General features: G+C 39.7%; 1 protein-coding gene and 1 non-coding gene across 2 annotated transcripts; one reads left to right on the top strand and one right to left on the bottom strand.

The window, feature by feature from the left end:
• Nucleotides 1-94,472: 94,472 nt before the first annotated feature.
• Nucleotides 94,473-263,830, bottom strand: CDK19 (cyclin dependent kinase 19). Its single transcript, XM_052645844.1, has 13 exons — nucleotides 263,703-263,830; nucleotides 202,170-202,245; nucleotides 144,889-144,999; nucleotides 143,321-143,461; nucleotides 118,142-118,199; nucleotides 113,397-113,528; nucleotides 107,669-107,812; nucleotides 107,430-107,499; nucleotides 100,825-100,897; nucleotides 100,351-100,448; nucleotides 99,522-99,600; nucleotides 98,649-98,909; nucleotides 94,473-94,977 (listed from the first exon to the last, which is right to left on the bottom strand). Exons 1-13 carry the CDS (start codon nucleotides 263,828-263,830, stop codon nucleotides 94,846-94,848), a joined length of 1,503 nt encoding a protein of 500 aa, XP_052501804.1. The 3' UTR covers nucleotides 94,473-94,845.
• Nucleotides 263,831-277,268: 13,438 nt separating this feature from the next.
• On the top strand, nucleotides 277,269-277,375 carry LOC128053610 (U6 spliceosomal RNA). The gene has a single exon (XR_008199932.1). It is a non-coding gene; the product is annotated as a U6 spliceosomal RNA (small nuclear RNA).
• Nucleotides 277,376-288,358: the final 10,983 nt, after the last annotated feature.

Here is a 288,358-nt window from a genome sequence, read left to right as displayed (position 1 = left end):
AACTCCGGAGTTCACTCAGACTCACGTCCATCGAGTCAGAGATGAAATCCAGCCATCTCATCCTCTGTTGTCCCCTTCTCCTCCTGACCTCAATCCCTCCCAGCATCAGAGTCTTTTCCAATGAGTCAACTCTTAGCATCAGGTGGCCAAAGTATTGGAGTTTCAGCTTCAACATCAGTCCTTCCAATGAACACCCAGGACTGATCTTTAGGATGGAGTTGTTGGATCTCTTTGCAGTCCAAGAGACTCTCTAGAGTCTTCTCCAACACCACAGTTCAAAAGCATCAATTCTTCGGCGCTCAGATTTCTTCACAGTCCTACTCTCACATCCATACATGACTACTGGAAAAACCATAGCCTTGACTAGATGGACCTTTGTTGGCAAAATAATGTCTCTGCTCTTGAATATGCTATTTAGGTTGGTCATAACTTTCCTTCCAAGGAGTAAGCATATTTTAATTTCATGACTGCAATCACCATATGCAGTGATTTTGGAGCCCCAAAAATAAAGCCTGACACTGTTTCCACTGTTTCCCCATCTATTTCCCATGAAGTGATGGGACCGGATGCCATGATCTTCGTTTTCTGAATGTTGAGCTTTAAGCCAACTTTTTCACTCTCCTCTTTCACTTTCATCAAGAGGCTTTTTAGTTCCTCTTCACTTTCTGCCATAAGGGTGGTGTCATCTGCATATCTGAGGTTATTGGTATTTCTCCCAGCAGTCTTGATTCCAGCTTGTGCTTCTTCCAGCCCAGCGTTTCTCATGATGTACTCTGCATATAAGTTAAATAACAGGGTGACAATATACAGCCTTGATGTATTCCTTTTCCTATTTGGAACCAGTCTGTTGTTCCATGTCCAATTCTAACTGTTGCTTCCTGACCTGCATACAGGTTTCTCAGGAGGCAAGTCAGGGGGTCTGGTATTCTCATCTCTTTCAGAATTTTCCACAGTTTATTGTGATCCATACAGTCAAAGGCTTTGGTATAGTCAATAAAGCAGAAATAGACGTTTTTCTGGAACTCTCTTGCTTTTTTGATGATTCAGTGGGTGTTGTCAATTTGATCTCTTGTTCCTCTGCCTTTTCTAAAACCAGCTTGAACATCTGGAAGTTCATGTTTCATGTATTGCTGAAGCCTGGCTTGCAGTATTTTGAGCATTTCTTTACCAGCATGTGAGATGAGTGCAATTCTGTGGTAGTTTGAGCATTATTTGGCATTGCCTTTCTTTGGGATTGGAATGAAAACTGACCTTTTCCAGTGCTTTGGCCACTGCTGAGTTTTCCAAATTTGCTGGCATATTGAGTGCAGCACTTTCACAGAATCATCTTTTAGGATTTGAAATAGCTCAACTGGAATTCCATCACTTCCACTAGCTTTGTTCATAGTGATGCTTCCTAAGGCCTGCTTGACTTCACATTCCAGGATGTCTGGCTCTAGGTGAGTGATCACACCATCATGATTATCTGGGTCATGAAGATCTTTTTTGTACAGTTCTTTCGTGTATTCTTGCCACCTCTTCTTAATATCTTCTGCTTCTGTTAGGTCCATACCATTTCTGCCCTTTATTGAGCCCATCTTTGCATGAAATGTTCCCTTGGTATCTCTAATTTTCTTGAAGAGATCTCTAGTCTTTCCCATTCTGTTGTTTTCCTCTATTTCTTTGCATTGATCGCTAAAGAAGGCTTTCTTATCTCTTCTTGCTATTCTTTGGAACTCTGCATTCAGATGCTTGTATCTTTCGTTTTCTCCTTTGCTTTTTGCTTCTCTTCTTTTCACAGCTATTTGTAAGGCCTCTCCAGACAGCCATTTTGCTTTTTTGCATTTCTTTTCCATGGGGATGGTCTATTCCATGGGGATGGTCATTCTGGATCATATGGTTGTTCTATTTCCAGTTTTTTAAGGAATCTCCACACTGTTCTCCATAGTGGCTGTACTAGTTTGCATTCCCACCAACAGTGTAAGAGTGTTCCCTTTTCTCCACATCCTCTCCAGCATTTATTGTTTGTAGACTTTTTGATGGCAGACATTCTGACCGGCTTGAGATGATACCTTATTGTGGTTTTGATTTGCATTTCTCTGGTAATGGGTGATGTTGAGCATCTTTTCATGTGTTTGTTAGCCATCTGTATGTCTTCTTTGGAGAAATGTCTGTTTAGTTCTTTGGCACATTTTTTGATTGGGTCATTTATTTTTCTGGTATTGAGCTTCATGAGCTGCTTGTATATTTTTGAGATTAATTCTTTGTCAGTTGTTTCATTTCCTATTATTTTCTCCCATTCTGAAGGCTGTCTTTTAACCTTCCTTATAGTTTCCTTCATTGTGTAAAAGCTTTAAGCTTAATTAGGTCTCATTTGTTTATTTTTGCTTTTATTTCCATTACTCTGGGAGGTGGGTCATAGATGATCTTGCTGTGATTTATGTCAGAGAGTGTTCTGCCTGTTTTCCTCTAGAAGTTTTATAGTTTCTGGTCTTACATTTAGATCTATAATCCATTTTTAGTTTATTTTTGTGCATGGTGTTAGAAAGTGTTCTGTTAGAAAGTTACAGGTAGTTGACCACTTTTCCCAGCACCACTTGCTAAAGAGATTGTCTATTCTCCATTGTATATCTTTGCCTTCTTTGTCAAAGATAAGGTGTCCACAAGTACTTGGATTCATCTCTGGGCTATCTATTTTGCTTCATTGATCTATATTTCTATCTTTGTGCCACTACCATACTGTCTTGATGACTGTAGCTTTGTAGTACTGTCTGAAATCAGGCAGGTTGATTCCTCCCGTTCCATTCTTCTTTCTCAAGATTGCTTTGGCTATTCAAGTTTTTTTTGTGTGTTTCCACACAAATTATGGAAATTATTTGCTCTAGTTTGTGAAAAATGCCATTGGTAGCTTGATAGGGATTGCATTGAATCTATAGATTGCTTTGGGTAGTATACTCATTTTCACTATATTGATTCTTCCAATCCATGAACATGGTATTTTCTCCATCTATTTGTGTCATCTTTGATTTCTTTCATCAGTGTTGTATAGTTTTCTATATATCATAGGACACTTCTGACATGAAATGTGTGGGTGTTTTCCTCATACCAGCATCTAATTCTCCAACTCTGCAAATACCAACTCGGTTACCTAAATATGAGCTTCTCTGGTGGCTCAGTGATAAAGAATCCACCTGCCAATGCAGAAAACTCAGGTTAGATCCCTGGGTCAGGAAGATCCCCTGAAAAAGGAAATGGCAACCCACTCCAGTATTCTTGCCTGGAAAATCCTATGGAAAGAGAAGCCTGGTGAGCTACAGTCCATGGGGTTGCAAAAGAGTCAAACACAACTTAATGACTAAACAACAACTAGTTCATTTCTTTTTCATTGCTATTTACTACTCCATTGTTTCAACAGATCACAATTTACTTGACAGTTTTCTAATTGATGGACTTGAAGATTGCATTCTGATTTTTACTACAGCAATGCTGCTGTACAGAGTCCCTATGTGCATATACTGGAGTTTTTCCAAAGTATATTCTTAGGAATGGAGTTGTGTAGTGAAGCACATGCATCAACTAGCAACTATCGCCAAATTGCTCTCTAAAGTGGTTTCACCAACTTCACTTCCAAACAGAAGGGTATAAAAATTCTAATTTCCCTGTACCTTTACCTTACTTGGCTCATCAGACTCAAATATTAGTCAGTTTCAGAGATGTGAAATGGTATTGCACTGCAGTTTTTTTTTAATGGACAACATATTTTAATATACATATTAATTTGTTTCTCATATAAAATTATTATAAAATTATTAATACAAAAGTGTGTACACTGTGCTTAGATGCATTATGGTAATTTTGTTAGTTTTTGTTTTTTTCATTGTTTATTTCTTTTTTATTTTTTTAATATAAATTTATTTTAATTGGAGGTTAATTACTTTACAATATTGTATTGGTTTTGCCATACATCAACATGAATCTGCCACAGGTATACACATGTTCCCCATCCTGAACCCCCCTCCCTCCTCCCTCCCTGTACCATCCCTCTGGGTCATCCCAGTAACCAGCCCCAAGCATCCAGTATGCAGTTTTAATCTGCACTTCCTCTATTAGTACTGAGGTTGTACATCTTTTCATATGTTCATTGATCATTTGGATTTTTTTTCCTGAGAATTGCCTATTCATATTTTTGCACATTTTTCTACCAGATTCATTTTATTTATTTTGATTTGTAAGAGTTCTTTGCATAGTCCAGATACCCTTGTCAGTTAAGCACTGGAAATAATTGTATTTTCGATCTCTTTATGGTTTTTTGGTGATCAGAAGTGGTATTTTTTATTTTAATGAAGTCAAATTCATAAATATTTTCCTTTATACTTTGTGATTTTGCACCTTGTTTTAAATTTTTGGATTTACCATGAAATCAAAAAATATTCTGTTATATTTTCTTCTGAAAGTTTCAGCCTTTGGCTTTTCTTAGGTAAGTCTTAAAGCCACTAGAACAGATTATTTGATTTGAGGTAAAGATTCAGTTTTCCCATGTAAAGAGGAGTCTGGTGGGCTATGGTCTATAGGGTTGCAAAGAGTCAGACACAACTAGAGCCACTTAGCACACACACACACAGTTTCAATTTTGGCTTCTCCATACTGGTAAAATATTGTCCCAGCACCATTTATTGAATATAGTCCATCCTTTTTGCTACATTTCCACCTCTGTCACCTATAAAGTTTCTATTCACCTGTGGGTTTATTCTGTAATCTCTAAGTCTGTTCCATTGGTCTATTTGTTTTTCCTGTGCCTGTGTCTTTATTTTTACAGTTTTATGCAATCTACTCCAATCTTTTACTACTCCTTCCTCCAAAGTAACTTATTAAAGTCACCATGACCTGTGTTGCCAAATTCAATGGTCAATTTTCAATCCTTATTTTACCCAATCTCCACTGCTAAAAAAATAATTATTAAAACCATGGCTCACATACAAATATACAATGAATACTTATCGATGATTTTATTTTACTCATTATTTAATAAGGAAATTAATAAGATATTACAATCAGTTCAAAGAAGAATTCAATAAAGTCCATGTTTTAAAGCAATAAGGAATGCTCTAACAAGTTTACAAATAGATGCAGAAATGGTCTTTCCAAAGAGTAACTGCATTTCACCATTACCACCAACACGATCAATGCATTCCACAGGAAACAATTCATTTCAATGGACAAGAATTATTGCATTATTAAGTTTTTGTAAGTTATTGACAACTTACAAAGTTATAAAAAGCTCAAAGACTATGAAATATGAAGATAACCCTAAGAAAGGGTATTAAATAGATATCCTTCTTCTTCTTCTTTTTTTTTGAGAGGACATTTCAAAATCTTTCAGAATGTTTACTAGCACCACAGTATCATACTGTCCTTCTTGAAACATCTTCCTTTGCTTCTATGCCATCCTAACCTCTTGATTTTCCTCTTCCAATTTTCTCTAAGTGTTGGAGAACCCCAGGACTCTGAGCTCTCTTGTCTCTATTTACAGTTTCCTTAGTAGCATCGTGTTGTCCAAGAGCTGGTAAGCTACAGTCCGCAGGCCAAATCTGGCCTGCCACCTGCTTCTACAAATGAAGTTTTATTGGAACATAGTCACGTTCATTCATTCAGATTGCCCATAACTGCTTTCAAACAACAATGGCCGACCTAAGTAGTTGTGACAGACTGGCCCACAAGGCCTAAAATATTTACTATCTGGCCCTTTACAGAAAAAAGTTTGCATGGGTTTGCAAACCCATGATCTAGTCTTCTGGCTTTCAAAACTTAATACTAATGACTCCCAAATGTATATGTCCAAGCTGACCTCACCCCAGTACCCCACTTCCTGGCCAAATCAATGAATTCTCCAGGACACAGCTCAGCTGCTGCTCGATGTCAGATTCTTGATGACAATAAAATGAAGCTCCAAGTCCTTTCTTTAGTATCCAGCCATTGGTGACCATTTACCTATATATCATAATTTTATAAACATTTTAAAATAAACTTTAAATTGACTAACATTTAAAACTAATTTTAATATGCTTGTTTTAAATATATTACATGTATTGAGCAGAAGTTAGTGCTGGAAACAGAAACCTCTCTAGGTATTTCAAGAAGAGAGGGATACAATAAAAGAGACTGTATACTTTCAATATTGTTGGAAGGGCTGGAGGAGAAGCCAGGGACCACAACCTGAATATTTGTTTCAAGGTCACACCAAGCTGCAAGCACTGTAAGCTGTAACCACTGCAGCACAGCTGCCTTGTGCCCACTTACAAGAGGAGGACTGAAGGGGGAATGCTGCACAATTTCAAAAGATACTAGAGCCTATGTCACTGGCTATCTCACCTGATAGCCACTGAGAGAAGACAAGTAAGAGATGGAGGGGGTAGTCTAAGGAACAAAAATAATTCTGGTTTTTGCTCACCCTGATTACCTTCACAGCTCTTAGGATACTCTTTCTTAGAAGGGGCTTTTATCTCCTGACCACCATTTCCCTCTTCCTTCCCCCCACTTCTATCCCAGCTTGCTTCTTCCAATTCTCTTTCATTTCCTCAGGCACCTGCTATTGGTCATTTTCCGTAGAAGCCTGGAAGAAGTTTTAAGGGAGCAGCTATTTGTAAGACTGGTCCTTCATTTAGTAAATATGTGTTTTATTTGTCTCTGCTCTGTGTGTGGAGGCAACATGAGTACAAGGTATGATCCCTTACATAAAAATTTGATAGATATAGAAATAGATATATATGCTATATGCCAGACACTATGCTAAGAACTTAATGTTGGTTATCTCATTTACTTCTCATATCTTTCAAAGATCAAAGTTGTTCTCATCCTCATACTCAGGTAAGAAAAATGTGACTCCCAGAGAATAAGCAATCTGTTTAAGGTTGCCCAAGCTTGAGAGTTGCAGAGCCAGGTTCCAATGTAGCCCGGTCTTACTCTAAAGCTACTGCTCATGACCACAACACTGGCGCTACTTGTTTTTAAAGAAGTGTGGTTTTTGCAGAGTTACCATTGAAATGACTGGAGTGGAAATCTGGTGACTTCAAACCACCAGTCCTTGAACCTGCATAAGAAATGCCCACAAGTTACTAGGCAGTAAGCTCCAGAAAACACCCATTTGCCCCCTGTTCAAGTCAAAGTCTTTAAAACTCAAAGGAGGAAGTAATTTCTTCCAGGTGGGGTAACCTCAAAGACTTCTAGAAGGATCTGACATCTGATTTCAAATTTGAAGGATAAGTAAATATAGCGAGGCAGAGCTGGACCAGGCTCAGTTCAGTTCAGTCACTCAGTTGTGTCTGACTCTTTGCAACCCCACGAACCACAGTACACCCGACCTCCCTGTCCATCACCAATGCCTGGAGTTTACCCAAACTCATGTCCATTGAGTCGGTGATGCCATCCAACCATCTCATCCTCTGTCGTCCCCTTCTCCTCCTGCCTTCGATCTTTCCCAGCATCAGGGTCTTTTCAAATGAGTCAGCTCTTTGCATCAGGTGGCCAAAGTATTGGAGTTACAGCTTCAACATCAGTCCTTCCAATGAACACCCAGGACTGATCTCCTTGCAGTCCAAGGGACTCTCAAGAGTCTTCTCCACCACCAAAGTTCAAAAGCATCACTTCTTTGGCACTCAGCTTTCTTTATAGTCCAACTCTCACATCCCTACATGACCACTGGAAAAACCATAGCCTTGACTAGACGGACCTTTGTTGGCAAAGTAATGTCTTTGCTTTTTAATATGCTATCTAGGTTGGTCATAACTTTCCTTCCAAGGAGTAAGCATCTTTTAATTTCATGGCTGCAATCACCATCTGCTGTGTCTTTGGAGGCCCCCAAAATGAAGTCAGCCACTGTTTCCACTGTTTCTCCATCTATTTGCCATGAAGTGATGGGACAGGATGCCATGATCTTCGTTTTCTGAATGTTGAGCTTTAAGCCAACTTTTTCACTCTCCTCTTTCACTTTCATCAAGAGGCTCTTTAGTTCTTCTTCACTTTCTGCCATAAGGGTGGTGTCATCTGCATATCTGAAGTGGAGAAAATAGCCTGAGTAAACACCCGGGTGTAAAAAGTCAGGACATGTGTTAGGTCCTAGTGTGCAGCACAGCAGCAGATTGGATGGCAGAAGTGTGTGGTGCTCAGCCTGGTTCCTGGCACACAGAAGCACTGGGCATGTCTTCCTGAAGGGTCTTAGAAGACACCATTAAAGGCCTGGTTGAAAATATCTCCACATTAAAAACTGTGAGACCTCCAGCAAGTCACATCTCTCTGGTGTCACTGCCCCCATCAAATTGGTTGAAAGTGACAGTCCTAATTCACAGGGCTGTGATGAGGGTTAAATGAGTTAAGAGTTAAATCAGAGCCCTGTAAAGGGCTCTAATCAACATTTCAGTGGCAAATAACAGCAAACCTAACTCAAACAAGCTTAAGTAAGGAAGGGACTTTTTGACTCCTTATGGGAAAAGTCCGGATATAGAACTAGCTGCCAGTGTGGTGGGATCCAGAGGGACAAACAATATCATCAGGCTTCCCTCCTTCTCTCATTCTTTATCTCTTCTCTTTTCTGCTTTTCTGTGTAGATGTAACCCCAGAAGAAAGAAAGCCACTCTCTCCCACACCTAAAAGTCAAATTTCCTACAGCTGGGCTTGGAGATGGGGGGGGGGGGGAAACGGCGAGTAGAATGTTCTGATTGGTTGGCCTTTTAGGGGCAGGGAATGCTCTGATTGGCTGGCCTATGGGGGAAGAATGCTCTGATTGGCTGGGCTGCATCACATGTTCAGCCCCCCCACAATGGCCACCCGACAGGATCTCACAAATATGGGGGTCGTAACACCTTGCCTGGAAAGGGATTCCAACAGGACAAATAACATTTAGAAGCTTTTAACAGAGTGCCTGACCCTTGGTAAGTGTTTACTAAAAGTTAATGCTATGAAATAGGCCCAAAAGGACAGGTTAGGGCCACACGCATGAGGCCTTGAATTCTAGGCTAAAATGATTGAGCTTTAGTTAAAGGGCAGTGGTGAGCCACTGAAGGCTTTGTCCAATGTGGTAAACAAAATGTTTTGGGAAGATTGGTCTGATAGTGGGAGTGTGACAGAGGATAGAGAATTTGGTGGTAGGAAGGTCAGCCGGGAAGCTGATATATTCTGAGTTCAGTGTTGAGGATCCAGGTTACAGATGTGATAGTAGGAACAGAATGAAGGGAATTCCCATTTAAATGGCAGAGAAGGAAGAATGGCAGGTTTGACTGCCTGCGGAGGGCACATCAATGTCAGGAGGTGAGCAGTCCCTGAGGTTATAAACCTGCGTGACAGGGAAGATGGTGGCCTGGCCACTCAGATTCCTCTCTTTTCTCCCTTCCTCTTTTTTGCCTTAACCCTCCCTCCCCGCTCTCTTTCGGGAGCTATGTAATTTTCTCTTAACCTAGACAGCACAGTCTTTCTTGGGTATATGTCACTCGCACACCCACCAAGGACTGTTTCTGGAGTAGCATAAAAGTACTGATTTATAAACAATCGAAATGTGTTAAAGATTCTAGTGAATGCAATGTTCCCCTCTTACCATAAAAGCAAGCAAGCAAACAGACGGCATTTGTAGAGCCTGCAGAAGATTTGGAATAACCTTTGTCTCTTTTAAGAGCATGAAATGAATTGGAGTTGTGACCAGGAACCCTGAGTATTTTATCTGTGTTCGAAATGTAAAGAGTGTAGCAGAAGATGGATTTCATTCAAGGAGGTGCAAGAGGTCTTTCTGTGTGTGTTTGTGTTTTCAGGTCTGTAAGTGAGCTAGAGAACCACTGACACCTTGGAGGCAGTTGTATGTCAGCATGATACTAACCAAAGTGGTCAAAACTTGTTTTTTGAAGCAAGTCTGAGGAAGGGAAGAAAGATACTTCTTAGTTATGCTTCTGAAGCATGTTTCTTATGAGAATGGGATGTTAAGGGGAGAGTTGCACAATGAGATGTCTCAAAACCATCAGGTAGCAACCTGTTCCAGAAGCTCTCACCCAAAGCTCCAGCTGGTCCAGGCAGTAGCCATGATGGATTTCTTTTTTTGATCAATGATGAAAACTTGTTCTTGTCTTGCACTTGTTATCTGGGTGTGTTACTGCATCTTGTGACGACTTCAAGAGGGCTTCCAATCCCCTACCCCATAATCTGGGAAGTAAAACTAAGTGTAAAGCAACTGAAAAAGTTATGGCATGGTCTGTTAGTTGTCTGTCACTTTACATCTTCTTTCATAATATAGCCCTTTAAATCAAGGACCACATAGGTATGGAAGAGGATGCTTCCCTGGTGGCTCAGATGGTAAAGAATCTGCCTGCAATGTGGGAGACCTGGGTTTGATCCCTGTGTTCGGAAGATCACCTGGAGAAGGGTATGGCACCCCACTCCAGTATTCTTGCCTGGAGAATCCCCGAGGACAGAGGAGCCTGGAGGGCTACAGTCCATGGGGTCGCAAAGAGTCAGACAGGACTGAGCAACTAAGCACAGTGGTGGCAGAGGAGCCAGTTAGAAGGAGCCTGTGACCCTCAACAATCTGGCACAGAGCTGAACAAGGGGATGACAGATGATGTTATCCAAAAGGGGTTGAAAGGCCCCTCTGCCCCACAGTTTCTCTCTGCCTATCCGCGGCAGACAACTGGTGGAGCACCTTGTGTTCCATTTTAAGTTGAGAGCACCTGAGAGCACTGGGGCAACCTTTCTTTATACCAAACACCTGCTCATCCTTCCTAATTCAGCTGCAGTGATATACCTCTTCTGTGACGCTTTTGCTGATCCCCGCTCCCAACTCTCCATCCTCCTCTCCCTCTCCTTTTCTCTCTCTCTCCCCCTTTTCTCTCTCTCCCTCTCTCTCTAGCAGGGAGCTGACGATGTGGCTAAGTATTTGTCTTCTCTAATGGCTGCAGACCCCAACAGGGCAGGAGCCTCATCTTTCAGTTTTGAATCCCAGCACCATACCGTGTAATATGGCTCAAAAGGTGGAGGAATAAGTATGATACAGTGGAAAGGTCACTGAACCTTGAGTTAAATGATCATGCGAAACAGAATCCTTGGCTGGTGATCTTGGACAAGAGATTCACCTCTTTCGAGCCTCAGTTTCATTATCTGATGAGTGAGAAAAGCAACCCTCCCTTTCCCACATATCCCAGTTTTTCCATGGAATAGATGAAATAAGGTATTTAGCAGAGCCCTGTATGAAGAAAGTCTGAGGACACACCGGTCCAGCTCACTCATTTTACAGATGATTAAACTGATTCTTAGAAGTTTCTTTTTTACCAAAATTTATTATCCTTAGTCCTATTCCTGTAGGAACTTGCTCTTAAAAATCTGACCTGGAGGTAGGAACCTAATAAATTCATTTTTTCAAGAGTTAGTAATGATTATTCAGAGTGTGCACGTACCTCCCTTAGAAATATCTGCATTGCTTTTAAGAGGTTTACGGTAATAGGATTTATTTCAGTTCTTTGAACAGAGTAGTAAAGAGGTATTTTGGATGGGACAGTTTCCAAGTCTTTTCCAATCTGCATAATATAAATAGCTGTCTCTGTATACTATGTCTTGCACTGATCATTAGAGAAAAACTGCATGAATGTTGATCTCCCTCAAGTGTCCCATTTCTCTAAAGTCTGGAGGACTCATCTTTTTAAAACATGAAAACTAGAAATGTCAGATCCTTGAAGTCACAAAAGCAGTAAACATCTCCAAAGAAATTAAAAATAATCATGACATATTGTAAAGAATCTTTAAATAGAAGTAAGGAAATCTGAGGCCCAGGTCTAACCCTCACAAGTTATGTGAACTTGGTTAACTCGGGCTTCTTGAGCGTTCCCCCCTCTCCAATATTTTAAGACTATTTAGTGTGTATGTGCCTGGGTATACGTAGATCAAAACTCAAAAGGTATTATGATACTATAGGAAGTATATGTTTGGTCTTTGTGTCCTTATCCACACGCTCTTGGCACAGAGCTCCTAAAACCCTTGGAATTTTCTGAGTGACAGAGAGTGTCTTTTGTTATTCATTACAAGCCCCTTTCAACCGTAACCGAGTTTGTGCTCATTAGGTGACTCTTCATGAACCTCTGGATGGCTTCAGGATCAGGAGTGGCCTCCAGAAAGACCGAGCCTTGATTAGAGGGTTGGAACTTCACTCCCACACCACCCGCCTCAGCCTCTGCAGAGGGTTGAGGAGACAGAGTTCAATCACCAATGGCCAGTGATTTGATCAATTATACACTTGCAATGAAATCACCATAAAAATCCCTAAACAGGGCTTGGAGAGCTTCCAGGTTGGTGAACACGTCCACATGCTGGGAGGATGCACTGTGTGCTCAGCTGTGTCTGACTCTTTGGGACCCCATGGACTGTAGCCCACCAGGCTCCCTGTCTGCAGAATTTTTCAGGCAAGAATACTGGAGTGAGTTGCCATTTCCTCCTCCAGAGGATCTTCCCACATTCAGGGACTGAAACCATGTCTCCTGCATTGCAGGAGGGTTCTTTACCATTGAGCCACCTAGCACCCAGAGCTTCCCAGGTGGCACTAGTGGTAAAGAACCTGCCTGCCACTGCAGGAGATGTAAGAACTGTGAGTTCAATCCCTAGGTCAGGAAGATCTCCTGGAGGAGACCGTGGCAACCACCTCCAGTACCCTTGCCTGGAGAATCCCATGGATAGGAGCCTGGCAGGCTACAGTCCATAGAGTCACAAAGAGTTGGATATGACTGAAGTGACTAAGCATGCACATAAGCACCTAGCACCCCAACTCCATGAGGACAGATGCTTTTGCACTCAGGACCTTTCTGGACCTCGCCTGTGTGCCTCTTCATTTGGCTGTTCATTTGCATCTTTTACACTAAGCTAGTAAATGTTTTCCTGAGTTCTGTGAGCCATTTTGGCAAATTATTGTACCCAAGGAGGGGGTCATGGGAACCTCCAATTTATAGCTGGTTGGCCAGAAGTTCTAGTGGCCTGGGACTTGTGATTGGCATCCGAAGTCAGGGCAGCTTTGTGGAACTGAGCCCTTGAACTTGTGGGATCTGATGCTAACTCTAGGTAAATATTAATAGTATCAGAATTGAATGGAATTGGTGGACACCCAGTTGGTGTTGGAGAATTACAGAGGTATAAAAAACAGTGAAAAATCACCTTTATAGTCCTATTCCTTAGCTCTTGTTTCCCTCCTTGGGCCCAGAGACAACTATTATCAATTACTTAGTTGTAATTATTATCAAATACTGAATTGTATCTCCCCAAATTCATATGTTGAAACCTTAATTACCTCCATCTCAATGTAACAGTATTTACAGATAGAGCCCTTGGGAGATAATTAGGTTTTGATGAGATCAGGAAAATAGAGCCCCCCATATTGGGATTAGTGCCCTTATAAGAAGACACACCAGAGAGCTTACCCTCTCTCAGCCTTGTGAGCCTGCAGGGAGAAGAGAGCCATCTATAGCCAAAAAGAGAGTCCCACCAGAACCTGACTACCAGCACCCTGATCCCCATACTTTCAGCCTCCAGAACAGTGAGAAAATTCATTTCTCTTATTTAAACCATGTAGGCTATGGCATCTAGTCTAGTCATAAGATACCGAGAATCCACTCAGAAATATCTTATGCGTAAACAACAATAAATACATTTCTATTAGTTTATTTACTTTTTTCACACAAATGGTTCTGTACCTTGCCATACTTTATCTTGAAGAATAATCCAAGTCACTGTATCTCTTCTTTTCAATAGTTGCTTGACATTTTTTCCCGTTATATGACTTTATCATAGTTCATTTAACCAAACTTCTGTTGCTGAACACTAGATTGTTTCCTGTTTTTAATAATTACAGATTATGCTGCAGTGAATCATTTGCACGTATGAGATCTATTTGTTGGCTAAATTCCTAGAAGTGATTACTAGCTGAAAGTATATTCATATCTATAATCTTAATAGACATTGCCAAATTGTCCTTCATAGTCATTGTGCCAATTTACACTCCATTCAGTATGTGTAATAATGTTTATTTTCCCTCACTTTCAGTTACACAGTATGTTAGCAAATTTATGAGACTGGCCAAACTGACCTATAAAATTTTAGTTATTTAAGGTTCTCTTCTTTTTTTGAATTTTCTTATGTGTGAAATTGAGTATCTTTTCATATACTTAAGAATCTTCGATGTTTTCCTTCAACAATTCACATTCTTTTTTAGGTATTTAGGTAGGTAGCTTTCTTATTGTTTTGTTCAGTTCAGTCGTTCAGTCGTGTCCGACTCTTTGCGACCCCATGAATCGCAGCACGCCAGGCCTCCCTGTCCATCACCAACTCCCAGAGATCACTCAGACTCACGTCCATCGAGTCAGTGATGCCATCCAGCCATCTCATCCTGAGTCATCCCCTTCTCCTCCTGCCCCCAATCTCTCCCAGCATCAGAGTCTTTTCCAATGAGTCAACTCTTCGCATGAGGTGGCCAAAGTACTGGAGTTTCAGCTTTAGCATCATTCCTTCCAAAGAAATCCCAGGGTTGATCTCCTTCAAAATGGACTGGTTGGATCTCCTTGCAGTCGAAGGGACTCTCAAGAGTCTTCTCCAACACCACAGTTCAAAAGCATCAATTCTTCAGCGCTCAGATTTCTTCACAGTCCAACTCTCACATCCATACATGACCACTGGAAAAACCATAGCCTTGACTAGGCAGACCTTAGTCGGCAAAGTAATGTCTCTGCTTAGGAATATACTTTCTAGGTTGGTCATAACTTTTCTTCCAAGGAGTAAGCGTCTTTTAATTTCATGGCTGCAGTCACCATCTACAGTGATTTTGGAGCCCAAAAAAATAAAGTCTGACACTGTTTCCACTGTTTCCCCATCTATTTCCCATGAAGTGATGGGACCGGATGCCATGATCTTCATTTTCTGAATGTTGAGCTTGAAGCCAACTTTTTCACTCTCCTCTTTCACTTTCATCAAGAGGCTTTTTAGTTCCTCTTCACTTTCTGCCATAAGGGTGGTGTCATCTGCATATCTGAGGTTATTGATATTTCTCCTGGCAATCTTGATTCCAGCTTGTGCTTCTTCCAGTCCAGCGTTTCTCATGATGTACGCTGCATATAAGTTAAATAAGCAGGGTGACAATATACAGCCTTGACGTACTCCTTTTCCTATTTGGAACCAGTCTGTTGTTCCATGTCCAGTTCTAACTGTTGCTTCCTGACCTGCATATAGGTTTCTCAAGAGGCAGGTCAGGTAGTCTGGTATTCCCATCTCTTTCCATATTAGGGGATTAAAAAAGAATCTTTATGATTAACTGGATGGAAGGTCAGGAATGCTACCTGACTTCAGTCCACTAAAATTAGAAATTTCCCAGTATAAACCACTGGTGAAAACAAAGTATTGTCTAGTCCCCACCCATACTTCAGGCAAGTGAGTGGAAACTGCATCTGCCATCTGACTCGGCTGCCTAATACTACAGCTCTCCCTCTGGCCTGGGTCGGTGGGAGGCACAGTGCAGGGAGAGAGGAGGTGTTCTTATAGAGTCAAGAATATGTAGACCTCGTTCAACTTAATGGCCAGAGACCTTAAATTTGAATGCTGTGAACCATTGGTTCTCTAAGTTTGGCCCCAGACCAGCAGCATCAGCATTACCTAGAAACCTGTGGGATAGTCACATTCTTAGGCCCTAAACTAGCTGAACAACAGCATGCGAGTGGGAACCAGCAGTCTGTGTTTAGTAAACCCCCAAGTTCTGAAAGAGATGGGAATACCAGACCACCTGACCTGCCTCTTGAGAAACCTGTATGCAGGTCAGGAAGCAACAGTTAAAACTGGACATGGGACAACAGACTGGTTCCAAATAGGAAAAGGAGTACATCGAGGCTGTATATTGTCATCTTGCTTATTTAACTTCTATGCAGAGTACATCATGAGAAACGCTGGGCTGAAAGAAGCACAAGCTGGAATCAAGATTGCCAGGAGAAATGTCAATAACTCCAGATATGCAGATGACACCACCCTTATGGCAGAAAGTGAAGAGGAACTAAAAAGCCTCTTGATGAAAGTGAAAGAGGAGAGTGAAAAAGTTGGCTTCAAGCTCAACATTCAGAAAATGAAAATCATGGCATCTGGTCCCATCACTTCATGGGAAATAGATGGGGAAACCGTAGAAACAGTGTCAGGCTTTATTTTTGGGGGCTCCAAAATCACTGTAGATGGTGATTGCAGCCATGAAATTAAAAGACACTTACTCCTTGGAAGGAAAGTTATGACCAACCTAGAGAGCATATTCAAAAGCAGAGACATTACTTTGCCAACAAAGGTCCGTCTAGTCAAGGCTATGGTTTTTCCAGTAGTCATGTATGGATGTGAGAGTTGGACTGTGAAGAAAGCTGAGCACCGAAGAATTGATGCTTTTGGACTGTGGTGTTGGAGAAGACTCTTGAGAGTCCCTTCGACTGCAAGGAGATCAACCAGTCCATTCTAAAGGAGATCAGTCATGGGTGTTCATTGGAAGGACTGATGCTAAAGCTGAAACTCCAGTACTTTGGCCACCTCATGGCAATAGCTGACTCATTGGAAAAGACTCTGATGCTGGGAGGGATTGGGAGCAGGAGAAGGGGATGACTCAGGATGAGATGGCTGGATGGCATCACTGACTCGATGGATGTGAGTTTGAGTGAACTCCGGGAGTTGGTGATGGACAGGGAGGCCTGGCGTGCTGCGGTTCATGGGGTTGCAAAGAGTCGGACACGACTGAGCAACTGAACTGAACTGAAGTGGTTCTGAGGCCTTTCAACCACTTCTAGAAATATTCCCAATCCAAGATGACTTCTGAGGCAAGGTGTAACTGCTGGGAGGAAAGAAAAGTCTCCTCCTTTCTAAGAAATCTTGGAAAACATTACTTCTTCCCAGAAAATTCCCAGAAATGTTTAAAGTCAGAACCTTCACAATAAGTTTAAGAAGATCCCTCAGTTTCAGGAAACTATTTCCCATTTAGTCAAGACTTTAACATTTGTCTGAAAATATAGAGAGTTGGATCCTAGAATAACAGAATGTCACAACTGCTTAGACCTCCAAGATCATTCTGGAACAATACTCTTGTTTTCACCAGTGAAGATGCTGTGCTGAGAGAGGTGACTTGGCAAATAGGAAAAGTACAAAAGATAAAGGCAGGTTTATTTGCGTTTGTCCCCATAGACCCCAAGAAGCCTAAAACTGTGTTATTTAATAATGTAACAAAACGTCACTTTTGAGCTCTAGTGTTGGAGAAGATTCTTGAGAGTCCCTTGGACAGCAAAGAGATACAACCAGTCCATCCTAAAGGAAAGCAGTCCTGAATATTCATTGGAAGGACCGATGCTGAAGCTGAAACTCCAATACTTTGGCCACCTGATGCGAAGAACTGACTCATTCGAAAAGACCCTGGCACTAGGAAAGATTGCAGGCAGGAGGAGAAAGGGACGACAGAGGATGAGATGGTTGGATGGCATCATTGACTCAGTGGACATGAGTTTGAGTGAACTGTGGGAGCTGGTGATGGACAAGGAGGCCTGGTGTGCTGCAGTCCCTGGGGCTGCAAAGAGTCGGACATGACTGAGTGACTGAACTGAACTAAAAGTGTCACACATAAGTGGAAAATGAAGTTCTAGAAGAAGCCATAGAGGCCACAGGATCTTCTTTCCTCAGAGCAATAACAGTGATCTCTAGACAAAGCTGGCCAAATTCATTTTCACAGACTTTCTCACTGAGGATGAATTTCAGTTAGTGACGAAACAACATGAATTCCAAATCTCTCCTGGAAAGGCCAGCATGAACAGTATAATTCAAGTACTTCCTTCCTGAGTAATTTCACATGAACTCTTTCCTAGAATGCATTTTTTCCTAGAGCAACCTCTAAAATAAACATATACTCTTAAGGATGTAGAAAACATGGTTACATTTAACACTTCTTACGTTACTAAGAGTCTTACCTCAGGCAAGGTTTCTTACTTTATTTAAAGCTCTGTTTCAACAAATAGATAATAATTATTCAAAATAAGTAAGTCCATGGACAAGGCTTAGGTCATTGTATTATGCTATAAACATACTGTATATCTATATAGTTTTACTATAAACATAGATGTACTATAAACACAGTATGTCTACATAGTTTAACTCCTCCAGCCTGGACTTTTGTGTTTGTTCAAATAAAAAGAAAGTATAATTATTTTGGAATCAGAGTAGTGGAAAGAAACATTAGCAAGTCAATGTTTTGTTGTTGTTCAGTCACTCGGTCATGTCCAACTCTTTGCAACCCCATGGACTGCAGCATGCCAGGCTTCCCTGTCCATCACCATCTCCCAGAGCCTGCTCAAACTCATGGCCATTGAGTCAGTGATGCCATCCAACCATCTCAAACACTGTCATCCTCTTCTCCTGCCTTCAACCTTTCCCAGCATCAGGGTCTTTTCCAATGAGTCAGCTCTTTGCCTCAGGTGACCAAAGTATTGGAGTTTCAGCTTCAACACCAGTCCTTCCAAAGAACACCCAGGACTGATTTCCTTTAGGATGGACTGGTTGGATCTCCTTGCAGTCCAAGGGACCCTCAAGAGTCTTTCCCAACACCACAGTTCAAAAGCATCAGTTCTTTGGCACTCAGATGACAGGATGAAAACCACAATCACAGAAAACTAACCAAACTAATCACATGGATCACGGCCTTGTCTAACTCAATAAAACTATGAGCCATGCCTTGTAGGGCCACCCAAGACAGACGGTTCATGGTGGAGAGTTCTGAGAAAGCGTGGTCCACTGGAGAAGGAAATGGCAAGCCAATGTGTTTTTACATACAGATTAGTTCACTGATCACTGGAGGCACAGCCAGACAAGGTCTTAAAACATAGTCCCTGCTTTTAAATAGCTTCATTACCAGTAAAAACATCTATCAGACTCACACAGGCAGAACTGAAAGCTAAGTAAGTTGAAAACAAGGACTTCCCTGGCGACCCAGTGGTTAAGACTCCACCTTCCACTTCAGGGTGTGCGGTTCCATCCCTGGTCAGGGAACTAAGATCCCACACGCTGCTCAGTGCAGCCAAAAACTTTTTTAAAGAAGAAAAAAAGAAAATTGAAAACGGATTTAAAACTTCAATGATCATGTTTTTGTCATTAAATGTCCTTTCACCTTCATTTTAATAAAATTTTTTCTTCTGAAAGCCATCTTCTGCCCTCTCTTCAAGAAGGCCAGATTCATGTTTTGTGAAGCTTGAAGTTTATACAGTTTGCAGAAACCACTTTAGAGGACAAAGGTTACAAATACAAAATTCTAATATTTAGAGTAAGAAAAGAAGTCACAATACCTTATAATTTTCAAAAAGCAGACTAATTAAAAAAAACTCATGAAATCTGCAAACTAAACTTTTTTTTTCCCCTGAATGTTCTGACACTCTCTAAAATCCTTTTCTCCTCATGACATTGATTGTGGGACCAAACCTTATCTGAAGCCAACTATCTCTGGACTCTTCTGTTATATAACCTGATATTTCTCTTTATTATTTAAGCTACTTTGAATTACTGGGGGCATAGAATCCTAATTTATACAGAGATATAAGAAAAGCTCATAATAAGCTTTAAGGATAGGTGGACCTCAGCTGAGGAAGAAAATCGCTCAAGGGTTTATCCCAGCTTGCAAAATATAGAGTGGTTTGTGTGGTCACACAGACATTCCCTCTGTCGACTGAAAAAAAAAAAAATTGCACAGCCTAAAATTTAGAATTGTATTTTATGAGACAGACTTTCTGAGGACTTCAAGCCCAGGAGGTAACCTCTGAAGATAGCTCTGAGGGACTGCACCAAAGAGGTAAGGGAGAAGCCAGGGTGTATAGGAGTTTTTGCAACAAAGACCAAGTAGTCAGTACATCAAAATATTACTGTTAATTAAAGAAAACCAAGATAGCTCAAGTTAATGAATTTGGTATTTTTATATGTATGAAAAGATGCAAGAGTCTGGGTTCACTGAAATCATTGCTTTGATTGACACTTTAGCTTTCCAGGCCAGTATCCTGTTCTTTCCCATCCTGAGTGCCTGCAGGGTACACCGCTGGGGGTGGCTTCAGTGGCTGAGGGCTTGGCAATAGACAGCCCGTTTGTCTCCATGGTCAGTTCCCTCATGGCTCACTGTCAGAGCTGCAGGAGCTGCCTGAGGGCTGCAACACCCCTTGTACCGATATGGCTGGTAACATTTTTACACCTCCATTAGCAGAAGGAACTTAGAGTCACTTCTTAACTTCTAGCACTGTGTGATAAATATAATTGAGCCATAGAAGGATATGGGAAAATAAAAACATTTGTTATGTCGGAATACAACAAAAAGATTGTTACTGCTTTTAACAAGTGTTTAATAATTAGCCCTTAGTGGGAAAAGGTTACATGGCTCCTTTGATGTGGTTGCCTAAAATTAATCATTACCTAGTACTGCTTTGTTTACAGTGGAATCAGGAAATAATCTGTGTAAAGATGAAAAAATGGTAGGGAAAAGCTTAATTAACTAAAAGCTGTGTTTACTTAAAATCCATTAAGAAAGGGCATTTCAAAGAAGTAAGCAGAAACCGTAGCTTGCGATAAGCATTCGGTAATGTAGCTTTGAGGCATAAATGTGCCATGGGAAAGCAATAATAGATCTGAGATAGAAAATTCTGTCTGTAGCGTAGAGAAACAAACGGTCATTTTCAAAGTGTGTGAGGTCAGTGTGGTTCTGGTGGGAACGATGACAGAAAGAAGCCCCCAGAATAGCTGCGTTTGGAATGAAATTGCTTTAGAGCAGAATCCAATGCACTCTTTTGTTTTTGCCACCTAAAAAGCCGAAAAGACCAAGCCCACTAAGCTTTAGCATATCTTTTACAGTTGTGGTTCATTCAGTGATGACCTTCCAGGATTTACCTGGAACCATAAAGGAGGAAGAAGGCAGGATGACTTTGATCTTGGGGGTGGGCATTGTGTGTAACAGTTTGAAACAGGATCTCAGCTCCCTGAGTGGGAAGCAGAGCCAGACTTGTGATGGGGAGAATGCCGAATTCTAGCTGCTGGTGGCTAGAAGCAGAGCCCTGGCTCTTGTCTTCTCTTAAAAAAAAATTTTTTTTAGCAAAGAGATGGAACATAGAAACAGATAAAGTGTTTATTAAGAGAAAGATACATGCGGATAGGCACCTGGGCGGTCTCAGAGAGTCGCACCTTTGGGGTGACTTAAATCACTTAAATGGAGACAGTTTTCTGGGGATCCTCCAGCCAGTCATCTTGCTCTGTCTGGCTCCGGGTCCGTATTTGTTCTGACTAAGGGCCCTCCCCTGTGTGCATGTTCATCTTTTAGCCAAGATGGGTTCCAGTGTGAGGGTGTCTGGGAGGTTAACAAAACATCTGATGGCCTAATGTTCCCTCCCCTGAGGAACCCCCCCTGTGCCTATATAGTCTGGGAGGTCTCCTTGACCCTGAGGATGAGAAATAGGTGGCCTCTTTATCTTTTCCCTATACTGGGCTTACCCCTCTCTGTTCCTGCTAGTTTTGTTATCTTGAAGCGTCTACAGGTGACAGACTCAAGCTGCTTGTCATATTCCTGTTGTAATCTTTGTCTCAAAACATAAACAGGAGGCAAATTGTCTAACTGGAGCTCATTTGTCTCCTTCCTCAAATTGAGAAGCGTACAAAAACAGTTACTATTTGGGATGGGTTTTCATTTCAGCAGTTTCTCAAAACACTTTCCCTAGTTGTTGCTCATAATGGAAAAATAGGTTCCATGGCAGAATCATGGCACTGTTGTCGGGGCCTCAAAGAGCACCTCATCCAGGATGCACTTTGCCCATAAATTAAGACACCTGTTGAAGACCGCACCAGCAAGTTGATGACTGCATAACTTCGATAAAAAAGATAGTGGAGCCTAAGGAGGAAGTCTGTTCCAGGTTGTAAAATGCATGCTGCCTCCCATCCCCCTGCACATGAACTCATCAGTTCTCACAGCCTCGCTTCCCTCCACCTACCCCCACCAGGTACCTGAGACTATCGCATTATCTCCCTTTTAGAGCAAGGGTAAAACTGAGACCTATTCTTACAGAAAAGTATACCTCATAGGCTGTATGATCCATAAGGGGTCTATCTTGACCTCCTGGTCTGATGTGGGCTCTCCGTCAGTGTTTGTTGAGGAAATGCGTACCACAGAAGGTAACTGAGTTGCTCAGTAAAGCCACCCCAACCCCTTCCCATTCAGCTGGCCTTAAACTTCTTTCATTTTCTAAGACGCTATACCAGCCTACCTGGCCTGGCTGGTAGGCATGATGGTCCTGACTTGCAGATTCCCTTATCTTTAATGGCACAGTTTGACCAGCTGCCCTCTGTTGCAGGCAACACTTCTCACTCTCCTCTTGGGTGACTGTCTTCAAGCAACCAGCCTCAGTCTCAGCTGACTCGATATTCTTATTGCACTGAGAACATAGCAGAGAAAAATTAATAGAGAATGTTCACTCCCTGCACCACATATAATCTCTCTCCTTTTATTCATTTATCCCACATACTCTGCTTTTCCACCGCGTGAAGGACAAACTTTTCTAACTTGGGCAGCCTGGCAGTGTGTGTGGGAGGTACCCATCTCCTCTCACCTGCTTGGGAACATCCCTCACACTGTTACCTTTTCTCTCTTCTGTGTTTCCTTCTCTACTTGGGATCTCCTGTCTGCTTTTTATAAGAAGTTGTGATATCTTGATTTTAGCATCCTCACTTGGTCTCACATCCCTTCAGGCTAATGTCCCTTTTTTCCCCTGCTCCCTTTTAAGGAAAAATTCCTCCAGGAGTCTTCAGTTCTCCCTTTCTCTCTTGATATCAATCCTGTCAAGCTTTTGCCCACTTCAGTGAGCTCCTCTTTGTCAATCCTATAGGCAATTGTTAAGTCTTGATATTACTGGATCATTACTAGCAGCATTTATCGAACTGGAAACCAGGTCGCCTCCCGTCTTGATGACTGTTCCTTCATGATATCCTTCTCTAGGTCTTGTTCCTCTTTCCAGTTTCTAATACTGGAATGCTCTAAGAAGAGCCACAAACCTCCTCTCTGTCTGCACTCCCTCTGTCTTGCTATCTTGGTTTTAGATATCATCCTTATGAATCGCATCCACACACTGACGACTCACGAGTCAGTATCTCTGGTGCCGAGCTTTTACCTGAACTCCAACTTCTTGACATCTCCACTGGGAAGTCTGATAGACCGCCTTAATATTTTCAAAACAGATTTTGTAATACTGATCTTCTCCCTAAAGCTGCTCATCCCCCAATGATCAGTACCTTAGTGAATGATACCTTTAATCTCTTAGTTGTTTAGTTGACTTTTCTTTTCCTCCCATATTCTATGTCTAAACATCAGCAGGTCATGTTACCTTTATCTCCAAAGTGTACCTCATTCCAAACACTTGTCACCACCATTCACCATTCTTGGTGCCACTAAGCCACTTAACCACTCATCTGGACTATCACAGTGGCCTCCCAACCAGTCTCCCTGCTTTTAGACCCAAGTCTGTTCTCAGCACAACAGCCAGTGTGATCTTTTGAAAATATGAGAACTGTTGCCCTCGAGAAACTCTCACATGAGGACATGGACTAGAAATTCTATTGTTTGTTACAGAGAAAAATTGGAAGCAACCTGTCAGTGGGTAAATTGTGTCATATTCCTACTGTGGAAAACTATGCAACAGGAGGGAAGTGAGTTAGATTAATGTAGGAGATATGGAGAGACCTTGAAAACATTTTGCTATGAGAAAAAAGCAATTTAGGAAAGGACTTAAACAAGTTATGGTGCATCTAGTCAAGGGAATATTAGGTAGTCATTAATAATGAGTAAGTAGAACAATGTGGAGAAGGAAATGGCAACCCACTCCAGTGTTCTTGCTTGGAGAATCCCAGGGACAGGGGAGCCTGGTGGGCTGCCGTCTATGGGGTCGCACAGAGTCGGACACGACTGAAGCGACTTAGCAGCAGCAGCAGTAGCAGAACAATATGTACTAAATAGAAAGAAGTTCAAGATATAATGTGAAAAAATGAACAGGATTCTTTTTGTCTAATATGAAGGACTTTTAATAAAAGTTATACATGTATGCGCTCAGTCGTGTCTGACTCTTTGAGATCCTTTTAGACTGCAGTCCGCTAGGCTCCTCTGTCCATGGGATATTTCAGGCAAGAATGCAGGAGTGGGTTGCCATTTCCTCCTCTAGGGGATCTTCCTGACCCAGAGATGAAACCTGCATCTCCTATGTCTCCTGCATTGCAGGCAGAGTCTTAACCGCTGAGCCCTCAGGGAAGCTCGAATACGTATGCCTAAACATATACAGAATATTTACACAAGAAACTGACAGATTGGTTTCTCCTGAGAAATAGAACATGGGGTTTAGGTCAGAAAGGAGACGTTTATTTTCCACCTAACATTCTTAGGTGCTGCAAAATTTTGATCATAATTATATGTATGTGTGCATGCAAAAAGACACACACATACTTACATACATATGTTTCCTTCTGACATTTTAAGCTTTGCTGGTTGGTTTATGTTTTTACTCATATATAAAACTTTACTGGAAATTTTTATTGGTATAAAGAGTGAAGTTAGGGATACTACATTCTTCCAAATGATTGCCAATTGTCTCAAGCCCATCTACTGACTAATCCATTTTTTTCTCCACTGACCAAATGCTACCTTTACTATCTACATTTCTATTGCTACTATTTTCATTATTTCCCCCATCAGCAAGTTTTAAAAACTCAAATAAATTACTAGTTCAGAATTTTTTCCTTGGATCTGTGCTACATGCTTATAAAACAATACTGGCCCAAATCAGGGTACATATGTATATGTACTACATCTGTGGTGTATTAATTTGTTTTAATAAAAATGTGCCCCAATCTGTGAAGACGTTTCAGCATAAATATTGGTCTTTTAAGAAAAGACCAAATGGTTTTTTAAGAAAACTTAAAAAAGACAAGAGGGGAGATCCTCTGTTTCTTTGATAGTCGTGTTATTAATCCTAAGAAACCATGCCTGTTGTGCTTCCTCCTGCCTACGTGTGTTCTGCCCAGCTCCGTGGGTGTGTAACTGTGTGTTTAACAAGCACTCACCTGGATTTATGTAGTCATTTTGTATGAAACTGCCTCAGAACCAGCATGTGGTTAGGATTGCTCATCTCTCATTTAAATACTGCTGCATAACACTGCCCAGCTGGGAGCTGGGGCTTAGCGCTAAGAGCTACCTTTAAGGGTTGAAAAGAACTTGGAAAAATTCAGGTTTATTGGGTTCTGAGCACTTATTTCTCTTCCTTCCAATATATTCAGAAGGCAAAGTCCTCCTCTATTTCTCCTACCTCTCCAAGTAAGAATTCCACGGACAGTGGAGCCTGGCAGGCTGCAGTCCCTGGGGTCACAAAGAGTCGGACATGACTGAGCAACTAACGCTTTCACTTTCCTGTCTCTGGCAGTATTGCGCACTTGATTCCCTGGACGACTCTCTGCCTATAAAACAAAAAATGCCAGATGAAATTATTTAAATGTTTTATAATTTATCTAAAATGTATAACAAAATGTTAAATCGGGGGTTTGAGTAAGATGCAAAGATATGATAACTGTCTGGCACACCAAACAAGTTTTGGGACAGAGCAGGATGAAGATGTTCAACACAGCAGGGCAGGAATACAACCCACACTGGCGACATAAAGCAGTCCGGTGACTCTCCACCTGGAGCTCCACTGAGTGGGCTGGTGGAAAGGGTTTCTTGGCAAGAATGGCTACTATCTTCCGAAGGTAATGGCGCCTTCTCACGACCCTAATAAGAGGAACGTCCAGGAAACCTCTCAAAGAGCTTGATAACTGTCCCCTGAAATCGTGGGACATAGGTAAGTAATTTAGGGCTGAGGAAGCTCAAGGCAGAGGCTGTGGTACTTGTTGTGGGGCAACAGGGCAAGAAAAGGAGGTGCTCTTGTATCGTGATGAACCTGCTTTCTAAAGCTTACATGGAAACGCAAAGCACTTAGAATAGCCAAAAGTCTTTGAAAGACAGAGTTGAAGGAGTTTAAGAATTATTTATACAAATACTGGAATTTAAAAAATATATAGCTACAGGAATTAAGACAGTGTACATTGGTGTAAAGGTAACTAGAACAACTGAACAGGAAGTTCAGAAATAGATTCTCATATGTACAGTCAGGTGTCCTTTGACAGAGATCCCAGGGCAATTCAGTGGGCAGAGGATAGTATTTTTAACAACTGATGATAGAATAGTTGGGTTAGCCATATGAAAAAAAGAAATTGAAAGAAAAAAAGAGAAAGATCCTTACCTCGCACCATCTATAAAAATTAACTGCAAATAGATTGAAGACCTAAACCTAAGAGTTAAAATTATAAAACTTCTAAAAGATAATTGTACTAGTTATCAATTGCAGAGCAACAACATTAACACCAACTTGCTACTGCTGCTTCTAAGTCGCCTCAGTTGTGTCCGACTCTGTGCGACCCCAGAGACGGCAGCCCACCAGGCTCCCCCGTCCCTGGGATTCTCCAGAGGCAAGAACACTGGAGTGGGTTGCCATTTCCTTCTCCAAAGCATGAAAGTGAAAAGCGAAAGTGAAGTCGCTCAGTCGTGTCCGACTCCTAGCGACCTCTTGGCCTGCAGCCTACCAGGCTCCTCTGTCCGTGGGTTTTTCCAGGGAAGAGTGCTGGAGTGGGCTGCCAGTGCCTTCTCCAAACACCAGCTTACTGGCTTAACATACATTTTGTTACCTCACTACTTCTGTGGGTCAGGAGTCCTGGTGGCTCAGACAGTAAAGAATCCATTTGCAATGCAGGAAACCTGGGTTCTATTCCTGGGTTGGGAAGATCCCCTGGAGAAGAGAGTGGTTACTCACTCCAATATTCTTGCCTGGAGAATTCCATGGGCAGAGGAATCTAGGGGTCTACAGCCCATGAAGGCACACAGAGTTGGCCATGACTGAATGACTAACACAGGAGTCCAGGAATGGGTAGGTGACACCTCAGCTTAGAGGCTCACAAGGCTGCAGTCAAGGTGTCCTCCAGGCTGTGACCTCATTCATGGCTCTGCTTGGGACAGTTATTGACAGAATTCATTTTCTGGTAGGACAGAGGATTTCATATCTTGCTAGCTATTGGCCAGAGGCCACCCTCTGCTGCTAAATGATGCCCATAGTTCATTACTCACCACATAGGGTTTCACAGCATGATCACTTGCTTCCTCAAAGCCAGAAAGAGACTGTAGCAAAGTGGTTGCTGAAATCTGAAGTAACATAGACATATGATCACACTACTCATGTGTGTCCCATCAACTTTGCCATATTCTATTGGTTAGAAGTGAGCCACAGGTCCTGCTCACACTCAAGGCCAAAAGCAAAATCTGTTGAAGTTGATGGGGAAAACGTACATGACCATACCGATCCTTTGTTTAAAAAATAGTTCTACATAGATGGTCCTTGTACACTGCATTGTATGGTGGCTTCTTTTCCATGTATGTTTTTAATCCCCTATTTAGGCCATAAATTCCTGAAGAATGGGGAGTATCTTACACTCTATAAGTCCCAGAGCACCCAGCAGCAGTGTCTCACATGTATTAAGTACTCAAGAAATATTTGGTTAGAGTCAAGTCAGCACAGTGGAAAATGTGCAGGCTTATGGAATCAAGGGAAGATTCATTCAAATCCCAGCTCTGCCATTTAATAACTGGGTAAACACACAACAATTACTTCCTGTCTCCAAGCTTCAGTTTCCCTATATAACCTCATAGTTTTGAGACGAAATGAGGTAATGTGTACAAACTGCCTGTCACGTTTGCTACATGGTAGCAATTATTGTTATTTATAGATGGGGCTAGCTGTAAAATGTTAAGATGGTTAAGCTTTAATATCAAACAGAAAATTAAAACTCAGTTTTCTGTGATGAGTTTTTCTTTGCATCTGTGAAAACGTTAGGATTCCTTTCAACTGCAGCTCCCCTTGTGTAAGAACAGTCCCACTCAGATGTCCATGCTCACAGGTGCCCCAGCAGTGACCCTGTTGTCAACCACCTTCTGCAAACTGTCTTTTCCCTTGAACAGTTTCCCAGATAAATCTGGTCATTAACAGTTAAAATACAGCAGGGTGTGTCTTCTGTATTCTGGTTGTAATCATTTTTCTGCCACAAGAGGGCGCAGCGTGACTGTGTATATTGCAGGGAAAAAACTTGCAGTCCTAAGTTAATATTTACAAGGCAGGATAAGCTGCGCTCCATTGTTTTCATTTGAAGATAGTTTTTTGTATATTTGAATTAATTTTGTTCTTTAAAGCAAGAATAATTGAAAGCAGGAAGCTTCCACTATTTGTTTCTGGAAGGTCTTTTCCCATGCTGTAACTGGTTAAGCACCAACTTAGCGTCATTCTTCTCTGTTTAAAATACTGTGATTCATCTCCTTTCTGGGAGTCATTTCCTTTAGGACCTTAAGAGGCCTTCTAGCTCCAAATTACTGTACATTCCCAGTTCTTGTTATGTTTCCTGCAGGCCATCAAGTTCATGGGTTTTATTATCACCTTGCAAATTAGTAGAAAAAAATTTACTAGCCCATAAACATTTTATCAGTCTTACTTGCTCCCGGGGGCAGATTGGTAACAAAATAGCTGAAAGCACTATTGTGTATAACTTAGCTATGAAACTAATTATTGTTATGCAAACAGTTTCTAGCTTTTCATTTTCTCCTGGCATGCACAGTGGATGTGGGCATGAGTGTAACTAAATAAACCTGTTGCCCAACACTGCATGCTGCCTGTGGCATGCGTGCATGGCAAGCATGATACAGGCAGATTTCACTGACAGATGAAAGTCTCTCTCCTATGAGAAGTCACAGTGGCATGTGAGAATGTGCTCATTCCCTCCTCTTCCATCTTGCCCCTCCACTCCCCCTAAGCTGCCCCTGGATGTTCAGTGGGAGAGTGGGCAGAACCTTGGCACATGATTTTACAAAGGTTTCTGGTGTCTGGACTGAAATGGGTGCCTCCGCACTCAGGAAGTTGGCACCTGTGGGGGTGTAATGCAGTGTCCAAGTCACTGTCTGCTTTTCCCCCTCTGCAAAGTCACGTGTGTTTCTTTGTGGTGGCCAGGCCCTTTTCAATCTAGAATTCATGTTCCATGCCAGCCTTAATGTGGTTCCAGGTAAATGCCCATACTCCTGTATTTCAGGAATACCTGTCCCTAAGGTGCTGTGGTCCATCCTTCTCTTTCACACCAGTTATGGCTCTGTCAAGGCGGCAGGTAAACCACACAGTGGTTAATAATGGGAGCAGATGTACTGCATGAGAGAGACACCCCCAGTAAGGAAGAGGGCAGGTGAAGACAGCAGCGGAAAAGGGGCCGATTCTTTGTCAACCGTGGGTACTTCTCTCCTCTTAGGTCAAGTCAGTGGCAGTCTGACTGATATTATTGGGCGTTGGCTCCTGACCTGAACCTGCCCCACAAGCAAAGGGCGTTGATGAGGTTTGTGGAGAGCTGGCAGCAGTAGAATAGGGTGGCTGAGATCAGGGCTCCCAGGGGCTCCGAGGCCTGAGCTGCCAAGCAGAATGTGAGGATGCCGACATGAACTTCAAGACAGACTTCACAACCCATTCTTCCCAGTGGATGTCCTAAGAGAGGTTAAGAGTTGTCCCATGAAAACAGTTTCATAAAGTTTCTTTGCTACAGGACTTCTCAGAGTCTTTAATATATCAAAAACTTACATCTCCCAAAGGGGGATATTATTTATCACAAATCCTGTGTTTGAAATAATGACTTAACAAGCCTAGTATTTGGTGTTGTATACATGGGGACTGTTTTTTCTAATATCTAATTTTGGACTACTTATTTTAAGAGAAAAAGATCATAATGTGTTATTCCTTATTAAACAAGAGTAAATATTGTTTAATTACATGTGACAGAAAGTAAGATTAAGGAGTAACTTTAGGGGATTTTTAAGGGATTGGAGGTGGCAGTATCATTACAGATTTGCAAATACCTAGTGTCCTAGTGAAGAGTACGAAGATTGTCTTTCATCCATGGTCATCTTTATTTCAACAAGCTTGCAGTGCTTCTTGGATGACACCTTGTAAGAATTTCCCAGTTCTGGAAACTGGGTTAGATGTAGCCTCGCCTATGGTGTGATGCTTAGCTCTGGATGGTGGGGGTGATGATGAAGGATGGTATCCCTAGAAAATGCCCAAGAAAGTGGAATATGGCAGGAATCATCTTCTGAATTACTAACAGAGGAAACCATCCAGCAATATTTAGGGCTCAAGAAGAGATGATCATCACTAAGTCCATATCTAATTCTGCTCGTGTGATCTAGCCACAAACACTCTGAAACTAAAGAAATTTTCTCTAGAGTGTCTGCTGTGAGTACCTATGTCATGTTGACCCCAAAAGTGACCTGCAACATTCTGACCTGATAACCAAACTCAGCCATCTATCCTGAGAAACCCAAGTCAGGCTTCAAAAAAAAAAAAAAAAAACCCAGAAACTGAAGGAAAAAAAAAAAAACGTAAAAGCTTAATCTCCTCCAGAAACCTAGGGAGAGGGTGGAGGTGCATACCAATACTTGTGACCACAGGGAGAGAAGACTTAAATGGCCTGAGAAAAAATGTGCCATTTTAGAGGAGAAGAAAACAGCTATTGTCTAACACTTCAATAAAAAATACTGTGTAAACAGCTAACAGCTGTTTTTCAGCCTTTGCTTTTTAGAACAAAAGCCAATAAAAGAAAAGACACACTCTTTTAAATGTGGATTTTGTTCGGAGCCCAGATTTTCTTCAACTAATTCCCAACCCAGAAGCAAGCCTTGTTTCAGATCGTTCTGCTTGGAAGACTAGCTGCTGCTGCTGCTGCTAAGTCGCTTCAGTCGTATCCGACTCTGTGCGACCCTATGGTCGGCAGCCCACCAGGCTCCCCGGTCCCTGGGATTCTCCAGGCCAGAACACTGGAGTGGGTTGCCATTTCCTTCTCCAGTGGAAGACTAGAGAAGACTACAAAGTTCAGTAGACAGCTGCAGAGCTGGGCAGAGCTAGAGCCAGGCAGACTTTGCGGTATCAGGGGAAAGGAGGATACACATCAGAGGGATATTAATTAATTTATTTTGTCCTGGAGTACGGCTGATGAACAGTGTTGTGATAGTCTCCGGTGGACAGCAAAGGAATTCAGCCGTACATACACAAGTATCCATTTGCCCCCAGAGGAGACTTTAGTGATGAAAGCAAACACCAGTCCTCTCAAAACCTTCTGAGAAAGTGCCTATTGAAAGGGAAAAACATTAATTTTGCATGCAGAAGTAGGAAGCAAGGTGCATCTCTTTAAGCTGCTGTTTGAGTTCAGCATCCTTCACTACAAGATCATCGAGCAGAGAAAATGACATGGTCCATCCATCTGTTGTCTGTGGATAAAAGTCACCCAATAGAGCCAGGAGGACTCTAATGAGCACCCATCTTGTAAATAAGGAAATTATAGGGAACTTTCAAAAGGGATATTCATATGAAAATTACTAGCTAAGTCTTATAATTATGAAGCCAAAGGGATAAAATACCAGTAGGGCAAGATCTGGTTTATAAATAGAGACTCAAAGATAAGGTCTTACTGATTCCCTCTTGGAGCCTCTATTTACCCGACTCTGAATACCAATTTCAGCTCCGTAAAGGAAGTCAAATACCTCAGGTATCAACTCTTCACCAGTCTCTTTTTTATTATATATACAAAAGTGTATGTGTGTGTTATATGCATGCATACACATACGTACATATATATACGAAGAGGCACAGAGAGCTTTGAGATTTTCTTTTATATCTTTTGTAGTATCTTAAAATTCTGAAGTGCAGACCAGATCTCCTTCAGCCTGTGCATGTTGGCTGCTGTGTCTGAATGCCCTGAATATCATGGATACACGCCACCCATTCCCAACATTACAGCAGAGCCAGTCCTCTGAAGACCCTCCTGCCACAATACAGTTAGATCCTGAATACAGTGTGGTTTTCATGTGTGCTGCTGAGCTTGCAGAGAGCAAAGAAACCCTTTAGAGTCCAGAGCAGTGAGCCATGAGCTGCAGTCATGCTTAAGCAGGGGGTGGGAAGCACAGGACAAAGTAGAACATTAAGCTTTACACCCATCGCAAGGGTCAAAGGCCAAACTAAGTCTCCTGCTTTAAGCCCTGACCCTTGAAGGGGGCTGCTTGGCCTTCTAGGTCTTGGAGGAAGCAAAGGGAGGCCTCTGCTGAAGTCAGCTCCTCCAAGGGAGGCTCTTAGGAGGCCCACAGGTGGAGCAAAGTGTATTTCAAATCAAAGATGGCCAAACAGCAAGGAAAAAAGCCACCACAGGAAAAACAAAGCAGAAGCAACAAGCAATGCATTTGCACTCCTAGGATTTGGATATTGGAATTACTAAATGCAAAGTTTAAAATACTGCATATGACTTAAAGAAAACCAGGATGGGATCACTAAGTGTGTGCAAGTACGGAGAGACTGTGGAACATGTCTTTCCCAAGCAGATTTGAAAAAGAGCCAAGTAAAACATTTATAAATGAAAAATATAATTGTAGAAATTAGGAACTCAACAGCTAGATTAAACAGTAGGCAACCCACTCCAGTATTCTTGCCTGGGAAATCCCTTGGACAAAGGAGCCTGGCAAGCTACAGTCCATGGGGCTGCAAAAGAATCTAACTAAATAGCAACAAAGACACAGTTGAAAAAAGAATCAATTAACTAGAGTGTCTGAAGAAATTGCTCAGAATATAGTACAGAGAGAGAGGACGATAGAAGATATGAAAGAGGGGTTAAGACTTAGAAGAGAGACTTGAGACTTAACATATTGATCATGAGAGTCCTGGAAAAGACGAGAGAGAATAGGTGGCAAGGCAATATCCAAAGGGATAAAGGACCAGAAGCTCCACTGTTGAGCAATGTCGATCCACAGAAAGTATCATGTATACCTTGCAGGATCAGTTTTTAAAATCTGTACCCAGGCACGTTGCCGTAAAATTGCAGCATGCTAAGCTCAGAACGGAAGAGCTTAAAGGCAAGAAACAGAAAAAAAGAGGCAAGTCATCTACAAAGAAATAATTCAGTTGTCAGCCAACACCTTTTTGTTGTACAGCAACAAAACCCAGAAAACTAGAACAGTTATCTTCAAAGTGACGAGAGAATTTAACTGAGAAATGCATGTACAGCAAAGGTATTTTTTAAGAATGGATATGAAATAATCTTCAGATAAGCATTATATATGAACCTCATATGGTGAACACTTATGCCTAAGCTCCTTTTGGGGCACCCTTCCAGGAATGCTTTTTTGTGAGGAAAAAAAAGATTTAAGTATGAGGTTAACATTTACGTAGCTGTATGACAAAGAGGGTTTTTCGTGTTCCTTGACTCTCTGGGAATTCAGGAGACAATTGAGTTATTGGTGGTTTAAAATGTCAGAGAGCAATAATCGCAATGTGCTTCCCACTCTCAATTACTTCAAGTATTGTCTGGTCTTGAGGCTATTCTTGAGAACTAAAATGTTTTTCTAGTATATATTGTGTAGTTTCCACGTGTTCAGTACGACTAATGCATTAGTCACAAGTTACAATATGAGAGACCCAAGAAAAAGGCAGTCCTGGTCTCTGGAAGGACTTTCTTCTCAGTGTTTCCCACTCCAACCAGCTATTGCCCCTTGTCCCTGAGACCCAGGTCTCTTGCTGGCAAGAGCTGCGCCCTGAGTAAGTCAAGCATCTGTTGCTTCCTGAAGCCTTTACTTCAGTAAAAGCTCCATCCTCCTTCACGAGCAGATATTCCCCCGTGTATCTCTCCTCTGTTCCTGTAACCTGTTGTCTACCAGTGGGAAAATATGTGAGCCCTGCTGTTAGAGAAAGGAGAAAGGGAGAGACAGCAGGAAAAATTACGTAACATTGATGCAACCTGCACAAAGATATTTCTGTGCTTTTTGTAACATGGAAAAGCAGGAACCAACCCAAGTGTCCAACGATCGGGAACTAGCTGAACAAATTGTAGCGTATAAAAAGATGGAATATTATGGTGCCATGACTGATGATAAACACAAGAGTATGTGGACAGTGGCTACGTAGGACTAGACAAAACTGTTTAATGTCAGACTGGTAAACATAGAACACAGACTCGGTTGTGTTCAAGGATTACAACTATGTAAGAATCGTGCAGAGAGAGAACTAAGGGTTGAAAGAGGATACAGAGCTTTGTAACTTGGTAGTAAACATCTTACTTAAGCGTTAGTATTTACTGTGCAAGGTTTTATATGTTTTTGTTTCTTCCATGCTTCCTAAAGGAGGCTACATTTTTATTTTCAAGGGTGGACTAAAAAAGACAGTAACTGTATTAATATTAGAGTCCAAACAGGAGACAGAAATCACACAGTAACTTCGACAAAGCAAGTTAACCATCAAGAATTATTGAAAGGGAACTGGAGTCACCATGTGTTTGGCTCAGCGTTGAAAGAGGTAAAGCTAACACTAAAGGGAAACAGGAATAGAAACACAGGGAGCAGCTGTCATCCCTAGGGCTGAGATTCAGGAAGAGGTCGCCTCCTCTCAGGGTCGAGATCTACACCTCCTCGTTGGAGAGGGTATGCCCGTCCAGGTATGTTCCCTGGCTGGTAGAAAAGTTCACCGGGGGCCATATTGGTGAAGCATTGCAGAACCTGTTCTCTGGAGTGCTGAGGAAGCCATCCGTAGAATGGGGTACCGGGCCCCAGACTCACTGCAAAGCTACCCAATGGGTGCCCATTTGGGCCTTCTATTATGAAGCTTCCTGTGGAGGTTCCAACAGAAGTCGTTCACAGGGAGGTGCCCAGGGAAGCTGCCCACAGGAAGACACTACTGCTGTGGCTACCTGGCATTGCAGGCAAAGCCATGCCCGCTGCATGGTCCTAATGACCCAGTGTACTAGAACCTGGAGGAAGAGCCACTTCTCAGTGTCCCTGCAAGACCCTTTGCCAACAAAACACCACATTAGCTGTCAAAGAGAACTGCTTTTCCATTATTGTCAAGCGAGTAATGAAGAGTAAATTTGGAACCAAGAGGCAACAAAATGATACCAGTCAAAATGAACTAAGCTGATGGGGGGGAACTTGGACTGTACCCGTGTTCACGCCCAGTCAGAAGCCCCAGAGTTCCCTATCAGAGAGCCACGTTCGTGCAAGAAGCTTGAGCTGCTGATCAGACAGCTGGGTGCTTGCTCTTCAACTCCTGCGGGTGCAGTTATCTCTTACGAAAGCCCACTGGCTTTCCATAAGATTCGTTTCTTCTCTGCCCCAAGGCAGGCTGGGCCACATGGGTCTCCTGGGCCTTACGATTTAAAACGTGCATATAGCAGTACAAAATACCTTTGAGTGTATTGAAGTAAAGAATGAATTAAGAATGCTGCATATGTGCTTAGTAGATAGATAAATACCAATGATGGTTTTTAAATTTCTGCAACTTCCTCTTTGACAATGTAGTGATCGAGAGTCTGGACTCTGAGCAATTTACTGTGTAACCTTGGGAAAATCATGTCACTTCTCTGTGACTTGATTTCCCCATCTGTAAAGTACACATAATGATAGTACTTCAGAGGTTTATTGGGAGGACTGAGTGAGTTACTATACGCAAAGCTCTTAGGAGGGAGTGGCACATAGCAAGCACTCTCTATATATTAATATTTGAGAACAGTAGCATTCAGACTCCTTTATGCTAGACCCCTCTAGGTCCCCTACAGTCTCCCCCACACTCCTTCCTTAGAATTTTTACCTTACTCACAAGTGCTGCACCTGAGGGGCACGGGGGCATGGTATAACCACTGGGTCCGGCTGGGTAGCCCATCAGTTCTACTGATCAATAGGTCACAAGCTTGTTCTTCTATCTTCAACACTGGACAGAAAGGCTGAAAGCCAAAACAAGTAAACTTGCCCCCACATAACTGATCCAAACAGCTTGGGGCCTGGCAGTACCAGCAAAAGAGCTTGAAAAGAAAAACAACCAAAAACAACGCACAGGCTTGTCTTTGTCATGGCTGACCCTGCTCGCAGCCAGGCACGGAAACAGAGCGGCTTTATGAGAAAATGCCTCTCTTTCTACGCGGTAATTGAATCCAGTTGTGGATTGAGGTTGTACATTAGTGGGGTTTAAGAAAGGTTTGCCTCTTAGATACATCTACTTCAGCTGAACGAACGTTTATTTCTGTTAAATTCTTGTTAAGCAGGGTAGCACCCACGGACAATATAACCTTCTGGAATCTGGCTCTCATACTCATCCTACAGATGTGCTGGGAATCTTTTAGGCGCTTCAAAAACTAAATCTCTTGGGTGGAATCCAAGACACCCCTCTGGATACTGCACTCTGCTTTTAGAAAACAGTGCTAGGGGCAGTTTTAGGGCGACAGAATGTCCGGATCATGTTAGACTGACTTCAACGTAATTCCTCTTCGAGGGGGCTCTCCTGGTCTGATTCTCATCTTTCTCCTGGAGAACCCATAAAGGGGAAAAGTTTGCCTGTGGCTAGAGCAGGATGGATCAGAGTCAGAATTGGTTGCATCTTTTACTGTGGCTGTTGCTGCCTGCTGACAGCATGCTTCACTGTTAATGAGACGAAACAGTCCCTATTCTAACTGCCACCCACGTCAGGACAGTAAGTCTTACACCACCCTGCTGGAGTCCTGCCCTGGAGCCCCTCAAGGGCACAGATTCAAAGGTCTTAGCCAGAAGCTTTTCAGTAAAGCCTGCTTTAAAAAAAAAAAAAATTGTTAAATTACTTTGGTAGTTTTGTAATGATGAAATATTCCACGTGGGAAGTAGAGTGGAATATGGGTTAAGTTTAAAAGAGTGAAGTTCCTTGTATAGATGTGAAAACAAAAGACATTGCTGGGCATCTGTTGTGTGCCTGGGACTCCAGCGTGCAAGGCTCACGTGTGTGGCAGTGTCTCCTGTCCTCAGGCAACTTAGAAGCTTCTGTCTTCTAGTTTCTCCCTGGGAAAGGCTTTTCCACCATATCCATCAGCTTTTGCTGGGCTAGGAATAAGCAGCTCATTCAAACACCAAAGAGAGTTGACTAAAGGGACAGTCAGCTCTCTCTGGTTGTTAAGTGCCTCAATGAGGCCCTCTCTGTTACTGGAATTTGGAAGGATTGGGATGATCTAAGTCAGCAGCTAATATACACAGCAGTTATGAGGGGAAGGCTTGTCTCCAGGCCTCCCTAGAGCTCTCCTCTTCACCACCTGCTGCCCAGCTCGATCACAAGCCCCCATGTCACTTGGTTTGTGCGAAGGAGCGTGAGGTGTAAGCTCCCAGGAAAGTTTTCCCCTAGAAACCCACGGGGCCACGCTGGCTCCACTGTCAGCAGCTGAAGATGGAAGGTGCAAGAGAAAGACTAGTACTGTGAAATCTTCGTTGATTTTCCCTAAGATTGAATGGGAAAGGGAGGAGAAAATGTGAAGACAAAGGAAAATTATTTCTGCAAATGAAATCCTGTGCTGTTCATATGAGCCCAAAGGTTCTTTACTAATCACCAAGCACCTAGCTGCCCTGCCCCCAGGCTGGGCACGGAACACTGTAATGCCTGAGACCCAGCCCCAGGTCTGCTTCAGGACCAGGCTGTGGCCAAAGGCCCTCCCCACCCCTATATTACTGTTCTAAGCTGTGTAACAAATAATCACAAACATGATGGCTGAACACAATAGATATGTATTCTCTCATAGTTCCAGAGGGCAGAAGTCTGATACCAAGCTGTGGGCAGGGCCATGCTGCCTCCAGGAGTTTTAGGGGAGACTCCTTCCCTGCCTCACTAGCTTCTGGTGACACCAGGCACTGCTTGGCAGATGCTGCATCACCGCCATCTCTGCCTTTGTCTTCACGTGGCCTTCTCCTATACTCTCTGTGTCTTGTCTTCTGTCTCTTGGACTAGGATGCACTGGGATAATCCAGATTAAATTTAAGATCCTCTAATTACATCTGCAAAGACCCTCTTTCCAAATAAGGTCACATTCATAGTTCCAAGAGTTGGGACGTAGACATACCTTTTGGAGTTTCACCACTCAACCCACTCCATGCTCACCCCCACCTTCATTCTCTCCCTGCCTCTGGATCCCCGTACTAAATCAGGAAACATGTCCAAGTTGCCTCATCAAAAGAAAAATAAATTCTTTCTATCCTGTTACCTTTGTCAAGCTCTGTCATGCATCCTTTTTCCCTTCACTCAGCTCTCAAACTCCTCTAGAGAGTACTCTGTATTTGCTACATCTGTTTCTGACTTACCACTTAATTTTTTCTCCACTTACTTTTTAAAGCAATTTATTATGATATATTTCAAGCATAGGAAAAGTGTAGAGGATAATACGACTTTTGAAATGTTAAAATTTTTCTCCTACTTTTTTTGTGGTAAAATATAACATAAAATTTGCCATGTAAACCATATTTAAATGTACTGTTGCATTTAAATTTTTAATTTCTGAGTGGTGTAGGAAACACTTGGGCTTCTCAGATGGCCCAGTGGTGAAGAATCTGCCTGCCAATGCAGGAGACACAGGAGACGCAGGTTCAATCCCTGGGTTGGGAAGATCCCCTGGAGGAGGAGCTGGCAATCCACTCCAGTGTCCTTGCCTGGAAAATTCCATGGACAGAAGAGCCTGGTGGGCTACAGTTCACAGGGTCACAAAGAGTCAAGCACAACCTAGTGACTCTGCGTGCACACACGCATAGTACACACTTAGAAATTATTTATGTTATCAATTTAGCTAAATGTTACATTTCAATTCCATTATACTACTACAGCGACCTTAATTACACCCAGTGCCATTTCCAGTGTGTTTTCTTGTGCTTTGACCCACACTGCTGTTCTTTATTGTCCTCTCAAAGATCACCAGCTTCCATCCGCCACCTTCTCAGCCCCTTCGCCAAAGTGGATAGTACTGACCCCTTCCTTCCTAAATCTCTTTCCTCAGCTTTCCAGACCCCTGCTCTCTTCTGTTCAACAATTTTTCTAAGCCCTTCTCCAACTGCTCCCTAAGGCAGGATCTTCAAGGACCTGGTACCCCTTAGTTCTGGCTGCTCGCTTGGGTGCTTCCGTGTTCTCATCCAGTATTACTGCTTCAACCAACTCCTTAATTCAGATTAGCTCATTTAAGCTGAAGCTTGGACCAAAAGCTTAGCTAATTAGCTTAAGCCTCCAAGGCCTTGGCGTCTTCTGATCTCCACCTGCATGTCCCATTAACACCTCGAACTCAGTGTGTCCCAAAGGGGTCTCATGATCTTTTCTTTCAAACCTGTGCTCTCCCTGCCGTATCTTCTCTCCACATCTCTCCATGTCACCACCATCTTCCCACTCACCCAGTGCAGAATTATTGGCACCACCTTTGCCCTCCATATACATTCTGACTCTGTAATTTTTATCTCTGCTGTAGCTCTGCCAGCTCACCCTACCCCCATGACATCTTTTTCATTCCCTGCTTCCCTTCTTTAGCCTGGGAGACGATAGTGGACCTCTCTCGGGTTTCCCTGTGTCTACTATCTTCCACTCCATTTCACGCATGGTTAATACACCAGTCTCCCTAAAATGCAGTTCTCATCAGAAATCCTCAGTAGCTCCCACTGTTTTGAGAAGAAAGCCTAACCTCCTCAGCTGAACCTTGAAGGTCCTCCCTGAACTGGTGCTGACTTTCCTGACCACCACATACCCTTTGCTCCAGCCAAAGACATGAACTGTCTGACCTCTGGACACATCCCACGCTTCCTTCCTTACCTATCTCCATTCAAAATATGGGTTTCATAGTCTTTTAAAAGACCTCTTTTCTTTTCGTTAAAATATGAGTAACAAAATAAGAGATACTGACCAAAGAGAAGATTGCCAAATTCCACAAAGTGGAATCACCCACCTCCTATTTCCTGTACCAAACAGAAAACACACTGCAGGTTATTCTTATCTGATAGGGTTACAAACAGAGCTTTGTTTGTTCATGAAATTCACCAGCTTGGAGGAGAATCATCACCTTTTGAGAACTCAAACATTTTCTTAGTGACTCACCTGTTGGGGAAAGCATCAACTTTCCTGCTCTGAATTTCTGTAACAGAAAAGGGACTCTGGTAGCAGATAAGATAGTAACAAAAGCTATCACTTCAAACCTGAAATCTTGTGACCGAGAGTTCCAAGAAGTCAAACTGTGCTAAAGATGTGATGCAGAAATTAAAAAGAAACTTCAGCCGGTAGAAATCACTGCAGGAACAGAGGGGAGAGAGACTGTAAGGTGCTTCAATCGGTGCTAATTTCTCCTGTATTTCAGTACCCAAGCCCGTGACTGTACCAGGAGATGGCATCAGAAAGTTTCTAAGAATCCCACACATACACCTCATCAGTCCAGGCACACCAAAAGAAAATAGCCCTGTTGGAAAACGTAGGTGTGGCATCCTTTAATCCATTTGAAAAGACCCAAGTGGTGTATCTTTCGGCTTTCTTGCTGGCTGAGACGGTAAAGAATCTGCCAGCAATGCAGGAGACCTGGGTTCAATCCCTGGGTTGGGAAGATCCCCTGGAGGAGGGCGTGGCAACCCACTCCGGTACTCTCGCCTGGAGAATCCCCACGGACAGAGGAGCCTGGCGGGCTACAGTCCATGGGGTCACAGTCGGACATGACTGAGCGACTAATCACAGCATCAGTTCAGTTCAGTCACTCAGTCGTGTCTGTATATACAGTACCTGAAGTTTTAGACTCTTCTCTTGGATTACTTCTTCGCTATTTCTGCCCCTGTGGCCTTTGGGATGTTCAAAAGCAAACTGAGGCTGCAGCTTCCGAGACTCAAAAGCCCTTTGAGCACTAAACGCCCTCAAAAATTCAACTAAACACAAGTTTAGGAAACTTTCACGTTTTCTTGTCTGAGAAAGATATTCTGGTATATACAACCTAGGCTTGAATCCCTTGGTGGAAGCTGACAGTTGTGTCACCTGGGAGAGAGATTTTACCGCCTTCAGCCTCAGCATATTCATCTATAAAATGGGATTATTAAGATTACTTTGCAGAATTGTTAGAAGGATTAAAAATAATAATAATATTATAAAAATAAAAGCTCAAGACCTGGCATTGAAAAAGTTCTCCTTACAGTAAAATTATTTTTAACACTGTAAATTTGGGTGAAGAGGAAGACTAGCTGGTTCAAGTAAAATCCTTTTTGTGTTTACAAGACACATGAGAGATTTTTTCTTTAAAGACAAAAAAAAAAAACCCTGTAGTATTAGATAGGCTACTGTGTGCCCTTCAGATCTGTTCCATTTAATATTCTTATTTATTTAGTATTATTTTGATCACTCCTTTTTAAAAGCAAAATAAAATGCAAGGAGCATTTCACTATTCCCATCATGGACCTTGATTCCCAGAACAGAGCTTGATTTTCATCTAAGGGTCCCCCTCCCCCACTTTTAGCTCCTGTGAACTGGCTGAGGCTTCACCCCCAACTCCAGGACTGGAACAAGTGGCCCAGAGATAGCCAATCAAAATATCGTATTCTCTCACCACAGTCATTGATTCAGAGCTTGTGACCTATGTCAATCCAATGAAAGGGTCACAAAAGAACTTGAGGAGCCCTTGGGAAGACACTCTCTCTCTCCTGCAGCAGACAGATGGAAGAGGGTGTGAAGCTGAGGCTGCTGCAGCCCTTTTGTCACCACATGGCAGTTGGTCAGGAAGCCAGTGCAAAGGAAGGCAGGCTGAGTAATGGAGAGCGCTCAAAGCCCAAAACAGTATGTAATTTGAGCACAGGAGAGGGGAAAGTCCAGACTGAAATGGCAGAAGGGGCAAAGCATGAAGGAATTAAAGGGTGAAAGAGGAGAGAGAGAGGAGGGGAACCTGGAGAGGGAAAGGGTGAGTAAGATAAGTTAACAGGGGGAAAGGACAGGAGCAGCTTCTCCAATTGATGAGGTCCCTCTCTTCCTGTCCTCCACCTCTTCTCAAGGTCCTCCTCCATCACAGAAGTTCAGTTGCTTGTGTAGGGAAGGAAAAATACTTTTCCCCCACCCGTCTAGTTTCTTGGTTAAGAACCCCTGTAATAAGAGAGAGATTAATAAGAGGAAAACAAATTTAATTGCATACATATATATTAACAGTAGCCCCACAAAGATATGAGACTCAAAGACCTGACCAAAAACTTTGATAACGTTTGGACAAAGAAACAGTAAGGTCCGTCTAGTCAAGGCTATGGTTTTTCCAGTGGTCATGTATGGATGTGAGAGTTGGACTGTGAAGGAAGCTGAGCGCCGAAGAATTGATGCTTTTGAACTGTGGTGTTGGAGAAAACTCTTGAGTCCCTTGGACTGCAAGGAGATCCAACCAGTCCATTCTAAAGGAGATCAGCCCTGGGATTTCTTTGGAAGGAATGATGCTAAAGCTGAGAAACTCCAGTACTTTGGCCACCTCATGTGAAGAGTTGACTCATTGGAAAAGACTCTGATGCTGGGAGGGATTGGGGGCAGGAGGAGAAGGGGACGACCGAGGATGAGATGGCTGGATGGCATCAGTGACTCGATGGACGTGAGTTTGGGTGAACTCTGGGAGTTGGTGATGGACAGGAAGGCCTGGTGTGCTGCAATTCATGGGGTCGCAAAGAGCTGGACATGACTAAGTGACTCAACTAAACTGAACTGAACAAAGGAATTTGAGTTTGGGATAGTAAATTGGTGCTGATGTAACAAGGTTTATTTATATAGCCTCTGCAGCCCTAAATTCCCAATCTCAGATGATAAGGATGTTTTCTGGATTCCTGGTCAGGGAAGGGTACCTTTCACATGGAAGACTTGTCTCCTGCCTTTAGGAGGGCACAAGAGGGTCAGAGTGTCCTTCTGTGTCCTGCTGTTTCTAAAATTCCTTTAACTCAAAATAGTCAATTCCAAAGTGGTATATTTTGGGGTGACATATTCTGAATTGCTATACTGACTATTAAAAATATACAACCTCCTTGGTACAGCTTTCTTCTTGGAATTTATTCAAAGGATATTTTAAAGAGCATGCACAAAGATTTGTGTGCAAGGGCATTCACTGGATGTTATTTGAGGGAACAGAAAGTTGTGAATATAAATGTCCCATAATATATGTGCATAATATATGTCCATTTTGTGTAATATATATGTATTATATATATTACACATATGTAATATATACATATGTACTATATATAATATATATTTTATACACTCACCCAGTCTGAGAGGAGATACACAGAAATGTTATCAACAGTAATTGTCTGGTGGTGATTATGGGAGGTATTTATTTAAATTTTCCATTAGCTTACCTCTGTGTTTTAATTGATTCTACTAAAAACATGTATTATTTGTGGCATGAAAAAGTGTCAAGGTTTCAACCGGGGTAGAGCCAGCTACTGCTGATTTGTTACCAGGAGCTGTTCCTGAGAGCCAAGTAGGGGGCCTCCAGCCCATCCCCAGGCAGAGGCACCACCTGTGGCCCTCCTCTGGGACTGCCTGGGACTGCAGCTGCAAAGCTGAGCTTGGCCCCAGAAGCCTCCCCTCTGCTGAAAAGGGGCACATAGCACATGCAGACTACTCACTGGGCCCACGTCATCACTCTCTCCTGTTTTCCTTCCAGGCAAACAGACTGCAGCCCAAGCACCAGGTGTGCTGGGAGTGAGCTCACCAGGAGCAGGGTGGTGACAGTGGAAGGCTCTCCTGAGTGCCTCCCTGGCCTCATTAGCACTTCACTCACTGCTGGGGCCCAGAGTACTAAGATGGAAAAGCACCTCACAGAGGTACTTATACCTGTGGGGGAAAGACAGTTTTCTTTTTTTTTTTTTTAATTGAAATATAATTGATTTACAAAATTGTGCTAGTTTCAGGTACTCCACATAGTGATCTAATATTTTTGCAGATTATACTCCATTATAGGTTATTACAAGGTAATGGGTATAATTCCTTGTTGCTTATCTATTTGATATATGGTACTTTGAATCTGTTAATCCTATATCCCTAATTTGTCCCTCCCCACCTCCTTCTCCCCTTTGGTAACCATTGGTTTTCTGTATCTGAGAGTCTGTTTTACATATGTGTTTGTTTGTATTATTTTGTTTAGATTCCACATGTAGTGATATCATCCAGCATTTGTCTTTCTCTGTCTGACATTTCTCTAAGCACAGTATTCTCTAGGTCCATCCACGTTGCTGCAGATGGCAGCATTTCATTCTTTTTTTATGGCTGAGTGAGTGACATTCCACACATACACATATACCACATCTTAATCTGGTAGTCTGTTGACTGGGCACTTGGGTTGCTTGTGGGTCCTGGCTGTTGCAGATAGTGCTTCTATAAAACCTGGGGGCATGTATCTTTTCAAATTAGTGTTTTTGTTTTTTCTGGCTATATACTCAAGAGTAGAATTGCTCTTGGTCATATGGTAGTTGTATTTTTAGTTTTTTTAAGGAACTTCCATACTTAGTTTCCATAGTGACTATAACTCCCTTTTGTCTACATTCTCTCCAGCATTTGTTACCTGCAGATTTTTTGATGATAGCCATTCTGATGGGTGTGAATTGATACCTCATTGTGGTTTTGATTTACACTTCTCTATATACAGTGATATTGAACATTTTTTCACGTGCCTGTTAGCCATCTGTTTGTCTTTGGGAAAATGTCTATTTAGGTTTTCTGCTCATTTTTAGACTGGGTTGTTTTGCCTTTTTTATATATATATATTGAGTTGTATGGGCTGTTTGCATATTTTTGATATGAACCCATTGTCAGTCACATCATTTGCAAATATTTCCTTCCATTCTGTAGGTTGTCATTTTGTTTTGTTGATGGTTTCCTTTGCTATGCAAAAAAAAGCTTTTAAGTTTGATTAGGTCTCTCTCTCTCTCTCTCTTTTTTTTTTTTTTTTTTTTTTTTTTTTTTGCTTTTACCTCTTTGCCTTAGGAGACTGATCCAAGAAAATATTGCTATGATTTACGTCAAACTGAAGGACTTTCTCTAACATTTCTTATAGTACAGGTCTACTGGGGATCTATTATTTCAGTTTTTGTATGTCTTAAAAAGTCTTTCTTATGCATTCATTTTTTTTGAAAGATACTTCTGCTGGGTATAGAATTATAGGTTGACAATATTTTTCTTTCTGTACTTCAAGATTATTGTTCTTCCTGTCTTGTTACTTGCTTTGTTTCTGACAAGAATTCTCATATCATCCTTATCTTTGTTCTTCTTTTTATGTCATAAAATTTTCCTCCATTTTTAGATTCTCTTTTTATCACTGGTTTTGAGAGATTTGATTATGATGTGCCTTGGTTTAATTTTTTCCAAATTTCTGTTATTTGAATTTTACCTTGTTCAATATTTTTTAAACATTCTTTTTATTTTATTTTTGGCTATGCTGGGTTTCTGTTGCTTTGTGTGGGCTTTTCTCTAGTTACAGCAAGCAGGGGCTACTCTCCAGTTGCAATGCAGGGGCTTATTGTAATGGCTTTTCTTGTGGTGGAGCATAGGTTCTAGGCACACACGCTTCAATAGTTTCAGCACACAGGCTCAGTAGTTGTGGCACATGGGCAAGTGGAATCTTCCCAGACCAAATATTGAACCCATGTTTCCTGCATTGACAGGTGGATTCTTATCCACTGTGCCACCTGGGAAATCCAATATTTTAAAATATTCTTGAGTGTTGTTCTGGCACATCATAAGTTACTTGGAAATAGTTTGATCCTTTCAAGTCTTTCTTTTAAGCTTAAAAGGACCAGAACAGGTTTTAGTCTAAGGCCCCACAACTGAGACAATACCCTTCTGAGTACTTTACTCAGTGCCCCACTAATTATAAGATGTTCAACTCTGGTTGGTGGGAAAGGGCTCCATTCCCTATCCTTTGTGATCTCTAGGGATTGTTCCCTCTAATCTTTTTGGATAATTCTTTCCCTGGCCTCATGTAGTTCCCTTATATGCATCCACTGATCAGTATACATCTGAAGACTCAACGGAGTTCTGTAGAACTCCAGCATTCTCTATGTAGCTCTCTTCTCCAATATTCCACTCTGTGAATTCTAACTTCACTAGTCTCCTTGGGATCCCAACACCATCTTCTCTATTAAGGAATACTGCTGGGTTCCACCAATATTCCCTTTCTCAATGCTATGGCCTGAAATTCTCTCCAGGTGGTAAGCTAGGGGCAATCCTCATTGCCCCCCGCCTCCCTCACAAATCATTGTCATGCGCTGCCTGCCGTCCAATGTCTGAAAATCATTTGGTTCAAACAGTTGGTCAGGTTTTTCACTTGATTCCAAACTCAGATTTTAGTGTGCATTTTCTGGAATTCCTGGAATCATGCATGTTAGCTCTTAGGTGGGCTTTTTAGAAATCATCTAAGTCCATACCTCCCGTTTACCAGGGAAGAAACTGAGAGAGGAGAAGGGAGCCACCCAAGTTTGTGGCAGACTCTGAACTGGGCCAGGTCTCCTGACTTCTGATGGAAGTTGTTTTCAAAGAAGTAAGCTCGTGGGAGAAAAGGAAAAAAACTAACTTCAAGTAAAGCCTCCTTTGTGTCAAAGAGAAAGTCGAGTCAAGTTGCTCTCAGCATCTCACTATCTTCCTCATTTCAACATTTGCTGTTTTTTGTGCCTTCAGTATTGGCCCCTCACCTCAGTTTCTACGTTGATAATGTAGAGGCTTCAGTTCCCTCTAGATGTTCTCTATCGAGTCAGTCTCCTAGAATAATTGAAGGATATTATCATGGAATCTCAGAACCAGGAAGAGGAAGAGGCAGAGAGCAGAGAGCTCATACCCCAAAGACTTCCTAAGGGAGCCTGAAGATCATCTGAGCCAAAATACCATCTTATAAACAAGGAAACGGGAACAGACAGGTTCACTGGTTCACCCAGATGGGGCTAAGGTCTTGATTTTGCACTCAAGATGCCCACCTCTGAAAAATGATGTTCTTAAGTGTAAAATAGTCAGCTCTTAATGATGTTGAATTTTAATATGCATTCAGCTCACTACATCATTTACCCACAAGAACTACTCCAAACCCTGCTGGAATTTTATATCATAAACTTTTCCAAGTCTTTTTGTCCGTGTTTTCAGAGTACTTACAGTAATCTGTTTTACTTGTTCATCCAAGCAGTAGAGTAAAATTCCCAACAGGGACCTGAGTCCACTATGAGAGGAAGTTTTTGGAAAGGCAGACAAGTGTCAGAGAGAAAGAGGAGGAAGAAGGAAGGAAACAATGAAAGCAATAGCCCATTTTTCAGGTCACTTAAAAAGGCTCCGTTTGGACACTGAGCAGATTAGTAGCTGTTTTTCTTTGCTTTTAGTACTTTTAAAGGAAATGCCCCCTCCCCATTTACTTGAACACAATACTAAGCACACACTTCTCCGCACGTAAATAGTCAGGCCGTTCCAGGTTTTGATACACGAGGCAACCTTGGCTTTGCCTTGTTGATTAGTCATCACAATGGGACCTTTCACTGCAGGACCACATGGTTCCGGGCAACGTGACCTAAGATCTGGCAAAGGCTCCAGGCAGCACAAAGGAACGGAACTTGTCTTTGTACTGTGAGTGCAGCATCGGTGTTTGGAGTTACTTACAATTGCTCCTTGGTTCAAAGCTCGAGCAACGATCTGAGCCACTCAGCTGTACTTTTTCACCTCTCTCCTAGCAGTTTCTCAGTGGCCAGAGCTAAGCCAGGCTCTTGGGCAAAGGAGGAGATGGGGCCAGAGCAAAGTCCTGGGGAAACATACAATATGTGCATATAAAGATATGTTACAGTGGTCAATAAACCATCCCTCTGTACCATACCTTGGTAATTATTTTAACTTCTTTTGTAAATTCGTAAATTTTCAGAAATTGTTGAATTAAGCAGAGTCTGAAAGTGGAACATTTTCCACATAAATAAAACCGTGGGAAAATGAAACTGTTTCCTCCAAAAGAACCTCATGGCAAAGTATACCTTGTATCCAACTAAAGGAAAAACTATTTTAACTACTGTCTTTAAGGCAGATTCACTGGATGTTATTTAATACTCCCCACTGCCTGTACAGCCTGAGGTGGTGCCTCTCAAGACTTTTTATTCAGCCCATAGGAAAAGGCTTCAGTTTTGGCAGGAAGGAGGGAACAGGGTACAGCGGGGCTGGGGTGCTTTCTCCGTTGATTGGTCTTTGCCTCTTCATGAGGAGAGTAGAATGCTCCCCAGACCTTTTAAGGCAGCAACCCCAGAATATGGGAAGGTCCTGATGTGCTTTCCAAACCATAAACAATTCCTTACTTTCAGCACAGTTTGGGGGGGTGGGGTGGCTAATTAAAAATGGTACTCATCATATGGAGTCTAATGAACTATGTGTACTCTGGACACACTGTTATTTTCCACTATCAGTTTTGCTGAGGACTGGCTTCCAAGACAATCTAGAAGGCTATGAGAATATAAATGATAAGATAAACAATATTTATCAAATCCTTTATTCTCAGCTCTTTACATGTGCAATAGCTCATTTAATGCTGAAAACGATGCCATGAGGAGGGGACCAGCATATCCCCTATCTTACAGAGGAGGAAACGGGCTCAGAGAGGTTAAGGAAGTGGCCCAAAATCACAGGACCAAGAGCCAAGATTCAAACCCAGGCAACGCAGACCCACAGACCATGCACTTAATGCAGCAGCTATTTCAGGTGTAGTCAGGGAACAGGAGCAGGAGACAGAAAAATAGGAGGCATGGGGGATGGGGGTGTACTGAAGGTGAGGCTTGGGTGACATTCCCCGTGAATCTCCCAAAGCCAGAAGGGAGAATTCCACTCCACTTCTACAGACTGAAAAAATGCAGAGAAAGTTAAAAGACAAAAACCCGCTCAGGAGGAGGGGAGAGAAGAGTGTTGATGGCAACGTATCAGTGAGATAGATGCTGTGGTTTATGCTCATTGTCTTTTCTCTCCGGCTCCCCTAGCAACAGCGAAGTAATATCAGAGTTAACGCAAGTAACGTGCTGACTTAACTGTTCCTCCAGGCAGCATCACTGCTAAACAGAAACGCATGCTGATTTCTGCTCTGTTAAGCAAGGGAAACATCATCAGAGTCTGCCCAGTGGAAAAAAGACAAAAAGCAGACAGAAAGATGTTTAAATTTCAAGGTTATGTAAGAAAAGAGAAGAAAGAACAGGTTGTAAAAAAAAATTTTTTTTTAATACTAAGCTACTGACAAATCCTAACACTCACCAACACGGAGAGCAAAGGAAGTAAAGGTGGTTCACTGAGCCTGTCTTGCCACAGCATGTTGCTGCTGCCACATTTTTCTAGAGTGTCTGAAGATATCAGGCTTTAACATACATATGCATTATTTTTTGAGACGTGTGTGTCTATAGCCTCAGGGTTAAGAAACAACTCTGTTGCCATGAGATCATACTATAGTCAGTATAAATTGTTTCCCCTCCTTATGTATAATGTTTCTAATTAGGACTATTAGGGAGGATGAGCTTTGTGGGCTGTTGAATTGGCTCTTTGTGCTAATTGCAAACAGAGGGCTCTGTACCGGCCTGTGCTCGCTGACCTGCTTCTTAGAGGCCTCACTAGATGGGAAGGGTGACCCCCAACCCCGCTCCGGATGTCCCATATTGAGAAACACCCGAGGGGGTGCGCTTTCACCCCCTCACCACACCTGTCATTAAAAACAGGACGTTTTCCAAGGTACGTGAATAGACAATGACGGGTTCCTAGTCTGCTGTTTTACTCCAGTAAGACCTATATGTTGTGATGTGATTTCTTTTGTGTTATGACTCCTACTCATTTTGTGCAAAACATAGGATTTAAGCTATGTTAAGCAGTTCAAAATGAAGTCACAGTGGCCAACGTGAGCTTGAATGTTAGCTGTTTTGAAATGTCTGCTGTAGGACTGCGAGCATCTTAGAGTAATAAACCAAGAGCATTGCTTTGGTAGCATTTGCAGAAAGAATTCACTGGACAGAAGGATAGTGTCAAAACTCTAGGGTGTAACTTTTACACCGCTGGCAGACTCCTTAAAAAGAGACCCCTGAGCCTGTAGATTTAAAGCCTCTTCACTGGAGGACCCGATTCCACAATGCTGAGAGCCTTGTGGGGCAAGCTTCCCGAGGCTCTGTCAGAGCCGAGGGTGACTTCTTCCTGCTCCCGCTTAGCATGGACCTGCTCCTGGGCAGGGGACCACTGCTCCTGCTGAGATGCCTCCTTCCAGGACTTCTCCTTGGAATGACTGTTACCCCCTTTTCTGTTTTCCTTCCTTTGACAAACCTGTGTTATTGGCTAATTGTGTACAAGAAACTGAGTGACTTGTGAATTGAATGTTGGCTGTGTTTCTTATATCTCCAGTCCTGGGATTCTCAGCTGGCCTCACTGCTGAGCACTTCAACAAACACTTTAATTATAGGAGTCCAACCTGAGTTCTAAAGGAGATCAGTCTTGGGTGTTCATTGGAAGGACTGATGCTAAAGCTGAAACTCCAATACTTTGGCCACCTCATGCGAAGAGTTGACTCATTGGAAAAGACTCTGATGCTGGGAGGGATTGGGGGCAGGAGGAGAAGGGGATGACAGAGGATGAGATGGCTGGATGGCATCACCGACTCGATGGACATGAGTTTGAGTGAACTCTGGGAGTTGGTGATGGACAGGGAGGCCTGGCGTGCTGCAATTCATGGGGTCACAAAGAGTCGGGCACGACTGAGCGATTGAACTAAACTGAACTGATCTGAGTTCACTTCTCTAAGAGGGAACTATACGCCTAAAAGGAGTAAGGCGAACAGTAAACACTGGCCTCTCACTCTGCATTGAGAACTATGGGAATGTCCTACTTTGCTGTCTGTGGAGTGAGTGAGCCAGGCTTCTACTCCCTGCGATGCTGAGGCCTTGAGAGAGGCTCTGACACAGAGGGTATGGCTATCCCTGCCCCCTGTGTCTCTGTGCAGGTCAGAGACACTGGAGAAATCAGTCCTCAGCCACCTGAGGAGCAGGCTGTGAACAAGTGATTTCCTTCCATAGGTCAACCTCTCTCATCCTTTTAAGAACGCCAGTGACGCCAGGCCCTGTGGCCTTCCTGGGTCTGGCTATGGTGGGAGAGGCAGAAACACAGTGTTAACTTGGCTCAGAGATCTCCACAACCTTGCTCTCTGAAGACCAAGTAAAGATCCGTTGTTGATCTAAAAAATTTTTCATTGTAAAGCAAAATAAAGTAAAAATAAAAATTTTTTAATAAATAAAAAATATTTCAAAATTTTCCATTGTGAAACCTGGAGACACCACGGTACCCAGGAGGTGTCAGGGTTTCACAGAGGGCAGAGGCTGGTCCTGAAAATCTTCCCCCAGGGGATTCTGATCAACCCAGATGGGGTAAAGGTAGCGGTCTTAGGCCGGCTTCCCATGTCCCAGGCCACTGTATCACTGCCTTGTCCAGGCTGCAGAGTCAGAAGAGCCCAGCCCACAGAGCAAAAGCCACACTGGAAGGAGCCCAAGATGGGGCCTGTGAGCCTGCCACTGCCAGAAAGAAAAAGCCCTGTTATGGAGGCCCCAAGGCAAACCTCAGACAGCGGGCAGATCCCTCTGCCCACTTGTGCACTGGCAGCTCCCTGGGGACTGCAAATGGAACAGGGCAGGAGGGCCCCGGAGCCAGCAGGACGTGGGGTTGTGGATAGTCTGGCTGCAAACCAGGCCGAGGAGGCGGTAGTGGATTGCTGCTCTGCACCACAGAGGCCCTCATGCCTTATGCCTCGTGGTTTCCCAAGGCCCATCTGGATGCCCTACCCATGACCTAGTTTTCTACCTAGGCTGAAATGTGAAAAACAAGTATAGCATAAAGATTTCCACTAAGCAAACTTGCTCAGTTTTAAAGAACTGCCATTTTTCTGGAACCATGTCCTTTCTATATTTTTGGTAGAAGAAAAATACTTTCTTTTAAGAAACAGATTGGGGGCTTCCCTGGTGGTCCAGTGGTTATGAATCTGCCTTGCGATGCAAGGGACACAGGTTCGATCCCTGGTCCAAGAAGATCCCACATGCCACGGAGCAGTTAAGCCTGTGTGCCATAACTACTGAAGCCTGAGCGTGCTAGAGGCTGTGCTCTGCAGCAAGAGAAGCCACTTCTGTGAGAAGCCTGTGCGCCACCACCGGAGAGCAGCTCCCACTCTGCAACCAGAGGAAGCCTGTTCGCAGCATCAAAGACCCAGGGTAGCCAGTCAATACATTCTATTTTTAAAAAGACGGATTGGATAATACACTAGAGGATAACGTTCTTGGTTTTGCTTTTTCATATTCCTATCGATCAAAATAAAATATAACAATACTATGTTTTTGCCTCCACTTTGTGCATGTGTGTGTGTGTGTATGTAGTAGATTAAAGATGGTCACAAATTCTTTGGCGCTTCTCCCACTAAGAGGTGTATCTAATTTGCTTCCCTTGGGATGTGGGAAGGCCTTAGTGACTTGCTCGGCTAAAAATGTATATAAAGTAATAAACTTACTTTATTAAAAATGCAGTCAGTGTGACATTCAAGAACTTCTGAAGCAAAGTCATTGGAAGCCTTGTAGCTTCTTCCTGAGCTTCTTGGTACCCAACTGCCATGCTGTTAGGAACCCCAAGCAGCCATAAGAAAAGGCCCAGGGAGAGAGGAATCAACGCCTCAGCCAATAACACTGGTGAACTCATAGCTGATAGCCAGCACCAACTTGCCCGGAATTGAGTGAACCCTTTTGGAAGTGGACCCCACGGCTCCAGTGGAACTGCTACAGCTGATACCACATGGAGCGAAGATGAGTCCCCACCAAGCCCTGCCCAAATTACAGGTTGGTGAAGGAAATAAATGATTTTTGTTGTTTTAAGCCATTGAGTTTGAGAATGAGTTCATTACACAGAAACAGATGACCAGAACAGCTTGCTTGTTTAAATGGTTTGTGAAATTCAGCAGTCAGAGACTCACATTGTTTACCAACATCTGTTTTAGGCAAAATAATACCTGCCCCCAAAGGTATCCACGTCAGACTTTTTGCAACCCCATGGACTATAGCTCATCAGGCTCCTCTGTCCATGAGATTCTCTAGGCAAGAATACTGAAGTGGGTTTCCATTTCCTTCTTTAGGGCATCTTTCCAATCTGGGGATCGAACCCAAGTTTCCTGTGTCTTCCACATTGACAGGTGAATTCTTTACTCCTGGGCCACCTGGGAAGCCCTCAGGTAACTAGGCCTGGCGCCTTTGCTTTTTTGATTAGGGATGTACTATGTCTGGTGCTTCTGGTACTTTATGTGCCCCGAATGAGAGCTGCAATTTGGTAATTATTTGTATGAAGTCAGCCATGTTGCATCATAGAATTCTTGGGTATTTGTTATTTAGCTCAGAACCCCCAAGGACCCAAAGCTGTTCTTTGACAAGAATATAGAAGCAGTTTCTAGATCTGGTAGAGAGCTGGCTTCCAAGTGTGGGCAGAAATCCTGTAGGAAACCTCCCTTCCTCCTCCGTGGGACCCAGAACTCTCAGTAGTTGGCTGTTTGAAACACCTCTGTATCAGTCGCTTGCATTCTAGTTTGACTACCAGCCCAACTTGTCCTTTCCTACAGTTATTAGCATTTTGGACCTTCTGTCTCTAGTGTAAGTGGTTGCTTTTTGTTAAGAGAATTTGGGACGCAGGTAGAGAGGGATCCCACACATCACAGGCCCAGGCGTGGAATCCTGCTGCTCACCAGCACCAGCTCAGTGGGTGTGCTTCAACTGTTTCAAGATTTATTCTCCAAACAAGTCCACTCTGGTCCAGACTCAGGGAGAAGACATGGTGTCATAGAGCTGTGAGCCAGAGCTTTGCGGGGGGAAAAGGAGATCAGTAAGGAGAGAAATTGCTCTGTTTATCAGCTGCCATTTCCTTCTGCAAACTGCAGAACAAGATATAAGTGACGTAAAATTACTTTTTAAATCTCTAGCAGCGCTTTCAGAGGTAGGCCAGTTCCGGTCTCTCATCAGCAGAGACTACCCCTCTCAAATGCACAATAACCTTATTCAGTATTTGGTACTGGAGCAACTTTTTACTTATAAAAATGTTCAAGGTCTCTGCTAAGAACAGGGAATGCATTAGTACTCAGGAATTTCTCTTCTCTGCACATGCCAGGCCATTTAAAAAATTGCCACTTTGATGACTTCATCGTCACATTTCCTTCAAAGAGGAGCTAAGTACCATGCAAATTACAGAACTTGATTCTTGTTTACATGCAAAAGCATTTCCATGCAGGGAACGGCTGGGGGTGTTGAGAGGCCCCTGGTTTCCACTGAGAACTCTCCTTAACTCCTTCTTGGTTGTTGGGGGAAGAAGGAGGGGCGTCATACAGTAAACTTCTATCTACTATTTTTTTGTTGTTTCATACTTTTATTTCATCTTTTACGTCGTAGAAAGTGAGAAACGTTTTTATTTTATGACTCTTTCACCCAAATCAGTGTTTCTTCCCCTCCCTATCTACATAGGAAATACTGGAGGAAAATTCTTTGGATTTTCTTTAAAATAAGAATATCTTAATTCTTGTTGAAGAATTAAGCTATGTTCATTATTGAAATTTAAGAGGAAAATAAACTACCCATCATTCCAGGATCCAGACACAATTATTCACGATGTAGATTACTTAGATAAAATCCACTAGGTTGTGATGTATTATCCTTTTGTTTATACTGTTGGATTTGATTTGCTAATATTTTGTTAAGGATTGTTGCATGTATGTTCATGTGGAATTTGGGGCTATAGTTTGATTTTTTGAAATATCTTTTTCTAGCTTTTTTACCAGCCCTCTCAGGTCAGTCTCCAACAAAGATCCTTCTGCCCTATGTCCTTCATGCCAGTAGAACAAAACTGAATTTGGTTCAGAAGCAAAGGAAAGTTTTACTTTAATCAAAGAAGTTGTTATTGTTCAGTTGCTGTGTTGTGTTCAACTGTTTGTGACCCCATGGACTGCAATATGACAGGCTTCCCTGCCCTTGACTATCCCCCAGAGTTTGCTCAGATTCATGTCCATTGAGTCAGCGATGCTATCTAACCATCTCATCCTCTGCCCCCTTCTTCTCTTTTTGCCTTAAATCTTTCCCAGCTTCAGGGTCTTTTCCAGTAAGTCAGCTCTTTCCATCAGGTGGCCAAAATATTGGAGCTTTAGCTTCAGCATCAGTCCTTCCAATGAATATTCAGGGTTGATTTTTGTTAGGATTGACTAGTTTGATCTCCTTGTAGTCCAAGGGACTCTCAAGAATCTTCTCCCACACCACAAATTCAAAAGCATCAATTCTTAGGTGCCCAATCTTCTTTTTGGACCAATTCTCACACCTTTTTGGTCCAGCATCTCACTACCGGCAAAACCATAGCTTTGACTCTACAGACATTTGTCGGCAAAGTGATGTCATTGCTTTTTAATATGCTGTCTAAATTTATCATAGCTTTCCTTCCAAGGAACAAGTGTATTTTGATTTCATGGCTGCAGTCACCATCCCCAGTGATTTTAGAGCCCAAGAAAATAAAATCTGTCACTGCTTCCACTTTTTCCCCTTCTGTTTGCCATGAAGTGATGGGACCGTATGCCATGATCTTAGTTTTATGAATGTTTAGTTTTAAACCAGCTTTTTCACTCTCCTCTTTCACCTTCATCAAGAGGCTCTTTAGTTCCTTTTTGCTTTCTGCCATAAGGGTGGTGTCATCTGCATATCTGAGGTTATTGATATGTCTCCTAGCAATCTTGATTCCAGTTTGTGCTTCATGCAGCCCAGCAATTCTCATAATGTACTCTGCATAGAAGTTAAAGAAGCAGGAAGACAATATACAGCCTTGGTGTACTCCTTCCCCAATTTTGAACCAGTCTGTGTTCCATGTCTGGTTCTAACTGTTGCTTCTTGAACTACAGACAGGTTTCTTAGGAGACAGGTAAGGTGGTCTGGTATTCCCACCTCTTTAAGAATTTTCCACACACACAAAGAATTTTCCACAGTTTGTTGTGATCCATACAGTCAAAGGCTTTAGCGTAGATAATGAAGCAGAAGTAGATGTTTTTCTGGAATTCCTCTGCTTTCTCTATGTTCCAATGAATGTTGGCAATTTGATCTCTGCTTCAGTGCAAGCTTGCACTCAGAAGAGCACAGGCTGTCTCTCATAGACTGTGGGCCAGTCTGCTCAATAGCCTTCTCCTTAACTGGGGAGGGGGCAGGGTTCTCTTGGAGCCTTTGCAGCTTGCACTCTAGATTGCAGTGCACAGATGAAGTCTCTTTGCACACAGCCTGCGGAGCTAAGCTGTCTGCTGCAGGTGTTGCACCCTAGGAACCCTGGTCTGAAGTTCTCGGTGGAAGGCCTCTCTGCATGGTGCACCCTGTGAGCAAGTGAAACCAGAAGAAATAAAAAGGAAAAGAAAAAAAAAGTTAGACTTTATTACCCAGATTCTATTTTTATTTCCTGGTAATTGTTAATTGGCTTTGCTGGTTAGAATTTTGGTATCAGGGTTTGTTGTTGTTCAGTGCCTAGGTCATCTCCAGTTCTTTGTGACCCCATGGACTGCAGCATGCCAGACTGCCCTGTCCTTCACTGTCTCTGGGAGTGTGCTCAAATTCATGTCCATTGAGTTGGTGATGCTATCCAACCATCTCATCATCAGGGTAATGCTGCCCTAATTGAGTTTGGGATGTGTTTCCTCCTCTATTCTGGAAAAGATTGTGTAGAACTGGTATTATTTCTTCCTTAACTGTGATTAGAATTTACCAGTGAAATTGTTTGTTTATTCAACTTAAAACTCCTTTATTAATGCCCAGTTCTGTTTGAGAAACATCTGGACTGGGTTTTGTGCCCTGGTTCTTATGAGGCCAAAAACTATTGGGTGTCCTCCTCGGATCCTGAGGTTCTCTTCTAGGCTGAATTGATGAGTCAGAACTCAGTTCCTTGCAGCTGTAGGACTGAGAACCCTGTGTCCTTGATGGCTATCAGCTGGAGGCCGCGTTCCATGCTCCTGGTCACACGACCCTCTCGGTCTTTGAAACATGCAGCGGAGAATCTTTCTGTAGTAGTCTGCTAGGGCTGCCACAACAAAACACCACAGAACGGGTTGCTTAAAACAAGGAAATTTTTATTTTCTTGCAGTTCTGAAGTCTACACGTCCAAAATCAAGGTGCTTTCTGAGTTGGTTTCTGGTGAGAACCTTTCTCCCTGCTTTCTTGCTGTGGCCTAACATGGCCTTTTTTCTGTGAACGTGCAGAGAGGGGCATTGTCTGGTGTTTCTTCCTCTTATAAGGACACTAACTATGTTACATTAAGGCCCCACACTTGTGATCTCATTTAACCTTTATTACCTTATTGTAAGCCCTGTCTCCAAATGCAGTCGTATTGGGGTTAGGGTTTCAGCATAGAAAATTTGGGACAGACACAGTTCAGTCTGTACTGTTCCCTCATGTGAAATTCCTCTCATGCTTCAAAACTTGCTCACCAGAGAAAGGCTACCATCTTTTAAGGGCCCATATGATTCTATCAGACCCACTGAGAATATCTCCCTGTCTTAGAGTTAATTGATTTGGGGTCTTAATTATATCTGGAAAGCCTCCTCAGAGCAGTACCTAGATGAGGTTGATTTGTTCTTGTTTTTTAGTTGAAGTATAGTTGATTTAAAATATTATTGTGTAAGTTATAGGTATACAATATGGTGATTCACAATTTTTAAAGGTTATACTCCATTTATAGTTATACTAGTGAAATAATTTAGACCTAGAGTTTACTGAAAGTTTTGAACTACAAATTCAGTTACTTATTGTAGCTTTATACAGAATTTCTATTTCTGCCTGAGTCAGTTTTGGTACTTTGTGTCTTTTATGATATTCCCTTCAGGAGCAGGAAATGGCAACCCACTCTAGTGTTCTTGCCTAGAGAATCCCAGGGACGGTGGAGCCTGGGGGGCTGCCATCTGTGGGGTCGCACAGAGTCGGACACAACTGAAGTGACTTAGCAGCAGCAGCAGCATGATATTCCCTTAAAATTCTTTCCATTTTTATTAGATTGGGAGTGATGTCCTCTTCATTGTTGATTTTGGTAATTTCTGTCTTCTCACCTTCTTTTTCTTAATCACTCTAGCTAAAGATTTATCTTTTTTTTTTTAGTCTTCAAATTACATACTTTTGGTTTAATTGAACTGATTTTCTGTGTTGGGTTTTTTGCTTGTTTGTTTTACTGATTTCTACACTAATCTTTGTTATTTCCTTTATTCTGCTTAAAGTTTAATTTGTTCTTTTCTAATTTTGTAATGTGAATATTGATGTAGTTGACTTGTAATATTTCTTCTTTTTTAATATAGCTTCAGTGTTATGAGTTCTGCCAACCACTGATCTAGCTGTGCTTTGTTTATTTTAAATTCATGTTTTAAAATTTTCTTTATGATTTCTTTTTTTGTCCATGGGTTATTTAGATGTGCATTGTTTAAACTTCCAAATATTTGGAGATTTTCCAAGTTTCTTCCTGTTGTGATCTCTAACACCATTTCAGTCATTTAAAATTTATTTAGATTTATTTTTTGGTCTAGCATATGACCTATCCTGGAGAATGTTTCATATGCATTTTAAAAGAATGTGTATTCTGCTCAGTTTACGTCTTCCCTACTGTTATTCATTTTCTATCCAGTTATTCTGTCAATTATCAAAAGTTGGATATTGGAATCTCTATAGAATTGTCTAGTTTTTCTTTCAGTTCTGTCAATTTTTCCTTCATATATTTGGGGACTCTGTTGTTAGGTATATATACACACTTATTGTCTCTTCTGGATGTATTGATACTTTTATCATTATGAAATACCTCTTTGTCGCCAGTATATTTCTTGTTTTAAAGTCCATATGTCTGACATTAATATAGATGTTTCAGCTCTCCTATGGTTACTGCTTACATGGTAAATATTTTTCTCTTTTTTTTACTGTCCTTCCATTTTTTATCTTTGAATTGTGTTTTATAACCCATGTGAGAATTTCTGCCTTTTCATTGAATGATTAATAATATAATCATTGATAGGATTGGATTATGTCTTTCATTTTGCTATTTAATTCCTATATATTGCAGTTTTTCTTGTTCTGTTTTCCTTTTACTGTCTTGTGTGTTACACACATATTTTAAGTGTAACGTCTTTATTTCTGATTTTTTAACTATTTTAAAAATATATATTTTAAATAATTACTCTAGGGATTAAAATATACCTCTTACATGTCACAATCTAGTTCATGTTAATACTGACAATTTCAGTAAAATATAGCAACCTTGCTCTAACATAACTCCATTTCAACCCTTCCTTTATGCTACTGTTATATATATAGTATACATATATGTATAATAAGCTTAAAACTTGTGTTATAATTATAGCTTTACAAAATGTTACATGACTTTTATAGAAATTAAGATAAGAAATATATTTATAAATACTTTACATTTACTGATATATTTTCCATTTCCTGTAAAGTTGTTGTTTTTTGGATTCAAGTTGCCGTCTGGTGCCACTTCCTCTCAGCCTGAGGAACTTCCTTTAGTATTTCTTGTAAAGCTGGTCAGCTAGCAACAAATCCTCTCAGCCTTCACCTGGAAATGTCTTTACTTCATTTTAATTATGGAAGAATAGTTTTATTAGATATAAAACTCTTGGTTGACAAGCTTGTTTGCTTCAGCAGTTTGAATATATGATTCTACCCTCTTTTGGTCTTTGTGGTTTCGGACAGGAAATCGATCATTAATCATATTGTTCTGTTGCACATAGTGAGTCATCTTCTCTAACTGGTTTCAGTGTTTTCTCTTGTCTTTGGCTTCCAGTAACTTGACTGTGTTGTGTCTAGGTGTGGGCCTCTTATTTATTCTCTTTGGGGTGTGTTGAATTTCTGTGGTCTGTAATTACTATTTTCATCAAACTGAGAACTTCTCAGCCATATGTCATTGAATATTTTTCTGTCATTTTCTCTCTTAGCCTTCAGGGACTCCAATGACATGTATGTTGATGTGCTCATTGTTGTCCCACCAGTCTCTGAGGCTCTATTTATTTTTCCTTAATCTTTTTCCTCTCTGTTCTTAAGACTGAGTAATTTCTAATGATCTATGTTCATGCTCACTGACTTTTCTTCTATGACCTTGTCTCATATATTATTAAATTTTGGCTGTAAATATTTCAACTCAATTTCCATTAGATTCTTTTTTTATGTCTGTTTCTTGGTTGAGATTCCCTATTTGTTGACTCTTTGCTGTTACACTATCCTTTAATTCTTAAGCAAGGTTTCCTTTAGTTCTTTGAACATATTTATAATATCTACTTTAAAGTCTTCACTTGTTAAATCTAATTTCTGGGCCCACTCAGAGTTAGCTTCTTTTTTTCCCTAATTTGTATTGGGGTATAGTTAATTTACCATGTTGTGCTAGTTTCTACTGTACAGCAAACTGAATCAGCTATATGTACACATATATCCCCTCTTTTTTGGATTTCCTTCCCATTTAGGTCACTATAGAGCACTGAGTAGAGTTCTCTGTGCTATACAGTAGATTCTCATTAGTAATCTATTTTATGCATAGTACCACCAGTGTGTATATGTCAATCCCAACTCCCAGTTCATCTCACCACCCCTTTGTCCCTGTTGGTATGTATATGTTTGTTCTCTATGTCTGTGTGTCAATTTCTCCTTTGCAAATAAGATCGTCAATACCATTTCTCTAGATTCCACGTATCTGTGTGGAATACGACATTTGTTTTTCTCCTTCTTACTTCACTCTATATGACAGTCTCTGGGTCCATCCATGTCTATACAAATGACCCAATTCATTCCTTTTTATGGCTGAATAATATTCCATTTTATATATATGTACCATGTCTTCTTTATCCATTCTTTGTTTGATGGACATTAGGTTGTTTCCATGACCTGGCTATTGTAAATAGTGCTCAATGAACGTTGAGGAGCATGTGTCTTTTTGAATTATGGTTTTTTCTGGATATATGCCCAGTAGTGGAATTGCTGGGTCACATGATAGTTCTATTTTTAGTTTTTTAAAGAACTTCCATTATGGCTGTATAAATTTACATTCCCACCAACAGTGCAAGGGAGTTCTCTTTTCTCCATACCCTCTCCAGCATTTGTTGTTTATAGATTTTGTGATGATGACCATTCTAACTGGTATGACATGATACCTCATGGTAGTTTTGATTTGCATTTCTCTAGTAATTAGTGGTGCTGGGCATCTTTTCATGTGTTTGTCGGCCATCTGTGCGTCTTCTTTGGAGAAATGTCCATTTAGGTCTTGCACTCATTTTTTGATTGGGTTGTGTTTTTTTTTTTTATATTAAGCTGAATGAGCTGTTTTTATATTTTAGAAATTACTACTTTGTCAGTTGCTTTGTTTGCAAATATTTTCAATCATTCTGAGGGTTGTCTTTTTGTCTTATTTTTGGTTCCCTTTGCTGTGAAAAACCTTTTAAGTTTAATTAGGTTCCATTTTTTTTGTTTGTTTGTTTATTCTCACAACTCCAGGTTGGTCAAAAACTATTTTGCTGTGATTTATGTTAAAGGATGTTTCTTCTGCCTATGTTTTCCTCTAAGAGTTTTATAGTGGCTGGCCTTACATTTAGGTCTTTAATCCATTTTAAATTTATTTTTGTGTATGGTGTTAGTATTCTAATTCCATTCTTTTACATGTAGCTGTCCAGTTTTCCCAGCACCACTTTTTGAAGAGGGTCTTTGCTCCATTGTATATGCTAGCCTCCTTTGTCATAGAGTAAGTGACCGTAGGTGCATGGGTTTATCTCTGGGCTGTCTGTCCTGTTACACTGATCTATATTTCTGTTTTTGCGTCAGTACCATACTGACTCGATTACTGTAACCTTGTAGTATAGTATGAAGTCAGGGAGCCTGATTCCTCCAGCTGTTTTGTTTTGTTTTTTCCTTTTTCTCAAGATTTCTTTTGCTCTTCAAGGTCTTTTGTGGTTTCAAGCAAATTGTAAACTTTTTGTTCTAGTTCTGTGGAAAATGCCATTGGTGATTTGATAGGGATTGCTTTGAATCGTAGATTGCTTTGGGTAGTATAATCATGTTCACAATGTTGATTCTTCCAGTGCAAGGACATGGTATACATTTCCATCTGTTTGTATTGTCTTTGATTTCTTTCATCAGTATCTTACAGTTTCTTGTGTACAGGTCTTTTGCCGCCTTAGGTAGTTTTATTCCTAAGTATTTTATTCTTTTTGTTGCAATGGTACATGGGATTGTTTCTTTAATTTCTCTTTCTGACCTTTTGTTTTTAGTGTATAGGAATGCAAGAGACTTCTGTGTATTAATTTTGTGTCCTGTGACTTTACTAAATTCGTTGATTAGCTCTAGTAGTTTGCTGGTGATATCTTTAGGATTTTCTGTGTATGTATTGTGTCATCTGAAAACAGTGACAGTTTAACTTCTTTTCCAATTTATATTCCTTTTATTTCTTTTTCTTCCCTGATCACTGTGTCCAGGACTTTCAAAACCATTTTGGGTAATAGTGGGGAGAGTGGGTAACCTTGTCTTGTTCCTGATTTTAGAGGAAGTTCTTTTTTCTCATGATTGAGAATAATGTTTGCTGTGGGTTTATTATATATGCCTTTATTATATTCTGGTAGATTCCCTCTATGTCCACTTTATGTAGAGGTTTTTTCATCATAAATGGGTATTGAATTTTGTCAATAGCTTTTTCTGCATCTGTTGAGATGATAATATGGTTTTTATTTTTCAATTTATTAATATGGTGTATCACATTGATTGATTTGCATATATTGAAGAATCCCTGCATCCCTGGGATAAATCCCACTTGATCATGATGTATGGTCCTTTTAACGTGTTGTTGGATTTGGATTGCTTGTATTTTGTTGAGGATTTTTGTGTCTGTGTTCATTAGTGGTGAAAGTGAAGTTGCTCAGTTGTGTCCTACTCTTTCGACCCCGTGGACTGTAGCCCACCATGCTCCTCCACCCATGGGATTCTCCAGGCAAGAATACTGGAGTGGGTTGCCATATAGACCTGTAATTTTCTTTTTGTGTGATATCTTAGTTTTTGGTATCAAGGTGATGGTGTCCTCATAGAATGAGTTTGGGAGTGTTCCTCCTCCTGCAGTTTTTTGGAAGAGTTTAAGAAGTTTAGCCCTTCTCTAAATGTTTGATAGGATTTTCTGGTGAAGCCATTGGGTCTGGACTTTTGTTTGTTGGAAGATTTTTAATCACTGTTTCAATTTTATTACTTGTAATTGTTCTGTTCATATTTTCTGTTCTTTCTAGTTCAGTCTTGGAAGGTTGTACCTTTCTAAGAATTTGTCCATTTCTTCCAGGTTGTTCGTTTTATTGGCATATAGTTGCTTGTAGTAGTCTCTTGTGATCCTTTGTGTTTCTGCAGTGTCAGCTGTAACTTCTCCTTTTACATTTCTAATTTTATTGATTTGAGTCCTCTCCCTTTTCTTCTTAATAAGTTTGGCTAAAGGTTTCTTAATTTTGTTTATCTTCTCTAAGAACCAGCTTTTAGTTTTGTTGATCTTTGCTATTTTTTTTTTTTTTCATTTCTATCTCATTTATTTCTTCTCTGATATTTCCTTATACTAACTTTGGGTTTTGTTTGTTCTCTTATCTCTAATTGCTTTAGGTGTAAGTTTAGGTTGTTTATTTGAGATTTTTCTTAATTCTCAAGGTAAGATTGTATTGCTATAAACTTCCCTCTTAGAACTGCTTTGGTTGCGTTTCACAGGTTTGGGGTCATTGTGTTTTCATTGTCATTTTTCCAGGTATTTTTTAATTTCCTCTGATTTCTTCAGCGATCTCTTGGTTATTTAGTAGCACAGAGTTAGTTTCTATTTGCTTTGTTTCCCTGAATATGGATCATTCATTTTGGAGTATGAATCAGATTTTCTGTTTCTTCACATGTCTTATAATTTTTGTTGAAATCTTGACTTTATAGATAATATATTGGTACAACTCTGGACTCTAGACCTAATGAAGCTCAGGTTTTTGATGATTCATCACAGAAAGAATTTAGTGAGAGACAGAATTCAGTGAGAGACAGAGTGATAGGTAAAAAGTGATTTATTCAGAACTAGACTAAGGTCTGTCTAGTCAAGGCTATGGTTTTTCCACTGGTCATGTATGGATGTGAGAGTTGGACTGTGAAGAAGGCTGAGCGCCAAACAATTGATGCTTTTGAACTGTGGTGTTGGAGAAGACTCTTGAGAGTCCCTTGGACTGCAAGGACATCCAACCAGTCCATTCTAAAGGAGATCAGCCCTGGGATTTCTTTGGAAGGAATGATGCTAAAGCTGAAACTCCAGTACTTTGGCCACCTCATGCAAAGAGGTGACTCACTGGGAAAGACTCTGATGCTGGGAGGGATTGGGGGCAGGAGGAAAAGGGGATGACAGAGGATGGGATGGCTGGATGGCATCACTGACTCGATGGACGTGAGTCTGAGTGAACTCCGGGAGTTGGTGATAGACAGGGAGGCCTGGCGTGCTGCGATTCATGGGGTCACAAAGAGTCGGACACGACTGAGCGACTGAACTGAACTGAAAGAGCCTCTTGATGAAAGTGAAAGAGGAGAGTGAAAAAGCTAGTTTAAAAATTAACGTTCAAAAAACCAAGATCATGGCATCTGGTCCCATCACTTCATGGCAAATAGAGGGGAAACAATGGAAACAGTGAGAGCCTTTATTTTCTTGGGCTCCAAAGTCACTGCAGATGGTAACTGCAGCCATGAAATTAAAAGACACTTGCTCCTTGGAAGAAAAGCTATGACCAACCTAGATAGCATATTAAAAAGCAGAGACATTACTTTGCCAACAAAGGTCCATCTAGTCAAAGCTGTGGTTTTTCCAGTAGTCATGTATGGATGTGAGAGTTGGACCATAAAGAAACCTGACACTGAAGAATTGATGCTTTTGAACTGTGGTATTGGAGAGGACTCTTGAGAGTCCCTTGGACTGCAAGGTGATCAAACCAGTCAGTCCTGAATATTCATTGGAAGGACTGATGCTGAAGATGAAGCTCCAATACTTTAGCCACTTGATGAGAAGAACTGACTCATTGGAAAAGACCCTGATGCTGGGGAAAATTGAAGGCAGGAGGAGAAAGGGATGACAGAGGATGAGATGGTTGGATGGCATCACTAACTCGATGGACTTGAGTTTGAACAAGCTCCGGGAGTTGATAATGGACAAGGAATCCTGGTGTGCTGCAGTCCTTGCTATGGCAAATAATTGGACACAACTGAGCAACTGAACTGAACTGGAACTGTCATGGCACCTGTGGGTATGTCATTTAGCTTGCTGATTGAGGATCAAGGTCTAATAGAAGTCCACTTTCTGTCATCTTGGACCCATTTGATTCCAATAGGTTTGTGTTGTGTCCTTGGTCTGTCATTCTTTCGAAAGTTGTGCCTGCCCCCTTTCCCTTCTGTTACAGTTGGGCAGAGATGGTGCTCAAACACCTTAAGTTTATAAAATCCATTTTCTGCTGATGGATCTGTGTGTGGGCTGAGGAATTCACTGAAAGCTCAGTCAGGCTGCCAACTTATACTTACTTCCAGGCTCTCTTGACCTGTACATATGCAGTTTCCTGGACAATCAGGGATGCATGGAAGATGATATAGTTTTTCTATGGCTCTCTCATTTCCAGGATTTCCACTTTTCATTTCTGGCTGGTCAGCTGCTCACCGCAGCCACAACTGCAATTTCAGGCTAGCAGAGCTATGACTTTTACTTTTCTATTCCTACTGAATCAGTTGGCTGCCTTTATTGACAACACTGCTGGCTGTGGGTTTTCAGCTTCCATCCGAGTCAAATTCACCCCACCCCTGACAGTGAGGCTGCTGGTTTTCACAACCAGTATTGCGCTGATAAAATTACCAGGCTATTTGTGCTGGGGAACACGGGAAAACACAGCTCCAGCCATGAAGGTCACAGACTCTCAACATTCTTTCATAAAACTTTAGCAGCTTTTCATGACAAAATGTATTTTGACTTATTTCCCTTTGGTTGATTTCCAAAGCCTTGAAATTGTTTCTTTGGGCGTGAGAATTTGCCATCCTACAGCCAGAAGTCTTGCCCAATATATATTTTTAAAATGTAATCACACTGTACATCTTGTTCCCTACACCGAGAAGGCCAACTATTCTAGGTTTTTAGTTTGATACGTGCATTTGATAATTTGGCTTCTTTTTATTGATTTTCTAAATTCCCAAATTGAACTTTTGGGGTAATTCCCTCCTTTGACCCAGAAGCTCTTTGAAAATTTAAAGAAATATTAAGTGATCATGTAGTCAGAAGATTCCTAACTTAAACACCTTAAAGCCCTAAGAGTGGGAAAAGGTAGTAACAGAAACAGGACTGTGCTGAGTCGCTCTGTCATGTCCGACCTTCTGCAACCCCACGGACTGTAGCCCGCCAGGCTCCCCTGTCCGTGGGGATTCTCCAGGCAAGAATACTGGAGTGGCTTGCCATGCCCTCCTCCAGGGGATCTTCCCAACACAGGTCTGCTGCATTGCAGGTAGGTCTTTTACTGTCTGGCCACCAGGGAAGCCCAGTAGAAACAGGGAGGAGCATCATACATTATTTTCAAAGTTTAAAAAACTGCTCAGTGAAGTTGTCCAGTGATCAGAGATAAGGCTAATCTAACCACCACCTCCCATTATCTAACTTTTGGACTGGAATTACTTCAACTCAGAATAAGAATTCTGGTAATCTTATGCTGATCAGAGGTTTTTGTTGGTAGTTATAAATAGCACAGGTTAACAAAAGTGGGAGGGTAAGCCGATTATTATCTAACAGAGTTTATTTTAAACCTGGGTGTGGGTCCAAGGAAACAAAGTAACAATCAAAGGAGATAAAATGGGTGGAAATCTCTGATGTGGCCCTATCTCCCTGGTACAGATGAGGGAACCTGAAACCAGTCTAGTTGGCAAGTTAATAGCAGGACCCAAACCTACATCTATGGACAGCTCAGCTTACCCTTTAAGCCTACAAACATATTGTGGCATACAGTGCACGGCCACTGTCAATAATATAAACCACAGACCAGCGCTAATAGATGGAGAAGGCAATGGCACCCCACTCCAGGACTCCTGCCTGGAAAATCCCATGGGTGGAGGAGCCTGGTAGGCTGCAGTCCATGGGGTCGCTAAAAGTCTGAGACGACTGAGCGACTTCACTTTCACTTTTCACTTTCATGCATTGGAGGAGGAAATGGCAACCCACTCCAGTGTTCTTGCCTGGAGAATCCCAGGGACGGGGGAGCTTGGTGGGCTGCCGTCTATGGGGTTGAACAAAGTCAGACACGACTGAAGTGACTTAGCAGCAGTAGCAGCAGCGCTAATAGAACTTTCTGTGATGATGGAAATGTTCATATTGTACTGCCCAAAACAGTAGCCACTAGTCACATATAGCTATTAAGTACTTGAAATGTGGCTAGAAAACTGAGGAACTAAACTGAATTTTTTAATTTAATTTCATTATAGTGACTAATGTTTTAGAGAATAAAGATACAGATATTTGTGTCATTTGTAAAACTAAGTTCCTCCTCTAAGTTATTCAAAGTATAAGGCAATTATGTTCAAGCTTTAAACCACAAAATCCTTTCTTTAAAAAAAAAAGTGTGTGTGTGCCAAGGGTTAGACACAACTGAACACCACACATGTGTATACACACACACACACACACACACACACACACACACACACACACACACACACACACACACACACACACACACAGTTTCCAAATCAACTTAAAGTGTAAACTGGAAGAGCTAACATGGCAGTGGTCCTGGAACCCAACACTCCCTCCTTACTTTTTACCCTTATCAGTTCTCACATGTCCTGACCCACTTGGGTTCTTGGGCACCTCTTCAGAACCACCAAGACTGCACTGAGCACAGTGTGAAAATCGCCAAGCAAAAAATGCAAGAAAACAGAGGAGCAGCAGGTAATTTCCCTAACAAATCTTTACTGGGCAGCAGCTGGCATCAGCAACTGGCAGCACGGGTCTAGAGGTTGTAGGAGTTACACAGAAAATATGCCCCCCGCCGTGAAGAGAGCAAAGAGGCAACAGTGTTTATCCATAACATCTCAGCCAGATGCTGACAATACCTTAACTCATTTGGTCATTGCATTAGCCCTATGAAGTAAGTACTATGATCCTCATTTCACAGTTTAGTCTGTGAGACTCTGAGAGAGAAACTGGTCACCTCAGGGCACACACACAACCGGTCAGGAGGAGCTGGAACCCATGTCTGCCTGACCCAAATCTGTGTTGTGCCCCCTCCGAGGCTCATCATACAGATGGGGAGGTTGTCTGCACCTAGAGGCTCAAGTGAGCTTCCTTGGGAACTAGAAATGTGAGAAATAATATTTTTCTATGAGGTTAAGTTGTCAGTGGATCAAGAAGGAGATATTTACAAATAGCTCCCAGGCTGAGAAGTTTCTATGGAATATATTCAATGTCTAAATAAATTTTAAATGCTAGCTGGAACATATTCAGTATCCAATACATAGTTGTCAGATGGGGCTTGGGGTGGGTCAGCCATGAAAGAACAGAAAAGGAAAGGCTAATAAGACAGATTAAAAACAAGACAGACCCAGGCACAGTCAGGAACCAGAATTCAGCCAAGGAGTTGAGTATTTCTAACCCAGACACAGGTTCCCTGGGCATCCATGAGGTGAATACATCAGTGTGATCGTGTGATATATCTATTACATTGGTCTTTATTCCCAGTCCCTGGCAGAGAGCTCCTAATCCCTTGTGTTGGTAATTTTCTGAGTGATAGGGGTGGTTGCAGCATCTTTTGTTCTCATGCTAGGTCTTAGTGCCTGGTTCCTGACACCAGAGATTCTAAGATTCTTGGAATCTTGAGAGTGATGAGTGTCTTTTTGTATACTATGAGGTGACATAGCTGAGGATGCCAAGATAGTTTCAGGATAAGGGCTCGTCACCAGAACAACCAAGGCATGATTTCAGCCCTACTTTCCAACCTCTGGGAAAGGGAGAGAGCCTGGAAAGTGAGTTAATCACCAATTGCCAATGGTTTAAACAATTGTGTCTCTATAACAGAACCTTTGTAAAACTTCTGAACAGAGTTTGGAGAATCTCTGGCTTGGGGAATGCATCAAGGTGCTGGGAGGGCGAGGTGCCCAGAGAGGGCGCAGAAGCGTCACAGCCACCACCCTTCCTCCCCTCCAGCATACTTTGCTCAGGGCATCTTTTCTGTTTGGCTGTTCCTGCATTGCATCCTTTATAATAAACTAGTAATCGTAAATAACAGTTCTGTGCGCTGTTATCAAACCTGATTTCAGACACAAAACTGACTCTGAAGTGGGGACAGTCTTGTGGGAATGAGCTCTCAAACTGGGGATTTCACCAACTCTAGGTGGTTACTGTCAGAATTGAATTGTAGAACACCCAGTTTATGTCTGCAGAAAACTGAAGAATTGCTTGGTCTCAAAAACCTAGTGTCAGAAGTATTGGGTGTCAGAAGTATTTTGAATAGAAATGGATCATAATTTGCAGCCTGTTGAGCTTGAAATCAGGGAACCTTTGTGTCCAGGCTCACTGTGGCCTCCTCATGGGCCGCCTGCAGGAGGAAGCTGTGCCAACTAGGGAGCACTTTTTCCTCCTTAGGGATGGATGTCTGTCATTGCAGTTCTTCTGAAAGACCCTGACCACTGACCCAGGCCACTCAGCCATGGTTCATATGTCTTCCTCCCTCTAGAGAAAGCCATTCCAACCCCAGAGGAAAATAGGAATTGATATGTAAATCCTTAACCTTAGAGGTTTTTGTCCTTTGACAGGGATTTCTCATGGTGAATTATGACATAGCTTCCCATGAAGTTTGCTTTTTGTGGGTTTTTTAAAATATTTATTTATTTGGCTGTGCTGAGTCTTAGTTGCAGCATGTGGAATCTAGTTCCCTGACCAGGATCCAACCTGGGTCCCTGTATTGGGAGCACAGAGTCAGCCCCTGGACCACCAGGGAAGTCCCTCCCATGAAGTTTTGGGAGCAGATGTGCTGATCAAACATTGAGGGGTGAGATTCAGATTTGAGTAACTGGCAGAACTCATTGACTCTGAGTGGGCTCCGAAGTTAGCAAAGACTTCAAAGCAGCTATTATGAATAAGTTCAAAGAATTAAAGGAAACTCTGATGGCAGTGACTGAATATATAGTGAGTCTCAATAAGGAAGTAGAAATTGTAAAAAAAAAAAAAAAACGAAAACAAATGGGACATTCACTTACAGCATGGAGTGAGGAGGTCAACACATCTTCTCTCAGAAATTATAAATCTGGAGAAAACTGTCAAAACATATAGAACATTTACCTCCTAAAACTGAGGACTGCTTTGTTCAAACAGAATGCCTGGAACTCACCAGGTAAATGGAAAAATAGAAAGCACCTGAGAAAGAAGCAGGCCGCCCACCTCCTGCTGCCCTTCTCCCTGCCTGGCTTGCTGCCTCCTTTGGTGGGTCTGTAACACCCACTTGAGAACCACAGCAGTGAACCAACCAACTGGCAGTGTAGGGTAAACTCAGGCTCCCAAGGCTTTTAAAGCCCAGGGTAAAATTCTGGATTATCTAATGATAATCCCATCTTTAGCTGGCCTTGGTTTAGCTCAGCAGATCTCACTAGAACCAATACCTCCCAGAGGGCTTTTTAGAAATCTGTAGGGATTTTGTGGTTGTTGTTCAGTCGCTCATTTGTGTCCAACTCTTCACGACCTTATGGACTGCAGCACTCCAGGCTTCCCTGTCCTTCATCTCCCGGAGTTCACGCAAACTCATATCCATTGAGTCGGTGATGCGATCCAACCATCTCATCCTCTCTCATCCCCTTCTCCTCCTGCCCTCAATCTTTCCCAGCATCAGGGACTTTTCCAGTGAGTCACCTCTTCAGGTGGCCAAAGTATTAGAACTTCAGCATCAATCCTTCCAATGAATATTCAAGGTTGATTTCCTTTAGGACTGACTGGTTTGATCTGCTTGCTGTCCAAACAAAGAAAAGGAAGGATTTATCCGTCTGAATGCAGAGTTCCAGAAAAGAGCAAAGAGAGATAAGAGAGCCTTCTTAAGTGAACAAAGCAAAGAAATGGAGGAAAACAATAGAATGGGAAAGACTAGAGATTTCTTCAAGAAAATTAGAGATAGCATGGGAACATTTCATGCAATGATGGGCATAATAAAGGACAGAAATGGTATGGACCTAACAGAAGCAGAAGATACTAGGAAGACGTGGCAAGACTACACAGAGTAAGTAAGTAAGTAAAAGTAAGTGTTAGTCGCTCAGTCGTACCTGACTCTTTGTGACCCCATGGATTGCAGCCCACTAGGCTCCTCTGTCCATGAGATTTTCCAGGCAAGGATACTGGAGTGGGTTGCTATTTCCTTCTCCAGGGGATCTTCCCAACTAGGGATTGAACCCGGGTCTCCTGCACTGCAGATTCTTTACCAACTGAGCTACAAGGGAAGCCCAGAATACACAGAAGAACAGTACAAAATAGGTCTTAATGACGCAGATAACCAGGATCATGTGATCACTCACCTACAGTCAGATATCCTGAAGTGTGAAGTCAAGTGGGCCTTAGAAAGCATCACTATGAACAAAGCTAGTGGAAGTGATGAAATTCCAAATGAGCTATTTCAAATCATAAAAGGTGATGCTGTGAAAGTGCTGCACTCAACAGCCCAACAAATTTGGAAAACTCAGCAGTGGCCACAGGACTGGAAAAGGTCAGTTTTCATTCCAACCCCAAAAGAAGGGTAATGTCAAAGAATGTTCAAACTACTGCACAGTTGCGATCATTTCTCATGCTAGCAAAGTAATGCTCATAATTCTGCAAGCTAAGCTTCAATAGTATGTCAACTGAGAATTTCCAGATGTTCAAGCTGAATTTAGAAAAGGCAGAGGAATCAGAGATCAAATTGCCAACAGCTATTGGATCACAGAAAAAGCATGGGAATTCCAGAAAAACATCTACTTCTGCTTCATTGACTACACTAAAGCTTTTGACTATGTGAATCATAACAAATAATGGAAAATTCTTAAAGAGATGGGAATACCAGACCACCTTACCTGCCTCCCACAAAACCTGTATGCAGATCAAGAAGCAATAATTAGAATTGGACATGGAACAATGGACTGGTTCAAAATTGGTAAAGGAGTACACCAAGGCTGTATATTGTCTTATTTAACTTCTATGCAGAGTACATCATGAGAAATGCCGGGCTGAATGAAGCTTAATCTGGTATCAAGAGTGCTGGGAGAAATACCAATAACCAATATTCAGATGACACCACCCTAACGACAGAAAGTGAAGAGGAACTAAAGAGCCTCTTGATGAATGTGAAAGAGGAGAGTGAAAAGGCTGGCTTATAAATCAATATTCAAAAAGCTAAGATCATGGCATCTAGTCCCATCACTTCATGGCAAATAGGGAAAAAATGGAAACAGTGACAGACTTTATTTTCTTGGGCTCCAAATTCACAGCAGATGGTAACTACAGCCATGAAATTAAAATACATTTGTTCCTTGAAAGAAAAGCTATGAAAACCTAGGCAGTGTATTAAAAAGCAGAGGTATCACTTTGCTGAGAAAGGTCCATATAGTCAAAGCTATGGTTTTTCCAGTAGCAATATATGGATGTGAGAGTTGGACCATAAAGAAGGCTGAGCACTGAAGAACTGATGCTTTCAAATTGTGCTGGAGAAGACTCTTGACTCACTTTACGTATTAAACAATATGTACTTTACATATAAACAGAAAGTATTTTTTCCATAGTTTTAATATATGCTAAATTGCTGCACTCAATATGCCAGCAAATTTGGAAAACTCAGCAGTGGCCACAGGACTACAAAAGGTCAGTTTTCATTCCAATCCCAAAGAAAGGCAATGCCAAAGAATGCTCAATCTACTGCACAATTGCACTCATCTCACACGCTAGTAAAGTAATGCTCTAAATTCTCCAAGCCAGGCTTCAGCAATACATGAACCATGAACTTCTAGAGGTTCAAGCTGGTTTTAGAAAAAGCAGAGGAACCAGAGATCAAATTGCCAACATCCACTGGATCATCGAAAAAGCAAGAGAGTTCCAGAAAAACATTGTCTTCTGCTTTATTGACTATGCCAAAGACTTTGACTGTGTGGATCACAATAAACTGTGGAAAATTCTGAAAGAGATGGGAATACCAGACCACCTGACCTGCCTCTCGAGAAATCTGTATGCAGGTCAAGAAGCAACAGTTAGAACTGGACATGGAACAACAGACTGGTTCCAAATAGGAAGAGGAGTATGTCAAGGCTGTATATTGTCACTCTGCTTATTTAACTTCTATGCAGGGTACAGCACAAGAAACACTGGGCTGGAAGAAACACAAGCTGGAATCAAGTTTGCCGGGAGAAATATCAATAACCTCAGATATGCAGATGACACCATCCTTATGGCAGAGAGTGAAGAAGAACTAAAGAGCCTCTTGATGAAAGTGAAAGAGGAGAGTGAAAAAGTTGGCTTAAAGCTCAATATTCAGAAAACTAAGGTCATGGCATCCAGTCCCATCACTTCATGGGAAATAGATGGGGAAACAGTGTCAGACTTTATTTTTGGGGGCTCCAAAATCACTGCAGATTGTGACTGCAGCCATGAAATTAAAAGGCGCTTACTCCTTAGAAGAAAAGTTATGACCAACCTAGACAGCATATTAAAAAGCAGAGACATTACTTTGCCAGCAAAGGTCCGTCTAGTCAAAGCTATGGTTTTTCCAATAGTCATGTATGGATTTGAGAGTTGGACTATAAAGAAAGCTAAGCACTGAAGAATTGATGCTTTTGAACTGTGGTGTTGGAGAAGACTCTTGAGAGTCCTTTGGACTGTGAGGAGATCCAACCAGTCCATCCTGAAGGAGATTAGTCCTGACCATTCATTGGAAGGACTGATGTTGAAGCTGAAACTCCAATACTTTTGCCACCTGATGCGAAGAACTGACTCATTTGAAAAGACCCTGATGCTGGGAAAGACTGAGGGCAGGAGGAGAAGGTGACATCAGAGGATGAGATGATTGGATGGCATCACTGACTCAATGGACATGAGTTTGAGCAAGCTCTGGGAATTGGTGATGGACAGGGAGGCCTGGCGTGCTGCAGTCCATGGGATCTCACAAGAGTCAGACACAACTGAACAACTGAACTGAATAAAATTCTAGAAATGAGCCTACCACATAAATCAAAATAAGTTGTTTTTTGGCTTTTCTTTTTTAACTTCAGCAAATATTGTTCATCCTTTCATAAAGTCACATCACTAATACCATGGTGTGTGGTATTTGAGTTGTAAAACATCTTCTGTCAGTCTGCGTTTTCTCCGTGATTCACTGTGGCTTCTAATGCAGTATAATCATGTCAGTCATTTACATATTGAGACAGAGATTACTTTATCATAAGTTACTGTACTATTCTCTTTTAAACTATGTCTAGTCATGGGGTCGCAAAGAATCGGACATGACTGAGCAACTGAACTGAGAGCATTGTATTGATATATTTTGAAATTATATGTGTAGGTCAGTTACCTTATCTATGAATTTCATAATAGGTAAATGGCATTACAAAAATATTTCATATAAAAGAGGGTTTTGGGTCTGACAGAATTGAGAACCATCAACTTAGTATTCTTATCACTTCCACCTTCTCTCTACTACTTTCATTCCACGGGGGTCGGGAGGGGGGGCAGATAGAACACTGATTTGAGAAAATACAAGGTAAGTACAATTAAATGCCAAAGGAAGTGGTTCAGACTAGGTATCTGGGAAGAATTCTTTTGAAAGGTTGCTTCGTGGAAGCTGCAGGAATTAGGGAGGCCAGGGATGGTGGAGCCTGGTGGGCTGCTGTCTATGGGGTCGCACAGAGTCGGACACGACAGAAGCGACTTAGCAGCAACAGCAGCATGGAAATGAGATGCAAATAGGACTTTCAGAGGGGAGTAGGGCTTGGAGGACAGGGAAAGGGAATCTTACCCAGAGTTTTGCACACAGGGAGGACGCTACACAAATGTGTTGAATGCAAAGGGGAGAACAGTGTTAGCCCACGCGTGGTGCAGCCCCCGCCAGGCAACCACAGCGAGACACGGGCTGCTGTGCACATTCTGCTTCCTGAGAGGCTCAGAGGGGTTTCATCGGTTAGTTACGGATTTTATTGTTCCACTGCTCTGATGATAGTTTATCATCATAGCCTGTCACCGCTGCTAAGGAATAAATGTTTAATTTTCTAATTTAGTGACACTAAAAATGCTGATAGTAGAGTCATTAATTTAAATATAAAGATTGAAAATCCCAGTAATCATGGTAGGAGATACTTAATTTGAGGTAAGCTACTGCTTTTTAACAATTAACATTGCCTAACACGTATTTTGGAGAAGGCAATGGCAACCCGCTCCAGTACTCTTGCCTAGAGATTCCCATGGATGGAGGAGCCTGGTAGGTTACAATCCATGGGGTCACACAGAGTCGGACATGACTGACGCGACTTAGCAGCAACACATATTTTAAATGTTCCGTACTTGTACCGGTGGCATTAACGCTCTGACTAGTTAGACCCCCATATCTGGATGCTTTTGACTGCAAATACTTTTTAAGAAAACAGAACAGTTATAGCTGACTTTTAAAATAAGGACTTCTGTAATGTCCCAGAAGAGAATTCCAAAGACAGGACAGTTCCTGGGCTGGTAAAGTCAGTGATTCAATGCCCTCAAGGATCCTGGCTGTCTCCCTCTTTCTTCTGAGTGATCCTGGGCACTTCAGCATAGCCTCTGAAGTTGGTTCCTTCCGTGATCCTGAGATGGGGGGTCACAGTTGCCAGCTCATACCAAGAAGCCCAGACACAGAAAAAGGAATGTGAATGTGACTGTCTTGGTTTTCTTTTTTTTTTTTTTTTTTAAGTTTGAGAGAGATCCTTGGAAAAAACTCCTCTAAAGATTTTCCCTCAGATTTTATCAGCCAGATTTGCATGATAAGCTCATGCCTGAACCAAGGGGTTGAGATCAAATGTGCTGGGTTTGGTCTAATCACTGTCCATCCTCCGGAGCTGAGGGGAGGGCCTCAGTCACCATGGAAGGAATGGTTGGAATGAACCAGTCAGGCTGCTGACAGCAAGGAGAAGCAGAGCAGAGTTGTGGAGGAGGCAACTATAGAGTCTATCCCTAGGGATTTCCAAATTGTTTTCTGTTGAGCATTCTTTGGAGGTGCAGGGAAAAAAGGAGTTCTTTGATCAATAAACATGGAAAAGGTGCATTATATCACTTCCTAGAAATTCACAATGTCATCAGCATATTAAAGGCTCTGAGAAAGCCTGTACTTTGAGTTTATCCCAGAATTTTTCAGACATGTTTCACCATGTAAACTTCTGTTTTTTTAAATCTTTGAAGTCGTGTTCCATGAAACATCTGTTTGTGAGACACTGGGTTGAATACTGGATATTCATTTGGTTTTTGTAACAATATTTTAAGTTAGGTGTCGATAAGTTTTTGTGCAGGTACATGGGAAGAATTTTAGACAGCTTTAATTTGGAGTATTTTCCCACTTTTTAAAAAGAGCATTAAAACGTTGCAGAATTCATTTGTTCGCTTCTCTGAATTAGAGAGGGTGCGGTGGCTGGGCTGGGCTTGAGACTGACTTGTTTGCTGAAACTAGATCTGTGAGAAGATCTAGATTTGAGATCCATTGTTTTCATTCTGTAGTCTTTGGAGCAAACAAAAGTTAATTCTGTTGGCTAGGGTGAGTTCCAGATAAGATGTCCAGCCTTTTTATTATTTTGTGTTCCTGCAGAACACAGGGAAAAGAACAATGCAAAGAGACTACACAAGTTACATGGATTAGGCCACCCAATTCAGTTCAGTTCAGCTCAGTCGCTCAGTCATGTCCGACTCTTTGTGACCCCATGAATCGCAGCACGCCAGGCCTCCCTGTCCATCACTATCTCCCAGAGTTCACCCAGACTCACGTCCATCGAGTCCGTGATGCCATCCAGCCATCTCATCCTCTGTCATCCCCTTCTCCTCCTGCCCCCAATCCCTCCCAGCATCAGAGTCTTTTCCAAGGAGTCAACTCTTCGCATGAGGTATCCAAAGTACTGGAGTTTCAGCTTTAGCATCATTCCCTCGAAAGAAATCCCAGGGTTGATCTCCTTCAGAAAGGACTGGTTGGATCTCCTTACAGTCCAAGGGACTCTCAAGAGTCTTCTCCAACACCACAGTTCAAAGGCATCAATTCTTCAGCACTCAGCCTTCTTCACAGTCCAACTCTCACATCCATACATGACCACAGGAAAAACCATAGCCTTGACTAGACAGACCTTAGTCGGCAAAGTAATGTCTCTGCTTTTGAATATGCTATCTAGGTTGATCATAACTTTTCTTCCAAGGAGTAAGCGTCTTTTAATTTCATGGCTGCAGTCACCATCTGCAGTGATTCTGGAGCCCCCAAAAATAAAGTCTGACACTGTTTCCACTGTTTCCCCATCTATTTCCCATGAAGTGATGGGACCGGATGCCATGATCTTCGTTTTCTGAATGTTGAGCTTTAGCCCAACTCTTTCGCTCACGGCCAACATAATTAACCAATGTATGTGTGTGAAGTCGCTCAGTCGTGTCCGACTCTGCGACCCCATGGACTGTAGCCCACCAGGATCCTCTGTCCATGGGATTCTCCAAGCAAACATACTGGAGTAGGGTTGCCATTTCCTTCCCCAGGGGATCTTCCCAACCCAGGGATTGAACCCGAGTCTCCCGCACTGTAGGCAGACGCTTTACCATTGGAGCCACCAGGGTTAATAGTGTCCAAGAATAGGAATAGGTGGCCTCACTTAGGCCACTAACCTGTTTTAGAACTTTCAACTTAGAAAGTTGTCCCATGTGCCCAACCTGCTCACTTAACAATATACTTGGACATTCTTTATATGTACAAGGCCCTGGGAGATTCACAGGTGAACAAAATCAGAAGCCTGGTCATTGCTTTAACAAGTGCACTACCTAATTGGTGTCAAGATACAAGACCAAACGTTAAAAATAATAGGATAGCTAAATGATATAGGGAAATTTCAGAAGAAAGTCACCAGATATTATTAAGGCTACATGAGACCCACCTTGAATTTCTGCTTAAAAGGTTATTTTCCTATGTCTAGTCCTCACGAGAAACAAAGAAAATGTTACAAACCATCATATAAGAACTGTTAACATAATTTAGTTGGCAGGGACCACTGCTTAACCTGTGGTTCTCTTTTGGACTGTCTTCTTGCTATGAAAGTTCCTATGAATTACAAAGTAATTATACACACATATATACTACAGTCGATGCTAAGCTCCTTGTTCATACCAAAAGAGCTTTTATATACATAGTGTGAGTAGAGAAACAAATACAAATGTTTCTTATTTATACAGAAATATATGTGAAACTTTTTAAACCATTGGTACATCAAGAAAGTGGGTTTTTTAAAAAAGACTTTTAGATATTGTTAGTTTCTATGAATAGATTAGGGGGAAAAATTACTTTGGATTTTCTGGACCCACCTCTTCTGCACCCTCCCCTGTTTCCATTTGGACCTCTTCTTCCCTTTGGCTTCACTGCTCATGCCTTGCTCAATTTGGATGGTGCTTCCAGCAGTTTCTCCTAAGTGCAGGACCTTTTGGAAGGGAACTTTGTTTTGTTAGATTGGAGTTTGGGCTCAAACCACTTCAACTCCATCAGGCCTTTCTGCCAAAACACTGACCAGCAGGCTGGGGTGCTGGAACAGCCAGGCTCACCCACTACAGGCTGCTCTTCTCAGAACGACTCCTTGTACTATCTATCACAGAGAGAGCATCTCTTCCTCTTCATCTCTTTCCTCCTCGCCCCTTAGTGGGCCAGACCTTCCAAACCTAGCATACAGGGATTAAAGGCAAAACTCAGGAGCTCTTTTTGTTCCCGGCAGTCTTTCACATGTGAATGGTACAAGAGTATTGATAGTTGAGGAGTTTTACATATCTCTGGACCATGTCTTTTTGAGATCTGATCACTCAGGAGCTGGAAGTACACAGGAGCTGGATCACTCAGGAGCTGAAAGTAATTCACAAGAACTGCATTGGAGAAGTGGAGGAATGATGTACTTTTTGGATCCAAACTGGGTGGATGGCTTCGACTTCATATTGCAATTGCTTGTCCAGAAATGACAGTGGCTCTCATTGGTATAGCTATAGGTATAAGTGGTATGAAACACAATCTAAGGAACTTCTTGTTGAGGTAGATAAAAGGAGATGATGGGTGAAGCTACCAAAACGTAGTGAAGTAGTGCCTCATTTTTCGGTAGAGTTTCATTAAAGAAGCTGAACCTGGATGCCTGTTACATAACCTTCTGCTTGTAAGAGTGCTCCCTGGCATGAAGGGTGGTGTCCTTCTTGGCCTGCAAGCGACTATCCTAGCAGTCTGTGTAGATGAAGATGTCATCATTGTTGTAGTGGTTGTTCAGTTGCTCAGTCATGTCCAACTCTTTGCGACCCCATGGACTGCAGCATGCCAGGCTTGCTGTCCCTCACCATCTCCTGGAGTTTGCCCAAGTTCATGTCCATTGAATTGGTGATGCCATCCAACCATCTCATCCTCTGTCACCTTCTTCTCTTTCTACCTTCAGCCTTTCCCTGCATCACGGCCTTTTCCAAAGAGTCAGCTGTTCACATCCGGTAGCCGAAGTATTGGAGATTCGGCTTCAGCATCAGTCCTTCTAAAGAGTAGTCAGGGTTGATTTCTTTTAAGATTGACTAGTTTGAACTCCTTGCTTTCCAAGGGACTCTCGAGAGTCTTCTCCAGCACTACAGTTCAAAAGCATAAATTCTTCGGCGCTCTGCCTTATTGCCTGGCTCTCACAACTGTACCCGACTCCTGGAAAGACCAGGCTGTTGTTCATTCACTCAGTCGTGTCCAACTCTTTGCGACCCGTGGACTGCAGCATGCCAGGCTTCTCTGTCCTCCATCTCCCGGAGTTTGCTCAAATTCACGTCCATAGAGTCAGTGACCATCTCATCCTCTGTCATCCACTTCTCCTCCTGCCTTCAGTCTTTCTCAGCATCAGTGTCTTTTCCAGTGAGTCAGCTCTTCGCATCAGGTAGCCAAAGATTTGGAGCTTCAGCTTCAGCATTAGTCCTTCTAATGAATATTCAGGATTGATTTCCTTTAGGATTGACCGGTTTGACCTCCTTGCTTTCCAAAGGGCTCTCAAGAGTCTTCTCCAGCACCACAGTTCAAAGCATCAATTCTTTGGCGCTCAGCCTTCTTTATGGTCCAACTCTCACATCCATACATGACTACTGGAAAAACCACAGCTTTGCATTAGGCAGACCTTTGTTGGCAAAGTAATGCCTCTGCTTTTTAATATACTGTCTAGGTTGGTCATAGCCATTCTTCCAAGGAGCAAGCATCTTTTAATTTCGTGGCTGTAGTCACCATCTGCTGATTTTGAAGCCCCCTAAAATAAAGTCTGTCACTGTTTCCATTGTTTCCCCATCTATTTGCCATGAAGTGATGAAACCAGATGCCATGATCTTAGTTTTCTGAATGTTGAGTTTTAAGCCAGCTTTTTCACTCTCCTCTTTCACTTTCATCAAGAAGCTCTTTAGTTCCCCTTCACTTTCTGCCATAAAAGTGGTGTCATCTGCATATCTGACATTGATGTTTCTCCCTGAAATCTTGATTCTAGCTTGTGCTTCCTCCAGCCCAGCATTTCACATGAGGTACTCTGAATATAAGTTAAATAAACAGGGTGACAGTATACAGCCTTGACGTATTCCTTTCCCAATTTGGAACCAGTCTGTTGTTCCACGTCCGGTTCTAACTGTTGCTTCTTGACCTGCATACAGGTTTTGCAGGAGGCAGGTAAGGTGGTCTGGTATTCCCATCTCTCTAAGACTTTTCCACAGTTTGTTGTGATCCATACAGTCAAAGGCTTTAGTGTAGTCACTGAAACAGAAGTAGATGTTTTTCTGGAATTCTCTTGCTTTTTCTTTGATCCAATGGATGTTGGAAATTTGATCTCTGGTTCCTCTGCCTTTTCTAAATCCAGCGTGAACATCTGGAAATTCTCAGTTCACATACTGTTCAAGCCTGACTTGGAGAGTTTTGAGCACTACTTTGCTAACATGTGAAATGAGTACAATTGTGCAGTAGCTTGAACATTCTTTGGTGTTGTGTTTCTTTGGGATTGGAATGAAAACTGACCTTTTCCAGTCCTGTGCCCACTGCTGAGTTTTCCAAATTTGCTGGCATATTGAGTGCAGCACTTTCACAGCATCACCTTTTATGATTTGAAATAGCTCAGCTGGAATTCCATCACCTCCACTAGCTTTGTTTGTAGTGATGCTTCTTAAGGCCCACTTGACTTCACACTCCAAGGTGTATGGCTCTAGGTGAGTCATCACACCATGGTGATTATATGGGTTATTAAGATCTTTTTTGTATAGTTCTTCTGTATATTCTTGCCACCTCTTCTTAATATCTTCGGCTTCTGTTAGGTCCATACCATTTCTGTCCTTTATTGTGTGCACACCATCTTTGCATAAAATGTTCCCATGGAATCTCTAATTTTCTTGAAGAGATCTCTAGTTTTTCCCATTCTTTGTTTTCCTCTATTTCTTTGCATTTTTTACTTAGGAAGACTTTGTCATCTCTCTTTGATATTCTATGGAACTCTGCATTTAGATGGGTATATCTTTCCTTTCCTCCTTTGTGTTTTGCTTCTCTTCTCAGCAGTCTGTAAAGCCTCTTCAGACAGCCATTTTGCCTTTTTTAATTCCTTTTTCTTGGGGATGCTTTTGATCACCGCCTCCCATACAGTGTCATGAACTTCCATCCATAGTTCTTCAGGCAGTCTATCGGGTTTAATCCCTTGAATCTATTTGTAAGTTCAACTATATAATCATAAGGGATTTGATTTAGGTCTTAGCTTAATGGCCTAATGGTTTTCCCTACTTTCTTCAATTAAGTCTGAATATTGAAAGACCATAGCCTTGACTATACAGACCTTTGTCAGCAAAGTGATGCCTTTGCCTTTTAACACAGTCTGGGTTTGTCACAGCTTTCCTGCCAAGAAGCAATCATCTTCTAATTTCATGGCTGCAGTCACCATCCGCAGTGATTTTAGAGCCCAAGAAGAGGAAATCTGTAGATGTCATCTTCTATCTTAAGACAGACCATTAAATGAATGAAATAAAGGGTATTAAACATATTATTTACACTAGAAACACACATTCAAGCACATAGAAATTGCAGAGGAAAGAGAAAAACAGTAGAATGCACATTTATTGAGCGTCTACTATGGGCCAGGCACTCTGCTGGGCACAACACATATTTCTTATATAATCCTTAACGTCTGAGATAAATGGCTATTTTTGGCAGTTTATAGATAATAAAACAAGATAAGATAATAAAACAAGTTTCAGTAACTTATCCAAGGCTGCACAGTTCAAAGGCAGTTGCTGTTGCTGTCCAGTCACTAGGTCATGCCCAACTCTTTGTGACCCCATGAACTGCAGCAAAGGCAGAAGGGCCAGATTTCAAGCCTGTCTCTAAAATTCGTGTTCCTTCTGTTGCACCTTGTTGATATGGCTGATGTGGAGGTGAAGGTTAGAACTCACTTATTAGGGATCACAAGTGGCATTCGCCTTGTGAAATTTAACCAGCTCAATGTCTGTGTTCTTTTCTGCAATGTGATGAGAATATAATGGGAAACATCATGGAATCAACTCATGGGGCCCCTCGTTTTGTTTTTAGAATATCAGTTGTCTTTTTATTTACTTATTTGGCTGCACTGGTCTTAGTTGCAGTACGCATGATCTTCGATCTTTAGTTGCAGCATGTAAGGTCTTTAGTTGCAACATGTGGGATCTGGTTCCCTGACCTGGGATCAAACCTCGGCCCCCTGCATTGGGAGGCCCCCTGCATGGAGTCTTAGCCACTGGACCGCCAAAGAAGTCCCATGGGAACCCTTATTAATCGAGCTTTTTCTTGTGACCCCGTGGACTGTAGCCCAACAGGCTCCCCTGCCCATAGCATTTCCCAGGCAAGAATACAGGAGTGGGTTGCCATTTCCTCTTCCAGGAGATCTTCCCGACCTAGAGACGGGACCTGCCTCTCCTGAGCCTCCTGCATTGGCAGGTGGATTCTTTACCACTGGACTACTTGGGAAGCCCTTTTCTGCTCTTGGACAATAGAAAGGTATTCTCTCTTAAACAATGTTGAGGCTGGGAATTAGGTTCCCCCAAACACTTTTTCTTTTCTTTTTTTAAGATTGATTTGTTTATGGCCGTGGTGAGTCCGTTGCTGCACGCAGGCTTTTCTTTAGCTGCGGCGAGCGGGGGCCACTCCCCAGTTGCAGTGTGCGGGCTTCTCCCTGCAGTGGCCTCTCTCATTGGGAGCATGGACTCTAGGCACATAGGCTGTAGCAGCTGCGGCACCTGGGCTCAGCAGCTGCTCTTCAAGGGCTCTAGAGTGCTGGCTCAGTAGCTGTGGTCCATGAGCTCAGTTGCCCTGAGGCATGTGGAATCTTCCTGGACCAGGGATCAAACCAGTGTCCCCTGCATTGCAAGGTGGATTCTTAAACATTAGGCCCCCAGGGGGCCTAGCCCACTTTTGAAGCTACCCCTTGGGGTGACTACAAATCTCCACTGCTGTGTCTATCATCCTCACTGATGGTCAGCACACTGGTACCATGATGTAATGTATTAATTTACTTCCTATTGCTTCTCCCTACTCCTAGATATTTGTAGAAGAAAAAAAGATCCTTGACCTCACATCTTACACAAAAATTATTTCAAGGTGGATCATAGAAAAAAGCTAAAACTAAAATCTATTAGAAGAAAATAAAGGTGACTATCTTCACACTTCGGGGTAGTCAAGTGTTTCTTAGGGTATATATATATATATATATATATATACACATATACTAAACATGGCAAAATTGGACCTCATCAAAATTAAAAAATATTCGTGATGCATGTATATGACAAAGGACTTATATTCAGAACATGTAAAGAATGCATAAAACACCTTAAAAGTAGAAAGAAGCCTTAGACACTACACAGAAGGATGATGATACTAATGATCTTTCATGTACTAATAAGCACCTGAAAAAATGTTCAACATCATTTGGTCAGCTTGGAAATGCAAATTAAAGCCATATTGAGATATCAGTACATATGTATTAGAATTGCTAAAAATTTTTTAAAAGATTGATGATATTTTTAATATATTTTGATTGAAGTATAGTTTGTTTACAATGTTGTGTTAATTACTGCTGTACAGGAAAGTGATACAGTTACACATATAATGATACATTCATTTTTATGTATTCTTTTCCACTTTGGTTTCTGTCATATTTTAGATTCCAAATATAAGTGATATCATATGGTATTTGTCTTTCTGACTTAACTTCATTTGACATGAATCTCTAGTTGCATATCATCTCTAGTTGTATCCATGTCGTTGCAAATGGCATTTCTTTTTTATGGTTGAGTAATGTTCCCTTGTAAATTTGTACCACATTTTCATCTATTCACCTGTCAAATGACGTTTAGGTTGTTTCCATACCTTAGCTATTGTGAATAGTGCTGTTATGAACGTAGTGGGTGGAGGGTGCATGTATCTTTTTGAATTATGGTTTTGTCTGTATACATTCCCAAGAATGGGATTGCTGGATCATACGGGAATTCTATTTTTAGTTTTCTGAGGAACTGCCATACTGTTAGTGGCTGCACCAACTAACATTCCTACCAACAGTGTAACAAGAGTTTCCTTTTTTCCACATCCTCTCCAGCGTTTGTTATTTGTCAACGTTTTAGTGATGGCCATTCTGTCTGGCATGTGGTAGCACTTACTTGCATTTCTCTAATAATTAGTGATGTTGGGCATCTTTTCATATGCCTGTGGGCCATCTGTATATCTTCTTTGGAGAAATGTCTACTTAGGCATTCAGCCCAGTTTTTTAAACTAGTTAAGATTCATGTAAGCATATCATGAGTAAAACAAATCAGATTAATCATACCTTGAGAAGAGAGCATGGTTTTTGCTTTTTGAATTTTCATTAGGATATAGCTGACTCACAATGTTGTATGAGTGTCAGGTGTCCAGCAAAGTGAATCAGTCATACATACATCCACTCTTTTCCAGATCCTTTTCCCGTATAGGTCATTGCAGAGTAGAGTTCCCAGTGCTATAGATTCTGTCCTTGTTACTTATCTATTTTATATATACATATAGTACTGTGTATATGTCAGTCCCAACCTCCCAATTTATTCCTCCCCTCCTTACCCCTTAGAAACATAAGGTTGCTTTTGTTTTCGGAAACTCTTTCTGTTTTGTAGATAAGTTCATTTGTACCCTTTTCTTAGATTTCCATGTGTAAGCAATATGATATCTGTCTTTCTGACTTCATTCATTGTGACAGTCTCTAGGTCCATCTGTGTTGCTGCAAATGGCACTATTTTGTTATTTTTATGGCGTAATAATATTTCATTGCATATATATACGCACACACTGCATCTTCTGTATCCATCTCTCTGTTGATGGGCATTTAAGTTGCCTTCATGTCTTGGCTATTGTAAATCATACTAAAGTGAACACTGGGGTGCATGTATCTTTCTGAGGTATGGTTTTCTCCAGATATATGCCCAAGAGAGGGATTGCCAGGTCATATGGTAGCTCTATTTTTAGTTTTTTAAGGAACCTCCATACTTTTCTCTGTATTGGCTGTACCAGCTCACGTTCCTCGCAATAGTGTCAAAGGGTTCCCTTTCCTCCATGTCCACTCTAGCATTTATTATTTGCAGACTTTTTGATGATGGCCATTCTCACTGCTGTGAGGTGACACCTCGTTGTAGTTTTGCGTTGCATTTCTCTAATAATTAGTGATGTTGAGCATCTTGTCATGCACCTATTGACAATCTGTATGCCTTCTTTGGAGAAATGTCTATTTAGGTCTCCTATCCATTTTTTATTTTTGAGTTGTGAGCTGTTTGTATATTTTGGAAGTTAATCCCTTGTTGGTCTCATCATTTGCAAATATTTTCTCCATTCTGTAGGTTGTGTTTTCATTTTGTTTATGGTTTGCCTTGCTCTGTAAAAGCTTGTAGGTTTGATTAGGTCCCAGTTGTTAATGTTCTTATTTCTATTAATTTGGGAGACTGACATAAGAAAGCATTGGTACAACTTACAAGAAGATTGACAATATTAAATGTTACTGAATTTCAAAGCAACTAGATTCTCATGAACTACTCAGAGTAGAAAATTATATAAAATTAGAAAACTCTTAGGCAATTTATTTTATTTATTTTTTATTTTTGGCAATTTATTTTAAAGAGAAAATATATCATGTGATGTACCAGTTCCATTTCTAACTATTCTTTCTACAAAAGAAATGAAAATATATGTTCTCAACAAAACTTATACAAAAATGTTTATAATAGCATGATTCATAGTAGCCCCAAACAGAAAGAACCCCAAATGTCCATCAGTAGACAAATGACTAAATAGTGGTATAGTTATACAATGGAATATTATCAGAAATAAAAAGAAACAAGCTGATATATCCAATATGGGTAACTCTTAAAACATGATGTTGTGCCAAAGAATCCAGACACAAAAGAGTGCAAACTGCATGATTCTATTTAGATGGAATTCTGAAAAGACAAAACTAATATTTGGTGATAGAAAACAGAACAGCAGTTGCCTTTGTGAGTGTGGGGGTATTAACTAGAAAGGAGAAGGAGGGAATTTTCTGGAGTGATTAATTTGTCCTGTTTCTTGATTTGGGCTTTGTTATAGGGATATATGGGCTTCCCAGGTGGCTCAGTGCTAAGAATCTGCCTGCCAAAGCAGGAGACACAGGTTTGATCCTTGGGTTGGGAAGATCCCCTGGAGTAGGAAATGGCAACCCACCCGATATTCTTCCTGGGAAAATTCCATGGACAGAGGAGCCTGGCAGGCTGCAGTCCATGGGGTTGCAAAGAGTTGGACACTGAGCACACACACGTGCGCACCTAGAAAGTTCTCAGAGTCCTTTGAATTGTATAGTTGTCTTCATATTGCTGCTTGTGAGTTATGCCAGTAGATATTTAATCATACATTTACAACTAAAATATGGCACCTGCAGCTGAATTCAGTCAAATCTTGAACATCTTGTTTATAATTTAAGGTCTGCAGGTTTCCATTAATTTAGGTTAATCTTACAACCAAAAGAAAAGCTTGTTACATGTTAGCATTTTCTTGAAGCACCAGATCTTTCAAAGAGGGACTCCCAGGACCAACCAATGCATACAAGAGAATAAATGCAGAAGACAGGACCCGAGGAAGGCCAAAGTCTGCAGTGTTTAAAGTGTGTCTTCTTCCTCCTCAGTATTCCTTCTACCGTACTCTCTGTGTCTATTTTCCCCACCACAAGGGAGATCTTTTAAGAGCAATTTCATAGCTCAAAAATTCTACTTTTCATAAAACACTGGAGCACAGTTCAACCGAGTTCTTTGCCACTCTGTAACGAGGATTGCTGCGTCTTCAGTTTCCAATTTCCTTTCTCCTGTTTCTCATTTCCATCTGAGAACTCACCAGAATGGTCTTTAATGTTCATATTCCTACCAGAATTCTGTTCATGATTACTTACACTCTTTATTCTAAGAAGATGGAAGCTTTCCCTCAGTTCTCTTTTCCTTCTGAGCCCTCACTAGAATTGCCCTTAATATTTTGTTTCTAGCACACACGTCTTCCAGCCTCTACCTACTCCCCAGTTCTGAAGCCCCTTCTATATTTTTAGGTGTTTGTTACTGCCACAGCCCACTTCTTGGTCTAAAGTATGTATTAGTTTGCTCAGGTTTCTGTAACAAAATACCATAAACTGGGTGGCTTAAATCACAGAAATTTATTTTCTCAGAGTTCTGGAGGCCGGGAAGTCCAAGATCAGTCTGGCAGAGTCAATCTGTAAACACTGCCCTCCTGGCTTGCAGATGATCGCCTACTGGCTGTGTCCTCACATGGTGGGAAGAGGGGTTGTGGGGGAGAGAGAGAAAGGCGAGAAGAGAAAGGAGGAGAAAGAGGAGGGAGAAGGGAACAGGGCGACAGAAGGGGGAGCCCGGGCATGTGCACTCTAGCACCTCTTCTTACTGGGACACCGATGCTATTGGATCAGGGCCCACCCATATGGCCTCATTTAACCTTGGTTACGTCCACAAACACACCATCTCCAATACTGCCACACTGGAGATAAGGTCTTCAACATAACAATCAGGGGAGGACACAAACATCCAGTCCTTAATAGCATGTGTGAAAAAATTTCTGTAAGTCTGAAGAGCAGAAAGTGAAAAGTCACAAGGAATATGCTAAATATATATTAATGTTTTAGGCCAGTATTTTCATTTCTTTCCCGTATGTTCTGTTCTCTCATTTAGATCAAATGAACGAATGTTCCTATTTTGTTTGTGTGTTGCTTGTCCAAGCTGTCTTTCTATTACCTGCTAGATAAATGCTATGTGAGGTTTTAATATAGATGCCCTCCTCTTCAAGAACCAAAGGAAAAGTGGCTTCTAAAGAAGACGGCTAACTTGGCTTAATCTTTTACTCAAATACTGTTTGAACTATTTGTTCCTCTAGAGTGATATTATGACTTTGGAACCAAAAATATAAGATATGAACCTATTTTAAGAAAATAATGCCCCAAGGGAACCCTGTACACTGTTGGTGGGAATGGAAATTGGTGCAGCCATTGTGAAAAAAGTATGGCATTTCCTCAAAAAACTAACAAACAGAAATACCATATGATCCAGCAGTCCTACTCCTGTCTATCCAGATAAAATGAAAATGCTAATTCAAAAAGATACACGCACCCCAGTGTTCAGAGCAGCATTACTTAAAATTGCTGAGATAGGGAAGCAACGTGTCCTTCAACAGAGGAATAGATAAAGATGGTGATATATATATGTATAATATATATCCCATTATGTATTATATATATAATGGGATAGTACTCAACCATAAAAAAGAATGAGATTTTGCCATTTGCAACATGGATAGACTTGGAGGACATTATCCTTAATGACTGAAGGCAAAAGGAGAAGGCGACAACAGAGGATGAGACGGTTGGATGGCATCACCAATTCAATGGACGTGATTTTGAGCAAACTCTGGGAGATAGTGAAGAAGAGGGAAGTCTGTCATGCTGCAGTCCATGGGGTGGCAAACAGTAGGACACCATTTAGCAACTGAACAACAATGCTTAATGAGATAGGTCAAAGACAGAAACTGTATGATATCACTTATATGTGGACTCTAAAAAATACAACACACTAGTGAAATGTTTAAAAAAAAAGAAACTGACTCACAGATACAGAGAACTAGTGGTTAACAGTGAGGAAAGGAGAGGGATGGGGGAAGGGCATGATAGGAGTAGAGGATTAAGAGGTACAAACTACTCTATAAAATAAACAAGCTACAAGGATATACTGTATAACACAGGAAATAAGTCACTAGAACTATAAATGGAGTATAACCTTTAAAAATTATGATTCACTGTGTGTGGTACACCTGAAACTTACATAATATTGTACTTCAACTATACCTCAACAACAAATAAATAAAAAAGAAATGCCTTTTCCTTATTCACAGAACAAAAATATATAGGTTCATCTCCCTGTCCATACACAATTATGGCGTATCAAGGAATCACGTCAATGTAGAAAACTGATGCTAATGACTCACCATATTATCTGCTGTGTTGGGCATCATGCCAGGTGCTGGAAGTGAAAGAATAAAACCCAGACCTTGTCCACAAAGAGCTTACAGATGGCTAGGGAGGTAGCCCGATACCTTCAAGCTATTTTCCCAGGAGTGATAAGGGGTTTGCGCAGTCATCCACTTTCTCTTACCCAGGTGGCTGGTTAGAAAGGCAGCTGTGGTCAAACTGTTCTGCAAGAGCAGCTCTATCCTGTGTGTGTCACAGTGTTAAATATACAGTCTGTGTCAAGTGGTGAAGCAATATCTATTTTAAATAGAGTTGAAGTTTTTTTAAAAAAATTTATTATGTTGACTGCACTGGATCTTTGTTGTGGTTCACAGGCTTAGTTGTGGCATGTGGGATCTTTGTTCTTCAAGTAGGGGTCAAACCCAGGCCCCCTCCATTGGGAGCATGGAATCTTATACATTGGACCACCAAGGAAGTCCCAGAGTTCAAGCTTTATGCTGAATGCTTATGTCACTTAAACGTTCTTCAGTTCACTCCATGATGACTTTACCCATTGGAATAACCATAGACGATTCATCAAGTAAATTGTAGGAGGGGGCAGCCAGGCACAACATAACGTCCTCATGAAAGAAACTTCCAGGGCCACTCTTCCCACAAAACGCTGCCTATTTGCTTTCTCTCAAACATCTTTCTAAATTTTTTTTTTTTTTTTTTAAAAAAGGGTATCTCCCCTAGAGACGTTTAAAAAACTGTAATTTTGCTTCTGAGGTATTTGCAAGCCTTGCCTCTTTGGTTTTGTGACATCATAAGCATCCTAAATAAGATAACATACTGCAGCTCACAAGGAGACTCTGCATCTCTGCAGGACAAGTGCAATCTGAAAAGCTTCGAGGCACACACATCAGATTTTAACACTAAAACTTGTTGTAACAAGAGTTTTTCCTACACTTAAAAAATCCACAGTGACACAAAGTCAATTAAATTTTATTACAACCAAGAATATAAAATAAATGCAATGTAATTCATTTCTAACAGTCATTTCAAGAGGGATGTCAGGAAAACTCAAAAGCGAGAAACACTTGGCTCCAAAGCTGCAAGCTTGTCCTGCACCCCGGGGAGCAGGCCCCGCTGGGGGGCAGCCGGCTTTCAGTGCACACCTCACAGTGTGTGTGCAAAGCATACACAGTCATGTCTAAGGTCATACAAACAGGGATGCGTGCAGAAAAATGGCTGAAAAGAGAGACAAGAACAGGTACACTTCACACAGAGGAATTATGGGAAATACAAACTAGGCAGTTTAGAAAGGATATACCACATAACATATATAAAAAGTACTTTAAATTGTTGTTAAAAAGGACACCTTCAGTCCAGATTTTGCGTAATACTTTTAGTGTCTACACAGACAAATTTTTAAAAAAATTAAATAGTATTAATTTACTAAATATTTAGGCGATAACAGTGCATTAAGGATTTTTTTTCATATAATACATACATATCACTCCTTCGCAGTGATAGCATAGAAGAGTAAGTATGGCCTTAGGTACAACACATTTTTAAAAAACCCTAAAACAATGAACTTTGCCTTATGATATTTGTGACTATTTTTGAAGATTAAGTAAACCTAAACAGCTATGTTTTATATAAAATATTATTTATACTTGAATCCTTCAAGCTTCCTTTAGTCTGCCATTTCACTGCCTTTCTCCATTCCCCAGAAAGATAACATTACAGAGGTTAGGATTTGTAGTTTTCATGGACTATTCCTTCATTGTACAGTTTGTCACATACAAGCATTCCAAGCAGATTAAGCCACAAGTCTTATTGTTCAACTATTTTTTCTCTTCTCTTCAGCAGAGAAAACAGCATCATTATAGAGGCATACAACTAGCAGTTGCTTCTCCAGGAATGAGGCAGTGAACACATAAGTAAATGTCATCCCTTTCCATTCTTAAGTGTAAATTGTGTTTACAAGAGCAAAAGAGTAGTGCAGAAGGCCAAAATTCTAAGTACTAAAGTTTTAAAACCACACAGATATAAAAATATACATGTCCTTGGTTTCTGTATGTTCCTGCATGATCTACTTCAGCATAAGGATTGTTTCAGCCTCATAGTGTCAGTACTGCCGCCAGGCTGCCTTACCTGTGAGCTCAGCTGTCCTGAAACTTGAGAATATTTTTTCCTAAATACACACCTTACCAAAAAAGCTAACTCAAAAACTGATTTGCAATATGAAATGCAGAAAACCTTTGCTTTGATTCCTCCCTTCCTTTCAGTAACTTCCTCTGGTTTGGATGTCCACCATGCATTCTCAGGGGACACCGATCGTAATAAATTTTTGAAGAGGAATGTGGTTATTTGGGGAACACAAAAGTAAATTTTAACCTCAAAGATCTTCACAGGTTTCCTTCAAGGGCCCACAGTTTTAGGGCCCATGACTATGTTAAAGGCTTTGTTCTCCTTATACAAGGAAAAGGAAATTGTGAACCAAAATTATTTCAAAGGGTAATGGGCACCAGTGGGCATCACCAACTCTGAGGCAAGACCACAGGAGGAAAGGGCCAGTACCAGTGCAGTGACCAGAAAGAGTCACGTGTGTAATGGGCATATCTGGCTAGACCCTGTGTGAAGAACAATGGGAACAACTGATAAAATCCCCTACCAGTTTCTGTATCAGTTCTGCCACTAAAATTCACTACACGCAAAGAAAGCAAGGTAGTCCTGTGATCATATAAGCACATATCACAAGGATTTATATCAAAGTGTATTAAAGGGCATGATATTTTGATTCATACACATATTTGGGTCTGTCTCTTACTAAATGTATGCCCCTCTCAAGGGCAGGGACAGAGCTTCTCTTTTCACTGTAATTTCCTACAAACTCAACTTAGTTGAGTATATTCTGCCTACAAGGGCCACCCAATTGTTGAAAGGCTGATGTTAACATTTCAAATATATATTAATGACTGTGGTGATACTTAATTGTTGCTTTTCTTGAAGGTAGATAAACAAAGAAACCTCTCTATGATGCTTGTTTATTATAGGGCAAAACTTGGGATAATAACTCTCTTTAAGAGGGTTTAGAAGTAAACGAACAGACCTCATGTTCTAAGATGGTTTCATTTATAAGCCTGTCATCCCAGGAAGGCTTCCTGTCATGGACTCAGTCATGAGCTCTTCAAGGACAGGAAATATGTCTTGCCCTTCCCATCTCCCCCAGCATGACCTGGACACAGGGGGAGGGTACCGTGAAGATCTGATGACACGGAGGCTTCAGGGCCCAGGACAGAACTTCACACAGGTGGCTACATTATACAGAGGGCTACTAGTTTCTCATTTTTAACAGCGGAAGCAGTAAATCACCATGGAGACAATCAATTCCTTCCAGTGGAGCACGTCAACTGTTTCATCGTCCGTGTTCATCAGCGTCCCTACACAGTCTTCGTTATTAATAAGCATTATTATGCTGAGATCAGGAAGGTCCTTGCTGGCTACAGTATCACATCAATAGTGCAAAATGTATACTGGCTTCTGTCTAAAATCTTATTTTACTTGTGTATGGACCCAGAGTAGATAACCAGGTAGATAAGTTCACAAGGAAGAGTAAAAAAAATGCATATAACTTGCATATAACAACGATCAGCTATTTCTTCTAGCTCAAGAAAACATTAAAACAAGGCTGGTGCTGCTAGTAGCATTTAGAAGAACACAAATTTCTTGCCCCTTTCATTACAATGGAAGCTCTTAAGTCTTTTCATTTCTGTGGGACTCTGGGGAGCTTCCTTATGCTGGCTAAGAAAGAACTCACTGGCTAAGAGCAAACTCAGCCTCTAATTCATAGATCATAGAAATGTAAATATGTACTTAGATAATATAGTCATATACTATCTGCCCATAGTTTAGGCACAAAATTATTACGTTTTCTCCTAGGGGCAAAAGAAAGCATTCAGTGCAATGAAAAGATTCTTGATAGAATTAAGTTTCAGTAATAACAGCAAAATTATGCATACATCATACATACTTGAAACATGAACAAAACCTAAACTTGTAACATGCTTTAAAAATAGTCACTCTATGTCTAACACAAATACGAATGGAGAACACTGCTTTTTGTTTTAAAAGCAGATTAATCTGCAGGCTTCTATTTGAGTACCCTTGATTATGTAAGAAAGTTACTCAAGCTGACCCAGATGTGAAGAAACCAACAGTTCTTTAGAGAAGCCAGCTGTATGTACAATACACAAGAAAAGCTTTTCCTTCAAAGGGAAGCAATACATCCTGTGATCAGCATTACTCTTACAGAAACCCAAGTGCAGTTAATCCTCTCTCCAGTTTTCTGGCGTGGGTCACCAGAGGACTGTATTTCATCAAAGCTCTTAAAACCCTTTTTAAAGTAGACTTAAGCTACATGAAGTTTAAAATTATCATTCTTAATTACTGAATACTATTCAGAATAAGATGATTCTGGGAACTAAGTTCCATATGAAGGATTATATAAAAATTACCACATGTTTTAGTTCTTCATAGCATAAAGCATAGTAACTGCAAAGATCTAGGCTGTTTTTGGTTGCAGGTTCCCACTGTCCCACCATTTGTCTTTTTATTAGACCTTCCCTGAAACTAGATAAATAAAAATGCAATAGTAAGGTACTTTGAGACAGTAACAGTTCCGGTTTAAGACTTCCATGAACAAAAGAGTTGTATTCTGCGAAAACCACGCAGTGCTGTGAGAGGGGCATATCTACCTGTGTTGCTAGCTCAGTTCATGAAGTATAAAACTATATACCACTGGAGTCTTGTTTCTAAAACATTAAAATCCTAATAAAAGAGCTCTGGAAAGAGAAATCATAGCGATTGCTACAGCATGAGAAAGGTGCACCAGGAAATCCTTCCCCAAGATGCTGAAGGTTACAGAAGTTAAGTGCTGGGATTAGATCAGACGCTTTATCAGAGAAGTCTCAATGGGACACATGCAGGGAAAGGCTGTTGGGGAAACTTCACAAACATCTTCTTTAAGTCACTAAAGAAGAGACGTCAGTCAGTCTTGCAAAATGCTCCGTAAATAGTTTTCCTCCTAAGTGGCTGGCAGCATCAGAGCTTGCATTTTTGGTTCTCTTCAATGCAGACATCATATTGCTGGAGTCTGTGCTCTGGGCTGTGGCCGGTCAGTAGCGGTGGGCCTGGTGAGATGGGTGGTACTGTGCGCTCTGCTGAGACGAGGAGGAATAGCCTAGTGTGCTCTGGGACTGAGAGGATCCCTGGACGCTGCTTTGGTAATTCAGGCGCGAGCTGGAGTGCTAGGAGAGGAAACAGGAAAAGGGGATGACCTATGGGGTACGAGAGCAGCTCAAGATGTTCACCACAATAGGACACAGAAGCTGTAGGTTCTGACCCATGGTAGCTGACAGCTAATTTCATGTGTCAGTATGTTTTGCTGATTTCACATCATCGCCTGCTACCACTGTGCTAGCATGCACGAAAGCTGGCTGGATGTCTTTGGAAGATAAGCCACACGGGCAATGAGAAGTAGAGGGGAAATTGATGCTGACTAATTCTGGTTAGAGATTCTTTGCATAACTGAGATTTGCAAACAGGAAGAATCAATTTGGCATTTTGATCCAGTGGTGTTCATAATGTATACTGATGTGCTGTTAATTTTCTCATTATAAATAACAAAGCTGTGACTAAGAAATCGTTTTTAGGAAAGAGTTTCCTCAGGTAGAGGCTAGAGTAGCCTCAGCAGCACCACCTACTTGACAAAGCAAGACAAGGTAGCAGCAAATAGGTGCTTTTTTTTTTTAAATCAGCTTCAGATAACATTTAGAATTTTAAAAAAAAAACTGTATGTGAAAATTCCCTCGAGAAGGCTGAGACAAATGTATTTCAATTCAGTGTATTTTTATTACCTTAAATGAAACATTCATCTTCATGGTATCAAGAACAAATATGAAAAAAAACGTAAAAGAAAAATTCATCTATAGAAATAGAATATAGTGCTTGGTTAACTATAAGCGTTAACTGCAGCTGTGTCTTTGGCTCTGCCCAGAAGACTGGTTCTTCCTGTGAGCAAAGCATGACAAGATCCTATGTAATAAAGTTATTGTGAAAGTGTTAGTCGCTCAGTCGTATCTGACTCTTTGTGACCCCACGGACTGTAGCCCGCCAGGCTCCTCTGCCCATAGGATTTCCCAAGCAAGAGTACTGGAGTGGGTTGCCATGCCCTCTTCTAGGAGATCTTCCCAACCAAGGGATCAAACCCAGGTCTCCTGCATTGCAGGCAGATTCTTTACTGTCTGAGCCACCAGGGAAGCCCAATAAAGCTATTACTTGAAGTTTAAAATGTAAATGACCTTGAGGTGGCATTGGTGGGTTTAATGAATTACAAATCAGCAAGGCTGCCCCACTCAGTGCACGAGAGGCAGCCAAACTGGATTTGCAACATCTGGTCCAAGAAAACAGGGCAATAAGATAGTCTTGGTTAAAAATAATGCCGCTTAATTCCTTCCTTTGTTACACAACTCTTGGTCATATTGTTCTAAGAAGCCTTGACAAATCCTAACAACATTTATTGTAAGTTATGGGAAAAAAAAAGTTCTTTCCGTTCACAAGGCCTACAGTTGTTAGGCTGCCTATGACTGCTTTTACTTTAGCAGATTAGACTGCACAATAGCTCCTCCATACTGGATAAAAAACAAATCTGGGAGAAGGAAATGGCAACCCACTCCAGTATTCTTGCCTAGAGAATCCCGTGGACAGAGGAGCCTGGTGGGTTGTTGTCCATAGCTTCACAAAGAGTCGGACACGACTGAAATGACTTAGCATGCATGCATGCATTGGAGAAGGAAATGGCAACCCGCTCCAGTATTCTTGCCTGGAGAATCGCAGGAACAGAGGAGCCTGGTGGGCTGCCATCTATGGGGTCACACACAGTCGGACATGACTGAAGCGACTTAGCAGCAGCAGCAGCAGTGCTGATACTATGAGAGCTGCAAAGAGGTCTCTCATCCTCACCCTTCATGCTAATCTTTCCAACTAATTAGCTGAGAAAGCTATCCATGTCACAGCGATGCTAGTTTATTTTTAAGTAGACAGCTCAGTGTAGACAAAGAGAAACATCTGAAGAACTCCTAGATTTGAAAGGAGTAAATACACTTAGTTAAGTAATCTGTCCATGATTGACTATAATCAGTCTAATATAACATAATCAGAGACACCAAGATGCGCTAGTATATGATAAAGGTTTGTTGCTCATATAATACAATAGGAATAAACTAACGTTAGGGGGAAAACTGACTTTATAGTAAAATTCAAATATGTTCGTGACTGCTACCCAAATAGCAAGCTGCTTTGCAGACCAAACTGATGTCTTGATTAGTTTAATTGGAACCAGTAGAAGTGCTATTATATGGCTGCTTACAGGGAATCTCCCAAGAGAAGTTTTCAAAGTATTTGTGTTGAGATATTCAAAATGTAAAGCCAGTTTAAACAGCTATTTATTATGTCTTTCTTGTTAACGTTTCTCTGGTTTCCAGTTCCTAATCAGTGAGTTTATGTCTTCGTTGCCTGTGGTTTTGTTTTCTATTATCTCTCTCCTACGTGCTCCTTCTCCACCAGTTCCCTGAAGGACTGTGGTTCTAAACCTTTTTTTAAAGTCTTTTGTTTCCCTTCTTAGATCTTAAGTTTGTTACTACCTTGAAAACATCCCCCCCCCTCCCCCGCCCCAAGATTCCCTACAGTTTTCACCCGTATTTTTACCTGTCTCTCCAAACATCAATCCTTAGGGTTTCTTCCTTTAATTTCTTAAATGGTAATACAGTTGTAGTTTGTAGTTTGTTTGAATCTCAACAAATGTATTTTCTTGTCTCGGAATTATTTCTTGTGAGATTTAACAGTTATTCCCGACAACTCTTTGTCCCTGTCTCTTCTGCCATGTGGCTATGTACTGATTATCTCCTCCCAGTAATGGCAAATCCTTCTGAAGTATGCTGCTTCCTTTGTTCACAGTGAGGCACCATTCCTCTCCCTTTCAACTGCTTATCTAGGGGTCTTTTTCAGACCCAAACCTGACAGACAGCTGGAAGGGTAAAATGAGGAATGTTGAGGAGGGGCTGCCTGCCTCACCTTCCTTCCTCAGGGTTATAAGATAAACAAGAAACAAAATATCTTGCAATTACATGAAATGACAAAAATCTTCATTTTCATATAATGCCCTAGAAAGACTAGGACTGTAAAATCAAACTTTAGAGTTAAGCACTGCTTATTTCTAAAAGGATCTATTTTAAGTATTGTTGTCTAGCCACTCAGTTGTCTGACTCTTTGTGACCCCCATGGACTGCAGCCCACCAGCTCCTCTGTTCATGGGATTTTCCCGGCAAGAATACTGGAGTAGGCTGTCATTTCCTTCTTCAGGAGAATCTTCACGACCCAAGGATGGAACCTGCATCTCTTGCTTGGCAAGCAGATTCTTTACCACTGAGCTACCTGGAAAGTCCGTATGTATACTTACCGTTTCATAAAATGTATTGCTAGAAAAAGAGACAACAGGCTCAAAATGGAGTCATTTGTGTTAAGCCCATGTAACCAAACTGAAACTTAATACCTAACCTAAGTGCAGTTTCAGCCCCTCCCAGGAATGTACTCTTCCCCAGTCAGTCTGCAATCTCCACTCAGCACTTGAGAAGTAATCTACCTGGTAGACTCCTGCAGTCCCCAGAGGAAGGTGCCCTGGCCTGCCATGATCAGCTCTCTGCTAAAGCAACATCCTGTCCCACCTCCTCCTACCTACAGAAGTCCGGAAGCCTTTCATTTCGCACAGCTCCTCAGAGCCTTCTTCTATATGCTAAATGAGCTGCTACCTGATACATGAATCACTGAATACAGCCAATGAGACCTTTTAAAATTTGCTCAGTTGAGTTTTGTTTTCTAACAGTATGTCGACATGAAAAAGTACAACATTGAGGGGGAGTACCTGATAATCTGAGGGCATAACAGGCCCGCCCGAGTTTGTGCCTGAAGGCCCCAGCCGCGGTTTCTTGTTGGGAGGCACCTGGTTAAGGCCGGAGTCCTGGCTATGCTGCAGCCCTGCTCCGGCCGGCCCGGCCCCTGCACCTCCTGCAGTCCCGTTGGTCTGGGTGCTGTTCTGCTGCTGTGGGGGTGCCTGCGGGGGGGCAGCCGCCTGCTGTGGAGGGGCTGTGGGCTGCTGATGTTGGTTCTGCTGCTGTTGCTGGTTCTTATGAAAAGAGAAAAACAAAGGCAAGCTTGGTATGGAACGAAATCACGCCTGTCATTGTAGGATATGCACGTGAGACTGTCAGCCAACCTGGGGAGAGACCTATGTGGGGCACCAAAGTGACTGGCATGCCTGGAGAAGGGAGCAGCCAGGGAATACAGCACCCCCGAAGGTGAGTACAGAGCCCCAAAGAGGACTCGCTCTCTGAAGTTCATTAGATTGCAGAGTAATCCTCCCTGTCAGGGACAGACATTCCACTGAAGACACAGGCCCAGAGGAAAGAGCAACTCCTTGAAATAGCTCTAACAGTCTTTTCAGTCAATTTGGAGAAAGAACGGCTGTGTGGGGAGGAGTCAGTACAATCAAAGCATGGAGTGATGCTTGAAAAGGAGCCTGCATAAAATGATGGCAGTGGCACTGAACCAACCAAGGCAAGCATCAAGAATCGGGGAATAAAGTAGACTGTAAAACAAATCAGGAAGTTCATTTATCTGTGAATGCATATTTCAAACTGCAGAGTACATCTACAATAAAGTAAATACACAATTAAATAAAATGCAGTTAAACATATAGGAATTACTACATTTATCCTTCCCTAAGTGCAATTTATACCTTGTCACCTTTTTCTTCAGGTTCATCTTCATTAAGGAATTCTCGTTTGGGGTATGGAATCTGGCAGCCAGCAAACACACTACAAATCATTGAAGGAAAAAAAAAATACATGTCATGACCTAAAATCTATAATATGATTGACCTTGTGCATTTAAAATTCCACTTTTTTTTTAAAATTTCCTACTCTTCATCTGTGGCTGGTATGCCTCTCAACACAATTTCAGCAATAAGAAAAGAACAATTCGTCATCTAAGTTTTACACTAGTATAACTGCCACTTTCAATAACATCTTAAAACTGCGTTTAGCTAGTTGACATGTAACACAGAAATTTCTCCCCACAAACTTCATCAGCACTAAAAAGAGCTGACTGTGTATTTGCTTCAACAATGAAAGTAATTTTTTTCTCAAGAAAAGCTGTACCTCTAATATCAGTAAGTCCAAGCACAATTTATATCTGTGGGTATAATAAGGATGGGGAAATGGAGAAGTATAATAACGCAGCAGAGACACAGAATTTTAAAAGCTCAGTTCCCTACTGGTTTGGTGTAAACTGTGCTGGCTGACCGATCTATAATAAAAGTCCCATCTGTTCTCAGCTTCAGTTTTTGTCTGTAAAACTGACTAATGATCATTCCGTAAACTTGTTTTCATTCACACCTCTTTACAGCTTTGCCTGTTTCAAAGTACAGGACCTCTCGACTAGTTTTTCCCGAGGTGGTATTAACCAAGGAAATAAAAGACTCGAGTAACAAGTGCTTCCCTTGCCTTTAGCCACCACCGCACACCTTCAACCTGGAGCAAAGTGCACAGAAAAGGAAGGATACATACTCTAATGTCGGCAAGGGGTCCTCCTGAAAATAGGGATCCTGCAGAGCCTGCTCGGAGGTAATTCTCTTGGTTGGATCCATCGTAAGGAGTTTCTGAAGCTAGAATCACACACAAGAAATTGACAGCACGGGAAAGTCTGCTTCCAGGTGAATGTTTGGACTGTGTTAATGTCTAACAGAATTAACATCAAGTGCCCGTTTATTAATACACTGCACACATTTATGTGAAACTGACAGAAATGATTAGCAGTAAAGCCGTTTTAGAATTTTTTTTTTTCCTACTGGTAAACCACTGGAAACAAGGCTAAAAGTCAAGGGTGATATCTCAAAGGAAAAAGATTTAATTTTGCCCCAGCATCCACCAGTTTCCTTTTTTTCCTGAAGAGGAGGAAGAGCTGGGACAATTTCACAGTAAGTGGGGTGGGGTGAGAGCTGTGCTAAGGATCACCTTCCCACTCTGGAGAGATGCACCTACCAAAAGGAATACTTTGCTGTCAGGCTTGACCTTGTGTTTCTCCATGTACTTTATGAGGCTACTGTTGGCGTACCTGCAAAGACATGACATCCACACACTATTGAGGACATTCACACAATTGACATCTTTTAATGGAAGGTTCCAAGGTTGGTTTTCCTATGAGGTATGTATTCATTTAAGCCATTGTTTTGTTTTGTTTTCTGATTAAAAAGGAACACAAAACCAAATGTTGGTAAATGTGTAAAAAATAAATAAGAATTGTCACACACTGCATGTAAGAGTTTATACTGTTAGAATTACTTTGGAAAATAATAATGCATTAACCATTAGAGCTGAAAATGTGACTATCCTGTGATCCAGCAATTCCTTCCTATGTACATATTCTATATCAGGATATCAACTGCTCAGGCTGAGGGGTGAGTAAATGGGTATTCACTTTATTATTCTAAATAGACTACATATTTTCATTATGTATATTCTTTCCTACATATGAAATATTTCAAATTTAAAAGGTCAAGAAACAGGTAATATATGTTTATGGTAAAAAATTTAGAGAATATAAGAAAAATTTGAAAACACTCATAAGCTAGGGAGCAATTTTAAAAACTCTTATCAAGATTTGATAATTTTCCTTTGGCATTTCTTCTGTGCATACATATATATACACACAAAAAAGTATTTGTTTTAATAAAATTGGAATCATAGTATATATAAGGTGTCCTTAATGTTGTTTTATAAGCGTTTTCTCTTGCCAAACGCTCTTTAAGCTTTTTATTTGTACTGGTTGAACATTTTCTACTGTTACTAATGACACTTGTTTCACAACACTTAGAAAGTACAGATCCTAAATCTGGTACACATTCAGGGGGACAGGACTGCATGGCAGGTGAGAATCAGAGGCCCCTCCCAGACCCTGACTCAGTCATTTACCAGTTGTGCGATTTTGGGCAGTTAGTTAACCTCTAACTAGGTGCCTCATCTTAGCTATGTGTGGCTGCTTTGATGCTTTTTCAGGATAAAGTCTTAGATTTATTAAGTCAAAGGGTAAGTACATGCCAAAGCCTTTTGTGTGTGCTCTAGAACTTGCTACATGAACCTGGCCCTCAGACCAGTAGCATGGGCACCGGAAAGCCTGCACTAGGCATGCAGGTTCAGTTCAGTTCAGTTCAGTTCAGTCGCTCAGTTGTGTCCGACTCTTTGCGACCCCATGAATCGCAGCACGCCAGGCCTCCCTGTTCATCATCAACTCCCGGAGTTTACTCAGACTCACGTCCATTGAGTCAGTGATGCCATCCAGCCATCTCATCCTCTGTCGTCCCCTTCTCTTCCTGCCCCCAATCCTTCCCAGCATCAGAGTCTTTTCCAATGAGTCAACTCTTCTCATGAGGTGGCCAAAGTACTGGAGTTTCAGCTTTAGCATCATTCCTTCCAAAGAAATCCAAGGGCTGATCTCCTTCAGAAAGGACTGGTTGGATCTCCTTGCAGTCCAAGGGACTCTCAAGAGTCTTCTCCAACACCACAGTTCAAACGCATCGATTCTTTGGCGCTCAGCCGTCTTCACAGTCCTACTCTCATATCCATACATGACCACTGGAAAAACCATAGCCTTGACTAGATGGACCTTTGTTGGCAAAGTAATGTCTCTGCTTTTCAATATGCTGTCTAGGTTGGTCATAACTTTTCTTCCAAGGAGTAAGCGTCTTTTAATTTCATGGCTGCAGTCACAATCTGCAGTGATTTTGGAGCCCAAAAAAGATAAAGTCTGACACTGTTTCCACTGTTTCCCCATCTATTTCCCATGAAGTGATGGGACCGGATGCCATGATCTTCGTTTTCTGAATGTTGAGCTTGAAGCCAACTTTTTCACTCTCCTCTTTCACTTTCATCAAGAGGCTTTTTAGTTCCTCTTCACTTTCTGTCATAAAGGTGGTATCATCTGCGTATCTGAGGTTATTGACATTTCTTCTGGCAATCTTGATTCCAGCTTGTGTTTCTTCCAGTCCAGCGTTTCTCATGATGTACTCTGCAAAGAAGTTAAATAAGCAGGGTGACAATATACAACCTTGACATACTCCTTTTCCTATTTGGAACCAGTCTGTTGTTCCATGTCCAGTTCTAACTGTTGCTTCCAGACCTTCATATAGGTTTCTCAAGAGGCAGGGCAGGTGGTCTGGTATTCCCATCTCTTTCAGAATTTTCCACAGTTTCTTGTGATCCACATGGTCAAAGGCTTTGGCATAGTCAATGAAGCAGAAATAAATGTTTTTCTGGAACTCTCTTGCTTTTTCCATGATCCAGTGGATGTTGGCAATTTGATCTCTAGTTCCTCTGCCTTTTCTAAAACGAGCTTGAACATCTGGAAGCTCACGGTTCACGTATTGCTGAAGCCTGGCTTGGAGAATTTTGAGCATTACTTTACTAGCATGTGAGATGAGTGCAACTGTGTGGTAGTTTGAGCATTCTTTGGCATTGCCTTTCTTTGGGATTGGAATGAAAACTGACCTTTTCCAGTCCTGTGGCCACTGCTGAGTCTTCCAAATTTGCTGGCATATTGAGTGCAGCACTTTCACAGCATCGTCTTTCAGGATTTGAAATAGCTCAACTGGAATTCCATCACCTCCACTAGTTTTGTTCGTAGTGATGCTTTCTAAGGCCCACTTGACTTCACATTCCAGGATGTCTGGCTCTAGGTGAGTGATCACACCATCGTGATTATCTTGGTCTTGAAGATCTTTTTTTGTACCGTTCGTCTGTGTATTCTTGCCACCTCTTCTTAATATCTTCTGCTTCTGTTAGGTCCAGACCATTTCTGTCCTTTATCAAGCCCATCTTTGCATGAAATGTTCCCTTGGTATCTAATTTTCTTGAAGAGATCTCTAGTCTTTCTCATTCTGTTCTTTTCCTCTATTTCTTTGCACTGATCACTGAGGAAGGCTTGCTTATCTCTCCTTGGTGTTCTTTGGAACTCTGCATTCAGATGCTTATATCTTTCCTTTTCTCCTTTGCTTTTTGCTTCTCTTCTTTTCACAGCTATTTGTAAGGCCTCCCCAGACAGCCATTTTGCTTTTTTGCATTTCTTTTCCATGGGGATGGTCTTGATCCCTGTCTCCTGTACATTGTCAGGAACCTCCGTCCATAGTTCATCAGGCACTCTATCTATCAGATCTAGGCCCTAAAATCTATTTCTCACTTCCACTGTATAATCGTAAGGGATTTGATTTAGGTCATACCTGAATGGTCTAGTGGTCTTCCCTACTTTCTTCAATTTGAGTCTGAATTTGGCAATAAGGAGTTCATGATCTGAGCCACAGTCAGCTCCTGATCTTGTTTCTGCTGACTGTATAGAGCTTCTCCATCTTTGGCTGCAAAGAATATAATCAGTCTGATTTTGGTGTTGACCATCTGGTGATGTCCATGTGTAGAGTCTTCTCTTGTGTTGTTGGAAGAGGGTGTTTGCTATGACCAGTGTGTTCTCTTGGCAAAACGCTATTAGCCTTTGCCCTGCTTCATTTCATATTCCAAGGCCAAATCTGCCTGTTACTCCAGGTATTTGTTGACTTCCTGTTTTTGCATTCCAGTCCCCTATAATGAAAAGGACATCTTTTTTGGGTATGAGTTCTAAAAGGTCTTGTAGGTCTTCATGGAACCGTTCAACTTCAGCTTCTTCAGTGTTACTGGTTGGGGCATAGACTTGGATTACTGTGATATTGAATAGTTTGCCTTGGAAACAAACAGAGACCATTCTGTGCAGGTACTCAGGCCCTATTCCAGATTCTGAATCAGAATCTGCATCTTTAACAAGGTCTCCAGGTGGTCTGTGGAATGTCTGAGATTCCACAGACATAATGTCTGAGAAGCATTCATTCTCCCCAGTAGGTATAAGTAAGAATGCCCATTTTATTATACACTTACCAACACCAGGTATTTTTAACAAAATCTTTGCCATGTATATTAACTTAAAAATTATTTACCTCCAATACCAGGAATACTTTTTGGGCAAGGTAACCATTAAGTTTAGTGATGGTTAAATGAAACTTTAAGGTTTATGTAGAAATGGAGTCTGTCAACATAGTTTTGGTTTTTATGTTGAATCAACTGATTTCTTGAGTTAACTCTAGATTCTAAGGTTGTGTCTATCATAATGTAAAAGGTCTTGAAGTTGAAAAATCCTATTGCTAGATTCCCATTGTGGTTTCTTATTTTTTGTAGTGTTACAAATAGGGTAAATTGTCATTTTCTGTATTATCCTCTTCTAGATTTACTACAATTTAGGAGCTGAACAATTTTAAAACTCTCTATATACATTATAAAGCATTTTGTCAGCATGTTTATTCAAACATTGAATTTTTTAAAGTCAACTTATTTATTTCCTTTTAATTCTCTCTCACCTTGCCTTCTAATGAGCTAACAAGAGCTGACACTTTGGAAAGATTACAGAAAAAATTCTATTGTTACCCTTCACAGTTCACATCAAGAGTAATTTTTTTGGTTCTTTTTATCTGATATAATGAAAACAAGTTATTTGTTTACTTTTTAATGTCATTTGTAATAATATTATCTGGAATTTTTTATTATACTTTAGTGACTTGTATGTAAACTGGATTATATTTAGCTAATTTTTAATAAATTCCTTTTTGTGTTATGTATTAGCAGGCAGCTTTTATGTGGATAAAATTGTTTGCTTAGAAAGTATGGGCTCTTATCTCTGAACTTTTTCTGTTACTTTTTTACTAAATTTCATTTATCTTTCTAAATTTCTCTCCTATTATTTCTGGTTATTGTAAATACTATCATTTTATGTAAAACTCTTCCTTTAAATACTAAGATAAAATGTTGTGTCTTAATTAATTTTCTCTGTTATATTACCAGCTTATCTTCAATTACTTGAACCACTTTCATTTAATACCCATTTGACAAGTAACTAATGAACACACACTATATAGTAGGCCCTGGAGATGCCTATAATGGTGTATAAAATAGGCACGATCCATATTCTAGAGGGAAAGGCAGATAAGTGTTCAAAAGCCAACTGTCGAGCAAAGTGATGTGTGCTGAGAGAAGCAGCTCAGGATATGCCACCGGACTGCAGAGGGGAAGCATCTGACTAGAAGGACAAGGGGAGACCTCCTCAGGATAGAAAGGATAAGCAGGAGTTATCTGATGAAATGGGTGGGAGGATGGTATCAATACGTCCCAGACTGAGGGAACAGCATGTGTAAAAATCCAGGGGTCCAGGAACGCTCAGGGGTTTTGAGGATCTTAAAGAAATTAATGAGGTGCAGCCCACAGAGTACAAAGTGGACAGAGGTTTAGGAGATAAATTTGGTGATGTAGATGCCCAGGCTTTTGTAAGCCATATTTAAAAACTGAGAGCAGCGTGAAGACTGACATGTTCAGATGTGCCTTTAGCGATGACTGCAGAACAGGCAGTGAGTCAGAATGAAAACTGAGGGTAGAAATACCACTTATGAGGCCAATGCAGGATCCCAGGAGAGAGAGAGGGTAGAGGCCTGGCCTATAATAGTGGCAGGGCAGATGGAGAGAAATACAGAGATCTGAAGGGTATTGAAACAAAGAATTTACTAGATTTGCTAATCGTTTGGACACTAGGGGATAAAATGGAAGACAGTGAGAGAGAAGAAGGATTAGGGACATCTTTAAGGTCTTTAGCCTGAACAATTAGGTAAATCATGGAGCCATTTCCTAAGATAAGAAATACAGTGGGAGGAAAAGTTTAGGAGGACAGATGATGAGCTCAGTTTGGGACACCTATTTTGAAGTATTTATGGGACACTCAATTTGGGATTCCAAAAAGCAGTTAGATACAAGGGTCTGAAACTTGGAAAGGAAATCGGAGTAGAATGTATAAATTGGGAACCATCAGCATAACTGATGGTGCGCTGTAGCCATCAAAATCACAGAGACTGTCTAGGGAAATGTCTAGGGTGAGAAGAGAGCCCAATTCAGACACCTGAGCAATGTCAGCGCTCTGTTTAGGAGCTGCAAGGAGGCAAGGACCCCTACCTAGGACTGTGTGAAAGAGAGGCCCAAAATGATCAGTGCCATTTGCTGCTGCTTTATGAGGTCTGCTTTTGTTCCTACAAGCCATTCCTGTCCTGAAATTTCTCTGTTACATTTCCCAAAAGAGACTCTCTTCCACCTTCTCCTCTAGATGCACGTATTTATAACAAACTCCTCTCATTCCCACTCAGCATCCACATCCCCACCAGTTAGTTTTCCTCAGATCTTAGCCATGTGTTCTTCCTCCTGCCGCCCTTACTGGCTGCTTAGCCCAGCATTTCAGACACAACTCACGACACAGATAGAGACGGAACTGCCATTGAACTGAGCCCCTTTCCAAGCTGACCAGAAGAGACTTTTAAACTATCTATTGACCCCTAAATTCTTAAAAGTTTTTAAATAAATATTTGCCTAAGCCTGGCATATACATTAACAACATTTGAAATATCTTCTTTAAATCATAAACATAATTAATATACTAACATCTAAGTTTCTGGTTTAAACAATAATCTATCTGGTTTTTAAAAGGATTCACTTAAATATTCCCACTGGATGTTACTTGTATGTAATATGGTATTACTTACGTTGTTCTTCTAAAGTCTTTCTGAAGTGTTGGGTATTCTGGCATCTTTCTAATATCTTCCCAGTCTTTATCTTAGGCAAAAAAAAAAATACTGAATGTTGTTACAGGAAATAATGTTACTTATCAGAAATCTAGTTATTTTAGCTTAAAAATATACATAGAAATACTTAAAATATCCTTTTCAAAAAGAATGTTTTTGAAATATGACTCAAGTATTATTTTGAAAAAAAAATAAATTACCTGCAGGAAATCCCATGACACTAAATATTCGGTCTAGTTGATCATGATGAAAAGGATTGCTTGTTTTTATATCTTCCTGACGACAGTGAAAAATAGGTTCTGAAGTCAACAGTTCAGCAAATATGCAACCTATTGCCCATATATCTATGAAGGAAGAAAAACATATTTATTATATTTCTTTGGTTATAATTTCTTGGTATAATCACAACCTACATATAAAAAAATTTTTCAAGGTAGGCAGATGGATGAAATAGGTAAAAGAGCTTAAGAGGTACAAACTTCCAAGGATGTTACAGGGATGAAACATACACAAAGGGAATAAAGTCAATGGTATTGTAATAACTTTACAATGGTGACAGATGGTAACTAGACTTACTGTGATGATTATTTTGTAATGTATAAAAATTATATATGTCATATACCTTAACATAATACTGCATATTAAGTATAACTTTAAAAAGAAAAGAATTGCCCAAATAAATTTTAAAAACCTTTTTAGTGAATACAGTAAGTATATTAAGAAAACATATATATATATGATATGAAATAGCTATATCATTGGGCTTCTCTGGTGGCTCAGACAGTAAAGAATCTGCCTGCAATGTGGGAGACCTGGGTTTGATCCCTGGGTTGGAAAGATCTCCTGGAGGAGGGCATGGCAACACATTCCAGTATTCTTGCCTGCAGAATCCCCATGGGCAGAGGAGCCTGGAGGGCTACAGTCTATGGGGTCGCAGAGTTAGACACGACTGAGCACTGAACACGGCACAGCTATACCATCACATAACAGACTGAAAGTCAAATAAAAAACATTTACTTGTAAATTTCCTGATCAAGATAAACTTGGGGAACTCAACTTAGCAAACAATGAATTTTCTTTACATTCAGGCAAAAGCCTTTCTAACCACTATTAGTAATTTAATTGCTGAAGCATTCAATTGATAATCTAAAACAAGGTGTAACACTCAAGATGTGATAGAATAAAATAATATCATGATCAGGTACAGTGATATGTTTCTTTAAAGCAATCAAATACATAATGACTAGAATTTTTGAGTTGTCAGTCTAAACAGTACAGATTACACAAAATAATTTGGAAAAACTCAACTTTTGTCTGAAAGATACCAGCTTCAGTGTTTTCAAGAAGTGGTAAGGTCTGCTGTTGCTAAGTCGCTTCAGTCATGTCCGACTCTGTGCAACCCCACAGACGGCCGCCCACCAGGCTCCTCCATCCCTGAGATTCTTCCAGGCAAGAATACAGGAGTGGGTTGCCATTTCCTTCTCCAACGCATGCATGCATGCTAAGTCGCTTCAGTCGTGTCCGACTCTGTGTGACCCTATGGACAACAGCCCACCAGGCTCCTCTGTCCACAGGATTCTCGAGGCAAGAATACTGAAGTGGGTTGCCATTTCTAGAAGCTGATAAATACAAGTATATACAAGCATTGCGTGACACCAGTAAAGAGAAGTGATCTGAACATACTCACTTAGATGCTGCCCCAGCTCCACCATGCCAAGATAAACTGAGGCATCTTTCAGAGTTTTATTAACTACTTCAAATAACCAGTTAAAGATGATTCTACTTGGATTTTACAGATCGAAAAACTATAATACAGTTTTAATCTAGATTCTAAGACTGTAATATTTATAATGCTTTGCCATATGTACATGCAAATTAATTTTTGTGAGATGTATATTCATACTTGCCCACTTAATGCCACTTAGTATTTTTAAAGTTAATAACACACAGACTATGGGACAGCATAGAAAAGTACAGTGTTTACAAGTCTTCTAAACATAGGAATCACATTCTGTAGACAAGCTATCAGGTAAAATTACTCTTGGGACGCCATTTCATAAATTACTAAATGAAAAAAATATATAGTAATGTCTCCTGTATCTGACTCCATTCAGGGATGGTTTCCTTCCACACAAGTTAGCCTTCTGGATAATGGGAACATATCCTTTCAGTAGCCATTTTTATTACGTTATTACCTGCCATCTAAGAGGCTATAAAATACAACTTCATCATCCTCATCATGAAGATCCATCACTAAAGAGCTGACTAATAATACTGTTCAGTGTCTACTTTGCCATTTCTTCTCTGCCATGTCACGCTGGCTGTCCCCTTGGCCCTGATACGGCAGCCTCTGACTGTCCCAAGTCTTCCTGCAGCTGCCTCTACTATGCAGTCAATGGAGACAACTACTGTATGTTGCTGGCCACACAGTTCCTGGTTTGTCCTCTAATCAAGGACAGGGGCCTGTATCTAGATTTCCTGAAGAACTGCTAAGAGAAGGAACCTCAATGTAGCGGGCAGTATTAAATTCTAGGGTGTCTGGCCTCATATTAGCATCTAATTTTAAATGATCATCTGGCTCCAGCACCATCTATAGCCATTTCTCAGCTCTTTCCTTTATCAATGACTTGCCCTTTTCTCCCTCTTCCTCTCCCCTCTCCTCCCTGCCTCCCCCTGCCCCACTCCCCGTGTGTGTGTGTGTATGTGTGTGTGTGTCTCTCTCTCTCACACATACCACAACCACCACCACTCACCTCCTGGGCTAAATCTCATTTCATAAATTTTCACTGATGCCAAATCAAACTCTCTTTTACATGCTCTGAATAGAAATAATACTCATTTCTGATATGAACCAGGTACACGGAATTCTAAGAATGAGTAACTGTGTATTTATGTCTGCTATGAATCTATAAGCTAACCAATGTGGGGGTATTACTTTTCTTTTTTCCTCACTTCTATCCAGAATAAATAATTGAGATGACTAAAATTAGAAATCACTGATTAGGTTTTTATCTTTAATTGCTAAGTCTCATTTTTACTGAGCTGGTTAAAATTCAATTTCAGTTGTCCTTACCCTGAGGAAATAAGAAATATATATAGTTGGTTTCCAGTTCATACCCAATCACCCTGATTTCCAAAACACACATCTATTTTTTATTACGACAGTAGAGCAGTTAATCAGAAAATATTCATAAAACTATGCTTCTCAAAGCGTGGGGACCACACACAACAGAATCACCCGAGGTACATGTTAAACACAGGCCGTGGGTCTGCTAAGAATCTCTGAGAGTGAGACAGTCTTTGGTGGGGCGTCATTTTGTTTAACAAGGTTTCTGGCTGAGTCTTCCTTTTCCTCCTGGAATCTCCCTTCTGACATAGACTGCACAGTGCTAGGTAAGAGCCCAGCGTCCAGGAGGTTCTGCTGTTAGCACATCCTGTACTTCCACCCTGTGCCCGGGGTTACCTCACCACCAGTCCTGTTCTAAAGCACCAACTGTTGCTCCCAGCTAGCACTCCCCTTTTCTCTGTCTTAACTTTTGGCCCCTTCCTAGCCTCTGGTACCTTCTGAGATTGTCTAGATTTTATTGTTCTCAAGAGAGAGAGAACTAATACCAGAAGAAGCAACCATAATGCTAAACGTCTCAAAAATAAAGCCCCTCAGTGCACCCACTGGAATGGAAACAGAGTCAGGCTTATTCTAAGAACCGCTCTCTCCCAGCGGTCCCCAACCTTTTTGGCACCAGGGACCAGTTTTGTGGAAGATGATTTTTCCATGGACTGGAGGTTGGGCAGGGGCAGGGGGTGGGCTAATCCAAGCGCATTACATTTATTATGCACTTTCTTTTTTTAAAATATAAATTTATTTATTTTAATTGGAGGCTAATTACTTTACAATATTGTATTGATTTTGTCATACACTGACATGAATCCGCCAAGGGTGTACATGTGTTCCCCATCCTGAGCCCCCCTCCCACCTCCCTCCCCATCCCATCCCTCTGGGTCATCCCAGTGCACAGCCCCGAGCATCCTGTCTCATGCCATCAAACCTGGACTGGCGATTCGTTTCACATATGATAATATACATGTTTCAATGCCATTCTCCCAAATCATCCCACTCTCGCCCTCTCCCACAGAGTCCAAAAGACCGTTCTATACATCTGTGTCTCTTTTGCTGTCTCACATACAGGGTTATCGTTACCATCTTTCTAAATTCCATATATATGCATTATTATACTGTATTGGTGTTTTTCTTTCTGGCTTGCTTTATTTCTAATCTAATGCCACCACTGATCTGACAGGAGGTACCAGTCCACAGCCCAGAGGTTGGGGACCCCTGCTCTATCCCTTCCATTTACTTTTCATATCAAAAAAAGTTCTCCCACCTTCACAGACAGCTGCCACTGCCCTTGGCTGCTAACGGTGACAGCCTCTGGTCAGGGGTCTTATTACTACAGGCTCAGCTGCCAGGGGATGGGTCTGAGGTCAGTTCACATGCCTCTACTATCAAACACATATGGTTTTCCTTATGGTGCTGTAGCCATTCATAGCCTTTTTCACTAATTTAACAAAATCCTTCAGCAGTACTTACGAAGAATTACAATATTCCACACTGTGCTAGTGTCTCAATCCCTAGACAAAGGAAGTATAAATGTGTTCTGGGTATCTAAGTTTTGCAGAAGTCACACCTCCTGACGAATGAGGACATTACTATATTTTAATTTTTGTTTCCACTTCTACCCATGAAGAGGTTAATTATGAGTCTGATCTCTTCAAATGTGAGAACTTCCTTGATAACTCTGATAGTTCTTTTCAGATTTTTCATAAGCTTAACAGAGAAAGGATTTTTAATAATTTTATAATTTAAATGTCTTTATCAAATAGAACTTGACCAAAGCAGCTAAATGCAGTCAAAATTAGTCTAATACAAGTAAACAGAATTCAAGAAAAGGAAACTTTAAAGAAACACAGTGAGCAAAATGTAGGTACTTTACAGAACTAGGCCTTCACATTAATGGCCCCACTTCCTCCCTCCCTGTCTTCTCCTTTCACCTCCTTTAAAGCAGTACCTAGGTTTGAGGGCAGCTTTCTCTTCCCAACTCCCTCAGTTGGCAGCTGGGCCCTCTGAGGACACTACAGGGCCAGGCAGCGAAATCTCTGATGCCTCTGTTCTGAAGCAGACTTTAAATCCCACAGATTGTGTTTTTAACAGGTTTTCTTGTTCAGCATTTACGCTTGGTGAGATGGCAAGATGCTGAGCACAGCTAGTCTACCCAGGTTCTATTTCCTATAATGGAGAAACTGCCATTCTGATAACTATAATGGCAAGAGAGAAGGATTAGTCATATTGTTTCTTGCTTAGGAAAGGACTGACTGATTAACTTCTTCCCAAATAGCAGGGGCTCCCTCCAATAACTACATCAGTTTTTCTGTTTTTGTGATGAAAATTCTAAACCTCTCTCCAGTTCTTCTGATCAGTAGTAGGTAGGTGCAAAACAAAATCTGCATTTTATCATTTCTATGCAACTCAACAAGATCAGACACTTCTATTCTCTGAAAGCAAATGCTTCCTTGCAGGCCCAAGAGAGAGGAGATACATGTATACTGATGGCTGATTCACACTGTTGCACAGAACAAACCAACACAACGTTGTAAAGCAATTATCCTCCAATTAAAAATAAATAATTCAAAAAAGAAAATGCTTTCTTTTTTTAAAAAAGAATCATATTCTCCTAAATAGCTGAAAATCCAGAGCTACTAGAGTATAAAATCTGGGCATATAGATGACAACAGGAACTTTTACAAAGCTATATAAAGTGACTTTTACAAAGCAGCTTTATTATACCATTTAGCATTTATCATAAATGCAGTATCATACAATAATGATATAATACTTACCAATTATAAGTAAATCATTTCACCCTAACTTACCAATGGCCTTTGTGTAATGCCTTGCACCAAGCAAAAGTTCTGGAGCCCGATACCAGAAAGTCACAACTACAGGATCCAAATCTGCTAGTGGCTTTAGAGGAGAATTGAATAATCTGGCAAAACCCATGTCAGCTAAAAAATAAAATCAATTAATAAGAACTCAGTGTGGCATGACATTATAACCATGATGACAACAGCCACTAACCTTACAAAGCAATGCTTTTCAACCAGTGGTCTGTGCCAGCACCAGATCTCCCCTTCTGAGGGAGATACAGTGATTGTGCTATTTTACTAATGAAGAGACTGAGGTTTAGAGATATTCTGACTTGTCCAAAGTCATAGAACTAGTAGGTATAGAATCAGAATAAAAATCCAGGTCTGATTCCAGATTCCTGGCTTTCAGAGACAGAATAATATTTGTATATGTTTTTAAAATAAAGTCTAAAAGTTTTCATGATTATGACTTCTGTATGCCTATATATCTACAATCTTGAGTCTATCTTAGTTCAACCTGTGCCAGAGTTGGCTTTTATGGACTCAGGAGAGCTGATCTAAGTATCTTCCCACCACGGTGTTCAGTAATGTCATGTTTGTGGCTTGAAATTGGCTATGGTGGGAGTATTTACACCACAAAGAACAGTGCATGCTATAAACTGGGGTGACTTTTTTCTGGTAAGCTGTTGTTACCAGAACATCACATACATGTTTTCAAGAACATATGTAGAATACGTAAGAGAATTTGTTACAACTCAGCATTTAACAAAGCTCTATACCAAAGCTAACTAATTTAAATATTAGAAGTATACAAAAGTAGTAAAAAGATTATTACTATTGATATAATAATGTACTGGCCACTATCTAATTTTCTTAAGATTTCCCAAAGAACATATACCTTATATCTATAAAGCATTTCAGAGCTTACAAATGATTTTCATACACATCATCTATCGCTTCATCTAATCCTTATAAGAATGCTGGTTTAATAAGTATTCTCCCCCTACCCACACTTCTGTGATGAAGAATCTAAGGCCCAAAGTAGTTCAATGACTTGCCCTAAGTCACAGGGATAGGAAGTAAAAATGCCAGTACCCAAGCAAAAACCATGTTATAATTTAGCAGCTATGTTCTTAACCATGGATCCGATATACAATAGACTATACATCTGAAAATTGCATGTCACAAAGGTAAAAAAAAAATCACAAAGATAAGCCTCTATAATCTGAAATAGGTAAAACATACAATATATTTTGATTATATAATGGTCCCTAGTATACTACACAATGCACAAGTAGTACATTAAAGTTGCAACTATAGAGTATCATTTAATCTAAAACCAATAGGCTATGATATGCATTAAACTTTTAATTTACAGTGATTTTATTTCTTTAGAGTTTGAATAATTTACAAGACTTTCTGAGAACGCTTTGGGGAACATAGGCCTTAAAAAATAAAGCTATCCAAGGATGCCTGTGCTGATGCCTACACTTTTTAAACCAAATTTCCCTACAGCAAACAAAAATAGTCAAAACCAGTCTTACCAATATTACACCTACCTCAAAGCACTGCTTTATATATTGAACAGATGCTGATTGTTGTTGATGGCAAAGTAATATGATGGAATACTCTTCCCTCCATTGAAAAGCATTCTATTTTTAAGTAAAGGCTAAAGCCAATATTTCTCCCCTTATTCTCTACCTTCTTAGCTTTATGTAAGCCACATCAATTCACTGGAAAATGAAATCAAGCCCAGAGAAACAATACTCTTAAAAATAATTCCCATCTATTGTATGAACTTCAAAGGAATTTCAAACCAGTTTTCAAATGATTACTAATTTAGACAAAATGTAACTAGCCTAAATGTTACTAACACCTATTTTCCTAAAGTTGGATATGAGTTAAATTATTCAGTTCAACAGAGGTAGTAAAATTGTGGTGTGGGTGCTGATTAGTATCAAATGACAGAAAAGCAGCAGCAGGCGATGTCTACATTCAAGGAGCTTACATAAGGGTGAGATGACAAAATATATGGAGCAGATGAAAAGGGTAAGCACTGCAAGACTAAAAGGCAAGTTGCTACTGGTCTCTATTAGACTCAAAGTCCCTTGCAGGAAGAGGTTATGTCTCCATGGTTTTATCTGGAACAATGTTTGATAAACATTTGCAGAAGTGGACTAAGTGGAAAGTGGAACTTGAGCTGGATTCTGAAGGAGGAACCACTGTGGACAGTAAAGAAGGCAACAAGCATTTTAGGAAAGGCCCGCAAGTCTCAGATGCTGGGAGCGGAAGCCTCTGATACAGGGAAGGGCACCATGTGTTTTTCAGTCAACTATGCTTTTTCTTTCAATCCAAAAAGAACTATATTTAAGTGTTAAGCATAGATATCAAAGCATTACTGGTTTTTTTAAAAAAATAATGTGCTATTAAAATATAAAAACAATTTAATCAACTAGGTTAACTGTAACTGTTCACTAGATCTGTAATACTAACTGCTGTTTACTTTTAACCCTGACTTTCTCTCTAATCTTGGATAGAATTATAATCCTAAATTCTTAACAATAAGGCAACTAACTGGCCTGGCTAGAATACAGAATTCATGTTGAGTAGCAGAGCTACTTGGGAGACTAAGGAGAAGATAAATTTACTGGGATAAATGTGATGACAGCATTGGAGAGCCTAAGATGAGGATGATGAATTTGGTTTGGAATTAATGGAATATAGGTTGCCAGCAAGGCATCCAAATAGAGAGTCAGAGTGAGAGAACAGAATTTGAGATCCAGAGCATCGCGTCATTTTCATAAAACCCAAGATCTTAAGGCCACAACTTATCAATTCCCTAAAGAAGTAACTGTGCAGGAAGGCCATGTCTCGAGCCAGTGCCTAGGATGTCTTGAAACAAGATTAGTAGGAATAAGAGACAAGAATGAATAAAATTCAGAAGTCACAGCAAAAGTAATAGAAAAATAGAACTATATGATGTCACAGAGACCACAGTAAAGACACTCACACCACCCGACTAGCTGGAAGAACAAATGACAAGGCAGAAAAGGAAAATGGAGACTAAACACCGGCTACTAGACGTAGGAAGATAGACAGCAGTTTCAACAGAGGCACAGAATTGATGTCAGAAAACAAATAATAACATAATAACAGATTAGGGTACGTGAAACCAATGTGTAAATGATTTTAGAAGTAGAGGAACAAGGGGAAAAAGTTGAACAAATGGTAAAGAAAACAAAATGGATATGAGAAAATTTTATGTTAAAATTGGATTATGAGTGTTTAAAGGTGAAGAGGAGAAACTTGAGAAGGAAAGAACGGAAAAACTGTAATTAGAAGGACTAAAGTACAGCAGGAAGGTACTTAGAAGCTAGAAGGGCACGGGATAGGACTGAGGAGACACACCTTCTCTGAGGCTGTTTCAAAGGCAGAGCTGTGCTGACAAAACGTGGCCAGTCAGGTCATACCAGATAGCTTTGCTATCACTAGGCAGCAACGTTTGGAGTGAAAGAGACCCCAGACTTGGAGTTCAAGTCCTTCCTTTGAAAGGCCGAGTAAGCTGCCCCCTCTGTAAATCCAGCTTTACTTATCTGCAGTACCTACCAGAGGGTGGCTGTGCAAAACAAATGAGATGACATACCAAAGTGTCGATTTCAGCGTCCCCCCCACAGAAGGACCATCCTTCACTTCCCTTTCACGAGTGACTAGCAAAAACTTGGTACTCAATAAAAGTGTGAGGGTGAGAGAGAAACAAGTGAGGAAGGGTAGAAAGGGGATGAGAGGGAAAGAAAGCAGCCGCCCGGTTCTTAATTAACATCAACAGAATTTTTTTATGACTCAATCTCAAACTCAGAGTAGAGGTTAAAGAAAGAAAAGCTGGTTTAGAACAGCTTCTTCAGGAACTGGGCTAGTGAATTAACGGAAGCAGCAGAAGCCCAGGCAGCAGGGTGCACTTGCTTGGGGCAGGTCAGAATGAATTTGTAGCAGGCAAAGCTGGCACAATTCTGGATCATTTCTAGCACGATAAATTCGAAGAGCAAAGAAAGCAGCTTGATAAAAATGTACTCTAAAATCTTTCTTAAAAGCACTGAACATTGAATAAATTTAAGTTCTATTATAAAAAAAATTTAGAATAAAGCATTGCTCAGCTTCTTTTCTCCCCAGATATGTCACAGGTATACATGATACCAGTTTGTTTTAGAACGTCCAAGGTTGCAGAGAAATTTTTAGTACAGAAACAAGACTTCTGCCAGTGCCTTAATCTAAGACTGGCAAGTAAGAGTCTACACACATATATATTCATTTGGAGAAGATACACTGGTACCTGGCACAAGACATGCAGCAGGGAGAGGGGAGGGCAGGGGAGGTGTCTGGGAGGATCTGTGTGTATAAGTCAGGGTCAGGGTGGGAAGGACGGATGCAGGGAAACATTTGGTAAAGCTGAGACAAAAGTAAGATTCACGGGATTATGTTTAGGGTGACTATAACAGTAGCCTACAGCAGCAGCATAAACACATGCTTGGAGTCTTGGACAGGAATGAATTGTTGCTTGCCTCAGCTTAGAATTATAGAACCTTATTTTGGGAATGAATCTGAGGGATTTTATAAACTATCTCCATTTCCCAACATTTTGTCTATGAATGAGGAATTAATTTTAAAATTCCTTAAAATAAAGAGTATTAAAAAGGGAAACCATCTTTGCAGTCACTTTAGTTTCTTAATAAGGTATTTTAGAAATAATTACCTACCTATTTTGACTCTCCCCCTCTCAGGACCTTCTCCCATTACTAGGATATTTGCTGGTTTCTAGAAACAAAAATAGAGCATTCAAATTACTATATTCTTTTGACATGCTCTAAAATGGAAAAAAGTTCTTATAATATGAAAATGTCACTTTTGGATTTTCATCAAAACTATAATTGAATAGCAAGTACCCTCTACATTAAGCATTTGACATACTTGAAGTTAGCACTAACTTTCCAAAAACATCCCTGCTATAGAAACATCTTATTTTCAAAATTATATCATACAAATAATCACAAAGGAATTAAAGCTATCATTTCTATTTACCCCTCAGAAGTAATGACTAGTAATAATTTTTAAACCTTTACAAATTATAGGCTGTTCTATTACTGCCCACAACAAAGGCCTTTTGTGGTTGAAAATTTTTATATAAAGTCCCAGCCACAAGATAATTACCTTCATTTAACTGAGTCAAGTGGAATATTTCTTGCTAAATAGTTCTAAACTACTGTAGGAAAACATGGTCAACATTCAACAGACTCCATTAAAATTCATACACCTTATAGTTCATGCAAAAGTGAAATTCCAAGTATAATCTCAAGAAGGAGGAAAATAAAAGTCAAGTCTAATACAGAGCCATATAAAGAAAAGGGTAGGCTGAAAATGTATCCACCATCTTTTAAGACTTTTTAAAAAGTCATTCTTATTTGTAGACATTTGAGTAACATTTTAAAGGAGAAATTAACAGGATTTTGTGACTAGTTGAAGGCAGAGAGGCTTTGGGGCAAGTAAGCTTCCTCTGTAAATTCTCTGAAGAGAAAATTTATGATTCATTTATTCAATCAATGAATATATTTTTAGTGTCTTCCAGGACAGTGAACCATACTAAGAATTAAAAGGAAAAATAAAAGCACATGAAACCAAACTCCTAACTTCCAGATGTTCACTATATAAATAGAAAGAAATATCAGAAGCTTTGTGTAATACTAGAAGCTAATGCTAATTATGAATTATAAAGACTGAGGTCTTGGGTTAGAGGTTAAACTAGATTACTTTTAAGATCTCTTCCAATTTGCTGGCTCTTTTTAAAGTCTCAATGAAAACAATAAGCAGTAAAAATAAAAATGAACAGGGAGGAAATGATTCGAGTTTCCATTGTTAAGGGAAATGTTCACTGAAGGTGGGGGTAGGGGTGATGTCCATTATCCAGATCCTGAAAAATGAACAGGAGCTAGCATGGTACAGCACATGAAAGGTAATGACATAAGCTTAGGAGAAAAGAAGTCTAACTTGACAGAAAGCAGAAGACGAACATGGTAGGCAGCAGAATGAACCTAGACCCTGCATTGTCTTAAACGCCAGGTGAAGTAATCTGATCTTTATATGACAGGCAGCGAGATTACAGGAAGTGTGAGTGAAAGTCGCTTAGTCATGTCCGACTCTTTGTGACCCCATGGACTATACAGTCCATGGGATTCTCCAGGCCAGAGTCCTGGAGTGGATAGCCTTTTCCTTCTCCAGGGGATCTTCCCAACCCAGGGGTCGAACTGGGGTCTCCTGCATTGCAGATGGATTCTTAACCAGCTGAGCCACCAGGGAAGCCCAGGAAAGGGGGAGGCACCAGAACTGGGTATGGGTCATAAGGGCTCCACCCAAGGACTGCTCAGCAGAAGTGAAGACAGAGTTACGGAGCTGAGGAACATTTTAAAGGAGAAATTAACAGGACTTACTGACTAGTTGAAGGCAGAAGATTAAGACAAAGGGTGATAAAGATTTCAGCAAGGTTTTGAGTTAATGTGACTGGAAGAATGGTGTCTTTGTGATAGAAAATTTATGAAAGGTGCTGATTTGGGAGGGGGAACAAGAAAGAGATGACGACACATGGAGTTGTGTGAGAGGCCTGGTCGCACTAGTCAGGACAGTGGACATAGGAAGATTCAAATTTGAAGTTTATTGTCACTGGAGTGTGATAATTGAAGACATGAGGCATGATTGGTTAACTATAGCAGAAAGAGAAAAACAGCATCAGACAAAAACCAAACCTTGAAAATAAGTCTGACAACTATTTATCAAAGCTCCATTAGGTATAAAACACTATATTGCAGACTTTAGGGAAATAAAGAAAAATAAAACATGAAGCCTTATCTTCAATGAACTTAATAGCTAGTAGGGAAAGAGAGAGAACTTTTTAGAGTACAAGGCAGATTACAGAAAGTACCAAAATAGCAAAAGAAATTGCTGGGATTAGATGATTCTTCTCAGTGAATATCCGGGTAGTCTTTAGGAAGGAAATGACTTTAGATGAATTTAAGAATGACTTAAGATTTTGATAAGCATAAACAAAAGAATGACTTTTCAGGCTCAGAGAACCCCAAAGTTAGGAGCACAGTCACAAAGAAAACCCACAGACATAAGCATGCTGAAGAGCCTAGAAGAGGTATGATATGGCTAGAGTATAGAAAGCTCAGGGAAGAAATAAGGCTAGGAGCTATGTTGGGAATTAAACGTCACATTAGAGAAACTACAACTTATTCTATAGGCTGAGCCGAGACAAGACACTGAGATAATCAGATCAATATTTAGGGAAAAAAAACTCTGGTAGTATTATGAAGGATGAACTGGTAAAGACAGATGGACCACAAAGTAAAGACAGAAGCCAGTTGGAAGTGGACTACAACTGGGGAAAAGTTCACTTGTGACAACAGTCATGGGGGACATATGGGAGCATTTCAAGGTAAAAGCGCAAGGTTTGGCATTGCTGTTTTTGCACCACTTTCTCTACCCTCCATAGTCATTCGTTTAACAAATACTGACTGAGCATCTAGCAGTAACTTAGATCCTAGAGATATCATACTAAACAAAACCAGTTAAAATCCTTAACCTCATGAGCTTATATTCCAGTGGGGGAAAGAGGATAATAACAAATATACATCAGTATTGATTAGTACTGTGGCAAAATAATAAGGAGAATACAAGAGATTTCTGCATCTAGTTTTATGGCTGACTTCTGTCCATGGAATTCTCCAGCAAGAATACTGGAGTGGGTTGCCATTCCCTTCTCCAGAGGATCTTCCCAACCCAGGGATTGAACCTGGGTCTCCCACATTGCAGGCGGATTCTTTACCAGCTGAGCCGCCAGGGAAGCCCACTGTTAATAATGCTCTTGTCTTGAAAGCTATTTTGTATAACACTACTGTAGTTGATTCTTTTAGCAGTTTGCATGCTATATCTTTTAATAGCCTTTTACTTTCAGCTTTTTTTTGAAATCAGCATAAGTCCAGTACTATAAGACAATAATTAAAGACATATGCATTAGAAAGGCAGAAACAAGACTACTGTTATTTTCAGGTGATATAATTATCTACACAGAAAGCCCAAAGTATTTACAGACAAATTATTAGCAATAGTAAAAAAGTTTAACAGGAGGTATGGCTACTTGAACAGTATGAACAAGTCAACTGTACTTGTATATGTCACGAAAAAAAAGCTAGGAGATATAGTTTTTCAAAAGCAGCATTTCTATAGCAAAACCAAAACAAAAACCTGTAAGATGCCAAGGAATAAACATATCAAATGATTTATAAGATTTTCATATAGAACACCTTGAAACCTTCTTAAATGACATTAAGAAGTTCTAAATAAAGTAAGAGCTCATGTTTATACATAAGAAGATTCAATATAGTAAAGACATCAATTCTCCCCATAGTAATCTATATATTCAATGCAATTTCCATCAAAATTCCATCAGAGTTTCCTTGCGGAACTTGAAAGCCTGATTTTAAAATGTATGTGGAAGAGCAAACAGCTAAGAATAGCCAAGAGATTCACAAGGTATTAGGAGGAGGGGATGAAGAGAAGAATCTGGCTCATGATTTATTTTAAAGCTATCGTAATTAAAACAGTATGAGACTGGTACAGAGATAGATAAAACTGATCAATGGGAGAGAACAGAGAACTGAGGGAATAAGAACCTCAGATCAGTGGAGAATGGAAGAATTAATCAATAAACAGTGCTGGCATAACAAGTTATCCAAATGGGGGAAAAATAAGTAAAATGAATCCTCACCTCATACCATATATACAGTAATTTCAGGAGGATTAAGGAATTAAATGTGAAAAACAAAACTTTAAAACTGAAGGAAATAAAAAACTGGAGTATATCTTTCTGACCCTAAAGTAGGGAAGAATTTCTTAAACAAGATACAAAGAATAACCATAAAAGGAAGGACTGTTAACTTGGCAATTAAAGCAATTTCCAATCATCAAAGATCAGGAAAATAAAAAGAACTATTTGCAACATGGATCAGCCACAGAGGTTTAGTATCCAGAATAAAGAACTTCTACAAATCAAGATGAAAAACAACATAACAGAAAAATGGACAAAATGTCTGCACAGGAATTTTAAAAAAGAAGAAAAACAGTTTAACCAGTAAGCATATGAAAAGATGCCACATCATATCAACAACGGGGGAAATGCAAATGAAAATCCCACTGAGATACCATTTTATTATACCTAGCAGACTGGTTAACAATTAAGAACAGTTGAGTAGGAGATAGGTCAGGGGAGATTCCAGTGCACTGCTGGCAGGAGAATAAACTGGTACAACTTCTTTGGAAAACAATTTGGCAACATCTTGCAAAACTGAACAATTGCATACCCTTCAACTGAGTAATTCCCTTTTTAGATACACTAAAGAATATCCATAGCGCATTTCGTAATCCCCATAAAAAAAATCTGGACACAACCCAAATTTCTAGCTAATAGGAAAATGGAGAAATTAAATGTGATAGAGTCACACAATGAATTTTAAAAATAGCAGTGAATATCACTGAATTACAAATAAAGGTAAAAAATGTTCAGATCTTGGAAGCACTATGTTGAGGGGGAAAAAGCACATTTCAGAAGACTATATATAGCAGGATGCCATTTTCATAAAACTTAAAACCAAGCAAAGCTAAAAAATAGCTTAAAAATGTACTGTCTAGGCATATATACAAATGTGATAAACCTATTACTTTTGAAGGGGTGAATAATAGGTTCAAAATTCAGGATGTTTGTTACTTCTTGGGAGGAAGCAGGAGGACAGGATAAGGGGGAAAAGATAAAACAGAAACAAGCTATTGGTAATGTTCCAGTTACTGGGTTAAGTGATAGGCTCTCGACTGTTATATGGTGTACGGTACATACAAATTTATCAAATATTATTTTTGTATTTATCGTACACTAAGATAATATGGACAAAAAGTAAAGGAATAGGGATAAGGTACTGATGACAATGGGTTAGAAGGGTGTTATTTTTAACATTACTTAAGCATTCTTTCGGAGAAGGCACTAGCACCCCACTCCAGTACTGTTGCCTGGAAAATCCCATGGATGGAGAAGCCTGGTAGGCTGCAGTCCATGGGGTCGCTAGGAATCGGACACGAATGAGCGACTTCACTTTCACTTTTCATTTTCATGCATTGGAGAAGGAAATGCCAACCCACTCCAGTGTTCTTGCGTGGAGAATCCCAGGGACGGGGGAGCCTGGTGGGCTGCCGTCTACGGGGTCACGCAGAGTTGGACAAGACTGAAGTGACTTAGCAAGCATTCTTTTAAATTACTTAGACAATACTTCCATGAGAAGGTCATATTTGGGATAAGACCTGACAGAAGTGCAGTAATAAGGGAAGAGCAGTTCAATGCCTGAAGACGGGTGAACTGGAGACATACCAGGGAGGACAGTGGGTACTAGGCAGAATAGAGTGATAAGGCATTGATGATTCTAAAGAGAAGGTAACCCAAAGGAGGGCTAGCCTGCTCTTTCCAATGGTTCTGCTTTTGGCACAAGTCATTTGGGTACCAAAACTGGATAGGTTCTTGAGCACGTCTGGCCTGTGCTCTGAAAGTTATGAGGGCTGCCGTAAGATTAGCAGTAGGCCAAGGTCATGGTGGTTTGGAGCAGTTAGGAAAAACACTGGTGAGCTGGCAGGCTGGCTAACTGGAGAAAAAGTAAAAGGGTCAATGTGGTTGGAGTCAATGTGAGAAGAGAAGCAGAGGAGGGGTAAGGCAAAGGTTAAAGAGGGGGCTGCCCATCACAGTGTGGGGACTTGGAAAGACTAGGTTTTACATAACTAGAATAAGCATCATTTTGTTATCTTTCTGTCTTATCCATAATTTTTACAAATTGCATGATTTATTATGTGTGTGTGTGTGTGTGTGTGTGTGTAAAGAGCAATACTGCATAGGAACCTGGAATGTTAGGTCCATGAATCAAGGCAAATTGGAAGTGGTCAAACAGGAGATGGCAAGAGTGAACATCAACATTTTAGGAATCAGCAAACTAAAAACTGCAATGGGTGAATTTAACTCAGATAACCATTATATCTACTACTGTGGGCAAGAATCCCTTAGAAGAAATGAAGTAGCTATCATAGTCAACAAAAGAGTCCAAAACAAAGTTCTTGGATGCAATCTCAAAAATGACAGAATGATCTCTGTTTGTTTCCAAGGCAAACCATTCAATATCACAGTAATCCAAGTCTATGCCCCAACCAGTAATGCTGAAGAAGCTGAACAGTTCTATGAAGACCTACAAGACCTTCTAGAACACCCAAAAAAGATGTCCTAGGGGAGTGAAATGCAAAAGTAGGAAGTCAAGAAAACACCTGGAGTAACAGGCAAATTTGGCCTCGGAATACAGAATGAAGTAGGGCAAAGGCTAATAGAGTTTTGCCAAGAGAATGCACGGGTCATAGCAAACACTCTCTTCCAACAACACAGGAGAAGACTCCTCACATGGACATCAACAGATGGTCAATACTGAAATCAGACTGATTATATTCTTTGCAGCCAAAGATGGAGAAGCTCTATAGTCAGCAAAAACAAGATTTGGAGCTGACTGTGGCTCAGATCATGAACTCCTTATTGCCAAATTCAGACTAAAATAGTCAAAGCTGTGGTTTTTCCAGTAGTCAAGTATGGATGTGAGAGTCAGACTATAAAGAAAGCTGAGTGCCTAAGAATTGATGCTTTTGAACTGTGGTGTTATAGGACTCTTGAAGAGTCATTTGGACTGCAAGGAGATACAACCAGTCCATCCTAAAGGAAATCAGTCCTGAATATTCATTTGAAGGACTGATGCTGAAACTAACTCCAATACTTTGGCCACCTGATGGGAAGAGCTGACTCATTTGAAAAGACCCTGATGCTAAGAAGGATTGAAGGTGGGAGGAGAGGGGACAACAGAGGATGAGATGGTTGGATGGCATCACCGACTCAATGGACATGAGTTTGAGTAAACTCCAGGAGTTGGCGATGGACAGGGAGGCCTGGCATGCTGCAGTCCAAGGGGTTGCAAAGAGTCGGACACGACTGAGCGACTGAACTGAACTGAACTGATGTATGTGTGTCCTGTTCAATCTCTGATGGCAAGGTTTGGAGAGATTATCATCTCTGCTACATTATATATTTCCATAATGTTTTGACTTTGTATGTTTTTGTATTGTTTGTAATTAGAGAAGTAGTATTTTTAATAATATAAGAAAAAAAATAACGCTGAGAGGAATAAAGGGTAGAAGAACAAGAGCCAATGAAAGAACTAATGAAGGCACATCCGAGGTAAGAAAACATAGGAACCACAGGCTTCCAGAAGCTAAGAGTTTAAAACGGAAAAGGCAGTCTTCACGAACAGCAGGATGCAAGCTGAGAAGAGGCAACTTTGAGACAATCACAAGGTCACTGGTGACTTAGACAAAATAATTTCTGTGGATTTAAAGACGCTAGCTGCAGTAAATGAGACCCAAATAAGTGGGAAACAGGCAAAGGCAAATTTAGTGGTTTTTTTTTTTTTTTTCTTGCCATGCTCTGTGGCGTGCAGGACCTTAGTTCCCTAACCAGGCGTTGAATCTGGGTGGCCCTCAGCAGTCAAAGTGTGGAATGCCCAGTAAAGGGAGATTTAGAGTACATTTTTCAAGGCCTTAGTGAGAATGGCAATCTCTGGGATACAGCAGTTTTTAAAATTGTAAAAGTATCAAGTAAACCATCTTATGTACCATTTGTTACATTGTTTGCATTTCCTAAAATTTGAGCTTAAATCCTTTAAAAAAAATAAAGACGTAAGATAAAAATACAAAGTATGTGACAAAGGAACAAAACTCATTTCAGGTAAGAAATGAAAATGGGGACTTCCCTGGCGATCCAGTGGTTAAGACTACGCACTGCAGGGGACATGGGTTCAATTCCTCATGAGAGAACTAAGACCCCACATGCCCTGCGGTGCAGTAAAAAAAGAAAAAGACGAAAGTAGATTGTGAGCTGCCGAATGGGAGAAAACCAGGAAGCCAGTCTTGCTCACTGTTAGCTGACTCTGGTCAGACGTTCCTAGAGTTGTGCTAAACGGAAACAGAGAATATGAACAGGAGCAGCACAGGGGAATGAGGATAAGGAGAGAGCCAAGGGTCTAGCGAGTTCTGCAGTCAGTAGAGAATGATCTTGACATGTCTATTGAAAGCCCAGGGAAGCTGTGAGTGTGGGATCTCCATGCAGATAGAGCCTGAGGTGAGGGCAGAAGTGGTGATAGGGTTTAGGAGAGCAGTGACTGTCAGCTCTTTTGTACAGGCTGAGAAAGAAACCCAGAGTTTGGGCAGTATCCACAGAGAAGGGTTCCTGTAGTCAAGTTAAAATCTGGAATCACAGAGGGAATCATTTTGAAATGCACACCTCTTAACTGGGATTAACTATCCTCTTCAGAATACGTAAATAATTGTTAAGGTCATAAGATATTTGATATTTGAAAATAACAACAAAATAATGTGATCACCCATGAAAATGCATCTAACTTAGGGAACTATCTTCAATATCCTGTCATAAATCATAATGGAAAAGAAAATAAATAAAAATAAGATGCTTTTAACTTTTCAAAGCATTTTCGCATCAATTTCCCTGTTTTTTTTTTTTTTTTTAAGGAGAATTACTCAAGAAATACAGGGCTGGGGGCAAGTCTCAGAACAACTCCATCTAACCCTCAAGATTCCACACTCAAGTGTGTTTACAGATATTATGCTGAATTTTCAAAAGACTAACTTTGACAGTGATTAATTAACTGAAGGTATATGCTATTAAAAAAAAAACAAAGGAAACTGTAGCTCATGCACACACCCCCACACATAAACCTGAAAGAATGGAAAGAGGATACCAAAACGGTTCTGACCTAGTTACATTCCAATTAACACAGACGATGCTGTACTAAAACCCTTCTTCTTACTGTGAACACAAAATGCCAGCTGTGAAAGAAAGTGATACTGCTGGGTTTGCACACTTTAGTTACCATAGAAACAGCAGAAATGGCAGGAGTTGGAACCCTCGTATTTAACTTATCAGCAATAAAATTGGATAGACAAACCAAGGCTGCAGGGTTCATTTTAGTTAAATTGTATTTAAAAGGCAAAAGTCAGGAAAATAATGAGATAAACCATATGATTACTCAGAAGTTTTTCTTGAAATATCTGCATTTTACAAGAATTTAGTTAATTGCTGAATGTATTCATGATGTTTTACGTGTATCTTAGATAGGTTTTTTCCTTTTATAGAATCAAATTTTTTTCCACAGGGTTAAATTTATTTCAGTTAATTGGCACATCATAAATAGAACAGCCTAACAATGTACAATTTATCCTATTAATTTGCTTTACACTCCCTGCCCCAGGACATTTGGAACAAAAATAAGAAACCCACAAGATGACTCTCATCAGTACCAATAAAGAAGACAGAAAAACACAAACACAATTGTCTACAATCCTGAATGACAGGAAAAAACCAATCAGATATCAATCAGACTAGTTCCTGAACAATGAACAGTGCTGGCCTAATATTAGTGGCTACAACTATTCTTTTCTTTAAATACAGAAGTGGCCCGACTCTCGTCACATCTGACACAGAAGTACATTCCCAGGAGAAAATCCTCAGTTTATGTTCCTTTGTTTACACTGTTCTCCATTGTTCACCTTGAACAAACAAGATTCTGTGTTGCAACAAACAGGACAAATAACTAAGAAACATGCTTTTTTTCTGAAATACAACACTCAAGTATCAGTCTTATCATACATTTACCCTTTAAAATAACTGGATAGTAATTGTTTTAAAAATATAGAGTATCTGATTATTGTGACTGCAACCTCCTAAAAAAGCAGGGAAGATATTTCTGTCACCACTTTACGTATCTGTTGATTTGCTGGATGAATGAAAAAAGAAATGAATGAGCGAAAATCATGGTCCTTTGATAGGCAAGTTCTACATTTTAAAAGAAACTGTAAGAAACTAGAATAAACACTTACCCTGAAATATGCCAAGCTCACTTCTGAACAAACTTTTAAGTCCTAATTTTAATTTATTTAGGGTTTTAATAACCACTCATGGCCAATGATTCCAAAATCTATTCCTCTAAGTCCCTCTATATCTAGAGATATGTCACCTGTATGCTGGTCATCTCCACAATCATCTCAAATTTAACATGTTCAAACTGGATTTTCCCTACCTCTCTGATGGTATCCCCTTCTCAGTCACTCAGTCATCAAAAACAGAAGTCTGAGCACCTGTCCTTTATTCCTCAAATCTAATCAGTCCTCAGGTTTGATTATCTTACCTCCTACAGATTAATCTACTATCTCTCCTCCTCTCTGGGCTTCCCTGGTGGCTCAGGGGTAAAGAATCCACCTGCAACGCAGGAGATGTAGGTTAGATTCCTGGGTCGGGAAGATCCCCTTGGGAAGCAAATGACAACCTGCTCCAGTATTCCTGTCTGGAAAATCCCGTGGACAGAGGAACCTGGTGGGCTACAGTCCATGGGGTCGCAAAGAGTTGGACAGGACTGAGCACACACATGATCTATTATTAGCATTCCCAATCTGCCTGCAATACAGGAGACCCAGATTTGATCCCTGGGTTGGGAAGATCCCCTGAAGAAGGAAATGACAACCCACTCCAGTATTCTTGCCTAGGAAATCCCATGGTCAGAGTGGCCTTCAGTTCATGGGGTAGCAAAGAGTCAGACACGAGTTAATTACTAAACCGCCACATCTGTCCTTCATGCACTTCTCTATCGGTGGTAAAGAACCTGCCTGCTAAAACAGGAGACACAGGTTCAATCCCTGATCTGGGAAGACGCCACATGGCCCACAGCAACTACGCCTGTGCACCATAACCACTGGGGCTGTGCTCGAGAGCCCAGGAACCACAACTACTGAAGCCCCAACATCTAGAACCCATGTGTGCATGCGTGCGTGCTAAGTTGCTTCAGTTGTGTCTGACTCTTTGTGACTCCATGAACTGTAGCCCACCACGTTCCTCTGCCCATGCGATTCTCCAGGCAAGAATACTGGAGTGGGTTGCCATGCCCTCCCTCCAGGGGATCTTCCTGACCCCTTCCTGGCAGGTGGGCTCTTGACCACTAGCACTACCTATGTAGCCCCTTGGGGCCCATGCTCCTCAACAAAAGACGCCACTGTGATGAGAAGCCTGCATAAGGCAGCTAGAAAGTAGTTTCTCTCCCCCAAGCTAGAGAAAAGCCTGTGCAGCAACGAAAGCCCAGCACAGCCTAAAAAAAATTTTTAAGTCTACCTGTAATCTGGTGCCCACTTCTCTCTCCTTCCTCCTCTTTCACTACTTCTTGTTTTGCACCAGTAATATTGAAGTGCTCCCAGTTTCTTACCCCTGGAAAAGGAAATGGCAACCCACTCCAGTCTTCTTATCTGGAAAATCCCATGGATGGAGAAGCCTGGCGGGCCCCAGTCCATGGGGTCACCAAGAGTCAGACACAACTGAGTGACTAACAGTTTCTTATCCCATGCCCTTATTCATGCTGTCCCCTCTGCATGGAATGCTCTCCCAACCCACGCCCCCCCACCCCAGTTCATTCTTATAAATTTCTCCTCATTGTTTCAGATTCAGCTCAGTGCGAGTCCTCCAGGAGAGCCCCATCCCAACTGGGTATGAATTCTTCTGTGCTCTCAGCACCTTGTACATAGCTGATCCCTGAATATACCTTATAATTTCTTTTTTAAGAGAAAGTTCCTTTATGATTATCCATTTATGTGTAGCTCCCCTGCCGCCATGCATTCATTAGGACAGGGACTGTATTTCATCTGTGCCTAAATTCCCAGTGCCCCGCCTACTGTCTGGAACACCCTAGAAGGATGAAATGTGTTTATAAAGCAAATATTCTAAGTCTAAAAACTGGTACTTCTCCCACAGAAATCCATGGAAATGGCATAAGGTTCCATAATTCTGTGTCATACTTTAGGTGTATTGTGGGTTAAATAGGCCTTTGTATTCAAGAGAACCTAACCACAATTTAAAGTGCCACTCCTAAGCAAAAATTCCTTCCCAGTTAGAAATTATTTATAACAAGATGCAGGCTGTCTTAAAATGGGAGCAGTCTATAATATTAAATGCTATGATTAATTTCATTTTACTTTAAAAGGGTCTAGAGGTAATGGGCATCCTTGTTAATTAAACCTTGGTATTCATGGTAAACAGCTGCCAACCCAGCACTGCAAGACAGTGAACAATGCACTTCTTTGTCTTTGCCTTTTAGGAGTGGTCACAGGCCTGAACAGCAGAGATAAGGTTTTCTTTTCTCTAACAAGAACCAATAAAAAGCAGCCTTTATAAAAAGCTTAATGCAAGACAAACACATGTATCCAGAAGGCTATTTACTTAAGTAACTTCAAGGTCACCAACAGTGTATAAACAAGATATATTCCACATTGACAGCAAGGCCAGGAAATAAAGCCACCAAGACACTCAGGTGCTATACTATTTATTAACCAGTACAATCCATCCGCAGAGACAACACTGGTAGAAAGTAGTTTTCTTTTTACGTTTGTAACATTCATATTCAAATCAAAGAATTCAGTCTTATTACCTTGAGAAATTAAGAATGTCCAAGATAGAAATTAAGAAGCTGAGCCCTCTCAGTTTACTCATGAAGAAATGCAAAACAAACAAACAAACAAAAAACCTACAACCTCAACTAAGTTCACTGTCCACACACAGTGGCAGGCCCAGGGTTAGAACCCAAGTCTCTCAGTGGTGCGCTCTAGGCCAAGCTTATGCCAACAAAAGCACACTTGGCAAATGGACAATACTTGATTGGCTTACAGCGCTCAGCAGGGAAAGACTTCTACTCTGATGGCGTGCGCACGCGCGTGTGTGTGTATGTGTGTGTGTTAGTCGCTCAGTTGTGTCTGACTCTTTCGAAACCCATGGACTGTAGCCCGCCAGGCTCCTCAGACCATGGAGTTCTCCAGCTAAGAATACTAGAGTGGGTTCCCATTCCCTTCTCCAGGGGATATTCCCAACTCAGGGATCAAAGCCAGGTCTTCTGCACTGCAGGTGGATTCTTTACCATCTGAGCCACCAGGGAAGCCCTGAATCATCCTATGCTGCTGCTGCTGCTGCTGCTGCCAAGTGGCTTCAGTCGTGTCCAACTCTGTGTGACCCCATAGACGGCAGCCCACCAGGCTCTGCCGTCCCTGGGACTCTCCAGGCAAGAACACTGGAGTGGGGTGCCACTGCCTTCTCCAATGCATGAAAGTGAAGAGTGAAAAGTGAAGTCGCTCAGTCGTGTCCAACTCTTAGCGACCCCATGGACTGCAGCCTACCAGGCTCCTCCGTCCTTGGGATTTTCCAGGCAAGAATACTGGAGTGGGGTGCCATTGCCTTCTCCAGAATCATCCTATGGTGCTGCTCAAACAGAATGTCAGTGGTGGTCAGGGGCTTTTGCACATGCCATACAACCACTCAGCTCCTACCCTATCCTTTCCAGCTCAGCTCAAACACCAGTGTCAGAGAAGACTTTCTGAACTCCTGGATTAGGTCAGTTCACACCTTAAATCCTCTCAAAGCACCTTGCACTTTTCCTTTACTGAACTTACCACAGGTTTCTTTTTCAAATTATCATATATTTAGTCATGTGACTGTTTAATGTCTATTTCCTCCTAGTCTAAAATCAAGTTTAGCAACCTTTCTTGTCCATTCTGCACACCACTGTATTCCCCACATCTACAACACAGGGACCAAAACAAATACTTGTGAGAGTTGCATGGTATGTAGCAAGAATGAATAAATTAATGATCCTTGTTCTTGGCTCATCCTCACAAATCAGAAGGTGAAGAGGCCCTTTGCATGGGGCAGTTCTGACAGCAGCTGTTGAACCCTTGCTCTAGATGAAACACCCCAAATGAGCTGTGATATTGCCTGTGGTGGGCAGAATGGTGGCCTGCCCTCACCCCCAAAGATGTCCACGTCTTAATTCCAGAAGCCTGTAACTATGTTATATCACATGGCAAAAGGGAATTAAGGTAGCAAATAGAATAAGGTTGCTCAGGTGAGCCCAGTGGGATCACAATAATCCTTAAATGTGGAAAGCAGGGAAGAATCAGCATCAGAGTGAAGCAATGAAAAGGACTCGACCAGCCATTGCTGTTTCAAAGCTAAAAGGAAGGAAACCAAGATCAAAGAATGCAGGTGATCTCAAGAAGACAGGAAAGGCAAGAAAGCAGATTCTTCCCTAGGGTCTCCACAAAGAAACAAAGCCTTGCCAACACCTTGATTATTAGTTCAGTGAGACCCATTTTGTGTTTACTTTGTGTGTCTTAAGCCACTAAATTTGTGGCAATTTGTTACAGCAGTAATAGGAAACTAATGCACTGAGTATAATTTTATTTGGAAGCATAGTCTCAGTTGCCTCTCAAGAGTCTAGTCTCGACCAAAGTCAAGATCTGAAGGCTTGGAAGTGACCTACCTAATGAGAGCATCTGTGTCTGTTCAATGCATAATATCAGGTGCAAATAGTCTTAATAATGTTAATTGTGCTATATTAAACTAAAACCCTTAGTTTATTTTGGTCTTTGAGAGCTACCCTGAATTTGCCAGTGACTTAAGAGGTAAATGTCATTTGCTAACCCCTGTTGTTCCCACCTACTCTTGGGTCTTTAAATCTTTCACAGCTAAATGATCAAGCCCTTCCTTGGTATCTCCATGCATGTGTGCTAAGTCACTTCAGCTGTGTCCGACTCCTTGCAACTCTATGGATTGCAGCCTGTCAGGTTCCTCTGTCCAGGGGATTCTCCAAGCAAGAATACCGGAGTGGGTTGCCATGCACTCCTCCAGGGGATCTTCTGGACCCAGGGAGTGAACCTATGTCTCTTAGGTCTCCTGCATTGGGAGGCAGGTTCTTTACCACTAGCGCCATGTGGGAAGCCCTCCTTGGTATATAACAGTTTTCTAATGGAAAAGGTTTGTGAATAGCCATGCAACTTGGAATTAGTTTGGGTCCTTAACAAATTTGGTAAGAAATTATTATAAAAATTTGTGGGAGCTTTTCCACTGACAGTCCAGTGGTTGAGACTCTGCTCTTCTAATGCAGGGGATGCAGGTTCAATCCCTGGTAGGGGAAACTAAGATTCCATATACCTCTTGGTGTGGGCCGCCCCCCCAAATTTTTTTTTAAATAGTATACATATTTTCTTAAAAATAGAACCACCATACAATCCAGCAGTTCCATTCCTGGGTATTGTTCAGAAAAAAACAAAAACAGTAATTCAGAAAGATATCTGCACCCCTATGTTCAGTGCAGCATTATTTATAATAGCCAAGATATAGAAGCAACCTAAGTGTCCACTGATACACAGATAAAGAAGATGTGGTGTACACACGCACACACCATGGAATACTACTCAAGTCACAAAAAAGAATAAAATCTTCCATTTCCAACAATATCAATGAACCTGGAAGGTATTATGCTAAGTGAAGTAAAGTCAAAGACAAGTACAAAATGATTGCATTTATACATGGAGTATGAAAAGCAAAACAAATGGACAAACATAACGAAACAAACTCAGAGACACAGAGAACAGACAGGTGGTTTCCAGAGGGGAGGGGTCGGGGGTGGGGGGGGATGAGTGAAATAGGTGAGGGAGATAAAGAAGTACAAACTTCCAGTTACAAAATAAATAAGTTATGGGAATGAAAGGTACAGCACGGGAAATACACTCAACAATTTTATAACAACTTTGTATGGTGACTTTGGTCTTTGAAAACTGCCCTAAATTTGCTATTGACTTACTGTGATCATTTTGTGACGTATAGAAATATCAAATCATTATGTTGTGTACCTAGAACCAATGGAGTGTTGCAAGTCAATTATACTTCGATAAAAAAATAATAAAGAATGCCCGTGGCAGTATATATATTTGTCCTAACTCATCAGTTTGTAATTAAAATGGGTGCATTTTATTGTATACAAGTTCTACTTCAATAAAGTTACTGAAACAGTATGCCTGAATTAATTCTTCAGTCTTAAACCTAGGACTCAAAGTACTGGGGCTCCTTCTGTATGCCCCGGTTCCTCACCGGTTTCTGCCATTGCTGTCACTGTGGAAGATACCTTGACTATATACCCTTTTAGGGACTATGAAGTTAACTTGCAAATAACCTTCTATATCATGTGTTTCTGAGTGCAGGCAAAAAACTATACTGAACTCAGCGATCATCAAAAGAATCTTGACCCTGAGCTGAAGCTCAAGAGGCCTTACAGGCCACTGTGAGTGAAACCATGTCCCCCTTGAAGCTGACCCTCTAAGAAGTGTGATTCTTACTATGTATCACCTGCCTATGCAACAGACGGTAGAGCATTACGCGCTCACTCAAACCGACAGATGTACGGGACTCTGCTGGAAACTCCAGTGACTGGGCTGTGGGTAGGGAGGATGGAAAAACTGACATGCCAAAATGAACTGCAGCCCCACCTCTAGAAAACACTTCAACCGTCCCTTCTTGCATTTGTAAAGTATGTGTGGCAGGGTCCAGAGCATCGTGAGCAGCACTCCCTTACCTATCTTCACGAAGGCTGTTCCGAGGGAGCAGGACAAGAGTCCCTGCACACAGGTGACGTCGCCACAGTCAAGGCCTCCAGCCTGCCGCCAGGAGCAGCTGAGCCACTGACCGTGCAGGACTGGCTCTAAGGAGCTAGTCAGGAACCAAGCCCTAGTGCGAATCTTCAATGTGGCAAGATCTGTGACTATCCAAAATCGCCTAAAATTACAGGTTAGAATGAACAGACCACAGTTAACTTTTCTCATTGTTAGCTCTGCATTCCGAAAGAAATTAGGGTGATTAAATCATATTAAAATAAATACTACTTTCTGTCACAATTCTTAATAAATCAAATGAAAAATAATAGTCATTTGATTAACATGGAATTGTTTGAATGAAAAGTTATGTGAAACACTAACTTTGATCTCATTTAAGCAAGTTTCCTGTATTCTTAAATACAAGACTTGGCAAAAAATATTAGCAATATTTAAATATAAACCAGATGAAACATGGCCTACCTTTTTTTTAAATACCAAGAACCATGTTTCACATATTTATAGTAGGGCTCTACTCTGTAAACTAGAAGGGGCTAGGAAGAGCATCTGGCTAAAGGAATTCCAGAGAAGAAAGCAGTTAAAAGCAAGGGCAATACTGGATTGCTGATGATATTCAGAAGAATGTACAGAAGAAGCTTCTTCAGAAAATCAGGAACTCTAGAGCTAACACTGGAGAAGGCAATGGCACCCCACTCCAGTGTTCTTGCCTGGAAAATCCCATGGACGGAGGAGCCTGGTGGGCTGCAGTCCATGGGGTCGCTAAGAGTCGGACACGACTGAGCGACTTCACTTTCACTTTTCACTTTCATGCATTGGGGAAGGAAATGGCAACCCACTCCAGTACTCTTGCCTGGAGAATCCCAGGGACGGGGGAGCCTGGTGGGCTGCCGTCTATGGGGTCGCACAGAGTCGGACACGACTGAAGCGACTTAGCAGCAGCAGCAGCAGAGCTAACACTACAAAGTCAACACCATGTAAAGCACCTATCACTGCCATTTCACAAAGGAATAAACTAAGGCTTGAGTAGCAAGATTAACCATCTCAGAAATAATTTTTTTTTAAATCTAGGGTCTCAAAGCTCCCATACCATAAGAACAAAGCTAAAATTCTGAAATATTATCAAAATGCCTGCAAAATGCTGAAATGATGGCTACAGTAAGATTTTAAGGGTTTCTTTGAAGTATCAACATTTGCCTTATCGGGCCCTGTTTAGCATAGGCAAAATTAAAGACTTTGATGCATCTCCTTGTCACACAAGATACAAAGAGAAGCTGTGAGGCACAGAGAGATTTTCTAGACACTTCTCCAACAACCAAGCATTTAATATTTTAATCAAACTTTCACAAAGAACAGCACAGCACTTTTTTTTCCAGTTGAGTAGAAAACAAAGAGCCATCTTTGATTTCATATATAGCACTTTCCTATAATGATGTTCCTAGAGAGTCTTCAAATGCTCTTTTTGGCTAAAGGACTATATTTCATGCTGTCCTTTTACTGCTTGTCAGCTAGCTGGTAGAACTCAACAGCATGAGCAACCTTGGGAAACAATGTTTTTGTCATCACTTAAATTTTTCCTTGCATTTTTGCTATTACATACATGAGTGAAAAATAATAATAAGTACTAATATTAGTGATAAGAATATGCCTCAGACTGCCCAACAAAGAAAGAACCTCTCAGTATGTTCGAAGTGAAAAATCCTGGATCTCAGTTGCACACACCCTCTAGGTTTACGTGGATTAAACTTGTGATCTAATAGCAGGGTGGGGAAAGAGTGAGGGGAGAGGTGAGGAGGGGAAGAGTAAGGAACATATACCAAATTTTGGGAGTAAATCACTGAAGAATGGAAAAGAGAAGGAATAATTGGTACTTTATAACGTTTCATTACTCTTTAGAACTAGAACTATCCTGAAATTCTTACTACACAAGCAGCTTTTATACATGGAAGAGGCTGTATATGAAAGGAGGGGACTTCTTGCATTTTCTTTACTGTATTTTAACTAAATAAAAAGGACAATAACAGGATCCAAACATCATTTAAAAAGCCTCTCAGACCTATGGTAGGCAGCTTCAGACATAGTTTCCAATCATCCCCACCCCCAGTACACACACTCTTATGTAGCTGTTCCTGTTGAATATGGCTATGCCTGTGTCCTCAGCTGCCAAGTCATGTCCAACTCTTTTGCAACCCCACAGAGGAGCGGGCTCCTCTGTCCATGGGATTTCCCAGGTAAGAATACCGGAGTAGGTAGTCATTTCCTCCTCCAGGGAATCTTCCCGACCTAGGGACTGAACCCATGTCTCCTGCATTGGCAGGTGGGTTCTTTACTACCAAGCCACCAGGGAAGACAAACATGGGCTATGCCTAGTGACTTGTAATGAACAGAATACAGCAAAAGGAATGAGTTGTCACTTTCATGATTAACTTACAGAAAACTGTGACTCTAATAGAATAAATAAGTCTTCAGGGCTATAACCAAGCCTACTGGTAGTTCAGATGATAAAGAAGCTGCCTACAAACCAGGAGACCCAGGTTTGATCCCTGGGTCAGGAAGATCCCCTGGAGAAGGGAATGGCAACCCACTCCAGTATTCTTCTCTGGAGAATTTAGCTGACAGAGGAGCCTGGTGGGCTTCAGTCCACGGGGTCACAAAGAGTTGGACATGACTGAGCAAGTAATACTTTCACTTTCTAGGTCTGAAACAGAAGTAACTTTATACCAATCCAAAACTGTTCCGTAGATGTTAATTAATAATAAAACTCAAAAGATTACAAGATGTAAAATTATTTTCTCCAACTGGATCTCACAAAAATTTGCACGTACCATGTTTGCAGACCATATACTAGCTATTTGTGCCTATGAACTTCAAATGACCCACTACTAGCCCACTATTGTGAAGAATACCATATAAAATTCAAGTTAGAATTTTGCAATGGAACTGCCATATTTTTTAAAAGACAGAGCTAGGGTTAGAACCCTAGAGCATTCATTCAAATGCTTCATTTAATAAAGACCTAGCATTTATCATCTGCTAAACATAGAGATATGAAGGGGAAAAAGAAGAGTTTAACTTATAGTTCAGTTTATGCCGCTGATCCAGTAGCAAGATTCTGTAACAAAGGAGCCGTGAATCCACCTAACAATACTACCATTTAGCCCACATTTCTCTACCTTTGCTAAAGAATCATGTGCAACTGCCAGATGCTTGGCTAAAATTCAATTCAAGTAACTTATGAGTACAACCATTATGCCAACACTAGGAATACAAAAATTAGTGAGATCTGATTCTTGCTCTCAAGAAGTTCAAAATTTTGATAAAGAGATAAACTATATCCTGGCATTCTTCCAGCCTACCAGAATAATAATGTCATAAAAGTGAGTCATCTCATTTCATGTAGTTCATCTTCTTACTCTTGGCTATATCCTGCTGTAAAATTAAAATACATCTTTCCTCCCTTGGTGTTTACAAGTTCCAAATATTTATAGACTTATGTCTCTATTTACTGTTTCTTTTCTAAGTTGAATACATTTAGCTCCTTTTCTCCTTTCCTTTTAAAACAATTTCTCAATGTAAGTAACATTTTTGATGACTTTATTGAAATTCTCTATCTCTGTATTACATTCTAGGATCCAAATGGTGTAATTATTTTTCCAGATATGCACTTAATCACAATGAAAAACATCAACCTCATTGATGATGTGCTTCAAAGCACTGGTTTTTATTTACTTTTTAAATTTGTTGAGATATACTATTACACTGCAATTTTATATTTACTCTAACACTTTTAATTGTATGAATTTCCTACGTTTCTCACACAGAATTAAAATTTAGAGATGGTACGCACTCTGAAACAGTTGTGACTAACAGTGTAAACCCAAATTTCCTACAGTAGTAGGAAATGAAGCATTTGAAAAACCTACTCATTGACTAAAACTGCAACTCTACCCTTAAGCTCACACAAAAAAGTTTTTCAAAAGTCTCCATCATACCCCTTTTAACCATATTCATATTTCTATATTTCTATATCTACTGCAGAATGTATCTATAAAGTAAACATATGGTTTTAAATCTATTCCAGAAAATCTTTTGGCGAAACCATGACAGTATGGCAATATGGTCCAGATAGTAGGCCTCAAGATCAGCGAAGAGCTAAGGAGGCTATCAAAGACTATATTCTTACTGGTTTCAAGCTTCAGATCTTGTTAGAGTTACTTGTTTAAGGAGTAGAGGCACTAAGGGACTGTACAGGTAAAATATAAACAAATGCTATACTAGGTCAGAACCACATTCAGAACATGTCTTCAATACTATGTCCATGCTAATACAGACGGCCAATAATGGCACAATGGCCCATGAAGAGAGGCTTCACATCACTAATTTTTAGAGAAATGCAAATCAAAACTACAGTGAGGTACCATCTCATACCAGTCAGAATGGCCATCATTAAAAAGTCTACAAATAACGAATGCTGAAGAGGATGCAGAGAAAAGGGAATCCTCCTACACTGCTGGTGGGAATGTGCATTGGTGTAGTTACTATGGAAAACAGTATGGAGATTCCTTAAACTCTGAAAATAGTGTTACCATGTGACCCAGCAATCCAACTCCTGGAAATTATAGTTTTGTCTGGATATATATTCCTGAATATGTATCCAGACAAAACTGTAATTCAAAAAGATATAAGCACACCTATGTTCACAGCAGCAATATTCACAACAGCCGAGACACAGAAACAACCTAAAAGCCCACTGACAAGATGAACAGATAAATAAGATGTGGTACACAGATACAATGGAGTATCACTCGGCCACGAAAAAGCAAACACCAACGCCATCTGCAGCAACAAGGATGCGACTAGAGGCTATCACACTAAGCGGAATTAAGTCAGAAAGAGAAAGACAAATACGGCATTATATCCTTTGTATGGAGAATCTAAAATATGAAACAAATGAACCTAACTATGAAACAGAAACCGTTTCACAGACATACAGCACAGACTTGTGGTTGCCAAGGGGAAGAGGGTTGGGGGAAGGATGGAATGGGAGGCTGGGGTTAGCAGATGAAACCTAGTCTATGTACAATGGATAAACAATAAGGTCCTACAGCACAGGGAACATATTCAATGTCCTATGATAAACCGAAAAGGAAAAGAATATTTTTAAAAAGTGTACATGTAGCTGCATCACTTTGTTGTACAGCAGAAATTAACACTGTAAATCAACTATAATTCAATAATATATCTATAATATATATTGCGTGTGTGTGTGTGTGTGTGTGTGTGGAGTCCATGCTATGTAAGAGGTAATAAGAATCAGTGGTGGGTTCTTTAATAGGGAAAAATAATTTAATCAGGAAAAAAACCCTTAATTCTGTTGCTTACAAACTTTCAGTACTTAAAAACAAACAAACTCCCTAGCCTGATATTTAGGGCCTTCCTCAATCAGGCTCCAACTCATATCTTCCTAGTCTGACTTCATACTACCCTAATTCAGCTTATCCATTTTTGAACCTGACAGAAATACATATTCTCTCTGAGATAATTCAAGTGCTTTCTCCCCGCAGAAATGTCACATCCAACACTCCACTAGGTTACCCTCATCTCTCAAATCTCTCTTTAAATTATAAACGGCACCTCTCTGAAGCTTTCGCTTCTGCCTCCATTCAGAACCTCTTCTCACCTTGAGTAGCATTCAGTCTGTGCTTCTCACATGGCCATGATCACAACCTCTCTCATCTGTCTTGTAGCATAATTATCTGTGTACATGTTCTAGTTCTTCTCTCAACCTAAATTCCTAGGAAAGTCTTGATATAGTCACGTTTGTACTGTCCTCCCCAGTCCATGCTTTGCACGTATTAATACAAGGAAATAAAAAAACATGCTGTAATAATCAATATATTTACTCAGTATCTATTGTATACAGAGCAGTAGTATACCAAAATGAACCACTGACCCTACTCTGTCAATGACTTTATGGCCTAGAACATCTTCTAGACATCTATATAAATTACTATAGTGCTAACAGACAAATGCCAGAAGAGGAGCAAAGATGAAGTACAACAGTAACCAACAAGGAGGACAGATTATTTCCAAGTAGGGATGGATATGAGTATAAGTTTACCATTTGTGCAAGTTCTGAAAAACAGGTAATATCTGAATACGTGGAGACAGGAGACAAGAGAAATAAATGCCACTGAGGCAGGAAATCTCAGGAGGATCTAAGGAATAATCAGTAGTTCAATAGTATACTGTATGTGAGAGATTATAGGGATATAGGAAAAAAATTTTAAAGGCAGCTAGAGGTATACCTGACAAGACCTCAGAAGCCAAAAAAGGAATGAGAGCTTTAATCTCTTAGCAGTGAGGAACTATTTCAAAGTTCCTGAGCAGGGATTGAGTAATTATTCTGAAGGTCTACAGTGGACTGGAAGGGAAAAGGATGGCTGACAAGGAGACAAGAGGCTAGCACCATCCTACAAGAAAAAGAAAGGAAAGGCCTGAACTAGGAATGAGGCACTAGGAATAGCAGCAGATGAATGCAAGAGAGACTTCAGCGGGGAAACTGACCGGACTAGACAGGCTCCAGATGTGGAGTACAAGGGTCTGCAAGTGGTAAAAGAAGTGTCTCGGCTAGAAGGAGGGTTGTGCCATCACCAGGATGTCTATGAGTGTTAGTCGCTCAGCGTGTCTGACTCTGCAACCCCATGGACTGTAGCCCACTAGGCTCCTCTGTCAATGAAATTCTCCAGGCAAGAAGACTGGAGTGCGTAGCCTTTCCTTCTCCAGGGGCTCTTCCCAATCCAGGGATCCAACCCGGATCTCCTCCATTGCGGGCAGATTCTTTACCATCTGAGGCACCAGGGAAGTCCCCATCACCAGGATAGAGGACTTAAAGCAGTAGCGAGTTTGGGTGGGAGAAAACGGAGTCCTGGCTATGCCAGGTTTTAGTACTACTGGACATGCAGGCAGTGCCATCACAAGTAAAATGTGTCAAACTATCTTACTTAGAAAAAATATAAAATTTTACGAAAAAAGAGTTGAGATTAATCTTCATGAAAGCTACAGTTCATGGGGTTGCAAAGAGCGGGACATGACTGAGCAACTAACACACTAACGACACATCCTACTTAGAAGAAATATACAATTTTATGAAAAGAAGAGCTGAGATTAATGTTCAGTAAAGGATTCTGATAAATGATTCAAACATGAATATGACCTCAAGAATATAACTCACAAGGCTATATTAAGTAGCAAATTAAAATCTAAAACCATTTATGAAGGAGGGTTTGACCTAGAACTTCATGTACCCAAGAATTATTTTCATACATGCTGATTCACAGGTAATAGTAAAGCAGATACGTGGAATGCAATGAGAACCTCAGTTTAAAATTATGAGGTGAAATGCTTCTGTTGAAATGGTAAATGCAGCTCTGTGCTGTCCTTTGGCCCCCAATTTAACTTAAATGCCATATCACGAGACGCTCAAGTCGGAAGACTAGGCCTAACTGACAAGGTAGCATTCCTTTCTATAATAAATACTTCCCCTCAGTTAAAAGAACTGAGTCGACCTAGATTTATCCCTACTATATCCCTAGAATCTCCAAAAGCCTAAGCAAAATAAAAGTTCCAATTATAAACTCATGGGTATTACAGCTATTCAGCACCCATATTTCTTAAGAACAAACAAAAGAATTTCATCAACATAAACTAAAATAATAACAATGAAAAGATGTATAACGTATAATTTGATATTAAATTTTTGTTATGTGTGTGCTGAGTAAAAAAGTAAAATCAAATATTTGAATTGTGGTTAATATGCCTAATAAGTATATTTCCCCTGTTAGATTTATTCATTTACTTAATTCTACTTACTGAATGCAATGTCATTATTTCAGTTCAGCTTTGAAAACAATAAGAACTCAGTCTTTAATTATTAACATTTTTACGAACAGTAAGCAAAATTATGAAAAACAAAATGGATTAAAAGGTATTTGTTTTACGTACAGCCATCTCATTAAGATTATGCAGGTCATTTGTTAAAAACCACATTGACACTTAACAGTTGTGTGTAAATGCAAGGAAAGAACATACGCTAAAAGTTAATAATGGTACTCTTTTGATCATAGCCTTATGGGTGATTTTTATTTCCTTCTTTTTGCCTACATGCATTTTCAAATTTTTCTATAATTAATGTTCATCATAACTGTACCAAGAAGAAAAGTTATTTTTACAAGGAGAGAACAAAACACTGATCAATTTAAAAGAAACATACTTACCAGATCTCTGTGAAGCACCCAATTTGCATGGAGGTAATGGATCCCATCAAGAATCTGGTAAAGTAATGATTTAACCATAGATCTTGGCAACTGCATGGGCTTTTTATTTGCTTTTGATGCACGGTGAAACTTAATAATATGCTAAAAATTAGAAAATATATATTAGAATAACATAGTCTTTGCCTATGTCAAAAAAACACAATAAAGGCTGCAATAAGTACGTTTTAAGATTACTTATTAAAGGCCAATAATGACACAAAGAAAAATAAATACTAAGCTCCAACCAAAACAGAATCTATATTGAAGGTGAATGTGACATTATTAATGTGGTTGTTATGATGACTTACTGAAACCACTAAGATCTGCATTAAGTAAAACCAAGAAGTAAAAAGGGTTTATAATTTAAACCCTGCCTTAAAATAGCATTAATTATATTCTCTACTGACAGAAGGAAAAGAGGAAAAAAACTCTGTAAATCTTTACTGTTCTATAAAATAAAGTTAGTACTTAGTGCATTTGGGTAACATTACTGACTGCATATATATCAGAATTATTGGAAAGTTCCACCTTCTTTTGTCACATAATGAAATTAGGATATAGTCTGAGTAGTCAATAGTAAATAGCAGTCACTAGACACAAGCAGGAAGAGAAAAATGGGGAATCCAATTGCATTGAAATAAATATAAACCGGATCATCATATCCAAATTTTTATGTACACATGTTATACTGTGGGAGGGGAAGAAATTCCACCTGCCCCCTGCACTCCCACATCCACCTCCATCTCCATCCAACATTTGCCCAAAACATGCCAACATGGGTACTAGATATCCGTGACAGAAGAGGTTCTTGTCAATATCTGCTATAAGGAAATTTCTTTCAAGGCCTATTAGTCTGTTAAAGTTATTCTTGAAAAGAGTTATAATTTATATAAATGACAAACCACATTCTATTGAATCAAAATTTAATTATCTGAAGTTTGAACTTACTGCCAAGTTTGAATTTGTTTTGTACTTTTGGGAGCTCCTGGGATAAAATGTTTAAATGACTTGATTCCTAACTTTAAACATGTGAAATTAGAATTTTTGGCTTCTTTTATTTATTGTTTTTAAAAAATCCCTAATATTTGCAGACCTGTACATATTTGTTTGGTGGAGTAAATTTTAAATGGCAAAATGCTGCAAGAGAGGACCTTCACTTAGAGAGGAAAACTATTCACAAGCACATAACTGTTAAATATGAACAGTTAAATATGTGTGCAGTGCAAAAGAAAGTAATTTCCCTAGAACATATTAGGAAACTGCCATTAATTACCTAAAACTACAATCTCCCACTCAGGAACATTTTTTGAAGTGAAATTTCTGAATGTGACAAATACTATAAAACAGGATGTTCATGTTTATTACTCTAATTCTTTTAAATCAAAATTTACCTTTAGTATATTCATTTTGAAACTATGGTCAACAGAGCAAGTTTTCCTTTCTGTACATTAGCAGTATGGAGCACATACATTTATTCTTCATACCTATATAAAATTATTATCCTAAAAATAAAGTGAGTTTAGACTTACCCATAAATCGTGTTCTGCATAATCAAACAGCAGCCACACCTTCCTGTCACTGTGAGAAAGGAACACCTTCTGCAGGGCGATCACATTAGGGTGCTTCAATTCTCGCAAAAGCTGAAGGCAAGAGGAAGAGAAGGGTCACTATTCTGTTAGCAGAGAATAATGCACTCCCCATAACTTCAAAATGAAATTTTTGAAAATTTAGACCATCCAGATAACTAGTGTTTAAAAAAAAACCACACCACCCAAATACCATAACTTAGAGATAAACTCTGTCCACATCTTGGTACATCTCTTTCCAATCCTTTCTCTGTAATATGTATGTTTGGAAAACGGGACCCTTTTACATGGTAAGATGTAAAATAGTAAACAAAAATAATACCATATTGCTAAATAATGAAGTGTATTTTGGAATGTGTGTAATTTTTTTTTTTTTAACTAGAGGAAAGGCTTCTAGGGAAGCAGGAATACTGCTTATATCCACTCCAACATAGTATGTGCTCAATTTGACAAAAGGAGGAAAGATGTTTATCAATCCCTAGCTAACTAACCCATGCCAAGAGCCTGAGACAGGTTTTTCAGAAGAGTAGAGAGCATAACAGAATGAGTCTCACACCCATTGATAAAACTGGTATAGAAAAGAGGCCCTATAAACAGAGAAAAGACTAGACCTTTCACAAAGCAGAAGCTTCAAGCTGGACTCTGATAATAAGAAGGAAAGATAGACCATATCAGCAAGTGAAAACTTAGTTCTTGGCCCATAACAGGCAGTTGCTTGATGAAATATTTAGCAACAATAACATTAGCTGCTCAAGGTGGAAGTCTTCTAAATATGCCTGCCTCATACCGTCCTTAACCAGGGTTCAGACTTAATAGGTATAAACACAGTCAATTTGTTAAATACTTCAAATGCCTTTTAAATGTAAAGTTCCGTGGAAAATACACAAAGGAAGAGGGGACAAAGCTCGCACTGAATAATTTCTATGTGCAAGGTGATTGTATGTACCTGTTTTCTCTCTCACTTAATCCTTCCAACAACCCTACGATGCACACAGAAGCTCGGGTTCAGTGTTAAAAAGTAACTTGACCAAAGTCAAACATTAGAAAGAGAAGAGGTTTGGATTTAAATAGTTCTGCCTGATTCCAAAGTCCATGCTTTTTCCAGTTCAGATAAAGTCCTTGTCATCTGTTCCCACAATGCAGAAGGAAAGACAGACATACAAACAGATCAACGAGGCAGAGAAAAATATTAGATTAGAGGGTTTGACTTTATTAAATGTCTATCCAGAATATGTCCTCTTTCCTGCCTGCAGGGGAAGGAAAGGTAAAACTCACTTCTACACCTAAACCAAGCTCCCAAAACACCAAACACTGGCACAGACCCCTGAACCCTGGACTCCACCTGTCTGGGAGAGGGCATGTCACATGTAGCAGTATTTAATCAACACCTCTAAAAAATTAGGCTTTTTTGTGACTACAAATTACTGATCTCTCTACAGTGACTCCACCTTAAGTTCCATGTTTAAACATTATTTGGAATAGGTAATACATCTAATACATCTACACAGTTCAAAACTCAAATGTACGTTAAAGGAAACACATTGAAATGCCTCATCACCACTCCGTCCCCCAGGGACCACAGGCTGGCCTCCCTCCTAGAAGGAACTTTTTTTAGTTGCTTGGTGAGTCTTCCAACCATTTATGCAAATCAAAGCAAGTATGAATATTTACACAAAAGATCGCAGTTATGTTTTACTTTCTTGTAAATCTTTCATTATCCAGCACAGTATTAGCTTATAGGAACCTTTCTGGTTCTTTCTTACAACTCCAAGGTATTTCCAGGTCACTTTTTTGTGGTAAAATAGACATAAAAGTTACCATTCTAACTATTTTTAAGTGTGTAGCTCAGGGGCATTAAGTACACTGCGTTCCAGAACCACCCCTCGATCCCTCCTCTAGAGCCTTTCATCATCACAGACTGGCGCTCTGTCCATGACACAGTATCTCCCATTCCCATCTCCTCCCGTTCTGCTTTCTGTCTCTAGAAATCTGATGATGCCAAGTACTTCATATAAATGCAGTCGTTCAATATTTGTTCTTTTGTGTCTGGCTTCCTTCACTTCACGTGTCTTCAAGATTCATCCGTGTTGTGTGGATGTATCTATGTAGGAAAGAATTCCCTTTCTTTTTAAGGGTATGTATTAATAATATTTCATTGTATGCATATACCACATTTGCTTATTCATTCATCCCTCCCATCATCCTATGGACATTTGGGTTGATTTCACCCTTGGTTATTATGAATAACACTGCCTTGAAGACTGATGTACAAACATCTATTGACTTCTTGCTTTCAATTTTTAAAATATACTCAAAAAGTAGAATTGCTGGATCCTATAGTAATTTTATATTTGATTTTTTTTTTAGCAACTGCCATTCAGGTTACCTTTTCTATGAAATACAGGAGGGAAGAGTGTAAAGTTTGCAACACCATGCATTTACTAGAAAATTTCCCCTAATCCCCAAAATTGCACTGTATAGCAATATACACTTGCAATTTCTGCATACCTATTATACTTTTTCTACCCTTCCAGTCTTTTTTTTTTTTTTTTTGGCAGGGGGAATGTGACATGGTATTTGGGATCTTAGTTCCCTGACTGGAGATTGAACCCAAAACCACTGCAATGAAACTGTGTAGTCCTAAACACTGTACCACCAGAGAATTCCAACCCTACAGGTCTTTATAAATCACTAAATATCAGTGTGAAGGCAAGCAGAGAGTAAGAAATAGCAAACTATGTTTGTTTTGTTCCCTCTCCTAATTCATTTTTCACTCAACAATCAGAATGGTGTTTCAAAATACAGACTACAAGCATAAAAAAAGAAGGAAATTTTGCCATTTGCAGCAACCTGGATGGACTTGCAGGGCATTATGCGAAGTGAAATAAGTCAGAGAAAGACAAATACTGTATGCATCACTTACATGTGGAATCTAAAAAATACAACAAACTAGTGAACATAACAAAAAGAAGCAGACTCACAGGTAAAGAGAACAAACCAGTGGTAGCCAATGGAGGGGGGCGGTCAATATAGGGATACGGGATTAAGAGGCACAAATTACTAGGTGCAAAATAAGCTACAAGGAGGTACTGTACAACACGGAGGATGCAGCCAAAATTTTATAATGACTATAAATGGAGTATAACCTTTTAAAATTGTGAATTACTATACTGTACACTGGTAACCTATATAATATTGTATGTCAGCTATACAGTAATAAAAAAAAATACAAAACTGATCATCTCTGTCACTAGGGACAGAACTGAGGAATTAAAGCAAGCAGTAAGGCAAAGGCCACATAATGAGGAGGCTTGCAGGCCATGCAGAAGTGTCCCCAGTGAGGTTCTCCAGGATCACTAGAAACATGCTGGGTGCAGTAGGTTAGGGGAGAAGCCAGCTGATATAAAAGGTACCACGCTGTGACCTTCTTCTGTGCGTGTCTGATGGCTGGGCCACTGAACAAGCGACTGTGAGGGTGATGGAGTTTAGGATAACTCAGATATGACTTAACCGAATCCTGTGTACTTGATGTACAGTTGTACTGATATACTTTTATACTGTTTTCACTTCACATCTGCCTCCCCTGGTAGACCATAAGCTCCTTGAGGGCAAAGACAATTTTAAATTTATCTCTCCAGGAACTAGCACAAGGTATGGCATGTAGAAGGAGCTTTTCTAAGTGATCTCATCCAGTTTGGGGATTTTAAATGTCACCTATACACATTAACTCCCAAACGTTTATTTCTAGTCAACGCCTACTCCCTGAAGTCCAGCTATGTATATGTACCAAAAATGCCTCAACATCTCTCCTTGAACGTCTGAAAGTCACACTGAGGTTGTCATCTCCACCTCCGCTGCCCTCCACCCCAACTGCTCTTCCCCAGCCTCAGTTAATAGCAACTCCATCACTCCAGTTACTCAGGCAAAAGTTCTCAATCCTCAGTATTCTCCTCAGATCTTTTCTGGTCCTTCTATTTAAAATTATAACCATCCCGCTGCTTCTTTATTTTTCTGCAAAGTATTATCACTACTGAACATAGTATATAGGTCTATATCCCTTAGGTATAATTCTAGAGAGCTTAGAAAACCAGAAGTTTTCTAGTAACTCGGGTAGGAAAACAAATTTTTACACTTCAATGGAAAAAACGCATTGTCAGAGGCACATTCTTTCAGGTTATCTGATTCTGATGCTATGGAAGCTATTGTACAACTCTGCACATTATAGATAACCGATGATAATGCAGAATAATTCTTGCTTATCTACATTCACTCTCCCATTGTGGAAGATGCTAAAGCTACCTTAAATTGGACATCACTTTAATATTCCTGACCTACAAGTGTGTCTGTCCTATAGACTCTCCTTTGCGTGCTCAGTCACTTCAGTTATGGCCAAGGCTTTGTGCCCCTATGGACTATAACTTGCCAGGCTCCTTGTCCATGGGATTCTCCAGGCAAGAATACTGGAGTGGATTGCCATTTCCTCCTCCAGGGGATCTTCCCCACCCAGGGATTGAACCCACATCTCTTATGTCTCCTGCGTTGGCAGGCAGGTTCTTTACCACCAGCACTACCTGGGAAGCCCATAGATTCTTCTTTGAACGGGTTATACTATCTACTAGGTTCCTTTATTTAATAAGTTAAATAAAATCTTTAAAATGTGCTCATTTTATATCTGGATCACAGTCATAATTTTATCTGTTTTGAAAATTATCCTTTAATATTCATTTTATAGAAGTATCTCATTAGCAATAACATGAAGCTGCTATAGTCTTTATTAATCCAACTGAGTGTGAATGCTCATACTTTTAATATGATAGAGAAACTACTAGATTTGATTGGTGCATCAGAATTCCCCCTGGGTATTAGGTAATATATTATATATATATATATATACATATATATATATATATACACACACACACACACACACACACACACACACACACACAATCTTTCTAAAATTAAAAAAAAAAACTATTGAAAATAAATCTGTTCCCAAGGCTTCATTTAAGGAGTAGAGGACCTAGGTATTGTTTATTTATTTTATATTATTTATCGTGTATCTCTCTCCATTAACATACAAGCTCCAAGCAGGCAAAGTTTCTGCTGGTTTTATATTCCTAGGGCTTAATATGGTCATGAGCACATAGTAAGTACTCAATAAATATTTGTCAAAAGAATTAAATCTACTGAATTTACCTGATTCTTACAAAAATCAACCAGTAAGTAGCTTGGAATATTACAAAACGTTGCTATCTTTTCAAAAGGCATTTTGAATGATTTTGTCTTTTTAATAAGTTGACTAGACTATGTCTGAGAGAAAGCAACAGCACCTCACTCCAGTACTCTTGCCCGGAAAATCCCATGGACGGAGAAGCCTGGTAGGCTGCAGTCCATGGGGTCGCTAGGAGTGGGACACGACTGAGCGACTTCACTTTCACTTTTCACTTTCATGCACTAGAGAAGGAAATGGCAACCCACTCCAGTGTTCTTGCCTGGAGTATCCCAGGGACGGGGGAGCCTGATGGGCTGCCGTCTCTGGGGTCGCACAGAGTCGGACACGACTGAAGCGACTTAGCAGCAGCAGCAGACTATGTCTAACATAGTTCTTTTAGGGACTCAGACTTGCCACAAGCTACATTTATTTTAGGCTTAAAAAGGAATTGTTCTCTCAACTAGCACCACTCTTAGCAAAAGCATAAGGGTGCTGGCTTGATGTAAAGAACAGAAACATAGCTCTTAATGGCTCAGGGTGAAATATTTAACCTGGTATAGAACTGAAAAAGCAAAAGGGTACTATGAGGGTATTCCTTAAAAGGGCTGTGAATGCAATAAATGCTACAAAATCCTGAAGAAAATGATACAAAGGAACAGGGAACAAAGGGAGACACTTGAGGAACTGAAACAGGTTGATCAAAGCAGTGATTACTTCCAAGGCCAGCAAAAAATAAATATGCTACAAATGCCACACAAGTGCATTCTCTATCTACTGAAGGAACAAATAAACAAAGACAGCAAACAACACAAATGGCCAACACTGAAAAAACTGGTAAGTAAATTATGGTATATCCATATATCACAGTCTCAGATATATATGTCAAGAGTCTTAAAATACATGAAAAAGGACTTATGCTATAATACTGTGATGTGATATAGAAAGGCTATGTGGTGATCATTTTGCAACGTACAGAAGTATCAAATTACCACAGTGTGCACCTGGAACAATACTTCCATTTAAAAAAAAAAAAATTAAAGAAAGGGAAACAGTATGTTCCCCCCACCCCCAACCACGAAAGTTGGAACAAAATTTCCCATTTCTTTGCCTTCATCAGATCTAAATTTCATCTTTTATTCGGGGGGAAGGTGAAGAGGATTAGAACATACCAGCCCAAAATGTGACACTCTGGTGTAAGAATGAGTCTGCAGTGAAGGGATCTGTGGTTCAACAGATGGAGAAAGAAGCCTTCCTAGAGTTTCCCTTACCTGACTAAAAGTAGACACTGAGAACTGAGGACTGCCATAAATCCCCTCTCCCAGGGAAGTTTTATGACCATGAAAAAGACAGAAAGTCGGCACTGCTTTGGACCAGCACAGACAAACCATGCTAAGACAGCCCTTATCTTCCACTGGTTTCCCCTATATATTTACCTTCCCACACTGCAGCCCCTCAAAGTCTTAAACCCTTTCCTTTGTCTTGTCACGTCCCTACAATTAATTGCTCTTTGTTAAAAATGGCATATCAGGTCTCAGGCCTACCCATTTCTTGGCATTTTCACTTCTAGAAAGGCCCCTGTGTCACACAAAGCTTAACATCAAATAAAATTTGTATGCTTTTCTATTAAAAAAATAAAATATGCAAAATATAAAATACATTTATAAAAGAGGAAATAAACCACAACATTAATTATCTCTGGACAGTGAATAATGTGTGATTTTTTTCTTTCTTATTTTTCTACAAGTTTCCTATAATGAGCATTACCTTTATATTTTACACACATGCATACACACACACACACAGACACACACACACAGACACACAGCTCTTTCCCTCCAGAATTCTACCTGCTAAGATAAGATACTATCATGCAAGCTAAGCTTCTTATACAGTTGATCTGAGAAGGGATAAAAGAAAGGAGATGCTTGAACTTGTACTTCCCCAAATTCTTGGCAATATCAGATTTTACCAATGAACTTTTAATCTCTTGTCACACAGATATTTGTTCAACATGACATTATACAACTATAAACATGCTTTAATCACATAAAGAACAGTTTAGCATAGCACGATTTTCCTGTGAAAGCCCCACACTAAGTGATAACATCTCCTGTGCCAGACACTTACAAGAGCACTAACATGATCCCAAAGGAGCCTTAATGAAGAATGTGCAGTGGGCATGCCAAGACTTTATCTGATCCCCCTTCCATGCGGGCATCTAAGTAAGTGACGATATATACACTGTCCTAAACAATCTAAAGCTATAACCCTAAACTTTTTTCTCTAAAGCACTACTTAGAATTCTGACTCCATTTGGGGAGCCTTGTGCTAGACTAACAATTACAGAATCCATTTGTATTTTTATCCACACATCTTTCTTCCTCTTTCATCTTCACCTTCTTTTCTCGAAGTCTCTGATGCCCCCAGGGCTTCCAGATTCCTTTTTCAGGGTATCTAAATGGAAAGGGTCCTCTTATACTTCAATAACTCACTTATCTCAAAGTGACTCCAATTTTTTATTCTTCTTTGATCTGTTATAAGTAACAGTATGATTCATTTGACCATTGATCTTTATTTTTAGAAAACTTTATTTTAGAAAGCATTCATTCATTGTATCTTTTTTTAAAGTGTGTAACTCTTCCCTCTCTGCAAAAAAAAAGAAGAAGAAGATAAAAGAGGAAACAAAGTTTATGGCAAATAGGAGATTTACCTAACTTCAAAATGCCCTAGCATTCCTAAAATGAAATTTAAGAATTAGCGTTTTGAAACCTGACTCTTTCACACCTGTGGCAACCTCAGAAGGACTCCACAAGCACACAGAAACATTACAACCTTCCAGCAGGTGGCACTCACACTCTGAAGAGGGCTCTACAAAACAGCACCCCAGCCCTGGCTCAAGGCGGCCCTACGCTGTTTGCTCTCTTTTATTCTACTGACACTGCTTAGGTACTTGTCATAAGCTTCTAGGAGGTCAATGTTCCCCATCACCACCCACGAAAGTTAATAGTGAGACAGCAGGTATAATGCAGAGTACAGACTTTAGAATTCAGAGACCTGAGTTTGAGCCCTGACCATAGCTGTATGACATAAAGCAAGTTGCTCAACCCCTCTGAGCCTCATGGAGGAATAAAAATATCTACTGACAAACATATAGCGTCTGTAAGGAGTAAATGAATGTACATTAACCATATAGCACAATGCTTGGAAAATATTAAATACTTGGCAAACTACAGTTGTTACCCTTACAGCAACCACTCCTGGCAAGGATGTTGTGAGGACTGAATGAGATGATACATGTACCATGCATAGCATGCAACAAGTTCATGATAAGCAATAGTTGTTATTATTGTACGTAAGCGAGAAAGGCTAAGCACTCAGGCAGTCAGAGATAGTTGTTTGCAAGAGAGATGCTGCGACGGGGAATGCCATCACACCACCTCCTGCCATCGTATCTTCTTCCCAAAGTGCCTAAGACTCCAGTAGATTCTATAACAACAGTATAGTTATAAGGTCATTTCACTTTACACTTTGCAACAATCTAGTTTCCTTTTCTCTGACTTTAACTACTTGGTCTGAGAAACAGACTTGAAACCAAGTGAGAGCTGTAGTAAATAAGAAGTTTACATTCTGTGACTGTGATCACATATATGTTCTTTTAAAAGTGTGTTTAACCTTTTATGCAATGTATTCCATGAGAAAATGGAATACACTTCTTATAAATCAACAGCATTCTGAATATATGAACTTAAAATATTTTTAAAAAACAGATGTAATTCAAAATAAAGAGTTTGTAAAGTAAAATCTCAATTATCTGGAATTCTCAGGAGCATTCTGTTTCACTGAGGGATTATCTGAAAATCTTTTCTTGCTTCAATGATCCTTGCCGAAAACGTTCCCTATCTTCACAATTATCAAAACTAAATTTATCTTTGACTTTAGGCATATTTTTAATGTCTTAGGGTTTCAATAAATGTGAACAAATGTGTATTTCCTCATTTATCCTTTTTTTTCTCCTTGAAATATAATGAGGAGAAAAAATAAACTAACTTAAAACTCCTTATTTAGCTCCTGCCTTGAAAAGGAAAAAGAATTTTCTTATTCCCCTCTGTCTCTAGTCCTCTTCTTTTTCTTCTCTTCTCTTCTGCAGCCTCTTTTGGTATCTTACCCACATGTCTGAGGTTTAGCCACGACTCCTATGGAGAATCCCAAATGTCAATCTTTACCCTTCATCTCACCCTTAAACTCACACCAGTTTCCGACTGTGCATTCATAAAAACCACAGATGCAAAACTGAACATCACTCGCTCACCCCTACCTCTTGGTGGGTCCACTGTTCTCAGAATTACATCAGTACATCCCAGTCACCAAGGCGAGTAAAACCTTAAAACCAATCAGTGTTCAAGTGCTGTATATGACATCTTTTAAATATCACTCAGGAATTCTCACCTTGATAATCAAAATAAACCCTTAACTGGTATTTACACATGTGTTCTTGTCTCTGCCTGGACAGATTTTTCCTATCCTCTTTGCCTGATTAACCCCTACTTGCATTTTAGAAAGGACTGGTTTACCACTGCCTCTAAAAAGCCTTCCCTGAAACTCCCAGTTTCAGTAGTTACCTCTCCTGTGTTCCTTCCATACTGTATTTCTCTGAACATGACATTAATTAAATTAGGACACAGTTTAATTATTGAGCCCCTCCCCCCAATAGACTACATGGTTCTTTGCTGTTCAATTGCTCAGTTGTATCTGAATCTTTGCAACCCCATGGACTGCAGCACGCCAGGCTTCCCTGTCCTTCACCATCTCCCAGAACTTGATCAAACTCATGTCCATTGAGTTGGTGATGCCATCCAACCATCTCGTCCTCTGTTGTCCCCTTCTCCTTCCCTTCAGTCTTTCCCAGCATCTTTTCCAGGATTGTTTCCAATAAGTCAGCTCTTTGAATCAGGTGGCCAAAGTAGTGGAGCTTCAGCATTAGTACTTCCAGTGAATTTTCAGGGTTGATTTCCTTTAGGATTGACTGGTTTGATCAAACTGGTATGGTTCTAGTATGTAGGAACTTTCTTCCATCTCTACATTTCCCCTGTCAACAAGCCAGACGCAGGGTAGGTATTCAACAAATGCTGGCTGAATTAATTGAGTGAGGACCTGTCACCTATCTCCTCATGCACTGACATGCATATCACCTACTACATCCCATGCACTGAAATAAAAATATCTTCCTAAAATAAGAAGTCTAATAATGTTAACTCTCCCATCCTAAAATCTTAAATGGCTCCAAAACCTGCAAATAAAACATTTAAGACTATCTACAGTAAAGGCTGGAGTAGGAAATGGCAACCCACTCCAGTAGTCTTGCCTAGAGAATCCCATGGATTGAGGAATTGGGTGGGCTGCGGTCCATAGGGTCCCAAAGAGTCGAACAGAACTGAAGTGACTTAGCATGCACGCATGCATGCCAAAGGCTAAATCTATTTTTCTTATAAATAATTTATTGATGGGGGGAGAACCTGAGATTCAAGATAAAACTAGATTGTAAAGATTTTAACCAAAGATGAGGCAGGTAGATAAGACCCAGGTTAGGAACAGTGAACTTTGCCCTAATAAAGTGGGTGTCATAACTGACATACACTGCAGCTTTCACCTTCAGAATACTCCCTATACAATCACCATCATGTTCCCAAGGTCTCCACTGCACAGAATTCTGCCCATTACCTATCATCTCCCATAAAACCTTGCCCTGGGGCGTGGAGATGAAGCAAAAACATGTTGGAAAATACCCAGCAGGTAGCAATGACTTTTAAAAGTCACAGTTCATTAATAAATATTTAAGTGCCCAGCAAATTTCAGGCACAGGGAGCCTCTGTTAAGCCTCTGTTAATGGCTTAACAGAGACAAGCAGATTAAGAGATTAATCAAATTTTAAAACTGTAATCACCATGAGGCTATTAAGAAAAATACAGAATAGGCATATACACAGACATGACCTAGTCTGGAAAATCAGAGAAGGTACTCTTAATGAAGTATGCGTGTTGGAGAAAGAAAACTGAGAATGACAGGGATTCAACCAGCAGGAAGAGTGTACTAACAGATATTCTCATCATGCCATGAATACACTGAATCGAAGAACTCCTTTATCATTCATCTTCTAGGAGCAAGTGTCAAATGAAATCCCTCCATATTCTAAATCTGCCATGGCAGACTTCTATGATCTATAATAGAGCTCAGCTCTCTTCTTTTCAGATGAATATTTATAAAGCCACTTACAACACAGGACCTGGGCACAAAGTAGGCACTCAACAAGTTCTGCTGAATAAGAGAATGAAAGCAATAGTACAAGAATTGATTTCCAACACGATGGTTACATGACATTTATTCCACACTGAGAGAATACTGTTCTCAAAAATGCCATTATTTTTTCATCAACAAGAAACTTTCAAACAAAATTAGGTAAGAATATTCAAGAAATTTCATAAGCCTAAAAAATAACTTGAAATTGGTAATTAATTAATTCAGCAAAATAAAGTAGTAGTAGTTTTATCAAGTTGTATCCTAGATAAACCTTATGTTTAGCTCAGTGTACTCTCAAGTTACCTGGTATTACCTCTAACTCGTATTTTTCTAACTTACATTTCTAAAAATGTACAGTTTCCACTTTCTTTAGTAAAACCAGGCAACCAAGTAGCCCTGGCATTCATCTCTTCCTCTCCCACCCGCAGGTCCTAGATGGTGCTGACTGAGGATGTGTAGGGAGAAGGAAGGACTTTTGCTTTCTGAAGTAACTTATCTAATAACGCATGTTAGATATTCCACTTCTCACAATGACAGGCATTATCAATGGTCAGACAACCTACCCCAGAACTTTCTATAAAGATAAATACATACCTAAACACATATAGGTATGTGTTTATCATACCTATAAACACAATTTATAGGTATGGGTTTGATTAAGTATTAATGGCTAAATTACCAGTACCAATAATTCAACATATTTCATATCACCGTGCTTCTAGAGAAGATAAAAGCAGTGAAGTCAAGGCTCAAATAAATTAACCATTTATAGTTCCTGAAGATCTCACAGGAATTTTAACAACAGTAATAAGGAAAGCTACTAAACAATCTGAGCAAAATATAACTCAGGAAACGTCCCCTACATTGTTTCCATTAAATGGAAACACTACTTCCTTCCTACTCTGCTAAGAAATCTGTACATGTATTATGAGAAAACACTGAGGGGGATGAGTTTCCACAATGAAATGAATTATTTCTTTTATATTAAAGGTCTATTTGATTTAATCAATAAATTCTATTTCTTTTGAGTGTAACTTTAATTTTTTAGTTTTTTAAAAGAATGACTGACATATGTGGTTTTTAAGAAAATATGTTAAACAATGATTAGGAAAAAACCAGAAATCACTATAATAGTTAAAATAGTTCACAATATTATCATTTTCCATAATTTTGTGTTTAGCAGAGCACATATGCAAAGAGGACAAATTAATCCTAAAGTAAGTTTTCTTGGAATGATTTTGGAGCTTTGAAATTTAATGTCTACTCAAGGGTGCCTGCAAGGAACATATAAAATGTCAAAATTTCTAGACTGTCCTCCTTGAAATGTTCTTCTCCAACATAAATTCTGATCACACTCTTCAATAAACTTAAACATCCACTTTAGGAAAAGCTCCTTTTAAATAAAATCCACAGGGAAAAGGTGGATTAATCTGCCTATAAAACTATCTTGTACAGAAAACATATTCTAAACAAAGGCTAACAACAAACTTGGAAAATATCACCAAATTGTAACCCATTAGGGGACTAATTTGCTTGATTTAAAGAGCTTATGAAAAATCATTAAGAAAAAAAGAAAAACCCTTCAGCAGTGTGTACAGAATTTGAATAGACGTTTCACAAAAGTAGATACGAAGTTAAGACTTTTTAAAATGCTAGGCTATCTGAGAACTGTACAATGATGACAAGAGATCAAGCAGCTGAGATGCAAGCACAACACGGACAATAATCATGGGGGCATGCATTCCGTGTTTCTTTGGTGCCAAAGGATGTATTTGTTCTGGTTGCAATCTATTGCCCAATCGCCTGTTTGATAAGGGCAGATAACTACAAAATGACTAGCCAGGACTAGGAACATAGTCCAGTACCTAATTAAGTAAAATTAAAGGACTGCAGGGGAATGAAATCAAAAGCCTGTGTTTTCACTTATGGTTACTAAAGGGGAAAGGTACGGGGGAAGATAAGAGTTTGGGATCAACACACACACACAGTACTATAAACAAAATAGATAATCAACAAGAACCTACTGCACAGCACAGGGAACCCTACTCAATATTCTGTAATAACCTAAATGGGAAAAGAATCTGAAAAAGAATGGATACACGTATACGTACAACTGAATCACTTTGCTACACACTTGAAACTAACACAAATTGTAAATCAACTCTACGCCAATATAAAATAAAAATTAAATTTTAAAAAAAGACTGTTTTCACTAACACGGCAACCACATCAGGTATTTTGTGCAGCCAGAGCATCCACAAAAAGCTTGCTTTTTAATTTTACTAACTTCAATTTACTACTTACCTTCCATTATCTTTTTCTCCCTTTAATCCACCCCCCATCCTCCACTACCCTTGCCAGCTTTCTACTTCCTTTGTTCCTTCCCATTCATTGAGGACTTTATTATTAAAAATCTCATGCTCTTCCAAATTCCTATGGCAGCTATATGTACCACTCATTTGGGATTTAACGAATGACCTCTTGTATTACTTATATTTTTATACATGTCCTAATTTTTTCAGATTAACATTTTTATATATAGATACATTACTTGATAAAGGTATGGTCATTCCATATATGCATATAGTCAATATCAGTAATTCCTTTTAGATATATTTTTAGTTCTCATATAATCTACAAGTCAAAAGTTGTCCAGGGCATAGGTTCCATGACTGAATAAATTTAGGTAATTTACCTGTGCCCCAGAAGTGTGGCAGCATGGCCAAGGCTGACGCTGGAAGTGATGAGCCCAACAGATCTAAAAGAGAGAAGGATGGAGGATAGTAGCCGACATTGGTAACAGCAATAAGGATAGAAAGGAGGCGATGGATACAAAGAAGGCAGGACAGGTAATCAGTAGGATTTAGGGACTGATAGGGTAAAGGCAAATGATCCATGATGCTACAAGCAACTGAATAGGTAAATAGCACAAATTTAAGAAAAAGCATTAGAACTTTGAGGTGGAAAAAAAAAGTTGACTTTAGAATCAGACCTAATGAATCTGAGATGTCCATAGGTCATATTGATGGTGGTCTTGGATATGAATCTGGAAGTCAGGAGAGAGTGCTCAGTTGGAAGCAAAACAAACAAAAAACTGGGCATTATCAGCATAGAGACGAAACTGCTAGGAAATGTTTTCATGAAAAGATGAGAAGGTTGATTAGCAGAGAGCTATTTTGAGGGGAGAAAAAAAAGAAAAAAAAATTTAAGGAACTGTAAAAGAGGTATTTAAGAGAAAGAGGATGACACAAAGACTCAAAATATGTGCTCAAGAAGTAGAAGCTGCCTTCTTCCAGGAGAGAATATGTAGGGTTATAAAACCCAAGAAGAATTTCCTTTCTCTCAGAAGGGAAAACAGATCATGATTTCAACTGCTGGGAGAAATGTCTATTGATCTGTCAACCCCTATCAGAGGTATTCAGGAAGCTTCAAAGGAACAGTTTTCTCCACTGAAACTATAAATTCCATGAGGATAGATACCATGCTTGTCTTATGTCATTTACTGCAAGGAGAAGAACAAGGCCAATCACGTGGTGGGCAATCCGTACTTTTTGAACCAAAGTGAAAGGTAGAAACAAAGCCTGATAACAATAAAAGCCAGGCTGCCCTTGATAGTCAATGGTGAGGAGAAACCACTTGGCTATGTATAGAGGGGCACGAATGGCTCACAGAAGTGGTTTTATATGTTTTGCTCTGTTACAATAGGTAAGACTTCAATATTTTTTAAATATGGAGACAGAAAAATTCATAGGGAAGGAATGCTCAGATGTTCACTTACGACCCTTTCTAGAATTATTTGCTAACATTAGCCCAGATGAATATCTAATTGGTTGAAGATTTGACATTTTTAAAAGAGTAGGAAAAAAACAAATCAAGCAACATTGGATTATGATACAGAACAGAATGGTCTCCTTAAGAGCAAGTCAGTATGGAAAAATCAACTATTAAAACCCGATATCTTTTTCCAACTTCTTTCCCTTCCTTAACTTGTAAACCCACAAATTCTTTAAAGGTGTCCCTGTAACCATGGCAACAAAACCTTGTGAAAGTCATTGTTGGTAAGGCTGAGGTGGTGAGGAGGGGGAAGAACTAAGTCATTAGGGAAGGAAGAAGAAGGAGCTGAAATCCTTCAGGAAGGGTATTCTCAAGTTAGGAACTACTAACATAGTTTCAGTTGTCAATGTAGTGATATGGTAAGATCCACTCACATAAAAAAAAACAAAACAAAAAACATGATCTCACATGAACTCCCATGGTTCAGAACACCTCAGTTCTAAATCTACACAATCTGTTAAATGTGAGTACTTTTTTTTTTAAAAGATCTGATCAAACAAAATAATGCTACTTTGTCAGCAGTTTCTCTTATCCTAAAAATATTCCTGAAAATATCAGCACTGAAGCTCCTGGACAGTCCTGATTCTGCTGCTTTCTCACTGGCTGGCCTCCCGCTTGCATTCTACCTCAGGCCACACCAAACCACGCCTAGGCTACCTGATGCACCACGGTGCCTCATACCTTCACTCCAGAAAGCAATCCACCCCAATCTGCAAATGCTCATATACTCAGCTTCAAGATTTATGAATAGCTCAAGCATCGTGTCCTTTCTGAAGCCTTTTCCTGATAGCCCCTTTTTATCTTTCTCTGCCCACCACCCACCCTCTCTCAACACACAACTGAGCACTCTTCATTAGTACCTATAGAACCAAAACAAAACAGAGTCTCTTATAAAGAGATACAGTGAAGTTGGTCAACCCAAGTTGATCAACTGTAAGTAAAAAGGCAACCTGACTTACAGGAATTTATAGCTCCTATCAGAAATCAATGGAAGACACCAGCCAATTCCCAAGTGCGAAGTCTCTGCCAAGTCTTTCATGCCATTCCTGGACTTCCTTGTTCACATGACTCAGCAAACCATCCAAAGTCAAAAAAGAAAACCACTAGGCAACGAATCAACTGAAAAAGCCAAAAACTTCCACATTTATCCCATAAAATTACTTAGTCTCTGAGCAACTCAGAACTCATTGCTCCCATAGCCTTGAGTTTCCCAGTTTACAAGTTGAAGCCTCACAATAAACTCATCTCTCTGATTTGTTTTATTGAGTAGGCAGACTTTGGTTTTTGACATACCCTACTATTCTTACTTATCTCTATCATACCACTTATACCATCTCACTGTTTTACAGAAGCTGATCAGACACAGTTCTAGGCTGGAATCCTCCTTTTTCATTCATCTTATTCCCCAGAGCCTACGGCAGAACTTGACATATAACGTGAACTCTAAGCAAGGTGAAGTATAAAAGACTACTTGCCAAAAATTTTGTAAATACAAAATTCAAGACTATCCACCAAAGCAACGCCCTAACTAGGTATCTATTGCTTTGCCAACAATCTACCATTAGAGCTACTGAATTTGGGCCCTAGAAATAAGCAATTACAAAACAGAAACATTTCCAAATAGAAATAAATGTACATTTTTTGCTTTGATTATGAAGAATGCAGGTTAAAACGTAACTCAGTGTATACTGTTTCTTCCCAGATTTAAATGTGATTAAAACTCTAATTCTACGTGCAGGAATGTGTTTCAATTATATTACTATACTTCCATCAGCCATAATTTTACAGATTTTCTATAGCCATGAAAATGGTTGTTACAGTTCTAAAAAGAGTGATGAAATCTATACTTCATAAATCTTTCAGTCACATCAGTTCAGTCACTCAGTCATGTCCAACTCTTTGCGACCCCATGAATTACAGCACACCAGGCCTCCCTGTCCACCACCAACTCCCGGAGTTCACTCAGACTCACGCCCTTCGAGTCAGTGATGCCATCCAGCCATCTCATCCTCTGTTGTCCCCTTCTCCTCCTGCCCTCAATCCCTCCCAGCATCAGAGTCTTTTCCAATGAGTCAACTCTTCGCATGAGGTGGCCAAAGTACTGGAGTTTCAGCTTTAGCATCATTCCTTCCAAAGAACACCCAGGGCTGATCTCCTTTAGAATGGACTGGTTGGATCTCCTTGCAGACCAAGGGACTCGCAAGAGTCTTCTCCAACACCACACTTCAAAAGCATCAATTCTTCGGGGCTCAGCTCTCTTCACAGTCCAACTCTCACATCCATACATGACCACTGGAAAAACCATACCTTGACTAGACAGACCTTTGTTGGCAAAGTAATGTCTCTGCTTTTGAATATGCTATCTAGGTTGGTCATAACTTTTCTTCCAAGGAGTAAGCGTCTTTTAATTTCATGGCTGCAGTCACCATCTGCAGTGATTTTGGAGCCCAAAAAAATAAAGTCTGACACTATTTCCACTGTTTCCCCATCTATTTCCCATGAAGTGATGGGACCAGATGCCATGATCTTAGTTTTCTGAATGTTGAGCTTTAAGCCAACTTTTTTCACTCTCCTCTTTCACTTTCAACAAGAGGCTTTTTAGTTCCTCTTCACCTTATACCATAAGGATGGTGTCATCTGCATATCTGAAGTTATGGATATTTCTCCCGGCAATCTTGATTCCAGCTTGTGCTTCTTCCAGCCCAGCATTTCTCATGATGTACTCTGCACAGAAGTTAAATAAGCAGGGTGACAATATACAGCCTTGACGTACTCCTTTTCCTACTTGGAACCAGTCTGTTGTTCCATGTCCAGTTCTAACTGTTGCCTCCTGACCTGCATGCAGGTTTCTCAAGAGGCAGGTCAGGTGGTCTGGTATTCCCATATCTTTCAGAATTTTCCACAGTTTCTTGTGATCCACACAAAGGCTTTGGCATAGTCAATAAAGCAGAAATAGATGTTTTTCTGGAACTCTCTTGCTTTTTCCGTAAGTCATTTTTGCTTAACTGGTATGTCTTATGTTAATGACATAGAAAGTTTGAAACATTTTTAAATTGTAAATGTAACATACTCTCAATTTCAAGACTTGAATCAGAAGACACAGAAAAGCACAAAGAAGAAAATACAAATCACCTGTAATCTCACCAAAGACAACTTGGTAATACTGCGATATGTACCTCCTAAACTTTCTCCTGTGCATGTACACATGAGATAATAATTGCAATCACTATGACCATGAAAAAGCTACCATTTATTATGACCTTATCACAGAATTATCCAGGAACCAAGCTAAATAATTCAGCCGCATTATTTCATTTAATCTTTAAGAGAATTCAATGAGATAGGTACTGTTTCTCCCTCTCTTTCACAGTAGAAAAATGAAGGAGGCTTGGGATTTCCCTGGTGGTCCAGTGGCTAAGACTCCACACTCCCAAAGCAGGGGGCCCTGGTCAGGGAACTAGATCCCACGTGTCACAAGAGTGAATTCACAGGCCGCAGCAAAGAGTCCACATGCCACAAAGAAGATCAAAGATCCTGTGTGCCACAACTAAGACCTGGAGCAGCCAAATAAATATTATATATAAAAACCCTAAGAAGGCTCAGAGGTTAAGCAACGTACACAAAGTCACAAAGGTAATAAATGGCAGAACAAGTATTAAGATAAACCTTTTGATGCCTAGGTTCCAGATCCTATCTATGTACACATGTATGTAACACATACACATAATATTTACAAATATGTACACCAAAATATAGGAACATACTAACCACAGTTTTGTAACCAACTTTTTTCCACCTAACATATTAGAAACAGCTTTTCTGTCAATAAATGTCCATCTATATTAGCATTATTAATAGCTACACAGTTGTCCACTATCTGGTTATCAAATAGGCTGCTTTAAATTGTACATTTGTGTTACTCCAATACAAGCTTTTTAATATTATAAATAATGCTATGATAAATAGTTTTGTACACTTGTCTAATTAACTCCTTAAAACAAAAAGAACCAAAAGAGAAGAGCTCTTTTTAAGGCTTTTAGTACTTATTCAGTTCCTAACTACAGTTCAAGTGCTCAAAAGTCCCACAACTAGTGGCTACCGTATTGGACAGCACAGATATTTAACATTTCCCTTTACTGCAAAGAGCTCCACTTGACAGCGCTTGTCTAGATTGTTCTAGATCATGAAGATCATTGTTCCACCTCTTAACATGAAGCTGGTTGGGGTAGGAAGCCCCTCTACACCCACTTACTCTTGAGGGCCACCCTCCACGGTGACTTCTGCACTGATCCTACAGCTGCGGCACACAGATGGGCCTAGAGAGTCAGGTCCCTCCTTCTGCAGCTGCCCCCCAGCTAGTAGATCCAGATTTACCTACTGACGCCACTGTTCCTATTCTTGTCTCTAGCCCTATCTCCCAGCCTGAACATGTTACTAGGTTTATATGGAGGGGCAGGCTGTCTGACCAACCATGACCAGCATGTTCCCTTGAACATGCTGGCTGACAACTGGAGGGTGATGTGTGCCCTAACTGCTCTTGGTTTTACTGTTTTGTACCAAAGCTCTTCAGTATGATGACCCTTAGGAATGATTTTCCAAGGGTAAAATAAACTGTTCTGAATTCTACCACTTAAAAGGTGAATCACTACCTTGCAATATGAAATTGATAGTCGCTAAGTTGTGTCCGACTCTTTGTGACCTCATGGACTGTAGCCCACCAGGCTCCTCTCACCATGGGATTTCCCAGGCAAGAAAACTGGAGTGGGTTGCCATTTCCTTCTCCAGGGGATCTTCCCAACCCAGGGATTGAACCAGCATCTTCTGCATCTCCTGCTTGACAGGCTGATTCTTTACCACTGAGCCACCTGGAAAGCCCATGACATACAACGAGTAGATCATATTTAACAATGCAAAGTACATACTAGACACCACCTAAGAAGAAAGCTTGCTTGTGACTAGAAAAAGCAAAAACAATACAAGGACTTTAATTTCTAAACAAACAAAATTAGTCTTCAAGCCAACTCGAACAAAAACAGCTTTGTTATATAAACCTTCACTTCATGCTTCATCTCAGTGCCAAAACTGTCTTGTGAAGGATGATCTGTTCTGGCTCTTCAATAGCTCACCTGGGAGTCATTTTAGCTCATGTGGAAGAAGCTTTCGAACCACCATGTTCTATGACTGCTAGACCCAGCTGACTTGTATATGGGATGAGGAGCCAACCACATAGAAACAACTCTAATAGTGCCCTGAGTCACCAGTCAAAAGATAGAGCAGGTCTAAATAGAAACATAACACACCCCTTAAACACACAAGAGGAACTTAGTCCACAATGCTACAGACTTCACTTCCCATTAGACTTAAGTACTGCATCCAAAAAACAAAAGAAAAAAACAAAAAAGGGCAAGCCACAACTGATCTAATCTTATCCTGTCTATAATAAGAGTTTAAAAATAATGTATGACTGTTAGAGGTGGCCGCTATAAACTGTGAAGTTCTCAAAAGCAAGAAAGACAATGTAAGAAATGCAAGGCATTTTATAGAGAAAAGAAATTCAAGTACATGAAAAAGCTAAAGCTTTCTAAAGCTAAAATCCTACACCAATTAAGCTTAATGAAAAGAGAAAAAATGATACCTATTATAGGTGTCTTAGGGATATATTATGATATGTAATATTAGTGTCTACATATTTATATGCTAATAGATAAACACTGAATGCCAGCTATGTGCTATAGGGAAGGATTAATGAAGTAATGAAATATGCCTATTTATTAATTATACTTTCTACCCACAAGGCTAATTACCTTTTAAAAGAAGGGCTTGTCTTGACAAAAATGCTAAGTAAATGAAAACATAATTTGGATTTCAAAAGAGTATTTGAATTTCACAAGTCTTATGTTTTATACCTAGTTCAATAAACAGACTTTTATGATCTACAGCTTTCACAAATAGAGTTTTATGTACTACAGCTTTAACAGAGGTAAGCAAATTTACTCACCCATTAAAACTGGGAAAGTCTTAGTGCTTTATCCACTCCCTCAAAAAAATGTTTTGGTATGATTAAGTAAGAAGGAGCAAGAAAATCACTGAAAGACAACCACCTGACGCCTTTAAGGAAAAAAAAAAAAAAAAAAAAAAACAAGATTTATCTTGATGGAGAATTTATAGGCTAACTAAATATAAATATAGTAAGTTTATAAAAGTTTGGCCTTGGAGTACAAAATGAAGCAGGGCAAAGGCTAACCGAGTTTTGCCAAGAGAACGCATGGGTCATAGCAAACACCCTCTTTCAACAACACAAGAGACAACAGTACACATGGATCACTAGATGGTCAACACTGAAATCTCTGCAACACTGATATTCTCTGCAGCTGAAGATGGAGATGCTCTGTACAGTCAGCAAAAACAAGACAGGGAGATGGCTGTAGTTCAGATCATGCACTCCTACCTTACTGCCAAATTCAGACTTAAACTGAAGGAAGTAGGGAAAACCACTATACCATTCAGGTATGACCTAAATCAAATCTCTTACATTTATACAGTGGAAGTGACAAATAGATTCAAGGAATCAGATCTGATAGATAGAGCGCCTGAAGAACTATGGACAGAGGTTCGTGACATTGTACAGGAGGCAATGATCAAGACCAACACCAAACTTCATTTTCTGAACATTGAGCTTTAAGCCAACTTTTTCACCCTCCTCTTTCACTTTCATCAAGAGGCTTTTTAGTTCCTCTTCACTTTCTGCCATAAGGGTGGTGTCATCTGCATATCTGAGGTGATTGATATTTCTCCCAGCAATCTTGATTCCAGCTTGTGCTTCTTCCAGCCCAGCGTTTCTCATGACGTACTCTGCATAGAAGTTAAATAAGCAGGGTGACAATATACAGCCTTGATGTACTCCTTTTCCTATTTGGAACCTACATTATCCCTGCCAAAAAAGTGCTGGGCTCAAACAAGTTTGGAAAGGCTGAGTTAAACAGGTTTCTTGCTTACATCTCTAGCCCTTACCACACTAAGGTGCGCTATGGGCCTCCAGCAACCTGTGCTAAGTATATTTGAGCATGGTTCCTCCTCTGTCTAAAGCAGAGCTTCCCATGTTATCTGCAGGTATCAGTATTCAGTGGAACATAATTTGGGAAAGAAATACTACTCTCCAGACAACCACGTGTTCTATGTTGAGTAGAAACATAAATTTACAGATAAGGGCTTTCCTGGTGGCTCAGCAGTAAAGAATCAGTCTTCAGTGCAGGAGACACGGGTTCAATCCCTGATCCCGGAAGATCCCACAGAGCAGCTAAGCCCCTGTCCCGCAACTATTGAGTCTGTGCTCTAGAGGCCAGGAGCCACAGCCACTGAAGGCCACACGCCCTAGAACCCGTGCTCCAAAATAAGAGAAGCCACTACAATGAGAAGCCTCCACTCCGCAACCAGAGAAAAGCCCACAGAGCAACAAAGACACAGCACGGCCACAAATAATTAACTAAATTTTTAAAAATTTACTAGATAATCCATGCAATAAATATTAAGTAACACTGGCTCTTTTGAAATCAAAGGTCTCTGTGGAACCACAATGCCATCATCTACAGACAATTCCTAACAGATTTCATAAAGACAGGGCCTTTGATTTACTGGCTTTCATCCTCCCCTCTTTCTTATTCCTGACTTTAGGGTCCTTGCTACCCAGGTTTTCTTGGTAAGGCAGAGGAAGCATAGGTGATGAGACCAATGGATCCGTGTAAGTGAACAGGACCATGGGGAAGCAAGATAAATAAGACGTTTATCCGCAGGGGCAGGAAACAAGGGGTATGTTAATTAAAGAAAGGGAGCTAGATCAGTGCTAATCAAGAATACAGTTTCATGTCAGAAAGGCACGCATGAAGCTCATAACATTCGGAAACCAAGCAGATCTAGAGTAACTTTTAGCAAGTAAAGGATAGAAGGTCACAGGACACTGTTCATACCCGAGAAGAGAGCTGGCTAGTAAAAAATCAATGGACGAGGCACAATACCCCACATAAGACAGCCCTTCTAAGGGTCTTTGTACCTCACAAAACTCCTGTTAATGAGGCCCCAAACAGGCATATCTTTAAGTGATAACTCTAAAAGGAGGTTAATTTGACTTCATAAATTTTTTTACCAAACAATGTTTTGTAAATTTCATAAGCACAAAATAACAATGTTGAAATAAAGTTTAATGTCAAAATTTCTACTTTGGTAATACTTTACCAACAAAGGGATTAGAATCATTATATTCATACTGAATATACTTTTTACTGTGCTAAAATTTATATAACACATACTTGGCCATTATAAAGTATACAATTCAGTGACTTCAAGTACATTCAAAGTACTGTGCAACCATCACCACCATCTAATTCCAGAATATTTTCATCCTCCCAAAAGAAATTCCATACCCATTATACAATTACTCCCCATTCCTCCCTCCTCCCAGCCCCTGGTAACCATTAATCTGCTTTCTGACTCTATGGATTTGCCTATTCTGGACATTTCATAAAATGGAATCATATAACATGTGGCTCTCTGTGTCTGGCTTCTTTCACTTAATGTTACTGAGGTGCACCCATATTGCAGCAAGTATCAGTACATCTCGCCTTCTTGTAAGTGAATAATACTCACTATATGAAGATACCACATTTTGTTTATCCAGTCATCAGCTGTTAGACCTGTGAGTTGTTCCCATATTTTGGCTATTATGAATAATGCAACTATAAACATCTGTGTACAAGTTTTTCTTTGAACACTTGTTTTCAATTCTCTTGGGTATATACATAGGAGTGGAACTTTTAGATTGTATCTTAATTCTATGTTTAACTTTTTGAATAACCATCAAAATATTTTCAACAGCATCTAAACTATTTTACATCCCCACCAGCAATGTATGAGGGTTCCAACCTCCATGTCCTCATCAACAGTAACTACTTTCCATTTTATTATTATTGTTGCTGTTATGCTAGTGAATTTCTTTGGAAGGAATGATGCTAAAGCTGAAACTCCAGTACTCTGGCCACCTCATGTGAAGAGTTGACTCATTGGAAAAGACTCTGATGCTGGGAGGGGTCGGGGGCAGGAGGAGAAGGGGACGACAGAGGATGAGATGGCTGGATGGCATCACTGACTCGATGGACGTGAGTCTGAGTGAACTCCAGGAGTTGGTGATGAACAGGCAGGCCTGGCGTGCTGCGATTCATGGGGTCGCAGAGTCAGACACGACTCGGGGACTGAACTGAACTGAACTGATGCTAGTGGATATGAAAGGGGATCTCACGGCAGCTTTGATTTCACAGTATCTAACTTATCTTTACAATGGTGCTGTCATTCATTTTGTGTATTCAGTTCCTTGGCAAAAACTTTATTTAAATGATCATCAAATCTCTGAATCTTGAAATGTTATGTTGTTTCTCACAGCATTTTTATATGATTAAGTAATCGACCAAAAACAATGGAATATCTTTCTTTCGTAAGAGTAATTTTAAGGTATTTTTGGATTGTAAATATTTTTGTTTTAGCATCCCTAACATAGTTGGCACTACTCAGTCACATTCTTCATGAACAAAAGCATATTACATTTACTAAGAAAGCATACATTTTCTCTATGGAAGGAAGTATAACAATGCTAATTGTGTTTTTAATCCATGGGGACCATCAAGTGGAGTTACATAAATAATATTCTAACTTCTGTTCTGAGCTTGGGATAGGCAGATAATGAAAAACGTATACAAGGTAATTAATTTACAGAAAGCAAAATGTTTCCTTAATTCCATATCTAACACTTTTAAGGATTTTTTAAATATAAGTAATACTCAATCCTTTGGACTACAAGGAGATCCAACCAGTCCATTTTGAAGGAGATCAACCCTGGGTGTTCTTTGGAAGGAATTATGCTAAAGCTGAAACTCCAGTACTTTGGCCACCTCATGCGAACAGTTGACTCATTGGAAAAGATTCTGATGCTAGGAGGGATTGGGGGCAGGAGGAGAAGGGGATGACAGAGGATGAGATGGCTGAATGGCATCACCAACTCGATGGACATGAGTCTGAGTGAACTCTGGGAGTTGGTGATGGACAGGGAGGCCTGGCGTGCTGCAATTCATGGGGTCACAAAGAGTCGGACACGACTGAGCGACTGAACTGAACTGAACTGAATACTCAAGCAAATTTGTAATTACAAATTTACCAACATGTTTATCATTTTTATCAGAGTATTTACCATGATATTATACAGTAGAATTAAAAGCACTCTCTCTGGATATAAAAAATAAATAAACCAAGTCATAAAACTCATACTTTATTTATTTATAAAAAGTACCCATCACTAAACCACCTATGACTTCAAGCATTTTATCAAACTTTAATTTGAAAATCACGACAAAGAAGAATACCTAGGGCATCATCAGAAATGTGCAGACAATAAATGCTGGAGAGGGTATGGAGAAAAGGGAACCCTCCTGCACTGTTGTTGGGAATGTGGATTGGTGCAGCCACTACGGAAAGCGGTGTGGAGGTTCCTTAAAAAACTAAACATAGAACTACCATATGATCCAGCAATTCCAATCCTGGGCATATACCCAGAAAAAAACATAATTGAAAAAAGTGAAGTGAAGTCGCTCAGTCGTGTCCAACTCTTTGCAACCCCATGGACTGTAGCCTACTGCACTCCTCCGTCCATGGGATTTTCCAGGCAAGAGTACTGGAGTGGGTTGCCATTTCCTTCTCCAGAGGATCTTCCTGATCCAGGGATCGAACCCAGGTCTCCTGCCCTGTAGGCAGACCCTTTACTGTCTGAGCCACCAGGGAAGTCCAAGTGAAAAAGATACATGCATTTCAATGTTTACTGCAGCACTATTTACAATGGCCAGGACACAGAAGCAAGTTTAATGTCCATCAACAGAGGAATGGATAAAGAAGATGTGGCACACTTATACGACGGAATATTACTCAGCCATAAAAAAGAATGAAATTTGCAGAGATGTGGATGGACCTAGAGACTATCATACAGAGTGAAGCAAATCAGAAAGAGAAAAACAAATACTATATACTAACACGAAATGATACAGATCTATTTGCAAAGCAGAAATACAGACACAGACAGAGAGAGTAAACATGGACACCAAGGAAGGGAAGAAGAGGTGGGATGAATCGGGAAACTGGGATTGACCTATATCCACCATGTATAAAACAGAGAACTAATAAGAACGTACTGCATTGCACAGGCACTCTACTCAGTGATCTGTGGTAACCTCAATGTAAAGGAAATCCAAAAAGAAGGGATACATGTATAAATTATGGCTGATTCACTTTGATGTGCAGCAGAAAATAACACAGCATTGTAAAGCAACTATACTTCAAAAACTTTTTTTTTAAGAAGAATATCTAATAAATGGCTTGGGAACAGCATACACTGTGTGATCCCAGGTAAGCCTGGTGCTGAGGATTCAGGAACCACACTGTGAGAACCACTATCTTAGATCATGGCAAAGAGTCTTCCTACAGAAAGACCCATTTAAAGAGTATTAAATAATCTTTCTAGAATATTTAATCAGACAGGCCTAGGATAGTTGCAGGCTTTGATAGACTCACTCACGTTAAACAGGGAACAGGAGCTCAAGTGTAGCATTTCCACAAAGCCTATGTATTTCTCAAAACAGCCTTTTAAATCCTCTGGTGGAATAAAGCAGACAATCAATCAATAAGAACTTAGAGCTCTGTTCATATTATACACTTCAACTAACATTTACAATAGCACTCTGGAAATCTGAGATGGAGAAATCAATCTCATTTCAAAAGTCTTTGGTTCCATTAGAAAATAACTTGTTTTCAAGACTCTCACTTTTTTGATTCCTCCTGTTGAACACATTTTAAATGCGGAATGTGAAGAGACAAAGAGGGAAATTACCAGGTGCCAGGAATGAAGAGAGAAACTGAAGCAGGGACAAAAGAATGAGCTGATCGAAAAGCCCGTGAGGATCTGAGACCTGGATATGGCCCTAGGAGCTGGGGTTCTAAATTCCCCTCAAAAACAGAAGATGCTATCTAGGTGCCTAAGTCTGAGGCACTGGAATGAGCCTCCCCAGCAGAGCCCAGAGAGAATGACAGTGAGAAGTGGTAAAAAGGGGACTAGAAAAGCTTCCTCCACTGGCCTGGCAAAGCAGTAAGAAGTCTGCTGCTTGTCCTGGGCCTTGTGTTATGCAGTATGTAAAAAACATCAAAGGCAAAGAGAAAACCTCAAAATCAGAGAGAAAACAGATTATCCAGAAAGGCAAGACTGTTACACTGACAGCAGACATCACATCAGCCAAAGGACCATGGAGAAACCTGCAAAGTGCTGAAAAAATTGACTTCCTATTCTACATCCAGTTAAATTCTATTTCAAAAATGAGGGCAAAATAGACATTTTCAGTTGAAGACTGAAAAAAAAAAGTCATTAAACAAGCCCCTGGTGAAAAAACTCTAAAAATATACCTCAGTAAGGAGTGTGCACCGAAAAAGAATTATTTAAGTAAATCTAAATAAACCGAGAGAGCATGTTAAAAAGCAGAGACATTACTTTGCCAACAAAGGTCCTTCTAGTCAGGGCTACGGTTTTTCCAGTGGTCATGTATGGATGTGAGAGTTGGACCGTGAAGAAAGCTGAGTGCCAAAGAATTGATGCTTTTGAAACCGTAGTGTTGGAGAAGACTCTTGAGAGTCCCTTGGACTGCAAGGAGATCCAATCAGTCCATCCTAAAGGAGATCAGCCCTGGGTGTTCACTGGAAGGACTGATGTTGAAGCTGAAACTTCAATACTTTGGCCACCTCATGCAAAGAGCTGACTCACTGGAAAAGACCGATGCTGGGAGGGATTGGGGGCAGGAGGAAAAGGGGACGACCGAGGATGAGATGCCTGGATGGCATCACTGACTCGATGGAAGTGAGTCTGAGTGAACTCCGGGAGTTGGTGATGGACAGGGAGGCCTGGCGTGCTGCGGTTCATGGGGTCACCGAGTTGGACACGACTGAGTGACTGAACTGAACTGAACTGAAATAAACCCTGATTGTAAAGAAACTAAAAATATACAGGGCAGGGGTAGGAGGTGGTGGTGCAGTGGTTAAATAAAAAGAAGGTAGAAGAAAATAACAGAAATAATAGGAGAGAGAAAACTGAGTTAAAGGGTTTTAACGTCCTTGTACTTGGAGGAAGCTGGGAAAACTTGAAAATTTAAGTCAACTGTGTATGTAAAAATGCAAGAGTAATTATAATTACTAATTAGAAAGGATATAAAGTGTAAGGGCAGTTACTCAGTCATGTCCTACTCTTTGCAACCCCATGGACTGTAGCCCACCAGGCTCCTCTGTCCATGGGATTCTCCAGGCAAGAATATTGGAGTGGATTGCCATTCCCTTCTCCAGGGGATCTTCCCAACCCAGGGATCAAACCTAGGTCTCCTGCATTGCAGGCAGATTCTTTACCATCTGTGCCACCAGGGAAGCCCAGAAAGGATATAAGTTATTTCCAAATCAGAAGTTTAGAAAAAAAGGAAACAAGGAAAACTCAATCTATACTTTAGAAATCAGAACGGGGGGTGGGGGAATCAATGCATGAGACTAGAAAACATGACAATAAGACATAAATAAATCTAAATATACAAATAAGCAAATTAATGTAACAGATTAAATTTTCCCAACCCAAAAAGGATACTTAGACAAGAAAAAGATACTAAATTAAAGAGAACTAAATTTAAGAGAACAAATTTCCACTTGAAAATTTGTGAATCACTGTACTGTACACCTGAAATTTATATACTATTGTATATCAACTATAACAGTAGAAAATAATTTTAAAAAATAACAATTCCACATGAATCCATTTCAATTAGAAGGCTGTTGCTATTAGGAATAAAGAGCTAGAATAGTAAGCAGAATGGTTTTTAACAGGCCAGTGGTTTTAGCAATCCGATAGATTACAAGTGTTCTGAAAATCCTGATTCATGAAGCTATGTAGCAGCAAATGGAATCTCAGTTCCCCAGTGCTTTGAGACTTGTTCTTCGGAGAATCAATGAACTTCTCTGCAATAGAAAACAACCTTATATTCCACTCCTATTTCTCAAAAGAAGCTCTTGACAAGGCAGTGATTCAAGGCCCTGACTGGGATAAATTGTGACTTTCAAGACACTGGACAAGACTTCTTTCAGAATATTTGGCAGAATCTCTAATGCTAATGTAAAAGCAATGATTCATAGAGAACTATGGGAGCTTCTTCCTTCACCAAAACAGCAAAACCAGATGTGCGAGCAGGTACTCCATCAGCTTTGATGGCAAGCCACTTTTCACCAATTTATCTCTCAATGGTCTTTCCAGTATTCAAAACGAGCTCACAAAACAAGAATTCTTGATGGCATCAGCACGCTCTTAAAGGACAAAAAAGAGAAACTAGCTTCACTAAGTATCACCAGCATTCATTCGGTTACATGCTGAAAGAAAATAGAGTAACTGCTGACTCTTTTAAAGCCTTGTTTGAAAGACTATGAGGAAAAAAATGTTCATGATTCTAGAAGAGGTCCTCATTGTTCCGCTCCTGGTCACGAACCATCCAGAGTTCAGAGAGCTTCACCTAGGCCTCTCCAATCTCACTGCTACTTTAGCTTACAAGATTTTGTAAGATAAGGCTTGTGCGTTGGGGCAATTCCAAGTTGAGGTAAGGTCCCAGCCTTTTCAAATTAAGCCACCTTCTTGTCAAAACAATTCACACTGTTCGGTAAATTTTCTATCTGGGCAGGTTTAGGGGCCTCTTGAGCTTCGTAGGCTTCTGGCTTCTGTTACCAAGAAAATTGTCAGACAAGCAAAAGCACAGTTCTGTATGCCTGCACCCTCAATCTTTTATAGTTAAGAAAAAAAAACACGCAAGTTTTGTCCAACTTTCTTTCTCAGTTTCTCTTTTCTCCTTTCCTTTTTTAATATAGTAGTTTTTTCCATCTAAACTAGACTCTGCATAAATAAGACATGGTACATTTTCACTGATTCTTATCAATGGGAAACTGTTTGATATAGTCTCCTATACACACAGCAACAATGAAAACTACACACAATTTAAATGGATACACTAATGATCCATTTACTTGTTTAAGGGAAGGGGAAAAAGATACCTATGCAGTTTTGACTTTAAGAGGAAGAAAGACTTTAAAAAGGTATTTTTCAAAGTAATAGAAAAACATCTTTAAAAAAAAAAACCTTAAAAAAAAATTGTTTTCAACATTCAGTTCACAAACTCCTAAAGTCTTAAACTCTATTCAGGGATATGAGCAAAGAATTCCTGATCTCTTATCTCTCAAGCCATAAAATATGGATCCGAAACAAAGAAAAAAACTGGCAAGTATTGGGCCTGACTGTTGTGGCAGAATGTTATTTTCCAAGATGGCCACAACAGTAACTCTGGTACCACATGCTCTTCTAAAACTGCAGAACTCTCCCAGCAAGAGGTGACACACTCAGGTGTGTATGTGCCTCACTTGTAACCACAAATGCATGAGTGAAAGTAACAATGCCTAGCTTTCTGAGGCCACCATGTCATGCAGAAGCAAGGCCACATGTAGGCACTATGGTCAACAGTCCCAGCTTGTTCAAGTTCTCCCTGCCCAAGCACCAGATATGGTGGTGAACAAGCCTTCAAATTATCAAATGCTTATTCAAATTATTCTAGCCCCCAGCAGTTGATCCCAACCCTCAAGTCTTCCCAACTGAAACCCCAACCATCATACAGCTGGGAAAACCATCCCTACTGTGCCCTTTCAGAGTCCCCAACTCAACAGAATCCATAAATGTAAAAAAAAAGGTTTTTATGCCTCTACGTTTTGGACTAGGTGTTCAGTTGCAACACTAACTGGAACAGCTATGTCAAGTGGGGAAATTCAATCCCATTCCTAAAGTCAAATGTTTTTTAGCCTAAACAAAGTTAGCCTCCCTATCTTCCTATAAAAGACTGACAAAATCAAATGTGATAAAATGATATATGGGCTTTCTCTTGGGTCTACCACCAAAAATTTTAAATATATAAATCAAACTTTTTAAAATATTCTTTTCCATTAAGGTTTACTATAGGATAAGCCTTCCCTGGTGGATCAGACAGTAAAGAATCTGCCTGCAATGCACGAGACCTGGGTTCGATCCCTGGGTTGGGAAGATCCCCTGGAGAAGGAAATGGCAAGCCACTCTAGTATCCTTGCCTAGAAAATTGTATGGAGAGAGGAGCCTAGCAGGCTACAGTCCATGGGGTTGCAAAGAGTAGAACACGACTGAGTGACTAACACTTTCACTTTCAGTTTATTATAGAATGCCAAATAGAGTTCTCTGTGTTTATCCATCCTATTAATATATATTACATAGCTTACACCTGCTAACACCAAACTCCCAACCCATCCCTCCCCCCAGTCCCCTCCCCCTGGGCACCCACAAGTCTGTTCTCTATGTCCATGATATGGTTTGTGTTTTGGAGACTGGTTCATTTATGTCATATTTTAGATTCCACATATAAGTGGTATCACATGATATTTGTCTTTCTCTTTCTGACTTACTTCATTTAGTATGATGATCTCTAATTGTATCCATGTGGCTGCAAATGGCATTATTTCATTCTTTCTGACTGAGTAGTATTCCACCGTATATACGTACCACCTCTTTATCCATTCATTTATTGATGGGCATTTATGTTGTTTCCATGTCTTGGCTATTGTGAATAATGCTGCTATGAACATAGGGGTACATGTATCATTTTGGATTAAAGTTTTATCTGGATATATGCCTAGGAGTGAGCTTCCCTGGTAGCTCAGCGGTAAAGAATCCACCTGCAGTACAGGAGACATGAGAGGTTTGATCCTTGGGTTGGGAAGATCCCCTGGAGAGGGCATGACAACCCACTCCAATACTCTTGCCTGGAGAATCCCATGGATAGAAAGTCTGGCAGGCTACAGTCCATAGGGTCTCAAGAGAGTCAATCATGAATGAAGCAATTTACCATACATGCACGACTGCATGCCTAGGAGTAGGATTGCTGAATCATATGGTAGTTCTAATCTTAGTTTTCTGAGGAACCTCCATATTGTTTTCCACAGTGGCTACACCAACTTACATTCCTACCAACAGTGTAGGAGGGTTCGCACAAATCATACTATTAACAGCAACTCCTGATTTTCACAACTGACACTAAAGATCTTTAATATTATTTTTTAAATATACTTTTTTTGGCCACAATGCACAGCTTGCAGGATCTTACTTCCCTGACCATGAAGCAAACTCAGGCCCATGGCAGCAAAAGCACTAAGTCCTAACTACTGGGCCTCCAGGAAATTCCCTATACTTCAACTCTTAAATAAGTCCCACAGAAATTATAAGAACAAAATCATGGTCCACATCCTAGATAAACTGCTAATATAAATTGTGCTATTTTCCTGAGTAATATCTTCCCATTATTTAGAATGACTAACAAGGCAATGGCAACCCACTCCAGTACTCTTGCCTGGAAAATCTCATGGACAGAGGAGCCTGGAAGGCTGCAGTCCACGGGATCGCTGAGGGTCGGACACGACTGAGCGACTTTACTTTCACTTTTCACTTTCATGCATTGGAGAAGGAAATGGCAACCCACTCCAGTGTTCTTGCCTGGAGAATCCGAGGGACAGGGTAGCCTGGTGGGCTGCTGTCTATGGGGTCACACAGAGTTGGACATGACTGAAGTGACTTAGCAGCAGCAACAAAGTCTGGTAAATCCTACTAAGTCTTTTATACATAATGTACAGTTGATGGCAATCATTTACTGTGAAAGCTAAGAAAATACACTAACATTCTAAACAAACCAGATTTAAAAGGAAATAATAAAAATCCTAGCGAAGTCAGTTTTCATTCCAATCCCAAAGAAGTGAAGTGAAGTGAAGTCGCTCAGTTGTGTCCGACTCTTTGCGACCCCGTGGACTATAGCCCACCAGGCTCCTCTGTCCATGGGATTCTCCAGGCAAGAGTACTAGAGTGGGTTGCCATTTCCTTCTCCAGGAATCCCAAAGAAAGGCAATGCCAAAGAACGTTCAAACTACCACACAACTGTACTCCTCTCACACGCTAGCAAAGTAATGCTCAAAATTCTCCAAGTTAGGCTTTAAGAGTACGTGGACCAAGACCTCCCAGATGTTCAAGCTAGATTTAGAAAAAGCAGAGGAACCTGAGATCAAATTGCCAACATCCGCTGGATTTCAGAAAGAGCAAGAGAATTCCAGAAGAACATCTACTTCTGCTTTATTGACTATGCCAAAGCCTTTTGACTGTGTGGATCACAACAAACTGTGGGAAAATTCTTAAAGAGATAGGAATACCAGACCATCTTACCTGCCTCCTGAGAAATCTGTATGCAGGTCAAGAAACAGCAGTTAGAACCAGACATGGAACAATGGACTGGTTCCAAATTGGGAAAGGAGTATATCAAGACTATATACTGTCACCCTGCTTATTTAACTTCTATGCAGAGTACATCATGAGAAACACTGGGCTGGATGCAGCATAAGCTGGAATCAAGATTGCCAGGAAAAATATCAGTAACCTCAGAAAGGCAGATGACACCATCATTATGGCAGAAAGCAAAGAGGAACTAAAGAGCCTCTTGATGAAAGTGAAAGAGAAGAGTGAAAAAGTTGGCTTAAAATTCAACATTCAAAAAATAAGATCATGGCATCTGGTCCGATCACTTCATGGAAAACAGATGGGGAAACAATGGAAACAGTGACAGACTTTATTTTCTTGGGCTCTAAAATCACTGCAGATGGTGACTGCAGCCATGAAATTAAAAGACGCTTGCTCCTTGGAAGAAAAGCCATGACCAACCTGGACAGCATATTAAAAAGCAGAGACATTACTTTGCCAACAAAGGTCTGTCTAGTCAATGCTATGGTTTTTTCAGTAGTCATGTATGGATGGGAGACTGAGACCATAAAGAAAGCTGAGCACCGAAGAATGGATGCTTTTGAACTATGGTGCTGGAGAAGACTCTTGAGAGTCCCTTGGACTGTAAGGAGATCTAACCAGTCAATCCTAAAGGAAATCAGTCCTGAATATTCATTGGAAGGACTGATGTTGAAGCTGAAACTCCAATACGTTTGCCACCTGATATGAAGAGCCGACTCATTTGAAAAGACCCTGATGTTGGGAAAGATTGAAAGTGGGAGGAGAAGGGGATGACAGAGGATGAGCAGGGGATGACAGAGGATGAGATGGTTGGATGGCATCACCGACTTGAAGGACATGAGTTTGAATAAACTCCAGGAGTTGTGATGGACAGGAAGGCTTGGGTTGCAAAGAGTCAGACACAACTGAGTGACTGAAGTGAACTGAACTGATTACATAAAAAACTCCTTTCAAATAGATTAAAGAAGATTCATAGCTGGACAAGATGAATTTTTGGTTTACATGCCTGAATTAAATTATGTACTCCCGATAGTATATAATTAGTACTTAAAAGTACTCCCTATAGTACTCCTAAATTATGTACTCCCTATAGTACAGCATCAGGGAGTATTAATATACAGGCATCTAGCTGGAAATGACATATACACAATCACCTAGAATTCCAAATAGTACAGAGATAAAGATGGAGTCTGCCAGTAGAGTCTTTGAAAATGGCACTGTGAATACAGAGATGAGTAGCGTCAAGTAAGCAAATGCAAAGGGTCTTGACAAAAGCCTTCGAAAGAGTTAAGTCTCAGACTGATATCCATCCACTAAGTAAGTTACAATACGACAGAATTATGATTGTATGTTTTTTCACTATTGTAGCTCTACCATCTGGAATTTATTGAATGAACCAGTGATTAAAGTATATTAAGTAAAATTTCCATAAGATACAATCTATGATAGCTTCAAAAGACTTCTTATGGATTCATAGCTTTCAAAATCCCATCAAGAATGGAAACGAAAAAGAATGGCAGCCAAACTAGAACACATGGAATTAGTTTGTGCTTTTGGAATCTAGGAAAAGCCAAAAAGTCTGAGTGTGTGGATCACAGTAAACTGTGGAAAATTCTGAAAGAGATGGGAATACCAGACCACCTGACCTGCCTCTTGAGAAATCTGTATGCAGGTCAGGAAGCAACAGTTAGAACTGGACATGGAACAGCAGACTGGTTCCAAATAGGAAAAAGAGTACGTCAAGGCTGTATATTGTCACCCTGCTTATTTAACTTCTATGCAGAGTACATCATGAGAAACGCTGGATTGGAAGAAGCACAAGCTGGAACCAAGACTGCCGGGAGAAATATCAATCACCTCAGATATGCAGATGACACCACCCTTATGGCAGAAAGTGAAGAGGAACTAAAAAGCCTCTTGATGAAAGTGAAAGAGGAGAGTGAAAAAGTTGGCTTAAAGCTCAACATTCAGAAAATGAAGATCATGGCATCTGGTCCCATCAGTTCATGGCAAATAGATGGGGAAACAGTGGCTGACTTTATTTTTTGGGGCTCCAAAATCACTGCAGATGGTGACTGCCGCCATGAAATTAAAAGATGCTTACTCCTTGGAAGAAAAGTTATGACCAACCTAGACAGCATATTGAAAAGCAGAGACATTACTTCGCCAACAAAGGTCTGTTTAGTCAAGGCTATGGTTTTTCCAGTAGTCATGTGTGGATGTGAGAGTTGGACTGTGAAGAAGGCTGAGCACCGAAGAATTGATGCTTTTGAACTGTGGTGTTGGAGAAGACTCTTGAGAGTCCTTGGACTGCAAGGAGATCCAACCAGTCCATTCTAAAGGAGATCAGTCCTGGTGTATCTTTGGAAGGACTGATGCTAAAGCTGAAACTCCAGTAGTTTGGCCACCTCATGCGAAGAGTTGACTCATTGGAAAAGACTCTGATGCTAGGAGGGATTGGGGGCAGGAGGAGAAGGGGATGACAGAGGATGAGATGGCTGGATGGCATCACCGACTCGATGGACACTGAGTTTGAGTGAACTCTGGGAGTTGGTGATGGACAGGGAGGCCTGGCGTGCTGTGATTCATAGGGTCACAAAGAGTCGGACACGACTGAGCGACTGAACTGAACTGAAACCAAACTATGAGGGAGAAAACTAAAGTAATTAGAGGAGGAAACAAATTTGATTATAAATATGTCTCTCCCAAATCCTCTTGAAAAACTAATGAATTAAATGCTGAGATGAAACTGAGTATTACTAAAGATCAATAATAACAGTGATAGTAAGAAGCAGCTTAAAATGGGTAATATAATTTAGATAATTTAAATGTAAAAAGATTTAAAATATCTTGACATTTACTTTACAAAATTGATAGACCAAAGAAATAAATAAATATATAAATCAGAGGAACAGATCCTGAACAAAATCCACAATGCAGCTTAAGAGGTTAGAACATCACCGTAAGGGTATTATGGGATGCTCTAACAGTCTCATAAGCAGCCTATAAACTTCTGGATACAAGTATTACATTTGAGTAGAACTTCTGGAATTATTTACCTGAAATGTAGCAGGATTTCATTGTTTTAATTTAAACTGTTCAAGTCTAATATGAGGGGAAAAATAGATTTAAGACAAATTCAAAAGTGAACTTTTACATAACTAAAAAGCTCACTGGAAAGCTCACTTTACATCAGTATGTAAAATTCTTTGTTACAGTCTGCTTAAAAATGCTTTTTAAAAAATAAAGTTACATTCTGTTGGCTTGATTTTATAAATAAACTCTTTCAGAAAGCTTTGGTTTTTTTCGACCCCATTTGTAAAAGATATAGTAGTTGCCATAAGAAATTGGTAGGGTGTTGCTATGACAACAATATTCTAATATCATTTTAAAATACCAGTAGCTTCAAAGAACAATGAGGTAAAAGAAAAGAGAGGGGGGAAAAGATCATCCTAGTAGTTTGCAATACAACTATTATAATCATGCTGCAACAGAGCTTCACAAACTTTTTCCATTCTGTACTTTAGAGGGAAAGTATTAGGAGACACTTTAAGAGCTAAGAGGAGAGTATTAACAAAGCCAAATTAATTCCAGCTGTTTTGAGGAAGAATAAACAGATGCTATGAGGTCCTTCTCTCAACAGTTAAAGAAAAGTTTACCTTCTGACATGAGGTACAACTACTAAAGGACCATCCCCACTCATAATCCGGCAAAGCCCTCAGAATTAAAGGACGGATGTTCTTTAAGCTCAGGCCAGGAGAAAATGGGGCAGGGTGAATCAATTAAAAGAGGGAGGAGCCAAGAATGTTCCATACCTAATTAGAGATACCTAATTTTTTCCCTTAAATCTTATCTTAATTGGGTAATTTAGAAAAATATTTTAAACTAGTGGTCTAAGTTTACCTGTAGTAATAGACAACTATAAATTTGTTTATAGCAAATAAACCATACTTAAGTGGGAAAGAAAGAGTACTTCCAAAATGAACCTTGCCTAAAAAGAATTAGGCTCTTCAGACCCCAGAGTTAGACAAATATTTAGGAGAGAAAAGTCCACTGATTGTGGTCCTTTTGCTACAGAAAATATTTACTTCTAGGTTCTGAAGAGTGACAAATGGAATATATGGAAGGGTTCATAACAGTAACAATTTGCATCTGCATAATTTCATACAACTCTACAATGTACTCTTATGTTTTCCCGCTTAAAATGTAGGGCTGGAAAAGATAACCATGGCACATCTGAACAGTATTAAAAACCATGTAAGTCAACAATATGTTAACAATGCAGAGTTTAAATAGTATGAACTATCCAATAAATAGGAAAGGCAGAACCATATAAGATAGAATTATGCAATTTAAGAAAATTTCTCATGAGGGATATCAAACTTAGGTACCAAAAATTCTTTGAGCTGTGACGAATACTGAACTGTTCTTTAATAGTAACAGACCACCCAGACCCTTGCCGTTCCCTTCTTTCCACTGACCTTTTTCCCATTTACTGTTATAATGCTTTCCTCTCCCCTCCTCACTCCTCATCCTTTAAAGCCCACTCGACTGTTTTTTTTTAATCTATGAAACTTTGAGAATGCCTGTCCTAAGTGGCCTTGCTCCACTTACTGTACTATTCTTTCAGAATGTATTCATTCACATCATCATAGTACTAATTACACTTGAAAATGTGACTTAGCTCCCTGACCAACATACCAGCTCAGTGAGGGAAAGAACCATATTATTTTTACAATCTGTTGTACAATTATCCTCACCATCCAGACTGTCATTGTCTCCTCTCCCTCCTCCTCCTCTAGGCATCTCAAACTCAACATCTTAGAAAAGAAAAATCCCTCCTCCCTCCCCTCTCCAACTTAGTTCTCTTCTAGGATTCCCCTCTCAAAAAGAGCCATCACCATCTACTAAACTAGCTGCTAGAGCCAGAGAAATCTAGAAACTCTTGCCATCTATCTCTTCCTCACTGGCCACATCCAATTCATCGATTTCTATCAGTTTGACCTCAGAAGTATCTCTCAATTTTTTCCACTTCTATCTCCCATAGACTGGACTTCTGTGATAATTTTCTAAGTATCCTCCCTACATCTTCTTCCTCTTCTCCACTCTCATCTGTTGACACCAGATGAGAGCAGTAATTTAAAAATAAAGAAATTTGCTCATGCTCCAAATCTTCCACATAGCCTACACAGCTGCAAGTGCTGGCGCTGTTAAGGAATCTTTCTCTCTTAGGTCACTTTCACCCTCACCTGTCATTCCAGGCACCCTGGCATCTTCTGTACCCTCAAATGTGCCATGCTGCCTCATGCTTATACACACTCTTCTCTGCCTAGTCAGTGCTTACTCATCCTTCAAACCCCTGCATGAGCATTGCTTCCTTGGGGAAATCCCCCTTGATGCCCCAACTTCAACTGATATACTCTAGTTATTCCACCATGTGCTTTTCCTTAGCTCTTGTCAAATTGTGCAAATATATGTTTGTGTAAAGATTTGCTTATTAACTATCTTCCCCAGCAGACTTACAGAGCCTAGAACACAGCATATATACTGGACACTATGTTAAATCCTTCCATACATTAGCTCATTTGATCTTCCAAATCCCTGTTGAGTAACTAATATTATTATCCCTGTTTTTACAGATGAAGAGAGATTAGTAATTTATCCAAGATCACAGGGCCACTAAGTATTAAGAGCTAGTACAGGAACTTCAATCTGTCAAACTCTTCCTTCTTATTGCCATAACTGAATTTGCCTCCCTCAAACCATTACCTATAGGACTAAATATATATTTGTCGATAATTTTAAATGTCTACTCAAACCAAGCAGATATCAATCTGCTTAGTCTATCTGCTTAATATATCTATTAAGATACTTTTACACTAAGATATACCAGACCACCTGACCTGCCTCTTGAGAAACCTGTATGCAGGTCAGGAAGCAACAGTTAGAACTGGACATGGAACAACAGACTGGTTCCAAATAGGAAAAGGAGTACATCAAGGCTGTATATTGTCACCCTGCTTATTTAACTTATATGCAGAGTACATCATGAGAAACGCTGGACTGGAAGAAGCACAAGCTGGAATCAAGATTGCCGGGAGAAATATCAATAACCTCAGATATGCAGATGACACCACCCTTATGGCAGAAAGTGAAGAGGAGCTAAAAAGCCTCTTGATGAAAGTGAAAGAGGAGAGTGAAAAGTTGGCTTAAAGCTCAACATTCAGAAAACGAAGATCATGGCATCTGGTCCCATCAATTCATGGGAAATAGATGGGGAAACAGTGACAGACTTTATTTTGGGGGGCTCCAAAATCACTGCAGATGGTGACTGCAGCCATGAAATTAAAAGACGCTTACTCTTTGGAAGGAATGTTATGACCAATCTAGACAGCATATCCAAAAGCAGAGACATTACTTTGCCAACAAAGGTCCTTCTTGTCAAGGCTATGGTTTTTCCAGTGGTCATGTATGGATGTGAGAGTTGGACTGTGAAGAAAGCTGAGTGCCAAAGAATTGATGCTTTTGAACTGTGGTGTTGGAGAAGACTCTTGAGAGTCCCTTGGACTGCAAGGAGATCCAACCAGTCCATCCTAAAGGAGATCAGTCCTGGGTGTTCATTGGAAAGACTGATGCTGAAGCTGAAACTCCAATACTTTGGCCACCTCATGCGAAGAGCTGACTCATTGGAAAAGACTCTGATGCTGGGAGGGATTGGGGGCAGGAGGAGAAGGGCCGACAGTGGATGAGATGCCTGGATGGCATCACCGACTCGATGAACATGAGTTTGGGTAAACTCCGGGAGTTGGTGATGGACAGGGAGGCCTGGCGTGCTGTGATTCATGGGATCGCAAAGAGTCGGACACGACTGAACTGAACTGAACATTAAGATAAAGAATAATGGCAAAAAAATTCTTCAGAGTTTCTTTTAATTTGGAGATATGCACCCACTGAGTTCCACAGAGCAGGGTTACTAACTGGGTCCCAGAAATAGAGAGGTAGTTGTCTTGGAACTAAATAGCTAGGGAAACAGGCTTCCATTGATGTGGAGCAAGGCTCTGTGTTAGTACAAGGTGAGCCTTGCTATGGGAACTATGCCTCTATTTCTGACTTCATTAGGAGTCAACAACAAGATTAACCATTGTTAATACTGTTAAAATAACTAATTGAAATAAATTATTGCATTTATTAAGTAATATATTAAGAGCCCAGTATTCGTTCTAAGCTTTGTTCTAAGCACAGTATTAGATAGAACCCAAGGATTCAAAAGTGAACATATCAGATATAATCCCTGACCTTAATTTCATAAAGGCAAAGATAATCTACACTATTTTTAAAATGCTAATATATGAACAAGGGCTTTCCAGGTGGTTTAGCAGTAAAGAATCTGCCTGCCAATGCAGGAGACGCAGGTTCCACCCCTGGGTCAGAAAGATCCCCTGGAGAAGTAAATGGCAACCCATTCCAGTATTCTTGTCTGGGAAATCCCACAGAGAGAGGAGCTTGGCTGGCTACAGTCCATGGGGTCACAAGAGTTGGACACGACTTAGAGACTAAAACAACAACAGGCATGAACCAAAAAAAAACCACAACAAGGATAATCTCAACTCCATAAAGCCCACTGAATTGTTAACTTTTGTTTTACAGGAAAATGAAAGCATTTCAAATTATTAGTTAATAACTTAGTTGAGCTATTGTTTATATAGTAAAAAATTTCCTTATGCTTCAGGGGAAATTCTGCATATAAACCTACATACCATCTGAGTATTAACCTACATACCATGCATAACTGAATAGATAGTAAGACAGTCCCAAATAAGAAGAAAAACAGATAAAACAAGTACAGACATTCTTCGTGGAGTCACAGTTACAGTCAAGGAACAGGCCTACTTTTGGCAAATTGTAGGAAAAAAGAAAATATTTACATAAGACATCAGGAAAAAAATAAGAAAACAACAAACAGGATAAGCAACAGAAGAAAAAGAAATGAAATGAAAAATAAAATGATAGGATAAAAATATTACTTAGCAAAATAAATAAGCTTCAGTGTTTCGAATTCAAGGTAAGAATCTGGGAAACACCTGAAATCTCTCTTCAGGATCTCCTATTGAATTGTGAAGCCACAAGTTCATCAATTCACATGTACCACAGTACAGACTTAGCGAAAGACAGACACACAAAATGGTAACGCATCACTACCCAAACCACACACTGAGCATCAACTCAATTACATGTCCAGGAATGACATATGCATCTATGACTTGATTAGCATTTAGATATAATAAAAATGCATGATTCTTGCATATTTAAATAAGTGATTTCATTATAAATTATTTTCTTACTGTTATAATAAAGTAAGGCATTATAATGATTTTTTAAATTATGCACATCATCTGTGAATTTCAGTTCAGGATGGTAAAGGGGACTGGAGATTAATTATTATAAAACAGGGGCCTGGGTCCACTGAGGCTGAGAAACAGTGCTATAGCATAGATATCTAGGAATGAAATTACTAACAAGGTATGCGTAATTTTTTTAGGTAAATAACTTGTTCTCCTCAGAGTTGCAATACAATAATTTACAATTCCACTAACACTATATGCCAGTTTCCAAATATTCTACATCATTGCCAGTTACAATTACTGATTTGGAGAGCAAAAAATATCTTACTGTGGTTTTTTTTTTTTTCTGATCATTAGTATAACTGAGCATCTTTTTTATTTACTGGCTATTAATGTTTCCATTTTTTTAAAGTTCCTATTTAACTCTTTAGCCTATTTTTCTATTGGATTAAAACACTCTGACTTTAAAAATTCTTTCTGAGGAGGAATAAAGTGAATACCATGTCAGCAACATCCAAAGACCATAAATAAAGTTAAGCTTATTAATCAAACAGGTAGCAAGTTGAAAGGAAAACAAAAGACCGAGGCAGGCAATTCAGGGAAAAAAGAAAAAGCACTTTTTAAAAAAAATTAGTACTTATAGAGAAAAAAGGTGACAAAACAGCTTGTACCTGTAAATGAACTATACTTCAATAAATTAAAAAAAAAAAAGAAAACCCAGTTTATACCTAAACCTCAGTTACTTACTACTCTGCAAACAAGATTTTCAAGTATCCTTCTTTTCTGATATTATTTTGCTGTCAAGAATACGGAGCATTATCTCTAGAAAAACGGTACTGATGAACCTATTTGCAGTGCAGCAATAGAGACACAGAGAACAGATCTGTGGACACAGTGGGGTGGGGGCAGGGGGGTGGCAGGAGGAGAGGATGGGACGAATTGACAGAGTGGCACTGAAAACATAGACGTTAACACGTGTAGAATAGACAGCCAGTGGGAATTTGCAATATGATTTAAGGGGCTCGACCCAGTGCTCTGACAACCTACAGGGGTGAGAAGGGGTAGGAGGTGGGAGGGAGGTTCAAGAGGAATGGGACATATGTGTAACTATGGCTGATTCATGCTGATGTATGGCAGAAACCAACACCGTATTATAAAGGAATTCTCTTCCAATTAAAAATAAATAATTTTAAAACAATGACAACAACAAAAGAATCCTTTGTCAGTCATTTTTGTTTTAAATGCTTATTTCCTTCAACTGTCTGAATGCTATGTTATCTAACAACACTAAAATCTACAAACTGAAGAATTTGCCAATTAATGAGAACATTCTTTAGACAATTAGACAAACAGCCCATTCAAACTTTGAAATTGCCAAGCTGCTGAGTATACTAAGAAGCTTGTAAACCAATATCTATGTTTTATCATCTTATCTCAGTCCTGTTATAATAATATACAACTGCCCATTGTAATACAACACGATTATTTATTTTTAAACTATAATCTCATCCTTTAAAAATGCAGTCTAATCTCCTGTTTGTAATCTGTTGAAGTTCTGCTTTATCTTGACTGTGCACTGTTCTGGTTGGGTTTTGTTTATTAAGTCAAAGATCTATACTAAAAACGTGAACAGTTTGTGTCACCAGAAGTCATGTAAGGCCAAAGTAAGAGAAGAGTAATAGGTGAGATGATTTCATTATGATAAATCCACTGATACTTGAAGGAACTAAACTTCTTTCCCCAAATATGCTAAATCCTTTGCTATAATACCAAAACCTAATTACAGGCTTTCTCTGTTCGTGATCCGTACCACTTTAGATTACCCTATCCACTAGCTTGCTCCACTGACTCCAGACGGCTACTGACTGGCCGAGGGTCTCCACTCCTCGTTTTTCTGGTTTCTACCTGAAGCTCAACCAGCTGCCTCCCAGTCCGCCAGCCTGCCCTAACTCCCTCATTATCTATCTATCATCTAACCCGACTCTTTCTCCCCAGGTAGAGACCTAGCTTCCAATTCCCACTGCCTGGATAACACAATGTTCCAACTCTCGTTGCCATAAAACCACCTACCTATCTTCTGACATGACTTATCTCCCCCAGGTCACTTATCTCCCCAGTGACCTGGATCTGAAGAGCCTATTCTCATTTTAAAAACTATGACAAGGCAAGATGTATGCTTTTAATTCTGAATGTATTTCTCCATAGAGACAATGTTATAAGCAGTCCTCAAGTACTATGGTACTGCTGCTGCTAAGTCGCTTTAGTCGTGTCTGACTCTGTGCGACCCCATAGACGGCAGCCCACCAGGCTCCCCCGTCCCTGGGATTCTCCAGGCAAGAGTACCATAACTCAGTTACTCACAGGCCAAAAATGGTGGGGTAGGCCAGTTTTGGTGGGGTAGACAGTTAAGCTAGGCATCATTCATATCAGTGTTTCCTAAGGGAAAAAAGTATTTCACATCCCAAATAACTGACTTTAGAAGACTGCCACCTTACTGAAAATACTATTCTCTCAGCAAGCAACACTGTGTGTTACAAGTAGTGATCCGTATCTGTTAACTGACTGACATATCTGAGGTGGAAGAGCAACTGTATCTGCTGCTATAGTAAATTTTAAATGTAATTTAACATTCAAAGACCAGGGCAAAGTCACTAAATTTTTAAAACACATTTCCTGGCCTCTTATTTATTATTACTGATCTAAGCTAAGGAGGCCCACAATTTACTTTTTTACGACACTAACGAATTCAACTTTAGAGAAAGGAAGAAAACTAAGCTTTCACTGGGAACTGATTATGAGCCAAGAGGCTTACATACATCCTTACTACGATTCTGTGAAATTAGGAACTATAAACTCAATTTTAGATGTGAATAAACTAAGGTTCACAAAAATCAGGTATGTTGATAGCTGGCTTATAGGAGTAATAATTAGGCCAAAAAAGAAAAAAAGAAATTTCACAGATTGAGAATGATACTGAATTCCAAATCCAGATAAATCAGAGTAAGGAATATGAAAGGTGAACTAGCAATAAAAGTAGAAATTAGCCATATTTTAATTCAAGAGCTTAGATGCAGCATATACCACTAATATATATGCAAAGGTCAGACTCACCTTTCACAGGCAACTCCTCCCTCCTAAAAACTGATACGACTCCTGAACATATATGGAAAGGTGTGCTCTGTCAAACATTTCATGAGATGAGATTCTGGTCAGAGGGTGAAGCTGAGAATGACCTGGGACATTAGCAAGTGAAGATGCTCAGGGATTCTGAGAGTCGGGGCAATCTGCAGATTGCCACATGGCCTGGTTCCTTGGCACTGCCAGCCCTCAAAGCAAAACTGATACAGCCTCATCCCCCCTGAAAACTGCTTCATCTAGGAGCAACTTGCCCAAGATATGGAGGAAAAAGGGTGAAGTTCAGATACATCATCAAGTCTATCTGATATCCAAGTCCATATTCTCTCCCACTTTACAATCTGAAGCCTAAGACACGTTTTTAAAATAAATACTTTATTTTCCCATATCAATCTCTTATTTTGAATCTAGAATTAACAAATTTATGTTAAACTGTATAATTCAGTACCTTCTATAATAATATACTTTATTTTTTATAATAATATACCTTAAAAATGAAATGTATAGCTGCTAAAAGTAATTTACTTTGACTTTGGTAAAAACAATTTTAACTAAAAATTATATTTTTATTACAGTTTAAATAGGATAAAGTTATTACCAATAATAATAATAATAAAGCAACATTTCAGTTCAGTCGCTCAGTCGTGTCCGACTCTTTGCGACCCCATGAATCACAGCAAGCCAGGCCTCCCTGACGTCCATCGAGTCAGTGATGCCATCCAGCCATCTCATCCTCTGTCATCCCCTTCTCCTCCTGCCCCCAATCCCTCCCAGCATCACAGTCTTTTCCAATGAGTCAGCTCTTCACATCAGGTGGCCAAAGTATTGGAGTTTCAGCTTCAACATCAGTCCTTCCAATGAATATTCAGGACTGATCTCCTTTAGAATGGACTGGTTTGGTCTCCTTGCAGTCCAAGGGACTCTCAAGAGTCTTCTCCAACACCACAGTTCAAAAGCATCAATTCTTCGGCATTTACTGTGCACTTAATAACATTTTTCAGGTTCTGAGCTAAGCCCTTTGAATACTGTCAGATTTATTTTCAGTTCTTTACTCTGCACTGTATCACCAGCAAACTTCTGGGAGGGAGGCGCTGACACAGGCAACTCTTGGATGATAACCTACCAGTTCTTTGCAGAGAAAAGGAGTCACAGCAACCATAGGTGCCTAAAGGTACTACTTCCAACCAACTAGTCTTTTCCCCTAGAGTTGGGAAAGAGAGAAGAGTGACTAGTGTCACCACACCAATCCATCTTCCTTCACAGTACCACACACACACTTGCAAATACACACACATGAGAGACTAGTGAGCAAAATCAGTACTATCTCTTCTCAAATGGTTCCTTCTCACTTTTGTCATCTTAAACAAAACCCTAGATACCTATATATGGCACACCTCTTTTCTTCCACTGGCAACAATAGGTATTTAAATCTGCTTCTGAGAATACAAAGATCAGTCACTTAGTCTTCTCAGAGAAAACAAAGCAACCTGAAATACACTCCAAAAGGTGCATGCATGCACTCACACACAAATAACAATCACTTTTTTTTTTTGCCATGCCACATAGCATCCAAGGATCTTCCTCAACCAGGGATCAAACCCATACCCCCAGCATAGGGAACACAGAGTCTTAATTTCTGGACCTTCAAGGAAGTCCAAAAATAACTTTTAAGAGACTCAAAACCTAACATCTATAGCAAGATAGATAGATACACCAGAAGACTAGAGAATCTATCTGCTGGTTAACTCCTTTTACGTGCCCCTTGTCCCTTTCTAGCTTTTAAAAGGTTTATTTTCTATCCTATGATGGCCCCTCCCTATGTGCTGACTCTATATACATCTCCCAGATTCATCCTATAATAATCCCAAATCCTGTTCCCCAACTCATATAAGATTTCACTTTTCATTACGAGTCAGTAAGAATATATATATCTAAATGCCAAAGAAACTAAATATATTATATCAATGAGAAAAGTAGTAACTATTACTATTCAATGAAGGGGGGGGGGGGAAACACACACACATTTTAAAGAAGAAAAATATATATATAATCCCGAATCTTCAATCCCAAGAGTAAATTTCTTTGTTTCTAAGGTGAACACAAGGATTATACCAAAGAACAGATTTTTGCTCAAAGATAATTTCATATATGATTTAGTTCCAGTCTCCAAAATCACGCAAACTTTTTATGAAAATAATTATTAAAGATCATGTTAAAAGCCTACTGAAGAAAGAAAACTTTTTCTACCTTTAATATTTTTCACAAAAATACTTTGATTTTGTCGCAGTCACAGAAAAGGTAAATTACCTGAATCACAGGTGTATTTCCACAAATCTATACACTCTAATAAAACTGGACACGTTAAAAGAAAAATTTGCATTCAGTGCAACAGAAAAGCAACTGAGATATGATTAAATAATCTAAATGAAAATAAACAGGTAGTTCTCAATTTATGAAATTTAACAAAATAATTTTAAGGTTGATAAAAATAAATGTATTAGTAAGAGGCTTCCCTGGTGATTCGGTGGTAAAGAATCCACTTGCCAATGCATGAGACACGAGTTCCATCCCTAATCCAGGAAGATCCCACGTGCCCGGCTGCAACTATTGAGCCTGTGCTCTAGAGCCCTTGAGCCACAGCTGCTGAAGCCTTAGTAGCCTAGAGCCCGAGCTCAGCAGCAAGCGAAATCACTACTATGAGAGGCTCAGGGAACACAACTAGACAGTAGCCCCTACTCACTAGGACTAGAGAAAAAACCCCGCAGCAACAAAGACCCAGCACAGCCAAAACTTTAAGAAAATAAACATTAAAAAGTATTAGTAAGAATCAGAGCCATGCTTATAGACAGTTTACAGTTCTCCAGGAATCCACAGCAAACATATGCTTTATCATTTCCCCTTCATAAATTTTAAAAAAAAAGGGGGGTGGGGGGCTTATTCCTCAAAGACAAGGGAAAGTTCCAAGCATTCCACTGATGTTTACATAGCAGCCTGCTAAACCACCATGGTGGCAAGAGAGGGGGAAAAAAAAACCATAGCAAATAATCTTTTAACTGCCATTCTACCTTGCCTGCTCTGCGCTATGAGAAAAACTGCAAGTGACAGACAGTCCATGACAGCTGAGGCCACGTGTCAGCATGGGAGCATCCAGGCTGGGGTGCTGGTGGACACACACTGGGCTAAGCTGGGCAGAGGGGTCTGAGGCAGTGGCTTCTCCAGCCAAAACTGAGGAAGACAGCAGGCTGACGTGAAGTGAGGTTTTCCCTCTCTTCCTTCTTCAATCTATGCCCTCCACCCTATTCCCCTTGACTAATTTTCCTTTCAGTCTATCTTCACTTTCTTTGGGACCATGTCAATTTTTTGAAAAGTACTCAGGAGTTAGATCTTATTATCTTTCTTATATCCTGCAGAACTAGCATGATTATTATTTTGATAGTTAAAAATTTATCTTTGTATTACTGCAGATGAAATTACATTTTATAAAAAATAATGGCTCCACTCTTATAGGAAACAATCTTCAGTATTTTTATAAAGGAGAAAGTCTAGAAGACCATATACAAAATATTAATAGCGATTATTTCTAAGTGTTAGTGTAACAGATGCTCTTAACATGCTTTTTCCACATTGAGAATTTTATAATAAACATATTTGAATTGTATAACCAGGAAACAAATGGGATCAGAATTAATGCTGTTTACCACATTTCCAGCCTAGCAACCTTATGATTACACAGGCCACAGAGGCAAAAAACATCAAATTAGAACTCCCCTGTAATCTCAGACTAAAAAGGTTCATGTTTACATGTTCCTAGTATGTTCATCACCCAGAATTATTCCTTGTTATGGCATATTGTTAACTGTAAAGCACTGCACAAAGATATGGGATTATAATTCACCTCTGGTCAATAAGGTTCAAATGAAATTAAAATGTGAAATGACTTTTATTAGTGAGACTTGAGGTAGCAATGCATTCTAGTTTATTTATAGTAATGACAGTTTCTTTTCTAATGTATCTCTCTCATTCTCGGCTGTACGGGGTCTTTGTTGCCATGTATGGGCTTCTTTAGCTGCGGGAGTGGGGGGCTCCTCTTGGTTGCGACGTGGGGGGCTTTCATCGCAATGACATCTCTTGTTGCGGGGCACAGGCTCTACAGAGTGTGAGCTTCATCAGTTGTGGCTCTCAGGCTCTAGAGTGAGGGCTCAGTGATTGTGGGGCACAGGCTTAGTCACTTAGGAAGGTAGGTAAACATACTATTGCCACGCAGTCCAGAAATTCTGCTCCTTGATATTTACCCAAAGGAATTGAAAAGTTATGTCTACACAAAAGCCAACACACAGGGTTTACAGCAGCTCTACTCATAACTGCCAAATCTTTGAAGCAACCAAGATGTACTTTCATAAATCAATGTGTAAACAAACTGTAACACATCCAGATGATGGAATATTATTCAGTACTAAAAAGATATGAGCTATTAAGTCATGACAGATACAGATGAATCTTTTTTTTTTTTTTTTTTTTGGTGAGTCTTGTTTGCTTTTATTTTTATTTATTTTTTTTAATTTTTTATTTTTTTTAATTTTAAAATCTTTAATTCTTACATGCGTTCTCAAACATGAACCCCCCTCCCACCTCCCTCCCCATAACATCTCTCTGGGTCATCCCCATGCACCAGCCCCAAGCATGCTGTATCCTGCGTCAGACATAGACTGGCGATTCAATTCTTACATGATAGTATACATGTTAGAATGCCATTCTCCCAAATCATCCCACCCTCTCCCTCTCCCTCTGAGTCCAAAAGTCCGTTATACACATCTGTGTCTTTTTTCCTGTCTTGCATACAGGGTCGTCATTGCCATCTTTCTAAATTCCATATATATGTGTTAGTATACTGTATTGGTGTTTTTCTTTCTGGCTTACTTCACTCCGTATAATCGGCTCCAGTTTCATCCATCTCATCAGAACTGATTCAAATGAATTCTTTTTAACGGCTGAGTAATACTCCATTGTGTATATGTACCACAGCTTTCTTATCCATTCATCTGCTGATGGACATCTAGGTTGTTTCCATGTCCTGGCTATTATAAACAGTGCTGCGATGAACATTGGGGTACATGTGTCTCTTTCAATTCTGGTTTCCTCGGTGTGTATGCCCAGCAGTGGGATTGCTGGGTCATAAGGGAGTTCTATTTGCAATTTTTTAAGGAATCTCCACACTGTTCTCCATAGTGGCTGTACTAGTTTGCATTCCCACCAACAGTGTAGGAGGGTTCCCACACCCTCTCCAGCATTTATTGCTTGCAGATTTTTGGATCGCAGCCATTCTGACTGGTATGAAGTGGTACCTCATTATGGTTTTGATTTGCATTTCTCTAATAATGAGTGATGTTGAGCATCTTTTCATGTGTTTGTTAGCCATCCGTATGTCTTCTTTGGAGAAATGTCTATTTAGTTCTTTGGCCCATTTTTTGATTGGGTCGTTTATTTTTCTGGAATTGAGCTGCATAAGTTGCTTGTATATTTTTGAGATTAGTTGTTTGTCAAGTTGCTTCATTTGCTATTATTTTCTCCCATTCAGAAGGCTGTCTTTTCACCTTGCTTATATTTTCCTTTGTTGTGCAGAAGCTTTTAATTTTAATTAGATCCCATTTGTTTATTTTTGCTTTTATTTCCAGAATTCTGGGAGGTGGATCATAGAGGATCCTGCTGTGATTTATGTCGGAGAGTGTTTTGCCTAAGTTCTCCTCTAGGAGTTTTATAGTTTCTGGTCTTACATTTAGATCTTTAATCCATTTTGAGTTTATTTTTGTGTGGGGTGTTAGAAAGTGATCTAGTTTCATTCTTTTACAAGTGATTGACCAGTTTTCCCAGCACCACTTGTTAAAGAGATTGTCTTTACACCATTGTATATTCTTGCCTCCTTTGTCAAAGATAAGGTGTCCATAGGTGTGTGGATTTATCTCTGGGCTTTCTATTTTGTTCCATTGATCTATATGTCTGTCTTTGTGCCAGTACCATACTGTTTTGATGACTGTGGCTTTGTAGTAGAGCCTGAAGTCAGGCAAGTTGATTCCTCCAGTTCCATTCTTCTTTCTCAAGATTGCTTTGGCAATTCGAGGTTTTTTGTATTTCCATACAAATCTTGAAATTATTTGCTCTAGTTCTGTGAAAAATATGGCTGGTAGCTTGATAGGGATTGCATTGAATTTGTAAATTGCTTTGGGTAGTATACTCATTTTCACTATATTGATTCTTCCGATCCATGAACATGGTATATTTCTCCATCTATTAGTGTCCTCTTTGATTTCTTTCATCAGTGTTTTATAGTTTTCTATATATAGGTCTTTAGTTTCTTTAGGTAGATATATTCCTAAGTATTTTATTCTTTTCGTTGCAATGGTGAATGGAATTGTTTCCTTAATTTCTTTTTCTACTTTCTCATTATTCGTGTATAGGAATGCAAGGGATTTCTGTGTGTTGATTTTGATATTCCACGCAAATAGAGACCAAAAGAAAGCAGGAGTGGCAATACTCATATCCGATAAAATAGACTTTAAAACAAAGGCTGTGAAAAGAGACAAAGAAGGCCACTACATAATGATCAAAGGATCAATCCAAGAAGAAGATATAACAATTATAAATATATATGCACCCAACATAGGAGCACCGCAATATGTAAGACAAATGCTAACAAGTATGAAAGGGGAAATCAACAATAACACAGTAATAGTGGGAGACTTTAATACCCCACTCACACCTATGGACAGATCAACTAAACAGAAAATAAACAAAGAAACGCAAACTTTAAATGATATAATAGACCAGTTAGACCTAATTGATATCTATAGGACATTTCACCCCAAAACAATGAATTTCACCTTTTTTTCAAGTGCTCATGGAACCTTCTCCAGGATAGATCACATCCTGGGCCATAAATCTAAACTTGATAAATTCAAAAAAATCGAAATCATTCCAAGCATCTTTTCTGACCATAATGCATTAAGATTAGATCTCAATTACAGGAGAAAAACTACTAAAAATTCCAACATATGGAGGTTGAACAACACACTTCTGAATAACCAACAAATCACAGAAGAAATCAAAAAAGAAATCAAAATATGCATAGAAACGAATGAAAATGAAAACACAACAACCCAAAACCTGTGGGACACTATAAAAGCAGTGCTAAGAGGAAAGTTCATAGCAATACAGGCATACCTCAAGAAACAAGAAAAAAGCCAAATAAATAACCTAACTCTACAACTAAAGCAACTAGAAAAGGAAGAATTGGAGAACCCCAGAGTTAGTAGAAGGAAAGAAATCTTAAAAATTAGGGCAGAAATAAATGCAAAAGAAACAAAAGAGACCATAGCAAAAATCAACAAAGCCAAAAGCTGGTTCTTTGAAAGGATAAATAAAATTGACAAACCATTAGCCAGACTCATCAAGAAGCAAAGAGAGAAAAATCAAATCAATAAAATTAGAAATGAAAATGGAGAGATCACAACAGACAACACAGAAATACAAAGGATCATAAGAGACTACTATCAGCAGCTGTATGCTAATAAAATGGACAACGTGGAAGAAATGGACAAATTCTTAGAAAAGTACAATTTTCCAAAACTGAACCAGGAAGAAATAGAAAATCTTAACAGACCCATCACAAGCACGGAAATTGAAACTGTAGAAATCTTCCAGCAAACAAAAGCCCAGGTCCAGACGGCTTCACAGCTCAATTCTACCAAAAATTTCGAGAAGAGCTAACACCTATCCTACTCAAACTCTTCCAGAAAATTGCAGAGGAAGGTAAACTTCCAAACTCATTCTATGAGGCCACCATCACCCTAATACCAAAACCTGACAAAGATGCCACAAAAAAAGAAAACTACAGGCCAATATCACTGATGAACATAGATGCAAAAATCCTCAACAAAATTCTAGCAATCAGAATCCAACAACACATTAAAAAGATCATACACCATGACCAAGTGGGCTTTATCCCAGGGATGCAAGGATTCTTCAATATCCACAAATCAATCAATGTAATTCACCACATTAACAGATTGAAAAATAAAAACCATATGATTATCTCAATAGATGCAGAGAAGGCCTTTGACAAAATTCAACATCCATTTATGATAAAAACTCTCCAGAAAGCAGGAATAGAAGGAACATACCTCAACATAATAAAAGCTATATATGACAAACCCACAGCAAACATTATCCTCAATGGTGAAAAATTGAAAGCATTTCCCCTAAAGTCAGGAACAAGACAAGGGTGTCCACTTTCACCACTACTATTCAACATAGTTCTGGAAGTTTTGGCCACAGCAATCAGAGCAGAAAAAGAAATAAAAGGAATCCAAATTGGAAAAGAAGTAAAACTCTCACTGTTTGCAGATGACATGATCCTCTACCTGGAAAACCCTAAAGACTCCACCAGAAAATTACTAGAGCTAATCAATGAATATAGTAAAGTTGCAGGATATAAAATCAACACACAAATGAATCTTAAATGCCTATTACTAAGCGAAAGAAGCCAGTTTCAAAAGGCTACATACTATATGGTTTCAACTATATGACATTCTGGAAAAGGCAAAACTATGTCAACAGTAAAAAGATCTGTGATTACCTGAGGAGGCGGATGGTCTAGGATGAATCAATAGAACACTGAGGATTTTGAGGGCAGGGGAACTATTCTGCATGATATCATAATGGTGGATTCATGTCATTAGATGTTTGTCCAAATCCATAAAATATACACCACCAAGAGTGAACCCTAATGTAAACTATTGTCTTTGGGTATCAACATAGGTTCATCAATTATAACAAACATACTACTCTGGTGGAGGAAGTTGATAATGAATTAGGCTATGCATGTGTGAGGGTAAGGAGTGTATAGGAAATCTCTAGAACTTCTACTCAGTTTTGCTGTAAACATAAAACTGCTCTAAAAAATAAAGTCTATTCAAAGAAAAAAGAACCATATAGCCATTTTGGAATTGAAAATAAAATAACTAAAATGAATATTTCACTGGAGAGAGGCTTAGGAGCATATTGAGCTGGCAAAAGACATAATCAGCAATAGGCAATTAAAAGTATCCTGTCTAAGCAATAAACAGAAAAAGAACAGGCAAAATTCATCAATGTGTCAGTGCCCTCTGGGACACCATCAAGACTAAAAACATACACATAATGGCAGTCTCAAAAAGAGAGGAGAGATAGAAAGGGGCTGGAAGAATATCTGAAGAAATAATGGCTGGAAATTTCCCAAACTTGATGAAAAACATTACTCTCTACACCCAAGAAACCACAAACTCCAATTAGATTTCTATACATATCATAGTCGAATTGTCAAAAGACAAACACAAAAAGAAAATCTTGACAGTAGCAAGAAAATAACTCCTCATGTACAAGAGATTCTCATGAATTAACAGTTGACTTTTCATCAGAAACCATGGTGGCCAAAAGGCAGTGAGATAACATAGCCAAAGTGAAAAAAGGAAGACTGTCATTCAAGAACTCTATATGCGGCAAAATATTCTGCAAAAAAACAAAGGAGAAACAAGTGATAAAAGGAAAAAAAGAAGAAATTAAGATATTCCTAAATACATAAACAGAAAACTCACTCCTAGAAGATCTGTGCTACCAAAAAAAAAACTAAATGGAGACTTTGGGTTAAAATGGAAGGACTTTTAAGTACCTTGTATCTACACATAAAATAAAGAGCACTGGCAACGGTAACAACATGAGTAAATAGAAGAAACAGCATTAAGTATATTTTAACTGTTTTTCTTCTATGTGATTTAAAAGACAATTGCATTAAGCAATAATTACAAAACTGTGTTTGTGAGCTTATAATGTACAAAGATGTATGCAGTTAGCCACTATGCAATAACATACATGTTAAACTCATGTCAAAATCCCTATCATGTTGGGGCTAAGTCATCCAGGTAATATAAAAAATTATTCAATTCAGAAACTGCATACTTTCTAAGGTTTTACTAAGCAAACCCTCAATAAAAATATGAAGACTGTAAATGAGTTTCAGAGTTACGTTTTGTCAGCTTCTGCACAAGAAACAATGAACAAAATAAAAAGGAAAGTATGAGAAGTACAAAGTATGAGAAGCTATTTGCAAACTATTTATCTGATAAGTGGTTAGTAACCAAAACATATCAGAAATGTATTCAACTCAACAGCAAAAATCATCAATATCATCATTCAATTCAAAAATGGATAAAGGAACTGAACAAGGACTTCTTCCAAAGAAGATACACAGACGGCCAGCAGATACATTAAGTGTACAATGTCATTAATCATCAAGGAAATACAATCAAAACCACAGTGAGATATCACTTCACATCTGTTAAAATAACTATCACCATAAAGACAAGATGTAACAAATGTTAGTGGGGATGTTGAGAAAAGGGAATCCATGGATTCCTCAGAAGATGTATAGAATTAGATTTTCATTTCCTAATAATCAAAACTTTAAATTTCAGCTATTTACCCAATTAATTCATGGACATTGAATTAATGCTGTATTAAATTTCGGAACTCTAGCAAAATTGCATACCAGTGATATTCACATTGGTTGAAATAACACTCCATGAATTTTAGCAAGTTAAAAATCAATTATCAAATGCTCACTCTGGTAGGGCACTATGAACACCAGTTTATAATTAATGGAAAAATGACAAAATGAACACTTTAAACAATAAATTTATATTCTAAAGCAAACTAAGGATTATACAGAACTTTGTTGTTTATTCATTAATTTATTCAACAAGCATTTATGGGGCACCTGCTATGTGCCAGGTACTATGCAAGAAACTAGGGACAAAAAGACAAGGTCCCTACCCCCAAAGTGTACACAGCCTAGTGAGAAACTCCCATTCTGAAATCAAAGAATTTATGAGTAGAAGGGATCTTATAGTTTCTTTATTTCAATATAAGGAAACTGAGACTCATAGCTAGTTTAAACCACAAAGGCAAACAGACACTCAGGTCTACAGAAATCCCGCCTCGTGTGTTCTCTGCACTATTCATTTTCTTATGAGTAAGAGTGATGATGGAGTGCTTCAATGCGAGTGAACTGCAAAGAAGGAGCTGTGACTAAAACATGAGACAGTTACCAAATCAGAGACAGAAATGCCTAATGGATACAGACAATATATTTAATAATTTAGAGACAGAAACTCCTAATAGATTGGCGATATCATAATAAAGGCCCAATAAGAAACTAAAACACTAAAATAAGAAACTGAAGAACTACGATAAGGTAATATAATGTTAAGACTTCTAAGCCATAAGTCTCATTTTGCCTCTGCTTACTGATTTGTAAGATGGAAATACTAAAAGTACTTATTTCATATGATTGTTAGGAAAATTAAATTAATACTTAAAAGCACTTAGTAAGCACAGTACCTGGTAAATACTCAGGAAATGTTAGGTGTTCTTATGGACAATCATTTCGTAAATGTACAGGTGTGACATATAAAAAAAGAATGATCTTTCTGTAAGGAATCATCCTATTATTATGACAGTCTTATTTTTTTAGCAACTAGCAAAATGTAACACTAAAACCTGGACTCTTCAGAAAATGTTTAATATGCACACTATCTAGCAGTATCACCCCTTCTCTATAAAGACATGTATCAGTCCTAAAATGACAGGAAAGATAGACATTAATTACTAATTTAAATTAATAGTTATACACAATTATAAATTAAATCAATTTAAAAAATCATTCAGTTCTGTATTCTTAAGATTATAAATCCTAAATATACTTAAGAGAATGTTTAAAGATGACTTTCAAGTAATTAAAAGGTTTATGCAACTTTTCTCGTAGAAAATTTTCTTAAACTAACATCTTTGAAATAACCATACATTGTATATATTAATGAAACATTTACATTAATATCACCCAATAACAAAATAAATAACATTTATGTCCACTTACTGCAATCTCTCTACATGCCGACATAGATATTCCTGTGCCTTCAATTTGCTTCAATGCATATTCTTTTTCATCTTTTCTGCATAGGAACAAAAAAAATTATTTTTTTCTATATATTTTCAGATTCAAAATTATAACTATACGAAAAATGAAAATGCACTAGCCTCAGTGATATGTAAACGCTCTCACTATGCATGCATTGCTTATTATTTCTGATAACATTTCAATTATAAAATGTGAAATACCAAAAGAAATTCATGTCACAATGAAAACATTATATAGAGCCAAAACACAAACTACAAAATTGAAATGGAACAGGATACTAAACACAACACTAGTTTCAAAAAGTAAACAAGCATAAATATAAACTCAAGCATATTGTAAGGTAATTCTACTGTCTTAATTATCTGGAGTCTATGAAAGCATTCTGTTATAAACATTAAAAATAAATGACAGATGTAAACTTCTATATTTACTCAAAATAATTTCATAGTATAAGACCCATGTAATAAATAGAGGAGTTATAGAAAAATGTTGACCCACTGTGTGTGTGTGTGTGTGTGTGTTTGTGAGTTAGTCACTCAGTCGTGTCTGACTCTTTGCGACCCCATGGACTGTAGTCTGTCAGGCTCCTCTGTCCATGGAATTCTACACAGAAGAATACTTGACTGCTCTTTCCTCCTCCAGAGGATCTTCCTGACCCAGGTATCATACCCAGGTATTCCTTACCCTCTGAGCCGCCAGGGAAGCCCTGCTGACCCACTGAGGCACACTAGTTTTCACCAAGGACAGGCAACATTCAAAGCCCTAAGACCTCAACCAAAAGCCTTGGAAAGACTTCAAAATTAGCCACCAACACCTCATTCTCAAGATCCCTAGGAAAAACTTGGTAGTTACAGTGAATTTTCCAATTAATGGAGGTAGGATTAGGAATTCTGGGAGACTCTGGTATCAGTAGTTACCAGGGTGCTTAACCAAGGGAAGACAGCAGCTCAATAATGGGGATACCATCCATAAAAATAGTACCAATGAGTGTCCAGTGCAATGAGGTATCTTCAGAGTACCAACAACAGGACCAGCCAAAGCAAGGCCCCAGATGAATGTAACAAATGTGACTCCTATCACTGGTTATTCTGACAAGAGGAGTATAACCCATGCCCTCCGAGTTTTGCCTTTTGATTATATTAGAGTTTCAACAATGCATCATCATATCATAAAGATTTCGTCAAATGATAGTACCTAAGTAGTGCCTCAACGTCTTACTTACCTATTGCTTATTTTCCCCACTCTGTTTACTAGCAGATAAAGCAGTTTAAGAGTGTATTCATAATATGCATTTTAAAACATCATTTCATGTGCATTTTAAAGATTTTTCACAATCACCTGTGCTTTGGGCAAATAATTGAGTTATGGTTTTTTCCAACAGTCTGAATATTATATACATTTTTCTTCCAATATATGGCATTTAGGAAACAAGCAGCATTTTGATAAACAGAATTTGCACCACATGTCAACAGACTGTTCTGCAATTACTAAAATAATAATCATGAAAATCATTAGAAACATGAAAAATGTTTATCATACACTGCTGAGAAAATATATAAATTATACTGTATTAAAAAAATACACACACTCAGATATATGTTGAAGGTGAAAAGTAAAAGTGTTAGTCACTTAGTCATGTCAGACTCTGTGACCCCATGGACTGTAGCCCATCAGGCTCCTCTGTCCATGGGATTCTCCAAGCAAGAACAGTGGAGTGGGTTGCCATTGCCTTCTCCAGGGGATCTTCCCAACCCAGAGACTGAACCCAGGTCTCCCGCATTGCAGGCAGACGCTTTACCGACTGAGTCCCCAGGCTTGAAGACCATTGAAGGTGATACAAAAAAAGAAAAACAGTTGTGTTAAGATGTAGAAAAGTTATGTTAACCAGCTTTAGTACTAATATCCTATTGTCTCTTAAATTAGAGGGGAAAAGAAAAAAAAAACAATTTGACACTTTGAAAACAGTTGACTATTAAAATAATCTTTAGTATTTCAAAGTAATACCTTAGACATGTTTCAAAGACATGTTTTAAAGAGCAACACCAAAGATAGAGAAAGCTTAAGTGATCCCATTTTCCTTTTCTTCTATCCTGTTTCCTCCAAACATAGCACCAAGAAGCCACTAAGAAGTATCAACACCAGCAGCAGGTGACTGTAATTAAAGCCAAAATCCCCCCCTACCTTGAAAATATGTGTGGGTATGCCTGTGAAAGCGTTTGTGTCTGAGATGCTTAACACAATGCTTACAATGCAAATTTCACACAATCAATAATTAAATTTACTATCAGGTATCTACTACTAAGTATTTAATTAAATAAATTCCTAAAGTTAAAAACTATTTCTGACAAAATCTTCACATGAAATTACACTTTTCTTTTTAAAGAAATATTCCAATCCTCACTCAGTTCCCTAAATGAAGTGCTCCAGAAGCTCATGTAATTGCATAGTTTTATTTTTAATACTGTAAAGAATATTACACAATCTGGATAGGTTATTGTTGCTATGGAAACTATAAGATTTTTGCAGTAAGTCAAAAAGTGAAAAATTAACACATCACATTAATGACTTTTGAATTTCACATCCAGGCTGTCAAAGGAATTTGAAAGCTTGAGCAGAATAGATTGAAGCATAGGCCTCTTGCTCTGAATTATATGGATAGGATCTATGAACAAACCCAGTAATTATTTCACTTAATAAGTTTAAATATAACTTCCATCTGCTAAATTAATAAAATACTCAAAGATCTGCAGACTTAAGGCTTCTCTGCAGCTTTTGTGTTGAGAATGAGGGAAGACGCATACATGATTACCAGTTCTCTTCTATGTTAACTGCAGACGATAAAATGAGGATGCGGCACCTCTGAGGCTCACCATATGAAGAACTGGCAGAAGCCCAGAGGGCATATGGACTCACTTTCATCACTGCACTATGTCAGTGCCAGTCTGTGGTCAGATGCCAATACCTTAGTTATGAAAACTGAAGATCTGTCCTTTCCCACAATGCCCACAAATATTTTGATAGCTAGCACAAGGGACACAGAAGCTTTATCACTCCCGTCCCATGTGAGAGCCCCTCTCCAGGAGTTCATGTGAAAATTCACACCCCACAGCTTATATGTTTCAGGCACAGATAATATGAAGTATCATAAAGGTACAATTTACTCTTTTACCTGAAAAGGCTGAAAATCAGGTGAACCTGGCCTCCATGGCTATGACAACCTAGCTTTTAGAGGCAGCTTAATTCTTTCTTAAAACTATTTTGTTTCTAAAATAAAAGAAGTTATTATTTACTATAATAAAGACAGACAAAGTAATTCCAAAGCCTTCAGGGAAACTGCTTGCTAAATTTTAGTGTATATTAGATACTACAGTTAGAGCAACTGCACATTGAAAATAATTACAGGAGTTTACTAAATAAATCCAGGTGAATTAAAAGTAAATATATAGTATAAACCTGGTTTTATTTAATACAGAATGCTTTAAAGACATTTCTCCTGGGACTTCCCTGGTTGTCCAGTGGTTAAGAATCTGAGCTTCCACTTCAGGGGGTTTAAGTTTGATCCCTGGTCGGGAACTAAGATCCCACATGCCATGCAACAGAGCCAAAAAGAATAAATTTAAAAAAAATTTTTAAGACATTTTTCCTATACATCTGCAATTTGTATCAAAAGCATGCCAGCTTTCTTCTCAGCATTCATCACACACACACACACACAAAATTGTTCAATGGGAACATTATATAACAACAAAATAGAAAAATTAATTTGGCAGAGACTAGGATTCTATTACATTTTCCATCTGAGACACTATGTTCTGGAAAACTCTTGATGCAAGCAATTCTATAGATAGAAGAAAAAAATCAGAAGCACATACTTGTGCAAATTGTAGAAATGGCAGCCTTAAAATGAAAGCTTTATCCGAGTTAGAAAACTAGACTCCAGTGGGAAAATTTAAATGCAATTCAGGGAAGAACTTCTCAAGCCTCAAGAAACAGAAGTCATCTTTTGACTGAAATATTAGGAACCAGTTTAATGAAAAACATAGTCTTATACCTTTCAGAAATGCTCAAACTTGGTATCCAGCGACCAGTCACTTTTAGCAAGCTGAAGAATCATTCAACAGCCTGTATGCACAAGTGCAGTTAAGATTTGGCCAAACCTCCCTTGTTATAATTAGACATGTCCAGGGCTTTCTGGCTCCTATCAATAATACTACCAGCTGTCCAGCTCAGCCTGGGCCATCTTTGGTCCTAAGAATGTATGACAGACAAACAATTTAGAAGACTCTTTTAAGAAAAGATGAGGGAGGCAAAAATCACAATATTGTAATTAGCTTCCAATTAAAATAAATTTTAAGAAAAAAAGAAAAGATGAGGGAATTCAAGCTCAAGCAAAGTCGAGGGAAATTTTTCAGCCTTCAAACTACAGGGTTAAAATCCTTTTTGCTTCGAAGGAAAACAGAAGGTCCTTACTATTTTATTGTACATCAAGCAACAAACAAATGGAGAGTCAATATTTTACATTCCAACACTGTGCCAAATTCTGAGGATGAACAAAATTAGAGACTAGCTACCCGAGACATCACAGAGTTCACAACCCACCTGGAAAGAGATTTTGAACGAGTAGGAAACATAAACAGATAACTCTGATACAACTGCCTCTGTGCCCAAGACATATGCACTATAAGCACAGAGAAAATGCCACTGGTACTTAAGGAAGATAACTACAGAGTAATGCCATTGAGGGAAGAGTTTCCTGGAAAGAGAAGGCATGATGGGAGGGTCAGAGAATTTCAGGCAGAAGTAGGGCATGAAAAAACTAACAGAGGCATATTCAGGAAATAGCTGGTATTCAGTATAGCTGGAAGCTGAGGGTACGATGACAAAGGTCAAGAGATGAGATCAGGTTGGAAAAGAAGAGGGAAGGAACCAAGGAAGTGCCACAAAATAACGTGTGCTTCATATGTAAACAGTGAGAAGCAAAAAGGTCAGAAGGGGTCTAATATGCTACTGAGGAAGGGCAGAGGGCAATAACTAAAAGATCCAGAAGGAATGAAGAGGCTGAGCCAAAGCAGAAACGATGCTCAGTCATGGATGTGTCTCGTGGTGAAAGTCCAAGGTAGTAAAGAACAATATTGCATAGGAACCTGGAATGTTAGGTCCATGAATCAAGGTAAATTGGACTTGATCAAACAAGAGATGGCAAGAGTGAACATCAACACCTTAGGAATCAGTGAACTAAGATGGACAGGAATGGGCAAATTTAATTCAGATGACCATTATATCTACTACTGTGGGGAAGAATCCTTTAGAAAGAAATGGAGTAGCCCTCATAGTCAACAAAAGACTCTGAAATGCAGTACTGGGTGCAGCCTCAAAAACGACAGAATGATTTTGGTTTGTTTCCAAGGCAAACCATTCAACATCAGTAATCTATTCAACAGTAACCATTCAACAGTAATCTAAATCTATGGTCCAACTACTAATGCCAAAGAAGCTGAAGTTGACTGGTTCCATGAAGACCTACAAGACCTTCTAGAACTAACACCAAAAATGATGTCCTTTTCATATTGGGGACTGGAATGCAAAAGCAGGAAGTCAAGATACACCTGGAGTAACAGGCAAGTTCGGCCTTGGAGTACAAAATGAAGCAGGGCAAAGGCTAACAGAGTTTTGTAAAGAGAACACACTGGTCAGAGCAAACACTCTCTTCCAAAAACACAAGAGACAAGTCTATATGTAGACATCACCAGATGGCCAATACTGAAAATGGATTAATTACATTATTTGCAGCCAAACATGGAGAAGCTCTATACAGTCAGCAAAAACAAGACCTGGAGCTGACTGTGGCTCAGACCATCAGTTCCTTATTGCAAAATTCAGACTTAAATTGAAGAAAGTAGGGAAAACCACTAGGCCATTCAGGTATGACCTAAATAAAATCTTTTATGATTATACAGTGGAAGTGAGGATTTGATTCAAGGAATTAGATCTAGTAGACAGAGTGACTGAAGAACTATGGACAGAGGTTCATTACACTGTTCAGGAAATGGGGACCAAAACCATCTCAAAGCAAAAGAAATCCAAGAAGGCAAAGTAGTTCTCTGACAAGACTTAACAAACAGTTGAGGATAGAAAAGAAGCAAAAGGCAAGGGGAAAAGGGAAAGATACACCCAACTAAGGGCTTCCCAGGTGGCGCTAGTGGTAAAGAACCTACCTGTCAATGCAGGAGACTTAAGAGATGCAGGTTTGATAACTGGGTCAAGAAGATCCCCTGGAGGAAGGCATGGCAATCCATTCCAGTATTCTTGCCTGGAGAATCCTATGGACAGAGGAGCCTTGCGGGTTACAGTCCATAGAGTTGCACAGAGCTGGACACTACTGAAGCTACTTAGCATGCATGCATGCATACCCAACTGAATGCAGAGTTACACAGAATATCACGAATAGCCTTCTTAAGTGAACACAGACAAAGACATAGAGGAAAACAATATAACAAGAAAGACCAGAAATCTCTTCAAGAAAACTGGAGATTATCAAGGGGACATTTCATGCAAGGATTGGCACAATAAAAGACAGAAATGACAAGGACCTAACAGAAGCAGAAGAGATTAAGAAGAGGTGGCAAGAATACACAGTACTATACCAAAAAAGTCTTAATGAACCAGTTAATCACGATAGTACGGCCACTCACCTAGAACCAGACATTCTGGAGTGTGAAGTCAAGTGGGCTTTAGGAAGCATTAAGATAAACAAAGTTAGTGGATGTACTGGAATTCCAGCTGAGCTATTTCAAATCCTAAAAGATGATGCTTTTAAAGTGCTGCACTCAATATGTCAGCAAATTTGGAAAATGCAGCAGTGGCCACAGGACAGGAAAAGGTCAGTTTTCATTTCAATCCCAAAGAAAGGCAATGCCAAAGAATGCTCAAACTACTGCACAACTGCAATCATTTCACATGCTAACAAAGTTCTTCTCAAAATCTTTCAAGATAGGCTTCAGCAGTACATGAACCGAGAACTTCCAGATGTACAAGCTGGGTTTAGAAAAAGCAGAGGAACCAGATCAAACTGCCAATACTTGTTGGGTCACAGAGAAAGCAAGGAAATTCCAGAAAAACATCTACTTCTGCTTTATTGACTATGCTAAAGCCTTTGATTGTATGGATCACGAGAAAATGTGGAAAATTCTTAAAGAGATGGGAATACCAGACAGCCTTACCTGCCTCCTGAGAAATCTGTACATAGGCCAAGAAGCAACAGTTAGAACCAGACATGGAACAACAGACTGGTTCCAAATTGGGAAAGGAGTATGTCAAGGGTGTATAGGGCCACCTTGATTATTTAACTTATATGCAGAGTACATCTTGTGAAATGCTGGGTTGGATAAATCACAATCAAGATTCCCAGGAGAAATAGCAACAACCTCAGATGCAGATGATATCACTCCAATGGCAGAAAGTGAAAAGGAACTGAAGAGCTTCTTGATGAAGGTGAAAGAAGAGAGTAAAAAAGCTGGCATAAAACTCAACATTCAAAAAACTAAGATCATGGCATCCAGTCCTATCACTTCATGGCAAATAGAAGGGGGGAAAGTGGAAACAGTGACAGATTTTATTTTCTTAGGCTCCAAGATCACTATGGACTGGCTGCAGCCATGAAATTAAAAGACACTTGCTCCTTGGAAGAAAAGCTATGACAAACCTAGACAGCATATTAAATAGCAGAGACATCACTTTGCCAACAAAAGGTACATGTTGTCAAGGCTGTGGTTTTTCCAGTAGTCATGTATGGATGTGAGAATTGGACCATAAAGAAGGCTGAGCATCAAAAAATTGATGCTTTCCAACTGTGGTGCTGAGGAAGACTCTTGAGAAGTAGTCCCCTGGACAGCAAGATCAAACCAATCAATCCTAAAGGAAATCAACCCTTAATATGAATTGGAAACACTGCTGCTGAAGCTGAAGCTTCAATACTTTGACCACCTGATGTGAAGAGCCAACTCACTGAAAAAGACCCTGAGGCTGGGAAAAACTGAAGGCAAAAGGAGAAGGGGGTGGCAGAGGATGAGATAGTTAGACAGAATCACCAACTCAGTGGACATGAACTTCAACAAACTCTGGAGACAGTGAAGGACAGAAAAGCTTGGTGTGCTGCAGTTCATGGGGTCACAAGAAGTTGGACATGACTTGGTGACTGAATAACATTAGGGGTGACAGAATTTAGTAACTAATTTGATTATGTAGGTGAAGGAGAGAAAGACTGTGAAGATGGGTGAAACTTCCATTTGTCTAATTGTGCCATTAACAACTAAGCAGAAAAATGATAACATGAATAGAGACCAGTAAATACAAGATTTTATCCTAATGGCAAGGACAGTTATGTACAAAGATTAATCTTATTAGAAAGGACTGAGATCAGAGGCATGGAAAACAATTAGGAGATTACTGCAATAAAAGTGTGATGAGGAAAGACCCTGGATTAGCATTACAGAATGGTAGCTTCCAAAAGGGGCTTACAACAATCCTGTTAAAACCTCCTCATGAAAATGAAGAAGCTAGGCTGGCAGCCAGAAGCAGATCTCAGATGAAACCTTCCAAGCACAACATTCTCCAAAACAGAATGGCAAGAGTAAGACTGGCAAAAAGAAGGAATACTTGTGATAGTCATGTTAGAAGAAGAATTGGCAGGACCAAATGAACAAATAATGAAAATTAAGAAGTCTGGATCCAGGATAAGTCTGGGTTTCTGAGCTTGGTTGATGCAGAGGATGATACCATTAAGAAGGAGACTCGGGTCACATCTCTGAAGATTCTTCAGCTTGTAAATCTTTCTTTTAGCTAGAAAGAAAAACTCTAATCAAAAATAAAATATCTGAGAAGTCCAAAAGGGAGATGCCCTAAAGATGTTTACAGGCTTATTGTGGTGATCATTTCACAATATATACAAATATTGAATCATTACAGTGTTTTACACCTGGAACTAATACTGCTTGTCAATATACCTCAGTTTAAAAAAAAAATTTACTGAGGGAGTTTCAGATTTAAAGGACTTGAGCCCACAGATGTGATACTGGATTGGAGGAAGTAGCACATAGATAATTTTTTTGGCACCTCAAAAACAAACTGAGGCAACATGGGAATCAGGAAAGGAGAAAAAGAGAGCAGGAAGAAGAAAGAACAATTTCTGAACTTCTGTCTCACATCCCTTAAGAAAAAAAACAATTCTATGAATTCATCCTTTTTCTTTGCCAAACTTTAAGAACATAATTCAAATTAATGAAATCACCAGAAATATAGTACTCTTTCTCAAGACTGTTTTGGCTATTCAAGGTCTTTTGTTTCTACACAAACTTTTAAATTTTTTGTTCCAGTTCTGTGAAAAATGTTATTGGTAATTTGATAGGGATGGCATACAATCAGTAGACTGCCTAGGGCAGTATGGTGATTTTAACAATATTGATTCTTCCCACCCAAGAACATGGTTTATCTTTCCACATGCATCATCTTTTTTGTGTGTCTGACAGATTTAGGAGTACAGATCTTTTTGCCCCCTTAGGTAGGTTTATTCCTAGGTATTTATTCTTTTTTTTGCGATGGTAAATGGAATTGTTTCCTTAAGTTATCTTTCCGGTATTTTGATGATAGTGTATAGAAATGCAAAAGATTTCTGGGTACTTATTTTGAATCTAGCAACTTTAATGAACTCATTGATGAGCTCTAGCAGTTTTCAAGAGGCATCTTTAGGACTTTCTATGTATACTATCATGTCATCTGTAAACAATCACAGTTTTACTTCTTCCTTTCCAATTTGGATTCCTATTATTTCTTTTTCTTCTCCGATTGCTATGGCTAGGACTTCCAAAACTATGCTGAATAAACATGGTGAGAGTGGGCATTCTCGTCTTATTCCTGATCTTAGAGGAGTGCTTTCAGCTTTTCACCACTGAGTATGATGTTAGCTGTGGGCTTGTCAGTAACTGTTTTCTTCGAGAAGAATGCTGCCATAAATCAATGTTATATCTCTTTCCCTCAATATGTGATGATTTGGCTTAGCAATTTAAGAGGCTTCCATATCTCATAGAAAAAGAAAAACAAAACAATATGGAATAAAAACTTGGAAAACAAAACTAAAGAAGTATCATTTAGTTTTACACTGGTAATTCTGAATTACTCAATATCACTCTATATTCACTCAGCCTAGCAGTACTGAGTCCTTATTTGGAAACTCTTTACAAAATAAATGATAGTGATACTCTATCATATAGCTACAACAATTATCAACACATGGCCAGTCTTACTGCTACTACTTCCACATTTCTTGATTATTTTGAAACAAAACCCAGACATCATATCATTTGACTTGCCATAACAATTCAACACCATAGCATTTTTAATTATCAGGATTTTTAAATTATAATATTCCTTAAAAAATAATTCTAAAATATTGAAAGTCTTGTACCTCAGGATTAACCGACTCAATTGACATGAATTTGAGTGAACTCCAGGAGATACTGGAGGGCAGAGGAGCCTGGAGTGCTGCAGTCCATGGGGTTGCAAAGAATTGGACCAGACTGAGCAAACGAACCACCACCACCACCACCACAGGGTACTGTTATTATTTTGTATTCCTCTTATTAACAAATAATGTCGAATAATACCAGCACATTCTTTATGTTTCATCTGTCATATATTTCATCTACTCATTCTCTAAACATCACCAAAGTACAGTAAAAGTCTATCTTATTCAAGCCAAGTATTCCCTTGCAACATGGAAATCTATTTTTTAACCTCCATTCTTTAGAAAGACTACTTTTATTTAATCTTTCTTAAAACTGATTTCTTAATTAATATACTTCTCTTTCTCTAAACAATGTTCATTTTATACTATTTGTTTCATTCAGAATTCTAATTCAGATAAACATTTACTATTTTAATAGCTCTAAAATAATAAAATTTCAGAAAGCCTTATTTATGGCAAATTCTTACTGCTCACAAGTGATTTTAATTAAAACAAACATATCTGCAGTAACACTTCATGATTCAGGTATCAAAAATAGGGGCTTCTTTAGTGGTCTGGTGGTTAAGAATCCACCTGCCAATGCAGGGGACATGGGTTCAATTCCTGGTCCAGGAAGATTCCACACATTATGAGGTTGACTAAGCCCATGCACCACAACTATTTAGCCCGAGTGCCCCAGAGTCCACGCTCTGCAACGAGAAACCACCACAATGAGAAGCCAATGCACCACAACTAGAGAGTAGCGCTCACTCACCGCAACTAGAGAAAGCCCACACCCAGCAATGCAGGCCCAGTGCAGACAAAAATAAAAAAATATCTTTTTAAAGTGTTAAGTTTAAAAGATGATGCTGTGAAAGTGCGGCACTCAATATGCCAGCAAATTTGGAAAACTCAGCAGTGGCCACAGGACTGGAAAAGGTAAGTTTTCATCCCAATCCCAAAGAAAGGCAATGCCAAAGAATGCTCAAACTACCACACAATTCCACTCATCTTACATGCCAGCAAAGTAACGCTCAAAGTTCTCCAAGCCAGGCTTCAACAGTACGTGAACCGTGAACTTCCAGATGTTCAAGCTGGATTTAGAAAGGGTAGAGGAACCAGAGATCAAATTGCCAACATCCATTGGCTCATCGAAAAAGCAAGAGTTCCAGAAAAACATCTACTTCTGCTCTATTGACTAGGCTAAAGCCTTTGACTGTGTGGATCACGACAAACAGGAGAAAATTCTTAAAGAGATGGGAATACCAGACCACCTGACCTGCCTCTTGAGAAACCTGTATGCAGGTCAGAAAGCAACAGTTAGACCTGGACATGGAACAACAGACTGGTTCCAAATCGGGAAAGGAGTACATCAAGGCTGTATACTGTCACCCTGCTTATTTAACTTATATATGGAGTACATCATGAGAAACATTGGGCTGGATGAAGCACAAGCTGGAATCAACACTGCCGGGAAAAATATCAATAACCTTAGATATGCAGATGATACCACCCTTATGGCAGAAAGTGAAGAAGAACTAAAGAGCCTCTTGATGAAAGTGAAAGAGGAGAGTGAAAAAGTTGGCTTAAAGCTCAACATTCAGAAAACGAAGATCATGGCATCTGGTCCCATCACTTCATGGCAAATAGATGGGGAAACAGTGGAAACAGTGGCTGACTTCATTTTTGGGGGCTCCGAAATCACTGCAGATGGTGACTGCAGCCATGAAATTAAAAGACGCTTGCTCCTTGGAAGAAAAGTTATGACCAACCTAGATAGCATATTAAAAAGCAGAGACATTACTTTGCCAACAAAGGTCCATCTAGTCAAGGCTATGATTTTTCCAGTAGTCAGGTATGGATGTGAGGGTTGGACTATAAAGAAAGCTGAGCACCAAAGAATTGATGCTTTTGAACTGTGGTGTTGTAGAAGACTCAAGAGTCCTTGGACTGCAAGGAGATCCAACCAGTCCATTCTGAAGGAGATTAGTCCTGGGTGTTCATTGGAAGGACTGATGTTGAAGCTGAAACTGCAATACTTTGGCCACCTGATGCAAAGAGCTGGCTCATTTGAAAAGACCTTGATGCTGGGAGAGATTGAGGGCAGGAGGAGAAGGGGATGACAGAGGATGAGATGGTTGGATGGCATCACCGACTCAATGGACATGAGTTCAGGTAAACTCCGGGAGCTGGTGCTGGATGGGAAGGCCTGGAGTGCTGTGGTTCATGGGGTCACAAAAAGTCGGACACGACTGAGCGACTGAACTAAATCATTAGCAGATATTTAGTGTAAACCAATTACCTTATATAAACTATCATCTTCCTTTGAGAACTCATGATCTCAAGTTAGACTTACCTGCTACAGAGGGTAAAGTAACATGGAATGTCAGACTTTCCTTCAGAAATGCTTTACCAAGCGTGTGCTATGTGCCAGGCTTTGTGCTCTAAGAACAGAAGAAAAAACAAGATGATTCTTTCCCTTGTGAACCTTTACACTGAGAAACACAAAAGCAAGGCATACAATCTGATAAGCACTGTAACAGATGAATGTGCAAAGTACATCAGATAAAGAATGTTAACGGTTTGGTTCTGGTGCAGGGAGTAGATAAAGAGGGATATTAGGTAAATAATTTTCAAAGGGAACATTCCAAGCTGACCTTGAAACATAAGCAGGATTTCATTAAACAAAGAAGAGGGGTCAGAGCCTTATGGACACCAGAAATGTATGAACAAAGTTTGAAGTTTGAAAGTTTGAACTTTCAAAGTTTGAAAATCCACATTATACTCAAGAAATCAGCAGAAGACAGGTATAGCTAGAACCCAAAAGATGAAGTAATACATAAAAAGAGCAAAGAAGATGGAATTAGCATAGTCTTGTATGATATGCTAAAAAGATAGCATTTTTCCTGTATAATATGGGAAGCCATCAGAGGTTTTCAAGCAAGAGAAACATATGATCAAAAAAAAAAAAAAAGAAACATGATCAAGCAAGTATTCTCAATGAGACAGAATGTAAAATGAATCATAGGATTTAAGCCAGAGGTAGAGAGAACATTGTAAAAGTTCTAGGAAGGATTGATGAAGATCAAAATTAGAATAAATATGGTAAGAATGGAAGGAATCCATTCAAGAGGCCATCCAGATATAGTCTTATCTACTGTGGCCAAATATATATAGAAACATTGTACTTAAAGAAGTATTTGGTGAATAAATACATATGCACATATGTGTACATGTAAACAAGAGACCGCAAGGCAGAGAGACAGCTGAAGACTGAGGTTTCTTGATCAGTGTGGTGGCTCAGTGAAAGCAAGGCTAGTTACACCATACCTTCTACTCCCACTGTTTCACACAAAGAACAGTACTGACAATGAGCCAGTGAGCAAGTAAAGAATAAATTCATTTTGGAGTGTAGATTTTAGGGTGACTACTGGATAGCCAGCAGAAGATGAACAAAAGGAAATAAAGGGCAATTAAGAAAACTTCATTTCACAGGCGACTGTTAAAATCAGAGGAGTAAACGTGATCACAAAGAGAAAGAATACAGAAGAAGAGAGCTGAAAGGTGGTGGCTTGGGATCTTTCACATCCTGGTGGTGTTGTTCAGTCACTCAGTCATGTCCAGCTCTTTGCCTCCCCATGGACTGCAGCACACCAGGCTTCCCTGTCCTTTACCATCTCCCGGAGATTGCTCTAACTCATGGCCATTGCGTTGGTGATGCCATCCAATCATCTCATCCTCCTTTTGCCCTCAATCTCTCCCAGCATGAAGGTCTTTTCCAATTAGTCAGCTCTTCACATCAGGTGGCCAAAGTACTGGAACTTCAACTTCAGCCTGGCACCTACCTAATGTTAACATGCATATTGTTTACCAGAGTAAACTGACAATGCTCATGGGTGGAGGCGAAAGGACTCATGGGCTTTCACTGACCCAAAGTTCACCAGTGGCCAAAGAGCTTAAGATGATGAATAATGGGACTCATAACCTATTCACAGTAGCAAAGCCACAGCAGTTGGAAAGCCCTTCTCTACTGAATGCCACCCTTCAACAGGTTATAGGAAACATCAGGATCCTTGATAATAGGCAAATCTAGATGCAAGACACTACCAGAAAATTGGCCTGCCTTCTAAAAAATAAAAACAAACCAAAAAGGACTCATAAAAAAGGTCGGAGAATCAGTCTACTCAAGACATGTAACAACAAATTATATATGAAAACCTGGGCTAGATTGCGGTTCACATTAAAAACAGCTACAAGAATGTATTTTCAGGACACCTGGGAAATTTTAAACATAGACTAGATATTATATATTATTTTACTGTGGTAAATTTTCTTTTTTAATTACTTGTTTTAAATACAGGACAATGGCATCATGGTTATGCAGGAGAATATCTTTATTCTTAGGAGATATAGAAGTATTTTGGGGTAGCATGTCATGACAGTGGCAACTTAATTTCAAGTGGTTCTGTGACAACAAAAAATAATTTACATATATAAAAAGAGTAAGAGAGAAAAAACATACAAAAATGATAACAACAGCTAAACCTAGATGGAGCTTATATGGGTATTAATTGTTCTAGACTTTGAACTTTGAACGTCTCTGATTTTATAAAACCTTTTTTTTTTTAAACACTATTTATTGCTAAGTCTAAAATACTCAAACACCACAGCACAGTGACTGCCAAATCTAAACTGGAGTTTGTAGGGTTTTTTAAAGTTTCTCTTTAAGGGAGCATTTCAGCTCTATGGAGAGGTGTGACACATAACAAGATGGAGTATCTGGCTGGAGACCAATTTGTCTATGAGTCCAAACCAAGTGGACCCATATGGATAGCTTTTATAAAACCATAAATGGTAAAACCGAAGAAACCAGGCACAGACTGCTTTGTGGCATAATTAAACCGGACTCACTGCACTCATGGGGTTACTGCAAATTCTGACTAAACCTAAAGAATTTTCAAATAATATAATTATTCCCTTATTTATTTATGTACAAAACTTTTCTTAATTAAAAAAAAACGAGGGAAGCAACTAATAAACAGTAGTTCGAGAAGTAAAAGAAAAATAGTGAGTTGCATATAGAAGCCAAAGAACGGTATCAAAAAGTAAATGGCAAAAGCATCAGATGCAGAAGGGAAGCCAAACCGGAAAGGATGGAAAGGAGGTGGTCATACCAACAGTCGTTGATGTTTCGAAAGAGCGTGATTAGCTGAGCAAAGATTTTGTTCAAACTTCTCTCAAAGGAAAACAAATAAACTGTACAAACTCTATTTTGTTATTACACTTACTTAAAATTGACTCATAGTCTCCCCCCTCTTTTGGAGATGGAGGAAAAATATCTTACTCATTTTTGTATATTTTTTAGGAGCTAACAAAGTACCTGACAAACAGCAGAAATTAAACATTTGTTGCATTGAAATAAACTTGTTTATTAGCCTTGATCAACTTAAAAAATATTTTTAGCATAACAGAAAATCTGGAAAATCTTCTTTTAAAATGGTCACTATAAAATTCTTGAAATCTCACTGTATGTTTGAAATTTCTCATAATAAAATATTGCCGAAAGTAAAAAAAAAAAAAAAAAATACTGTATATCCTAAAGATAAAAAGAAAATATTTTCTGGGGAATAAAATTCAAATGACAGTAAGACTCAAACACTGATACTTATTGGAAATGCATGCATATTTAAAATTTCACCAGAAAGCAACAGTCTCCTAGGAGAGAAGAAAAATATCAGTATGTCGTCATTCTCTAGTCTAGCACCATCAGAACAGACAGAACTAGATCATCAGCCAGCTTCTTTAGTTACACTTTTAGATGTCAGTCTTCACAAAGTTATATCAAATTCTAAGTATCAATGAAAAATATTCAAAAGAGAAACTAGCAAGATATCAAAATCAACATTTAAAACTTAAATACATACACGTTTTTCACCATATTACTGCAAGTTCAGCCAAATCTAGACCACTGAGGAATCCTCTTTTGATAAGATTTAAGTTTTTGCATGTTTCTCCTGGCTGATCTTAAGTACCATGATAATAGAGAATATGATATTGTAATAGAGTAAGAAACATATACTGTGGGGTCTTCCTCCAGGGCTCCTGGATCACAGCTCCTAAAATACTTGTATTTTCCTAAGCAATTAGAGCATAGGAGCATCTTTTATTATTCGTTTTTTAACTCATGGAATATCTCCAGAAAGATAAAAATAAAAGAAGCTCTTCAGTTATTCATAACAAACCCCTTTCAACCACATCTGAGTTTATGTTATAAAGGTGATTTTTGGAAAGTCCCTAGATAGCCCCTGGATGGGGACCGGCTGCAAGGGGAACAAACCAGGTGATTAGAACTTTCAGTGTCCCCTACTGCTGCCCCAACCCAAATGGGACCTGGGGATTTAATTATCCACAAATGGTCAGCAATTTCATCTACAATGTCTACATAATGAAGCCTCCATAAAAACCCCTAAAGTACAGAGTTCAGAGAGCTTCTGGGTTAGTGAATAAGAACCCATCCACTTGCTGGGGAGGGGCAGGCGGTTGGCACATCCCAAAATTCCACGGGAACATAAGCTCCTGTGCTTGGGACACAGACCTAACCCTATATACTCTTCATCTGGCTGTTCACTTGTACCCTTTAATAAACCCTTTGTGATAAACAAGTAACCCAGCAAGTAAGCTGTGTTCCTGAGTTCTCTGAGCCATTCCAGTGCATGACTGAACCTGAGGAGGGGGTTGTGGGAACCTCCAGTGGGTAGCTGAGTAAGAGGCTGTGGGCAACTTGGGGACCCATCAGTTGCCACCAACATCTGAAGAGGGGCAGTCTAGTGGAACTAAGCCCTTAATCTTGGGTCTGTGTCAACTCTGAACAGTTAGTGTCGAAACTGAGTTAAACCGTAGGATTCCCAGCTGGTGTCTGAGAACTGGTCAGTATGGGGAAAAAACCTATACATCTCTGGTGTCAGAATTATTCTAGGAAGCATTCAGTGTAAGCAGAATTATGAATAGAGAGAAAAACAGCATTCTTCCTTTCAGAGAGTCTATTCCTAACATAGTATCTTTGCTAGAATTCAAACCATTTGAACCATTATAATCCACAATCTCTGAAATATGGAAAAAGTGAATTCCTTTAAAGGACTTTACTTGAAACTTAAATCAACATGACATATATCATGAAGTAAAAAGTCAGCTATTAGTTATTAAGAATTAATTTCCTTTTAGTTTCCATATAGGTTGACCTGGATTAGTTTGTATAAAAACTCAGGTAAACCTAATAATCCATGTCAGATGATCCATTTCACAGGAATGTCAACCTAAGATCAAATTCTAGTCACTGAAAACCTAAAAAACTAAAAAACAAGAGGTTAGAAAAAGGAAGCTGTTGCCCAGCCAAGAACAAAAATACCAATAATAATGAGCCAATCAGCTTGTAATTTATGAGGGGGAAAAAGCATATTTATTGTGTCATTAAATCATCTTTAAAATATAAAAAGTTATGCTGTCTACTATCCCAACACATTTATAGTAAGAATTATAAAAAATAGCTATATTTCTATAGTACTCAGTATGAGGTAGGCATCATTCTCAACTACATTAACTCTTTTAATTCTCATTAGCAAGCTAAGGAGCTAGTACTATACTCTCTCCATTGTTACAAATGAGGACACTGAAAGCAGAGAGGTTAGATCATTCTAGATGACACAGCTAGTTAAGGAGCAGATCCAAGATTCACCTGAGTCAGTGCTTCTGGTCACTACAGCTTCATTTCTTCTCTCTCTCCTACTGGCGAAAAGGAACAGAATGTGTCAAGGCCCAGAGGCAAAAGAGGACAATGCATGTGAACCTTAGTAAAGCTGGTTTAGAATGGGGAAAGCAAGACAGAGCTGAAGGAAAACGAGGCAGGGCCAGTTCAAACAGAACAGGTGAGCCACATTAAGGAAACTGGACTGCATCCCAAGAAGAAAAGGATTTTAAGCAAACTGTGCTTTTGTGAATAGGTAGGAGGTGAGGAAAGAACAGGGAGAATAACATTAAAAGGTCTCTGCTATGGTGACCTAAATGGGTAGGAAATCCAAAAATGGGAGAGAGATGTGTATGTATTGCTGATTCACTTTGCTGCACAGCAGAAACACAACACTGCAAAGCAACTGTACTCCAATAAAAATTAATTAAATAAACAAAAAAACCTCTGCAGTAATTTAAGAGATGACTACAGTCTAAATTAGGATGGTGGCAGAGGAAACAAAAGTAGATGGATCTGAAAGATAATTAGGAAACAGTATCAACACGCAGAGGAACCAGAGATCAAACTGCCAACATCACTGGATCACAGAAAAAACAAGAGAATTCCAGAAAAACATCTACTTTTGCTTTACTGACTGTGTCAAAGCCTTTGACTGTATGGATCACAACAAACTGAAAAATTCTTAAAGAGATGGGAATACCAGACGGCCTGACCTGCCTCCTGAGAAATCTGTATGCAGGTCAAGAAGCAACAGTCAGAACTGAACATGGAACAAAAGATTGGTTCCAAATATGAAAAGGAGTATATCAAGGCTGTATATTGTCACCCTGCTTATTTAACTTATATGCGAAGTACATCATGGGAAATGCTGGGCTGGATGAAACACAAATTGGAATAAAGATTGCTGGGAGCAATATCAATAATCTCAGATATGCAGATGACACCACCGTTATGGCAGAAAGCAGAGAGGAACTTAGAGAGCCTCGTGATAAAAGTCAAAGAGGAGAGTGAAAAAGCTGGCTCAAAACTCAACATTCAAAAAAGGAAGATCATGGCATCTGGTCCCATCACTTCATGGCAAACAGATGGGGAAACAATGGAAACACTGACAGACTTTCTTTTCTTGGGTTCCAAAATCACTGATGGTGACTGCAGCCATGAATTTAAAAGACTCTTGCTCCTTGGAAGAAAAGCTATGACCAACCTAGACAGCATATTAAAAAGCAGAAACATTACTTTGCCAACAAAGCTCTGTCTAGTCAAAGCTATGATTTTTCCAGTAGTCATATATGAATGTGAGAGTTGGACCATAAAGAAAGCCGAGCGCCGAAGAACTGACGTTTTTGAACTGTGATGTTAGAGAAGACTCTTGAGAGTCTCTTGGACTGCAAGGAGATCAAGCCAATCAATCCTAAAAGAAGTCGGTCCTAAATTTTCATTGGAAGGACTGATGCTGAAGCTGAAGCTCCAATCCTTTGGCCACCTGACGCGAAGAACTGCGTCATTTGAAAAGATGCTGATGCTGGGAAAGACTGAAGGCAGGAGAAGGGAACGACAGAGATGGTTGGATGGCATCACCAACTTGATGAACATGAGTTTGAGCAAGCTCTGGGAGTTGGTGATGGACAGAGAGGCCTGGTATGCTACAGTACATGGGGTTGCAAAGGGCCTGACATGACTGAGCAATTGAACTGAATTGATCAACAGAACATGTCGTTAGGAACGAGGAAGTAACAGTAAGAATGAGGGTCAGTTTTTTACTTGGTCAACTGGGTGCCATACACTGAGTCAAAAAGAACAGACAAAAGCTTTTGTAAGTTGAAGTTGAGAGGACTGTGGTTCTGTCTAAATGAAGATGTCCAAAAGGCATGTGGATAAATCCATTGCTTAGAAGGAAGACATGGGCTAGGACAGAGTGTGAAAATAGATAGAAATTAAAATTATGAGAAGAGCAAAGAGAAGAGTACCCTGAAGAACATTATTTAAGGAGAAGGACCCCACAGTATTAACAGTCTACATTATATGCTGCTTAACATGACTGGTGGTGACGGTGCAGTTGCTATGTCATGTCCAATTCTTGTGACCCCATGGACTGTAGCCTGCCAGTTTCCTCTGTCCATGGGATTTTCCAGGCAAGATTACTGGAGTGGGTCACCGTTTCCTTCTCCAGGGGATCTTCCCTATCCAAGGAATGAACCTAGGTCTCCTTCATTGCAGGTGGTCTCCAGCATCGTAGGCAGATTCTTTACCAACTGAGCCACCAGGGGAACCCACGGCTGAGTGGTTTCTAATTATGTTACCATACTCTGGTCTTCCCAAATAAACACTAACTTCACTGAAAGCAAGGACACCATTGCAACTCCACAAATTTTAGCATGTTAAAGGCAATTTCTGGGGTACTTAACCACTGAGATATGGGAAAAGGCTAAATAGAATACACTTGACTTTAGGAAAGTCCTTTATTTTGGATTCCTTTGATCTTCCATTTTTCCTCCACGCTTTTAATCCCTCCGCACTTGCTGTACTGATCATTGGAACTGAGCAGACAAAGACGTCCTTGGCAACTGATGACATGAGGTTTACACAATGGTTCTGTGACCTATTCTCTCATCTTCAACAAACACTAAGCAAACTCAGAGGAAATTACTTCAAGAGAAAAATGGAGTAGTTCTTGTTTAAGGTAATAGACAGAATTTGTTCTATTTCATTTTACTACAACAGTAGAAATTTTTACATTTTTATATTACACTGTCAAATCACAAAATACTTGTTCTTTTTGGCCCTCAGTCTTTTCTACATTGCCTGATCTTCCTGATCTCTCTTTGCCTTAGTCTTCGATCCATCAGACAAGGTCAAGCTTTCCAGAAATTTTATGAACTAGTTCTTTCCTGAGGTCAAAGCTTTCTTCTCTGCATTCAACAAGCACATTTCTATACTATACACCTGACATTCATTATATACCACTCTGTAAAGTTACTTTTTCACAGTATGTGATTTAAAGAGCTTAAGGTATGGAATTATACACCTATTATATCAAATCAGACAGCAAAGAAGTTACACATACTCTCATATTACAGTTTTTACACCTGTTAACTGAAAATAATAACACTGCACAATTTTCAAGATAAATGAGATCATATATGTAAAATGTCTAGCACAGTGTCCACTACCCACTTCTTCTACCCAAGAAGTCCATAAACAGGTATTTCAGTTGGAATGCTTAAAAGAAACATAGGAATATGAGCTTCTGAGAAATGCATAGCAGCAAAAATGGAACATGAAATTTGAAATTAACCTTTCCTAAATGGGTAATAAGTTTCCTGAGAGGAGGTATCATTATTATTTGTATCTTTGTAGCCATCACGATACCTTGCAACTGTCAAGTATCTGATTGATTGAATATATTAGAGGACTAATGCTATTGGTTTTCTGCCTTTTCTAATAAGATAGAGGCTTACAGTAAGAGTCTAAAAATTAAGTTTTTCATTCAACAAATAGTTATGCCAATTGTAGTGCATACTGGACACTACAAGGGTTGTAATAATATACTGAGATAATCTTTGCCCTAAAGAAGTTCACAAGAGAGTAAAGGAACTTATTCATAGTTACAAAAAATAAGGTATAATATGAAAAACTGCCTTAATTCCCTCATTTAAAATATTTTTACAACCGTCAATTTAATCCTAGCTTTCTCAAGGAAATTTAGGTGAGGGAAAGGGACTGTGGGGAGAGAGAATGAATCCTCCTGTGGCCTGATATAAGCAATACTTTACATCTTCTATACTACTGATTAGGATAATCTATTGCAATTATCATAGCTCATGAAGAAAAACTGATGGCTTCCCCAATAAGATCAGGAACAAGACAAGAATACCTGCTCTCACCATTCCTATTCAAAATCATACTGGAAGTCCTAGCCAATGCAATAAAATGTGGAAGGAAACAAAAATTGCAGAGATTAAGGAAGAAATAAAAGTGTATTTGTATAACTGTCCGTGGAGAAAATCCCAAGAACAACAAGCAAACCCCTGGAACAAATAAACAATTATAGCAAGGCTGCAGAATGAAGGTTAATATGCAAAAGCCAAAACTTTCTTATACACCAGCAATGAAAAGTTGGAACTGGAAATTAAAAACACAATTTAACATTTACAACAGCAGCTCCAAAAACAAATTACCTAGTTATGACTCTAACAAAACATGTACAGGGTCTATACAAGGAAAACTATAAAACTGAAGAAGGAAATCAAAAAAGAGCTGAGAGATATTCCATGTATATACCAAAGGCAGCCTAAAATTGTCAAGATGTCAATTCTTCTCAATTTATCTATAGATTCAACATAATCCCAATCGAAATCCCAGCCAGTTTTTTTGTGGACATTGACAAACTCAAGTTAATATGGTATAATGGAGACAGTTTCTTACAAAAGTAAACATACTCTTTTCGTATGATAAAGCAATAGCACTCCATGGCATTCACCAAAATGAATTGAAAACTTATGTCCCCATAAAAATCTGCACATGAATGTTTATAGCAACTTTATTCATAACTGCCAAAACTTGGAAGCAACCATGATATGTTTCAGTAGGTGAATGGATAGATTAACTGTGGTATACCCAGCTAATGCAGTGTTATTCAACACTGAGAAGAAATGAGCTATCAAACCATGAAAAGGCATAGAGAAGAAGCTTAAATGCTTACTACTAAGTGAAAGAAGCAAAACTGAAAAGACTACAAACTACATGATTACAACTATGATGTTCTGAAAAGAGGAAGCTATATTGACAAAAAAATATCTGTGCTTGCTGGGGGCTCAAAGGAAGGAAGGCAAGGGTGAATGGATGGACCACAAGTGAGAGAGGACAGAAGGGGGCAGGGCACAGCCATTAAAAGAATGTCACAGCCATACAGGGATATGACAAATACTGGTTAGAACCAACCAGGCCCAAGATGGAGGAAGATTCTACTTCCAGTCTGCCTGGAGCCTCACGATACACCCTTGCTATACACCCACAGGCGCCATGGCAGTTCAGGCACTGACCATGACAGGTCAAAACGTAGGCAGTGGCTGATTCCCAGAAATCCCCAGTCCCTATCCAAGATAGATGGAATATTCTTCCCACTTTTTCCCACAGAAATAAACTGCCCCACTGTGAGGGGCCACTCTTGCCTTCTGAGACATTCACACTGTGCCTATGGAATATGTATCTAAATAAACTTGTGTTCACTTCACTATGGCTTGAACTCTTTCCTGTGCAAAGCCAAGGACTCTCACTAGTCTGCCCATTCCAGAGACTTGCCCAAGACTTGTGACATGCCCATCCTCTTGTGCCCCATTCTCCTATAACACAGCGTATGTTTAGAGCAGTAAAATTACTCTGCATGATACTGTAATGGTTGATACATGTCATATATTTGTCAAACCTATAGAATATACAACACAAAGAGTGAACTTTAAGGTAAAACTATGGATTTTAGTTAATAATAATGTAACAGTGCTGGATCAATTGCAGCAAACATACCCCTAAAGCAAGATGTTAGTCATAGGGAGATGGGGGTGGAGAGAAAGAGGCTGACGTGGTAAGGGGGCATATGGGAACTCTCTTTACTTTCCACTCAATCTTTCTGTAAAACTAAAACAGCTCTAAAAAATCAATTATCTTTGAGAAACTACTTTTGTAACCATTTCATCACATCCTTCTCACAGAAGTTGTGGGGATGAGGACCTGGGGAAGAGTCTTTCTGTGCCTTGATATGAGCAGTTTACTTTATATCTTCTGTGTTAGTGACTAGAAAATCTATTGAGATACTCGACTAATAACAAAATACACCACAGAAAGATTAAACAAATAGAAGGCTGCATAATTCAACAGCAGTGAAAACAGCGGACTAGCCTAAAAATGAAGTACGAAAGGGCCTTCAAGAAATTACTTCCAATCTATTGTTGGTAAATACAAAATATCCTCCAAATTGCCACTGACGAGAACCAAAGAAAGGAGAAAGGGCTTACGTGGTAAAATTGCAGCTAACCTCAATAAACAGCCTGAAACCCCTCTAGTTAAGGAAAGCAGTATCTCTGAATAGGAAAAAAATGAAATAGTGAAACTAAGCTGACCATAAAATGGAATGACTCTGTGTAGGACACATAGTAGATATTTAATAAATACCCTATATCACATAAGGTGTATATCCTTAATATACAGTATAAGATGCAGCCGCTTGATATCAATACAAATATAATTTCAGGAAGACATAAGAAAACCATTCCTCTAATTCCTATTAGGAATCTATCTAAAAACTTATTAAGTTTAAGAATGCAACATTAGCTGCTATAGGTCTTAAAAAAAACCCTACACTTAAGTATCATCTGAATAAAATTCATAAATGGTTTCATAAGTTCAAAGAAAGTAATATCTATAATATCTGGCACCTAAATGGCAAAATATTTGTATTTTTTTTTTAAATCAAAGAAGCATTACCCAGGAAAGTTTTGTCATATTATTTTCTTAAAAATAACTCATTAAGAAGGTCTCCATAAAAACATATTTTACAAATGAGTGGGATGTGTTTGTTTCTCTACTGAAACAAGAACTAACTTGAGGGAAGAGCACATTAACAAGTTCTGAAGAGAGGTAATTAGCATATTAGAAACAAAGATTTTTGGCACATGGGACCTAGAACAAAAATGTCTGTCCTCCAGTCATGAGTCACCAACGAGGCTGCCTATTTACTGTGAAGCAATCTTTCAATAAAAGGAGCAGCAGGAAGAATACAGCATATGAATAATGATTTGGATACGTTCCCAGGAAGAAATCATAGTAAGACTAAGCCTGAGAAAGTTAGATAGCATGCACTATACATTTTCCTTTTACTCTTACTCTCTGGTTAACAGCAGAGAGACTGAAATTTTGTCTGGAGTTCTATTCAAAGTTTTCCACTTTTTATGGATTTTAGTAATACTGAATAAAATTTCCAAGTATTAGCTTGGTTTACATTTTGTGAAAAGCACCATTATAAATTATTTTGTGATGACATTTGTGCAAAGCTCTCACCTGTCACAGGCCCACCCCAGCACACACACACAATAACACCAGAAGGCAACACTCTGCTTTACCTTCTGCTGAAAAGTCTGCTACCTCCAACGCTTGAGGTCCATACACGAAGCCCTCCTGGAATCTATGAACACAGCAGAGGCAAAAGGCAGAGAAGTTTATGTAGATTTAGAGTTACACTGCCCAAAACACAAAATGCCAAACGCCTATCACAAGTCTATATATCTGCCAAGGAAACCAGATTTGGGACTTGACAATGACTGAATCAATAATATATTGGTATCATTCAGAGTTTATTACACATTACACAACTAATTATGTGGGGAAAAAAAACCCAAAAGTTAACTAATTATAATTCTAAAAGGTGAAATTATAATTCAAAAGTTAACTAATTATAATTCTCACCAATATAGGTGATTTACACTATCAAAAATCCTAACAAAATTTTTAAAATCACGTGAGAGCGCCAATATAAGGAATATATAAGAAATTAAGTAGAAAAATATACTTCACATAATGAACTATGATAGACTCAACAGCTTAGAACCAGAGACTGTTCAGAATATAGGAGAAAAATAATTAAAAACAGACCTGCAGAGGGGGAAGGGGAAAAGTAGACTGTAAAGATACTCTAATGCCAAGATTTAATTTAAGTCTGACAGCAATGCTGAAATGAGCCAGATACTACATATGCTAGGCAGTATGGGGGAAATCTACCTTGTTCGAATAGTATAAAATAAATATAAGCATGAAACACGAAGTTCTTTTCAGAAAACATTCATGTAAAAGATTAAGAACTTAATCAGGTAAAATACATAGATCTCAGATTTCATTTCATTCTTTACGGATACTGGGCTTAAGGACTACAAAATGCAGCTGGTATATGAGAAAAGGAGTCAGATAAATTTTACTAGCTATTAAATTTAAAAGAGGGAGGCATGTTATCTTCATGTAATATCGAAAAATCCTTTAAATATCATCAAATAATTAGGAAAAAAGAAAAGTATTATTTTAAAACATTATAATATGTGAAGAAAGAAACACTGCCTTGAGGTCAGGTGGCTTGAATTCAAGTTCCAGCTAAATCACTTAACTGCTTTGTGACATCAGACAGGTCACGTAATCTCTCATATAACTAGAGTTGTTCAGTGAGGACCTTACCTCTCCAACCTGTACTGACTTCACTCTCTCAGACTTCTACTATCAAATGAAATGTGGTATTCTAATCACAGAATGTTACATTTTGCAAAAATGTTATATCAAGTGCATTTGACATAAATTAACAACAAAAGTTGTTAACTAAGAAACAGAGGGAATATCTGGAAAAAGAAACAGCAACCCACTCCAGTGTTCTTGCCTGGGAAATCCCAGGGACAGAGGAACCTGGCAGGCTACGGTGCATGGGGTCGTGAAAGGGTCAGACACGACTTAGCGACTAAACAACAACAGAGGAAACATAAAGTGCCAAGCCAAGAAATCTGGGCAGCTGTATGGGCAAGGAAACCCAAAGATGCAAAGCAAAAGGGCTGAGCTGGTCAAAAGAGCCTAGAGTAGTTGACAAGGCTAAATGCCTGCCAGAAGGTCACAGTTCCCAAAAGATGGTTATATCATATTACTAATTCAGCAATTTGCCGAGCACTCTCTGCCTCAGATGTACCTTCTCTTAACTCCCAAAACAACCTTATAGACTACACCCTCCTCTAAGTTAGTGCTTGTGACATTTTAAACTAAAGACCCAAGACACAGTAACTTCCTGTATATCACATATATTTTTTAAAAGTCAAAGAGATAAGATCTCACCTAATAAAACAATTATGCAGAAAAGGCTTATATAGGATGAATGAGCTAGTCACTGTCCTAAAGCTCTACAAGTACTAACTCATTTGGTCTTCACAACTTTGAGGTAAGTTCTGTTATTATCCTCACTTAACAGATGAAGAAACTGACACACAGGGAGCTTAAGAAACTTGCCTAAATGCACAAAGCCTGAAGCGGCAGACCTGCAATTCAAACCCAGACTGTCTACTTCTAGACTACACTTTTAGCCGCTATATCATTCGGACTTCTATGAAATTAAAATCACACAAACCAAGCACTTAGCTATATGTAAAAAACAATTTAAAAATGTTAAGTATTCAATCACGTTGCATTTGCAACATTTCCTTGGAAAATTAAAATTCAAATGATGGTTGTACAAAACATGTTTAAAAAATGAGAAATGCTTACAACATAAAACCAAAAGAAAAAATTCAAAAAAAATTTAAAGGCCTGAAAAAGACTGAAAAACCTATATCCAAATAACATTCAACTAATATTTTTATTACAGTAGCAAAATTGAGTGATTCTGTTTCCATTTATTAAGACTTACTGCCATGTGATTACACTAAACTCACTCTTTAATATTTTTAAATCTTCAAAAAAAAAATTCAATACAATGGATACTAACCCAAACCCATTAGGACAGCTATTAATACTATCAAAAAATTTTTTTCCAAGGACTAAAACAAGTGTTGGCAAGGATGTGAAGAAACTGGAACCCTTGTGTACTATTGATAAGAATGTAAAACGGTGCAATTGCGATAGAAAACAGTATGGCAATGCTTCAAAAAATTAAAAATAGAATTATCATTCAGAAATTCCACTTTTGGGTATATAGCCCAAAGATTTAAAAGTGAGGCTTCTCAAAGAAATATCTGTACACTCATGTTCATAACAGAATTCACAACAGCCAAAAAGGTGGAAGCCACTCAACTCTTCACTGACAGATAAGTGGATAAACAAGATACACACACACACACCACACAATGGAGTGTAATCAGCCTTGAAAAAGAAAAGGCTGCACATCACTACAACATAGAATAATCTTGAGGACATTATGCTAGATAAAATAAGGAAGTCTCCAAAGTACAAATACTGCCTGATCCTTCGGTACCTGGGGTAGTCCAATTCATACAGATAGAAACTAGGGGCTTCCCAGGTAGCTCTGCAGTAAAGAATCCACCTGCCAATGCAGGAAAGTGGGATAGTGTTTGCTATGGGCTGGGGGAAAACTGGGGAGTTATTCTTTGGTAGAGGGTTTCAGTTTTACAAGATGAAAAGAATTTTGTGGATAGATGGAAGTGATGGTGGCACAGATAATGCATTCAACATCAGTGTATACTTAAAAAGATTAAAGTGGCGAGCTTGATTTTATATGTCCATATGGCATCACAAGTCTTTAAAGCAGTAATAGGTGCTAACTGTGTAGCATCCAAAGATATGTATAAAAAATTATGCTCTTTCATCTTCCAGAAAAACTCATGTAAACCCCTTTTAAACGTACGATTGCTATACAGTTGAAAAAGTATACTCTCTCTCTGTGTATATATATATATATATATATATATAAAGTGATTTCTATCAAGGCCATGCGTAACCAATGTTAATCGTCCTCAGTACTCCTTGGTGGCTCACTAGTAAAGAATCTGCCTACCAATTCAAGAGATGAGGGTTCGATCCTTGGTCTGGGAAGATCCCCTAAAGAAGGAAATGGCAACCCACTCCAGTACTCTTGCCTGGAAAATCCCAGGGACAGAGGAGCCTGGCGGGCTACAATCCATGGGGTCTCAGAAGAGTCAGACACAACTTAGTGACTAAGCAACAAAGCAACTTAATTTTACTAAATGTTTAATTGGAAAAAGAAACTTTTTAACTAAAAGGTTAAAATAATTAAAGCATAATTTTTTGCTCCAAGAACTTAAGAGTTCTTGTAACAAAATATCAATTTAAATCCTCCAGATTTCCCAGCAGAAGAGCTTAAAGATTACATTCTCATATTTTAAGAATGCCAGTCAAATCTCTTTTGTAAGACATTATACATGTACTACTACTTAGGTATTACATTAAATTGGTCTCCCTACTTCTGTTCTCAGTCCTTTTTGTTGCACACATACCATATACCTGGTACATATATACCATATACATGGCTGCCTACCATATACCCATTCTCCCTTCCTGTTACTTAGTAACAGATCCTAGTTTTATTCTAGGCAGCATGTACCCAAGTAAGGGTCTATACATCCTAGCCTTCCTCACTGATGCTGCTGCTGCTAAGTCGTGTCCAACTCTGTGCGACCCCATAGACGGCAGCCCACCACCAGGCTCCCCTGTCCTTGGGATTCTCTAGGCAAGAACACTGGAGTGGACTGCCACTTCCTTCTGCAATGCATGAAAGTGAAAAGTGAAAGTGAAGTTGCTCAGTCGTGTCCGACTCTTCCTGACCCCATGGACTGCAGCCCACCAGGCTCCTCCGCCCATGGGATTTTCCAGGCAAGAGTACTGGAGTGCTAGGACTGGTAAATGAGCTAGAAGTGGAAGTCACTGGATGGGACTTTCGGGAAAGCTACTTAAAGGGGACTGATCACTGATCTTTCTAACATGCAAATCGTAACTGTCAAAATCCTTATCTTTCCACAGAGGCCCTTTCGTAACTTCTTTGGCCTCTACTTATTTCCTGAAGCCTTACCTTAGCCTTAAGCTCCAGCCATAAAGAATCACATGTAGGATGGGGACTATCATTAATAATACTGTACTGTATATCTGTAAGTTGCTAAGGGAATAGATCTTAAAAGTTCTCATCATAAGAAAAAAGAATTTCGTACCTATGCATTGTTGTTCTTCAGTCGCTAAGTCAAGTCTGACTATTTTGTAACCCCATGGACAGCAGCTCGCTAGGCCCCTCTGTCCATGGAACTTTCCAGGCAATAATACAGCAGTGGGTTGCCATTTCCTTCTCCAGGGGATCTTCCCTACTCAGGAATGGAAACTGATTCTCCTGCATTGGTAGGTAGACTCTTTACCACTGAGCCACCAGGGAAGCCCCTGGTGATACGATAAAGAGAAAGAGAAAATATGTATTCTGCACTTAGGATATAGTATACTATCCATGCCATTACATTAATTTTATTAACTGTGTCATCTAAATTGTCAAAATCCCAAAGGTTCCTAAGTGTATTATATCATTTACTATGAAAGGTATATTAAAACTTTTCTCTTACTTTGGAAAAAAAAAAAGAAACAAAGAGAACCACTTGTAGCCTTTGCACAAGCTGCTTGTAATACCCTTCTCCTAAACCTTTCTCCATCCATCCCTCAAGCCTCAGCTCCTACAAAAAGCTTTCTTACTGCACCCATCACATACATAAGTACAGACAACACATTTGTGCAACAAATATGAATAGACACTCTTCCTACTTTTACTGCTGACTACTTGTCATGTATGGATGTGAGAGTTGAACTATAAAGAATGCTGACCACCGAAGCATTGATGCTTTTGAACTGTGGTGTTGGAGAAAACTCTTGAGAGTCCCTTGGACTGCAAGGAGATCCAACCAGTCCATCCTAAAGGAAATCAGTCCTGGTTGTTCATTGGAAGGACTGACGTTGAAGCTGAAACTCAAATACTTTGGCCACCTGATGCGAAGAAATGACTCATTTGAAAAGACCCTTATGCTGGGAAAGATTGAAGGTGGGAAGAGAAGGGGATGATAGAGGATGAGATGGTTGGATGGCATCACCAACTCAATGGACATGAGTTTGAGTAAACTCTGGGAGTTGGTGATGGACAGGGAGGCCTAGCATGCTGCAATCCATGGGGTCACAAAGAGTTGGACGCGACTGAGCAACTGAACTGAACTTTTCCTGTACAGGTACTACTGTACTCTCCAATTATAAGGTAATTTTGGTTTTCTTATCTGCTTTTGTCACTAAAGTGAAAGTCCCTAAGGACAGAGACCATCAGTAATTCTTTGGCTTTCCATAACCCTTAGCACAGAGTCTAGAATACAAATTCAGTAACTGTTGGGTGAGTCAGTGAAGTTCAGAGAGATGGCCATTCTTAAACACTTGAAGAATTTTCATGTTCTCGAACACTTAAAGGCATACTCTTGCCTCCATTTCCAATCACAAAAATTCTGATATCAAAGAATACATCAGAAGACATGATATGAGAAAGCTTAGAAGAGATGGCATTTAGATTTTTAAGGAAAAATGAAAATTAAGAAAAAGAGAGATTTAATTTTAGTGCCCACTGGACAGCCCTGTCCTGGAGAAGGGCATGGCAACCCAGTCCAGTATTCTTGCCTGGAGAATCCTCATGGACAGAGGACCCTAGCAGGCTACAGGCCATGGGGTCACAAACAGTTGGACACAACTGAGCGACTAAGCACAGCACAACACAGACAGCCCTGTATCAGCTTCCTTACATTTAATTATTTCAACCCTCATAAAGTTTCTATGAGATAGTTCTTAACCTCATTTTAAAGGCTAAGAAGTACATAATTTGTTAAATAGCTAGGCTCTGACTACTTCTAACAACTGATATTCATTACATATTAGCTCTTAAAACTTTTAGATATAAACATAAAATATAGTGGCCAAGAGAGAATTATCAATAAATAACTTACCAATTAACTTAGCTTCCATATGCTTTATCACTATTTACAACAGTTTAGCTGAGTTACAAGGAAGCCAGTTTTTAAGTGATGAGGATGAAAGTGCATGACTGACAGAATCAAAATTCAAACTTTCTGAAATAAGCTTTAAAGCATAAATAAAAACTAACAGCAAAATTTCAGAGTAAATCTTTCTCATTACAATCTTCGTTCATCCCTCCAGTATTAAGTAAGAGGATACACTGCAAGGGACAATGTCTCTCCTAAATTCTAGGTATGTCTAACAATCCCAATCAGTGACCCTGAGGGAAAGCCTATTTCTCACCACATAATATTTAGAATAATACCTTAGATGAGTAACTACATCCATTAAAAGGTTAGTAAACATAGTGAATAACAGAGTCTAAACAAGAAAATAACTCTAGGGAAAAAATTAACGTAATGTTGTGATCTTAGGATTCGACAATCCTTACCCAGATCTTCTCAAACCTCAAAAAGAGATGTATTATTATGACAGTGTGTGTATTCAGGCAATTCTTTTTAAGAGGTTCATGAAAGGACATAACATAAAACTAAACAAGAAGTGCCCCAAAATGGTGGCACAAGGCATTTCAGTTAGATAAAGGCTCCTGACAGTGAGGATGGTTTAATGCAAAGATCAATACTCAAAAAAGTATTAAATTTCCTCCTATGGGAATACTTAAAAATTCAGGAAATTTTATCTATATGAAAGTTCATGTTTAATCCTATCTGAAAACAAAAGAGGTTGGCATCAGCAACCTGTGTCTTTTTTACCCAGGACCAAATGCAAATGCCTTAGTTCAGTAACCCCCAGCCATTAAGCCACCAATCATCTTTCCATTACCTGGATACTGAAGATCCTTCACTGGCTCCCAGCACTTCAGTTCAGTTCAGTTCAGTCGCTCAGTCATGTCCAACTCTCTGCGACCCCATGAACCACAGCACGGCAGGCCTCCCTGTCCATCACCAACTCCCGGAGTTTACCCAAACCCATGTCCGTTGAGTCGGTGATGCCATCCAACCATCTCATCCTCTATCGTCCCCTTCTCCTCCTGCCCTCAATCCCTCCCAGCATCAGGGTCTTTTCCAATGAGTCAGCTCTTCACATCAGGTGGCCAAAGTATTGGACTTTCAGCTTCAATATCAGTCCTTCCAATGAATATTCAGGACTGATCTCCTTTAGGATGGACTGGTTTGATCTCCTTGCAGTCCAAGGGACTCTCAAGAGTCTTCTCCAACTCCGCAGTTCAAAAGCATCAATTCTTCGGTGCTCAGCTTTCGAGTCCACACTAATATTGCCTTGCTATGCATACTATTATACAACATAGAACAGAGCTTTCCCACTGAATTCTATAGCCCTGTTCCCAATAGCTTAGACACACAGCAAAACCTGGTTAAAGTCAGATCCTACTCAAAGACCCAAACAATCCTTAATTCAGGGTCAAAGAACCCCTGCCAACAACTTGCCCAAATGCCTCTCTCACCACACTCTGATCCCAATTCCTCAGAATTAAAATTGAAAGATTCCAAGAGGAATCTGTGAAATATAAAAGCTAATGCTACAGTTACACAATAAAACAGAAGCAACTTCTTAAAGGAAACTCCTATCCTCAGCTATTAATAATTCAAGGGAAAAACACAATTAAAAGAAAAGGAGATGATATAATAGCTCTTATTTGTCAAAACAGAATTCTTATTTTTACACTCCCTTTCTAAACAAACCTGTAACTACAAGAAGAAAATAAGAAGAAAAGATACACTTTCCACTCTGGAATTATACAGATGGAAAAACCGCTATTTTTCCTTTCATACCACCTCAGTGACCCCAAAATTTGGACCCAAGTTCTGGCAATCAACTCAGCTACCTTCCTGGCCATTCTGGGGGTGTGAAGACTCCCTACCCCCACTCATCCAACTGACCACTGAATCCCACCTGTCCCCTAAATATTTTATCTTCCTCCTAGCTTTGTCCCGTTTTAAAAGCTGTTTATTTTATACTGGACTATCACTGAGTTACAGTGTTATGTCAGTTTCAGGCATGCAGCAAAGTGACTCAGTTTTACATATACATGTGTCTATTCTTTTTCTAATTCTTTCCCATTTAGGTTATTACAGAATACTGAGCAGAGTTATCCATGCTAGTAGGGCCTTGTTGGTTCTCTCTTTTAAATATCGTAGTTTGTACATGTCAGTCCCAAACACCTAATTTATCCCTCCCCATCCCCATTTCTCCCCTTTGGTAACCTTAAGTTTGTTTTCTAAATCTATGAGTCTATTTGTTTTGCAAATAAGTTCATTTGTTTTTGTTTTTAGATTCGGCATATAAGCGGTATCATGTGGTACTTGCCTGTCTCTGTCTGACCGAGCCCACCGGGTATGACCATCTCCAGGCCCATCCAATGCTGCAAATGCAGCTTTACCCTCCTTCCATCCTCACTGTTGCCTCTAAGAAGCAGGTCCTCCTCATGTTCCATTCACCTGGAACTCTCTAATAGCCTCCTGTTTCACTCTCCCCCTTCTTCTGTCCTCTCCACCACCCACACTGCTACAAAACTAATCATGAAATTCCATTCAACAAGGCTACACACCCAACTGTCAGCAGTGGTTATCTCTAGTGAATGCCTACATTTCTGTGTTATTTGTTTGCATTTTAGAACAAGCAAGTGTCCCTTTTACAATCAGAAAAAAAAATGTATTATTTCCATTTGGGGGAACTATTAAAGTCTATTCCATTTGGAATCCAATATCCCACTTTAACATCACGTTAAAGGCCACATTCCTGAGCCAGGCACAGGATAATCCTGCTCTGCCTTTCTCCGACATATTTCTAACCTCCATCCCTAGTACATACTGAATACTTTAGCCATCCTGAATTACTTGCTGTTATGTTCCTTGATACCCTAATTTTATACACAGTGGAAGCATCCTCCATTTGGAATACGGAAATGCAACAATAATCTTGAGTCTGTTCCTAATAATCAAACTGCCTCTCACTAATTCTGTTGTTCAGTTGCTCAGTCATGTCTGACTCTTTGCGACCCCATGGACCACAGCACACCAGGCTTCCCTGTCCTTCACCATCTCCCGGAGCTTGCTCAAATTCATGTCCGTTGAGTCGGTGATGCCATCCAACCATCTCATCTTCTGTCGTCCTCTTCTCCTCCCGCCTTCTATCTTTCAAAGCATCAAGGTCTTTTCCAGTGAGTTGGCTCTTCCCATCAGATGGCCAAAGTATTGGAGTTTCAGCTTCAGCATCAATCCTTCCAGTGAACTTTCAGGGTTGATTTCCTTTAGGACTGATTGGTTTGATCTCTTTGCTGTCCAAGGGACTCTGCAGAGTCTTCTTCAGCACTAAAATTCAAAGTCATCAATTCTTTGGTGCTCAGCCTTCTGTATGGTCCAACTCTCACATCCATACATGACTACTAGAAAAACCATCGCTTTGACTATACAGACCTTTTTGGTGAAGTAATGGCACAAACAAAATTTTGTATGCACCAGGACCCATGAGAAAGGAGCAGTGACCCCACAAGAGACTGAGCCAGACTTTCCTGTGAGTGTTTGGGAGTCTCTGGCAGAGGCATGAGTCAACAGTGGCCTGCTGTGGGGTCAGGGACACTGACTGGCATAAATCCTTTTGGAGGAGGTTGCCATTACCCCTACCATTTGGCCTCAGGGAGGGAACACAGCACCACCCATCAACAGAAATTGGATTAAAGATTTAATCCAATTTACATCTTTAAATTACTGAGCATGGCCTTGCCCACAGAGCAAGACCCAGTTGTCCCCACAGCCAGTCCCTCCCACCAGGAAGCGCCCACGAATAGTTATGTCATTAAAGAAACAACAGGTTTATTTACCTCATCGTGCACCACATAATTTCTAACTGTAGCCTACAGCCCCACAGTTGTACCAACACACTAAATTCTTTCCTTCTAACCAGAAAGAAACTGCTGTTTTTAAAAGGATGAATAAGACGGCACTTTGCATCCATAGTCTAAGAGATGATATGGGAAGAGGCATGATGCAGAGCGCTAAATTTGGGTAGGGGGATTGAAGAGTAGAGAAAAACAGGTCAAGTACCCTGGATAAATTTGCAGCACACCTTCTTGCAGAGTGGAACAGCTATATCTCAAGTGTTATAAATCTTCATCAAGTAAAGGCATAATAAAGTTAAACTGGAAAATAGTACAAGTATTTATATTATTTCCCTCCTTTTAGCATGAAAATTCAAAAGTTGGCCACTTTTTCAAAGCACATAATTGGATTTACCTTCCTTCAGTTTCTTCTACTATGTAAACAAGTACAAACAACCATATGGAAATTACAGAGACTGTATGTAACTTAATGAGATCCCTTCTTCTAATTATAAATTACATATAGTTCTCTTTCAAACCGCATAAAACAGACACAGAACCCAGATTTTTAAAAATATAAACCAAACACATGAAAGAAAAAAAAAAAGAAGACATTCCTTTCATCTGATTGTGTAACTGGGTCACACGAAACCAGCAAACAGCATTACCCAATACACATTTCTACCCAGAGAAATAAATGAAGAAAAGTTAGGGAAAGAGGGGTGAGGACAAACAAAGCTTAATAGGTTGCAGGAGCTAACGGGCTAATCTAAGGATTTTCATACTTTTTGTGCTACATTATATAAGTTTTACTGAAAAGAACAGGCTCTTAGCTGTAATAATGGAATTATGGCTATGCAGAAGAATGCGTTTAAGAGATGCATGTTAAAATACTAAAGCGTATAGTGCATGATGATTGCAACTTACTTTCAAGTGGTTCAGAAAAAATATTTAAGTATGTACCAACATATTTACAGACAAAGCAAATGCAGCAACCTGTGAACGATTTAATCTGGACCTGAGGATGGCAAACCACAGCCCAAGTCAAATCCAGCTGAGCCTGTTTTTGTAAATAAACACTGCCACGCCCACTCATTCACCTGTTGTCTACAGCTGCTTTTTCTCTACAGCTACACAGTTAAATAGTTGTAACAGAGACCATGTGACCTCCAAAGCCTAAAATATTTACTGGCCCTTTACAGAAGTACAGCAAATATCTGACCCTTTATGGGGAAAAAAAAAATTGCTAAGTCCTGATTGTAGAGAGTGGATATACAGGTGATCACAGAATCAAGTCTTCAAGCTTTTCCATATGTTTGAAATTTTTCAATAAAAGGGTAGAAAAACATATACTTTTATACACAAATCTTTTGATTTCTCCAGAATACAGATGAATACAGAAACAGATCACTGAAACAGAGAGCTTGGATACAATCATAATACTGATATGATTCTAAAAACACTATTATGCTGTTTGGGGTACAGAACAAACAACTTTTTAGGACAGCAATTTAGTGATATCTACTTTTAAACACTCCTATTCTATACCTATCCTATAGAAATACACAAGTATGCAAAGACTAGCAGCAGTGCTTACCTGTCAATGATGCAAGCACTTCACCTGTCATGCAATCCCCACAACAATCCTAGGAGCTAAGGACACTATACTCCCCATTTTACATATGAGGAAACTAAGACAGAGTTAATTTGCCCAAGTCATGCAGCTAATAAATGGTATAACAGGGATTATGAATTCAGATAAAACTTCATCGGAATCACCATACAACACTGCCTGTTGGAAAAAAAGGACAAAATATTCCAAAGATGAATACACGGAACCAATACACAAATGAAGACATTCAATCTCTCTAGTTATAAAATAATAATAATTAAATAAAAGCAGAATATCATCTTCCTGTCAATTAGAGAAACAGGAAAAAGCTAATGTGGGCAAGAGTAAGGAGAAAGAAGCAGCACTGTGTTCTTTTGATAGATGTGTAAGTAAAGTCAGTCTACTTGGAGAAAGGTGTGGCAATATGCTCCTAAATTCAAAATGAGCATATGCTGTGATCCAACAATTCTGCTTCTAAGAATTTATGCTAAAGAGATAGACAAGTGGGCAAATATGCTAAGCATTATTTACTATCTTTAAAAAAAAAAAACTAGCAACAACCTAAATGTTTATCAATAACAGTAAAATACAAATAATGGAATACCATAAAATCATTCAAAGTGATTATATAAATCTATATTACTAACACAGAAAGATATAAACACACACAGCATTTAGGTTTAAAAAAAGAACAGATTAAAACCACATATATAGGATGATTGTACTTCTGTAAATTTTTAAGTTAGTATGTGTGTCTGTGCACAGACCACAAATGGATGAAAAGATGTCAGGAGGGAAATGAACCAAAATATTAAGCAATCATCTCTAATTACTTAATATTAAAGTGGTGGGGTTTTGAATATTTCTTACTTTCTCCCTATTTACTTAATATCTAATTACTTTTCCTGACTGCATAACTTATATTACTATTTTTAAAAACCATAGTCAATTTTAAATACTTGCTTTTCACATCTCCATAATTACCATTTCCTCATTTAAATCATGCACAACCATTTCTTTATAACATGCACGGTGTATTTAATTAAGGAGTTTGGAACAACTTGTTAAGGACTTCATGACATCTTTGAAATAAAGATACTAAAGAGCCAACAGTCATCAAAAACTCATGCTAGAAAATTAATGGTAATAGGATTAACACATATATTTTAGTACAAAAGCATCATCTCCTTTATTTCTCACAACTCATAAGGAAACATCACTATCCCCATGTCTACAGACTTCTCTTTTCAGACCCTAAACCTTCCTGGTTCTGCCCCAGGTATTAAAAAAAAGAAAATTTTTTGTAATACACAATTAGAATTTATCTTGCCCAAAATCTCTAGATCTCTGAGTTTATTATTCCTTTCACCTCTACACTATATATTTACCACTCGTTCTACTAAAAATCACTACTCTGGCTCACTCTTCATCCTTCAAAACTCAGCTATCATAGCTTTCCTTGTTCTTGAAAGCTTCCAAATCACCTGTACACTCCTAGGTCAATTCAGTGTCTTTCCTGGTCACCCTCACAGCATCCTGTGTATACCTGGAAAACAGAATTTATAGCCCTGTATTGTAATCTCTTTCATTCTCTCACTAGATTATAAGAAAAGGATCTATGTCTTTTATCCTTACACTCCTAATTCCCACATAGGGTTATCCAGTAAGTGTCAAATAAATGAATGATATTGCCAGTTATCTTTTTTCACCATATATTTTTAATTTAGCCAAATATATTATAAATCCTTAAAGGTTGGAAACTTTGTCACATGTCCTTTTACTTTAAAAAAAAATTTCTTAAAAAAAAAAAAAAAAACACTATCAATAAAAAAAGACCTGAAACTACAAAACTCTTGGAAGAAAACAAAGAATTAAATCTTCGCAATCTAACATCAAGCAGCAGTTTTCTAGTATAAGCAACAACAAAAAAGACAAATTGGACATCGTCAAAATTAAAGCCTTCTATGCCTCAAAGGACATCATCAAGAGAGTGAAAAATCAGTCCACAAAATGAGAGAAAATATTTGCAAATCATAAATCAGATAAGGGCCTAGTATCCAGAAAACTCTTACAACTCAACAACTACAAAGAATAAAAAGACAACTCAATTTTTAAAAAGGGAAAGGGATTGGAACAGACATGTCTCCCAAGACTATACACAAATGGCCCAAAAACACATGAAAAGATGCTCAGTATCATTAGTCATTTGGGAAACACAAATCAAAACTATAATGTGATACCACTTTATACCCACTAGGATGGCTAAAGGGGCTTCCCAATGGCTCCACCTGCAACACGGGAACACAGGAGACATGGGTTCGATCCCTGGGTTGGGAAGATAACCTGCAAAAGGAAATGGCAACCTGCTCTAGTATTCTTGCCCAGAGAATCCCCATGGATAGAGGAGCCTGGTGGGCTACAGTCCAAAGGGTTGCAAAGAGTCAGACATGACTAAGCACACAGGCATGGCAGGATGGCTATAAGAAAAAAAGCAAATTCTAACAAAGAAATTGGAACCCTCACACACTGCATTTGGAAATGTAAATTGGTGCAGCTGCTTTGCAAAACAGTTGATATCAAGAGTTCCTCAAAAGGGTTAAATATAGAGCTAACATACAACCTAGCAATTCCACTCATAGGTATATAGCCAATAATTTAAAACATGGTCTAACAAAAACTTCTACATAAATGTTCATAGCAGCATTATTCACAATAGCCAAAAAGTGGAAACAACCAAAGTGATGAATGCATAAACAAAACATGGTATATCCACGCAACAGAATATTTTTCAGCCACTTACAAGAGTGATGTGCTCATCACTTGCTAAGTGAAACAAGTCAGAAATAAACACAGCACAATTTCATTTATATGAAATCATACTATATAGTAGATAGTATACATGTAGTATGATTTCATTTGTATGAAATGTCCAGATTAGATAAATCCTTAGCGATAGAAAGTAGATTAGTGCTTTCCAGGAGCAAGAAGAATGGGGAAATAGAGAGTACTACTAATGAGTAAAGGGCTTCTTTTGGGAATGATGAAATGTTCTAAAATTAGATACTGGTAACGATAACACAACTCTATGAATATACTAAAACCAGTGAACTGTCAAAAAATAAAAACCTCTGTGCTACAGTGGACCTAAATAAATATTTCAATGATTAAAAATACAGTAACTTAAAATCAATACCTTAGAAATTTACAGAAAAGTACATCCTGACAACCGACAATAATTAATTTGCCTTCATCAGTCTCTTCATTAATCATCATGGATGCCCACAGGCAAACAGTTCTCATTACCTTTATATTAGACATCTTGTAACAGATAAGAATGTTTAGGTAGGAATTAGACAAGGATACTAATATATTAGAAACTGAAACATACTATGGAATCTTAAGGGAAGTATTTTAAAATTTCTGTTCTCTTAAGGCAAGTAATTTGATCAAGATATAAGATTCCATGAAGTTCTAAAAGCTTATGTTGTGTTTTTGATTGCTACCTATAAGCACATCTGGAAAGAGATATTTAAATTTTTAATTAAATTATATAGTTCTTAAAACCCCAACTTTATGCAGATCAATATAGGAATACTGGGAAATACTAGGAAATACCAGTTAACTTTGAAGTTTCCTAATCAGGACCTCCACTTTAAAGTCAAATATTGTTAAGCACAGCTTGATTTATGTATGGTCATCTTTTCACTTTACAGTTTCCCCTTGAGAAAGTTCCCTTTCTCATAAAAAGTTTTAACTAAGTGTTAAACTAAGTGTTCACTGTGTCTGTTGATCACAGTGCTACTTGGAATAATAAAAAGTTACAACCTAAGCACCAATCAACAAAGTAAACTGGTTAAACCAATAATGGCAGGTCTATACAGTGAAATATAGTCATTAAAAACAGAACAAAAAAGAAAAAGAAAAAACAGAACAGTGACTTTCTGCAAAGGTCAGAAAGCAGACTTTTAACCCATATCCTCTAGAATAACTGCATAACTGCATATAACTGATACTTAATTGATCGAAGGTTTGTACATGGAAACAGTTAAACCACAGCTGGAAAAAAAAAAGTATTCAATGAATTGAGACCATAGCCATTATACAATGTTAAACAGAAAACACAAGTTACCAAAAGTCATGTAGAACATGATCACATTCTTGAGAAAATATAAGCATATATTTGCCCACAAAAACATATATAAAAATATATCCTACACCATTCATCTATTTTAATCCTTTTTGATTATTTTTTCCAGCTTTAAAAATTATATAAATTTAAGGTGTACAATGTGACAATTTGTGTGTACATCTGATTATCACAATAAGGTTGTCAATATATCCATTATCTCATAGCTAATAATATGTACTTATTTTTTTTTAATTTTTCTTAAATATGTTTTACTTATAAGAAGAAATTTTTAATTAAAAAACTTAAGACTCTCCTCTTTAATCTATTTTCTTTAGTTTGAAGGCTTAAAGTAAAATAGCCCATCATGGAATGCATTTTTTCTTCCTAATAAAGTTTCTTACAACAACTAATTGTAGGTGGGGATAAAAATTCTATCTTCCTACTGAACCTAATAAGGTCAATCCTCATTTTCAAAACCACCAAGAGATTGTAGTTTTTACTCAATACCTACCTGTTTTATTGCTAATTTAAGCTTCAGGGAAATTTATCATGGAAACCCCCTTATATTTTTGGAGAAAAAAATAAACCAATACTTTGCTAAAGACTTTTACACATTATGATTTAACTACTCCTCATAGAGACCACATGAGATAGTAATTTATCATCATATACATTTTACAGGTAAAGAAACTGAGGTTCAGATACATTATTTAACCAAAATACCATAGCTAGAGAGTATTAGCCCAGATTTTAAATAAGGGTTTCCAATTTCAAGTTTTCCTTATACTATAGTTGTGCTTTTCATTTATATGTATCTTTATTGAGAATCTGAAGTAAAAATCCCTCTCTGAGAAAGGAAAATTCACATAGTTCTTTAAGAAGGAATAGACTTTTTAAAAAAATCATTTGAGCCCCAAAGTACTTTATTTAAGGGCCTGTGTGACTGGAAAATATCCTTCTGATAAAGGCAGTGAATTTGCAACCTCAATAAACTAGTCTGAAAAGCTTAGTCAGCTGGCATGGAGCAAGGGTCACATGTAAAATTTAACATGTCTAACTTCTATTCTTTGGTGCTAAAAGCACCAAATTTCTGTTACATTTTCCTATCATTTGTACAAAAATATAAGGACTCCCATGATGCAATATAACTTTATTTAAAAGCACATCTTTATCCACCTTAATTTTAAACTTTTATATTTATATGAACTTGAAGATCTACAAAATTTGGTTAAAGTCTTTACACAGTGTGAGAGACAGTGACAATTCATTAACCATATTTATCATTAAGCCCTTTGGTGATCGCTAGGCTTGTGAAAAATAAGACAACAGGCCCCAAATGGAGTCATTTTTGCTAAGTCCCATGGTAATAAACTAAGACTTAGTTACAGTTTTGGTCTCCTTCAGAAATGGAATGTTAAACCAATCAACAATGACTGGATCAGCACTAGTTAAGTAACCTGCCTTAAAGATCTCTGCCATCTCCTAAAGGAACGTGACCTTGCCATAACCATTCCACTTCCCATAACCAATCCGCTTTTGGTCTAGTATAACTTCCTTCTTCCTGCTCCCTTCTGCTTAGAGCTCTTTCATTTCGTATAGCCCCTTTGCACACCTTTCTGTTAAAATTGAATGCTGCTCAATTCTTGAATCACTGAACAAATCCAATAAGATCTTTAAAATATATTCAGTTGAATTTTGCTTTTAAACACTTTGGTGGCAATGATGGGATCCAAAGTAGATTTTTGCTGACTCTGGGGATGAGAAACAAACGCACTGATACCTGTGAATCCTTGGAGTTTTCCGTCTTTCCATGGGTAAATTCCATGGGTAAGTACCCCTTGGTTCTGAGCCTAGCTCTGATCTCTGCTCTGATTGGCTCCCAATCTAATTAGCTTCTCAGTCCAAGGATGAGGGGGGTCAGTTTGAGCTTCCAAACAGTTCCACTTGGAGTCTGACTTTCCAGCTCTTGGTTAGTGCACAGTGCCCATTTGTTGGGATTTACTAGTTCACTTCAAAATTCTACATTAGCAACTACCAAGGGTTCCACTTAGGAACACATAAGGCCTTCCCTTGACAAGTGCGCGATGCCATCTCTTCGGTTACTGCTGGCGTCCACAGTTCCATTTCCTTGGCTACTGTTAGTTTCTGCTACTATGCACATGAAGTCAAGGAATAATATATATACTGTGATTGGGAACCTCAGAAGCCAAAGTGACAACATCGACGAGTGCAAGACAGATCCTTAAAAGCTGTCAGAGTACTCACCACCAAACTCTAAGACACTCATGCTGGAATAAGCTGGTCATGGAAGAGGTTAGATTAACACCAGGTCACCCACCAATCTCAAGAAAATTGCTGTGCGACAAGATACACTTTAAAACACTAATCACACACCCCCCCGAGCCCAGCAGCACATTCCTGTCAGGTATTAATTTGGCTCCTACAGACCTAAAGTGTAGCTAGATGGAATCCTCAAGGTTCAGAGGGCTGAGCATACCACCTTCTGACACAACTGCTTATTTTAATTCTACGAACAGTGGTCCTGGAAGCTGCTAATATTTAGGAAAATGGAAAAATCTTACAAAGACAACCTAGAGTTACAATGGCCATTGAGGAGGATATTCCAACTAAACAAGATCATCCATTTAAAAAGTGCACCTGGAAGCAAGAACTTGCAAAGCAAGCAAACAGAACGGGATACCTATTCTAATCGGCTTGCAGAAGCCTCAAAAAAGCTTCAAGATTCTAAATAGCTTCATTAGAAGATTCTTTGTAAAATGCTAATGAAAAATTAAAGACACCAGAGGCACCTAACACAAAAGACTACAAGACTGACTGTCACAAAGAGTGGGATACGACTGAGCAACTGAACCACCACAAGACTGACATGACTCCCACTGCTCCCCTCTATTCCACTTTACTTGAGCACTCATTCAAACTACTTAATCCTCTGTCTGAACCATCTTTCACTATGAAAAGACTACAAGACCAGAAACAAAAATCCCCCAATTAATGGCCTCACAAACACCCCCATACTTACCCTCAAGGAGGGCCCCCAGCTGGGCCTCTCTCAGGGTTGACAAGACTCTGAGGGATTTTCTGGTTACTCCCTTAAACAGCCAGTGCGAAACTAAAATTAATGAAAAACCTTGCCAAATTCAGGTAGACATCAAAGGTACACTCTTTACTTTAACATCCACTCTGAAGCCTACAGATGTGATCCTGGGAAAATTGTCAGAAGCTGGCAAAGGATGAGAATTCTTGCCAGAATCACCTCTCCTGAGCATATGTTTCTGGTGCCCAGCTGAGAAAGGTAAAATTTAATGTCATCCCTTCCTTTCCAAATCCAGACCCACTGGTTATCAATCCTTCCTCTCCTAGAGACAGTTATTGCCTTCTTGTATGCCTTTCTGGGTCCTGAGAATTGTATAAGTCTTTCGTTCTTTCTTCTGGCTATGTTTGGGAGTGACTCAGGGTCTTGAGAAGATAGTGTATTTTGCACCATCTTTGGAGATGCCTCAAGTCTAAGGGATTATCCAACACTACCAGGAATATTTACTGCTTGTCTAGACTGAAACCAGGTAAGACACTTGAGAGGATTTTTTTTTAAGTAGCTCTCTGGTCAGAACTTGGCCAAACTGTTAAGCTGATACTCAAAGCCTGACAGAAACTTTACTTTAGGCCTTCTCCCCTAAGCTAATATGAAACGAAACTATGGACCCAAAGGGGTAGGAAATATTCCAAAGACAAACAGGCTTAGATCTAGAACACAGGAATCTTTTGATTGCTATCTTAGTTGAAGATCTTCTCTCTGACAAAAGGAAGCAAACTGAAAAGACAGACGGATGGATGGATCAGCTCTTTGAAGTCATTTTGGTTGCAGCGTAACTCTTCAAACGTCTGCCCGCAATGCGGGAGACCGAGGTTTGATCCCTGGGTCGGGAAGTTCCCCTGGAGAAGGAAATGGCAACCCACTCCAGTACTTTTGCCTAGAAAATTCCATGGTTAGAGGAGAGCCTGGTGGGCTACAGTCCATGGAGTCACAAAGAGTCGGACACGACTAAGCGACTTCTCTCTCTTTAACTCTTCAAGGAATTAAAAAGTAACTGTCCTCGTCTTATAAATTGAGTCTTTACAAGAACAGAAAATGCAGCTCAAGAAGAAATTCAAAGTCTACCTTTTTTCAAATCTCCAAACCTCTCCTATTCATCTAAAAAGACTTCTGCTATTCAATCGCTCAATAGTGTCTGACTCTTTGCAACCCCATGGACTGCAACATGCCAGGCTCCCCTGTCCTTCACTATCTCCTGAAGTTTGCTCAAACTCATGTCCGTTGACTCAGTGATGCCATCCAACCACCTCACTCTCTGTCATCCCTTCTCCTCCTGCCTTCAATCTTTCCCAATATCAGAGGTTTTTTCAAGTGAACTGGCTCTTCGCATAGGTGGCCAAAATATTAAGAGCTTCAGCTTCAACATCTGTCTTTCCAATGAATATTCAGGGTTGATTTCCTTTAAGATTGACTGATTTGATCTCCTTGCTGTCCAAGAGATTCTCAAGAGTCTTCCCCAGCACCACAGTTTAAAAGCATCAGTTCTTCAGGGCTCAGCCTTCTTTATGGTCCAACTCTCATATCCATACACAACCATAGCTTTGACTAGACAGACCTTTGTGAGCAAAGTGATGTCTCTGCTTTTTAATACGCTACCTAGGTTTGTCACTGCTTTTTTCCCAAGGAGCAAGCATCTTTTAATTGCAAGGCTGCAGGCACAATTCACGGTGATTTTGGAGCCCAAGAAAATAAAATCTGTCACTGTTTCCATTCTTTCCCCATCTGTTTGCCATAAAGTGAAGGGACCGGATGCCATGATCTTTGCTTTTTGAATGTTGAGCTTTAAGCCAGCCTTCTCACTCTCTTCTTTCACCTTCATCAGGAAGCTTGTAGTTTATTATTAAAATTCCCCTTAGGAACCAAAAGTCCATTTAGGAGGAACTTTCATTCTTTCTCTGCGCTTTTGAGATATAGATGTTCTACCCGGTTTTCTCTAGAAACTGAAGGTCCCGTCTTTGAAACGAAACTTCAAAGAGGTAGTTCATACCAGAAGTAAAGAAAAAAAGGGGAATGAAAGGCTATCTGAAAACCAGGCGAATGAAAATTGTGTCCATGTTAGTAAAAAGTGTAAGCTTCTGAGTAGGTAGCCTGAATTTATTCCATCTAGCAGAAACACAATATGGACCCAACTGTTCTTTTATTAATTTTGATTTTTGCATTATCATACCTATCTCATAGCTAAAATGTTGGAACAGAAACTGTAAGGACTGTTTGCAGTCTAAATGTTTATCAATGTCTGTGGGGTATTTTCTTATCTTCAGACGATATTGCTAAAATTTATCTGTGAAAAGATTTAACTGGCTTAAAAACAAACAAGTGCTACATAAAATAAGTAAACTGTCAGAAATCCAAAACTCATTTTTTTTCACAAGTTCATGTGATCCAGGATAAATCTTTAGTAAATAAAAGCCAGCGCCGGGCTTCCCTGGTGGCTCAGTAGTAAAGAACCCGCCTGCCAATGCAGGAGACACGGGTTGGCTCCCTGATCCAGGAAGACCTACATGCCTCGGAGCTACTAAGCCCTTGCGCCACAATAATGAGCCTGTGCTCCAGAGGCCGGGAGCAGCAACTGCTGAGCCCACGCACCCTAGAGCCTGTGTTCCACAACAAGAGAAGTCACTGCAATGAAAAGCCCATATAACTAGAGAGTAGCTTCCTCTCTCCACAACTAGAGAAAAGCCTGAGCAGCAGCAAAGACCCAGCACAGGCATAAATAAATAAATAAATAATGTTTAAAGCCAGTGTGTTTGTTGGTTTAATTCATATAGGCAAGATCTTAGAGTTATCAACATTAAATATAAAATCTACTCTACCAAGATTTAACAGAAGTCAAGTTCATGCTATCTCTGTTACAGAAGCAACAAGAATCTATCAGCTTAAGATGATGGTTAGCTATTACTGTCTTACGCAAGTCTCATGAGTAATCTAACCATAATTGTTAAGAACAAGAGACATAAAACAGATCTAAGATAAGCTTTATAAGTAAACTTTCCAACAATAATTGTGCTTTATGGTATGTGTACTTAAAAATAAAAATACTTTTCAAAATCTTTTTGGTTACTTGAAACCTTAAAGTTATACTGAGATAAGTTAAATGATGGCTATTCATTGACTATCTAGATCATTCTCGAAGAAGATAAAACACTAAAACATTAATTGCTGAACACATCTTCACCTACTTTGGGCTTCCTTTTACAAAGGAACTAAAAATATTTGGGTCTTCTATTAAACATATTTTGTGCCACATTGTAAAATTTGATATGAGAAATATGCTTAAGAAACTATGAAATGTATTCACAAATTTGCCAGTAAAAGTTCACAACTGTTTACTTAATTTTAACTAGAAATCTCATTTTTAAGAATTAAAAAAAATTTTTTAAGAATTACAAATATAAATAATTTAAAATGACTCAAAATAAGAGAAATATCTCTGTATGCAAGGCAAGTAGGATGTGTGTTTTGAAAAAGAAAACATGTGAGTAATGGAGATGTATTTTTGTCAAGAGGAAAGAAGGTAATGTTGTCCTAAAGTTAAGATGGCTATTTCAGTATGGGAAAGAGGAAAATAAGGGACAAACTATGGACAGAGAAAGTTGAGGAGAGGAAGAGGGAAGTAAGGAGGGAGAAAGGGAGGGAGACCAGGAATCTTGTGTGATCAAACTGGCTAAAAACTGAACTGTAATTATAAGAGTTTTTAAAATAAGTTTTAACACCAATCCTGTACTTATATAAAACGAAAACTTAATCTTCCTTCATTTGCTAAAAAGGCAAAATTTTATTGTACTAAGGGTCACTCTTGATAAGCTACTGTGAAGGCTTTTCCTTTCTAAGTAACCTGTCTAGAAAGTAACAATTTTGTGTTTTATCAAGATAATTTCCTGTATCTCATGTTATCTTTATCACGTCTTTGATTAATTAGCAAACCTAATTCTTCTTGATATTAAAGTTTTGCTCAGAACTATGCAGTCTTCTATATTTGCCTTTGAGAATCCTTAATTGTCACTTGCGTTAAATGGATAATTATTATTTCATAATGATCTGAATAATTTTTAGTCAAGTGTTCAAAACCTTTAATATTTGGACAAATTCCCTGAAACTAAATTCTAAATGAAGCATTTTTGACCTCCAACTAACTTTGAGATTTTCAGAGGGTCCTTAGAACATCTCAATGTATTTGTTCTCTTTCCCTATTAAAAAAAGAGATAAATGTATTAAAAGCCTTAAAAAAACTTACGCCTTTTGACTCTATTTAAAAAAAGAATCAGATACATGGACTAAGATTTATATATGAAAACATCTATTCCTATTATTTATATTATCAAAATACTGGAAAGAACTTAAATGTTCAATAATTAGAAAGCGCTAACTAAAGCATTAAATAGCCACATGATAGACGAACACAGACATCCACCCAAAATCAAGTCTTTGAAGGAAATTTAATAGTCTGTATAAACATTAATCATACCTTAAGTCAGATGATCCCAACCTCATTCATAGTGCTCTAGGTATCTTAGTAATTTGTTCATGGCACCACCAGGTCCAAAGAGATACCTACCTAACAATTTCAGTATGAAGGTTTCTCAAAAAATTAAAAACAGGGTTTCCCTGGTGGCTCAGTGGGCAAGAATCTGCCTGCCAATACAGGAGACGTGGGTTCAATCCCTGATCCAGGAAGATGCCCTACACGCCCTGGAGCAACTCAGCCCACGTGCCACAGCTATGAAGCCTGTGCTCCAGAGCCCGGCACCCACAGCTTCTGCAGCCCACACACCCTGGAGCCCGTGCTCTGCAACAAGAGAAGCCACCACAGTGAGTAGCCCGTGCACCACAACTAGAGTGTAACCCCTGCAAGCCAGAACTAGAGACAACCACACGCGACAACAAAGACCCAGCACAGCCAAAAATAAAGAAATAACTTTTTAAATTAAAAACAGAGCTACCAGATTATCCAACAATCCCACCTCGAGGCATATATCCAAAGGAAACAAAATCACTATCTGAAAGAGAGATCCTGTGCCACCATGCTCACTGCAGTGTTCTTTACAACAACCAAGTCATGGAAACAACCAAAGTTTCCACTGGCTGACAAATGAATAAAGAAAATATGGTGTAACACATACAATGTAATATGACTCAGCTATAAAAAACAATGAAATAATGCCACTTGAAGCAACATGGATGGACCTAGAGATTATCATACTAAGTGAAGTCAGACAGAGAAAGACAAATATCATATATACCACTCTAACCTAGAATCTAATTTTTTAAAAGATGCAAATGAACTTATTTACTAAACAGAAGCAGACTTGTAGATACTGAAAACAAACTTATGGTTACCAAAGGGGAAATGTGACGGGGAGGGATAGATAAATCAGGAGCTTGGGATGAACACATACATACTCCTATGCATGCATGCTAAGTCGCTTCAATCATGTCTGACTCTTTGCGACCCCATGGACTGGAGCCTGTCAAGCACCTCTGTCCGTGGGATTCTCCAGGCAAGAATACTGGAGTGGGTTTCCATTTCTTTCTTCAACATACTACTATATATAAGACAAATAACCAACAAGGACCTACTGTATAGTACAGGGAACTTTACCTAATACCCTGTGATCTATATGAGAAAATAATCTTAAAAATGAATATTTGTATAAATGAGGGGCTCTGCTAATGGCTTAGTGGGTAAAGGATCCATCTGCAAGGCAGGAGACACAGAAAATGCAGGTTCAGTCCCTGGCTAGGGAAGATCCCCTGGAGGAAGGAGGACATGGCAACGCACTCCAGTATTCTTGCCTGAAAAATCCCATGGACAGAGGAGCCTGATGGGCTACAGTCCATGGTATTGCAAAGAGCTGGACACAACTGAGTGACTAAGCACATACGTATTACTGAATCACTTGGCTGTGTATCTGTATTACCTGCACACCTGGTTGGGGAAGATTCCACATGCCATGGGGCAGCTAAGCCCACACTGTACCTGCCAAGCCTATGCTCCAGAGCCTGGGAGCCACAGCTACTGACCCGTGGATCTAGAGCCTGAGTTCTGCAGCGAGAGAAGCCCCTGCACGTTGCAGCCAGAGAGAAGCTCGCACAGCACTGAAAACCCAGTGCAGCCAAAAATAAACACATAAATGAAAATATAGCTAATTTACAATGTTTCAGGTGAACAGCAAAGTGACTGTTATATTTTTTCTTTTTTGGATTCCTTTCCATTATAGATTATTATCAGATTCTCAATATGATTCCCTGTTCTATACAGTAGGTATCTGTCAGTTATCTATTTTATATATATAGTAGCATGTATATATTAATACCAAACTTCTAATGTATCCCCCTCAACTTTTCTTTAATGAACACATATGGGGTTTCTGTTAACACATTGACTTTTATAAGAAAATAAAACCTGCTTTGTTTTTAAAAGATACTTGCCTTATTCCAATAATAAAAGTTATATACACTCTATTTCTTAAATATTTTATTTTTTAGAATAGAAAGTAAACACATCGGAGAAGGCAACAGCAATCCACTCCAGTACTCTTGCCTGGAAAATCCCATGGATGGAGGAGCCTGGTAGGCTGCAGTCCATGGGGTTTTGAAGTCGGACACGACTGAGCGACTTCACTTTCGCTTTTCACTTTCATGCGTTGGAGAAGGAAATGGCAACCTACTCCAGTGTTCTTGCCTGGAGAATCCCAGGGACGGGGGACCCTGGTGGGCTGCCGTCTATGGGGTCGCACAGAGTCGGACACGACTGAAGCGACTTAGCAGCAGCAGCAGTAGTAGCAGCAGCAGTATACACATAGCAAAATAAACATATGTAGATATTTTTCAAATAATGTAAGAGTATGTGTGTGTATCGCTCTTCATCCTGTTTGTGACACCAAATGCCTTGCTGTGTCTCACTGCGCACACTGTTCGCTGAACCCAGGGTAGGCAAGGCTCGAGCTAAGAGGCTGGAAGAAGACTCGATGAGCTGTAGGCACTGCACAAGGTTTTCTCTTCTGGCAGATGCAGCAACGGCAGCATACCCTAATGCGACACCTCTCTCCTGGCTGACACAGCAGCCATAGCGCTATAGGCATGCTACACTCTCTCCCCTCGTGGCTGACCCGACGGGCACAGCTGCGACACAGCACTAACGCCACTGCCGCCTAGGTGGAGCCCATGCATGTATGCAGCACAAAGTAGCCTGTGACCAAGCAAGTACCTCAAGACACGCATGCACAGTGCTGTAAAGGGTCTCAGCTGTTACAGTTTGTTACAAAACGTGGGGCAAGAGCACGAGGCTGTGGGGCAAGAGAGCCTGACCACACCATCGTGGCTAATGTGCTCTCTCCCCACAGTGTGCTAAGTTGCTTCAGTCATGTCCGACTCCTTGTGACCCCACTGACCATAGCTTGCCAGGCTACTCTGTCCATGGGATTCTCCAGGCAAGAATACTGGGGTGTGTTGCCATGCCCTCCAACAGGGAATCTTCCTGACCCAGAGACTGAACCCTCATCTCTCATATCTCTTTTCAAATGTCTTCCTCTCAACCCAAATTTCATTCCCACAATCAACTATTAGTAAATTATTGTGAGGATATCCAGTTTCAGTCTTTGTAGTCAGAGATTACATGTCATTTACTCTTGTATCCTCATTACCTATGGCATAATACTTGGCTCATGGAAAGGAATCAAACAATAAACAGTAAAAGATAGATAAATGAATGGAAAGACAGAAAAGTGGAAAACAGGTGAAAAGAGAGAATGGACAGATGGCTAAAAGACAGGTAGATGAAGACTGGACAGACGGAAACTTGGACAGTGAATAGATTGATGGATGAACACAGGCAGAGATGAATGTTATTGAGAAATTACTACTGCATGACTTCAAAGTGGTCCTCTTGGGAATTATTTGGCTGTTCAGTGGTTAGGACTCTACACTTTCTCTACTGAGGATCCAGGTTTAATCCCTGGTCAGGGAACTAAGATTCTACAAGCTATGTGGCAAGGCCAAAAATAAAAATAGTGTCAGTCTTTCCTAACTGACCTTTCTACTGGTCCCTTTCCCCTTTCAGAGATCCCTACTGAGCCCTCGCACACAGAGCCTGTGCTCCACAACAGAAACCACCATAATGAGAAGCTCGCTCAGTGCAACTAGAAAGTAGCTGCCATTTGCCACAGCTAGAGAAAGCCCACGCAGCAATGAAGACCCAGTGCAGCCAAAAAATAAATAAAAAATTTTAAAAAAAGAATAGCAACCCCAACTGAGGACCAAATTGGTAATCTAGAAGATTAAATAAAGGAAATCTTCTCAAATGTCTTATAGAGAGAAGGAGCTGAAAAATTTGAGAACGAATTTAAGAGACAGGGAAGATAGAGCATAAAAGGTCAACACTTCTTAATAAACATATCTGAAGAAGAGAACAAAAGAGGAAACAGAAGAAGAACTAAATAACAGGAAACAAAAATTGCCCTAAACCTAAGAAAAGAAAGGCCCACTTAAAAGATCCTTAAGAAACTAGCAGGATTGGAAAATGGCAATGAAGGAGTGAAGGTAGCAAGATGCAACTAAAGCCACTGTCTATCACTTTTTAACTTTTGAAGTTCAACTATGTTCATAGTTCATCTATTCAAAAAATAATCTGTAAAAGACACAAGAAACAAAGCTAGATAAATGGAAAGAAAAAAAAAGACCTACACATTCTAGATAGACTCTGGTGAAACTTTAGAATTCATGGATAAGTGAAAACCTTTAAAAGAGGCGAAAACCAAGTTTCTAATAAAGAAACTTCCCATGAGCAACAAGAAATGCCAAAAGCCATGAAGCTTAGTTTTGGGTTCTAAGAAAAAGAAATTTTCTTAATACAGAATTCTATATTCAGCCCAACAATCAATAAAGTATGAGGACAAAAAAACATTATCTGATATGCAAGAACTCAAAAATCTACACATCCTATATGAAAAAGCTAATTAAAAAGATATCTTCAGCTAACCAACAACAACAGACAATCCAAGAAAAACCAACCACGGGATATAAAGAAAAACTGCTAGCTGAGTACGACCCAAAAGACTTGAAGAAAGGGCAAAAGAAGATCCACTGGGCACTGATACTTGGAAGATTGTTGCAAGCAGCACTTATTTGGTACACAAGTCTACATTTCCCTCTCTATGGGTCTCAGAATGCTAATTAATTCAGCAATAAACTCCATACTCATAATATTTTAAAGCTGTTGAGTGGTTTCCAGTGTTCACGTTTAAAAAATCAACCCATAGACAAAAAGCAGTGGATCAACTAGGAAGTTATAAAAACTATACTTTAAAAATCCAGGAGTATGAGGAAAAAAAGCAGGAAAAAACTTTGTTACTTTCCTTAACATTTACATCAGGAAGATCACAGATAACACGTAAGTTGACAAACTAAAAAAAAAAGACATGTAAGTTTACACTTCAAAGTCATAAAAGAATTCACAAAAATCTTTAAGCAACAAAGGTAATAAATTTGAAGCTTGAGATGGGAAAAGAGGAGATAGTGAAATCTCACAAAATTGCTCAGCTTTTCTAGGAAAGTCAACAGACACTGCCTAAAGTTGATAAATCAAGACAGAATTATACATATGTTTCTTAGAGTTATAATGGGAAGCATCAGCAAAACTTAAAACAGAAACAGTTAACACAGGTTATCTCTGAGAAGTCAAGGGGGCTTGGGAGTAGACAGTAAGAAGGAAGCCTTTTAGTCTTCGTTTTACATACCAATAAATTGTTGGGAGTTGTTTTTACTCGACTGCAACTATTACTTGATAAATTTTAATAGCACAAAAAAAATATTTCTACTTTGATACATACTGTAAAGATGAAAAGACTGCTGAGAAATTACTTAATAGAACTTTGGTTTTCTAAGTTACACAAGCTCAAATTATATATAAATATTCAGAAAAGAAAGTCAGAAAGATTTTTTTAATTTGCACCATAATCCAAAACAATAGGACTCGCTCAGTGTCTAAGACGCTCTTAAAATGCAAATATAATTGTAAAAGGCAAAGGGGAAAAGGAAACTAACTTTTGTAAAAAGCAACACAGTTTTTGCCTCAAACTGCTTAGGTTTTTCACCAAGTGAATTTCTTTAACAATCGTAACAAAAAATAACTTTTCTACAGAAAGACACAACTAACCCCTCTATGAGGAGTTTTACCTTACTTTCCCAGCAGCCACAGACTTACCTTTCTGTCCAAATGTAAACATCTATAAATAGCTGTAAAATAGTTTGCCATGACAGGACTTTGGTCTGTGGTCACAGAACAAAACAAAATTAGCTGGCCTACATGGTAATTAAATCCATATCCTAATCATATTCATATTAGTAACTGAGGTCTACCACAAAGTCTCACTGAAATAATCTCTTTAAATAGAAAATACATAAGTTTCAAACCTCTGTAAGGAGGGTATATTTTTTTCTTCAGAAAGACTTATTCTATTAGAAATTAAAGATATTTTGCAGAGACATAAATTGTTTGAGAACTTTACAGGTTTTTATTTCTCTTTGATCCATTACCCACTTCTGTATAAGAACTAAACCCTCAATAAAAAACTACTGCTCCACACTTGTATCTTGAATTACATCCTGTCCTCTCTCTGGAGACTCTCTTTTATCCTGCACAATGCACGCTCAAAATGGCTATTACAGGAAGTGTTGGACTATCTGCTATTTATAAACGGACAAAAATCTTTAAATAGTTCTCTCAGCTACCTCTTTATGGTTCTAGACCTTAAAAACTACCTGTTTTTAAAGAAATACTCAGGTTGGTTATTCAAAATGTTAAAATGCTCTTTGAAAAAAAGCAGAGTGTGTATCTTTATTTTGGAATCCAAAGCTGCACAAAACTATATACTCACAGTATCACAAGTAAAGGAAGAAGTGGATCTTTAAAAACACATTAGTCAAATACTCTTAGACATTTACCACCAAGAAAATTCCAAATTGTAATATATTCCCTTCAAGCTTTCTATATTGATGTCCAACTTTGACTACACTACTTGAGAATTCTGAAAATAACAAATATGTAATTTAACATCATATATTAATTTTTGATCTAGCATACCCAGTTCAAAATATACTATACAAAAGTAAAAATTCTTAATTCATCCATACTGACATCCACTGAACCACCTGGAAATCCCACTTAAAGCACACTACTACTTATTAAACACACATACTCCCAAGAAAATTCCTCTAAAAAAGAAAACCAAGAATGGCTGTCTCGAGAAAGGGAAAAGGGTGACTGGGAAAAGAAAAACTTACAATACATTGTGCAAACTTTTTTTTTTTTGGCTTGGAACAAACTCATCGAATGTACACAAATTACAGCGATTTGGTAAAACATAAAGGGTGGCAACCAGATTGTATAATCTTTTTTATGCATGTGCATTTACTACTAAATACATGTACTTTTTTTAATGAAATACTCTTTTTAAAAGTAATCAACTATCCTTGATTCCCCTTATAAATTGAAAGCTTTTCAGTTCAAGTACTTGTTTGCTTTATTAAATTATTTCAGCTTCAAATTTTCTTCTATTATCTTGAAAAAGACCCAAACCTTCTGATTTCATTTGTTCACACTGTCACTCATTTCCATAGAAAGGTCACTTCATGGAGTTAAGGACTGTCGCTAAGCCACCTGCTCAAAAAAAAAAAAAACTGAAGTTTTTTTCCTGCTAAGTCCAATATCATTGCTACTGGCCAGTTTCTTGGTCACGCTAACCACATTTCTGGAGCCACATGTGGCTAGCGGCTGGCTGCCTTACTGGACAGCACAGATGCATTTTCATCACTGCAGAAAATCCTATTGGACATCACTGTTCTAGACGAAGGGTTGCCAAATTATAGCCTGTGGGCCAAATACAGCCCACTACTTGGTTTTTTTCCTACTGGAACACAGCCATTCCAATTTGTGTTCATTTATACACTGTGGATACTTTGGCACTACAATAGCAGATTCAAGTAATTTTGACATAGATGGTCTGGTCCACAAAACCTAAATATTTAGTTTCTGCCTCTTTAGAGGAAAAGTTTGTCAACCACTGCTCTGGACAATCAAATTCATTGAAAAGAATATTCCTTCTGGGCCTCAAAAACAAAGTTTTGAAGGCCTGAAGTGCACAAATGAAGAACTAATTAAACAAGCTCATGGTCACCTGATTTGCTAATAAAGGTACTTAATTTCTTAACATGAATCCATATCAAAAAATTTCCTAAAATGTTTGAATGCTGACATTTTCTAAGCTTCTCTATAAAACTGATAGTAAAAGCACAGAAGACAGATTACTACATTTAGCAATTTTAGAAGAGTTGGCCTAAGAGGGGGAAAAATGCTTAATAATTCAAAAATTACCCACATTACTTATCAATCTATTAAAAGAAATGTATGGACTATCTTGAAAAACAGCATATAATTTCTCTGAGAAAAAAATTACACTGGACCTAGTTAATGCTATAGAGATATTTACATTGAACTGCTTATGTCATGTAATATCACTATATTTCAGGCTTTCAAAACAAATACTGAAAACATAGGTTAAGTATGTTTACCTGAAAAGAAAAAATATCTATTTTTTCCAATTTAGGGCATTTTTTTAAATTTTAATCAATTTTTGAGCATTCTTACATGCTCAACCCTATGCAAGGTGGAGACAGGAGGATGACAATGACCCATCTGTAGCTAATAGTTTACAGAGCAGATTAATATCACAGTGATATTCTACACACAAGAACAAGAGGGGCAGAAACACAGATGAGTACACTGGGTGGCTGAGGAAGACTTCTAAAGAAAAGCTATTTGAATTGGGTATTCAGCTGTGAGCAGGAGTTTCCCAGGTTTGTGGGAGGGGGAAAGAGGAGAGAGAAAGCACAGAGCAACACCATTCTGGTTTGAGTATAGAAAAAACAAAATGAGACATGAAAGGACTTAGCAAATCCTAGAAAAATATGAGCAGTTGAATGCTACAGAAGCATATGGTTTGAACACACTGAAAAAGGAGGGAGGTGGTGGCAGGCATAAAGGCTGTAAAGACTAGACTTTAGGATCCAAATGCAAACGGTTTTTACATGCCAAACTAGGGAATTAAGATCTGACGGAACCAGATGAGCCACAGAGAATGTACAGTTTTCCAAGAAGAGATACGACATGATTGATTTTATTTTGTAGGAAAGTAACACTGGCAGTAACTTGGATCTAGGACTACAATGAGAAAAAGACTAATGGCAGAGACCAATTCGGCTATCGTGCAAATCAGAGATGATGGTCAAAGCCAATGATAGTGAAGATGAAGAGAAACCAGATTAAGAGAAGCAACCACAGGAGGCAGCACCCACTGGCCTGAACGTCTACTTTTCTAAAATGCCCCTCATATGGGACACTGTCCCTTCTCCATATTTTTTCAATATAGATGTAGTGTCCTTTGCATGGAAAGTTTACACAATAAGATAGTCAAAACTGGAAGCAATATGGTCTTCTTCGCTTTTTCTCCCAAGGTATTAGGAGGGAAAACACATTAGAAAATGCAGGAACTCAGATTCAAGAAACCGGGATTATAGACTTGTCTTTGCCAAAACTATGGGCATGACATCTCTTAAAGCTTTGGTTTTCTCATTTGTAAAAAGAAATTAGACTAGACGACCTAAAACCTTTGAAAGTTCTAAAATATTATGATTGTTAATAATATATCTTAAATCTTTGGGAGGTCTCCAAAAACCCAAATACTATCACCTATATTAACTACGAACCAATGTGAAAAACCCATCAAAAACAGGCAGACACTATTGTACCTATCATTTACCTAAATTTATCTACATGTACTGATTATATTTATTGTGAAGGATTTCATGACAGACATTAAGTAGTTACTAACTACTTCTCATCTGAAACCCTTAGGCAAAACTGAAACTCTGTAAGATGGCTCTGTCAGCCATTTCACTTTCAATTACTGTATTTCAAAATATCCCCAAAAAGCATTCTTTTATTGGAGTGGTTTCAAAGAGCTAAATGAATGTCTGCAAAGTTGAATGGTATTATTGTTGGGTATAACAGTTTTCAGACATAATGCTAGTATGGAATATTTGCCTGACTCTCTTACAAAAGAACATTTTTAACAATATTCCTTTATCAAAGAAAACAAGAAGTGTTTCAAACGTGATAAATGTGGTCTTGAGATTTGTAACCATACTGTTATGTGACTTTTTCTTAATGTTGAAACGAAGACTGTACTACAAATTCTTGCTTATAAAGTCTAGAAATATTCTAGTTTCTCTTCAAGAATAACTTTTACGATTAAAAAAAAAAAGTTGAGTCAAAAAAATCCTCTTCCTTCAGAACAGAAAGATGAAACAAATCTCATTTTTATTAAAGGTGAAAAACCCAGTTGTAAATCTTGCATCTCCATTCTGTTACAAATTTATGTAGCATAATTAACAGGGCCTAAGTTAAAGTCATGTTTCAAAGGAAATAACATTCTATGGTTTTGTAAACTCTACTATTAAACTATAAGCAGAGGCTTTTCTAATGAATGTTATGTTACTTCTAGTGTTTCTTCTAGAGACCTGAACAATTTTTTGCCTATATGCTACATTATATACACCAGAATAGTTCCTCTTTAAGGTACTCATGTGATTTCTCTCTTGCTCCCTAAAATAGCATTATACTTCTGAGTTAACCAAAATAAATTCTGGAAAAAGCTACACTGTAATTTACCATGATCAGAGTGTAAAATCCTTTAGGATGCAAATCTGTATCAGTTTAGAATCATCACTAAAAACTGTTCTTTCCAATCTTGCTACCAAGGCACAAGAGATGTGGGTGTTCACTATAAAGCCTCAAATCTCAACTAGACTCTTTGTCTAAGAAAAGTCTTTATATTTATTTTTCTTACATATAATTTAGTTACTTAAACTAATGCTTTCAGATCCTAAAAGTTTTTAAGTATAATATTTTGAAGATACACCAATTGATCTTATTCGACCAAAGAGGCTTTATTAATTCTAATCAAACAAATATCACTCAAGAAGGAAGTGTATTCAAATCAAAAATTTTATTAGAGGGGAAAATATTCAAAAAGAATAGAAGGAGGAATTAAATAATCTATTCGGTGTTGTAGCCTGTGCTATTCAAATACAATCCAGAAGCAGAATTTTTAACTTTTTTCAAAAGTTGCCTGCTTAAAAAAATTTTTAATCTTTTTTAACAAAATTAAAATACATTTTAAAAATTCCAGTTCAAATATATTACAAAGTTGGCACGAGGAATATGAAAAACACCACCTCTGATTTGTTTTGTAACGCTAACATCCGAACAGAAAAGCTAGATGTTCTTTCCCCAAACATATCTGCTAAGACTCCCACAGGAACACCAGTATAACAAGCAGCCTAAATATTCAAAAAACAAAACAAAACAAAATACAATTATAGTACTTCGCACTCCGAGATATTCATTCAAGGACACCTGGCAATTAACTAAAGAAATTATGAGAAAAGTTTACAAACAACTAAATACTCTGGGGCCCATTCAGCTATAACAAAAGAAAAAAGTTATTTGCAATAATAACAATCCTTTACACTTGCAAAGTACCTTGTAGTTTTCACCATCCTTCATGATAAAACAGTTTATAAAGTTGTGCTTGCTCCTTCCCTGTATGAAATCAGCAAGCAAACAAGCGCCCACACACACCCACACACTACTACTACTTTGATCCTAGAGTCCATCAATCAGCCATGTCAATTACAAAAGCGTGCGCAGAACGATAAGCAGCACTTCAGATCTTTCCATCGTCGTTATGGCTGATAATCAGTTCATTCAGAAATGTTTCGCTACGATCCTAAAAACTCTCTTCCACATAGCTTGATCGTCTTTAAAGTTTACGCGGGATAGGCAAATATTCCTGGGCTCCCTAACTCTGGGGAAGGGGAATTCCTGCCAGGATGGGCCTTAAGGTGACGACTGACTTAAACCCACCCTTCTCAGACAGGGAACTGGTTCCACCTGTCCGGGAGTACGAGCCTCGTGCCCTCCAGGACGAAGGACAGGCGTTTTTCAATATAACGTCCAGCTCTTCTTCTCCTAAGAGAACAATTAGTAAGAGCTTACTAAGGGGTCCCTAAAATTATCTCTCACCGCCCAGGAAAACAAAGATTCAGGCCCAGCATTGTGTCACTCGAATTCCGTTCTGGATAATTTAGGTGCCCGAAAAACCTCAGCACGCAGTCGTCTGGCAGGGATGGAGTGGAGGACGTAAGAATACCCAAGGTGCGGCGAAATGAGGTACAAGAACGAACTAGGAAGTTCTGCCAGCAAAACGCGGTTCGTCTCTCAGAAGGTCCTACATTCGAGGGGAAGGTGCGGAACTGGAAATTGAGAATGGGAGAAAGAGAACTCGCAGCCTGGCGAAGCGGCGTGAAGAAGTGGCCGCCAGGCACACGACAGGGACAGAAGGGATCGCGCCGAGGGACCACCAGGCTGGCTGGCCCCTAGGGCCAAGGTGCCCAACGGCTCACACCGGTGAGGCTGGCGAGGACCCAGGTGCTCTGGGCCGCCCGACAGACTCCTCCGCGAGGTTTCAAACCGCCGCCCCCGGGAGGCGCTCAGCCGATTGGAAGTTCCACCACGACCGTCACCAGCAGCCCAGGGCCGGAGCGGCAACTCCTCGGCGGAGCTCTCCCAGCCCTCCGCGTCTCCCCTGGAGACCAGACACCCCTCCTCCCAAACTCCACCTCCAACCGAGGTCCCAACTCGAGTCCCGCCGCCAGCTCCTGGCACGCGGAGAGCGCCCTTCGGGACCAGACCTACGCCCCCCAACCAGGCTGCGCCGCGGGAGTTCGACGGGCGCGACGCTGGGGTCTGGCAAAACCCGCGTCCCTGAGAGTCTGCCCCGGGACGCAGCCCCGAGACCACCTCCGCCTCGCCCCCAGCCCGGGCACGGCCCGACTGGGCTTCGACCCACCCATCCCGCGAGGTCGCGAGCTGGGCGAGGACCCGAGCAAGCCTTCTCCCCCCGCCCCTGCTCTTACCCATCTTTTCGCCTCGCCTTGTAGACGTGCCCGTAGGTGCCGCGTCCCACTTTGCACCCTTCGTACTCAAACAAATCCTCCACCCGCTCCCGCTCCGCCGCCAGCTTCGCCTTGAAATCATAATCCATTGTCTGCTTTCCCCATAGAGGCACCGGGACGCGGGGGCCGCCGCCGCTCAGTCCCTCCTCCTCCTCCTCCCCCCGCGACCGCCGCTCCACTTCAACAGCCACCTCTCGGGCGCGCGCGCGCGCGTCGCCCGCCGCCCCGCGATTCGCCTTCAGCAAGGGACTTCTCGGCGGCCGCTGCAGCCACCTCCTCCACCTCCTCCTCCTCCTCCGCGGCGGCGGCGGCGGCGGCGGCAGCTCCCGCAGGCACCCCCAGTCCCGCCTCCCCCCTTCATTTCCTTGTTTTGGAACCTGGTGGGCCGCGCCGCGGCTTCCTCGAGCTCATTAACGAATCAGCCCGCCCGCCCCGAAGTTGCGGAGACTCCCGGGAAATGTAGTTCCTTTGCCTCCGAGATGATTGAGTTTTGCGGCCAAAAGAAATACAACTCCCATGCTGACATGGGTCGCTAAAGCCCCGCCTCCAGGAGGCATGCACGCCTGCGCACTGAGGCCGCCCCACCTCAGGTAGCGCTGGACTGCCAGTTCCTGCGAAGGTAGAAAGCGCAAAGTTGCAGTGTGCTTTCTGCGAATCTGTGGGAGCTGGTGGAAAGAAGGCCCTTGTTCTATGTAAGGAAAGTACTCTATTAAAAATGTCCCCGGGCGAGAAGGAGAGCGGAAAGTATTTAACAAGCGCCTTGCCCAGGAGTTTGCTCTAGAGGTTTGCTAGGCAAGGACTGTGGCTAGGGCAGTAGTACTGAAGATTGTTGTTTGTTTTTTATGGCCATTGGCCCGCCTCTTGCCCCGCCCCATCCAACTGCTTATTGGCGAAGAAGAGAGAATGACGTCCTCGTTGATGCGTGGGTATCCCCTGGCTTTGGCTTCTTTCCGGCTCTTGATTGGTAATTGGATGTGCTCGATTCTTCCTGATAGGTTAATCTTTTTTCTTTACGATGCAAAAACCGTATTTCAAAAGCTGAACATTCAGCGGTTTCCTCGTTCTAGCGTCAACCAGAGAACTTTCGCGCCCCAGCAGCAAGTCTTCGTTTTCTTAGCATTCTAATCATGGTTTCTTCCTAGCATATATAGCCAAGGTTTTGGCCATCTGTCTAAGGACAATAAAAGTACCTGCGGGATGCAGCGTTTGAAAACAATCATTTGGGTTGGACTGTTGAGGGGTTTTGTTTTTTTATGATTTTTGCATAATAGTGACGTTTTCCTAGAATGTTCAAGAAAGTCTTGTGCATAAAATGTATCATGTTTGTGATACAATCTTAAACCTGGTTAGTGTTAGAATAGGACAATGGCACCCCACTCCAGTACTCTTGCCTGGAAAATCCCATGGATGGAGGAGCCTGGCAGGCTGCAGTCCATGGGATCGCTAAGTCGGACATGACTGAGCAACTTCACTTTCACTTTTCACTTTCATGCATTGGAGAAGCAAATGGCAACCCACTCCAGTGTTCTTGCCTGGAGAATCCCAGGGAAGGGGGAGCCTGGTGGGCTGCCGTCTCTGGGGTCGCACAGAGTCGGACACGACTGAAGCGACTTAGCAACAGGAGGACTTACATAGAGGAGGAAATAATCAATTCCACCTGAAGTGGCAAGGAAAGTTAATAGTGACCTGCCTGCTAGGTTTTGGAGGAAACCTGGAGGGAGGAGGAAAGAGGACCGTTTATTTATTACAAAGTTTCCTGGGAAACTTACTCAGATCTTGATGTAAATCATGAAATATCTGAGTTTCTGTTGTTTCTCCGCACTATAATAAGTGCTGGAGATACCAGATGAAAACTGGTCTTTTCCATTGGGGACTAAAATGTATTGAAGTAATAAACATGCAAGCAAGTTAAAAACAAACTGGGTGGGTACAAAGAGCAATAGAATAGGAGGGAGGACTTCCAGAGGAGTTAGGATAGGCATCATGAAGGAGGTAGTTTTTTCAGCCAAAATTTGAAGAATCTTATGTGGAGGACAAATGGGGAAGTAAAGAACAGAGAATTATTTCTCACAAAATGGCATATGCATGTATCATGAGAGAACCTAATATATTCTGACAAATGCAACTAGCTTAAACATTACAGATTAATTAAGGCAGGAAAAGGGGATGGTTAAGAAATGACTGGAGAGATAGACAAAAGTTCAGATAATGAAGAGTTATATATAGTAAGTGGAAGCTTTAGATTTCCTCATTCTATATGCAACAGAAAGCCATTGAAGACTTTTAAGCCAAGTTGGGTTGACTCAGGCCATCACTGAGAATGCATTGCAGATCAATTTGTCGGTCTCCCCCATCCAGCTTTCTTCCTTTTCCTTCCAGAAGTATTGATCTCATCAACATTCTGTAATAAACTGATCTCATGTTAATCTCCATCTCAACGTGTATTTCCCCAAGAGCCCAATTTGTGGAATTCCCCATGTGTGCAAGATGATATACCTTAAGGTTATTCATTGAGCGTTGTTTCTACTAGGAAAGGACTGGGAAACAAAAATGTTCATTAGAAGAGGAATGGATAAATTACGGTACATCCAATGGATTATTTTAAGGCCCTAAAAGTATTGTAAAAGCTATGAATGTGCCTCTCCAATTTCTTCCTTGCAAGAAGGCCCCAGCTGCTAAGCTTTGAATCTACCACTGCATTTGCAGTGAGCTCACCATGCCCAACAATTGCTCCTAGCCTATGACTGAACATAGCAGGATACGGAGACAGGTCCATTCCTGCAAGATGCTGGGTTCCTCTGAAAGTGACTCTAGCTTAAAATCTCCCCAGATTTAAGCCTATCCGAAACTTTCTTAGAACTGTGTTGCAGTCTGAGTCACTGCCTGCCCAACCCTCCTTCCTTCCCGCTGTCCTTCACAAGAGCAGATCATCGGGACCTGACAGCTCCTTTAGCTTCCTCCTTTCTCTCTCTCACAGGCATTTCCTCCAATAAGTCTCTTACGGGTCTAATCGTATCTTGATATCATGTGCTTTTCAGAATACCTAAACCATGAGGCAGTTGTTTAGGTAATTAAATGGAAAGACCTCTAATATATATTTTTAAATGAAAAAAAAAAGCAAGAATTAGAAGACTGTCCATAATATGCTAACATTTTTATACAAAGAAAAAAATATATATACTTGCTTATATAGGCATGACTTATCTCTAAAAGGACCACAAGAAACTGATCATGGGAGAAAAAGTGCTTGAGAATCAGAGACAGGAGGGAGAATTTGTACAGCATACCTTTTTGAATTTTGATTCCTGTAATGTCTTTTCAAAAGGTAAATAAAATTTAAATGAAAAATTTAGGAACTTGGCTAAAAAAGGTAGGAGAAAGATAGGATTGTAGCTACCATAGTCAAGACAAGTTCAGAGTTTTGTTTTGTTATTAATTTGTTTTGCATAAGAGGAAGGAACTTCTCATATATTGGAGAAGAGCTAGTAGAGGAAAAAAAGGTGAAACCAATACACTTAACAGCCATCCTGTTTTGCACTTTCAGTATAATATTCAATTAATTACAGGTGATATTCAACACTGTTAAAACAGGGTTTGCATTCAATGATTTTGCCCAACTGTAGCCTAATGTAAACGTTCTGAGCACATTTAAGGTAGGCCAGGCTAAGCCCTAATGTTCAGTGGGATAGGTGTGTTAAATTCATTTTATTTCCAATTTAACAATGGGTTTTTCCAGGACATAATCCCATCGTAAACTGAGGAAGATCTGTAGTAACTTTTCATTTCTATATGATGTGGGAAGCACAATCAAGTGCAGAGGACAAAAGAATCAGTGGGAGTAAGGGCAGGTGGCTTGAGGAAAAAATGACAATTTTTGGCAAGTAAGTGGGGTGAGAATGAGAGCTAACATTTACTGAATCATAAGCTAGCTAATATAATTAATCCTTACAAGTACTCTGTGAGGAAGTTATGCATTATCTCCATTTTACAGATAACAATACTGAGGCTCCAGGAGGATAATTTGTGTGGTTGGTCAGTGATATTATTGAATCCCAGGTATCTAATAAGACAATAGAGGATAAACTGCACTGCCAAGTATTGTTAGTGTACATTGGGCTTTCCTGGTAGCTCAGTTGGTAAAGAATCTACCTGCAATGCAGGAGACCTGGATTCGATCCCTGGGTTGGGAAGATCCCCTGGAGAAGGAAATAGCTACCCACTCCAGTATTCTGGCCTGGAGAATTCCATGGACTGTATAGTCCATGGGGTTACAAACAGTCAGACACAACTGAGCGAATCAAGATTAAATTATCCCGTTGAGACGTTCATCCTGTTGGTCGTTGACTCTACTTTTATATGTTAAAGTTACCATGTCTGTTTTCGTTTCCTTCATATTTAATTGATATCAGTCACTAGGTCCCCCTTCTCAGTGCACAGAAGAGTCATAGGGCTTATGGAAAGTTGTTAGTTGTGTCCAACTCTTTGTAACTCCAAGGACTGTAGCCCACCTGGTTCCTCTGTCCATGGGATTCTCCAGGCAGGAATACTGGACTGGGTTGCCATTTCCTTCTCCAGAGGATCTTCCCAGCCCAAAGATCGAAGCCAGGTCTCCTACATTGCAGGCGGATTCTTTACCATCTGAGCCACCAGGGAAGCCATCTGAGCCATAGGGCTTATGAAATACACAGAATTTATAGTTTCCACTGCCATTGAGATGTTCATTTTCTCAGTATATGTAAGAGGCTTTCCTTGCTTTTGCTGTTTCCACGCAACCAGCAGCAGTTCTCTAGTCAGTCAAGTTTCAGAGTGTTAACTGCTATGTAAATACCTGTTACTCTTCTGTAAGGCATATTTAGTTTACTTAAACATTGATTTAAAGTCTGAGAATAAAGCTTCAAGTTTAAAGGTTAGTGGGGAAACAGATTCTAGACTCTTGAGTACAAAGTCAGTGCCAGGGAAGCTGAAGAAGAGGAATTGGAGGCAATGGGATTAGGAATCAGACCTCTGCCCCTACTGGAATGAGGATGCAGGCCAGATTAACAGAGGGATGCCCATCTGCTGCTGATCCAGTGGAGGAAGAAGTTCATGCCTATGTCACTTTCCTAGCACTCTTCTAACAAATTACGGTAAACTGAGTGGCTTAAAACAAATATTGTCTTGTAACTCTAGAGGCCGGGAGTCTAAAATCAAGGTGTATATAAGGTTGGTACCTTTCAGAGACCCAGAGGGAAAATCTGCTCCACGCCTCTTCTCTTCAATTCTGGTGGTTGGCAGTAATCCTCGACAGCCTTGGCTTGTGGCAGAATAACTTCAATCTCTGCCTCTTTCTTATCATGCCCTTTATTCATTTGTGTCTGTGTCCAGATTCCCCTCTTAAAAGGATATCAGTCATTGGATTATGGCCCAAACCTTAATACAGTATGACTGCATCATAACTTGGATACATCTATAAAGACCTTATTTCCAAAATAAGATCACACTCAGCTTCCAGGTGGCCATGAATTTTGGAGGGGACACTATTTAACCCAGGACACAGCCTGAGTTTTGACTCTGTCTTTGTCTGTCTCTCCATCTGTCCGACTCTTGCAACCCCGTAGATTGTAGCCTGCCAGGCTTCACTGTTCATGGGATTCTCCAGGCAAGAATACTGGAGTGGGTTGCCATTTCCTTCTCCAGGGGATCTTCCCAACACAGGAATCGAACCTGGGTCTCCTGCATTGCAGGCAAACTCTTTACTGATTGAGCTACGAGGGAAGCCCCCATCCTGAAAAGGAGAAAAAAATGGTCCTTGACTACATCACAATCAGTGGGCATGGGAGGGATATTAAAAAGAGCCAGACTGCTGCTGCTGCTGCTAAGTCGCATCAGTCGTGTCTGACTCATAGCAACCCCATGGACTGCAGCCTACCAGGCTCCTCCGTCCATGGGATTTTCCAGCCAAGAGTACTGGAGTGGGGTGCCATTGCCTTCTCCGATCCCCAGACTAGGGTTTTTAATTTACATTTTTTCTTTTAATAAAGGAGAATCTAACTACAAGAATGTTACTAAAACACTCCCTCTTTATCTTTTAGCTGAATCTCTCTATTCTAATAACTAAAACATCATGGTGAATGAATTTGATCCTTAAAGATTAGAATTTTCTGCAGACAGATTACAAAATCTTTTTCATTGTCATTGTTTTAGTAGTTCATGTACAGAAAAATATCAGGTGTCCTCAAATATATGATAACTACAATATGCTACAAAAAAATTAAAGAGTAGGTTAATCAGTCTCACCGTGGATGCTTAATTCATTTTGATTGCTGGGGGGACTTTTTATTCAAAAAATTAAAAATGAAAAAACAAAGAGAATTAAAAATGAATTCCAAGTAGGAAAGAATACATGAAAGACTACATTGGAACCTTATTCATTTCTTTGGCTTACTGTGTTTTCAGGAAAATATAGAAAAAAAGGAAAAGGCCACAAATATGACTTTGCCAGTCATTCTTTAAACTTCTTAGCCCCTCTATAGTATTAATTATTCCCTGACACCAGAAAGGAGCCTGCCCTAAGTTTCCAACAAACAAACAAAAAAATAAATGATAACCACCCAGAAATTAATAAGGCCTAATCACATGCCTATAAGGAATTTGAAAAGTTTTATCTAAACATTACAAAATTGAGTTCATTTGACATAGATAGAGAACTTCAATGAAAGAAAAAAGTGATGGTTTCAACAGTTTGTTCAAGTCAAAAGGTGGGTATGCCCAACTTGCAATGGATTAGTCATGAGGAGAACTGAGCTACAGATCTTGTGTATCAGGTTCTGTGAATATGTGATGGGAATAGTAAGCAAAGTCATGACTTTTTTTTAATGCTTATGCCCTTAGTCATGACCAGATTATAAGCTATGTGAAAGTCAAATTTGAATATGGATGAAATTTCTCTAAACACAGTCTTATCTTAGGGAAATTTGTTGAAGAGATTCACTGAGTTGATTCCTCATGGTTGAAGGCTCAGCTCAGGATCATCTCTTACAAGAAGTCTTCTCCTACCCTGAGACAAGATTGGGTGCCCCTCCATTCATAATGCGGAGAAGGACATGGCAACCCACTCCAGTACTCTTGCCTGGAGAATCCCACGGACGGAGGGGCCTGGTAGGCTGGGTAGGGGCCTGGTCCATGGGGTCATGAAGAGTCAGACACGACTGAGCGACTTCACTTTCACTTTTCACTTTCATGCATTGGAGAAGGAAATGGCAACCCACTCCAGTGTTCTTGCCTGGAGAATCCCAGGGACAGAGGAGCCTGGTGGGCTGCCATCTATGGGGTCGCACAGAGCTGGACACAACTGAAGCAGCTTAGCAGCAGCAGCATTCACGATGATGACATCCTGTGAGACCTCTCTACACTTTGCTTATCTTATGTGTATCATGTTTACATGTCTTTCTTCCCAGATGGGCAATGAGTTTCTCAATGAACCAGGATTAGACTGGTTGCTTTCCACACTCTTAAATTTGATATTTTTTGGTTTTGGTCTAGGTATACAATTCCAAGTTAAAAATTAATTTTCCTCAGAACCATGAAGGTATTACCTATTGTCTAACATTCAGTGGTTCAGATGTGTTATAAGACTGTTTTACCTAACCTTTTTTAAATGTCCTGTTTTTTCCATAGAAATGTCTAGCATGTGGTCTACCTGTAATCTCTCTTGGGTTATTTTTTGGCTGCACCAGGTCTTAATTGCAGCACACGGGGTTGCGGCACATCTTTGTTGAAGCATGTGAACTCACAGTTGTGACCTGTGAGATCTTGTTGCCTAACCAGAGATCAAACTCTGGCCCCTTGCATGGCGGAGCTTTAGCCACTGGACTAGCGGGGAAGTCCCGGTTCTGTAATCTTGAGGATACAATCTTTCACGAGGGTATTTTCAATTCATTTTTCTCTCTTAATCTCTCTGGTATTTTCCTTCCTCTTCTCCAGTACTATCATGTCACTACCCCTTTTTCCCACCCTTTGGCTTTAGACTCTTATTACTTTGCAGACGGATTCTTTTTTTTGTTTCGTTTTAACTTTATTTCATTTTGGCGCTGCTGGGTGCACATTGCTGCATGGGATTTTCTCTAGTTGCAGTGTGCGGGGTTCTCCTTGTGGTGGCTTCTCTTGCTGTGGAGTGCAAGCTTTAGGATGAACAAAATTCAGTAGTTGTAGAGCACAGGCTTAGTTGCCCCAGGGCACGTGGGATCTTCCAGGACCAGGGACTGAACCTGTGTCTTGTGCATTGGGAGACCCATTCTTTACCACTGAGCCACCAGGGAAGTCCCCTGCAGACTGACTCTTAATGCCGCTGATCAGTTGTCTCTTTATCTTCCTCTGTGGAGCTACTTCTTGTTAGGAGGCTTAGCATTTCCCTCTTCTCAGCATAGAGCACTTCTGTTTTTGGCTAAATGTCTGATGCTCTTGATTTGACAATTTTGCCTGTAGGAGGAAAGGCGCTAATAAGGGAGGGTCAGCAGACCTATATGCAATTCTCCAACTAACATCCCAGCTCTTAAGTCTGTTAGTGCACTCCCTTGTATGCCAATTCTAGCAGCCCCAGAACTTCTCAGAGGTTTATGGCAGACCACCTGCATCTCTCTAGCCTTTTAGATGAAGATTCCAGCTTCCTCTATAATATCTGTCAGAATAGTCTTTTAGAAATATTTTTGGGACTTCCCTGGCAGTCCAGTGGTTAGGACTCCTCGATGCCACTGCAGGGAACATGGGGTCAATCCCTGGTAGAGGAACTAAGATCCTGAATGCCTTGAGGCATGGCAAAAAAAAGCAGCGGCTGCGCTTTGCTGGAGCAGCCATGAAGAGATACCCCACACCCAAGGTAAGAGAAACCCAAGCAAGACGGTAGGTGTTGCGAGAGGGCATCAGAGGGCAGACACACTGAAACCATAATCACAGAAAACTAACCAATCTGATCACACAGACCACAGCCTTGTCTAACTCAATGAAACTAAGCCATGCCATGTGAGGCTACCGAAGATGGGGCGGGTCATGGTGGAGAGGTCTGACAGAATGTGGTCCACTGGAAAAGGGAATACCACTTCAGTATTCTTGCCTTGAGAACCCCGTGAACACTATGAAAAGGCAAAATGATAGGATACTGAAAGAGGAACTCCCCAGGTCAGTAGGTGCCCAATATGCTACTGGAGATCCGTGGAGAAATAACTCCAGAAAGAATGAGGGGATGGAGCCAAAGTAAAAACAATACCCAGTTGTGGATGTGACTGGTGATAGAAGCAAGGTCCGATGCTGTAAAGAGCAATATTCCATAGGAACCTGGAATGTGAGGTCCATGAATCAAGGCGAATTGAAAGTGGTCAAACAGGAGATGGCAAGAGCGAACGTCGACATTCTAGGACTCAGCAAACTAAAATGGACTGGAGTGGGTGAATTTAACTCAGATGACCATTATATCTACTACTGTGGGCAGGAATCCCTTAGAAGAAATGGAGTAGCCATCATGGTCAATAAACGAGTCTGAAATGCAGTACTTGGATGCAATCTCAAAAACGACAGAATGCTCTCTGTTCGTTTCCAAGGCAAACCATTCAATATCACGGTGATCCAAACCTATGCCCCAACCAATAACACTGAAGAAGCAGAAGTTGAATGGTTCTGTGAAGACCTACAAGACCTTTTAGAACTAACACCCCCAAAAGATGTCCTTTTCATTATAGGGGACTGGAATGCAAAAACAGGAAGTCGAGAAACACCTGGGGTAACAGACAAATTTGGCCTTGGAATACGGAATGAAGCACGGCAAAGGCTAATAGAGTTTTGCAAGGAGAACGCACTGGTCATAACAAACACCCTCTTCCAACAACACAAGAGAAGAGTCTACATATGGACATTGCCAGATGGTCAACACCGAAATCAGATTGATTATATTATTTGCAGCCAAAGATGGAGAAGCTCTATACAGTCAGCAAAAACAAGACCAGGAGCTGACTATGGCTCAGATCATGAACTCCTTATTACCAAATTCAGACTTAAATTGAAGAAAGTAGCAAAAACCACTAGACCTAATCAAATCCCTTATGATTATACAGTGGAAGTGAGAAATAGATTTAAGGGACTAGATCTGATAGAGTGCCTGAAGAACTATGGAATGAGGTTCGTGACATTATACAGGAGATAGGGATCAAGATCATCCCCATGGAAAAGAAATCCAAAAAAGCAAAATGGCTGTCTGGGGAAGCCTTACAAATTGCAGTGAAAAGAAGAGACGCGAAAGGCAAAGGAGAAAAGGAAAGATATAAGCATCTGAATGCAGAGTTCCAAAGAACAGCAAGGAGAGATAAGAAAGCCTTCCTCATAGATCAGTGCAAAGAAATAGAGGAAAACAACAGAATGGGAAAGACTAGAGATCTCTTCAAGAAAATTAGAGATACTAAGGGAACATTTCATGCAAAGATGGGCTCAATAAAGGACAGAAATGATATGGACCTAACAGAAGCAGAAGATATTAAAAAGAGGTGGCAAGAATACACAGGAGAATTGTACAAAAAAGATCTTCATGACCCAGATAATCACGATGGTGTGATCACTCACCTAGAGCCAGACATCCTGGAATGTGAAGTCAAGTGGGCCTTAGAAAGCATCACTATGAACAAAGCTAGTAGAGGTGATGGAATTCCAGCTGAGCTATTTCAAATCCTGAAAGAGGATGCTGTGAAAGTGCTGTACTCAATATGCCAGCAAATTGGGAAAACTCAGCAGTGGACACAGGACTGGAAAAGGTCAGTTTTCATTCCAATCCCAAAGAAAGGCAATGCTAAAGAATGCCCAAACTACTGCACAATTGCACTCATCTCACACGCTGGTAAAGTAATGCTCTAAATTCTCCAAGCCAGGCTTCACCAATACATGAACCATGAATTTCCAGATGTTCAAGATGGTTTTAGAAAAGGCAGAGGAACCAGAGATCAAATTGCCAACATCCACTGGATCATGGAAAAAACAAGAGAGTTCCAGAAAAACATCTATTTCTGCTTTATTGACTATGCCAAAGTCTTTGACTGTGTGGATCACAAGAAACTGTGGACAATTCTGAAAGAGATGGGAATACCAGACCACCTAACCTGCCTCTTGAGAAACCTATATGCAGGTCAAGAAGCAACAGTTAGAACTGGACATGGAACAACAGACTGGTTCCAAATAGGAAAAGGAGTGCGTCAAGGCTGTATATTGTCACCCTGCTTATTTAACTTCTATGCAGAGTATATCATGAGAAACGCTGGACTGGAAGAAACACAAGCTGGAATCAAGATTGCCGGGAGAAATATCAATAACCTCAGATATGCAGATGACACCACCCTTATGGCAGAAAGTGAAGAGGAACTAAGAAGCATCTTGATGAAAGTGAAAGAGGAGAGTGAAAGAGTTGGCTTCAAGCTCAACATTCAGAAAATGAAGATCATGGCATCTGGTCCCATCACTTCATGGGAAATAGATGGGGAAGCAGTGGAAACAGTGTCAGACTTTATCTTTTTGGGGCTCCAAAATCACTGCAGATGGTGATTGCAGCCATGAAATTAAAAGATGCTTACTCCTTCGAAGGAAAGTTATGACCAACCTAGATAGCATATTCAAAAGCAGAGACATTACTTTGCCAACAAAGGTCCTTCTTGTCAAGGCTATGGTTTTTCCAGTGGTCATGTATGGATGTGAGAGTTGGATGGTAAAGAAAACTGAGCACTGAAGAATTGATGCTTTTGAACTGTGGTGTTGGAGAAGACTCTTGAGAGTCCCTTGGACTGCAAGGAGATCCAACCAGGCCATCCTAAAGGAGATCAGTCCTGGGTGTTCATTGGAAGGACTGATGCTGAATTGAAACTCCAGTACTTTGGCCACCTCATGCGAAGAGTTGACTCATTGGAAAAGACTCTGATGCTGGGAGGTATTGGGGGCAGGAGGAGAAGGGGATGACAGAGGATGAGATGGCTGGATGGCATCACCAACTCAATGGACGTGAATTTGAGTGAACTCCGGGAGATGGTGATGGACAGGGAGGCCTGGTGTGCTGTGATTCATGGGGTCGCAAAGAGTCGGACAGGACTGAGCGACTGAGCTGAACTGAATGGTAACCTGATGTGTATAGGGTAAGTATAGTAAAATGGGGAACAAACTAGCAAGACTTGTTTGTTCACATTCTTCTTAGCATTCCTTTGTCTTCAAGAGATAAGAATGCTTCCTTCCTCCAGATATAGGGAAGGCACCTTTCACAAGAAAGTTTTTTGGCCTGCTTTGTGAGTGGTGGATTGTTCACAATGACCTTCCTACTTCTGCTGTTTTCTCAAACTCCTTCAGGTGAAAATACGCTAAGTGCCATATGTTGAGGTAGTGTATCCTGAGCCTCCTCAGCTTCATAACTAATTACATCCTACAAAGAGCTGTTTGTCAAACAAGGTCACATTCTGAGGTTCTGGTAGACATGAACTTCAAGGGACACAACTCAACTACACCCACCAATATTTCCTACAGGAAGGTATACCCCTTTCTGGAGCTTCTGTGAGTGTTGGCAGCTAAAAGTTCACAGCTCTCCTTTCCCTAGAGTCTACAGAATGACCCTTGACAAAAGGAACTATTTAATCCAAGACAGTAGTTATCCAGAGGCAGCTCACCACCAATGACCAACAGATAGTGTGGTACAAAAAATTGGTCCCCTTGTGGGGCAAGCCATATTCCAGAACTCCCCTTGGAATCAGGTTGACAACTTTTTTCCTACTCATCCTTTTTCCCTCACTCCCTTTCTTTTGAGAGCACAGCCTTAAATAATTCCTGAATCACTTTTCACCTCTCATGATTGGCAAATATTGTTGCTTGATTTTCACTAAAGAAAGGGAAATTGAGTAGTTATACTTTTCTCCAAAATCACTGAGGACAGTGATTGAAACCATGAAATTAAAAGACACTTGCTCCTTGGAAGAAAAGCTTTGTCAAACCTAGACAGTGTATTAAAAAGCAGAGATGTCACTTTGCCAATAAACATCCATATATAGTCAACGCTATGGTTTTTCCAGTAGTCATGTATGGATATGCGAATTGGACCACAAAGAAGGCTGAGCGCCAAAGAACTGATGCTTTTGAACTGTGGTGTTGGAGAAGATTCTTGAGAGTCCCTTGGACTGCAGGGAGATCAAACCAGTCAATCCTAAAAGAAATCAACCCTGCATATTCATCGGATGGACTAATACTGAAGCTCCAATACTTTGGCTACCTGATGCAAAGAGCTGGCTTATTGGAAAAGACCCTGATGTTGGGAGAGATTGAAGGCAGGAGGAGAAGGGGGTGACAGAGGATGAGGTGGCTAGATAGCATCACTGGCTTAATGGACATGAGCTTGAGCAAACTCCAGGAGATAGTGAAAGACAGGTGAACCTGGTGTGCTGCAGTCCATGTCCATTTGCAAAGAGTCAGACATGACTTAGTGACTGAACAACAAAAATACTTTCTCAGAAGCATTCTGGCAATATGAATTTAAAATTTTATTTTGTGCTCGCTTCGGCACCACATATACTAAAATTGGAATGATACAGAGAAGATTAGCATGGCCCCTGAGCAAGGATGACACGCAAATTCGGGAAGCGTTCCATATTTTTATACTAACGCATATATATGGAATTTAGAAAGATGGTAACGATAACCCTGTATGCAAGACAGCAAAAGAGACACAGATGTATAGAACAGTCTTTTGGACTCTGTGGGAGAGGGAGAGGGTGGGATGATTTGGGAGAATGGCATTGAAACATGTATAATATCATATATGAAACGAATCGCCAGTCCAGGTTCGATGCATGATACTGGATGCTTGGGGCTGGTGCCCTGGGATGACCCAGAGGGATGGTATGGGGAGGGAGGAGGGTGGAGGGGTTCAGGATGGGGAACACGTGTATTCCTGTGGCGGATTCATGTTGATGTATGGCAAAACCAATAGAATATTGTAAAGTAATTAACCTCCAATTAAGATAAATAAATTTATATTTTAAATAAATAAAATTTTATTTTATTTATTTACTTTTCGGCCGTGCTGGGTCTTCATTGCTACACACAGGCTTTCTTGGTGGTGGCAAGTGGGAGCTACTCTTTGTGGTGTGTGTAGGCTCCCCATAGCAGTGGCTTCCGTAGCTTTGGAGCATGGGCTCTAGAGTGCACGCTCGGTGGCTGTGGCACACAGCCTTAGTTGCTCCATGGCACGTGGGAGGATCCTCTGGGACCAGGGGTCACACCTGTGTCCCCTGCATTAGCAGGCAGATTCTTAACCACTGGATCCCCAGAGTCCCTAAAATTTTAAATATATATCCCTTTTGACTTAACAATTCTACTTATGAGAACTTTCAAAAAAGTAATCAAGCAACAAGGATTTACTGCATAGCACAGGGAACTGTATTCAGTATCTTATAATAACTTATAATGGAAAATAATCTGAAAAATATATATATATAACACTAAATCACTGTGTTGTACACCTGCAACTAAGACAATATTGTAAATCGACTATACTTCAGTTTTAAAAAGAAGTAATCAGGCAAGCTAGTGTCTTTGGCAGGTGATCAATATATGTAGGCAATGACACTGATCGGTCTTAACAGTTCTAAAATGTTAATTCTTTATTAGTTGAAACTAAGATAAATCAGTAAGAGTATTGGAACATAATAAAGATGAAATGCAAAATTTATTCAACAGGGACGATACCAATTTTATGTCAATGTGAAGATTATTGTGTGTGATCATTTGTTTTTATCATTATGATATGTTTTAGTAAATGTACTAGTTATATCCTTGATGATCTGTTTATCCTAATCTTTCAGAAAGTAGAAGTTTTGCTGTAATGGTACATATCAGACTATTCAGTGTTATAAAATCAGTGTTCTATGGAGAATGAAAAAATAAAGCACTAACCTAAGTGGACAAAAAGAAAATAATGAGGCAGGTGTGCAAAGTTATATGTACAAAGATGTGCATGACCATGGTTTTTATGATAAAAATTAGAAAGTTAATATATGGTTAAATAAATAATAGCACATCCTTTTAGTGGATTATGCCATAGCTGTTTAAAAGAATGGTTTATGGGATTTCTCTGGCAGTTCAAACCCAGTGCTTCCAGTGCAGGGGCATAGGTTTGACTCCTTGTTGGGTAACTAAGATCCCACATGTCTTGGGACATGACCAAAAAAAATAAAATGAAATACTTTTTTAAAATGGTATAAATCTAATTTGTATCACCAGGTCCTCTGTCCATGGAATTCTCCAGGCGAGAACACTGAAGTGGGTTGCCATTCCTTTCTCCAGAGGATCTTCCTGATGCAGGGATCACACCCAGTCTCCTATACTGTAGGCAGGTTCTTTTCCATCTGAGCCACTGTGCTGTGTAGCTAGTCGCTCGGTCGTGTCTGACTCTCTGACCCATGGACTGCACCTCTTCTGTCCATGGGATTCTCCAGGCAATAATCCTGGAGTGGGTTGCCATGCCCTCCTCCAGGCGATCTTCCCAACCCAGGGATCGAACCTAGGTCTGCCACATTGCAGGCAGATTCTTTACTGTCTGAGCCAATAAGGAAACATAATAATAGGAAGGGATGTCCATTCATACTGTGGAGTAAACATCAAACAAGCAAAACTCACAATAGTATATAGACTGTGGGTGATTTGCCATAATGTTTTTCATATAGAGTATCTCTCAAACATTTTTGATCCTGCATTTTTATTTCAAACTGTTAGTAAATTCATAGGAATTCTATGCTAATATTTTCATTTTATTTTTTTTAATTTGTTAATATTTTCATGTTAAAATTGTAGTAAAACATGACATCAACTGGCTTAAGTTCAGAGGTTTTAAGTAAATATATATATATATACACACCTGTATTTTACTGAGAATGAACCTCATGGGAAAAGAAAGTTAATAATATAAATAAGCTGATGAAGAGTTGGTCCCTCTTAGTAGGTACAAAAGAATATTTTCTTCCAGAAAATATTTATTCCTTCTATAGAAATTAGAAGAATTCTGACTGAAGTTTTAGTATCCCTGCCTGTAGCTGATACATAAAATATTCCTCTGATTGTCTAAATTAAGTTTTCTAATATCTCCTACATTGGCAGGTGGACTCTTTACCACTGAGCCAGCAGGAAGGCCCTGTCATAGGCACTTTTTTTTTTTTTTCTTTAACAATCTTGTGAAATAAGATCCCACATTTAGATATGTTAAGTGATTTGCTGACTGTTACACTGTTACTTAGGAGTGGATCTCAGATTCTGATTTGGTTTTGTTTTTGTTTTTTGGCTATGCAGCATGGTTTTCTTCCCCAACCAGGGATTCAGCTTGCACCCTCAGTAGTGAAAGCGCAGAGTCCTAACCACTGGACCACAGGGAATTCCTAGATTCTGATCCTTTTCTTGTTGTTGTTGTTCAGTCACTAAGTCGTGTCTGACTCTTTGCGACCCCATGGACTGCAGCACGCCAGGATTTTCCGTTCTTCACTATCTCCTGAAGTTTGCTCAAACTCATGTCCCCTGAGTCAGTGATTCCATCCAGCTATCTCATCCTTTGTTGAGCCTTTCTCCTCCTGCCCTCAATCTTTCCCAGCATCAGGGTCTTTTCTAGTGAGTCAGCTCTTCGTATTAGGTGGCCAAAGTATTAGAGCTTCAGTTTCAACATCAGTCCTTCTAATGAATATTCCAGGTTGGTTTCCTTTAGGATGGACTGGTTTGATCTTGCAATTTAAACCATGCCTTCTCCATCCTATTATAAACACCTCCAAATTTTATTACTGTTAGAGTCATAAGCAACTATACCTTTGAAGTATTTTTCTAGGGCAGTACTTTTCAAACATTAATGCACAAATGAACCATCTGAAGATCTGACTAAAGTGAAGATTCTGATTCTTGTAGGGCTGGGCATGGGACTAAGATTTACATTTCTATCTGCCCTGCAGGTGGTCCTGATACCAGTGCTGCTGATTGTGGGCCATCCCATCTGAGGCCCAACTGGGTTTGAGTCTCAGTGTGAAACTAGGTGTGTGGTTTCAGCTGTAGTCACTGATTATTTTGTTGGCAATTTTAGAAATGCTGCATGTACTTAATTTCATACTTTTGACATAGTAACTACTTAGTCACCTTTGACATAGTAACTTCTAGGTCACTGCAGGTGTTCAGACACTCTGAAAATTTTCTCCTCAGGTCAGTTCAGTTCAGTCGCTCAGTCGTGTCCGACTCTTTGCGACCCCACGAATTGCAGCATGCCCGGCCTCCCTGTCTATCACCAACTCCCGGAGTTCACTCAGACTCACGTCCATCAAGTCCGTGATGCCATCCAGCCATCTCATCCTCGGTCGTCCCCTTCTCCTCCTGCCCCCAATCCCTCCCAGCATCAGAGTCTTTTCCAATGAGTCAACTCTTCGTATGAGGTGGCCTAAGTACTGGAGTTTCAGCTTTAGCATCAGGAATGGCCAGTACTTTGGCCACCTCATGCAAAGAGTTGACTCACTGGAAAAGACTCTGATGCTGGGAGGGATTGGGGGCAGGAGGAGAAGGGGACGACGGAGGATAAGATGGCTGGATGGCACCACCGACTCGATGGACATTGAGTGAACTCTGGGAGTTGGTGATGGACAGGGAGGCCTGGTGTGCTGCGATTCATGGGGTCACAAAGAATTGGACACGACTGAGCGACTGAACTGAACTGAACTGAAGAGAAAATTTTCAGTGTCTGAACACCTGCAGTGACCTAGTAGTTACTATGTCAAAGGTGACTAAATAGTTACTATGTCAAAAGTATGAAATTAAGTACATGCAGCATTTCTAAAATTGCCAACAAAATAATCAGTGACTACAGCTGAAACCACACACCTAGTTTCACACTGAGACTCAAACCCAACTGGGCCTCAGATGGGATTCAAACCCAGCCAAAACTCAGACTGAAACTTGAATCCACAGTCTGGGACTCAAACCCACTGTCTTTTCTTTTTCTTTTAATTTATTTTTTAATTGGAGGATAATTGGTTTACAATGTTGTGTTGGTTTCTGCCATACAACATGAATCAGCAATAAGTCTACATATTTCCCCTCCCTTGTGGCCCTCCCTCCCACTCTCCACTCCATCCCACCCCTCTAGGTTGTCCCAGACCACTGTGTTGAGCTCCGTGTATTATACAGCAGCTTCCCACTAGCTAGCTATTTTACCATATGGTAATGTCTATGTTTCAATGCTATTCTCTCAGTTTGTCCCACCCTCTACTTCTCCCACTGGGTCCACAAGTTTGTTCTCTATGTCTGCATCTGGAACCCACTGTCTTTTAATTAAAATCACTTACCTGGTGTCTGGACTTGCTGAATCTAAGGTTCTTTATGTCTCAGTGCAGAAGGAATTCAGTGAGAAAGTGATAGGCAAGAAGTAGTTGTGTTAATATAGGACACTTGGGAGGAACATAAGTGGGCAGGCAAGGGGGCTCTGCTCTGAGAACTAAGTGTTAAAGCAGATTTATATAAGGAGATACACATTCCATAGACAGAGTATGGGCTGTCTCGGAAAGTGAGGCCCCAAAATACAGGTGGTTACTTTACATGGGCTGAGTAATTTCATAGGCTAAGGAATGGGAGGATTATTCCATCTATTTTGGAGAAGGGACAGAGATTTCCAGGTATTGGACCACCATCCACTTTTTGTTCTTTTATGGTCAGCCTCAAAACTGCCTTGACACCCGTGGGTGTGTGATTTAGCATGCTTCTGTATTATAATGAACATATATAATGAAGCTCAAGGCCTACTAGAAGTCAAATCTTCCACCATCTTGGGTCTAATCAGTTCTAACCAGTTTATGTCTTATCTTCAACAGCAAAGTTATTTTTTAAAGGTTTTGCCCTGCCCCTTTCCCTCCTGTTTCTCACCTGTGTGCAGTGACTACATACAACTCAGAGAAAACTGGAGCTTTGCTTCCTGTGTATAACAGCCTTTGTGAGGTGATATTACTCTCAAAGCAGACAGTTCTTCAGATAACTAGTGGAGAAATCTAGTTAACTGAAAAACCTCATTTCCTGATCATGTTGGTTAAGTATATTCTTGTCTAAGCCTGCCAGCTTTCTGGATGAATCCAGCACTCATACAGATGACTCATGATACCCTGAACTTCAGTCATTATTATCTTCCCTCCATTTTAGCCATCCTGGCAGTATGGGAGATTAGAGACACAGAATAACCCTCTCTCTCTCTCTCTCTCTCTCTCTCTCTCTCTCTCTCTCTCTCTCTCTCTCTCACACACACACACACACACACACACACACACACAGAAACTGGATAGAACATAAGAAACATCTATTCAAATACACTACTAAACTAGCAAAAGAGTTAAGAAAGGCCAAATGCCAAGTGAAAGCAGGGATTTGGAGAGGTAAACACATAAAAGGAAGATTTTATGGGGGAGTATCTTCTAAATTCTGATGAACTTGAACTAGAGTTCTGATGGTCACGAAGGATGTAGGGACAGGAGACAAATCCAAAATCCTCATCAAGGTAGGGTATCTAATAGGAGATTCTCACAAATACATGCATATATACACATACACAAACTTGGACACCTTACCAGTCTTGACCTTGGCTCTGCATAGAAGGGAAGGAAAAGCTATACTAATAATTTGCAAATACAAGCAGAGATTCATGGCCCAATTAAAACTACCTCCTCTTAAGAGAGAATGCTTCATGACTGTCTCAAGTTTCTGGAACTGTCTTTGTTCCAGACTATCTTTTCAACAGTTTTTATAGTTTTGGAGGATAATGATAATATCTCCCTCTGGAGACAGATTTGCTTACAACCTTGGAAGACAGCCATAATGTCTACCTCTGTGAAAAAAAGGCAGGCGTGTTTTCTGCCCATCATAAAACATCCATGTTCTATAAGTTCAGTGTTCCTTTTCTGTGATGCAACTTACTGCCTGTATAGATGTCACCTAACCCACATTGTGTGCCCTGTGGGAATTGGGATGTGAGGAACCAACACAAATGCTGACACTCTGGCTACTGTTTTTGCTTTGAGTAGTAACCTGTCCTTAGTCTCTGACGCAAGGGTCACATATCTTCTGCTAAAATTCATGCAATTATGGCAGGCTAACTATAGCAGGGTAAAATCTCAACCCTTTCATAGTTCTTAATGTCTGCTGCTGCTAACTTGCTTCAGTCGTGTCCAACTCTGTGCGACCCCATAGATGGCAGCCCACCAGGCTCCCCCATCCCTGGGATTCTCCAGGCAAGATCACCGGAGTGGGTTGCCATTTCCTTCTCCAATGCAGGAAAATGAAAAGTGAAAGTGAAGTCGCTCAGTCGTGTTCGACTCTTAGCGACCCCATGGACTGTAGCCCACCAGGCTCCTCCATCCATGGGATTTCCCAGGCAAGAGTACTGGAATGGGGTGCCATTGCCTTCTCCATCTTAATGTCTGAGGTAAGGTGAAGTAACTCAGTCGTGTCCGACTCTTTGCGACCCCGTGGACTGTAACCTACTAGAGTCCTCCATCCATGGGATTCTCCAGGCAAGAATACTGGACTGGATTGCCATTTCCTTCTCCAGAGGATCTTCCTGACCCAGGGATCGAACCCGGTCTCCCACATTGGAGGCAGACGCTTTAAACTCTGAGCCACCAGGGAAGCCTTGATGTCTAGGTGGTCCCAAACACTTTATGCTGAAAATTTATATTAGAGTTGTCCTAAGTTGGTACTACTCTCAGGCAGCTAGTATAAGTAAAAGGATGTCCTCTCTGGAGAACATCCTTCAACTCCAGCCTCAAACAGTTCCCACAGGAACCATGAGCTTTAAGTCAATGTATAAAACACACTAGAAAACAAGGTACCATGAATCAGAAGCAATTTAAGAAAGGCTCCTCTGGTGGCTCAGATAGTAAAGAATCTGCCTGCAATGCAAGAGACCGGGTTCAGTCCCTGGTTTAGGAAGATCCCCTGGAGAAGGGAATGGCTACCTACTCCAGTATTCTTGCCTGGAGAATTCCATGGACAGAGGAGTCTGACAAGCTATAGCCCATGTGGTCACAAAGTCAGACACGACTGAGTGACTAACACTTTCTTATAGAAAAGCTTCAGATATTAGATTGTTACAGAATATAAAATAAGTGTGTTTATTATCCTTAAAGAAATAAAACAAATAAGGTTGAAAATCTGAATAATAAAAAATAAAATGTTAAAAAAAAATGACCAGTGAAGTTTGCAAAGGAACCAAATAAGACCTCTTAAAAGGAAATATGTTATTGTTGAATGAAAATTTTAATGATCAGGTTAAACATCATTAGAAATGTAACTGAAAAGAGAATTAGTACATGAAAATAGATCTAAAGAATGTAAAAGAAAACAGATCCAAAAGCAAGATTATGAGCCACGAAAAATGAATAAAAGGTTGCTATATGTTGAATCAGAGTTCCAAAAGAAAAGAAACAGTGAAGAAACAATATTAAAAGTGATAATGGCTGAAATTTTTCCAAAAATGGTGAAAGAAGATCAATAACCTCAGATATGCAGATAACACCACCCTTATGGCAGAAAGTGTAAAAGAACTAAAGAGCCTCTTGATGAAAGTGAAAGAGGAGAGTGAAAAAGTTGGCTTAAAGCTCAACGTTCAGAAAACTAATATCATGGTGTCCGGTCCCATCACTTCATGGCAAATAGATGGGGAAACAGTGTCAGACTTTATTTGGGGGGGGGGGCTCCAAAATCACTGCAGATGGTGATTGCAGCCATGAAATTAAAAGAAGCTTACTCCTTGGAAGGAAAGTTATGACCAACCTAGACAGCATATTGAGAAGCAGAGACATTACTTTGTCAACAAAGGTCCATCTAGTCAAGGCTACGGTTGTTCCATTGGCCATGTATGGATGTGAGAGTTGGACTATAAAGAAAGCTGAGTGCCGAAGAATTGATGCTTTTGAGCTATGGTGTTGGAGAAGACTCTTGAGAGTCCCATGGACTGCAAGGAGATTCAACTAGTCCATCCTAAAGGAGATCAGTGCTGGGTGTTCATTGGAGGGACTGATGTTGAAGCTGAAACTCCAGTACTTTGGCCACCTGATGTGAAGAGCTGACTCATTGGAAAAGACCCTGATGCTGGGAGGGATTGAGGGCAGGAGGAGAAGGGGACGACAGAGGATGAGATGGTTGGATGGCATCACCGACTCAATGGACATGGGTTTGGGTGGACTCCAGCAGTTGGTGATGGACAGGGAGGCCTGGCATGCTGCTGTTCATGGGGTCGCAAAGAGTCGGACATGACTGAGTGACTGAACTGAACTGAACCGCAATGCATTTAATAACAAATTAGCATACCTTAATGGCTTAAAACAACACAAATTTATTGTCTTACAATTCTGTAGGTGAGAAGTCCAGTTTGCGTCTCACTGGGCTAAAAGCAAGATATTGTCGTCTGTGTTCCTTTCTGGAGTCTCTAGGAGAGCATCTATTTTCTCGACCTTTGGAGCTTCTGTGTGTGTGTGCATGCTCAGTTGCTCAGCTGTGTCCAACTCTTCGTGACCTTATGGGCTGTAGCCTGTCAGGCTCCTCTGTCCATGGGGTTCTCCAGGCAGGAGTAGTGGAGTGGGTTGCTATGCCCTTCTCCAGGGGATTCCCTCAAGCCAGGGATGAAACCCATATCTCCTGAGGATCCTGCATTGGCAGGTGGACTCTCTATCACTGAGCCACCTGGGAAGCCCTGCGGCTGCTAGGGGCTGCCTGTATTCCTTGGTTCCCGGCCCTCTTCCTTCATCTTCAGAAGTAGAACAGCAGGTCAGGTTTTTCTCATATCTGACCGTTTCTTTCTGACCCTTCCTTTTCTGCCTCCCTTTTCCATAATGAAGGACCTTTGTGATTAAATTGGGCCCACCTGGATAATCCAAGATAATCTCTCTAAAGTCATCTGATTAGCAATCTTATTTTCATTTGTAGCTTTAATCTCTCTTTGTCAAGTAACCTAACAGTCACAGGTTTTGAAGATTATATGAAATGGACATCTTTGAGGGTTCAATATTCTGCCTACCACAGACATTACTCCACATGTCCAAGAATCTCAATCAATCTTAAGTAGAATAAAAAGAACTTGTGCCTAGCCAAAATCCATACTTAGTCATATCATGGTGAAACTTCAGAATGCCAAAGACAAAAGAGAACGTATGAAAACAGACATAGCAGAGAGATTTCCTACCCCAAATAGTAAGACTTACCTAAGAGATGGTTAGCAATGAGATTCCTGGGCCCAGTCAAGACTTAGTGAATCGGTGTTATGCTAAGTGAAGTAAGTCAGAGAAGGACAATTACTGTATGACATCCCTTGTATGCAGAATCTGAAATTACACAAATAAACTTGTTTACGACACAGAAACAGACTCATAGACTCAAAACTAACTTCTGGTTACCAGAGGGGAAGAATGGAGGGAACAGAGAGTTCTCTAGTTCAACACTCTTAAGTCTTAGAAACATCTTAATGTACCATATGAAATTTTTATCAGGAAATACAATGAAGCTAATAGGGAGTTGTATAGTGATTAATGGGGAGGGTTCTAGAGACAGACTGCCTGGGTCTGCTTCTTGTAACTCAAGCTGTGTGACTTTACACAACTTACTTAACCTTAGTTTTACTATCTGTAAAGTGGAGATGATGACAGTATCTACTTCTTAAAATGTAAAGGAGACAAAGCATGCATAATTAACATCACTCCAGCTTGTATAAATTAGATGTTCAATAAATATTAGCGTTCTGTATATATTTTAGGCATAATAAATTTGTCCCCCCCCAAAAAAAGTAAACATCGTAGGTATAGAATAGGGGATAAATATGCATAAGAAAATAACAGGCACAGGTCACTTTAGACAATACTATTCTTTTTAAAATGTGTATAAATTGGATTACAAAACAGTGCCTTGTTTAAAAGGGAATTCTGGTAAATGCTTCTATAACCATGTCTTTTCCAATGTGTATTATGTAGCTATTCATGTTTGGATTTCCTCTCCACTTTCCACAATAATTGGGAAAAACCTATTTTTGTAACCAATAGCATATCAAATAAAAGCATACATTCTAAGCATAAAAATAAAATGCAACAATAATAAATATTTTAAGGAATTGCTGATTTTGATCTTTATGCTTTTTCCCTCTTTTTTTTCTTTTTCATTTTTATAACCAACTTCTAAAGAAAATTCATGATATCAGTGAGTCTCAGTTTTAATACTTAAGTTGTAACAATGCTTCAATAGGTACTGGATGAATCGTTGTTGAATGAATAAGTAATTGAACTAATTTGTTAATTCACAAATACAAAAAGATGATACCTACTCCTGAAAATGTTCCAGGGTAAAGTAAGACTAACAAGAAAAATCCGTAGGTGTAAGTAACCATATCTTTCTTAAACTACGTGATCTTTCGGAAGTAACCATTGGGGTTAGGAATGATCTATCTTGCCTCTCTGTATCTACATAATACTGCAGCTCTTGTATTACATCGTGGAATGATTATGAACCAGCACAAAGCTCAAGATTGTGTCATCTGATAGGCCCACTGCACAACTGTACCCTGTGTGTTACTTAGCAACATTTGCCAGCCC

Source organism: Budorcas taxicolor, chromosome 9 (genome assembly GCF_023091745.1).
Source record: "Budorcas taxicolor isolate Tak-1 chromosome 9, Takin1.1, whole genome shotgun sequence".
NCBI lineage: Eukaryota > Metazoa > Chordata > Mammalia > Artiodactyla > Bovidae > Budorcas > Budorcas taxicolor.
The sequence above is the reverse complement of the archived record's forward strand: the minus strand, read 5'-3'. Positions and strand labels throughout refer to the sequence as shown.

Bases quoted from the DNA above. Each gene is read 5' to 3' on its own strand.
- CDK19 (XM_052645844.1), bottom strand. From the start codon at position 263,830: ATGGATTATGATTTCAAGGCGAAGCTGGCGGCGGAGCGGGAGCGGGTG. The intron at 145,000-202,169 runs GTAAGTGGACAT...TCTTGCCTTCAG, and splicing joins CGGCATGTAGAGAGATTGCA to CTTTTGCGAGAATTGAAGCA. The intron at 100,449-100,824 runs GTAGGTGCATCT...GTGTGATTCTAG, and splicing joins ACAGCAAAGTATTCCTTTTG to CTTCAGAAACTCCTTACGAT.